This window comes from Barbus barbus (assembly GCF_936440315.1).
Source record: "Barbus barbus genome assembly, chromosome: 3".
In the NCBI taxonomy this organism is placed as follows: domain Eukaryota; kingdom Metazoa; phylum Chordata; class Actinopteri; order Cypriniformes; family Cyprinidae; genus Barbus; species Barbus barbus.
In genome coordinates, this window is record NC_136731.1 from 24,214,952 (window position 1) to 24,490,912 (window position 275,961).

The window sequence follows — 275,961 nt, forward strand, 5'->3', positions numbered from 1 at the left end:
AGCCTCGGATGAGATGTTGAACTATTTTTCTTGGCTCTTTCATCTGTTTGCTTTTGCTCGACTTGTCTGACTGACCCGTTTGAATAACTGAAATATACATAACAGTAATTTTAGTGTAAATACACAGTGTTCGTGAGGATCCCAAAACACATTTCAGTAGTCAGTGTTTATGACCTAATCCTCATTAACATTTGATATTTAATCCTAAAGAAAAAACACAGTATAATTTGAACAAATATGTTCAATATTCAGTCATTTTCTTTGTTAAACATCCAGTGTGATTAGCTGGTTTAAATCACAGAAGTCTGAAGCTCTCATTAATTCATGATGCATTTATATTGTGCTTTTTTTAATGTACAGACTACATTCATAATACATATACTAGGGTTGGGAAAAAAATCGAAAAAACTTCAAATACAATTCAATAACAAATGTCATATTATATATATTAATATTTAAATATATTAATTACAGTAATAACCAACCAGCGAAAATGTATTGATCACTCAAATAGCAACACATGTTGTATATTGCTTCACTGACATTATTTATGGTGTGAATCTGACAGTAGTAAATGAAGGTAAAAGAATTACCTTAAATGAAAGCCAAAAAACAAACAAGAAAAAACTTAATCTGCTGCCCTGTTGATTACTACAGACTAGCATCTTCCAGACTGGACTGTTTACAGTTACACAGAAGTCTATGGGGAATAATATTATACTGGGCTAAACATAAATGACTGTTTCTAAAGTACAGCCACAAGACTTTAACATCCTGACAGGTGTGATAGCATCAGTTATTAACCTTGTCTGGACAATCTCTCATCTCCTTTCATAGCTTGGAAAAGATGGACATGCAATACAAGCACATTTTACTGAAGAAAAATCCATCCAAAGTTTGCCTAGACTTTAATTGTTGAATTGCAACCATTTTCCTAGTTTTAACAGTATTGCCACTTCTGTGGTAATATACATTAAGCCTGAAATGAAGTTGATACCTTATATTAAATCCAGATCATTCCTTTCAATGTGAAGAAATGGATGGATACACAACTTTTCAAAAGTTTGAGGTCAGCAAAAAAATAAAAAATAAATAAATCAGCAAGGATGCATTAAATAGATCAAAAAAGACAGAAAATAATACATTCATGTGTTACAAAAGGTTTCTATTTCTTAAGCAACAAATCAGCATATTACTATGATTTCTGAAGGATCATGTGACACTGAAGACTGGAGTAATGATGCTGAAAATTCAGCTTTGACCACAGAAATAAATGACATTTTCCAATATATTCAACTAGAAAATGGGTAATTTAAATTGTAACAATATTTAACAATATTACTGTTTTTACTGTAGTTCTGATCCAATAAATGCAGCCTTGATGAGAATAACAGACTTCTTTCAAAAATCTTACCAACACCAAACTTCTGAAGAGTAAAAACATGCTAGAAAGTGCCATGAGCTCCTGGATGAAGTCCAACAAGACCTCAGGATAAATGAACTTCCAAGTAATGTCCAGAAAATACTCCTCCACTGTGATGGATGAATAAAGAAATAATTGACATTTCAATGTACAAAAAGATGAAGTTTTATTGTGGGTCTGGGTCATAATTACAGTGGATGGGTGTGAGGATGGAGCTCATGTCTGCTGCTGCTGGTCGGATGTTTTGGTTTGGTGCTGCTGTTCAATGGAGAGTTCTTCATCCAGACGCTCTTTAGCCCGTACCACCTATACAAGAGTCCATGACAAACACACCTATTATTATTATTTGATCTAAAGATATGGGCTCAGTGCGTGTGACCCTGAACCAAGAGTTTCAACCATTCTGAATGATTGTCTCATTGCTTACCTTAGACTGAAGATAGAATGAACCGCCAACAGCTTTGTCATTGACTTTAAATAAATGCTCATAATTCTGAGGAGAAAATAAAAACACAAAATGAAAACACATTTTGTTAGAGGGTGAATAGTGCAGTAATGATGCCAATTAGGCCCTATATTACAGACTTTCACCTTCTGGATCTCCTCTGGTGTTAATGTGGAGATGTTCAGTATCTGTTGGGCTTCTTGTAAAGTCATTCCTGTGAAACTAGACGCAGCTGCAGACTGTCTGCCCGCTTGCCCCCGAGCCTCAGCAGCTGCCTGACTGGCTGCATTCACATCCACACAACATACTTCAGTCATATTTCACATATAGAGTACTCCTCATATTGGAGATCATTACAAATTTCCACAGTGGCGGACAATAAAGTTTAAACTAACTAACTTAACATCAGTCATAGGAAGACATTATTAAGACACTGCAATGCTGTCATATTTTCCTAAGACTCCTTAAATAAGAAAAAAATAGAAGAATAACTATAAGTACGTTGTAATATTTGGTTGTTATTTTAAGGAGATGTTAAATAAGAATAAATAAATACACATATAAATGTGTTTATTTAATGTATTCATCAAGCAGATATTAACAACAAGAACAAATTGTGGGAAATTGATGAATAATAAATGTTAATACTAATAATATGCTATTAATTATTAATAAATGAACATAATATAGCATTTCTTTGAATTGACCTGCAAATTCTTGACGTAACGCTCTTGCAAAAGCTCGTCCGACCACCTGAGCCCCCATCACAATGATCTGAGCCAGATACTTGGCCTATGTGAACACAGAAACACAAGAAATATACAAAGTAGAACATAAAACATTAAGAAAGTGGCACACAAATACATGTGAGAGGATACAAAGCTTGTAAGGAAGGCAAAGACTCATTTTAGACTGACCCAGAATAAAACGTTTGAATACAAAAGTTTCACGATAAATAATGTGTCATTATGAGTGAAATAAATGAAATATTAAATAATAAATACAAATATTTCAGCTAGCATATCTAATTCACAGCTTCACAAATACACAGCCTCTTTAAATAATCTTCACATCACTTCTGCGGTCATAAAGATTCATTAATCGTTCATACAAACATTTTCCGTTCATAATGTAATGTGACATTACTCCCAGTAACTTATGAAAATGAAATGCAAGGTCGTTGCATAAGATCCTCTGATATGGAATGATCCATTATTAGCATTTCTAGAGATGGAATACAGAGCTACCGACATAGAATCATACAGTGATTATGATCTATAAGTAAATATATGAACATACCATACTGATCTGCTGTGATAATGTTAAACAGCTCAGTTTCGGGTAAATGTTTTCACGTGTAACTCCATCAAGGTTGATGAAACCGGCGAAAAAACGAGACGGACACACACACACACACACACACACACACACACACACACACACACACACTGACACCTGCTGGCTGGAGGACATTCACGATCTGCTCAGACATTATTGAGTTAATGGAGGCGCACGGCAGGACAGTAAGAAAATATAGCCATTATTAATTTCAATAAAATGTATGGTCTGTATATACATGCTTTAAAAAAACTCGTTTTAGTTAAACGAGTTAATTTTAGGTTTAGTTATTTTTATAGTTCATTGTAGCCTATTGTAACTCCCTACATTTTATTTCTTCTTATTGTGCTTGTAAATGTAGTAGTTAGTAGTAGTAGTAGGAGGAGGAGTAGTAATAATAATAATAATAATAACGTAATGGAATATATTTAAAATCACCAGATGGGAAACTTGTCTATAACCAGTTCTTGAATAAAATATACATATATAGAGAGAAATACTACTAATAATAATATTATATTGTGAATATATAATTGTATTATTAATAATACATTAAATACTACTACTAATAATAATAAATAAATGCATATTTACTGTTACCAGATAATAATTTTGTCTATAACTAAGATATATAAACAATATAGAAAAAACAACTATGATAATATCAATCAACTGTATTAACAATACATTATATAATATTATATAACGTATATTGTATTATTAATGTGTGTGTGTGTATGTATATATATATATATATATATATATATATGTGCATTGATGTATGGTTTGTTAGGATAGGACAATATTTGGCCGAGATACAATTATTTGAAAATATGTAATCTGAGGGTGCAAAAAAATCTATATACTGAGAAAATCGCCTTTAAAGCTGGCCAAATGATGTTCTTAGCAATGCATATTACTAACCAAAAATGAAGTTTTGATATATTTACAGTAGGAAATTTACAAATGATCTCCATGGACCATGATCTTTACTTAATGTCCTAATGATTTTTTGCATAAAAGAAAAATCTATAATTTTGACAATGTATTTTTGGCTATTGCTACAAATATACTCCAGCGACTTGAGACTGGTTTTGTGGTCCAGGGTCTCTTTCTCTCTCTCTCTCTCTCTCTCTCTCACACACACACATATATTTACATAATTATATCGTTAATAATACATTGCATAATAATAATGGCAATAACACAATTGCAACAATTACAATATGATTGTGATGATCATCAATAAATACACCACTGAATTCCATATTTCTTAGCTCTCAAGGTTTTATTTTTAGGCAACATTCCCACAAGACTGATTCCATTCAAAAGAGGAGTGAAAAACATTATTGCCTATAAAGTATTAAAATGCACGTGATTACAAGTGCTATGAAAATGCATCCCAAAAACTTTAGATTGGTAACAAAATGAGCTCACATTTAAAAAACACTTAGCAGATCATTACCATGTCTATTAACATCTACCATTCATGTGTGATTACATGATCACATGTCAAGCACAGGACATCACACGGTACAAGTGCCATAACATGCACAATTCCTTACATGGCATTTGTAAACATGTTCTGTTAAAAAACAAAATTAGTTGTATTGCCTTGTGATAGACCTGATTATTGGAGAAAATACCTTGTGAAGTAGATTTGTGTTAATACTGTTGATGAGGTTGAGCAGAAGGAAATATACAGAAAGGAGTATTTTCCAGTTTAAAAAGGAGTGTTTTCAACAGTCTCCAGATCATTAATTTAGAGGTACGCAGACATTTTTGTTCAAGACTTATTAAAGTATAACTAACGCTGCTAAGAACCTAAAGGAGGTGACATTTAATCCAACAAATTACCACAATATCAATGTAAAATGTATATTTAACCATTTCAGTAGTCAAATGATTGTTTGTATTAAATGCACTTTTCACCAATGAAAATATCTAGAGAGGTTTTGCGTTACAGATTGAGGAAGGCATGTGCTATCATGCAGTCATTATACAGTCAATTAAAGCAGTACAAAGCTGATGCCCATCATTAAAACTGTCATTGTAAATGTGCGCCATGCATCTGAGATGAATGTCTGAGCTATGCATAGGAATATGTTAATCTGTGAAGAATCATTTTAACCGCTAAAAGCAGATATTAATACTCCAGTTAAACCAATGCATATAGATGACGGGTGGATTATCTAGAAGACGGATGGAGGAGTGTGTGAGAGTGAATCAGCAGGTTTATGGAGCTGAAGCCGATGGGATGAGGAGCGTTTCGGAGGTTCAGTGGTACGTTGGCACCCTAGAATGGCAAGATTCAAATAGAGCAGGCACGTCCCATGTCTGCTGCTGGCACCCTGACTGGACCGCGAGGCAAGGCTTGAGTGTTAGTCATCCTGAAACACACACAGACAGGATTTAGATGGTTTACAGTGTGTCATGAGTCATCTGGTGTGTGTATGTTTGTTGGGTCAGTTCTTTACTCACCCACTCGTCTTCATCCACCCCCTCATATGACTCCTGTGGCAGAGGGTCTTCCCTGTTTCCCAGCTTCGCCACCATGGCACTGAGCAACTGCAAGAAACACACATACACACAAACAAATGAGACAGATAGATAGAAAGAATGAAGGAACAACAGATGGACAGCTAGATAGAACACACAGATAGAATGAATAAGCAAACAACAGAGAGAGACAGAACAAATAAACGACAGACTGATAGAATGAATGAACAAACAACAGATGGAACGAACAGGCAAAATGATAGAATTAGAGACATAGATAGAACAAGCATACAAATAGACAGAATGATCAAACGACAAACAGATAGAACAAACAAAAAGACAGAGACAGACACACAGACAGAACAAACAAATTATGACAGATAGAATGAAAAAATGACAGACAGAACAAACAAATCGACAGACGGTGAGAGACAGAGACAGACAGAACAAACAAACAATAGACAGACAAAAAAATGACAGACAGACAGACAGATAAAAAAATGATAGACAGAACAAATGATGGACAGGCAGAATGAACGAACAAACGATAGACAGACAGAACAAACAAACAAATGATTGAAAGACAGACAGTACAAACAAATGTCAGACAGACAAAATGAACGAATAACCAAACAACAGACAGACAGAACAAACAAACAATCGACACAGAGAGAGAGAGAGACACATAGAACTAATGATGGACAGACAGAACAAACGAACAAATGATAGAATGACAGACAGAACAAATGCCAGACAGACAGAATAAATTAACAAACAAATGATAGACAGAGAGACAGACAGAATGAACAAACAAAGGATAGACATTTTTCTGGATAAAACAAACAAATGTCAGACAGACAGAATGAACGAACAAACAAACGATAGACAGAGAGAGACAGACAGACAGACAGAACAAACAAACGATAGACACAAATAGAATGAATGAACAAATGATAGACAGACGACAAACAAACAAATGATAGAAAGACAGACAGAATAAACAAACGTCAGACAGAATGAATGAACGAACAAACAATAGACAGAGACAGACAGGACAAGCAAACAACAGATATATAGAATGAATGAACAAACAAACGATAGACAGAACAAACAAACGATAGGCAGAGACAGACAGAATGACCGAACATATGATACACAGACAGACATAACAAACAAACAAATGCTAGAAAGACAGACAACAAACAAACATCAGACAGAATGAACAAATGATCAATAGACACATACACAGACAGACAGAACAAACAAACTACAGATAGAATGAAAGAACAAACAAACAATAGACAGATAGAACAAACAAACGATAGATAGAGACAGACACACAGACAGAATAAACAAACGACAGCTATATAGAATGAATGAATGAATGAATGAACAAACAAATGATAGACAGACAGAGATACCTCCTCTTTCTTCTGTTCATCAGTTTTTTCCTCCAGATAGACGGAGGAGGGCAGGTACTTCCTAACAGGAGCCTCTTTTGGTGCTTCACTCACTGAAAAAAAAAAACTGATCATAAGGAAGGGTATTGTAACACTGCATGCATAGAGCAGATTTTTGGACAGGTATTCTTTGAGTTGTGTTTGGGGATGTTGAGCAGTACCGGGCGTCATGTCTTTGGGCCGCAGGCTGATTTTGTGGTGCTGTCCGTTGGATCCAGAGAGCCAGGCAGCAGCGGTCAGAGATGCTTTCCACCACACTGCAGTCTCTGGGAAAACATCATCCTGGAAAAACTCTTTCTGTGGAGTGAAGACAGATTCAAATGTTTACATTTGTTCATTCAGCATGAGAAACAAACACTGTAATATGAAGCTGAAAAGGTACTCAAAAATGATCAAGCTAAAGGTATCCAGAAACATAGACACAATGTAATTTAAAAATAGCCTATAATAAAATTAATAATAATTAAATTAAAATTAAAAATAATTATTTTTCAGTTTCTGGTATGAGGGTCACTCTTACTTTGACACGAGGCACTCTGAAGGCCACGGGTTCAATGGTGGTTTTGCCAAGTCGGATGGCTCGAGCCACTTCCACATCACGCACATCACATTCAGCCTTCGGCAGGAAACACAACCCCTGTGAGGACACGGTAAGACATTAGTTAAACAGTTTGCTTTCTGTATCATCAATAACATCACAACAGCACCAACAATAATACCTTGTGTGGTTCAGAGGAATGAAAACTACTACATTCCATGAAGTACGGCGCTTCAGGCACGATCTCATATATATAAACACGTGTGTCACCCTGAAAGACCAAAGGACAAATAAACACACTGCTGCATGAATCTGTTTTTTTTACTATAAACCAATGGCCAATTTTAATGCTCAGCAAAGACACACACTCATGCACCTTGCCAGTGAGGATGAGGACGCTGGTGTCGAGATCGTAGAATGGGATAAGGGTCGAGGGAGACACATCAGCGGGCGCTGAAGCCACAGACCCGGATGCCAAGGACTCGGCGGAGAAAAGGTACAGCTGCCTTTCACTGCGGCTGTAAAGGAAATAAGCCATTAAAACTCTTTTAGCGCCAGAGCGGCACTGCTAGTAACAACACTATGATCATTTTGGCTAAATTTGTGGTATATTGTACCTGTCGAATCCTGAAACCAGCAGGTACTTGCCATCACAGACCCACACTACACGGGCTCCTCTCTGGCCCTCAGGTCCTGGGCCCTCCTGCATAGATAAAGATGGTAAAACTTTGTCAAAAAGATACCATTTATTTTGCTTTCAAAGTTTAATAATATTAATCTGATGCTGAACTAACCTGGATGGGCAAGGTGGACTTGCGTGGGTCGTACAGTCGCACTTTTCCGTCCTTACACACAGTGGCCAGCAGTTTACCGTCTGGACTCCAAGCCATGCCAAATATCTAAGAGAGAACATAGTAAGCTGCCCAGTGTTAATTTTGGCAGGCATTTTTGATTTAGTCTTAGTCTTTATCTTGAGACGAAAATGCTTAATAGTCTTAGTCACATTTGAGTCATTTGAGTCTTTCATAGTTTTAGTCTAGTTTTAGTCGACGAAAAGTCATTGCATTTTTGTCAACTTTTAGTCATTACTTTTAGTCAAACTGCAGTTACCAACATTTATTTTGGTAGCTATTTTATATGTAGCATTCAAACAAAAACAGTCATCAATTCTTCTCTCTTTAGACCAAATCAATTAAGCTTAGTTATGAGAAATTTGAATCAAGGATTGAATTTGGAAAAACTGCTATTTTTCAGATACAGTAGGTTTACTTAACAAGTATACATTTATTTAACATCTTTTGTTGGTTAACATTTATGACAGATAATTAGGAATGCTGTCCATTTAAGACGGAAGATATGTATGTAATAGCCTACTGACATACATTCAGTTTTCACTCACCTGTTTAAGCTCACTTAAACCATAACGGACTGTATTTCCGTGAGATACTCTACATGAGAGACATTTGGACTGCTGTGTGTGTATTTGAGCACTGAGAACTGATCGCGCGCTGTAGGAGAACTGAAGAAGTGGAGCGCGCGCGAGAGAGAGCACTTCTATCAGCGCGTTTCCCCCTAACGCACCTTCACTGACTTTAAGTTAATCGACAATGAATTGTGACTCCCGGGAAAAATGGGACGTCTGGTCACCCACTCCCTAACCCTTCGGGTGCTGAGGCCATTGTTTCAGATCGCTAGTTCGCGTTTTGGTAGCCTATCCGTCCACTGCGGCTGCCATGCAAACGCCCCTTATCCAATGACAGAGACGCACATTTTGAAAGACAAGGCAGTTAATTTAGCCTATAGGATGTATTTTGAATGTCCGGTAGTCCTCAAATAACATTTTAGTCCCGTCTCGTCTTGTTAATGAAGACGCGCATAAATTTCGTCATAGTTTTTATCATCAGATATTAGTTTTAGCTCGTCAACGTCTCGTCTTAGTCACAGAAAAAAGGTTAGTTGACGAATATTTTTCGTCGTCGTCAACGAAATTAACACTGAAGCTGCCTTGATGTCTACAAAATTGACTAGACAAGACAGACAGACAGACAGACAGACAGACAGACGATAGATAGATAGACAATAGGTTGATAAGACAGACAGACAGACAGACAGACAGACAGACAGACAGATAGATAGATAGATAGATAGATAGATAGATAGATAGATAGATAGATAAGAGAGACAGACAGACAGACAGACGATAGATAGATAGATAGATAGATAGATAGATAGATAGATAGATAGATAGATAGATAGATAGATAGAGAGATAGACGATAGATAGATAAGACAGACAGACAGATAGATAGATATATAGATAGATAGACAGACAGACAGACAGACAGATGAAAGGTAGACAGATAGATAGATATATAGATAGACAGACAGACAGACAGACAAACAGATGATAGACAGACAGACAAACAGACCTGGTCCTGATGTCCGCTGAGTCGTTTGACTTCCTCTCCCATCTCCAGGTTCCACAGTCTCACTGTGAGGTCGTAGGAGGAGGACGCCAGCAGGCCGGATGCGTGGGGGTGGAACTTGATGGAATAAATCTTCTCCGTGTGTCCTGTCATTCGTCAAGGTGTGTGTCAATCAAACACTACAGAATTACTACTTCTACAGGTCAGAGGTCACATGTGCCAGTTTCTTACCACGCAGAATGCACTCTGGCTCAGTCAGGGTTTCGGTCAGACCTTCTTTGGGAATCTGCCACACGCGGATCTTAGCATCATCACCGGCTTTGAGACAAACACATCAGAGAGCAGCGCTGACATTCAGATTTCAGTGCTCAGACAGCAGGTATTTAGGTTTCTTTTCAAGAGCCGGCTAAAGATACAACTGTTCTTAAAACACTTCATTTGCTACAAACTACTGTACATTTTCTTTAGATTTTGAGGAGAACTATGACTTGGATGTGTTCCTAAGATTTAAACTCATGGATCCCCGATTGAAAATCATGGAGGTACATGTAGATGAATAGCCAGTGCTGGGTAAATTACAAGCAAATTGTATTTCGTTACTGATTCCAAATTACATTGTGGGAAGTCGTGGCCTAATGGTTAGAGAGTCGGACTCGTAATCGAAAGGTTGCGGGTTCGAGTCTCGGGCCGGCAGGAATTGTAGGTGGGGGGAGTGAATGTCCAGCGCTCTCTCCACCCTCAATACCACGACTGAGGTGCCCTTGAGCAAGGCACCGAACCCCCAACTGCTCCCCGGGCGCCGCAGCATAAATGGCTGCCCACTGCTCCGGGTGTGTGTTCACGGTGTGTGTGTGTGTGTGCGCATTTGTTCACTACTCACTGCTGTGTGTGTAGTTCACTTGGATGGGTTAAACGCAGAGCACCAATTTCGAGTATGGGTCACCATACTTGACAATACGTCACGACTTTACTTTACTTTTTTACTTTACATGATAAAAAATGTAGGCAGTAACGTAATCCATTACATTACTCATTTTAGGTAATTTAATCAGACTACTTTTAGATTACTTTTGACTTTACACATTTATCACATTGATTAAACAGGATAATCTTGTACCATACTGATATAAAAAATACAAAGAGAAAGAAAATAGATTCCATTCGTTTTGATTAACAAAATATTAAATTAAAGCATTAAATATTATATTACGTCAAGCTTTCCCAAACTGGGGTTTAATGAAAAAGAAAAATTAGGGAGAACCAATAAATTATAAATAATTTATTGCTATTGTGTGAATAATATCTAATCATGTAATCAATAAAAAAGTAACTGTAGTCTGATATTGATGTTGATAGTGAATTTTTGGAATCTGATTAATCCAGATTACATGATATAACCAGGCACTGTGAATAGCTGGTGCTATATAGCATTACGGCTGTAACTCTGTATTGACCAATCAGAATCCAGAATCAGAGCAATCACTTTTATATAGTCATTTAAAATGGCCAATGAAAACTCACCCACAACCAGCTTGTGTGTATCAAAGGGGTCCCAGCAGAAGTCGGCCACATTGACGGAGTTCTGGATGGTGGGCAAGGCGGTGTCCGGCAGTTTTCCAGGCTGGGACAGCTGTAGAAACAGACAGACAGGGCAGTTAGATACTGTAAATTAATCAAAGATTTAGAAGAAAAGAGAAGTGAATGCAGTAACACACCTCAAATACAGCGATCTGCCCTCCGGCGATGGCGAGAGGCACTGCCACGCGCTGGCCGTTGGCACAGAAGCCGTCACACTCTCCTGGTGTGGTCAGATGAAGGCCACGCAGGTTGGTGATGTGAGTGTCCCGGTGCAAAATGGCCCCCTGGATGTGACGAAACTTGGAGCTTGGGCCTGAGAATAATAGAAAGCCGTTCATTACAAGATCTGGGCGATTTACACAGCCAAAAACATTCTTTCTTGATATGGTTCAGGTTTTTGATGATATTTGGCATCAGTTTGGGGGCAATAAGATTTTGTTTTTTTGAAAGAAATTAATACTTGTATATTTAGCAAAGATGCATTAAATTGATAAACATTTACTGAAATTGCTGTTTTTTTATACTTTGTTTCCATCAGATGAATCCTGAACAAAAATGTATCACAGAAATATGAAGCAGCATAACTTTTTTCAATATTGATAATAATCAGAGATGTTCTTGAGCAGCAAATCAGCGTATTAGAATGATTTATGAAGGATCAAATTACAAAAACATTAAATAACCCCCTCAACTAGTAGTGTATATAAATAGTTATGTATTTGCTCTGAAATGTATTTTTCAGTTCAATGAACCATAATTATAATGTAGACAGTCATTGGTGACAATATTACAAATGTTTAAAACAAGTATAATAAAATAAAAATCTATTATTAAGTGATGAAGAATACAGTTTTTCATTAAATTAACAAAGGAAAAAAATTCATATTTAATAATTTCAATAACATAGGAGTGCATCATGCTATCAAAATATTATTCATTTTAATAAAAAAAACACATATATATATATATATATATATATATATATATATATATATATACTTTTTTTTTTTTTCACTTAATTAAATGTAAATGCATATAAAGTCAGTGTGAGTGACCGAGCATGCTGTGGATGGCCCGGGAGCTCTGACTGGGGCTAGGGCTCGGCAGGAAGCCGGACGACAGGCCGCTGGTGGAGGACGGGGAGCGGGACGGGGCGGCACTGCTGCTGGGGGTGCTGAGGGGACTGCTGGAGGTCGAGGCCTCCTGAGAAAAACACAGAAAGACACTGTAAGACCATAATTTCTGTAAAGTAAACTTTTCTCCTCGTGTTTCTCCCACAGACCTCTTTGCTCTTGCCACGGGGAAGATCCTTTGGTTTTGTCTCCTGAGCTGATGGAGCAGCCGGTTTTGGCCTCTTGCTCGGGTGAAGACTGACTCGCTCCACCTGTAAAAGTTCAAGTGTTACGGAGTTAAGCCTATTTAAAAAAGTTAATATAGCTTGACTATAGTTTCCCTGTTTTCCTCATACTTTAGTTTTCAGTAAGAAATCCTTTGCTATCCACTGAATTCCCCATGACTAAGAAAGAAGTGGTCAGTACCTGTTTGTTCTCTCCTTTCCACCAGTCCTCTGCCGTCATGGCCGGAGTTTGACCCACAGTGTCCGGATACAAGTCCGCATGGAAGTCCTGTCCTGCCTGATACACACAAAACACACAACAGCTGAAACATCCAACATGCTCAGACTGGATGATTTTGGACAAAAAAAGAAAGAAAAACTATTTTACCTACTCATTCAGTATGACTACATAATAATAATAATAATATTTTTGTAATTGTAAATAATTTTGAAAAGTGACTGAACAAAATGAAAAACAAGTTTTTAATAATAATAATAATAATAATATGATTAGTAGTTTTGTGTTATTAGTATATAAATTATTAAATTAAACAGTTCAACAAGGATATATATTACTACTGTAATAATACTATTGTAGTCAAAATAAAAAAGTATAAAATAATAATAATAATATTAATAATAGTCATTATATTATAATTTCATTTTATTACTATTTAAATTCTAAAAATTAAACAAATTAATGAAGAAATTATTACTATTGCAAAATACTACTGTACTGTAAAATAAAATGTTTTAAAATAATATTGTTTTAATAAAACAAAATTATATAATTTTTTATAGTTATATCAACTTCTTGTATTATTATTATTAATGACAATAATGTGTTTTTGTTTTATTTTATTACTATTTAAATGTTAAAGATTAAGCAAATTAATAAACAAATATATTTATATTGCATTAATGCTACTGTACTAAAAAATAAAAACAAGTATTGAATATTTTGTATTTTTATTTTACAGAACAATAGTAAAATTAAAATAGCAATTTTTCAATTCAATTTGCTTTCAAACATTTAACCATAAAATAGCCGAAAACCACTCTGAGACTTTACAGAATCTGTTTTGTTGATATTTGTATAAATGATTCTCATTACAAATACAATTCATGTACGTCATACAGGTCGGAAAATAAGGAAATCAAATCCCTGTTACATGTTATCAGCTTATCAATAGGAGATTTTACATTTACAGTCAGTTTAGCAGACCTGGATACACGTGTTCATTCTCACCTTGCGAGGCACCTGGTAGCTGATGGGCACTATGAAGTTATCAGTGAGCTGCATCAGATGCAAAACCTCACAGCAGCTGACGTCCAGAGCGAGCTTCGGCACCAGAGCCACGCCACGAGTCGACACGTCCGTCAAACAGTGACTCACTGACAACGACAGAGAGAGATCAGCTTCATGAAACATGAAAAAGAGCAAGAGCATCAAGAAAAAGAGTCCGTGCTACCTTGAGACAGGAAGGGCTCATTGCTGTTCACCTCGAAACAGTCGATCACACTCTCACCCTGAGAAAACAGGGTTAGTAATAGTATTCATATTGAAGAGAAAGAATTCCAGTCATTAAAAATGATCTTAAAATATGTTAATAAATGGTCACATACATTTCCGGACACAATAAGTAGTCCAGAGTCTGGATCAAACAGAGGAATCAGAGTCCTGCGGATAAAAACAGACAGAGAAACGCAAATAATGATTAGGCTGCTGATGTTGTAGGACTCATATTTCTCACAAAGCAAACATTTTGTTTAACTTTTATTATACACTCCTGTTTTTTAAGAAATTAATACTTTTATTCAGCAAGGATGCATTAAATTGATTAAAAGAAAACAAACATTTAAAATGTTTCTAAATTTCTATTTCAAATAAATGCTGTTTTTTTAGCATCCTATTCATTAAAGATCAATAGAGAGTGAGAAAAAAACATTTCTACAAAAGTATATGCAGCACAACTGTTTTCAACACTGATAATAATAATAATAATAATATTTTTTCTTAAGCAGCAAATCATCAAATCAGAATGATTTCTGAAGGATCATGTGACACTGAAGACTGGAGTAATGATGCAGAAAATTCAGCTTTGCCATTATAATAAAAATTACATTTTAAAATATATTCACATAGAAAATAGATATATTAAAGTGTAATAATATTTAACAATATTACTGTTTTTGCTGTATTTTTTAATCAAATAAATGCAGACTTCGTGAGCATAAAAGCCATTAACAAAAATTAAACCCAAAATATTTGAACAATATTGTCAATATAGGAACTGCAGACATATTAGTTGCCAATAAATATATAATTTTTAAAGTGTTATATGAAGTGTCTTGCCATTTCAAACACTCAACATGGCAGCCACCATGAGAGGGCGACACACTCCATAATATAACTGCTTTTTCTAGACCACTGATTTGAATTTTCATCCCATGTTTTCATTTTTAAACATTTACTATTTCTTTAGATAAAAAAGAGACAACGTTCTATTTTAAAAAAAAAATACATGTCTAATTGCTAAGGTGTTCTGGTTAGTTTCTGGTTTGTTTTTAGTGTTGCTATTCTTTTGCAGAGCTCTTGCGATGTGGTTGTTGACTGTTCAATTAGCAAATTAACATCTTGCTTAAACAAGACATCATTTGAGGAATAATGTCTGCAGCACATTATTATGCACCAAATTTAATATGCTATGCACTAATAAACACAGGCTGAATTCGCCCAGATCAAGCGGATTCAAGAAGACAATGAAGTCAATGTGAGGAAAAAGTAAGTAGATCCAACAGGTCTGGAGTTTAAAGTGTGTGTGTATGAACTGTATGTTTGCAGTGGGAAAACAATCATTTGCGTCCTTTCTCCACTAGGTGGCAGACAAAGCAGCGAAATGAGCTCACTTCAACACCGAACCCACATCAGCTCTACAACAAAATATTGCATTGATCAGACACAAAACATTTGAAAACTTCACTTCGGGGTCATTTAAATCTGTCTGTTTGACCCCGGACTGGAATCTGGTACTCTTTCACACATACAAAGCCACATTGATACATCCGCTGTCTGAAGCCTGAGGCTCGAGCGGGGGTCACCGATGGGCGCCGCAGGGCCCGGGGTCACGGCACGAACACGGGCATCTATTTCGAGTCACATACTGCTGGCAGCGGGGTGTGTTTCAGCTTCACTTGAAGAAACCAGATCAAACCTTTTACCCACATCAATCAGCTCAGACACAAACCACAGAATACTACAGAAGCCGGCCCCGATCTCTTGAAGGAGTGTTTTGCCAAAATTCTCTTATGCAACTTTTAATGTTTTATTCTGTCATCATTTAGGCTACCCTCATGTTGCATGGTTTTTATTCAGATTTTTTAAAACATTTCTAAGCTGCTCATTTCCATATGTGAATACATAAGCACCAAAATAGTTTTATATTATAATTATTATAATATTGATATTAGTATATTATAATATTGATATTAGTTAATATATTAATAATATTAATATATATATATATTATTTATACATGTATTATTTCTATTTATTCAATACAATAAACTTTTTTAAAATAATTTAAATAATTATATATACAAATAATTTCATTGAATATCTTAATTATTATTAAAGAATTACACTATTTAATTAAAAAGAAAATTAAGAAACAGACTTTGTTCAAAACAGAAAAATAGCATGATTTCTGAAGGATTATTATACTGAAAATTATTTTTTTAAAAATATATAAAATACTCCACAAGTATAAATGTATATCAATCTTTCTGAATAAAACTTTGACATAAAAAAAAAAAACCCTGAATCTGTCCTGAATGACTGATCAGCCAATGAAAAACAAATGAAAACCTGACATTTATGCAATAATGACTGACATTTTGGTCTGTTCCTCACACAAAGCTATGGCTTAAGACTTGATATATACCTCACAAATCATACAGACAACTTTTATGATGCTTTTGTCCATATTTTAGCAGTTTGGCAGCCCTAGCGCCCTGTATGAAAGCGCTCATAATCTTTATAAGCCATGTGATAGACTTTTAATTTTGAACTGACCTTTTACGAAGAAGGTCACTAAATACTACACAAACTTTACAAGCCACCATGACTGTGACCTTCAGCGCAATCCAGGTATACTAAACCTTCAGCAAACACGCAGGATGAGAAAACACCTACAGGACTTCAAGACCATTATTCCTCATGTTCACTAATGAACTACTAATTTCTCATCTCTCCCACACATTGTCAAGCAGAAGTGAGCTAGCGGTGAAGATTTCGACATGTCGGGCCACGCTCATCTCTATCAGCTGAATGGCAGGCTTGGATCCAAGCCCTGCAGTGGATCAGCAGGCTTTGCCTCCTGGGCCTCTCCTGGCTGCAGTGATTGGTGGGGCGGCCTTTGGCGGTTGACTTCACCCCTCCCCCATCTTCGCCCCGGGCCTCTGAAGTCGGTAAGGGGTTGCCACACTTGTTAGTGCAACTTTGCGCTCCCATGTCGAAGTTTCTCTGCAGGTAATACACAAACAGCTCCTGCGTTCCCACACCGTCCTCTCTCACAATGCACCACCACACATTAGCACACTTCAACAACATCCCTCGCTGTTTTCAACTACTCTGAATCTGCAGACTTCTGATACAAAGACCCGGAAAGAAAAGAAAAACACATATCTCTCAATGGTTTTGCAACAGCCCGTAAAGACAGCAAATGGAGACTTCTCAGATTTAGCTCCTCAAACAAAGAAAAATCTCAAAACAACTGTCTTGGCAAATCTGCAAAAAACTTGGAGAGCTCAAATATTTCAAATACTCAAAAATAATAAGCCTGAATAGAGAGCAAATGAAGAAGTCAGGGATTTCAGTATGAACTCAAGCTCCTCATCAAATTAATCATTTCTTAGTTGTTTCTCCTAGATTAAACAGAGCAAATGGAGAACTTTCTTGTTCTCAGATGCTTCTTCTGCAAATAAAACTCCAGCAGTTTCAGAATAGATCTCAAAGTGATTTGTCAAGATAAAAGTCGGAGATTTCAATATAAACTCAAACATTTCTCATCAAATTCTTAAATCTTCTTTAATTTCTCAACTGTTTCTCATAGACAGCAATATATCAAATAGAGATCAGAGTTTTCTGCTTTCGAAGTCTACAAACAAAAGTCAGACATCTCAGTATGAACTCACATTTCTCATCACAATCTTAAGACTTCCTTAATTTCCTTAGTTTTTTTCTAGACTGCTATAGAGCAAACAGATGTTTCTTGCTTTCAAAGTCTACAGAGGTTCAGAAAACATCTCAACAACCAACTCTCAAACTGTTTTGCTAAGAAAAGATTTCAAAAACTAAAGATTTCAGATTGAAACAATTCATCAAATGGATTATATTTCTCAGTTATTAAGATTAAACTGGGAACTTTGAAAGTCTCCTTGTTCTTAGATGTTTCTTCTGCAAGTACGACTCCAATAAAGTTTTAGAAAACATCTCAAACTGTGCTCAGATTTGCCAAAATTCCAACATTTTCAACCAAAAATCAGAGATCTCAATTATGAACTCAAATATTTCTCAACTTAAATGTTCTTTAATTCCTTCATTTGTTCATTTGATCCATTGCTGTTAGCCCTTGAGCAAGGCACCGAACCCCCATAAATGGCTGCCCACTGCTCCGGGTGTGTGTTCACGGTGTGTGTCTGCACTTTGGATGGTTAAATGCAGATCACGAATTCCAAGTATGGGTTACCATACTTGGCCGTAAAAAAAATAAAAATAAAATTTTTTAAGGGCAGTCGTGGCCTAATGGCCTAATGGATAGAGAGTTGGAATTGTAACCAGAGGTCGTGGGTTCGAGTCTCAGGTCTGGCAGGGATTGTAGGTAACTTCATGGACTACACATTCGCACTTAAGTTTCAAGCTCCCCTTCTACCCCCACTCGTACCATCGCTGTTCAAGCTCTCAATGGCCAAACCCTTCCTACCATTTCGTTCACCACTGGACCCGTCACACTCATTGTATCTGGCAACCACACTGAAACCATCTCCTTCTACATTCTGGACTCCCCCCTCGCACCCATTGTTTTAGGTCACCCTTGGCTCACCGAACACAATCCCAAGATTGACTGGCAGCAGAAATCCGTATCGGAGTGGAGCAGTAAATGTTATGAGTCCTGTCTTGTGTCTGCTTGTCCGTCTGTTTCTGTTTCTACGTTTCAGGAGGAGGCAGTGGATTGGTCAAACGTGCCCACGGAGTATCACGACCTGAAGGAGGTGTTCAGTAAGTCTCGTGCTTCTCTCCCTCTGCATCGTCCCTATAACTGTGCCATAGAATTACTGCCAGGTACGTCTCCGCCTAAGGGCAAGTTATATTCACTTTCTGTTCCAGAGAGAGAGGCTATGGAGAAATATATTTCTGATTCTCTAGCAGTGGGGTTCATCCGTCCCTCCTCTTCTCCAGCGGTTCTTTTTTGTGGGGAAGAAGGACGGATCCCTGCGACCTTGTATTGACTACCGGAGGCTGAACAACATCACGGTAAAGAATCCTTTGCCGCTGATGTCCTCAGCCTTCGAGAGGTTGCAGGGAGCGTCAATCTTCACTAAACTTGACTTACGTAACGCTTATCATTTGGTCCGCATTAGGAGGGGGGATGAATGGAAGACTGCCTTTAACACCCCCAGGGGGCACTTTGAATACTTGGTCATGCCCTTCGGTCTGTCCAACTCCCCGGCAGTCTTCCAGGCACTCATCAACGACGTGCTGCGAGATATCAATTCCTACATTTCACTGCTGGTTATACTCTGTATAATTGTGTATGTGACAAATAAAACTCTTGAATCTTGAATATGTTTACCTGGATGACATATTGATTTTTTCTTCTTCTCTCCAGGAGCACGTGCAGCACGTTCGATGAGTGCTTCAGAGGCTGTTAGAGAATGGGCTTTTTGTCAAGGCGGAGAAATGCGCTTTTCACGTACAGTCTGTTCCTTTCTTAGGGTACATTGTGTCGTCTGAGGGAGTGCGTATGGATCCTGAGAAGGTTAAGGCTGGGGTGGATTGGCCAAGTCCAGATTCCCGTAAGGCCCTACAGAGGTTTCTGGGGTTCGCCAATTTCTACCGGCGGTTCATTCGCAATTTCAGCCAACTAGCCTCGCCTCTGACCGCCTTGACCCCCCCCAGAACCACGTTCAGGTGGTCTAGCGCAGCTGAGGCTGCGTTTGCCAAACTGAAAGGCCGCTTCGTTTCAGCCCCCATCTTAGTTACCCCTGATCCATCACGTCAGTTCGTGGTGGAGGTTGATGCGTCAGAGGTGGAGATAGGTGCAGTGCTATCCCAGCGTTCTCCTGCAGACGACAGGATGCATCCGTGCGCGTTTTTATCTCACCGTTTGTCCCCTGCCGAAAGTAATTATGACATTGGTAACCGAGAGTTGTTGGCAGTCAAGTTAGCATTGGAGGAATGGCGTCACTGGTTAGAAGGGTCGGGGGTACCTTTTATCGTGCGGACCGATCATAAGAATTTGGAATACATTAGAACTGCTAAAAGATTGAACTCCAGGCAGGCTCGGTGGCTCACTCCAGTCATCAGAGCGCCAGCTGATCTCATTCCCCGCACCAGCTGCTGCCAATCTACTCGCCTATAAAATCTCACCGCACTCTCCTCTCCTTGTCAGATCGTTGATTGATGTCCTCCGTGTTGTTCATCGTGTGCCGTCTGCTACAGTGTTCCTGGTCCTCGTCTGTCTGGAGTCTTCGTGGTTTTCGTCTCGTCTGGATGTTCACCTGCACTGGATTCACCATCACCACTTGTCACCAGCACGCTGTCCATCTAGTCCCTGCGTCACCAGCCCACCCGAGAGACTTTGTTACAGTGTTGTCTTCGGACCCAATAAACAAGATTACTTACTTGCATCTTTGCTTCCACCTTGTGATTCATGACAGGGAGTGAATAACCAGAACTCTCTCCACCCTCAATACCACGATTGAGGTGAGACCCTTGAGCAAGCCACCGAACCCCCAACTGCTCCCTGGGCGCCGCAGCATTGGCTGCCCACTGCTCCGGGTGTGTGTTCACTACTGTGTGTACACTTGGATGGGTTAAATGCAGAGTACAAATTCCGAGTATGGGTCACCATACGTGGCCACACACCACTTCCCTTTCCCTTTCTAATGAACAGGTTTGACTACTTTAGTAATTTCCATGAGTACAATGTTTAATGTTTAAGCATATAATGGTATTCTAGGGAATTGTGTGCTTCTAATATTTATAGCAACAGTTTGGACAGAACCCTTTTCTATTCTAACATGACAGTGTCTCTGTGTATAAGTCACGGTTCAAAAAGACATGATTGATTGAGTCAGTGTGGAAGAACTTGACTGGTCTGCAGAAAGCCATGTCCTGATCCCAGCTGAACTCCTCTGATGTGACTTTAAATGCAGACCTTGAGCCAAAAACTCATCACCAAACACCAATGACTTGTACATAAGGGTAATGTCATTTTAGACACGTCCAAAACTGTTTCAACAGAGATGGAAATACAATTTTTAAATACATGAACTATGTTTTCATCTTTGTTGCCACAGTTTTGGAAGTGCCTTTTTCTGTTCTAAAGAAGGGGGTGTCACAATACATTCGCCCATATAGTGTATGTACAAGTCATTGGTGTTTGGTGAGCCAAAAAAGGAGCCTCTGAGCAACTGTACTGTCCTGTGGGAGGAATAACTGCATACATAAAGGCAGATATGCCTCACGTCACTGCTTTACTCAAGTGCAACTAAACCCACGCAGAACAGATTTTCCCACACCAGTGAACCCCTGCGGACGCCGAGTGTGTGTTTGGAGCTCCAGACAGTAGTCCGGTCATGAATGAATGCTAAAACACTCCGGGATGTCCTTCTTGAGTGGCTAAAGCTGTAAGCACTCACACACAACGACACACACGTGTGCCGCTGCACTGAGGGCCGGCACACATGACAAAGCCTCTAATCCAGATGTAAGCTGACTTTGGACACAGAAAACAAGGCACACACACACACAGAGAGAGAGAGAGAGAGAGAGAGAGAGAGAGAGAGAGAGAGAGAGAGAGAGGGAGAGAGAGAGAAACACAGGCTTTGGGCTGTTTTAAATGGAAAACTACCTACGCACAGAAGAATGTCTGTAAACCCTTAATATTCTGTTTTACTTTATTCTATAGTCATATTCAATACTTTATATTCAGTTGTGATTATATTTACAGTATAGCACAGCCTCTTATAGTAAGTATATATATTGTATACTGTTTAATATTTTGCTGGATGACACATTGTGAAATATAGTGAAGTTTCAAATTAAACATGCAGCATAGTGAAGCTATTTGACAATTATTATTTTTTTTACATTTAAATAATTTAAATAATATTTTTTTAATAATAATAATAATAATATTCTTTATTTAAATAGTAGTTAATTTTTTTCTTTTTAATTTTAACAATAATGATTAATTACTTTATTATTATGATATAATAATAATAATAATCATAATAATCATAACAACACTACTACTAATAAAATATAGTTATTATACTGCAAAATAATTAATTATAATAATATATAATAATATAATTTAACTTTTGTATGTTCAGTGAAGTAATCTGTCAAGAAGGAGATCAAAATCAGAGCTGATATTACGGTTCATTCACCGTTACTGGAACTGAAACTGGAAGTTGAAAACACAGCATTATGCACCTATGTACCTGGAAAGTGTGTGCACTGCAAACTCTGTGTACTGCTCTCTTATGCAAATGTCATAGGTCATCTAGGTATTTTTTCAATGCATACAGAAAATTTGCATACTGCCCACCACAAACCACAGAAACTGTTCAAGTAGCGTGCCAGCACAGCCCTTTAGCGTCAGAGGGTGAAATTTGTTTTGCTCTTCACAGCGCAGCAATCCTATTAGAAAGGTACGAGGAATTTGGCAGGAACATCCCAGCAGTGGCCTCAGGAGCGTCATAACTGTCAGTAAACTCCAATTCAGCCATGATAAAACCTGCAGGTGTGTTCAAGATTCGCAGATAAAGCTACGTTATTACTCTCATTATGATGATTGAGGCTGGAATTATATGATTACGCTACAGGCCCTGAGGTCTGAACACAGCAGCCGTGTGTTTGTGTGGATCTGCAGGTGGAATAGAGAGATTGACAGACAGCTGTGTGGCACAGGAGTGTGGGAGGGGTTTCAATCTGTGATGAAGTGCAGTGGGTGTGGCCAAACATTATTACCTTTTTACCTCGACCTTTAGAGAATTTTTAAATGTTCCGAAGTAAAATAATTTCAGTCATTTCCAGTGTGATGAAGCATAATGTAATTTTTAAACTGAAGTCATAATTAATAATTAACTATTAATTAATTTAATAATACTAAATATTATCTGTATTGTTAATAATATTAATAATAAAAATTATTATTATTATTTCATCATTATTATGAATTCTTTAGCAATTCATTATAATTTAAATGATTAAATTAAAAAATAATTATTATCAAAACAAAAACTACTTCACTATGTTGTATGTTTAATATGTTGTTGGTTTGTGGCATCCAGTTGGCAAAATAATTTTAAAAAGAAAAATAATAATATAATAATAATATAATAAATCAAGTAACATTTAAATAAAGAACATTATTATTATTAATAATTTTGTAATTATTATTAATTTTTATTGTTATTAATAATAATAGTAATTAATTTAATAATATTTGCTGTTAGCGTTAATTATAATAATAATAATAATTCTATCATGACATGATGCATTAAATTGTTCAGAAGTGACTGTAAAGACATTGATAATGTTACAAAAAGTTTATATTTCAAATAAATGTTGTTCATTTGAACTTTCTATTCAGCAAAGAATCACGAAAAAATTATTAAGCAGCTTTAATGATTTTAAAAAATGGGTTAGGGTTAGGGCAGAGTATAATTATCTATATCTTTACTGATTTAATCAGACAGTAAAAAGTTGCCATTTTTACACTAAATTGGACTACTATGCAACAACCTTTTGATAACAACTCACTGAATTACATGTATACAGAAATACATCATGTGACAGCTACAGTTTGAAACATTTGTTGTTGCAAAAAGTGTACATTTAATCTACTATTTAAAAATAGAGTAGGCAATATACAGTGCATACTGTACAATAAGTAGTATGCTAGTGTTTCATTCCCCACACAGCCGAAAAACCTTAAAGTGGTGTAGTATTCACGACTAAGCACAGTAATAGAGAAAGTTTACCAAATAAGTCAGGCTTATTTCAGTTAGACTGACTTATTGTCAGTTGATTTGGTTCAAAATAAGTCAGACTAACTGAAATAAGCCTGGCTTATTTGGTAAACTTGTTTTATGAAACAGGGCCCAGATCTCAGCCTGTCCCATCTCTCTCTCTCACACACTCACACACACACCTTTGTAATTCAACCAACACAATAATACAGATGACAATACACGAAGAACACACAAGTTGCACATCTTTCTTCTGAAATCACATGTTATAAAATAAAAAGTTGTAAATTCTGATTGGATGAGCCATACTTAAAGTCACAAACATCACATTGATTTAATTCTACATTAAGTGTCAACGTTGCTCGTGAGTCGTCAATAACATACATTTACGCTATGAAAAAGCTCTTCACTACCATCATTCACTGTATTTTGCAGTAAATTATTTGCTGTAACACTTTATTGTACGATTTAAGAGTTGGGCCTCAGGGCCTGTTTACATGTGTGTGTGTCTGGGAAGGACGTGGGCTGCTGAGTGCAGCGTGTAACACTTGTTGAACCGCATCAGTCACTATCTGCAGTAAATCCCCATGATCATCTATGTGAGAGAACATGACAACTTCCTCTTCCAGGAGCAGTCCATTTGTAGCCTGAGACCTGGATTACTTTATGGACTCCTGTAACGTGACATATTTGCATGAGAAACAGAATATTCAGCAGGAAATGTAGGGCGGAATTTAAATTTCATCCACTGGGACAGGTGAGGGTCAATCAGAAACAAACAGGCTCCTTGAACACGTGAGTCTCTCACACACAGCATTAGTCCTGCCAAACAGGTGTGTGTGGGATAACCATGACAAGACACCTGGAAACAAGTCCAGATCTGATTAGAGGAGACTGAGAACAAACAGCCCACCTGCAGCCTGGGACACCCGTCCAAACCAGACCAAAAACACAGAACCATTGCAAGAGCGTTTCATTCTCTGGGTTATCCTAAAAATATCTAAGTATCACTGCCTAAAATAACCAAAACATTGATCTGAAGAACCTGACATGAAATATCAAAAACTATTTTAATCTCCATAAAGCAATATAACAATTAAAAAATCTGACGCAATCAAAATTGCTCTTAAAATAATAAAAAAGGTAAATAACAAATTACTAAATTTGTCCCTTTTATCCTTTAAAACTCATCTTTGATCATCAAGAAGACATATTTAAACTTTTTTTCCAGTGAAAATCATTTCTTCATGCATTTAAATTTGAATGGACTTTTTTTTTTAAGTTAATCTAAAAGGTCTTTTACTGCTAAAAAAAAAAAAGAACCAATCAGGCGACAGAAAGCATGTAGTTGATTGTGTAGGACAGGTTATTCAGCAAAGTTAATGTATTGTATCAAATATGATAAAGAAGTATCTTATGCTCAACAAGGCTCTATTTATTTGATCAAAAATACAGTAAAAACAGCAATATTGTAAATTATTACAATTTAAAGTAACTGTTTTCTTTTTGAATGTTTTATTTTTTTGCATCATTACTGTGACATGATCCTTCAGAAGTCCTAATAATATGCTGATTTGATGCTTATTATTATTATCAATGCTGAAACCAGTTGTGCTGCTTCATGTTTTTGTGGAAAAATTTATATATTTGTTCAGCATTTTTCGATAATGCCTATTTCACACGGCACAATTTTTCAAAGTCATCGGTTCACCGTTGTTTCCACACTGCACGACTCTCTGGGGTAGCATTCAGTTGCTGCCGTGTTCACGTTGCACGATGGATCGGTGACAGGAGGTTACAAACTGCATGACTTTACAATAGGAAGAATTGCAAACTACGTTTCAGATAACTCCTCCCCAAATTTCCTGCTGCCATGTATCTTGCTCTCTCATTGGCTGTAGGTCTTTGGTGATGTATGTTTCAGTCAGAACTCATTTCACACAGCAATTATCTTTGATAATTTACACTTCATGATTGTCACTCGCGTGAACGTGTACCGATTTGCCTCTGATTTCGGGCATTTGTCAGGGCATGAAAATCAGGGCTAAAATCGTGCAGTGTGAACTCGGCATAAGTTCAAAAGAACAGCATTGATTTAAAATAGAAATCTTTGTAACATCTTTGAAACGTCTTTACTGACCCAAGTTTTTAAAAGGTTGCGTAAATCTTTTTTTTTTTCAAAGAACAATTTAACTAAAAAAGCTGTCCATATGACATCATATGGAACTTTAAACGTTCTTCTATGACATCATATGGAACTTTAAAAGTTCCCTTATTTTAAAGTGAAACAGAACCATTTGTAGGTAATTTATAAAAAAGAAGCCTTTCCTGTGCATATGCATGCATAACTCATTCATCTTTTCAGCACACGTTCATGTACATCCAAGTTAAGAGAGCGATTAGCAGAGTATCAGTTTTCCAGTGTGTCATCATGATAAGCAGACATATGCCAACCAGCTCCTCGACACACTCAGAAACTCTGCTTGCCGGGCTGTTCAGTAGTGCTGCTAATCCTCAGATATCTACAGCCGCTCCGATCCGGTAGGTACTTCATTTAAAAGAGCTTAGAGAGGCAGCGAGGCGGCGGGAGGGAAGAATGCGGACAGCTGCAGCGGCGTCAGATGAGGTGAGGAGCGCAGCCACTGATCTCCACTCGTACCGACCCAACATACGCACGGGCCTCACTTTTTAATTACACACCGACAAATAACAAAGAAATGATGAACAGACGTCTCAGCCTTCATGTTCACAATGCATCCTTATGCTTTACATGAATCTCAAAGAATTCATGTAATAAAGACCCAGAACAACAATAAAATTCACAAAAACAAAACAGGCCTTATTGGTCTGACACAATTAAATCCATTTCAGCTTTCAGCGCGACCGCATCAGAAAACAAAAATCTGTTTCAAATAATGTTGACAGCAAAATTAAATACCAAACCCTTATTTACACAAGAGGACAAAAACCCTAAAAAGGAAATCAAACTCGGCCAGTCTGAATGTCCCTCATGTTACACAACAGCTCTGGAAGTTTATCTGGAACAAATGCAAAATCAAACTATCATTTCATTCAACCATAAAACTCCAAATAGCGACTTTTTCTAAATGGATAGTTTTGGTCCAACAATATTGACCCTAACCTTGTCCATTTTGCTTTTGATTCTGTCACGTTCATAATTTCTGTGCAGTTCATATTAATATATTGATTTTTACTTTGGTACAATAAGCAGTACCATGTTGAAATACAATACAAAATATGATTTCTGAAGCAAAACCAGTGGCGAACCTCTGCAAGAAATGTCGTAAACATCAGCTTACGTGTCCCAGACTGTCCCATAAACTAATGGAGCATGACATACCTCATAAACACATGCTGATGGAGTACAAACCGTCTGGATACAGACTCAAACTGAGTGCCTCCTTAGTAAAATGGCTAATCCATTCAAATATCATGATGCTTGATACCAATTTAAAGTGTAAAGTGTAATATAAAGTGTAACAGTCACCCACTTTGGAAATGTTGGTTTTGGAAACAATTTTCGCATACGATTTAAAAAAAAAAAAAAAAAAGAGTGGGAAGTCGTGGCCTAATGGTTAGAGAGTCGCACTCGTAATCCAAAGGTTGCGGGTTCGAGTCTCGGGCCGGCAGGGATTGTAGGTGGGGGGAGTGAATGTACAGCACTCTCTCCACCCTCAATACCACGACTGAGGTGCCCTTGAGCAAGGCACCGAACCCCCAACTGCTCCCCGGGTGTGTGTTCACTGTTGTGTGTGTTCACTGCTGTGTGTGTGCACGTTGGATGGGTTAAATGCAGAGCACGAATTCCGAGTATGGGTCACCATACTTGGCAGTATGTCACTTCACTTTAATGAGGAAAATTACTACAATCCCATGAAGCATTGCAAATGACAATCTAATTAATTAACAAACTAATTTGTGATTTAAAGATATTGATTACACACACACACACACACACATAAATGTGTCTAAATACAAATTCATACAATATTCATCTAAATACAAATATTTAACAGTTCCAAAGAGTTTCTTTTGTTCCATTTTGTTTGATGTGATTCTCTGTTTGGTGGAGATTTCTCTAAAATCACAGATAATGTAGTTTTTCACCATGCTGCTTTTAAACATGATTATTTTTTAATTTTTTTTAAAGTTGAAGTAATGTATACTGATGGCTTCAACAAAAGCATATATGTGACCCTGGACCACAAAACCAGTCATAAGGGTCAATTTTTAGAAATTATGTATACTGATGTATAAATCTCAATAAATAAGCTTTGCATTGATGTATGGTTTGTTAGGATCGGGCAATATTTGGTCGAGATACAACTTTTTGAAATCTGGAATCTGAGGGTGCAAAAATCTAAATATTGAGAAAATCACCTTTAAAGATGTCCAAATGAAGTTCTTAGCAATGCATATTACTATATTACTACATATTACTATATATTTACGGTAGGAAATTTACAAAATATCTTCATGGAACATGATCTTTACTTAATGTCCTAATGATTTTTGGCATAAAAGAAAAATCTATAATTTTGACCCATACAGTGTATTTTTGGCTATTGTTACAAATACACCCCAGCGACTTAAGACTGGTTTTGTGGTCCAGGGTCACATATCACCGATTAACTGCCTTGCAGCTCATAGAAGGTGTGTCGTTAAAGGTTTATAAGTTATTTTTCAAAATAAATGCATTTTTTACTTCCATAACCCAACTATCGCGCTCTACTAAAGGAACAAAAATGTCATTTTAATCATACTTATTCCTTTATATAATTACAACATTTAAATATTAATACAAAATTAGAATAATTAAATATTATAGAAATAATATAATACACACACACATACATATATAGATATTTATTTTTATTTTTTTTCTATTGAAAAAATTTATGTTTACTATTGAAATGTTGTTGTATGTATGCATTTATCAATTTTATTTATTTTCTGTATTTTCTTAAATGGGTGTGTATTAGTGATGCGCGGGTCGTCTCGTAACCCGCGGGTCGGGTTGGGGCGGGTAAAGAAATTGTCACTTTATTTGCGGGCGGGTTGGGGCGGGTCATTAAAAAAAAAATCCATGTATGTTGCGTGCAATTCCCTATAGCCTATATTAAATATTTGGGAATATCTATTTTCATGTTTTATTAAGTTCTTTGATAAGGTTACGTCACGTGACAAGTCACGAAAGCGCCAAGCAGCTACCGCTGCCAGTCACAACAAAAACAAAGAAATAAAAGTGAATATGGAAGACGAGGTGCGGGAGAAATTGTATCCCAGCCACAAGCGCATCAAGCGAGCGCACATTCAGCTCTGCTGACCGGGTGCTGGAGTCCAGGCGAAATAGATTAAACCCCGGTACAGTGGATGCCATTCTTTTTTTGCACAGCGAACGTAAAAACGCTAAATGAACATTTCCGTGTGATAAATGAAAAAAAAAAAAATGTCAGTGGTTATTTAGCGTAGGCTGTAAACTGTAGGCCTGCCCTATACAAATCTAAAATAAAAAATTGTTTAGCCTAGATTACAAACGCTGCTTTGTAAATGTTTAAAATGTGTATCATTATCTTGTTATTAATATGACCTGATTTATCGTTCATATTCATAATCATATGTTGTTGCCAGTTTACAGGGCGATGTTTCCAAGCACTTTCAGGCTGAAATAAAGGCTGTTTTCATTTGAATTACAGTGCCTAGTATGTCTATTTAATGGTCGCAGGTGCTGGGCGGGGCGGGTTGTAAAAATATATACAGTGGTGCGGGGCGGGCTGGGGCGGGCCAAATAATTTCATAAAAGCGGGACCCGCGGGTTGGAAAAATACACGACCCGCGCATCACTAGTGTGTATAGAGTATTTACAGAGTGTTAACTTTTAGTTTGAGCTACTTTCTCTTATTTGTAAGTCGCTTTGGATAAAAGTGTCTGCTAAATGACTAAAAGTAAAAGTAAAGTAATATTAAAGAAGAAAAATATTTCAAATATTTTAAAAAAATTAAATCAAATTAAAATGCCACGTAGCCTTCAATTATTTAAATTAAGTGTACTTAACTTTAGGACTTCAAACTTCATGTCTTATTTCTTTTTATAAAGAATTGATAAAAATCTGAAATGTAAAAAAAAAAAAGATTAAATTAACATTTTATTTAAAATGGCATGTAGACATTTTTTTAAATAAACAACTTTAGGTCTTCAAACTTGTCTTTTTATGATTGTTATGTCTTTTTTTAATGAATTAATAACAGTATGAAAAATAAATCATAAAATAAATGACCAAAAATTATTTATATATTAAAACAAATAATGTAAATAATGGGGTGAATGGTCTGTTATGGCTGTGTTTGCCTGTGTGTGTGGTATCATTCAGAGTTTAAGGCCTGATCCCAGAAAGTCCCGGGAACGAGCAGCTAAGCGTTAAAACTCCAGACGACGATCGACTTCAAGGGGCAGCAGGATATAAGCGTTAAACTACCTGTCAGCGGAGCTTGAGAACTAGACGAGTGAGTTAGAAGAGACCCGAGGACAAGAACCAGGGATGGATGAAGTAGACGTGAGGTCACGACCAGAACGACCCCCGATGCTGAGGGTCACAGGAAGAGATCCATCTACTCGCTGTGAACTTGTTAGTCACGCATACATCACCATAAAACACACTCGCATAAACAGAAAAGCCTATTTCTGAGATGCTTAAACACATCTTAATACAGTTTGTTGCATTATTTCAGCTTTGATGCGACATGCTAAAAGTGCTCAGGTCTGGTTAAAACCAGTCGGGCTTCGATTACAGATGGCTGACCGCAACGTCATAAATCTTCCCTCCAAAGCAGGCCTGAAAATCACGGCGATGAAGGAGTAACAAGCGAAGGGAATCTTTTCCACGAGATCCGTCCTGTAAATAACTTAATTGCAGTCAAGCGTTTGAACCAACACTTAAGTGACATCACTATTTTGTGCGCCGTTTCGGGAACCTCGACTGACGCTAAACGCATTTCTCGCCAACAGGACCGAACCCAAACTCATCTCAGTGTGAAATTAAAAGAGACTAACGTATAAGTAAGGGCCACCGGTTAAGTCTGCAAATACCGGAGAGTGGCGCTTCTCCAGAAAGACAAGCTTAGAAAGGAAAACAGCATGGCTCAGCTGTGCCAAGAACATCATAAACTCATACTGTTACAAGCCCAGGAAGAGGGTGAATTAGGGGACACGTCATCAGTGAGTACACCAGCGCTGAACCGTGGGCTTTGTTTTGGCACAATGACACTCAGCGCGTAATGGAGAAAGTCTGCAAGTAAGCAGTCATTGAGCTTTATAGAAAATGTCTTCAAAATGAAATCAAAATTGGCCCTACTTAATGTCTTTTAGCCGATTTTGTGCATGATTAACCAGCGAATGTTATTCTAAAGAGAAACAATGTCAAAAATTTAAAAAAAAAGGAAAAAAGACTGAAGACAACTTGCAATGTTCCTCAAATGACTATTCTTGCACTATCCAATCATTTCCCAGTGGATAAAAGAAAGTCCCTGACTACATGGGCTGCAAAATGGGTTGCAAATGATATTCTATGTTGACTTTAAGGCCTTTTAATCGAGACTGAATATTTGCCATGAACATGATGATTAAATAAATCAGTTTTTATGGAAAGTAGGTCTCAGGGGTAATTTAGTATTATTAATAGACTATTTTAGAATTTATTAATATTTTGAATTAGCTTTTAATTTTATATTTTGTTTTTATTTTATTTTAAAATAATTTTATTTCATAAAAAAATATTATAAATTTTATTTAAACAAATATTATTATATATTTCTTATATTTTCATTTTAAATAATTTTAAATAATATTTCTGCTTTAATTTCAATTCAGTTTTAGTCATTTTAGCACTTCAACCTGTTTTATTTCAGTTAGTTGCCAAAAAACATTTCTAATATTTAATAGTTCTTTTTAAGATTAATTTTTCATCTTATATTTATTATTTTTATGTTATTTCAGCTTTATTTCAATTAATAAAAAGCAATATTTCTAATATTATTTTAAGTTTTTCTACCCCCCCAAATCTTATATTTATATTTATCATTTTAATTTTGTTTGAGCTACAGTGTTAGTTAAAAAAGAACAACTCGGTGTGTTGACCATTTATCTATATGTGACCCTGGACCACAAAACCAGTCTTAAGTGTTGATTTTTGAGATTTATAAATGTATAAATTAATAAATAAGCTTTCCATTGATGTATGGTTTGTTAGGATCAGACAATATTTGGCTGAGATACAACTATTTGAAAATCTGGAATCTGAGGGTGCAAAAAAATCTAAATACTGAGAAAATCCCCTTTAAAGTTGTCCAAATGAAGTTCTTAGCAATGCATATTACTAATCAAAACTTAAGTTTTAATATATTTACAGTAAGAAATTTACAAAATATCCTCATGGAACATAATCTTTACTTAATATCCTAATGATTTTTGGCATAAAAGAAAAATTGATCATTTTGACCCATACAGTGTATTTTTGGCTATTGCTACAAATATACCCCAGCGACTTAAGACTGGTTTTGTACTCCAGGGTCACATATTTGGTGAAAAATTTAAATTGTGTCAGATTTGTTAGGATTTAAAGCACTGGTCAAGGCTCATTTTGACTGTTAAAGTAAATAGGTTAATGAAAGTCAACATGAAACAGCATTCCCATCCGATTTTACTTCTGTAATGTGACATTTCTGTTTGAAATGGTAAAAGGAGAAAAACAGGACTCGAGTAGATGATGAAAAGTTACACACCAGAATAAAATCAGGTGGTTGAGGAAAGTTGCGTCAGAGGTGAAGAAAGTTGTTATATTTTGATGAAAGATTACAAAGATTTTCCTGGAATGACCAGCACTGATAAATCATATACAATAAAACCAGAAACATGTAACAATAAAGTAAAAAAAGTTCAATATTAACCTCTTAAACACCAGATCTAATCCTAAAAGAAACAGAGATGGATAAAGAGACATAAACAGATGCGAGGTGCGGGTTCATCATCTGACACTACAAATGTTTTAGGACTGATACAATCTCCTGCTCTGTTTGATTACTATCTTCTGTTCTGAGAAACGCTTAGTGTGACTGGACGTCACAGCTTCTTCATCTTATTTTAAATCATTCCAGTGGCAAAGTTTCTTCTCCATATCTGCATGTGTTTGTCCCTGCTCTCCGAGGGTCGTGTGCTGATATCTCCCGCTCTCTCTCTGTGTGGGATCAGGAAACACATCGCATGGACACATTCCTGAGACATGCAGAACACACACATGCTGCAAGCACACAACAGTCATGTCTGTGCATGTCCGGATACTCTTACATATCGCACTCAGGTTTACATTTACCACTCTAACATGCCAAAATAACTCAATGGAAATGCATTGGTAGATGTCATATTTGATTTCACTGGAGTAACAACAAAGCGGTCATACAGTCTTAAGGTTTGGTCTTTATTCCAGTTTGTTCCCTGGAAAGTTTTTGGAAAAGTCCATGTTTTGTCTGCAGAAAACCAAAGTACACAACAGTAAAACCTACACGGCAGACTGTGTGTGTATTTCTTTCATTTGCGACAAATTAAATATGACATCTACTTAGCTGAGGTTCATTGTGTATATATCACTAACATAAACAGGCACGCTAAAGTAGTACTGCGGTAAATCGCTCTTTAAAGGCTTAAATGAGCAAAAACAGGCTAGTAAGTACGTAAATTAAACGCAAACAAAGAACTGGTATACTAAAACACCAGATACAAATGAGTAAAACATGTCAAATAGCCAAATATTAAGGTCAGATATAGTGCAGATACAGTTATATTGTGAGTTAAGATGGTGTTACACAGGTGATAATGGACAAGAAGAAAGGTTAGTGAGGTTTTTTTGTGCTTAAATTAACGTTAAAAGACATTCCTTGCTGTAATAGACATTTCTCGTTATTCTAAAGCAAATTAAAATACTATCAAATTTACAGTTTTTGGAGTATAAAAGAACAATCATTTGCACGGGGCGGTACCTTTTCATTTCTGAGATTGAATTAAATGTGCAATTCTGAAAGACTGAAATAGTATTTTCTTGTAAAACGTTTTTTCAGTGCATATAATAAGCTGCGGTGTATAGCGTGCGCATCTATCTCTGTTAGAGACAGGTCAGTGTTGCAAATTGTGCCCTTTCCCATCTACCCTTCCCTTCCCCTAAAAACAGCAAACCGTAAATCAGCTGCTCACCTACACAGTGAGACAAACCAACCAAACAATATAATCCTGACAACTGGTTCTACAGACGCCTGCAGATCATCACACGCGTGTGTTTGTGTGTCCAGCAATACAACACCAGGATACAGACAGAGTGTACTTGGAAAGATTCTGCAACGTTAAAGCTATTACAATAACTAATCATGATTAATCTTGTGTATACATTTGTGTAGGGGTCAAATTAATACTTTTATTCAGCAAGGACGCATTAAATGATCACTTTCTATTCATTAAAAAGAAATCCTTAAAATGTATAAGTTTCCTCAAAAATATGGAGCAGTACAACTATTTTCAACTTCGATAATAATAATAAATGTTTCTTAAGCAGCAAATCATCATATCAGAATGATTTTTGAAGGATCATGTGACACTGAAGACTGGAGTAATGATGCTGGAAATCCAGCTTTACATCACAGAAATAAATTCTATTTTAATATATATTCAAATAGAAAACAGTCTTTTTAAATTGTAAAATTATTTCACAATTTTGCTGTTTTTACTGTATTTTTGATCGAATAATAGCAGCCTTGATGAACAGTAAACAGTACTGAACAGCACTAAAATAATAAAAGCCACACATAAAAAATATATATTTTTTAGGCTATTTTTCTCAACTCTAGTTATGTGTTTGCATGTACTGTATGGTCTGTTTTGGTGGGCTGGTCCAGCTCATATTTCAAAGAGCAGTCTGTCTGTACCTTGCACAAATTACTCCAGTCAGACATCAGATAACACTGGAACTGATAAAATCATATCTCAGATACTAAATCAATAAGTGTGAACACAGACAGTCATCTGCTCCAGTTATGATGAGTGATGATGATGATTTCCCTGCAAACACATGCTGGGGACAAAGACACTCAAGAAACTGTTCAATACAGATTCAGCTTCAGATTGACAAAAATCTTAAATTAAGATATTTCTTAAGATAAATGATAAGAACTTTGTTCCAAAGTGCAAGTTTTGAAAAGTTCTCAATGATTTTCTTACGAACATCTATTAATAGTTTTTTTTTCTTAAGAAGGAAATCAAAGGATTTGGTGTTATCTGATTACATGGCAGTTCTTGCCAAAGAGTCGCAAATCAGCTCAATCAAAAACACCTCAAAGGCAGTTCTTGAAAAATTTTATTCCTAAGAATATTTTATGAATTCGGCCTCCGTAGAGCAACTGTATAGCAATGTGTTAATTCAATGAACACCTTAGTTAACCTCAGTCACCGAAGTACAATAAGTACAATTTACTAGACTCTAATGAAACCCACATACACACAAAACAAGCACTGCTATACACAAACACTATAGTGGTCACAAATGACAGATTCAGCAATTTGTTGCAGCATGTGCGCATTTCTGATTGTTGTTCATCAGCATCATTTGTTTGTTTTCTGGGTCTCTCTTGTATTCACGTTTGACGGGCATGGCTGGCATTATAAAATCACTGGCAACAGCGCTGGAAATAAACAAAATACAGCTTGAGCAAATAAAATAAACAGAGTTTCTGCATTAACCACTGTGTCTTTGTTTTCTGAGTGGCTGCTATCGGTGTTTATCAGTTTCTCTTCCTCTTCATCTGTCTCTATCTGCTGTGCAGTATCTCTGTGTGTGTGTTTTTGGAAGAGTGCATGATAGGTCACCATGTGTGCAGCTTGTGTTTGTGTGTGTTTAAGCAGACCGGATTAGTCACCTGAGCACGGCGCACTAACTTGTCAAGTGTTTATCAAACCTGGATGCACACGCAAAGACATCGGGCCGCACATAGCGATCATTGCTGAGACCATACCTCAAACAAACCACAAACATCAGGCTGCTCATTCCACACAACACTGAGAGAAGCAGCACACCAGAAACACTGGTGTGCTGACTACATAGACTGAATTTTAAGGGACAGATTTACTAAACAGGGCAAATTAGTGTTAGAGCGCAATTCCATTAGTGCTGTCAAACAATTAATCGCGATTAATCACATTCAAAATAAAAGTTTTTGTTTACGTAATATGTATGTGTACTGTGTATATTTATTATGTATATAATAAATACAAACACATTCAGTATATATTTTGAAAATATTTACATGTATTTACATGTTTATATTTATATTCAGATCATTTATATTTTATATAAATATATTTAATATATAAACAACATTTTTCTTAAATATTTACATGCATGTATGTGTATTTATATATACATAATAAATATACACAGTACACACATATATTATGTAAACAAAAACTTTTTATTTTGGATTTAATTAATCGCGATTAATCGTTTGACAGCACTAATATTATATTTATACAATTCAAATTATATATAAATACATTTAATAACATAACATTTTTCTTAAATACATACTGTATGTGTGTGTATTTATATATACATAATAAATATACACAGTATACATGATATGTGACAAAAACTTTCATTTTGGATGCGATTAATCGTGATTAATCGTTTGACAGCACTAAAAAGAGAGGGGAAAATTCTGTGTGTGATTTACTGTCAAGATGCACATTAAAGAAAACAGATGCAGCCAGATCATTTCCATAATGACCAGCACAATCTACCAAGAGCAGCGCAAATTACCGCTTTGTTTAAGACATGCTTTTTTTGGGGCATTAAATAATGCCGCGAATACCAGTAAATTGACGAGCGCAAATCTTAGTAAATCGCGTTGGGTGATTCCATAAATTTGTATATCGATAGGGAAACACTTACAAATGCATATTCAATAAGGTAAGTCGCAAAAATAACTGTGTCCATGCCTTATCAGTGCTAATTTCCCACTGTGTGTCTTTACTAAATCCTGACAGTAGTTTTTTACGCCAAATGAGGGTTTGCACTGCTGCAAGCTGATAGTAAATCTGGCCCTAAATCATCCAAAACGAAATTCGAATCCCATGTTCAGAATGACACTGAATTTTGTTGCTGGTGGGCATCAAGTGGTGTTTTTTTTTATTTTAAAAACCTATATGGCCTAATGTGATTAGTGTGCTGTAACTGTCCATCGATTGTGAGAGTCTGATCACAAATGGAATGTGTTGAAAGTAAAAATAAGTTCAGCTGCTAAAATTATCTATGAATACAATGAGCGATTATTAGCGTATGAATCGAGCTCTGTCACAGTTCATTTATCATGTGTTATTGTTGCATGTGCATTTCTTAATGTATCTGATAAATCATCCTTAAACTTGGCAGATGAGTTAAGTCCAGTATAAATACTGAGTATTTTTAACAAGATTTTTTAAATGCTTTTGAAAGAAGTCTCTTCTGCTCAGCAAGGCTGCATTTATTTGATGTACTGTAAAATACAGCAAAAACAGTAATATTGTGAAATATATTTTACATTTTAAATAGCTGTTTTCTATGTGGATATATGTTCAAATTTATTTCTGTGATGTGCAGCTGAATTTCCAGCATCATTACTCCAGTCTTCAGTATCGCAGGATCCTTCAGAAATCATTCTAATACGCTGATTTGCTCAAGAAACGTTTAAATGGTCGTGGTGCTTGAAACCGTGATATATTTTTTCCCAGATTAATAGATGAATAGGAAGCATTTATTTGAAATAGAAATCTTTTGTAACAATAAAAATGTCTTTAAAATTTTGTTTTAATTAAAATTAATCAAATTAAAAAAATCTTGTTTGTGTAAAGTAAAAATACTTATGTCTATTTGTAGAGTATTATATCAGAGCACTATATTGTTAGTTTAGAAACATACTCTATTAATGTGAAACTCTGCTGAAATCAAATGAGTCACGATTTCTGTGTGCATCATGTCATTTGAGTTCCTGGGGGCCACATAAAAGAGATGCTCAATGGCTATATGTTCCAGTCAACATGTGCAGTGACTGAGTGTTGAGAACCACTGAAATGAAGGAAAAAGCTGAGATTCCCAGCCTCTCCCATGGGAACAGACCACTCCTCTCTCTCTCTCTCTCTCCCTCTCTCTCTGGCAACATGACATAATTCTTCTGACTGTCATCACAGTGTTTCCCACCCAAATTCTCTCCTGTTCCTTCACATTAGTCCTATCCACATGGATAAAGGGCTCTCTCTCTGTCAGGCTAATTCATCCTATCAGCTATAAATCTCACCAAACTCATCAAGAACATGACGGCTCATACTTCACTCCAGAAAAAGATCAAATATATTTTTCAGAAAGCCTATTTTTAGGAACATTTTTGCATTGTGAGCTTCATAAAATTAAAACAATTAATTATAACATTTGATAGATATGTAAAATGAACGAATGAATGAGGATTTTCTTTTTTAAAAGGAACATTCAAAGATAAAATATTTTTTGTAAAAAGCTTATTTTTATACTAAAATTTTTACATTGTTAGATTATTTTCATGATAATTAAGTGCATTTTTCCACCCAAAATTATATTTTACATATTTATTTAAATTATAAAATACATTTTAAGTACAGTTTTAAGGATCCGTCATTGCATGCTTAAATCATAAAGAAATAGATCAACTACATTTTCTGGAAAGCATATTTTTAGAAACAATTTTGCAATTTAAGTTTATAAAGCAAGCAATAAGTAAAGGTAGAATGTGCAATTAAAGTATGTAAAGCAAATAAACTGACAATTAATTAAACATTTACTTAACATTAAACATTTAATTAAAACATTTGTTTAGTAAATAAACAAACAAACAAACCTACAAGCAAGCAAGTAAAAGTAAAATGCGCAAATACTCTAATAAAAAAAAAAAAGTAAAATTTCACATTTGCATATCTGAGGAATATATAAACAGGAAAATATCTTTTGCAGAAAGCATTTTTTTTATGATTATTTTCATATTGTGACATTATTTTCATGATCAAGTACAGTTTTCTCCCAATTTTCAATATTGCATTGCAAAAGATATATTATTTAAATAATAAAATACATTTAAGTACAATTTTAAGCGTATATAATATTTGATGTACAGAATTTATGCACATTTTAATCCAAATAAACAATGCCAAGACAGGAGAATGAGATTTGTTTTTGTTGTTGTTGTTGTTTTTACATTAGGATAATGTGAATTTGAGGAGGAAATTGTCATGCAATAAAATCTTAAATGCTCTAAAATATTTAAAATTTTCTTTATTCATTTCAAGTAATTTTGATTTTGATTTGGGGATGAAATACAACCATTTTTTTCATGAGATTCTCTTACTTACAAGCATTAACCCAAGTCTTTAAAAGGACTGTGGGAACCGAGTAGGTGACATCTCATGATATCTGACACATCCCAGGCCAAAAGCATGGTGTTGACTCAGTGGGCTTTGCTTACGGGGTCAGGGTCTATCAGCAGGAGCGTCTGCCTCTGTTTAAACCACTTCTTCTTTAACCAACAGCACTTTCCTCAAGCTCTCTATCTCTGTCTGAGCTCTTTATTTCACATTTATCAATGAATATGCCATAGAAAGAAACGCCAACAATTGAGCGTGTCATTATATGAGCAGAGGGACCAGGTGGAAACGTCATTATAGGAGTCAGTTCTATAAATACTGATGTACTGTCGTCACATGAGCGGGTGAAAGACAGGAGTTTGGAATCTGGACATGAACACCTGGTTTTTACAGTACGCCACTGTGGGCCAACCACACTTGGCGCTATAAAGTCGAGTCAGCCTATGGCCATAAAAACCAAATTAATTTCTGTCGCTCATGCTAATGGCCATCTCTGAAAACACTAAATATGTTTCAGCACTTCCAAACTTCTCCTCTGTGTGTTTCAAAGCCTCAAACTGACTCTGAAGAACCAGGGGAGCAGAGACCAAAGCAAAAATAATCCGGAAACACTGAATAAACTAATACGTTAATGGGAACTTTGCTAAGATTCAGTTAGTAAGTATGCAAAGCAAGTAAGTACAGCAAATAAGAGTAATTTAAGTAAGAATGTGAGTAAAGCAAGAAGAAATAATAGGGAAAAATGGAAATATAAAGCAAGTAAACAAGGAAAAGTATGTAAGTTAAAGTGCAATTAAAGTATACAAAGCTACTAAATTTAGACAAAGCAAATAAGATATACAAGACAATTTAATTTAATTTATATTAATTAATTCATTGTTAGAAATGTAAAATAAATAAACAAACAAATGTGGAATTTAAAGCTGGAAAAGAAAAGAAAAGAGTAGAAAAGAAAGAAATACACTGGTATTTTATTTTTGTGCTGGTTTTTTTCTTTATTTTTTGTGCTTTTCATCTTTTTATGAACATTCTTTAAATAAATAAATGCATTTTACAAAGGGAAAATTAAAAAGGAAGAAAAAATGATCTAATGGTATATGTTTTTGCATGTGCAAATACTGTTTGCTTGTTTTATTTTTGCACTGTGTTTATTTTAATATTTTTATTAAACAAACAAACAATTAAATAAAGTTAAAAAGGAAAATTAAAATAATAAAAGAAAAGAAAAGAAAAGAATAAAAAATTAATTTTACAAAGTGAAAATTAAAAAGAGGAAAAAAAATGATCTTATGGTATGTTTAGCATATGAAAATATTTGTTTGATTGTTTGTTTTATTTTTTGATAGTTTTTATTTTTATACTTTTTATAAAATAAATCAATTAATTAATGGACTTTAAAAAAGAACAATTAAAATAAGAAAATCAAAAGTGAAAAGAAAAGAAAAGAGGAAATATACAGTAAAAGACTAATTGCATACTGTTTAATTTGTATTTTAGTATGAAAATTCTTTGGAAAAATGTTTAATATGGCGAAAAATATTTGTCATGCTAAAAAACTGAAACTGAGAGAAGTGGAAATGCAGAGAATGATGTGTAGGACTAAAGCACTGGTGCAGGAGGAAGAAACCTCAAATGTTTATTTTAGTGATAAGTAATGACAGACGAGTGTTTGGATGAGAATGTGGAAACACACAAACACACACACACTTGCATACTGAGCTGATAAACACATGAAGTGTTCCTCTGTCCCGCTGACACCTGTCACATACTGAGTCCTTCAGTACCATCAACAACCTGTCTATACAGTCTAAACTTCCCCTGATCTTACGAGATTTACTGCACCTAAAACTCAAACCGGTGAGCGCCGAGAGCTTTCATCTGAGCGCTCGAGACGTAAACACACCTTAAACAGGATGAAGGATCCATCGTCAGTGACAACAGATGGATATGTTCCACTTAATGCACAGTATAAACTGCATACTGCATACTACTATCAAAAAATAGCATGCAACATTTCAAAAACCAGTTGTATATGTTTAATTCAAACAGTCAAAGAAATACCGTGCACACTATACTTTGAACTAGTATGGGTAGTATGGTATTACGCTATTCTAAACAGCCAGAGAGAGATGCTCTGTTCTTCTGATAATCTGCAAGAGGAGGATTTATTTAGTGTGAACACACACAGTTTAGCCCGGCATCATCAAACACGCATGAAATCGTTTATCTGTTCCTGCCATTCAATGTAATGTGTTTCAGATGTGCTGTCTGCATGTGCGCTTCATATACTGTAAATACATATCACAGAAAGGATATATAGGGCTGGATGACATACTTCTGGGAAGCCGACATGCTCAAACTTGGTTAAATAGCATTTTATTATTTCATCATTATGCATCCAACTTTTATGTTCAAATGAATGAGAACATTTGCAGTTTTAAAAACTACATGGATCTAGACAGGTCTCATCACTGTAATGCAGGTCTCAAAAGAGTTACTGCTACTATTGTAATCCCGTTTGCATGCACACAGCAGCTGATGGTTTATAGCTCAGTTACTGGACCATCAAGAGCTGCGAGGGAAGATTTCAGCATGAGAATCACGTCTTGAGAGCAGCTTTCTGTGGTTTTGGGTTCATAACACATGACCTAAGATGCACTGACTGTAATGGAGACTGCAGAACTTCAACAAGATCATTTAAATCCATTCACAAGTCACAAAGAGATATTTGTTGATTCCATTACAGTTTTTCTCAGTTGCTTTGGTGCATTTCTCAGAACAGAAATGACATTTTCAAAACTACTTGTTCAACCTCCACATCATCTAGTCACTTGTGCACATCATAAAAGCAGTTTCTCATTCTTTTGAACAAGTTGCGATTGCTTTGGTACATTCATGCAACTGACTATGTACATTTGTCTGCCGTTTCCAACATTATAATTTACTATTGTCATGTTGCTCAAAATGTATTATATAGTACTCTGTGCTATAGTCTCACCCCTCAAAACATCTAGTCATTAGTTCATCGTATAAGTCATTAAATGCAAAATGGTTGATCTAGTTGTCAGAAACTGTCAAGCATATTTTCTACACATCTCTATGAGACTTTTTGCAAATTTGCCATGAATTGTGCAAGTGAATCTCACTAATGAAGAGAATATAGATCAACCAATTCTCTGAAATAGCTCAAAGGTGCATTTCATGACCCTTCAATTGGAAAGCATATATAGACAGAGGACAACACAAAAGTTACAAATACTGACGATGGATGAACATCCAGAAAACAATCAGGGACAACAGCCGAGAGGAAGAAGAGGAGTAAGGATGCATGGAAGTGTACAGAGGCAAAACAGAGGAAGAGGATGAAGAGGCCAAGGACAGAGGTGCATATCAGATGAAATAATGTTGTCAATCATGGCCTTACAATGGCTGAAGGGTGCAGCTAAAAATTGGAGATTGACCATATCCTCAATAATTCAAACATTTTGAAACAGTGCAGTAATCTGTAAATTTGTACTTTTGAAAGTTACTGTAATATGGCATACATAAGAAGTGCAGCCTTCTGCATTTCAGTACAGTAACTGTCATCCAAACTGTAGCCATAGTTTACGTCAAGTAATACTAACATAGTGCATGCACTGTTGCACTTCAAACTACTTTACATGTAATACATTCGTACAAAAATAAATGTACTATATAAATACAAATGTTCATATACTTTTTTTCTATGTACTATTGACTCTTCTCAACAAATATCAGATTTTTTTTATAAAACCTTAATTTCCATGGTTGACTGTCATGGTGAAAAAAACAACTAAACATTTTGACCAGTGTGGCTCACATGATGGCAAAAATACTTTATATTTTGGTGGCCTTGGCCAAATTACTGACACGAAAACTAGGTTTTGAAGCATGACTGAAATGTTTTGGGCGAGTAACTACATTTTGCAGACATGCAATAAAGTTCTGAAGTTCCAGCAAACAGTTGTGACATTTGCACTCACAGTTTCGAAAAATGTGCCAAAGCAATTGAGAAAAACTGTAAGAGCCTGAAACTACTGAACTAGATAGAACGATAGAATGACAGACAGACAGACAGACAGACAGACAGACAGACAGACAGACAGACAGACAGACAGACAGACAGATAGATAGATAGATAGATAGATAGATAGATAGATAGATAGATAGATAGATAGATAGATAGATAGATAGATAGATAGATAGCACAAATATCGTGTGTCTGCGCATGAATAATATGTAGAAGCCTACATTTCGAAAGCTTTAAAATAATGTGGTATATTTTTAACACACTAAACACTACAGTGATGTAAATGAAGGGTATGCAAAAAGCACAAATGTCAGCGCGTGTCTGCGCATACCGGTCAGGCGAGTTGAGATGCAAAAAAAGAAAAAGAAAAAAAAAAAACACCAGGAGCACGTCCATAAGCGTCGCCTAGTTTAACGCGCTCGCGCGCTCCAGCCGCTCCTCCCAGAGTGAAGTTAAAGCGCGAGGCGAGCGCAGCGTTCCGGAGTCTCTCCGCGGACACTCAGACTGAACTTTACAAAGGGACTCTCTATCAAAACCACTGCATATCAACTCCACTCGAGCACACATGAGACATAGCCTATTTCATATCGTTCGGAAAGAAACGCGAATTGTTGGATAAATCAACCCAGGACTGACGGAACGCGCTCGGTGCGTTTACCTCCAATGCACCGCTGATGCGCTTGAGCTGGTGAGTGAAACTCAGAGTTTAAAGAGTGAAAAAACACTTGTGTTGCGTTAACACATTTGGATGTTGATTTTACAGTGTTAGTGTGAAGATTCCTACATTACCGATCTCAAATTCATGTGTAGACGAACTTACACGTGTATTACAGCTCGTGTTTACATTACGCATGTATTCATTTAGCAGGCAAATGAACAATAGCCCTATTGCTTTTTATTCACAAGAAATGATCTCTAAGAGTTATCTTAGATGCGCTGCAATAAAGTTTCAAAGCTAGACTGAAGCTTTAATCGTCCGTTCACGGTTTTACAAACACTGCATTGGTTCAGAGCGTTTCAAAAGGTTTGATGCTGGTGCGCTTGAGTGTACAGTGTGCATGATTGTGCATATATAACCTAATGTTGTGCATATTACCAGCATTGTAGACAAGCATAAGAACAACTATTCAGCAAAAGTCTGTATTTAAACGCTTTAAAATAGAGTTCTTAAGTTGCTATATGGAGACTAAAAACAAGTTCTTAATGCTTCACTGAAGGTTCTACAGGTCAGTACTTTGGGTTCTGTGTTCCTTAAGGCACCAAATCATAGACGGTATTCTAAAGAACTAAAGAAAAGTTCTTTGTAGAACCTAAAACAGTTCTTCTATGGAATCAGGCTGCAAAACCCGGTTTAGTTCAAATTAGAACCTTTATTTTTATTTTAATGCCTTTTATACACATACACGCACTCTTAAATGCTATATAATCATTGTGGAATAAATGAAAAGCTCTGAACGACCAATGCAAACGCCGCTGACTTCAAGTGTTTGACCGCAGCAGGACAAAAGCATTGAGTCTGGACTGCGCCGGCTTCTATTTCTCTCAGAGAAAGGATATTTTGGTGCCGTTCGCTTTTATTTTAGGCGCTGGTTCTACATCAAACTCTGGCAGTCGAAAAGTTCAGCAGACAAATGCCCACAAACAGGTTTATTTTGGTCCGCTCAACAAGAGTTCAAAGGTAGTGCTTCGGCTCAAACACATATCTGTTTAGTCACACGGGCATAAAGGAGATTAATTGTTATTATTTCTGGTTTTACCGGCTTTATTTCATGCTTCTAATTCTTACTCAGTTGCGTGTCAGTGATTAGTCCAAGAGAGAGAGGAAGCCATCAACTATTTTGTCTGGGTCATAAAACTGTCATATAATAAATTATGTAATGTAAAATTAATATAATCCAGAACTGAGGGCAGAAGCAAAGACAAATGCTCTTCTAAGAGCAGCTCAATACATTTATAGGTTATAAATAAATCTTACATTTACATTAATTCAGATGTTAAAGAAGTTTCTTTGGCAAAAATCTCTTCAAAAATCGACTTTTAAACACTTTTTCAGACTAAAAAGTGACCAAACGTGACAAACACATGTCTGTTAGTATTCTGTATATTTATCTCTGCTGGTGTAATTTCAGATTTCAGCGCTAGTTTATGATAGCAAGCTGATATGGAAAGCAGGCGCCTCGTGAGCGGTGTCATTCAAACATGTGATAATCATCTTTGCGTGGCTCGAAACAGGCACAGAACGCTGTTTAGTGTTTGATTGCAATTAATTAAGATCAACGGAAAGCCCGACACTATACTCAGAAGCAATAAAATCCTTCCAAAACACAACTGAAAGCCCCATTCAATGCTTTTTTGTCACAGAGAAGCGTTTGTTTGAGCACTAGGCTGGACTTTGAACTTTGCTTTACTTTCCTTGCACAAAATGAGAAGTTTTGTTTTGATTGCATCCTCTTTCCTAGCTGAAGGCTTTACAGATAATACATAAAATATCTTAATGCATATGTGAAACAGTGTAAACTAATACAAATCAGACTCTGTGGATGGAGACCAGAGTAGGCTACCTTCTTGTGTGCGTGCAGTTCAGGGTTTCATACTTTCTAGTGGCTTCCTAAATTCCTTGGCACTTGCAAATGTCAAAGAGAGAAGGCCAGAAGAGAGGAGATTGTGTAGACATTGAGAAGACAAAGCGGAAGGTGAGAGGATATGAGAAAGGATGAAACTAGATGGAAAAGCAAATATTCCTCTCTGTGAGACTTTATTAAAGGAACAGTTCACCAAAATTGAAAATTAGCTGAAAATGTACTCACCCTCAGGCCATCCAAGATGTTTTTTTTTTCTTCAACAGAACAGATTTGGAGAAATGTAGCAGTACATCACTTGCTCACCAATGGATCCTCTGCAGTGAATGGGTGCCGTTAGAATGAGAGTCCAAACTGCTGATAAAAACAGTTTGCTTCTTACAAACACGCAGCTTTTAACTTTACAAGACATTAATTGATAAACTGGAGTCATTCGGATTACTGTGTTTAGACTCTCATTCTGACGGCACCCATTCACTGCAGAGGATCCATTGATGAGCAAGTGATGCAATGCTACATTTCTATAAATCTGATGAAGAAACAAACTCATCTACATCTTGGATGGTTTGAGGTTGACTAAATTTTCAGCAAAATTAAATTTTTGGATGAACTATTCATTTAAGGAGCTGTGAGCAGGGTGGGCGCATGACTAAAACTTTTGACTGTAAATTAACTTTACAAGATCATTTTTCCAACATATGGCATCATGCAAATAAATGTGGTACGCTTGAGGCGATTATTTTGTCAAAATGAAAATTGTGTCATCGCTTACATAAACAACGACTACAAAACCCACAAAACTTGTTGTAAATAAGTCTTTAACCTTAAACTAACCTTACATGAAGCAATAATGTAAAACAATAAGCTCCTGTTTTGGTATCATCTGATACGACACTAGAATGTGCGTCTGACAGCAGACGAGGCTGCGTATGTGGCAAATCAAGCTCCTCGTGCCAGCTTTCCTCGCAGTGTCAAAATAACATCCCTATGGTATTTCCCTACCGTTCTGTCCAAACATCATCACTCACAGCTCAGAAAAAAACCACAGGCTTTTTGTGCTAAACACACACACACACGACTCTGCCAAGGCAAACACACACATCTAAAAGCTATCTTGAAGACCACCTCCTTGTGTCTGTGCTGCAGTATTTCTTAATCGTGTCATGAATGCAGGACATAATACTTCTGTCCGTCTCTCCTTGTAAGGCTCCTCATAGTCACAATTACTGTAGCGTTCATTGCCAAGTACTAAATGTCTGTATGTAACTCGTCCCAAAAAGTTTGTGGTACTGACATGAATAATTTCTCATCATACAGCTGGATAAGGAGAAGTGTGCTGCTTACTTAGAAATCAGGTTTATTAAATCCATATCTATAAGGATATCAAAATATAATAGAAACTAACAAGCTAGACTTAGACAAAATACTTGAAATATGACACCGTTTCATATCCATAAATATTCTAAAATACAAGATTCTAAAAGATACTTCATATAAAAATTCTAATATAAAGGATTCTAAGGTTCTAAATGATTAATGAAAACATGTAAAATCTACAATAAACTATTCTAAGACTATAAGATTCTAAGATTAAGATTTTAAATTAAAAGATTCTATAATCAAATTTTAAATATTTAAAAAAGTTCTATATTAAAAGTTTCAAAATGAAAATATTCTAAACTATTCTCCAGTAAAAGATAGTAAAATAAAAGAATAAACCCATTAAATGACAAGGCTTTATCAGTAAGGCTGGAATGGCACTGGGCAAAATCTGAAGGGTGTTTCAATGCTCTTGTTGCCACATGATCGGATTTGTGGCGTCTTGCTGATTTCGGTTCCCTTTTACACCAATTATCAGGCTGTTCTCTGCTGGCCCATCCATCACAATGCTGAATTAAGAGGTTAAAAGTCAGGCAGGAGGTGAAGGCAGGGGAGGGGTTGAAGGGCCATAAAGAGGATGGAGAGACGGGGTTATTCAAACAGCGGGCGACTCAACAGAGTCGACAGGGCAGAAAAAGCAACACTTGTGAAAGAATGCAAAGGGAAAGCAGCATAAGGCCAAACCTCATCTCTAATTGTATGCATGCAACATGGCATGTCTGATAGGAGCTTTTAAACAGGAGCTTTCAGGATCTTCCAGGTGGCTTTAGCGCTCTTAAATCAATCCTCAGGCTTCAAAGAACCGCAGAGCAGTACTGACCAAGCAGCCCGACTCACCCGTCACCGCTGCCAAACCAAACCCAAGAAGACCTTGATGGATGAAGCCAAATGATGCGTTCTGAAGAGCCACATCAAACCTCGCTATAAGTACACACATATGCGAAGGTTTCAGGCTTCTCAGCTGCAGCTCAAACCCCCCAAAACTCAAAAACACCAGCATTCGTTAAACGCGGATATGGCAAAAATCTGAAAAATGCCGGTTTGTCCACCAAACTATTTCCCTCTGAAAGCTCAGGGTGGGGGGAAACACATCCGTGCGAGCCGCCGCAAATTGATGCATTTTCACCAGGCAGTAAAAAAAGAAAATTACTTTAATCTAAGGCTGTAATTACCTCCTGACTGAACTGTAATTAGGAAATGAGCCTTGAACCGAAGACGCAGAGCAGCAGCTCCAGCGACCTCGGCCCTGAACTCTACACCAGGTCAAAGACGCTATTAATGTCTAATGTGAATTCAAACAAAGCACCCGATGAAGATTAACTTCTTTGACTTCACCCAAAAACCAATAAGTGCAAAATAAGTGTTAGTTTAAGATGCTCGGGCCGTGTGCTGCAGAAGATGTGTGTGGGTCGCTCTTTGTTTGAGCCTGAGGGTCAGTGGCCGGAGTTGAGTCGTGCAATGTGTCGATGGACTGTGTGTTCGCGCAAACACACATCCAGCTAGTTTATCAAGCTAGTCCACCTACAGCACATGTGGATCTGCGTGTGTTTGCAAAACCTAGTTTGCATTAGGAGCACTGAAGGAGCATTATTCATGCTATACCATAAAAATAACAAAAAGTCTATTGTGTGGCTACAGTACTAGCAATAATGTAGCATTGTATTAGCATTTTTTTCTGTACCATGCTAAGATATGTAGGGATATGAATATGGCAGTTATTCAAAGTATAATGCCAGAAATTGTAATTAGTCATATGCATAGTTTTTTTTTTCAGTTTATCATTTTATTTAAATAATTGTGTGTATACATATACATATATATATATATATATATATATATATATATATATATACATACACATACATACGTACATACACACATATATATATATATATATATATATATATATATATATATATATATATATACATACACATACATATACATACATATATATACAAGACTACGGAGGGTAGTCCAGACTGCTGAGCGAATCATTGGTACAACCCTTCCCACTCTCCAAGAACTGTACTTATCCAGAGTGAGCAAAAGGGCAAGCAAAATCACTCTGGACCCCTCACATCCAGCACACAACCTCTTTGAACTGTTACCGTCTGGCCAACGCTACAGAGCTCTGAGCACCAGAACGATCAGACACAGAAACAGTTTCTTCCCTCAGTCAATACATCTCATGAACACTCAATAAATAAACGTGGAACACACAACTAATTCATTATCCATTCACCACACTCACTCGCCTATAATATATATATATTTTTTTGCTGCTTTGTACATTGGTTATTGGCGATTTTGTTTTATTACCTGTGTCCTGTCCTGTTACTGTCTTTCTGTTGCACTGTGGAGCTTCTGTCACTACAACAAATTCCTTGTATGTGTAAACATACTTGGCCAATAAAGCTCATTCTGATTCTGATATACATATATACATATATATATATATATATATATATATATATATATATATATATGACAATTTAAATTATTTAAATAAATTCAAAATATTAAACAAATTAAACATTAGATGTTAGATATTTACAAGTAATTTTATCTAAATAATTACAAATTACTTATCTATCATCTCTCTATCTATCTATCTATAGCTAGTGATTTTAGACACAATTAAATTACATAATTACATTAGATGTTAGATTATATTTACATGCAATTTTATCTAAATTATTTATATTATCTATATATATTTATCTCTCTATAGCTAGTGATTTTTAGACACAAATTACATAATTGAAAAACTTTGTATGTTATGCATTATATTACATGATATGTCGTTCACACAGTTTGAAATATTTCAATAAATAGATCATATTAAATAAATGACATTTTATATTATTATATTACCATGTAAATCAATCCATCCATATATATATGTATGTATGTATGTATGTGTGTGTGTGTATATATATATATATATATATATATATATATATATATATATATATATATATATATATAAAATTTATGAATTATATTTACTATGAATTATATTATATTATTTTATATTATATTTAATGTTAATTTATTTAAATAGTTTCAGTGCATTTTTGCCATATGTAAGACTACAGAGATATAGATTTAAATAATTTGGTCTTAATATGATTTCATGAAAAATGAGTTTTGAGATCTCTGACTTCTGTCTGCAGACTCCAGGATCTTGGCAAATCTGAGTGCAATTTGAGTTGAAATTGTTGAGATCTTGTCTCAAACTCACACAATGTGAGGTTCTTTACCTCAGGAGAAATGTCTGAGGAGCAGGAGACATAAATACTGTGGAGGTCTCTATTTACTCTCATTGCTGTCTGGGAGAAAAACAAAACTGAGATATTAAACAGACTCCAACAGGATTAGCATCTGTAAACACAAGTTAGCAAGGTTAAGTTGTTTACATCTGCAATTTCTCCATCTTGTCAGCAAATCACTACAGAACCGTCCAAAACTGAAAACTACTGATTCGCAGTACAAACTGGTGCGAGTCTCTGACAGATACAGCTAATCATATAGTGAGAAACATAATGCAGCAGCAGCATATGACCTACTTAAAGCGATGAAGAGCGAGTGTGCCTGACGCGTGGAGTGTATTTTGGTGTCGAGTCAGACACACTTTGTGCAAATATCCAGTTTCAGGTGTTGCAGAAGTGCAAAGGCACGTCAACCACTCCTATTTAGTGCTCAGGCACTGAATCACCCTGACACGCGTTACTAAGAAAACGTATTTGTGCATTAATAATAGTCAAATGACAATCCTCCTTAAAATTCCAGAGTGAATCACTGCTCTTAAATAGCCTCTGTTGAGCCGTAACATTCATTCGTAATCATTAATTCATAAGACTTCAGACACACATTTCATAATCATGTGTTTCAAAAGTCATAAAACGGTGTTAAACTATAAAAAAATAAAGGCAGAGAGTGATTTTAAAAATACCGTGGTAATACCATGTTACAGTGATGAAAATTATATATATATATATATATATATATATATATATATATATATATCATACTACTGATTGATAACCATATGGTAATTATGGTTGAATCTCAGTTTTAAAAATTAAGGCATATTTCAGCCCAAAATTCAAAGAATGAATTTTTACATTATTTTACATTATTTCTATGACAATTCAGCATCTTTTTCCATTTCAACAAAGCATATTATCATTATACATGAATTCTTTACAATTATCATATGTAATTGTTTATATCACAGTAGCCAGAATTTATTTTCCTTTTTATTTTGGGATGAAATATGACCCAAGCTTGTTTTGTGAGGTTCATTCTTTCATGCTGTTCCAAGTTACTTCAAAGAATACCATGTAAGTGTAGTGATTACTCAGAAGCTGATAACTCTTCTCTAATTGACATGTAGAGAGAAAAGGAGTGATTCTCTGATTTTCTGTGTTATCTGATCAAACCGTATTCAAAATACACAAACAACCTGTTGAGCGCCGCAGCTTTCCTCAGGGCTCATCATGTGTGACTCTCTGACAGTCTTTTCAACACATCTTTGATGACCAGGCTGTGTGATTATTTCGCTTGCATACTTCACAAACGAATCAGATGTAAATATCTTCATGATAAGGAATTTATCATGGGCCTCACCGATGAAAGTAAATTTATAAATTTCCCCAACCTTTCAAACATCAAACAACTTTAGGTGTCATATTTCCAAAAGATGCAGGTCAGATGAAGTCCTCTACTATAGTAAAGGGAGAATAATAATACTTGGGGGTTTTTATGAGGAAATTACTACTTTTATTCATAAAGAATGCATTAAAAAACAGCTTATTAATAATAATAATAAATGTTTCTTGAGCAGCAAATAAGCATATTAAAATGATCTCTGAAGGATCATGTGACACTGAAGACTGGAGTAATGACGATGAAAATTCAGCTTTACATCACAGAAATAAATGACATCACAACGTATATTCAAATAGAAAATAGGTATTTTAAAATTGCAATAATGGTTAGCAATATCACTATTTTTTGATCCAAAAATATACAGCCTTGGCAAGCATTAGAGACTTCTTTAAAAACCTTCTTTTACATAAAACTAGGTGAGAATGATTCATAAAATAGTAATATTTTTAAATAATATTTTACATTTATGACTGGATGTCTTTGTTAGATTTAGCTCACTTCTAGGGACAGTTCTGTAACCAAATTCAAGTTAAGCGAATGCAAACATGCAGAATAACAATATAAGGCGCTGAACATGAAGAGCTGACAGAAACAACAAGAATACACATTCTTTAACTCGGCTGTATCGATACTGCAGGAGAGAGACTGCGAGTGAAGCTGTCAGCCTGCATTCCTGCACTGTGTGTGTGTGTGTGTGTGTGTGTGTGTGTGTGTGTGTGTGTGTGTGTGTGTGTGTGTGTGTAAGATAAACATGCCGGACAGCCTGCAATGCTTCACTCGACTGCATTCAACACCTCTAGAATCTGCACTAAAGACCACTCGCTTTTGTTCCATTGCAAATACAACACTGATGTTGCCATTACCAGCAGAATGCTACAGTTTAGTACCTGCCCTTTATTACCTAAAATATCCAAATCACATTTAAATTCATGCATTTAACAGATGCTTTCATCCAGAACAAAAGCAAATCTGTGCTTTTGGCACCAGTTCTGGGTAAAGTTATTTTTAAAAGCAATGCATTACAATATTGCGTTACTCCATAACTAAAGTAACGAAATGTGTTACTTAGTTACACTTTGTGGAATGTAATGCACTACATTACTTTTGCATCACTTTTTGTCACCTGGGCTGGGCTTGCTTATTTGTTTTTTAATAGCAGAAAAACTCAGAAGTTACTAGTTACTTGAAAAAGTAATCCGATAAAAAATAATAATTAACTCATTTCAGTTAATTATTCAAAAAAGTAATACAAAACTCATTTCTACACCATTTTATTCCAATGCAACTAAATTGGACTTTTTCATCTGCTTTATTGTACACAAGACAAAAAAAGTATGTCTGATCATCTAGAAAAGTAAAACCCTTCATGTCCATAGCATGCAGTAAAACATTAACATTTAAAGAAATAGATCACCCCAAAAAATTCTGTCATCATTTACTTACCCTCATGTTTCCCAAACCTTGTATTACTTACTTTTGCTGAACACAAAAGAAGATATTTTGAAGAATGTGGATAACCGAACAGTTGTTGGTCCCCATTGACTTTTTATTTTTTATTACTTATTGTTCATAGTTCGGACAAAAATACAGTTTAATCAATGGGGACCATTAATTGTTCAGTTACCATTCTTCAAAAAATATCTTCTTTTGTGTTCAGCAGAAGAAAAAACTCATGAGGGTGAGTAAACAATGTCTGAATTTAAATTCTTGGCCAAACCATCCATTTAAGGTTAGGGGTCTGTTTAAATCTAGTAATAATGATGCAAACGGAGCTAACAAAGCGAGGGAGGTGGTCATCTATCTGCGGGACACAAACGTGCAGACAGGCGAGTGCATGCGCCCACCCTCTTCTCCCCCATAAAGACACTTCCTGAAGCATTCCAGCCCTGACCTACAGTTGAATAAACAGCTGCGTGACACTTACTGAACCTTTGGCCTTCTCCTACTCTTACAGCGCCTGCAGAGAGAGAAGGACACCACCAGAGAGGAGAGACAAGACAGCATCCCATCACACACCCAGGTGAGTCTGACATCTACCGGTCTTGAGTGCAGATGACACGTTTTGGATACAAACTAAGGAGCTAGAATCGAGGAGATGCATAAATGATCTGGCGCTGCAGCTTCCAAAACCACACATTTGGCTTGAGCGAAAAACCACAAAACATCCCGTCTCAATAAAACCCCCTCTAAAATCAGATTGAGAGCTTATTGAAAAGTCGTCTAGTAAGTAAATGTGTGTTTGTGTGTGTAAGCTACACAAGTGTGAGGTAAACGTTTGAACCCGCGACACTCAGCTTCGGTTCCAACTCTAATCGAACACACCTGAGCCAGCCAACCAGGGTCTTTGGGTTCAGTGGAAAAATACAGCACGCTCGCTCTCAATTTGCATACTTATGCTAGGTGCTAAAAGTGCATACTCTGCTGGTTATGAAAATACAAATATTTGAGCATGTAATAACCCAGCTAACAGAAATATGTTCCAAAAATGTTTTGCTAAAGTTCCCATTAAGTTATTAAAATGTTATGTCTGACATCCAGTTTATTTTAAATGTTTTAAAGACATTTTTTTTTCTTAGTTATGCAAAAATTAAAGAAAACTTTAAGGGAACGCTCCATTTTATCTTGCAAACATTATGGTCACTTTTGAAACAAGCAGTTAGTAACATTTAAAAACTTTAGGCAACCAATCTAAACGTTTTTTTTTAATGTAAATGCATAAACGTTTTGTGCTAATGTTTTGAGAATGTTATTAAAGACACGATTAAAGAACATTTAATGAACGTTCTATTAACGTTACTAGAAAAAATGTTTGTTCATAACGTTGAGAGAACCATTTAGTTATGAAAACATTATTTCTGAATGTTCTCTGCATGTTTAAAACATCCAGTTAACATTTTCTTTTGGTTACGATCCTCCCCATACCTGCGTAGGGCCCAATCAAGATGATTTCAGTTTAGTTTTTGAATTTGGCCAGCAGTTATGAAAACATTAATGATCATTTATTTTAATGGGGTGCGGTGTCACCCTCTCTACGTAAAAATCAGTCAAATCATGTCTCTTGCTCGAGATTCAAAGCCGAGTTGAAACCGTACCAAGTTGAACCCCCCCCCAAGAAACAGACTCAAAAATTATAGTGCTTAAACCATGACCATGGGTTCAATTCACTTCAAATGAAATCAGTCTAGACTTCCAGAAACAAGACTGACTAGTGACATCTGGAGCACTGAAAGGCCCAGTGTGGACTGGAGCTGTTAATAGAAAGAGCTGGCTATAATTGCCCCTCTCTGCCTCCAGCTGTGGTTGTGTTTGTATAAAGGCGAGTGAGTGTCTAGTCAAGCATATAAGCGAGTGCAGAAGAGGCGTTTCACAGCCTGGTCAAGCATGTAGCAGCAGTCAAGCCCTGAGCCCATTTAGATGATGGGGGTTCCTGTATTGAACTGCCTGAGGTGGGACAAGGGCTTATAAAACAACTAACTCCCCTCACCCTGTCACGGCTTGTCCCAACAGCCCAGGGGTCCCTCACTACTGTATGTCCTCCATTCCCTCTTGACCTGGACACAAGTCAGGACTCAACAATCAGTTTTGCATCATATATCATTCATTTGTAGACAATATATATATATATACATATACACACACAGTGCCCTCCAAAAGTATTGGAACAGTAAAGACAAAATTGCTCTGTTGGCTGTGGAGTCAAGATATTTACAAATATGATTAAAAGATGAATATGAGACAAAACTACAGAATGTCACATTTTATTATTGGGTGATTTAACACATAGATGTTTTACCAGCTAAGAAGTTCAGCACTTTTAGAGTTTCTTCCCTCTATCTGATGTGAGCATAAGTATTGGGACAGTTGCCTCACGGGTCTTTCTAAGTGATCAGCTGTGTCCTGTTACATTAATTCTTCAGATATTAAAAGCAGGGAATGTGTCGTATCAGTTATATCCATTACTTCTGTATTCTGAATCTTGCATTTGATGATGACACACACAAACCAGGATGAAGAAGAGGGAGCTGACTTTGAGAGAAAAGAAAGCAATTTGGATGCTAAAAGAAAAGAGAAAGTCAATTAGAGCTCTAGCAAAAACAAAGGGCATGGAGAAATCAGGAGTCTGGAAACCACCAGCAACCAACAACTACCTGATCAGCTGAGAAAACAACAGTAGTTGATGACAGACAAATCATAAAAGCTGTGAAAATGAACCCTAAAAGACGTGTCTGTAAAATCACCAACAACTTCCAGAAAGCTGGGGTGATGCTCTGACAATCGACTGTCCTCAGGAGACTTTGACACAGAATTACAGATGCTACACAGCCAGATGCAAACCTCTGACCAGCACCAAAAATAGAAAGGCAAGATTAGAGTTAGTAAAAAAGCACAAAGGTGAGCCAGAAGAGTTTTGGAACTGTGTTTATGGACCGATGAGACAAAGATGAACCTTTATCTAAGTGATGGGAAAGCAAAAATGTGGAGAAAAAAAGGGAACTGCAAATGATCCCAAGCATACAGCCTCATCTGTAAAGCATGGTGGAGGTGGTGTCATGGCATGGGCATGCATGGCTGTCTCTGGAACAGGCCCTCTCAACTTTACTGAAAAAACTGCAAAACTATACAAAATGTCTTCAAGCAGTGAGGATGATTTTGTTGTCCTCTCTCTTTTTAAAAAAAGAAAAAGAAAAAGGAAATATTGGGTCCATCCAATCCTTAGATTGCGCAGAGAGGAAGGAGAGTTCCACCTCCTTATCAAAGAGTAGCGGGATTATCCCGAGAGATTCAAAGTTTATTTCAGGATGTCAGTGCCTCAGTTTGATACTTTGCTAGCGATACTAGCCAACAGAGCAATTTTGTCTTTACTGTTTCAATACTTATGGAGGGCACTGTATATATTTTGTCTTTACTGTTCCAATACTAAAATTAAAATAACTATATTGTTGAGTCCTGCAAGAGACATCGCAGAAAGAAAGAGAGGGACAAGGCAATTATGTGTTGTGAGGTTCATGTACAAACACTAAAATATTCCTCTAACTAAAGGAATTTTGTCTTAAGTGGTCTGAAATTCTTCCCTTTCTGGAAGAAGCATCTGTGTCAACAGGACATCTTTGGTTTAGCATAAAAGCTGAAGGGGCGTTACTCGATACTCGGGCACATAGTGACATCCTGCTCGTATTTGTTTTACACTAAGCCTGCGAGTGTTCTGCTACATATCCAGTTCCCCTGTGTACGCACCGCTGTGTGTTCGTGTTTGGATAAGTTACTTGAGCCACACTAAAAGTTTGTCTCGATGCATTACCGCCGTTTGCGGAAGAGTACAGCGAAGGTGTTGAATTAGACCAGACTTACGGCACAATGAAGATTGACCTAACCTAAAAACACACAACGGAGCCGTGCACGTGAACACACACCCTGCATATACACTCCGATGTTTACACTGTCACAGACCAGCCACAGTGACGTGTGACGGATACATGAACCTCTACACGCTGAAGCAGAGCCAGAGGCCGCTTTTGTGTGTGTGTGTGCGCTGATGGATGAAGGGGCTTGTGGGATTGCTCAAATTGAATGTTTAAAGCAGAGTAGAATGTTTATGGAGCACTTGGTTAGTGTGTCTGAGGATATTATCCCTTTGCACCTTTATGCTTTACAGCACACTGCAAAAATAAAAAATACAAAAATCATACTCATATTTACAGAAAAACAAGCCAAATACTAAACATTCTTAAATCATTCACTTGAGATTTTACATACAAATTAAATGATGAAATTGCATAAGATATAAAGTTGTCTGAAAAAATAAAAAACTGAATTCAGTGACTTTCTATAAGGTATTAAAATAAAAAAATAAAAAATAAATTATTTTGAAAATGAAATTATATATACATCATTCAAATGTATATTAATAAACATTTAAATATTTTAAAATTTTTCTTAAATATTTTTCATATTAAAAAATTTATAAATATTTTATTTATAAAGAGGAAAACATATATATATATACACACACACATTTATTTTAAATATATGATATATTATTATTATATAATTTTAAAATTCAAGTAAAAAATTGATCTAAAAATGATATATTTAGTATATTTATACATGAATAGATTAAACCACAAATTCTGAGTCATTTTCATTACTGTAACATGAAAAAGGTGATTAATATATATTATTTACATTATTTATACAAAATTATAGTTGTTGTACTCTCTTTAACAAATTAAAAAATGAATTTAAAAAAGTCACTGCAAACGAGATAAAACAATAACATATCTGCCAATGCTGTAAGAAAAATAAACTAAGTTCTGACAGCCATTTCTGTTGTTCTGTGAGTGCTCTTTAGGATACTGGAGTACTATTAAGTGTTACAGGTTGCAACATGTTGATAGTCCTGATGTTCTCGCATGGATTGTAACCACAGTCCATAGCTGGTGGCGCATCTGTCATCTGTCTCTGCTGTCTGTGGGGTCTTGCATCAAACAATGCCATCTATTGTAACCTTTGAGGCAACAGACGGATCCGCATGGCATGTTTATCTTTTCCTCAAGTATAAGACGTTCATGTGTGTGTGTGTGTGTGTGAGTTCTGGAAAACGGCCCCAGGACAACCAGACTTGAAAAATCACCAACGGAAAAGCACGTTATCGGTGGGCAAACATCACAGTCAGCTGGAATGAGGAAAAACGCAGCCTTATCGATGCTGTCAGCAGTAACACATAAAGACATTCCTAGACAATTACATGCCGTGATGAGCTCCTGGCTTTCAACAGACCAGTCAGCGCTCGTGTGCTGTTGCCAACGTGCTTCTGATGACAATCTGGAGAATGACAAGTCTTGAGTGTGGTCTTCATACAGCGTTGCCAGGTTTTCACAACAAACCCACCCAACTGGAACTCAAAAGTAGCCCAAAACTAGTCCAATCGTGTTTTGGTGGGGGTCCTCCGGTAAAAATTGTGTTCTAAGTGGTAAAATACACTTTTTTGGTGGGATTTCCCTGGTAAAATTCAAATTCCAGGGGATAAATATCACGTTATTGGGGTCTCTTAAACTCGAAGACTTGGCAACACTGTTTTCATATCTGAGATCGGTGACATTTATAAAATAGACACCAAGTAAATTTCTCCTTAAAGTGACTTTGTAGATCTCATGAAGACCTAGTGCAGATCAAATTTAAAAAAATTAATTTAATTTATATTTTTAGAAACTGTGTATAATATCATATTATTTTATATAACATAATATAAGTGCATATAAAAAAAAATTCTAAGAGAATGTTATGTTAATATATAATACATTTAAATTATGGAATTAAAATGCTTTTTTTTTAAGTATATTGTACTATAAGTCTACTGTTAGGAAATTCTATACATTGTGGCCTTAGTTTCAAGACATTTAAGCTCATTTAACCCCTGTTACACAAAATACTTTCATTTTCATTTGTGCAACATGAAAAGGGTTATTCATATATAACATTTAAATTATTTATACATCATGGTAGCATTTGTTGTCTTAAAAATGAATTTAAAAAATAATAAAAAAATAATTAAATAAAATATAAAATATAAAAAAATTATAAAATATAATAATAATAATTTAAATAAAAATGAAACAATGTAAATCGCAATAATGAGAATCCTTATTAAAACAATGAAAAATGCGCTTAACTGACCTGAGATAATATCACAGTGCAAATAAAATTGTAAGGCTTCTAGAAGATCAAATGATCTTTATGCAAAATATAATTTCTTAATTTTTGCCTTTTGATTTTGTGGCAAAATTTCTTGACAGGGGATTGTATTACCATTCACGGCACGCACAAAAGACCATGCGAAGAGACCCAAAAGACATTAAATGTAGCGTAGCTGTCACATGTAGTCACCTGTATGTGCAACTAGCAGATAACGCAGATGGTGGGCTAATGATCGTCTAAAAGAGGAGCTCTCAGAGTGACAAGAGATTCAGAAGCCCGTGTACCTTCAAATTCCACACATTCGTACCTGCTGCACCAACAATAAGCATCTTTGCATGTGCAAACAGGCACGCATAACTAAGAATGCTGAGTGTTCACCTGTTGGTGACTTTTTACGATGTCCGTCACAAGCGACGTTACGGACGAAGAGGTGAAGGTTCTGTTTGATATGTGTGTTTGCAACCCACAGAAGCTGCAAGTACATGTGCCGCAATTTGCTTAGTCAATCGCAATCAGAAAACACTTGATAAATAGGAAGCGCGTGCAATGGCTTGTTTGAATGACAGAACAGGTAGAGTCACTTCAAACGAATGTTTGGAGTTGCGAGGATGTCACAGAGGAATTTAACACACAGTGGATTATATAAATTCATCCTGTGTTAACTTTCTAGTTGGCCGTTGTCTCTCTGTATTAAAGCCATCACAGCTGTGGACGTTAGAGAGAACAGTGTCTCTACTTCCTCTTTGGTCCAGCAGGGACCACAAACCCGGTGCCGGCCTCACACACATTAACACTTCAGACCTCATGACTGCACCGCCTTCCTGACACTTAAAGGGACAGTTCAGTGTTTTTTCATCATTTACTCACACTCGTGTCGTTTCATATGTTGTGTGACTTTCTTTCTTAAGTGGAACAAAAAAGAAGATTTTGAAAAATGTCTTGGACCCTAAATATCTTTTAAATCATGCAGGCTTGGGAAGGACATGAGAAGAAATAACATCAAAATGTTTATTTTTGGCATTCAAATAATTCAAGATGGCATTTTATAAATATAACTACCAGTGGGCTAAGAAAAACAAACTTGTTTTCACTTAATCTGCTCAGTTTTGTTGCTTCATTAACGCTCGCGTCGCCTTATTTTCAAGACTGCCTCTCGGTCATATCGGCGCTTCAAAAAGCTGTCAGTCCTTTAAGAAATAAAAATAACATTACTGGCAAACTTTGCTAGCTCACTATATGCACTTCAAAGGCAGCCACAGATCAGCAGTGTTCTTGTGTAACCTGAGCAAACCTGAACAGTCCTGTGTTTACATTTCATTGAGTGACATGTGACCTTTGCAGACCTGAGGAATAAACCTGAACCCCACTCAAATGATCTCCAATCTGATTGCAGACCATGCAAGTTATTTAGTTAATGAGATTAGTGGCAGTGTAGATACTCCAAAATGGATTTGAACAATCTACATCACGAATAATACCTAGAATGCTGACTTGTGGGTCTCATAACTATAGAGAAATCATTTTAACCACAAAAGAAAAAAATGTTGGTAAATCATAATTATGACATAATTAAAAAATTATGATATACTAATTCATAAATATGCAATAAAATGATGAGACACTCATAATTTTGACTTTTTGTCATTATTTAGACTCATAATCATGAATTTTATCTCATAACTAAATTTGTAATTTAGACTATCTCAATTTTAACTCGTATATCTTGATCTCATAACTGTCATTTGTCGATGTAGACTTTTAAACTCACAATTATGATTCTATTATCTTAATGTCAATGTTGATATATCTTAATTTGAAGTTTTTATCTCATAATTGAGTTTGCCGTAATTTAAATTTATAATTAGCCTATGCCTTTTTCTTTCATAATTAATTTTTATCTCATTGAGTTTGTTGTAATTTAAACTTTCTCTCATAATTATGACTTTAGCTCATCATTTCAATTTGTCATAATTTTGACTTATCTCATAACTGAATTTGTCCATTTCAAAATCTCAATTTCAACCTTTTGTCATAATAATGACTTTTCCCATTTTTGACTTGTCATATTTTTATGACTTTTTAATCTCAAAATTGAGATTGCCAAATGTTAGACTTTTTGTCTCAGTTTCAACTGTCATTATAATTATGACCTTTTATCTCAATCTCATTTTTTACCATAGTAATGACTTCTCATTTTTTTTTTTTTTTTTACTTTTTATGCCATAATTATGTCTTTCTATTCCATAGTTCGGATTTACCAAAGCATGACTTTTTTTGAGGGGGCAGAAATTATACATTCTTCGATACATTCCATACACAGCAGATTCTTAGAGAGCTAATCTTACTGAAGAATCTCTGTGAAATGTAGGTGCGCTGACAGGAGAGCTTTAAGATCATTGATCAATCAGTGCTGATGGGGGACATCAGGGCCAGGCATGCATCAAGACCTACACAAACATGAAATAACAACTGTGCGTGCATGCTAGAAGCCTGACATCTGGCCTCAGCGGCAGACGCAATGCTAATTCCTCAGAGAGAACGCTTGTAAATCCATTTCCTTTTGGATTGCTCACTCCAAAGTGTATGGCAGACATCTGCAGTCTGTCCATCCCTTCCCTTCCGGCCGCCCACACGACTGGTCAGAGGAGAAGCACGTATCGCTCCGGCTGCAGTCTGGCACGAGCCGGGTCGTCTGCGCAGGCACACGTCTGGAGCGTTGGGTTTCAGCGCAATCCCCGAGGGCAGCAACAGGCTCAAAGCACCTGCCCGTGCTCGGGATCGTACCTGCAGCGAAACATCTCTCTGATGTTGGAGGCATCGCCAACAAAAGGGCCTGATGAGATCCAGCTGCAGCCAAAACACAGGGTCCCGGCATGCCTTCTGCAGCCTGCAGACAAGCAGCTAATTGAACGGCGAACACTGTCGACTCTTTGTTTCGTAAATGAGTGTGTCAGGCTGAGGTTGTGGGCAAAGATGGTTATCTGCACCACCATGAAAGATCTGGGGGATCGTTTTCAATGCACTCACTATGACTGAAGCTGATCTAACCGTTAAGGGCTTATGCAACAAATCCAAACTCTTAAGAAAATGTAGAATGAATCCTTTGTTTTGTCTAATGGTCCCTGTCCAGGTAATTATAGTTAGATTGGATTTAAGAGGAATAGTTTACTCAAACAAATGTATTTATTCAATTTAAGAATATATCATTTTAAAGATTTAAAAATATTTTATTTAAAATTATATTTACTAGTTATTATTTGAATATGTGTGACTACACAATTTTAATAAATGTAAATTAAATGTTGCACAAAAATATAATTGCATATTTATTAAAATGTCAATTTGGCTTATATGTCACTAAATATAATTGTAATAAATGACAGTTACATTCATTTAAATATATTTATTAAACATCAATATTTAATTTTGTAACATTTAAAATGATTTAATATTATATTTATTAGATCATTATATGAACGTGACTAAATATTTTATTTTATTATAGTCAATAAAAATGTAAATGTGCTTATTATAGAGGAATATATAATTTAAAATATTTAAAATTCTATTAATTATTAGCTCTTACTCTATTTAAATATGTGACCAAATATAATTTTAATAAATTAAATCTATATTTATAATGTAATAATATACTTATTAAATGTATCAATTTGGTAAAATTGTAATTATTGAATAGCCTATTATATTTATTATTAGATCATTCTGTCTTTTAATGAATATGATTAAATAAAATGTTAGTAAATTAAAACCATTTAAACTATTGATTTAAAATGTATATTTTTTTATGTAAGTATATTTACATTTATCAATTAAAAATACTATATTTATTATTAGACCTTACTGTATTTGAATATATGTGATTTTGAATCACATAAGGACTTTGTTCTGTCACACCAAGAGTGACTATATTATTTTAAGTCTTCTAAGGCCATATCATAAAATGTATGCAGCGAATGAGTCATATGAACTAGTTTTATGATCATTGTATAATTGTCAGGGTACGGGAAATGGTAAACGCTTAAGAAAACATCTCTTTCCACAGAAGAAAGTCAGTCATGTGTGTTTGGAGCAACATGAATGACGGATTTAAATTTTTAGGTGAACTACTCCTTTAACTCTCATCACAATTCAGAAAAAGAGCAGTGTTTTATTCAGACAGGACCATCTTTTATGTTTCCCGCAGACAGTAATGGCAGTGACACGCTCTTATCCAGGTCACGGCTGTAAATCCTGAACCAAAGGAAGGCATTCTTCAACTAATGATAGCCATGGTTCACAAAAACATTGACAAGAGAGCTGTAGGGCGCAGGCGTTTGTATGGACATCTCTTCTGGTGAAAACAAAACCATCCTAGTCATCATCATTCAGCGTAGTGCTCAGCGATACCTTCAGCTTTGATGTGTGCTGTTTTGTTGTGGTCGCCTGAATATATCAGAGTGAGTGTTTAGCCCAGTGAACTTGAACTGAAGCCTTCTTTATCCTATTCAAAACACAATACTCTCTACTCGACTGAATTACTACACACTCCACAACAATGGGAAAAACACACAATATCAGGTTTGGCAGGTATAGTCACATTACATAACACTGAAACGCTTCCTGTAAATAGTAGCTATTAAAGTGGCATGTGCAAACTGACATGTTTCTTTATGAAGATGATCATTTCCCTCCTGCTGCCGTGAATCAGTGTTTTATGGCTGCATGCTGTCAGGTTGAGGGATGTAGTGGTGCATTGTGGGTAACGGGGTCCAGCTGTGGACAGGTGTGTCTTTGTTTCCTCTTACAGAGACAGGGATGTGGGCGTTTAGAATTAAAGAATCAACCCTCAAGTATGTTACTCTAGCAAGAGCTCAGTGGCTGTAATCTATAAAAAATCTTTACAGTAGCTGATGTGCTATTGTGAAACAAAATGACATGAGATGTTGTAAGAGACCAAAATATATGTAACAAATAAATTTAGCCTCAGTCGATATCGTTTTTTTAAATTACACACATAGTTTAATATAAATTGTGTAATTACATCTAATTTTTTCATTGTCATTAACTTTTTGCAGTTAATAAGAATTTAATATTTTATAGAATATTTAAAACACATGAAAACAACGCATTTAAATCATAAGCAACTCACAGACACATAAAAAATATAAAATGTATAAAAATGATACAATTTCTAATATATACACATATAAAATGTAATTATAAAATATATATATATAATCTGTTTTAACAATTAAAATTAAATTAATTTCAATATCAGTTTATTAAAACTTTTATTTTACAATATAAAATATATATTATTAATAACTACAAAAAGTTACTGATGAACTACATTTTGTTCCCTACAGCCAATATTTACTCCTACTGTAGTTTTTGCCAAGCGAGAGAGAGCATGAAATGCAAGACTTTTCCTTTCCCGCCAACTTTTCTTTTTTTTTTTTCTGGTTAAAGCCTTGAGCAATAACGTCCTTATCACCAGCTTTTCTCAACACATTTTCAATGGCAAATACATTACTTTGAATGAAAGAGGCCTGTTCAAGGATATGCAAAGCAAAGGGGGGATATGCCAAAGAAATATGCTTCGTAATGGGAAAATGCCTCACTGCAGACCATTTGCATATGCAGACCAGTTTTTGTTTTACTATTTTAGATCAAATAAATTCAGCCTTGGTGAGCAGAAGAGACTTCTTTAAAAACTATTTAAAAAGCTGAAATTATTCCAAACCATCTGATCTTCTCAAAAAGAGATCCTCTCAAATTCACATCCTAAAAAATGTTTAAACAAATAGTAAGTGGGCAGGAAGAAGATATAAAGCCAAAGCGTGATCTAGAGCAGATAGTTGGCTGTAATGTCCGTCTCCAGCACAGAGGCACTTGACTTAAAGCCACACAGCAGGAGAGTCACTCAGAGCCGTTTTCTCATCGGCTGCTTGATAAGACGCAGCCGCTGGAGTAACTGTGTGCAGGATGGGGCTTTATCAGAGATCAGACTCAATTCCCACTGCATGTGCCTGCCGGCTGACTAGATCACTTCTTCTGATGCTTTGGATCAGTGCGCACTAGGATAAACATCAGCAACAGCTTTATCTTCATACCTGGCCTGCGTCGAGCCTCATCTTTCCACAGATGCTTCCCTTCAGAGCCACTGCTGCTTCACAAGTTAAACTATCCTTTAAAAAAAATTTACATTTACATTTATTCATTTAGCTGACGCTTTTATCCAAAGCGACTTACAATTGCTATATATGTCAGAGGTCGCACGCCTCTGGAGCAACTAGGGGTTAAGTGTCTTGCTCAGGGACACATTGGTGTCTCACAGTGGATTCGAACCCGGGACTCTCACACCAAAGGCATGTGTCTTATCCACTGCGCCATCACCACCAAAAAATAGTTAAAAGTCAAACTAAATATTACTAGGATTGAGTATCAGCAACTACACTGAACAAATCGCAATTCATCATGATAGCAACTGATCTTTCTACCAAGCTCTACAAGGTTGTTCATTATCCTGGTTCACCTATAGCAGACCCAGCAGGTCTCTCGTCACATGTCAGATGATGCAGTGAAACACTACGCTTCATTCTGAAGGCTTTGTGCTCTAGAGAAAGCCTCTTTCATCCCTTAGTCCCTGTTTTTCTTTCTTGTATCTTGTATCGACTTTCCCTTCATGTTTGGAAACACCACCCTGCATGTTCAGCTGCCTTATCTGTGTGTCTTCCCCTGGTTTACGCCTTATTTTCATCACTTACACACCCAGCCTTTCATCTTTTAGTAGTGGCTCAGTCATCTTCTTCAGTGGCAGTATCTTAGTTTGGATTCTTAACATTATCTTGGTTCTTTAAAACTTGACATAACACTTAAATAAATATTTTTTTTAAATATAAAATGTTTTCAAATACAAAAACAACAGTAATTGTAAATAATATTTTTCATTAGAAAAATAAAATATAAATAATAGTATAATAATAATACATTGTATTAGATTATAATAAATATTACAATAAAAATAGTATTATTAAAATAAAATACAAAATTGTAAAATAATATCAATTAATCATATAATAATATTAGATAATATCATAGTAATTATATAACATATAATATTAATTAAATATAATTAATATAATTATATAATATTAATTATATTAGAATAAATAATATTATAATAAAATAAAATAACATGCAAATAATAATATTTTAAAATAATATCAATTATAATAATTTAAATAATTAATTTTATAATACTACTACTACTAATTATTATTATTATGCAATTTTTATATAAATTATATTAGAATAAATCATATTAGAATAATTATAATAATATTATTATAATAAGAATAAAATAAAATATTATTATTAATAGTAATAATAATAATAATAATAATATCAATAACATTTTTAAAAAATTACAATTTACATATATTATAAACCCTAAAAATGAGCAATACTTCTCAAATGAGAAAAACTTCTAAAAACATTTCTGCTTTCTTCAATTATTTGGTCTCCTCTGATATCGCACAAATTCAATTGAGGACATTCCCACGGTACTCTGAGAGCCAAACACCATGGGACCTCTGACCCCCTCATGATTAACTGCCCATAAAGCACTGCGCTCCACCTGTTATCGGGTTATCTGGAAGGTCTGCGTGTTTTTTTCCCATCACTGCCTTCAGCAAAACAACTAATCAGCTCTCACGGACTGTGAAGAGCCATGCATCGCTGAATGGGTGAAACGGTGCATGTGTTACTCTTTCACTCACCCCCTGTTGTAAGATCTTGTCGATTCCAGCAAGATAGATCACAGCTAAAGATTATTGCTACAACAACAGGTATATGGGGAAAGGGAAGTGGTGTGTGGCCAAGTATGGTGACCCATACTCGGAATTTGTGCTCTGCATTTAACCCATCCAAGTGTACACACAGTAGTGAACATACACCCGGAGCAGTGGGCAGCCAATGTTGCGGCGCCCGGGGAGCAGCTGGGGGTTCGGTGCCTTGCTCAAAGGTCTCACCTCAGTCGTGGTATTGAGGGTGGAGAGAGTGTTGGTTATTCACTCCCCCACCTACAATCCCTGCCGGACCTGAGACTCGAACCCATGACTTTCAGGTTACAAGTCCAACTCTCTATCCATTAGGCCATGCTTGCCTCAAATGGTGCCAAAACACGCCAGAGAATCAATATCAGTGAACGTACATAACAAAACACCATCTTTCTGCCCTTCTGAACCTTATGTGATCTTCCTTCCAAGTACTGACATTTCAGACACATTTTTTCGCTTTTGTGCCGAGAAAAAGTTTCATTAAACAGGAAAAAAGGCAGACAGACCAAAGCAGCGCACACGTAATAAGCCGAGGATTAGTTTCAGAAAAGTATGCGTGTGCTTGGCTGCGGGCCTGAGCTTTTTTTCCTGCTTTATTTGCACTGAGCATCAACTAAAGCCAGTGTCAAAAGACAGATGCTTGCAACACAGCCAGCAAGGCAATGGGACGCAGCAGCAGGAATGTCTAAACCTGCTCCAATGCTTTTTAGACAGAGAGGGGAAAAAAAGACAAAAGACAAGCAAATCATTTCTCTCTCAGGATGACTGTCCCTGGCTGAATTTAAGAAACCATGGGCTGCTGACGGAGGTGATGTAAGGATTACAGTTTCCTCAACACATACAAACTGGTATCGTGAAGTTTGGGGAAGTGAGTCATGTTGTCTTGTGTTTGTATCACAGTTAAAACAAAGAAAATGTACAAAAAGATATATAGTACCATAGTATCACTGTAAAATGTTATTATTGAGATACTATTATAGAGTTTATAATTTTTTTTATAATTTTTTTTCAGTTTGAGCAATTGTGTTGTGTGTTTTTGGTCTTTTATTAGTGCTTTTGTTTGTTTGTTTGTTTTATAATATGTCCATATATTTCTTTTTTTTAATATATATATTTTTTATTTTAGTTTAATTTTAAGTTTGTTATTTTTTGTACTTTTTTTATGGTTTTAATTGACTATGGTTTAGTTTGTTATAATGACCCTGAAACTATTTAAAACCACTTAAAAATTAATATTTGTTTATTTAAATATTAGGAACTAAAGGTGAAATAATGTAATATTATAAAAATATTAAAAACTATTAAAAATGTCAAAAGCATATAAAATTACTAAAACTTTAAATTAAAATGAAAACTAAAAATAAAAGCTAATTCAAAATTAAAATTCATTAATAAATGCTATAATAGTATCTGAATCATATTAAAATAACACAACAAATGGTCACTGTCATTCACGTCACATCTAAGAGCCCATTCTCATTAAAAATGGATGATTTCCGGTCACTGTCTGCACAAATGCACCTTAAAATATAATTAAAAAAATTATCCACATAATATTAAAAAGATCTTTAGAAACTTGCACTGACCTCACAAGAAGACTAGCAAATTTTGTCAGCCAACACAGAATAAAATACACCTAAGAAAGCTAACTTGATTCTGAGATATTTCCTATTGTAAATAACTGCAGAACAACACAGGGATCAGCAGCAGGGCAACGAGAGTGATGCTTCGATAATGCACCTAATGATCCTACTATCTCTCTGTACTATTCAATAAAACCGAGTGAGGGAATTTCACCTCAGCATGAACTTTTAATATAAATCCCCCCACACTGTCCCGTAGAGAAAAAGAAGGAAAATCGTGAGGAGAACGAAACGTCTCCACCCCCTCATTTCAAGGCTAGATAGGGCAGTGACTGATCTCTCAGCAGATGATAAACCGTTTCCCCCGCTCACTTCAGTCTCCCGGTTTCATAGCTCTTTATCTGTCTTGTTCCCTAACTCTCACTTTCCTCCCTAAAGGTGTCTGAGCTCATCTGATGAGCTCTGTGTCTGGTGTTCAAGGTCAAACCTTTGCAAAATTTGAGACACACTTGACTGTTACTGGTGCACACCAGTGCATCTCTAGGTCTTAATATGAAACTGATGAATATGAAATGACTGAATGTTTGTAGAAAGACACAAAGTGTACAAATCACTCCCAAAAAGCCTCTCTAAGGCCACAATGTGCAACAATGATTCAGTATGTGTGCTGAAAACAAAGATAGAACTAAATGTCCAGCAAACAGCTGTAATTAGAGATGCACTAATTCAAATATTATTCAATTTTGTTTAAAATAAATTAAACATTAAACACTAAGAACTACAATCAATTATAGCGTTGGGTCCGAGAAAATGTCAGTTCATTCACAATTGCAGTTCAAGTCCAAGTCCCGAGTTAAAGTAACCCAACTTGAATCAATTGTTTTAAATGTTATTTTAAGCATCATAATGCATCAAATAGCATTATTAAATTCTAAAATGCTATTTTTTGATAAAGAAAAATAAAGTCAACATCACCTTTAAGTCCAGTATGAGGCTCCAGCAGGGTCGTACGTCACTACCACCACCTATTGTTTGAGTAAAAGACCTGGCCTTTGATTACCCTTTGAAAGCACTTGGTCTAAAGCAAGCCTTTAACTTGGCCACATAAAAAGGCTGACCTCATAAGACTCAGAAGAGCATAGAAACAAACACTATGGCATGTACTGCAGTATGCTTTGAATTTGCTAAGAGGAAGTTAGAAACAAAATAGTAACTTTACCAACTGTTGACAATTTACTTTAAAGGTTTGATTGTTGATTCATGTCATTTCTAAAGTCAAAGTTCAAGACAGGTGTGTTAAAATGTTTCAAAGTAAAAAAATGCAATGTGAAGTTAATCGTGCAAATGTTTACTTTGTTTTCTTGTTGCATTGTAGGCTTGAACAGGTGAATGTAGGCAGCGACATGAAGCTCTGCCTCCCTCTACTGCTGCCCCTCCTCTTCTATCAACACTTGTGGTCTCCGGCACTGGCCAACTCCTGTCCAAAGGACTGTACCTGCCAAGTCCAAGACTCCATATTCTGCTTTAGCCGCAAAGACACTAAAATGCCCAGCGAAGTACCCACAGCTACAAAGAATCTCTATGTGTTCAAAAACGGCATTGAGTCCCTTTCCCAAGAGGACTTTCTTGAGTTGGAAAACCTAGAGATGCTGGATCTAAGCCAGAACCAGCTGACCAAACTGCCAGATCGTGTGTTTGAACCCCTGTCCTCTCTCCACAACCTGGACCTGTCAGCAAACCAGATCGTCCACATATCCAAGGACAGCTTTGCTGGACTGGAGCATCTGGAGAGGTTATATCTCTACAGCAACCTCATAGAGAGCATCCATCCTGCTGCTTTTGATGGCCTACAGCAGCTGCTGGAGCTCAAGCTGCAAGGTAACAAACTGACAATAATGCCTGCTCTGAAAATGCCCCATCTGCTTCTGCTAGACTTACGGTTCAACAGCGTCCCATCGCCAGTGCCAAATGACCTCCAGGCACCCAAGTTGGAGTCACTGAAACTGGGTGGGCTGGGGCTTAGCAGTCTGAACGAGGAGCTCTTGGGAAGCTTCAAGAACCTCCATGAGCTCGACATCTCCAACAACCAGTTAACAACTTTTCCAGGGGTACTGCGGGAGGCAAGGGGCTTGGTTTCTCTAAGTTTAGCTGGGAATCCCATGGGACTTGTGAAATGGGAGGACTTTGAGAAACTCTCAGAGCTTCAGGAGCTGGATATCAGCAATCTAAGCTTGCAAGGGTTGCCGGAGACCTTAACCCAGCTCTTTCCTCATTTACAAAGGCTGACCGTTGCAGAAAACCCTTTCAACTGCCTTTGCAATCTGGCTTGGTTTCCTAGTTGGCTGCGAATCAAGCAAATTCAGTTGGGCAGGACAGAAGAGACACGCTGCCACTTTCCTCCTTTCAATTCTGGTAAGGTGCTGGAGAGGCTATCGCACCGAGAATTCGGTTGTCCGATTACCACAACTGTTACGACTCGGACAGTAAAGACCACTGCATTACCTCCTGCCTTGGTCACCAATTTACCAAGTACCACTCATGCAGTCCTCCCTGCCAAACCTAGTGATAACCCCTCTACGGAAACCGGCAATGACCCTCCACCTCCTACCCCAAGTTCTACTATCGACCCTGACCTAAGATCAACCTTTTGCCCGCCCAATATCTGCCTAAATGGAGGAACATGCTGGCTGGGCAACAAAGGGCGTTTAGAGTGCATTTGTCTACCAGGAACATCGGGGAGATACTGTGAAAAAGAGGAAGACCCACTACCCCATGAGGACCATACAGAGGACCCTACTGTACCAGAACCTGAAATAACAGCAACATTGGTAACTAGCTCCTCCATACTCTTAGACCTTCACAGCTACATCGATATGCGCCCCAACATCCGTGGCGTAAAGTTAACTTACAAGAACCTTTCTGGTCTGGATAAACGTGCCAAGCACCTCAACATTCCACCCAGTTACCCAGAATACAGAATCCGTGGACTTCAGCCAAACTCTACATATTCTGTATGTGCCAGTCTGCTGGGTGAACCTGGGGATGTGGACAGAGTATGCATAGAAACCCAGACAATCAGTCAGCAGCCAACTCCCACTGGAGCACGACTGGAGGACCCTAAGCTCACTACAATGCTCATCCCTGCAGTCGCCATCCTCCTCCTGCTAGTCCTAGTAGCTGTGGCTGTTGGGGTAGCTTGCTACATGCACAAAAAGAAATCAAAGGGACACCCGGACTTAGAATGTGATCCGTCACAGCTGGAGCTGGAGCTGGAGGGTCTGGAAAATGGGGAGCTACCCCAAAAGCAAGAGATTTTCTCCTGTCCATCAACAACACAGAACAGTGGCTTGGACTACGAGGTGCCCCTCATGCAGGATCACTGTACTGCGAAAAACAACAAGAACAGTTTGAAACCCTCATATTTCTGATAATTGCAAAAGGTTTGTGACTTACTTACATGTTAAAGCATGAACAATACACCCTTACAACGTGCCACCATGGACAATGAGATCAGCCACCAGGTTCTTTGTAAAGAGACAGTGGTATTTAGGTGATTCCTGGTGCAATCCTGTAAGGACATTTCTGTCAAAATGACATCTTCCTAAGTGCCTTTTATCATCTGAAAGACTTTACATGGCAAACTTTCAACCAAAGATTTTGGTGCATTTTAAAATGGCTGCCAATTGTACAAAGGACATATGGCTGACTGAAAAGATGTAGATGAAATTTTGATGTGTAGCACCTGTGTGCAACTCTTAGAAGTTGCACTAACTGTGAACCGTAAGCCCTACATTTGAGTGGGTAATTGACGATTATGGATTTAGTTACGAGGCTGACTCTTATGATGCTTTGTCTAACTGATATGCATTGTTTCTTTGTTTTATATTTGTACCCTTTTTGTAAATGTTTTTGTACAAATATGTGACTGTTCCCAGGCGGCTGCTCTTCCCCCATATCTTGTGCCTTATAAAGCAGACAAAACACCAGGTTAAAAACTTTGGAGATTAAAATTTACTTGTACCACCAAGTGAATCAAAAGCTTTAGTTTGGAAGTGTCAGACAGTCTAAGCAGTTGAAAGTCTATCCAGACTTGAAACTAAATCCCTCCTCTATGTTGTAGCCCCTATCCCCCTTTGACCTCAGAAAAAGAGATTAAACTAAGGTCGAACAGGAAGATGGCTGATTCAAAAGCAGATTAATATACATTATGCTCTATTATAAACACAAATTAGGCTCGAAATATCTAATTGAAAGCTACAAACTGGTGGGATATTTTAAATTATTTATTAATGTACCGAAGAAGGGGTTGTTTCATAGACCAATCTGCAAAATTAGATTTTGCAATATTTATATTATTTGGCAGATATTTCCAGTCACTTCCAGTCAATACCATTTTACCTTTAGACAGGTTTACATGTTAAAAAACACTAAAGCATATGTTTGAATAGCTTTTAATATCAGCAGTCTACCATATTTAAACCAGTGTAAAAACACGCACTCCAACTCCCAACTATCCAGAATTTACCATTCACGTGCAAGATATAATAAAAGAGCATTAATCAACATAAAAACAATGCAGGCAATCATTGATGAATCTTTAAGTTTACCAAAAACTGCCAAACTCAGAAGAGACAGTGGGAAGCTGTGCTGATTTACCTCTGTGAGGAAATGTTACTATTTTAGCACTTGTTCTACAACCTGTCAAATGGTGTTTAAAAAAAAAAAAAAAAAAAAAGTAAAACAGAAATTGTTTTAGTACATCTGAAACCTTCTGCTTAAAAGGAGGAGGATTTGCAATTAAAAATATTGTTGTTGTTGTAATATCCAAATTGGAAAAAAAATAAAAACATCTCAGCAGCATGAAGTATTGAAAAGATTTGTGAATATTTTTGATAAGCTCTGCCTCTAATTTTCCCTGTTTAGTTTGGGAAGCTCTTTTTTATACTTTTTTGTCTATTTGGAGATGTGTGTATATGTATGATATGTATTTTCAAAAAGCTGCAAAGAAAATAAAAATACAAATAAATTAAACTACAGTTTCATATTCTGTTTCTCGCTCAAGCTAGCTGTTCTGATTAACAGCAGAGTCAATTAGATTCACTGACGTTTTATGCATTTAATGTGTTTTTGGCAATACGATTTAATAAACGGAAAAACATTTTTGTTTTTTTTCTCTCCAGAGGAGTTTGCATGCAGAAAGAGAGCACTAGCATCCTCAACACCATCTGCAAGCGCAAGCAAACTTTTATGAGGAATTTTAGAGTTTGAGTGCCAGGGAAAGGTAATAGATTTTCCCTTTATGGAGAAAGCTTGAGGTAAACAGGAATTTTTATTAAAAACAAACAATTGCCAAATCCAATAGGTGCCATTTGGCCTCCATTTACGTCACTGGACTGAAGTTAATGAGAATTGTTTGTTAATACGCAAATCCTTAGACTGATCACCCATCTGTTTTAATTACATTTGGAGAGATTTGCAACAAACGCTCACACCACAACCAAAGTCTGCTTATCTGCAAGCATCCAGCTGCAATCTGTTGTATATTAAACACGTTTAACAACACAAACACATAAAACAGCCCACCGCTGTCCAGCACTAATAGCATTTCCATTTGTAATGAGCGCAATCATGTCATCTTACACAGCAAGAGAACAACAGCCAAGGCATCAGATGGAGGCAAATTTGGCCAGAAAGCGTACAAGCGCACGTCAGTCACGGGAGAAACAGGCATGTGTGTGTGTGAGCCTGCTTTCCAGCTTTTCAATAAAAGGCCTCCTTTATTCTGTGATTTTAAGAGAGCTGGTCCTCTGGCCGTGCTCCAAAGCCAGACTCAAACTGAGCGGCTCAAAGGGCATATTGTAGACACCCGAACTGGCTTTTTCAAATTATCTTCCAAAAATTCCACAGAAAATTACTGCTGAGTAAATATTGTTCTGCTCGTATTTTTTTTTGTTTTTTTTTAAGCCAAGCTGCAGAGGTTTCGTTTCCAAACTCAGTTCAGAGTGATGACGCCAGGCCTTAACACAGGGTCGTGTGTATTATGAAAAGAGCCCCACCTCCCCTCACATTTTTGTCCTTGTTTATGCCTCATTCTTGCCATAGATGCTTTACTGTTACAGCAAACCTACAGGTACAAACATGAGCATGAACCTCAGTCAGGTAGATAGCATATTTCATGATAAAGAGGCTGTGAGGGATAGATTTATAGTCTAGGGATGCAGTTATATTGAAATTCTGGCCGTATATGAGCAATAAGCCCAAAATGATTTTTGTCCAGTAACCACAAAAATACTGTATATATTACTTTGGAGAAAATCAAAAAAGCAGTAAAAACTAAAATGAAAAGATTGTATGCCACCTTAAGAATGCAGACATGAAATTATAATGTGCATTAGGACAGATAATAATTTGCTTTAAAAAAGAGTCAAACTGAATTATGAAAAATAAGTCTAGTAAAGGAAAGATCTAACCTGCTAACCCTCTAACCGTTTTGGGATGCTACAGTAAATTGTAAAATTGGCAGGAAAAATTAAATATTTGAATAAATGAAAAAACAGATAACAATAAAACCAATTTAATTGCAATATATTGTGCACACTTAGTGCATCAATAACTGGCACCAGGGAGTGGTATATACAATATATTGCCAAAAGTATTGGGTCACCCCCTTCTAATGAACATGTTTGACATTTGGGTACAAATCTTAATGTCTAAGCATATAATGGTATTCTAGGGAATTGTGTGCTTCTAATATTTATATCAACAGTTTGGACAGAACCCTTTTCTATTCTAACATGACAGTGCCTCTGTGTATAAGTCACGGTTCAAAAAGACATGATTGATTGAGTCAGTGTGGAAGAACTTGACTGGTCTGCAGAAAGCCATGTCCTAATCCCAGCTGAACTCCTCTGGTGTGACTTTAAATGCAGACCTTGAGCCAAAAACTCATCACCAAGCACCAATGACTAGAAAGGGACATGGCTTTCTGCAGACCAGTCAAGTTCTTCCACACTGACTCAATCAATCATGTCTTTTTGAACCGTGACTTATACACAGAGGCACTGTCATGTTAGAATAGAAAAGGGTTCTGTCCAAACTGTTGATATAAATATTAGAAGCACACAATTCGCTAGAATACCATTATATGCTTAAACATTAAGATTTATACTCATAGAAATTACTAAAGTAGTCAAACATGTTCATTAGAAGGGGGTGACCCAATACTTTTGGCAATATAGTGTATATATATGTGTGTGTGTGTGTGTGTGTGTTACCATTTTGAATTTTGCAATATACTGTATTTTTTTAAATGAGAAATATTAGACAAAAAAATATTTTATTTAATTTTTTATTTTAGCTTTACTTTTAATAATTTTTGTACTTCAAATTCAACTTATTTTATTTCAGTTATTGCCATTAGCTTTTTTTGTAGTAGTATTATTATTATTATTAATATGCAATATTTCTATTTAGCTTTTTATTTCAGCTTTTTTATTTTTGGTTCTTCAAATTTAACTTATTTTCAGTTATTGCCACTGGTTTTAGTTTTTGGTAATATTTATATTTAGCTTTATTTTATTTAATCTTTAGTTGTATTATTTCAGTACTTCAAATTAAACATTATATTTCAGTTATTGATATTAGCTTTATTGTCATTTATTTATTTGCAATATTTCTATTTAGCTTTAGCTTTAGTTTTATTAATATCAGTTCTTAATATTAAAAATTTTATTTGTTATTACCATTAGTTTTAGATGTTTTTGCAATATTTCTATTTAGCTTTATTTTTATTTCAGTTTTAGTTGTATTAATTTTAGTACTTTAAATTAAGCTTTATTTTTCAGTTAGTTGCCAGTGCAGTTTGTTTTTAAGTTTTTTTTCTAATATTTACATTTTAATTTAGCTTTTCGATATGAAGTAAAGAAAAATTAATCTCATTACTAAACAAAAATAAGCAAAGTTAATCAAAGGCTGAAAAAATATATTCATACTAAAACATACATGCAACTATGTGAACGCAAACTGTACTAACTGAAAACTGTTCAAACCAGCTTCATAAATACGGAATCAAGCTTTATGCAGAGTACCAAGTAGTTTAATGCAAAATAGCTCAAGCTTTATAAGAATATATCTTGTTTTAATGACTATATGTACTAGCTTGAGAGTATTTCTGCATAAAAAAGAAGAAAAAAAAACACCTATACAACACAGTCACTGCTAACAGGCTTGGAGTTTGGCCTCAAAGAAAGGGAAAGCATCAATCTATCACTACCTATTCTGTCCTTTGTGATCTGAGGCTGTTGTTTGAGGTGTGTGATACAGTAGCAGGAAAATAGACCATCAACATCCCATGACTCACGGTTACGCTGGAGGAAAGTCTGCCTTTGCTCTTATCAGATTTCCTGCCGCAAAACCACACAGACCAGTTCATCAGCAGTTCAAGCTATTCTGAAGATATCAAAATAGAGACTTCTCTCAAATAAAGACATTTTCCCCCATACGTATATACACCCTGCATAGACTCTGAAAGGCGCTTGAGTTGTACAGATTGTCCTCTCGCAGGGTTTGAGGCCCCGGGGCCACGGACCACAGGAATGCTGACGCTAGCATCGCAGATAGAGAAGATGGGGACTGGGAAGACTGGAATGATGAAGAAAAATAGAGAAAATTAAAGAATAATGACAGAAGAATGCAGTGAACACTGAGTTCCACATGAGGCCTGTGGATATTATGAACCGCAAATGTGAAAGAAGGAGGGGGATTTTACTGAACAATGGAGAGGAATAAAGGCATGAGAGGAAAACAAGCTGGGATACTAATGCTCAAACCTCAGAGGTGCTGGATCCTGGAGATGCTTCTGGAGGGACGTCCACTTTTAGCACACAAAGGTTTCCAGCCTCTGAATTAACAACAATTTTACAAACGTGCTCCAATCATTTTAGTGTTTGAGTGCTGGCCAATCATTTTATGGATCAAATAGAGAAATCATTGACCTGTTATACCTGGTATTAACATCCATCTCATCGTGTCTAGATATGTTGATGTCTATTACTCCAAAACCGTTCCATTCATAAAAGTCTTTATGAACAGGCTTTCCAAAAACTTCCAGATCAGTTTTCCTCTAAAGCCATTTTTTTTATTCAGTGCTTTATGGTTTTATTATTCTATTTTAATTTATTTAATTCTCTGACATTTTGTCCATTTCCTTAAAAGAGAGAACAATCAACTGGTAAAGCTTTTCAATAAAGTAAAAATTAGTTAGTTAATGTATTAGGTATCATGAGCTAACAATGAACACTACTTTTACAGCATTTAATAATATTGGTTATTGTTAATTTCTTAATATACTATTACATTAAAAACATTTTTGTATAAATTATAAGCAGCTGTATTATTATGAACAATTAAATGGTTAATTATTCACTTAATGTGTCATTATTAATAATAAAGAAAATTAATGTTAATAGATATGAATAGACAAATGTGAATTAACTTTAATACATACATTTTATATTAATTAATAATATTACTATTATTAGTTAAATTATATCAGTGTAAATATTTATTAAATATATAAATGTTTAAGTAATAAACTAGCTAAATAAATAAACAAATAAATGTACACTTATTGTAATCTTGATCTTAATCTTGATCAATAAATACTGTAAAAATAGTTGGTCATTATTAGAGATACTAGCAATTGCGAAATTATGCACAGGCAATATGAAAAATAAAGATAAGGATGTGACAACAGAGAGCAGAGTTGAAACATTTATGATTTCATGTTTTGCTTGTATATAGAGTTGTCACTGTAATACTTATGAGTTCCAACACATCACACTTCCACTGATTAACTTTCATAACTGTCTTGATAACTTTGGGCATGTCAAATCTTTGAAGTGTCTCCAGTCAGCGCGGAATTGTGACGAATGTCGATCTAGAGTGATGTAAAAGTCGCATGAAATCCAACATGTCTGTTCACGCTGCGGTCGCATTGCAAAACAACTGTTATCAGATTTAGTACCACATATGGAAGTGGCACAAATTGGAAATTGCAAAGATCAGATTCCATGTGGTTTGTGCTGTTCAAACTGTCATGACAAAAACAGATCTGAGTCACATGTGAGCAAAACAATCGGATTTGCCTGCAGTGTGAACGTAACCTGAATCACCTGAAACCGGATCACTTGAATTTGGATCACCTGAAACCGGATCACCTAAAGCTGGATCACCTAAATTCGGATTACCTGAAACCGGATCACCTGAATTCGGATTACCTGAAACCGGATCACCTGAATTCGGATTACCTGAAACCGGATCACCTGAATTCGGATTACCTGAAACCGGATCACCTGAATTCGGATTACCTGAAACCGGATGACCTGAATTTGGATTACCTCAAACCGGATCACCTGAATTCGGATCACTGCTTTTCGTTATCAGACATTCGTTCTCAATTTGGTTGCGTGTTTGGCCCAAAACGGAGAGCCTGCGGATGCACCGTCAGCCAGCAGAAGTGACCTAGAATAAAGACAGGCAGTGAAATACAAGAGCTGAATTTTTCACACATCTGCATCGACATTATCTCACAGCTTCTCAGAGGTTTCGACGCAAATCAGCGCCAGGCGAGATGAAGCAAGTGTGAGCTAACGAAGTTGAACTGAAAACAAATGACACAAGCATATTAGTCAATGTTTAGAACGTCTTGCAACCTAATGACCTGGACCTACATCAACAGAGCCGACCGTGCCAAGAGCTGATTCACACGCCACACTCACAGACGTCTTCTGGCCTGCTTTGGTTTTGGGTGAGGAATGTGGTCTTGGCAGACCAGAAGTTTAAACCACACTCTTGTAGTCTAATCTAGTCCAGTTAAATAATAAAACTATTATTATTATTATTATTTCAATTCATTATATTTATATATTAATCAAATAAAAAAAATACACGCAATTAAAAATAAATATATAAATAGTAAATATAAATTTTAATTGATACAATAACAAGAACCTAGATCAGATTATTGTTTAAATGCATTACATTTCTTTATTTATTAAATATATCAATAAATGTAATTGTTATAAAATAATTATATAAATAGTAAATATAAACAAAAAGAATTGATAAATTAACATTAACCTAGATCAGTAAATCTCAAACAGGCACACTCCAAACTCCACTATGGCCAAGACCAAAGAGCTGTCGAAGGACACCAGAAACAAAATTGTAGACCTGCACCAGGCTGGGAAGACTGAATCTGCAATAGGCAAGCAGCTTGGTGTGAAGAAATCAACTGTGGGAGCAATTATTAGAAAATGGAAGACATACAAGACCACTGATAATCTCCCTCGATCTGGGGCTCCACGCAAGATCTCACCCCGTGGGGTCAAAATGATCACAAGAACGGTGAGCAAAAATCCCAGAACCACACGGGGGGACCTAGTGAATGACCTGCAGAGAGCTGGGACCAAAGTAACAAAGGCTACCATCAGTAACACACTACGCCGCCAGGGACTCAAATCCTGCAGTGCCAGACGTGTCCCCCTGCTTAAGCCAGTACATGTCCGGACCCGTCTGAAGTTTGCTAGAGAGCATTAGGATGATCCAGAAGAGGACTGGGAGAATGTCATATGGTCAGATGAAACCAAAATAAACTTTTTGGTAAAAACTCAACTCGTCGTGTTTGGAGGAGAAAGAATGCTGAGTTGCATCCAAAGAACACCATACCTACTGTGAAGCATGGGGGTGGAAACATCATGCTTTGGGGCTGTTTTTCTGCAAAGGGACCAGGACGACTGATCCGTGTAAAGGAAAGAATGAATGGGGCCATGTATCGTGAGATTTTGAGTGAAAACCTCCTTCCATCAGCAAGGGCATTGAAGATGAAACATGGCTGGTTCTTTCAGCATGACAATGATCCCAAACACACCGCCCGGGCAACGAAGGAGTGGCTTCGTAAGAAGCATTTCAAGGTCCTGGAGTGGCCTAGCCAGTCTCCAGATCTCAACCCCATAGAAAATCTTTGGAGCGAGTTGAAAGTCCGTGTTGCCCAGCGACAGCCCCAAAACATCACTGCTCTAGAGGAGATCTGCATGGAGGAATGGGCCAAAATACCAGCAACAGTGTGTGAAAACCTTGTGAAGACTTACAGAAAACGTTTGACCTCTGTCATTGCCAACAAAGGGTATATAACAAAGTATTGAGATGAACTTTTGTTGTTGATCAAATACTTATTTTCCACCATAACTTGCAAATAAATTATTTAAAAAGACAATGTGATTTCCTGGATTATTTTCCCCCATTCTGTCTCTCATAGTTGAAGTGTACCTATGATGAAAATTACAGGCATCTTTTTAAGTGGGAGAACTTGCACAATTGGTGGCTGACTAAATACTTTTTTGACCAACTGTATATATAAATGTTATTAAATTAATATTTTGTTTAATATAATATATACATTATTTATTGTAACCATTTAATTTTAACATTATTTAAATTAATTGAATGGGTATACTTATCAAATACATAAAGGAATGTAAATGTTAAGTGATACATTAATATTACCCTAGATCAATGAACATTGTTGTCACTGATACAGCATTAACTAATGCTAACAAATTTTAACTTATAGCACAGTATTCCCATTAAATCTAAAAAAATAATATTGCAGTACTTATTGCAAATAAAGTTTATTTCTTTGTCATTTATTTGTTTTAAATCAACTGTTACACGAACAGACGGTTCATTTCTGTTGTACAATGTGTTCTTATGCATTTTTTGCATGGCTAGTTCATTACCAAATGCCAGCTTCAGCCAGTTCTAGTCTCATAGTGAAAAATTAATAGACAAAGAAACGCTGTGAAGGGCAAGAGGATGTGAACGCAACGCTGCTGCCTACCTTGAATTACAACAAGAAGCCAGAGGACACGCATTTTTGCACTGCGGGTGACTTGAGGAACACACACACACACACAGAGTGTGGAAGTGCAAACACAGGCCTCATAAAGCAGTGCAGCTAGAGGGGCTCAGAGCGTGACAGTAGGAACACGGCCCAAAAACACAGCCTGCAGTCATCGCTTTGCTCATGAAATAACAATATCTTGAGTGTGTGTGTGTGTGTGTGTGTGTGTGTGTAGTCGTACTTCACTGTCCCTTGCAGACAAAGCCTGAGCGGGATTCAGAAGCAGCTGTGTCGGACCACACAGACACTAGTTTGACAGCAACACAAACACATCTTTGGTCACCTTCGCCCAAGACTGGACTCACCCAGGGAATTACAATGGGTCTGTTCTTCGTGTTCCTACTGCCTTGACCAAAAGGGCTCTTTTCTTGTGTGTCAAAACTGAAAATACAAAACCATCTAGGAAGTTTGTGAAATCAGGGTTGAGAACTGAGAACCAGGTTTTATTCAAAACCAGTCCAATTCTTATAAACAATACTAGAACCAGAACCAAACACAAAAAGATGTGTAGTGTGTAGTGTAGTCAACCAAGTAGTAAAGTAGATTCAGAAGTGAATGAGTCTTATGAACTGGTTCATTTTATTGAATCAAAAACATACTGTACAGTGCAAATTTAATTCCTGAACAAATTATTATTATGAGCTGATTCTTTTAAGTGCATCAATGCAGCACAAACAGTGTAGTCTGATTCCCAAACTAATGAGTCTAATCATACTTTTTAGGGAATCAAAAACCTACACCTCATTCAGAGCAGACTGACTCTAGAACAAATGACTCTTATGATCTGGTTCTTTTCAATTATTCAAAAACTATAGCACAACCTGTGTAGTTCAATTCCCGGAAGAATGATTCTTATGAACTGGTTTTTTAATGAGTCAAAACATAATGTATAGTCTGACTCTCAAACAAATGTCTCTTATGAACTTGTTCTTTTTCAGTGAAACAAAAACATGCAGAATAAACAGTGCAGACCAATTCCCAGACAAATGACGGAATTCCTTATGAAGGAATGAATGAATGAATGATGCTTATATATAGTTCTTTATTGTGCATTGCTGTACACCCAAAGCTCTTTACAATCATGTGGGGGGGGGGGGGGGGTCTCTCCTCAAACCAACATTCATTTTTAATGAATCAAACAGTATAGTTAAATTGCTAAACAACTCTTATGAGCTGATTCTTTTTAAAGAATCATAAACATGGTGCGTAGCCTGACTTTCAAACAAATGACACTTATAAGCATTTCTTTTTGAGACTAAAGTCTCAAAACAAGAGAGATATTCTTTTTAAAAGTTAAGACTCAACCACGCCCTCCTAAAACAGCTCATTCAGACACGTGTACGTCACGGTGTGGAAAGATTTGCATAACACCGCTCAAATGCAAAGAAAGGGGGCGTGATTTTTATTCTCGCTGTAGTATTGTTGCTGCAGTCGGCGCCATGTCGAACAAAAAGTTTGCCTTCATTGTGAAAGCAAAACTAATTTGTTTGGGCTTCCAAAAGAGGACACAACTAGAAATCAGTGGTTCACTTGTATTTACAACACTGTTCCAGATCAGTTCAACCCAAACATTAGAGTGTGTGCAGCGCATTTTATGGAGGACTATTTCCTGAACCTGGGAGTAGCCTGCCAGCTGTGCTCAATGGTTGTTTCTATAAAGTGGGGCAATTCCAACTTTGCAAGGACAGTCTGGCGCTTCTGACTCACAGCATGTAAATACGTTTTCTTATTTAAAGAATTAATGTTTGTTTGTTTTTTTACCTTAAATTCAAATTCAAATTCAAATTCAATAAACCACATAAGCACATTGCATTACACCAAATGCACAAAATAATGTTCTTTTTAGCAACGTCATATGACCCCTTTAAACCAGTGTAGTTACTCACTGGCTGTGCATATGACAGAGTCCAGAGTCTTGTCAGTAGGATTTTATTAAAACATTTGGTAAAACAAATGCATCTAATATATGGCCAAGGCCAATTTATTGGATTTAAATTTATGCCTGAAAAAAGTAGTCACTAAAAAGTCCTAGAGTGTGTTTTGATGCACTAAACAGAACCTGTTCAAAGGAATCACTTATTAAAGTTTCAAACTTCACTGGTCACTCTGTATATTTCTGATTCACTAAAAAGAACCAGTTCATAAGAGTCATTTGTTCAGGAGTCAGACAACAGTATCGCCCATATTTCTTCTGAAGCACACAATTCTGCATAATAGTTAAAAGGATCTTCTAAGATTTGCTCATTTCGAGCGAAATTAAGTTTAACACATGCTTGGGTGGGCCGTAACATCAAATCTAATTAAATCCCAAACTCAACAAACGCACAGTCCTCCCACGCTGCACTGCTCATAAAGAGTGTCTTATATACGTGAGCCAGGAGGAGATGTGACCTCTGACCGACGTGACCTCGGTGAGCGCCTCAACAAACAGACACTAACATGCAGTCACAGAGCAGGTAGTTATTCAGAGACGCATGAGCTGGACTTTAATTGCAGGAAGAGTCTGGACATTGACATGCTGTCCGAGTCTGATTCACACTGAGAGCCTGAATGGCAGCTCAGGAAGCACATAAGCTTTATGAGATATTGTCAGGGCAATTACGAAGCAGTTTAAACCAGCAGAACCATCAAACACAAGTACAAGAATGACACTGATGGGGAAAAGGAGGAGAAAGACGAAAACAAACGCTAAAAACTAGGCAAAAATTCAGTTAAAGTGCACTCAAAATGGACGTTTTACTCATCCTCGTGTCATTCCAAACCCATAATGTTGATATTTTTTCCATGAAGCACAAAAGGAATAATCTTTACAAAGCTCATTTCCACATGATGATATATTTAACGTTTTCTGAGGTCATACGATAGCTTTGTGTGAGGAGCAGAAGAATTGTCTGTGCTTAAATCTCATTCTCCATCAGCAAATCTGAACCGACACGCCGTGTTTGTTTACAGCACATGAGAAAACCAATGCAGTTTTGGCATCAATTGCCTCAAAACCGGCAATTTTTTTAACTTGTACAGTACACAATTGTGAATGAGCTGTGACAGTTTAGGAAGACTGTCAGTGTATAAATATAGTGAGTCAACTTATGTTTTAGTTTCCTCACGCAAAGCTATCATGTGACTTCTGACTCTGCTGTAGCACATGAGTCATATGGACTACTTATATGATGCTTTTTAAAGTGCTTGATAGCTACAGTCACTGTTGCATGAAGTGGAAAATAATAATTTGTTCCCTTTCGAGGGAACTTCGAACTGCGTCCTCTAGGGGTCGCAATGGGGAACGCCTCGGCGTGACCGGTGTCTTGAAGCATATATCTAATCACGACAATAACATTGGCCGGTGACAGCCTATGACGTTACTACTTGCGCGGCCACAGTATAAAGGGGCGCCAGGAAAATACGTCATTCTCTTCTTCGTCTTCACTGACCGTTTGTTTGTTAGCAGAAGCTAAGCACGACTAGGAGTGCATGTTCTCTCGCACGGAGGTTTTGTTCTGATACCCGCAGTTTCACACGGCTTGCGGGTTGTGTGTGTGTGTGTGCTGAAGAGCAAGTGTGTTCAGCTCTCGAGGGAGTTGAATTCGCTCGTGTGCTCATCGTGATGCATTCGCGGGACTACTGAGAAAAAGGGAAGATGAGTGCTTCACTTTTTACCCAAATTGTAATACCCGTGTCTGCATGAGTGTGTTCGCCTCTCGCTGGAATAGCGACGCATTTGCGGCGGCGGCTCCGTTCTCGCTTGATTCGGAGGTAATCTAGTGCGTGGGCGGAGCATGTTCAGCTCCCGTGGGAACTGAATACATGCTGCGCGTTGCGAGTGCAGTGAGAATTATCTGCCCATTGCCCGCGATTCGCGGTTCATGGGCAAAACAGGGAAAGGACCTGACGGGAAATCTTCCCTATCAGTAATTTCCCTATCAGTAAGGAATTATGATGTGGGTATCTGTCTGCAGTTATTGGACAGATGATTTATAACATGTTCTAGCCACATTATACTGCACCCCGGGAGCCCTCTCGATCCTGTGGATATTTTCTCACCTGTCAGTACTAGATCCAGCCTGGATGATGGCCTACATCTTCGGCCTCATGCTTGCTGGATCATGCAGCCAAGTCGCTAGGCTTCTGCGGGAGCCTCCTTGGCCTTCAGGTCCCAGTATAACGCTGCAACCCAGGACTTGCGTGTCCTCCATTCAGGCTGAGCCTTTTTCAGAGATTATTGCTAGACCCTGAGCTCCTGCCTGGGTGTTTGCTTCAAGAAGCTGCCCCAGCCAAGATGCGCTACTCGTATCGAGAGGCTTCCTGAGTTTTGGTCTATGCTCTCTATCAAGATGGAGAGCGTAGGACTACATTCACCTACTAACAGATGACAGTCTCCCTTTGGGTGCTGCTGGACTGTCCTTTTATTCTGGCACTGCCTTCTGGTCGAGCTAGAGTGTGCTCCCCTCATTGCGAGAGCTAGCTATGCACCTCCTGTTCCCAGTTTGTGTCGTAAGGACCCGAGGGCTGAGAGCGCTGCTCTGAACATGGCAGTGCTCCTAAACCTCACTGCGGGAGGTTCTTTATGAGCTCTGAGGCAGTGACACCAGGAAGTTGGTCGCTTGCTGCCTCCCTGTTGAGTTACCCTGTTGGTCAGGCCTGGCAATGCTCTCCTCACCTAGAGGTTACTTTTGAGCTTGCCACTCCCGGTCGAGGGTCTGAGGACTCCTCTCACTGGGTCCTGTTCCCCCTGGAGCACCGTTGAGCAGCAACGTCAGGTTGTTAGGCTCCTCTCTGCCTCCCTGTTGCTGTCCTTGTTGGTTGAGATCAGCAGTGCTCCCCTCACCCTAGAGGGTCACCTATGAGCACGCCGCTCCCAGAACCGAGCGTCTGAGTCCCTCTCCTATTTTGAGAGTTAGGCCTCCGCTCTCTAGAGCTCCGGTTAGCAGTCATGCCAGGTTGTTGGGCCACCTTCTGCCTCCCTGGTAGGCTGTTTTTTGGTCGAGCTAACATTGCTCCCCTCACTATAGAGGGTCACCTATGAGCATGCCGCTCCCTCTTGAGCGTCTGAGTTCCCTCTCATTCTGAGAGTTAGGTTCTCCGCTCCCCGGAGCTCTGTGACTCACTGTTGGTCGAGCTAGCAGTTCTTCCCTCACTATAGAGGGTCACCTATGAGCATGCCGCTCCCTCCTGAGCATCTGAGTTCCCTCTCATTCTGAGAGTTAGGTTCTCCGCTCCCCGGAGCTCTGTGATTCAGCGGCCTCAGGTTGTTAGGCATCTCTATGCCTCCCTGTTAGGTCGCTCTGCTTGTTGGTCGAGCTAGCATTGCTCCCCTCGCTATAGAGGGTCACCTATGAGCATGCTGCTCCCTCCCGAGCCCTCCTTGTTGGTCGAGCTGGCATTGCTCCCCTCAACTTAGAGGGTCACCTATGAGCATGCCGCTCCCTTCTGAGCGTCTGAGTTCCCTCTCATGCTGAGAGTTAAGTTCTCCGCTCTCCAGAGCTCTGCCTTGGTAGATCTAGCATTGCTCCCCTCACTATAGAGGGTCACCTATGAGCATGCTGCACCCTCCAGAGCATTTGAAAAGACGGTGTTTACAAATCCATGTTATGGTAAGTGCGCACGCTAGTCTCTGTGCACTTTCTGAAAGCCACGTTGTGGTAAGATCGCACACTAAGTGTTTTGCGGTCTTTCTAAAATCCTGTACGGTATGGGTTACGCGCTGCGGCTTCGTACCCATTCTTTGAGTAGCTCAGGCCTTTGGCCGAAAGGGATAATATCATTGACAGCCGTCGTACCGTCCCAGGGGCAACTCCCTTAGCCGGGTAGAGTTGGTACTTAGTGCTTGGCTTGCACTCCACTCAGCATGGTGGCGTGGGTATTCCATTCCCCATAGTGACCCCTAGAGGACGCAGTTCGAAGTTACCTCGAAAGGGAACGTCTCAGGTTACGTATGTAACCATGGTTCCCTGAGAGTAGGGAACGAGACACTGCGTCCTCTAGGTACAGTGCCATGCTTCGGACACAAGCTTCAGACGAAGAAGTGAATGACATATTTTCCTGGCGCCGATTTATACTGTGGCCGTGCAGGTAGTAACGTCATAGGCTGTCGCCGGCCAATGTTATTTTCGTGATTAGATATATGCTTCAAGACACCGGTCACGCCAAGGCGTTCCCCATAGCGACCCCTAGAGGATCCAGTGTCTTGTTCCCTACTCTCAGGGAAGCATGGTTACATACGTAACCTGAGACGTTTCTTTAAAATGTCTTTTGTGTTAAATGGAAAAACAAACAGCTTTAGAATGAAATGAGGGCAACAAAATAATGACAAAATTCATACTTTATTTACTGTATAAAGATTATACATTTTGGTCACCAAATAATAATAATAATAATATTTTTTTGAATAATTTTTGTATAATATTTTATATAGTTACTTTATACTTAAATAATAACATATTCATTACATGTGTGTAATATATATGTGTGTTATATATGTGTGTATATAACACACCAATCAACAAACAATATTGTTCCAAACAATATCATTATTATCTTTCAAATTGTAATAAATAGACTAATAAAACAAAATGGTATAAATAAAATGTGCAGCACATGCAAAGAATGCAATGACTGTGGCAACTTTAGCATTTGAAAGGATGCTATGGCAAAGTTATCGCTTTCCTTATTCAAGCTAATTTTCTTTTTTAATGAATATATGATTGACCTCAAGAACGAAAGCTATATCATACACTTGGAAAATTATGAGCTATTTCACCTGCTTATCGACACTAGGGATGTGACAATACACTTCAGCTCATGAGATGAGACTAAATACAGATACTTGGTTCACTAGAACAAGACAATATTTTCAATGACAAAATATTTATTTTAATCACAAAAAGTAAAACAATGCAGTTATATTTTGAAATGCTTTATCTAATCTAGGCCCGTAACTAAAAATTATTTTGGAAATAAAGCAAAAAAAATAAGAGAAAAACAATCTGCAATAAGTTAAAATCCATTCATATTCAAGATACAATCTATGAAAACAAATCTTGATATCTAATGCACTGTTGCTTCTCCAGCAAATGTATCTTGTCTAATTAAAACTCTAAAACTCATTTCTGCAGTGCGTCCTTGCATCCAGCACACACTGAGCAGTCCTCTCTCGAACATCTCCATCTCTAAACACGGCAAAACAGCCAAAAACCACTTTCCTAGCGTTAAGAGGGTTTTTGTTCACGAATTCAAGGCCGTGCGCTCCACCAGCCCACAGCACGGCCTGGCTCATGAGTGTGTGGTTCAGAGCGTCTGCTCTCTCTGTAATAAACCCGCCAAACGCAGCGCTGCGCTACACAAATACCAGCGTCCACTCGCAGCCTGATGCCGATTCACTCCCCAGTGGAAAATGCAGATCAGCCCTAATGCCCGTCGTCTCATGGGCTCACGGACGCTAGACCACAACAGCTTCTAAATCCATCTCCTGAGAGAGAGAGGAGGGCTGGGGAAACTCTGCTCCTCGCCACAGCATTTTTACCTCTGAAGAGATGTAATTTAAAATGAACCGCAGAAAGGTCAACACTGGAGCGGCCGCTGCCAGCTCCTGCAGCCAGCTTTTTTCATTTCCCGTCCTCGCTCGCATGGATAGGTGTCTATTTATTTGGGGCCGTTTCCAGAAAGGTGGTTTGTGAAGTACGGTTTGAGATACGTGTCGTGTTGATGCGTGAGAGCTGTTTCTCTGCCGCTTTAAAAAGAAGGCTTTCTTTTTTAGGCTCTTGTCTTTTCCATCGCGCTCAAATCGAGGGATGGTTTTGCTCCGGTGGGCTTCAGGACGCTGTGGTTTCACTGCCTGCTCGCACACAAGAAGAGCGTTATGTACGGGGGAAAAGTCCCCGAAGAAGACCAACATTCACAAACGAGGTAAAGGAGCATCAGAGCGAAATAGACGCCGATGAGCGCCAATCTCAGCATATCGCTGCTGCTGGAAGACAAAGAATATTAGACAGATCAACATGTCAAAAAAAAACCCTTTGGTTTCTCAGAGAGTACAACCAGACAAATGAATCGTCCCTAACAAAAACGTACTGAAACTAAAATAAGACCTAACATTACTGAAGCAAACTGAAACGTGTACAGTACATTGGAATGACATTTAATAACAAATATCTATTTTTAATTTAATTTATATGTAATGAACAATTATAATAAAATAATACATAAATAAAATAAAATAAAATTATATATAAACGGACACAAATTAAACATGAAAATGGCGCTAGATAGAAATATCACTAAACTGTCAAAATAAAACTAACTAACCAACCAACCTATAACAAAACTGGTTTGAAGAATAAATTCAAAGACAGCAAAGATACATGAGATGTTCTGAGAGACCCAAAGCATGACTGAAACCCGTTGAACAGGAATGAGGAGAAAGCTCAGACATAATGTGCACTTGCGGGATGAAGGACTTTGAACAAAACACAACAGAATCCAGTACAACACAAAAGCGGTTTGTTGATTTCTGGAGGTCCTGAAGACAGATGTGAATTAAAGCTACTGTCTTTATCTAAGCGTGTGTAAAGAGATCATGCGTGACGCAGGCGCACACAACACTAGTGAAGTGTGATAGACACACACTAAGACGTCAAACACTCTCCAAACCCCATGCAGTCAGTCATCTTCCTCACCTAGTGACGGGGAACACTCACACCAGCAAAACTGAAAGAGTGTGATAGAGTTACTGACCACCACCAATGCTAGTATTTATAGTCCAACATTATTACTTTTTCTTTTTTCTGCAGAACACACAAGAACATATTTTGAAGAACACTGGTGTCCAAACAACACTGGAGCTCACTGATTTCTGTTGTTTGAAAAAAAACAACAACAACAACAACACCAAAAAAGAAACTGTTCCATAGAAAGAAAGAATGTAACACAGGTTGTGGAGTGACGTTAAATTGAAAATTTAATTAAATAATTTTAACACAATTTTTAAATAAATAATTTCATTAATTATTTAAAAAAAAGAGAATTTACAACTTTGCTTGAACAATCCCTTTAAGTACCAATCATCTCTGACTCTGAGAAAACACAATAAATGTAATAAAAATATATATAAAAAAGTTAAAATTGTTCATTAAAATCATTGTTTTTAAGATAATTTTTGTTGCTTATTTTTTATATATTTATGGTAAATAAGACCAAATTCTTTTTTTTTAAAAGGGAAATTTTTTTCAGTATTCTGATGATTCTTTTTCTGATCCTCTTTAAAGGTGCTGTATGTAAGTTTTTGACTCTACTAAAGCATAAAAATACCATAATATGTTTGCAGATATTTAAGAAACATGCTAAGTTAACATACTTGTTTATCAGAAAAACAATGCTACAGTCAGTTATTCTCCTTTGAAAATGGGCGTTCCGGGCCAGAATGTCAGTCTCTGTTTTGGTTTGTGAAACCCGCTCACTGCCAGTTTACCCAATGGTATTTCGGCACGCCGGGTTGCCAGTTGGCGGAAAAACACAACATGTTTCATGTCATTCATCGTCATGTGCTCTCGTTCCTGTTGGTGTCATTAATCTGGCAACCTGTGTCAAGTGTGTCTGAGGGGGAGGGGCCGGGTGAAAAAAGCCCTCTCCAATATTTTGAATTTGGACTGGAATACCTAGTTCAACAGCTAGGTTTCAATCCTACATACAGCACCTTTAAGAATAATTGTAATAATTCGTTAAAATATCTAAAAATCATTAAACAGTATGAATTAACAACATTAAGACTTGTTTTCATACAGACTCTATCTTGATTAAAAGTTTTTTACTGCAATAGCACTCTTTTCATTGTTTTTACCTAATTGAAATCTAAAAATTAAAAAAAGCAGAGTTGCCTCTGTAAATTTATCTTGTTTTAAGTTTTTATATACATATTTTACTGAAAACAAAATACTGAAGAATACAAATTTCTGTCATGTAGATGGCGCAGGCCAGTAGATTCTAACTCAATCATATGATTATTCGCATGGCACAGCTGATTGGTTCTTTTTGTATCAGCAGCCAATGAGCTCGCTGCTCAACATTCAAATATGCTTGCTGTAGTAGTTGCAGCACACTTCAGAAACCCTCCACCTTCCCCAGCTCCACCTGTATAGATTTGCTACCGGGTAATTTCATATATATTATATTTGCAGCAGCAGAAGTTCTTACATGCTCAACGCAGCATGTTGTGTACTTGCAGCAGTGTAGCAGATCTACCATATTAATAACATAACATTAATGTACATTACCATGCTAAACTCTGTTGTCATGACAGAAATATAATTTGTGCAGTGTTCTGATGCACTCAAAAAAATGAAACCTTGACTTTAATTAATTTTTTCTTGTCAACAGGTTCCACAAAATATAATTATGAAAGTTGAAAACAAATATTTCAAGGTTATCTAACTTAATGGGGTTGTTTTAGGGAGAAATAATATTTTTGACTCAAGCCAACTATTATCATTAATTTTTGCTCAACAAGAGACATTTGAGTTGAACTAACTAAAGTCAGTTATGTTATATGGACTAACCAAATTTGTTTAGAATTCGCATATTACATATTTGTTTATTCAAAGTAAACTAATGATTTTACAACAAAACATTAAATTCAAGCTTAATTAATCAAAATAAAACGCTTTCGCTAACTTTAATTTTTACTAGTTAGGTTGAATTAACTCTAGTTTGTCAACAGGTTCCACACAAAATACTTCAGTAAACTCAACTCAACATTTATTAGTTCCTTTATTCACAACACAAGAGTTTATCAACAACACAACTGTTTATCAATTCTGTTTTACAAAAGAGAGAGAAAAAAAAAAAAGTTAAACATACCCATGAGTGGCAGCATTTAAAGTTGGTTATCTTTACCTTTAAAAAACAAAAAAAACAACAACTCTGGACACGCTTTACATGCATGTCACCCAGGACAGTGGTGTGTCACACAAAAAAATAGAAAAAAAAGGTATGTAAACTTTCAAGTGTTTTTCAATTAAATGGTTTCAAGTGCAAAGCAGGCCTTCATGTTAAACGCCACACGTTTGTTTACTCATACAGTTTGTTTTTAAGCATCTGTACCTTGGTTGAGAGTCTGGTAGCATCCAGCTGGGGGAAGATTTTCTGAAGCACCTCAAAGAACGTTTTCAGTTCCTGAGGATAACTGAGGTTCAATGCATATATGACACCCATTAAGAGTGCACACGCAGAAGCGATGTCTCCCAAGTCGTGAAGCACTTCAACACCCTCAATCACTATTCCAACATCAACTGGAGTGGTGGTGGCATCACCTCCCTCAGCATTAATGCTGTAGATGCCAAAGACAACTTGTTCAAGGTCCCTCTGGGCAGCACAGCCATCTGAATCCTTTCCACACATAAAAATGGACAACAATGAAATCACCAGTCAATTACATAATTCCAAAGAGCTCATTGCATTGCAGTTTTCTCCATAAATGTTTTAAAATAGTGCTTGATTACTAACTTTTGGTCCAAACTGATTCCTCACAATTTGTACACTCACTGGCCACTTAAGTACACCTGTATGATCTGATGCCATCTAATATAGCAGCGCTGCCGTAAATTCTACTTTTATAAGATTATAATTTTTCAATTTTTAGATTAAATTATCAGAAACATGATTTTGGTCTAGACCAAAATTGCCATTCCTACAAGTCATATCCCACAATGTTAAATGGATATTGTGATATTCTTAAAAGCCCTATACCGTTACTGCTGCAGTAATTGTTAGTATTACCTACCAGATAGTCTTTGAAGAGACTGGTCGGATCTTCATTCAGATAGATACAAAGTCCACCCGTCTTCTTCAGCACTCTGATGAGCTGATCAGCGTGGTGGTCAAGTTGTGCAAAAAACGTTGTGACGAGGGGAACAGTGGTAATCCTCAGAAATTCTGCTTCCACCTTTAAATAATGTCCACAAACAACCTGTTATTGATGTATACTAAAATTTTAGTAAAAACACCATATATTACTGTATTCTATAATTCTTTCATACTGTCATTTGAATATTTAAGCACACACACCACCCGAAAAAACAAACAAAACAAAAAAGTGATTTCAGTTAAAAGAAGCTTGACTTGCAAAAAATAAATACATTTTAGAGGAGTTTTACAAATAGAAAACCATATGACTTAAAATAATTTAAAACATTTATATAATCTGTTAAACTGAAATTATCAATTGCTACTGATAATTAAAAGTAAACGGGATGCAAACAGAAACAAGCTACTCAGAACTAACTAATTAAATGGTCACGCAAGAAACAGTATTTACATTAGTAGATGTTGCAGATCTTACCTATTGTGAGTACCTTGGCAGGAACAGAAAACACCTTTTATTGATGACCTGAAAAATTGCAAAGGATAAAAACAAATAAAATGATTAGATAAAGATTGTGAAATTTAATCTGAAAAACTACAAGCCAACAAAAATAATCACACTTTGTAATTTTTATTGAAAGTATCACAACAAATTGGAAAAACAAAAGTTTCAAACCAAGTATTAACCAATGTTAATTTTAACAGCAGATTTTAGTTTAGTCGGATGGACACCTAGTGGTTGAACTTAGTATTGCTGTTTCAATGGACAATGACTGTAGCATTGTTTTTCAAATCAACAAGTATGTTAACTTAGTACGTTTCTTAAATACATCTGCAAACATATTGTATTTTTATGCTTTAGTAGAATCAAAAACTTACAACAACTTAAACGGTACAGCCAGAAAAATGCAAGGGAAAGTTACACACTTCAGGTATACATTTGGACGACATTGTGTAATTCTGTTTATTAAACGTGTAGATTAATTTACAAAACATTACATATAGCATTATAAATGTTGCGTTCAGGCGTTCATTATATAAAAAATAAACATACTAGTAACATTTATAACTTTTAAAATGGCGTGAACACGGGGCAGTTTTTCCGTGAGCGGGAATGGAAAACCCGAAGTGGATCCCAAGCGGAGTGATTACCAAAACCCTTAGAGTAGAGACGAACGTGCTTTCAATCCACTCCAGGCTTTGATCACATCCCCCTCAGCAGGCTGAATACACCGCGGCTTTTCAAATTAAAATCAAGACATTACACTATTTTAGAAATGTAATCCTATTTACAACCTTAAAATTATGAAAAGTGAATATAAGACATTAAGGACAGACAGGAACCCTGCAACTGACGGTCATAGACTCGCTCCAGTTAACGTAAATCCATCGTAGCGACGGAGAACTTTAATCAATGAACTCTCTCTTATTACGTTTTCTTTTCGCCCAAATAATGTAAATATGCAGCGGACCAACCTGCGCCACGTGGCTAAGCTAGCATGCTAACTTCAGCATGTCTAAGACGCTAGAACTCTCTAAAACTAAAGCAGGCCAAAAATAAAGAACGTATCTCTTATTACAAATAAAAAATGATCGATACTGGTGGAAAAACAAATATCCTCCTACCTTTATCAGTCGTTGGAAAGGTAAGACGTCCCTCTGTCAAAACCAATGGAAGAAAATCTTTGCAGGGGGTCACGCAGGTGTGCAGATTCAAATACACGTTAGTCTGACGCGTCTTGCTCTTCTTCTTCTTTGGGGTTTCATGGCAGTTAGCGTCGCACTATACTGCCACCCTCTGGGTGTAAGAATTTTTTACTTAACATAAATGGTTTGTGTTTAGACAACGCGTTAGGATTTTGTACAGTTAAGTTGAGACATAATTACGTGGACCTTAATAGAAAAAAACATTTCAAGTCAACAAAGACAATTATTATAAGTAAACTGAATATACAAATATTATGTAAAGTGCACAACCTTCCTTGTTCATTTTTTTGAGTGTGTCTTAAGTACTGATCATCTATAAAATGAGTCTGGATGTCATAATAAAGAGCTGATTCAGATTCAAAGTCTTAATCAACGCTGCCTACAGTCTGAGTGAAATAAAAATGACTGCAAAGACAAAAATCACTTGGCAGCATGACTTCGGGTGATAAAACAGGAGTGAAAACTATAATCATACAGGAATGTGGATGTGACACTGTGATTTGTGTTAGTCTGTGAGTGGTATATTGCATGTACGTATATATTCCCATACATCTGTTTTATAGCACCTACTTTATAAGCCAGCTTGATGAAAACTGGCTCTCAGCGTTATCAACACATGCCTACTCTAATCTGAACCAACTACATAAAACCACGTCAAAACTTCAGTCAGAATGCACAACACATTAAACAGGTCCACATATTACAATAAAATAATGCTTAAACTTCACATTGAAGCCCTAAAATACATTTCAAGCACAACGAACAAAACACAGAGAGGAAAACTCATCATGAATGACCGCTGCTGTTCTTTCAAAAGCCTCTCCACCTTTTCTTTTCATTCTCCTTCTCTCAGCATGAGGAAATTCTTTCATTTCCCACCCACGTCCCACTTGGATGATGTTGGGAATCTCATTAAAGTCCTAATTTCTTCCGCTCGCCCTCCTTGCAAGCAGGTGAATGACTTATGCTGTCATAATATCTTGAGGACCTGACAGACGAAGACGAGTCCACCCGTCTACACCGACCCACAATCAGCCAAGGAAAACTTCTGCACATTTCTGATCTAATGACTGGTGAAAACGGAGCATGATGGGCAGGTGTGTCCACAAACGCTTGGGCTAAACGGCCATCAGATCGCTAGAGTAACTGAGCGGCTGTTCAACTGACACTAATGCGTTTCTGTTATTCTACGGACAAATAAATGGCATCAGATCACAGCTTCGCACGCTTTACCTTCCTGTCAGGAGCTAAATGCAACATGTTTGCTAATAACACAAACGCTGACATGCTGGTAACAGTCCTGGACACATGAATCTGAAAGACTTGCGTCAGTCGCTGCGGCTCCAGAACAGGCAGCTGTGTGTGATTGTGTTTGACGTTACAGAGACCAATAACAGATGAAAATTAAAAGGTAGCCGGACAATTTTATGGCATTAGTTTTGGCCATTTGCTAGAGAGAAAATGTAGATCATTACTTCCAGAACAGTGGTTTTCGACCAAAAAATGGGTCGCCGGTCTGTTCTGACTTATACGTTAGAATAAATCAATGCTAAATGCAAATAATACAATGCTATTAACCATATAATAATGCATAGTTATAGACAGCTAAATAAATAGGCTTATAAGTTTAAAAAGATGCTGAATAATCTTTTGTTGTTGACATACAATGAAATTACATTTTTAAAAAAAGTGACCCTGGACCACAAAACCAGTATTAAGTGTCAACTTTTAGAAATTGAGATTTATACATCATCTGAAAGCTGAATTGATGTACGCTTTCCATTGATGTATGGTTTGTTAGGATAGGACAATATTTGGCAGAGATACAACTATTTGAAAATCTGGAATCTGAGGGTGCAAAAAAATCTCAATATTGAGAAAATCGCCTTTAAAGCTGGCCAAATGATGTTCTTAGCAATGCATATTACTAATCAAAAATTACGTTTTGATATATTTATGGTAAGAAATTTACAAAATATCTTCATGGAACATGATCTCTACTTAATATCCTAATGATTTTTGGCATAAAATAAAAATGGATAATTTTGACCCATACAATATATTTTTGGCTATTGCTACAAATATACCCCAGCGACTTAAGACTGGTTTTGTGGTCCAGGGTCACAAATAGTGTTTGTATCATCAAAAATCATGAACAAAACTAAGGTAAAATAAAATAAAAGGTAAACCACTTTAAAATCAGAGCAGTGAGGGCTAACATGATTTGTGTCAACAAAAAAAGAAACGAGAGTATGAAACTCTAAAAATCTTATTTTTCATTTAATCATAATAATTCACTATTTTATATATATATATATATATATATATATATCTTTTTAGGTATTATTTTGTAATATTCTTTTCAGATAATAATTTTTAAATATATTTTTGTTTACTTTCACATTTCTTTGAGCTCTTGAATAGTTTGAAATGCCATGTTACATTAAAATCATTTCAACTGATTTAATACTTGCTTCAATGTAGCATTTTTCCATATTGCAAACTTTCCAAACTTGATTAACTTAACTTTAGGCCTATATTAATGGGAGCCAGTGTGTGTGTTTGGCCTATTAAAGTGGCAGCAGTGTTGGCAGCAGTTATTGGCCAGTGTAGTGCAGGCAGTGCAGGAAAGCATGCACTAATGTGAAACACACTCTCGCTCTGTGTCCGTGTACGGAGGACGGCCGCTCAACACACAGCTCCAATCCATTTACAACCAACACACAGACACTTTGGAAAAAGACATACAAAGAAAGAGAGGGATATATAGGGCAAAGTGAGAGGAAAGAGAAATACTGGCTCTCCTATAGCTCAATATATACAGAGCACTTATATACAGAACAAAACCACAATAGATGATAGATCACAAAAAATCATAGATATTTCCATGTTTTTTTATATTTTGATTATATTCTATATTTTGATTTTGTTAAATAAAATTATATATATAAAACAATATAGATATTATATTATATATATATATAATTTTAATTTTTCAGTTTACAAAATTATCCCATAAACGTTTCTATGGTTTTGAAAATAATAATTAAATATTAAATATCTAAAAATTAAAAACTTCAGGTATTTCATGGTACTTTATATATATAATCAACTATATTACACAGTACAGTAAATGGATGAATTGGATCATGAGCAGATGTATTCAACACATGGCCATTAACGGCTGTATATAGTGCAGCAGGGAGATGCTCTTACACTTTTACACTGCCAGACTATGCAACATGCGACTACAAACAAGAGAGCCAATTTTATAACCAACCCGTTTAACAGACAGCCAAAACACTAACAAAACAATACAAAATAATTCCCCGTACCAAACAAAACCAGCGGCAGGACCATTTAAAACGCCACATAAGAATAACAGCAGCCCAGCAGATGGAAGAAGAACAAAATTCCTAATTAAAACCATATTTGTGGAGGGAAAAAAGGTGGAAAAGGGAGCATTTTTCTTCTTTTACTTTATTATTCTTTTTCGACGGTTCAAAAAGGGACTTATTCCACAGACACTTTGAAAATACCTGTGGGACGGATACAAAGACGCAGGGGATTTATGGGGGATTTCAACCGCCAGCTGTCAAATATTTCCACATCCATCTTTCCGAGAGCTCTTTATTAGTGTTCGGCATGCGCCGTTTAATTGGAATCCCATTGCGTTTGAGTTGGAGGTCACCAGGTAAAAAGCGCAGACGTGGGGGAAAAGCGGCGGGTTTTTGACAGCTTACACAAGCTCTGGAGAAAAGATTGAGCTGACCGTATTTGGCGGCCCATTTTTACCTCGTCAAAACGTCTTCCCATCACCCTCCATTGCTCCCAAACTCTTTATTTCTCCAAACTAAAGCCCCCGAAATGACTAACAGCTTCCATTGACCTCAAAACTAGGCTGTTTCACCTCAACACCTGGATTCTGAATCCTGACGTGACCTTCGCGTCTAGATCGGAGCGCAACCGCAGCTCTGGATCCATCCATACAAAGTAGCTCAAAAGAAAAGGAACTGACAGCAGAAAAGAGCGCCGAGGGAGGAAAATGAAACTACTGTACGGTCGACCCAACACACGCCAAACGTAAACACAGCGTTCCCCCTTTTTCTGCTGTGCTGGTACAGCTGCCGGTAACCCAGGCCTGCCGGCTTCATCTGGGTTTGATTTGAGAAGAGGGGAGAAGGAGGGGGCCTTTATTAGCCAGGCTCCTCAATCCGGCTGATTAAAGCCAGTTTGGATGGATTACAGCAGATGCCTGAGCGTGCCGTGGCCGGAGTAGGAGCAGAATGAATAGGCAAGTCAAATAAACCAACCCCATCCAAACCCCTGAGACCCTGATAAACACAAAAGACCTGTGGAGATCCAGGACTTGATGATTTTGTTAGCTGACAACAGCTACAACACGTCCTCAGAGGAGAAAAAGCTACAGGCTTTCAGTCCTCTACACTCTTACAAATAATGGGGGATCTCACTGGGATGCGTTTTAGTTCCCCAAATGTTTTTTTTCCTTAGTGTGAAGAACATTCTAAAGAACCTTTTTCCACTATAAAGAATATTTTGTGAAATAGAAAGATTCCATGGATGTTCATGTGGGTTTTTCACATGAGGCCGTAGAAGAACCATTTTTGGTTCCCCAAAGACCCTTTCAGTGAACAGTTATTAAAAGAACCTTTTTTTTCTTAGAATAAAGAACATTTGAACAATCTAAAGAAATTTCTCCACTTTAAATAATCTTTTGTGGAATGGAAAGTTTCCATGAATGTAAAAGATTCTTCATGGAATCATTGATGCCAATAAAGAACCTTCATTTTCCAGACTGTAGACTGTGTTAAATCAGAGCACGGCGAGAAACACTTAAACATCTCCAGTGCTTCACAGTTGGACACAGATTCATGCGATTGCATGATAGCAGTACACATGGATGCATATATTTGTGGATATTTGCAACAACTGTGGACAATTAGCAAGCGAAACTCAAGCCTCCAGCAGAGTTTACGGTTTTTGAGCTACATCCGTAACAGACAGACCTCCATTCCCCACAGCAAGACCAACTATAAAGAAAAAAACAGTCACTAAACCCCATATCCATGATCAACTGCCTGTGATTGTCCACCTGAGTTTGTGTTCTGGAGGAAGTGAGTCTCCAGAGAGCCTGACTGGTATCGTGAACTACACTGCCCATGTTTACTCAAAAAGCTGGTTGCAATTGAGTGAAATTGTAAAGTTTGCTGATTGCAACCAGGCCAGAAGGTCCAATTAAGTCATTATAATTATGTTTATGAGGTGGGGGTGTGGACTGTTATACTCCATACCAATTAAAACACCCATCCATTTACCCACAACAAGTCCAACTTCAGCCCAACATATGGAATATGCAGACTGCAATGCATTCATTACAGAAAAAAATAAAAATACTGTATCAGGGTAAAGTCACTATATAAAAAAGGGGGTGGGGGGAAGTGTGTGCGTGTGTATGTAAGAAATGAGCAGCACTTGATAGATAAAATAATACAATTATATACAAATTATAATTATTAGAAATGTCTATTAGTAATTATTGAATATAAATATTAAATAAAAATATTGCTAATTTTTATAATTAATTATTAAATATAAAAATGTAAAACAGTTACAATAAAAAATACAAATATGGAAATTATACAAAAAACTAATTATAAAATAAAATTAAATAAAATATAACCAAGTAAAATAAATATAAATTATAGAAATTTCTATAATTAATTATAGAAATATACAAATATACAGTTAATGAAAAAAATTATTTTGATAAAGAAATAATAAAATAATATTAAAATATAATAAAAGTATGTAAAATAAAAGCTATGGGACCCCTTTAATACACACACGCACACACAGACACAGACACACACACACACACACACACATATATATATACATGCAAGTGAGTGGTGTGAAAAAGTTTTGGCTCCCTTCCTGATTTTTTTTTTTTTGCATGTTTGTCACACTTTAATGTTTCAGATCATCAAACAAATTTAAATTTAAAAGTAAACACAACATGCAGTTTTTGAATGAAGTTTTTTATTACGAAGGGAAAACAAAATCCAAACCCACATGGCCCTGTGTGAAAAAGTACTTGCCCCCAAAACCTAATAACTGGTTGGACCACCCTTAGCAGCAACAACTGCAATCAAGCGTTTGCGATAACTTGCAATGAGTCTGTTACAGCGCTGTGGAGGAATTTTAGCCCATTCATCTTGGCAGAATTGTTGTAATTCAGCCACATTGGAGGGTGTTTGAGCATGAACCCTTTTTAAGGTCATGCCACAGCATCTCAATAGGATTCAGGTCAGGACTTTGACTAGGCCACTCCAAAGTCTTCATTTTGTTTTTCTTCAGCCATTCAGAGGTGGATTTGCTGGTGTGGTTTGGATCATTGTCCTGCTGCAGAACCCAAGTTCGCTTCAGCTTGAGGTCACGAACAGATGGCCGGACATTGTTCCTCAGGATTTTTTGGTAGACAGCTGAATTCATGGTTCCATTTATCACAAGTCTTCCAGGTCCTGAAGCAGCAAAACAGCCCCAGACCATCACACTACCACCACCATATTTTACTGTTGGTATGATGTTCTTTTTCTGAAATGCTGTGTTACTTTTACGCCAGATGTAACGGGACACACACCTTCCAAAAAGTTCAACTTTTGTCTCGTCAGTCCACAGAGTATTTTCCCAAAAGTCTTGGGGATCATCAAGATGTTTTCTGGCAAAACTGAGACAAGCCTTCATGTTCTTTTTGCTCAGCAGCGGTTTTCATCTGGGACCTCTGCCATGCAGGCCATTTTTGCCCAGTCTCTTTCTTATGGTGGAGTCATGAACACTGACCTTAACTGAGGCAAGTGAGGCCTGCAGTTCTTTAGATGTTGTTGTGGGGTCTTGGATGAGTTGTCGCTGCGCTCTTGGGGTAATTTTGGTCGGCCGGCCACTCCTGGGAAGGTTCACCACTGTTCCATGTTTTCGCCATTTGTGGATAATGGCTCTCACTGCGGTTCGCTTGAGTCCCAAAGCTTTTGAAATGGCTTTATAACCTTTTCCAGACTGATAGATCTCAATTACTTTCTTTCTCATTTGTTCCTGAATTTCTTTGGATCTCAACATGATGTGTAGCTTTTAAGGATCTTTTGGTCTACTTCACTTTGTCAGGCAGGTCCTATTTAAGTGATTTCCTGATTGCGAACAGGTGTGGCAGTAATCAGGCCTGGGTGTGGCTAGAGGAACTGAACTCAGGTGTGATAAACCACAGTTATGTTTCAATGTGGGGGGGGGGGGGGGGGGGTTGTGGGCAAACACTTTTTTCACACAGGGCCATGTGGGTTTGGATTTTGTTTTCCCTTCATAAAAAAACCCTTCATTTAAAAACTGCATGTTGTGTTATCTTTGATTAATATTTAAATTTGTTTGATGATCTGAAACATTAAAGTGTGACAAACATGCAATAAAATAAAAAATCAGGAAGGGGGCCAACACTTTTTCACACCACTGTATGTGTGTGTGTGTGTGTGTATATATATAACCATGACACCTTGTCCAAAGATGATTGTATTATTATTTTATTTTTATTTTTTTTTGTTATTTAAAAAAAAATAGAAAAGCTACCTTTTTAGTCTCATATTTTTCAGTCCAGGACTTAATATGACTATTTATGCAAACACCAATTTATCCAGAGCTATTGCAGAACTACAAACACGCATAATCAGCCTTCTTTCCATCCATTTCTGACAAACGCAATGAAAGATCAGTCGCACCACAATGTTTGGCTGCAAAGTAAAATCACAACACAAAACAGGCAAGAACCATAAAATCAAAACAAAGCAAAAAAAGGGGTAATTCCTCTTCAGGAGCCACAGGAGGGCAGTTACTTGTGGCTATTTTCATTTATAAACACAAAGAGATTCAAGCAGCATGATCTTGCCTCAACCGACTCAATGTTTACAGCACATTATTGCTAAAATCCACATCCAATTGCTTTATCAACAAGTGAGCAAACAAGACTGTTAAAGCCAGTACATGGATCATCAGTTCAGTTAAAGTCCAGAGACTTTAAAGGAGGTTTCCTGCAGTCTGAATAAAGCACAAGAGCAGCGTAATCATGTCTCAGAGGTAATGCGGTGATTATCTAGCTGGTATTTCTGTGGTAATGCAGTGAGACATCAGTTTGCGTCGCAGCCAGTGCCAAACACTTAGATTAGGATCTAGCAGTATCTCTCCTGGCTCGTTACGATATACATTTTTAGATAGCGGACAACAGCTGACCTCCTGTTTTTTGCTAGCTAGGGGAAGTGGTGATTGCATTTCCCCCCAATTTACTTCTTGATTCCAGTTTGTCCTGAACCGCGACCAGTCGCGCAATTAAGGGCAGAGAAACTCGGCTCTGGAGAATAAAACTTGGGAAATAAAGAGTAATAGAGTTGATGGAGGATCGGCTTTCACTCCATCTGCTCTGATATGAGCATATTATGAAACAGCAGGCAAGTTTTAAGAGGAACACAGCGCCAAGATCTGACGTACAGCTGAAGAGGACTAGATTGAGGAAAATGCAACAGGGAAAGACTTTGGACAGGTGAAAATATAGCCCTCGCTCACATTTGCTTGCCTCGTGCATCAGATTTCAAAGACAACTGACCCTCCACTATAATTGGAGTCAATTCATCGGAGCAGAAGCGCATGAAAAGTGTCTCTGAAATAGCCATACACAGTATGCACATCAAAAAGTCAGGAGACATGAGGATTATGCCAAACCTCACTCTACAAAATGGGCCAAGAAATTAAACAAAGCCATTTCAGGGAGGCTGAAACTACTTTGTAACTTTAGCCTGACAAGCCGTCAAGCTGCCATTTGAATGTGTAATTACAGTAGCAACACTTCAAGCTACACATAAAACAATATAAAAGAAATTGCTTCAAGAAAGCTACCTGCAAAGCTACAGTACTGTTCAAAGTTTTAGGCACTTGAGTAAAAATTCTGAGGATGCTGTCAAAATTAATGTCATTAATAAATTTTCTTTATCAATTAAATTCTATTAACTAAATTAAATCAACATTTGGTGTGAGCATCTTTTGCGTTTAAGCAGTTTTTGTCCTAGGTGCACTTCGAGCATACAGTTTTTCAGGGAGCTTTGCAGGTAGGTTTCTTGAAGCATTTTGGAGACGTTGTTTTTTTTTTGTTCTTCTGGATTTAGTCTGTCTCAGTTTGTTCTGTTTCCATTCCAGATAGACTGGATGATTATCAGATCGGATCTCTGTGTGGAGCAAAAAAATCTCACTGGATTATTACCATTAATGAAAAAATCAATGTTTGGAAATATAAACTGATATTTCCTACTGACACACTACAGCAAAAGATAGAAATAACTGACTTAAACCCCTTTTTTAGCTGGTATTGTAATAACACTAGTGTTCTAATAATTTTGGCAACCACTGTATTTTGCTGAAAAAAAAGATGATTTAAAATGTCAAGGACGACTGTACTCTAACTGTATATGCATGACCCATCCGAGTGAACTGATTCACTAAAAATAATCCGTCTTTCTAATGCTAGTTACATTTTTCAGCTTATTTGGAAACAAAACAATGTGACAAAACCATAACACAAGAATCAGAATGACAACCCACTGGATAGACTGATGCAATACAAAAATCACACAAGTTTTAAGCTTTCAGCTTCACTGGCACCATTTTGAAGGAAAAATAGTCACTAGAAGCTTTATTTTTAGGAGTGAACTGAAGCGTTAACTGCTGTCTATGCTGGTGTTGACATAAGGGAAATGGAAGAATGCTGGACAGCTTGACACCAGATGATCTGTCTCTGCTCTGTCAACCAGTAACACAACAATGGCAAATACTTAATCCCCCCTCCAACCAGTCAAGAGAAGATTCGCAGATGGGCGGCAGCTCAATTGTCTCAGATCTTTCAGTCGAAGCAGCCGAATAAATTCACAATCTGGTTTTTGAAACAATCTCCAAAAATGGAGCATCAAACATAAAAATAATAATTCTTAGTGGCATCGATGGTTCCATGAAGAACCTTTAACATCCAATGAACCTTTCCATTGTTTAAAAGGTTCTTTATAGTGGGAAAAAATGATTATTTTAAGAACTTTTAATTGAAAGGTTCAATGGGGAACCAAAAATGGTTATTCTATGGCATCACTGCAAAAACAAAAACTTTTGGAACATTTATTTTCAAGGTTGTGGAATCTTTCCATTCCACAAAATGTTCTTTAAAATTCTTTTAATGTTCTTGATACTAAGAAAAAATTATTAATTTAAGAATAATTACTAATAACCATTTTTGGTTCCCCAATGAGCCTTTCAATGAAAAGTTCTTAAAAGGGCATCACTGCAAAAACAAAAACTTTTGGAAGCTTTATGTTTAAGATTTTGGAATCTTTCCATTCCACAAAAGGTGCTTTAAAATTCTTTAGATGTTATTCATACTAAGAAAAATGGTTCTTAAGAACTGATCAATACAAGGTCCTTTTCTGGGAAGAATGGTTCTTCTATGGCATTGCTGCAACCCCCCCTATATTTTTAGAGTGTAGTATAAGCAGTTTCTTTATGAGAGGGATTTTGTCTCCACACAGAGGGTCTGTTATCCGCCTGACCAGAGGAAACAGGCCAGACCCAGAGAGCTGGGTGTTTAAAACCTAAAACTGTGTAAAACTCACACAAAGCATTATTCTTAGAGAATCACTTCTGTGTGTTCCTGTTGGAAAATCCCCTCTCGGCTCGCCCCATACACACCTCTATGGCTAAGCGGTGCGCCAGACCGCTGTCCAGAGGTGCTGCTACAATGCTGCCACACCAGAGCCGTGTGAACAGTGTGTTTCACTGGGCCACCGCTGCAGGGTTTCTACTGTAAACACGGCTGCAGGAGCGCCGAGGCACATGGGATCCCTCACACGAGCCCTGCCCGCCTGAATCTCCGCCATCACAATCACAAGTGTACAGCCACACTTCACAAATAAACTCCAGAACGCGGAAGCTGGAGAAAGACTTCTGCTTCCTCAAGAGCTCATACACAACCAGCTCCATCAATGACCACATTCACATGCACAAGCGTATTCCTGAATCAGTAGTAAATTGTTTTTTTGTGTGTTTTTGAAAGAAGTCTCTTATCCTCATCAAGGATGCATTTATTTGATTAAAAACATAGTAAAAACTGTAAAAATGCAACATACTTTTTCAATTTAAAATAACCATGTTCTATGTGAATATATTTTAAAAAGTCATTTATTTTTGTGGTGCAAAGCTGAATTTTCAGCATCATTACTCTAGTCTTCAGTGTCACACGATCCTTCAGAAATCAGTCTAATATGTGATTTGCTTCTCAAGAAACATTTCTGATAATTATCAATGTTGAAAACAGGTGTGCTTGTACATATGTTTGTTTAAACTATGAAATATATATATTCTTTCAGGGTACTTTGATAAATATAAAGTTCAAAAGAGCATTTATTTAAAGTTAAAATATTGTGTAACCCTATGAATGTCTTTACGATTACGATCACTTTTATCATCGATTAATAAAAGTATTGAATTCTTTAAAAAAAAAAAAAAATACACATATATACACTGACTCCAAACTAAATATTAAAAGAAATGACCATTAGTCAATATGCATACAGGAGTAAGCATCACGAAATGGCATGCATTTTTTCCATTTCTTGCACATGCTGTTTTAAAGATTAATGCATTGATTAAGTTACTAACAACCCAAAATGTTTTTTTCAGAATAAAGTATTAATGAACTATATGCATGTAAACATGGTCATTGATGCTCTCAAAGACAAGCCTTCTGTTCTGTCCAGCACACACATTCACACACCTGCAGACTGCAAAACTTTTGCCTTCACAAACCACAGAAAATCCATCAAATCCTGTCACATCTAAAGGGCATGAATCGGTTTGCTGTGTTTGACTTACGCATTGGAGGTGGCCAAAGACAGCGAGCTAAGAGATGAGCTCAACTTCCTGCTGTCCCAGAGTCTCACTTCCTGCTGCCTCATCTGCAAACACAGACCAATTATAAATTAGTGAATTATTACATTTACATCAAACATAATCATGTTTTTTTTCTTCCTTTAACTGTATGTATAGGCATGTAGAAAACTTCAGAATTACCTGGTTAAAGCCAGTAGTGAGAAAGTTGTCATCTTTGACCCAAAGGATGCGTGAGTCTCTATTACCCTGATGACCCTGGACACACTGTGGAGACACAGAGACATTTTTTTATTTAAAAAATGAAAATGCTTTTAAGCTACTTTCTTATATAGAGATAGAACAGAGAGATGTATAGAGATGAATGGCTTGTGTTGAAAGCAGATGTCTGACAGCAGTCCGTATTGAACCCTGATGACTGAACGATTGACATCTAAAAATACCTCCTCTTCCTGTCCTTTAAAGTTGACTGTGTGTGATAGCGGGTAGATCAGGGCCTGTCTGTGATGTGAATGACAGACGACTAAATCACTCTGACATCATAACGACGCTTCTGAAACAATGCTACCATAATCACTAACATCAAAACAACACAGTTCAGATGCTGGGAAAAGATGTCTGTCTGTCTGAGATTTCTAAAGGCACCACTTTGACATTCACTCTGAAAGGTCAAAGGTCAAACTTTGTCAGTCTAGATGGTGGATTGAGACATTCATATGCTGTAAAAATCATTTACGTGTTTATCCAACTCAAAAGTGCAAGCTAGAAATTTTAAATAAATGAGTGCTGTCAAACGATTAATCACATCCAAAATAAAAGTTTTTGTTTACATTGTATATGCATGTGTGCTGTGTATATTTATTATGTACTGTATATATATATAAATACACACATACAGTATATATTTAGAACATATTTATGTTTATATATGCATATTCTTTTATATTATATAGAATACATATACATAAACATAATTTTTTTCTTAAATATATACATGTTTGTGTTTGCATTTATATATACATAATAAATGTACACAGTGTACACATATATTATGTAAACAAAAACTTTTATTGTAGATGCGATTCATCGCTTGACAGCACTAAAATACATAAATAAGCAAGCAAAAAATTCAGGAAAATAATTCTAAAATAAAAAAAGAGTTCAAAATGCATCTAAATAAATAGACTTAATATAAATACTTTGTCTGGGTGTTTTGCTACATTTAACATATTTAAAAAAAGTGTTTTTTGTCTTTATAGCGTCTCTTTACAGCAGACTACAGTAATGTTTTCATGCAAACGACCCACGTCAAGACTGCATATCTGTGAACTTATGGAAGAACAACACTGCACAAATGGCAAGGTTTCATTAAGTGTCAACTGAACGCTGGGAAATAACTGTATCCCAAAGAACATAAATGTTTACCAGGATCAAATATAGAAAATAAGAACAGAGGACAAAGAGACACAAAAAACACATTCATTTGCCATTGTGCTGCTCGTTCAGATGTTTGACCGTTATCTGGTGATTCATCATCTCAGACATCGCCACAGTCAGTCAGTGTTTTGTACAGGTGTGTGTTGAGATGTCTGTGTGGAATATGATCAGAGACACTTAGAGTAGGACGATCCGCACCAACAGAACAGAGAAAAACAGGAATTCCTAACAAACAGCACTGACAGAGACAGTTTACACACTCAAAGAGACATAAACACACACAACCACAACTACAACAGACCGCGAGAGAGATCTGACACAAGTAACACAAAGTGGAAGAAAGCTTGAAAGAAAACAAAAAGAGATTGATAGAGCGTGTGAAAGAATGTTCTGAAATCTAAGATTTAAAAAAAAAAAAAATTTTAAAGACCATTCGAAATCTTTATTCTGAAAAATCTTTATTGTCAATGATTGTTCCATGACATCCATGGAGCTTTTCAAAAGCACAAAAGGTCCTTTACACAAAAGGTTCTTTGGATTATTAAAATGTTCTTCAGACCAAGAAAAAAAAAGGAGAAACCCAAAATGATTCTTCAATGGCATGACTACAAAAAAAAACCTTTGAAACTTTTTTTTTTTTTTTTTATTGTTGTTGTTAAAAATAAAGGAAGAGTTCATGGGGATCTTAACTTGTATTAATCAATTTAACATCTATTTCCAGATTTATCACTGCCCTACACTGGATTTTTCCTCAATGAAACATCTTCAAACACACTGCAGCACAGAAAAACAGCCTGATAAAATCAGACATGGCCACTGACTGAGGTCTCTGAAAGCAATACACTGTTTTTGAAGCTGGAGTATTGATTGAACAGGCTGAAGAGTGACAGAAGAGGAAGGAGGTGTCAGTGCCGGGTTAGTGTGAGTTTGGGTGTGGATGTGAACATCTGAGTTTGGATGTGAGCGCTTACTGATTTCATCCGAATGGAATCTTATCTCCACTCTCATTAGTTCAGGAGGAGTCAAACCACACATATTCACATGAATAAGAATCATTTCCTGTAGCTTTAGTCACCCTGACCTGAAATCATCAAATCTGACTTGGACAAGAAACTCAGTTATGTTATACTTTAAAAGACAAGATCCATCTGTCTGCTTGGCCCAACCCCACATCTGATTGCTCCTATACTCCTAAAAATTAAGGTTCTTTATTGGCATTGATGGTTCCAGACGAACCTTTAACATCCATGGAGCATATCAAATGCACAAAAGGTTCTTTAAAGTAGAAAACGTTGTTTGGATTTTAAAAATGTTCTTCACTAAGAAAAAAAAGGTTCTTTTAAGAACTGTTCACTGAATGGTTCTTTGAGGAACCAAAAATGCATTGCATTGCTACAAAAAAAAAAAAACCAACAAAAAAAAATTAAATAAAACACAGAAGGGAATTATTGCAGAAGCTGGTTTATGAAATTCAGTGTAATATATTAAATTATAATATTAGAAAATTATAATAAATTATTAATTATTAGGGGTGTAAAAAATACACTCATAACACGATTTGGTTTGACATTTGATTCTCTCATGATACTTACAACAAAAACAAAACAGTTAAAATAGTAAAGTTAAAATTTTTGTATATTATTATTTTTTTATTATTATTTTGGGTTGTTAGTAAAGCTGAAGTTTTTTTTATGTTCTTGTATTTAATGGTTTTAATTTAATTTATAATGTATTAATATATATATATATATATATATATATATATATATATAATATTGAGATATTATTATTACAGTTATTTTTAAAGAATAATCTGAATCAGTTTTTATTTTCATATCGTCTTTTTGTTATCAAATTTCATCAACTTTTTTTTTTATTAATAAATTGTGATTTCATACATTAACTTCAGCAAATTAGGCTAAAATGATTCTCTGCCCTAGATTAGTTTTCAGACAGACTCAGGTTTGTTCCTCGAGCACCTGACTTCACAAAACAAGCACTCACGCCAACCAAACAACCAAAGCGCTGACGTCAAAGAGGCAAGAGCTCTGGTGTGAAACGCCCTGAATCTCTGGTCCTCATGGATGCGGTCTAGAGTTCACAGGCATCTATCAGCAGCACACACGCCCAGCACATAAAACCACTCTCAATATATGTTCCTCAGGGGGGACGTAGCTTTCGGGCCATATTGTGCTCCATCGGACGTCATCTGGAAGGTATGGAGGTCTTTGGTTCACATCCTGTAAGAAATATGGTTGCTGGATGAGGACCAAACATCTTCAGTCTCAGGGTCGAGGATGTGCAAGGAGATAATCACAAAACATTTGAAGCTTGATACATAAGATGCACTTTGTGCATTGTTTAACTGACTTGTAAGCTGTGAAAATTAGGTATGCACCAGTTTTCTGCAAATACTGTATAAGTTGGATATTGGATTGGACAAATGGCCAATAACTTTTAAATATGGTAATAATACGTTAATACCAATAAGCTATCTGATATTAAAGTGTACTTACTAAATGTTATTATTTTGTGCACAATTAATTGTGTAAAAAACTAAAAATAAAACACTAAAATAAAAACCTTTTAAACTCGACAAGTGAATTTAGGCATCATGATATGAAATATATACAGTGTGAAAAATGTATATGCATCAATATATTACACACACATATATACATATATATATATATACACATATATATATATATATATATATATATATATATATATATATATATATATATATATATATATATATATATACACACACATATATACATATATATATATATATATATATATATATATATATATATATATACCCCTTAAATTTTTCACTCTTTGTTATATTGCAGCCATTTGCTAAAATCATTTAAGTTCATTTTTTTTCCACAGAATTGTTGACATTTTTGGAGATTTATTAAAAAAGAAAAACTGAAATATCACATGGTCCTAAGTATTCAGACCCTTTGCTCAGTATTTAGTAGAAGCACCCTTTTGATCTAATACAGCCATGAGTCTTTTTGAGAAAGATGCAACAAGTTTTTCACACCTGGATTTGGGGATCCTCTGCCACTCCTCCTTGCAGATCCTCTCCAGTTCTGTCAGGTTGGATGGTAAACGTTGGTGGACAGCCATTTTTAGGTCTCTCCAGAGATGCTCAATCGGGTTTAAGTCAGGGCTCTGGCTGGGCCATTCAAGAACAGTCACGGAGTTGTTGTGAAGCCACTCCTTCGTTATTTTAGCTGTGTGCTTAGGGTCATTGTCTTGTTGGAAGGTAAACCTTCGGCCCAGTCTGAGGTCCTGAGCACTCTGGAGAAGGTTTTCGTCCAGGATATCCCTGTACTTGGCCGCATTCATCTGTCCTTCGATTGAAACCAGTCGTCCTGTCCCTGCAGCTGAAAAACACCCCCACAGCATGATGCTGCCACCACCATGCTTCACTGTTGGGACTGTATTGGACAGGTGATGAGCAGTGCCTGGTTTTCTCCACACATACCGCTTAGAATTAAGGCCAAAAAGTTCTATCTTGGTCTCATCAGACCAGAGAATCTTATTTCCTCACCATCTTGTGGTCCTTCAGGTGTTTTTTTGTGTCTTGCACTGAGGAGAGGCTTCCGTCGGGCCACTCTGCCATAAAGCCCCGACTGGTGGAGGGCTGCAGTGATGGTTGACTTTCTACAACTTTCTCCCATCTCCCGACTGCATCTCTGGAGGTCAGCCACAGTGATCTTTGGGTTCTTCTTTACCTCTCTCACCACGGCTCTTCTCCCCCGATAGCTCAGTTTGGCCGGACGGCCAGCTCTAAGAAGGGTTCTGGTCATCCCAAACGTCATCCATTTAAGGATTATGGAGGCCACTGTGCTCTTAGGAACTAGTATTTTAAATTTGCGATTAATCGTGATTAATCACAGTCCAGGACTGTGATTAACGCGATTAATTTTTTTAATCAATTGACAGCACTAATATATATATATATATATATATATATATATATATATATATATATATATATATATATATATATATATATATATATATATATATATATATATATATGTGTGTGTGTATATATATATATATATATATATATATATATATATATGTGTGTATATATATATATATATATATATATATATATATATATATATATATGTGTGTATATATATATATATATATATATATATATATATATATATATATGTGTGTATATATATATATATATATATATATATATATATATATATACATATACACACACATATACATATTTATTTATTTAGTCATTTAGCAGACGCTTTTATCCAAAGCGACTTACAAATGAGGACATAAGAAGCAATCAAAACCAACAGAAGAGCAACAACGTGCAAGTGCTATTACATGTCTCAGTTAGCCTAACGCAGTACAGATAAATATTATTATTATTATTTTTTTTTTTTTTTTAATAAAAAGACATAGATAAAATAAAATTAGAATAGAGAGTGCTAGAGTTAGAGGGTCAAGTAAAGATGGAACAGATGAGTTTTTAGCCGTTTCTTGAAGATGGGTAAGGATTCGGCTACTCGGATTGAATTGGGCAGGTCATTCCACCAGATGGGAACAGTTAATGAAAAAGTCCGCGAAAGTGTTTTTGTGTGTCTTTGGGATGGTACAATAATGCGTCGTTCACTTGAAGAACGCAAGCTTCTAGAGGGCATATAAGTCTGAATGAATGAATTTAGGTAAAGGGGTGCAGAGCCAGTGGTGGTTCTGTAGGCAAACATTAATGCCTTGAATTTAATGCGAGCAGCTATTGGTAGCCAGCGCAAATTGATGAACAGAGCCGTGACGTGCGTTCTTTTCGGCTCATTAAAGATTAATCTTGCAGCGGCATTTTGGATTAATTGTAGAGGTTTAATAGATTTGGCTGGAAGACCTGCCAAGAGAGCATTGCAATAGTCAAGTCTGGACAGAACAAGAGCCTGAACAAGGAGTTGTGTTGCATGTTCCGAGAGAAACAGCCTAATCTTCTTAATATTGTATAATGCAAATCTGCAGGACCGGGCAGTTTTAGAAATGTGGTCTGAGAAATTCAGCTTATCATCAAATCACAACTCCAAGGTTTCTGGCTGTTTTTGAAGGAGTTATGGTAGATGAGCCTAACTGGAAGCTGAGATTGTGATGAAGCGATGGGTTAGCTGAAACTACAAGAAGTTCTGTCTTAGGTAGGTTGAGTTGAAGGTGATGGTCCATCATCCAGCAAGAAATGTCTGTTAGACACGCTGAGATGCGAGCAGCTATCGTCGGATCATCAGGATGGAATGAGAGATAGAGTTGAGTGTCATCAGCATAGCAGTGATATGAAAAGCCATGTTTCTGAATGACAGAACCATGTAGACAGAAAAGAGAATTGGTCCAAGAACTGAGCCCTGAGGCACCCCAGTAGCTAGATGTTGTGACTTGGATACCTCACCTCTCCAAGATACTTTGAAGGACCCATCAGAGAGGTAAGACTCAAACCACTGGAGTGCGGTTCCTGAGATCCCCTTTCTCAATAGTGTTGACAAGAGGATCTGATGGTTGACCGCATCAAAAGCAGCAGACAGATCCAGCAAGAAGAGTTCATTTGGGAAAACAGACAAATTCGTGTTTTTTCATTATGCATTCCAATTAATCTCAATCAAACTGCAGTTGGGTTATTTTGATTAGGTTAAAAAACAACAAAAAAAATAGCTAACTAACAATAAAACACAAAAACAACATAAAAAAACATGATTTTTGAAAATTAAAAAATGCAAATAATATATATATATATAAAGAAAGAACGAATTTAGACACTAATTGAATTTTTTTTTTAAATGTCTGCTATTTTCCATTTAGAATTTTTTAGGTAGAACTATAAAACCAGTGTACCCCTGTTGAGAATAAGAGTCTAAACCCCAAAGAGCGACAAATCACAGTTAGAAGAAATTGAGAAGGAACAAGAGATTGCACTCAACCATTTTTATTCACGGTTTGAAATGCAGAATGACACACCTGCACAAAAACTGCCCACACCTCCCAACAACCGGGCGCTCTGTCTGTCTCCAGCCGACGTAAGGAAGACCCTATCTAGGATTAACCCACGCAAGATTGCGAGTCCTGACAACATACCAGTGGCGGCTGCTGGTCTTTCAAAGAGGGCAAGCTCATTTTCAGCCTACATCATACAAATTGTCCATTTATTTATGCGTAAATTCTGCCCTACATTCCTTTTCATGAAAACGCTCTGTGACGCTGTCGTACCAACTAGGCGTCTTTTCCAGTGACTTGACCAGTGTCCTCTCAATGGCCAGCAGAGCTAGGCTGCTTAAACGGTCTTGGCCCATTGTGTTACGGGTGTAGGACTTGAGCCGCTTTAAAAAGGAGAAGCTCCTTTTTACACCTGCAGATGTAGCTCCAATTGTTGCCACTAATGACAACAGTTTGTAAAGAACACTGTCCAGCTCCATGTCTTTAACCCCCTGGGGTCTGAGGGTGTTTTGGGGGCCTGGAGATTTTTTGACATGCCCTGACATTTGTGCTGTTTTCAGTTGCTTATAAATATATAAATGGCTAAAGTCTAATAACACTGTAAACAGCACAAACTGGGCAACAATAATATGTTAGCAGCATTTATGTACTTGATTTTGTTTTCGAGAAAGCAACGTTTATGTGTGTTTAGTGAAAAACTAAATTTTCTTAAAGTCACTAAAATATGGCCATAAAACACATACAGAACATTTGTTCACAAGACTTCTGAGAACTGGATCTTGTAGCCTAGCATTTTTGCTTCAAAATACGTGAAAATCATCTTGTTTATTTGCTCACAGAAAACAATATATTGATTTAAATTTCCTAAGACACTTTTTGAGTAAAAAGGGTCTATGCGAGAAGGCGTCAACCTTCACATTCACACCTGAGAAGACAGGCCTGCACAATGAGCTTCATAATGAGCCATTTAGTCAAGTATGTGACTGAGAGGAAGAGTTACAAGAAAGAATATGAGGACAAAATAATATATATATTTTTTTTGTAGTTTATTAAGAATATATTTAGCTATCACACAAAATAACTTGAGATTCACTTGTGAGTGCAGTTAAACATTTTATTAGGAACAATCAAAACTGTCTTTCAAAGCTGACTTTTTAGCATCATTACTCCAGTCACATGATGCTTCAGAAATCATTCTATTCTGATTTGCTGCTAAAAAAATATTATTATTCTTATTATTATTGTTGTTGAAAAGAGCTAAGAAGATTTTTTTTTTTTAATGAATAGAAAGTCCAGAAGAACAGCATCAAAACTCGTGGAGTATTTTAGTTAGTTTCGTGTCAAAGAAAAAACGACACAGCCCGCACCGGTGGGTTAAGGAACACCAAGTAATCACACAGCTTTCTCCTGTTATGATGAAAACTGGCAATTTCGCCAAGCAAATACCAAGAAATAGGTTGCAGCAGTTTGTCTTTCGACTACACTTGCAAAAATCTGCTATGGGACTGAGCTCGAATAGCTTCAATGACTTCATATAGGACAAAATCGCTGTCAATCAAAAGGAGATGCAGTCTTTCGACAGACCCTCCAATCATCACGCAGAAGCCCAGAGTCCACCCCCGCCCACTGCTCCATTCACCCCCAGAGACGCTAAGCGTCCGGAGGCGGGACATAATCGCAGCATTTATCCAATGACCGTCTAGTTTTGAAGCACTGAAAAAAACTGTTCAAAGCAGCCCCATTGAAGTCAATGGACGCTGGGTTTCAACAGGGAAATACACTGATGCTACGGGAATATATGAGAAGGAAATCAAGTCACCTGCTATATGTAGCTGATTCTGAACGAACTCGTCTCTGAGATGAACGTGTTCTAACGCATTTTTAATCAATAAAATGTTAACACAATAGTATATATTTGACCATGAATTTTTTGACATTATAGGGGAAGCCGAGCTTCCCTTGCAGTCTTAAAAAAAATCCCCACTGCAACATACCTAGCCGTGTTCTGACAGACTGTGCTGCACAGCTGACAGATGTGCTTACAGATATCTTCAACACCTCGCTGAGCCAGGCAGTCATCCCCACATGTCTCAAATCCACAACAATCATACCGGTACCAAAGAAATCACCTGTGTCCTGTCTGCCGTGCTTTGAGAGGTTAGTCATGCACAACATCAAAACCAGCCTCCCCAACACACTCGACCCGCTCCAGTTTGCATACCGTCCAAACCGCTCTACGGACGATGCAATTTCCTCCACCCTCCACCTGGCTCTTACCCACCTAGAAAATAAAGACTCCTATGTTGAATTTGAATGTTGAACGCTGTTCATTGACGTCAGCTCGACATTCAACACAATAATCCCACAACAGCTCATAAATAAACTAAACCTGCTGGGCCTTTGTAATTGGATCCTGGACTTTCTAACCGGAAGACCTCAGTAAGTCCGTGTCGGCCACAACACCTCGAGCACTACCACACTGAGAACAGGTGCCCCACAAGGCTGTGTGCTCAGCCCGCTGCTCTTCACATTGCTGACCCACGACTGCACTGCCAAGTTCAGCTCCAACCACATCATCAAGTTTGCTGATGACACAACAGTGGTAGGTCTCATCAGCAACAACGATGAAACGCACTACAGAGAGGAGGTGGCACAGCTGGCTGAATGGTGTGGCACCAACAATCTGTCCCTCAATGTGGGGAAGACAAAGGAGGTTGTGATGGACTTCAGGACAAACCCCGTTGACCACCCCCCACTGACCATCGACAGCTCGACTGAGGAGAGAGTCAGCAGCACTAAATTCCTGGGGGTACACATCACAGAGGATCTCACCTGGACCACCAACACCATGTCACTCTCCAAAAAGGCACAACAGCGCCTACACTTTCTCCGCTGGCTGAAAAGAGCAAGTCTCCCTCCACCCATCCTCACCACATTCTACAGAGGCACCATTGAGAGTGTGCTGACCAGCTGCATCATGTCTGGTACGGGAACTGCAGTGCTGCTGACCGCAAGACCCTCCAGCGGACAGTGAACACAGCTGCAAAGATCATCGGTGCCCCTCTCCCCTCCATCCTGGACATTTTCCTTACACGATGCTCCAGCAAAACCAACAGCATCGTGAAGGACTCCACCCATCCCTCCCACAGTCTCTTCCAGCTCCTACCATCAGGAAGACGGTACCGGAGCATCAGAGCCCGCTCCGCCAGACTGCTCAACAGCTTTTTCCCCCAGGCTGTGAGAGCCCTGAACTCAAATCACCCCACCCCCTCTGAAACCCCATGCAAACCCCTACCTCCTGAAACATGGACCACCCCCCACCCTAAACCTTACCACACCAAAGAAAAAACTGTATGGAACTTTTTTTGTGCAATTCGAAGTGTGCTACACACAGGTGAGTGGGCCTGTACAAACCACCTGTAGTAACACACTCTCCTCTTTGTGCACTAGACACTTTACACACACTGCTGCGTGTACACAATCCCACAAAAGACTCAGCAATATATGTGTTTACATGCTCGTGCACTACAAATCATCCTGCACTGTTCCCCAACCAGCTGCTTGACTCAAAATATCTCTCTTTGCGCATGTACAGTATTTATGTGAAGCATTCGTAAAGTTTGTATTTTTTATCTTTTTTTTTGTTGTTTGTATAGGGTAAATATTTATGTGAAGCATTCATATAGTTTGTATTTTTTATCTTTAATTTTTTTTTTTTTTTATAGGGTAAATATTTATATATAGTATAATTATAGGTAAAATATGTCAGTAGGTTAGCTGTGTATAGGTTTATAGTGTTTTTATTTACTTCTTTGTTGTATGTCTGTATTTATGTAGCACCGTGGTCCTGCGAGGCACGACATTTCGTTCCACTGTATGTCCCCACATGTAGCAGAATTACAATAAAGTTCAACTTGAACTTGACCTTGAGATGAAGACAGCAGACGTGGCAGGAGCCCCTGGTCTGTCATTTGAGTGTGTTGTCTGCAGATCGATGGCTGAGAACACGCACATTCATCAGTCTGTGTGAACTCTCAACCTCTCCTTCTCTCCTCTCCCCATCCCTTCCCTTCCCTTTTGTCCTTTTCGTCCTCCCTCTGTGAACCGCTTTGGCCAGGCCTCCAAACGACCTGCAAAAATGTGTTCGCAACGCTTTGAAAAAACACTGGCAGGACTCGTCCTGAGAGAGACTGCTGGCACTGAGTCTGACTGCAGCGTTCAGGAAAAGATGAAACTTAGGACTGGAGATTGACCTGACTCACGCTTCACATCCATCACCGTCCTGCCAAACCAAACCACACGGTACAAATGAACCCGTGATTAGAAATGAAAACACACAGAGGTGACCGATAACAGCGGATGATTAAGTTTCCGTTATCAATAATGTTGTTCAAACAGTCCGACAAACTTTTTTGTGACTATAACAGCAAGTTTGATCATTTCTGATCACGAGTCTAACAATATGCATTCATCTTATATCGCAACACTGTGGAATTCTTGATTCTGACTGGCTGACAGGCACTCCAATAATAAATTAATAATAAAATTAAAATCAATCATTTTAAAAGCTGCAAGTGAATATAGATATTTAAATATTTTATTTATTTTTTACAGTATATTTACACTGTATATTGTGCATGCACTTCAGTGTTATTTTTAGTATTACAAATTTTTTGTTTTTACATTATTTGAAATCTATATTTTGGATATTTGTGTGTGTGTGTGTGTGTGTGTGTGTGTGTGTGTGTGTGTGTGTGTATATATATATATATACACACACACACACACACACAGTGCCCTCCATAAGTATTGGAACAGTAAAGACAAAATTGCTCTGTTGGCTGTGGAGTCAAGACATTTGCAAATATGATTAAAAGTTGAATATGAGACAAAACTACAGAATGTCACATTTTATTATTAGCCGTTTCAACACATACATGTTTTACCAAATAAAAAGAACAGCACTTTTAGAGTTCATCTCATTGATGTGAGCATAAGTATTGGGACAGTTGAACATAAGGCAGATATAACAAGATTAAAAGCTATTATTTAGTTGAAGATCCCTTGCGCACAATCACAGCAGTGAGTCTGTGACCCATAGACATCACCAGACTCTTGGTCTTATCCTTTGAAATACTTTTCAAAGCCTTTAATGCAACCAATACCAATTGTTGCTTGTTTTGGGGAGTTTCTGCCTTTACTCTCCTCTTCAGCTGGTGAAATTCATGTTCAGTTCCTTGGCTGAACTGGCAGGGTGTTTGGGGTCATTGTCCTGATGCAATATGAAGCACTTCCCAATGAATCTGGTGGCATTTTCTTGAATATTGGTAGACAAGATGGTTTTGTACCCTTCCACATTCATTCTGCTACTGTCATCATACATTAAGTCATCAGTAAAGTTGAGAGGGCCTGTTCCAGAGACAGCCATGCATGCCCGTGCCATGACACCACCTCCACCATGCTTTACAGATGAGGCTGTATGCTTGGGATCATTTGCAGTTCCCTTTTTTTCTCTCCACATTATTGCTTTCCCAACACTTAGATAAAGGTTCATCTTTGTCTCATCGGTCCATAAACACAGTTCCAAAACTCTTCTGGCTCACCTTTGTGCTTTTTTGCAAACTCTAATCTTGCCTTTCTATTTTTGGTGCTGGTCAGAGGTTTGCATCTTGCTGTGTAGCATCTGTAATTCTGTGTCAAAGTCACCTGAGGACAGTAGATTGTCAGAGCATCACCCCAGCTTTCTGGAAGTTGTTGGTGATTTTACAGACACGTCTTTTAGGGTTCATTTTCACAGCTTTTATGATTTGTCTGTCATCAACTACTGTTGTTTTCTCAGCTGATCAGGTAGTTGTTGGTTGCTGGTGGTTTCCAAACTCCTGATTTCTCCATGCCCTTTGTTTTTGCTAGAGCTCTAATTGACTTTCTCTTTTCTTTTAGCATCCAAATTGCTTTCTTTTCTCTCAAAGTCTGCTCCCTCGTCTTCATCCTGGTTTGTGTGTGTCATCATCGAATGCAAGATTCAGAATACAGAAGTAATGGATATAACTGATACGACACATTCCCTGCTTTTAATATCTGAAGAATTAATGCAACAGGACACAGCTGATCACTTAGAAAGGCCTGTGAGGCAACTGTCCCAATACTTATGCTCATATCAGATAGAGGGAAGAAACTCTAAAAGTGTTGAACTTCTTAGCTGGTAAAACATCTATGTGTTGAATCACCCAATAATAAAACGTGACATTCTGTAGTTTTGTCTCATATTCATCTTTTAATCATATTTGTAAATATCTTGACTCCACAGCAAACAGAGCAATTTTGTCTTTACTGTTCCAATACTTTTGGAGGGCACATATATATATAAGTACTTTAAAGTATTCAAAATACAGTCTATGAAAACAAGTCTTAATATCTTATGCAGTGTTGCTTCTCAAGTTGCTTCTTGTTTTCATTTATCAAGTAATTTTTTTTTTTTGTGTATTAATGCCAGCTTAGGTTGCTTTAAAGGAACACTCCACTTTTTTTGGAAATAGGCTCATTTTCCAACTGCCCAAGAGATAAACAGTTGAGTTTTACCGTTTTTGAATCCATTCAGCCGATCTCCGGGTCTGGCGGTAGCACTTTTAGCTTAGCATAGCATAGATCATTAAATCTGATTAGACCATTAGCATCTCGCTCAAAAATGACAAAAGAGTTTCGCAGTGATATTACGCAGCGCCTGAAAGTAGTCTCCAGCTAGGTAACTAGTTATGATATAGCCAGGGACTGCTTTCAGGCGCTGTGTAATATCACTGCGCTTGCTGCACCCATGGTACGGCAGCAAAGTTCCTTGATTATTACGCCGGAATGAGAGTATAGTTCCTAGACTATCAGCCTAGAAAATCGCAACTTTTCATTTTCCGTCGGTCTTAGTGCACAATGTAACTACAGTAGAGTCAAGTTTTAAATAGGAAAATTATCAAAACTCTTTAGTCGTTTTTGATGACCCAATGCTAATGGTCTAATCTGATTCAATGATCTATGCTAAGCTAAGCTAAAAGAGGAACCGCTAGACCCGGAGATCGGCTGAATGGATTCTCTCTAGGGGAGTTGTAAAATGAGCCTATTTCCAAAAAAAGTGGAGTGTTCCTTTAAAGTACTGCCTTACCATTATGCATTCATACTTGGAGAAAAAAAAACTGAAAAATATCTTTGTTACCACATGCATGTCTGTTCATCTTGTGGGATAAAGTGAATAATTGATGTCAGCCTGTTTTGTTTTTTTGTATTACACAGCGGCACATGAAGTTGACGTCACAGTCTTATCCTGAGTACTTCACTGTAAGATGCATAAGAATGTAGCTGCTAAGAATATAAGCATAAATACACCCATAAGATGTTTAGCAGATGAAGACTTTGGAGGATGATGTCATGGCGAGTGCTTCTGCAGCTGTACTCAGGAAGAGAAAGAGTCATTTATCATCCAGTTTGGTTTTATGCACCAAATAAACAGTGGTTGATGTGAAGGGTGTGAGGCCTGTGCCCTATGACACCTCAGCTGGAGACATCTGGACCTCAAGAGTGTGTGTGTGCGTGTGCGCATGTGGCTCCTTCACATGTGCTTTACAGACATGCCGTCAATAACGTCACAGGAATCAATCAATCATGATACTGTATCCGCAGTAACTCATCCTAAGACGTTCAGTCATATTTCTGTTCAAGTTCAGGAGTTCTTACCAAAGAGACTTGCAAGATGTGCACATATCAGCCTTTACATGCACATCACCTCATATTAGTCAAAGCTCACTGAAAAGTACACTAAAAAGTGAAACAAGAACACACAGCAGCCCTTCTGAAACCTAAATCTAGCAAAGGCCACAAGGCTGGCAGTTCATTTCAAGCGTGTCATTTGGGATTGAGCCGTTGTGTTAGTAGTAATTTTCAAAGTGAATAAGTAAACTAGTATAAAAAGTATGCTTATCAATATAGTATAAAAAAGTATACATATGAAATACTACAAAATACTACAAAAATGGTAAACTCCACTGGGGTGATCAATACTCTAAGATCCTAGAACAACAAATTAACAAATTTGACCAATTAAGTTATTGAAACTAAAAGTGGTGAGACCACTTTTAAAAACATAAAAAAACAACTTAATTACAAAGTTTTTACTGGTGATGTACATGCAAGTAGGAGTGTGCGATATTGACAAATAATAAATAATAAATAAATATAGCTTTTTATGTCGATAATACATTATTCTGCTGAGTGTATTTTTGTGCTGTCACGAGTAAATAAATACAACACTAAAACTGCAAGTAGGTGGCAGTAAGCCCCTGTCTTAATGGGTGATTCATTGAATCGTTCATTCAAACGATTAAATAATTTAGAAACAATTCAATGATTCATTAACTGAAAAGATGAATTCAAAACGAGATTCATTTATGAACGAAACACCGCAGTGTTGCTCTGACATGCACAAATAATCTTCTCCAGCTTTGTTTAGAACTATTTTCGTTGGTGAAAAAACCGTTTAAAGGCCGTTCCACACTGAGCGCGATGCAAAAAAGCGAGGCGAATCGGTGCTTTCACACCGAGCGCGAAACGATTGTTCACCTTCTGCTAATTCACGCCTGCACGCTAGGTGGCGCCAAGCAACAATGCATTATTCCTCAGATATGTATCTCGTATATTGATTTAACATCATCATAATCATCCTCTATTGTTGTAAAAAAATACCATGAGCTGCATACAAAACACATACAGAAAATATATCATCATAATCATATGTCTATTTGTTTTAATATTTCATGTGTAGAAACATGTTTCACTCGTTTTTTTTATACAGAAGATCTAGAGCAGTGATCTCAAATTCAATTCCTGGAGGGCCACAGCTCTGCAGAGTTTAGCTCCAACCAGCTCCAAATCACACCTGCTCAGAAGTTTCTAGTAAACCTGAAGAGCTTGATTATCTGGATCAGGTGTGTTTAATTAGGGTTGGAGCTAAACTGTGCAGAGCTGTGGCCCTCCAGGAATTGAGTTTGAGACCACTGATCTAGAGAGTAAACGTGCTCTGACTCAAAACACTCCTTTTGGCCATTTGTGCAACAGCAGCTGCTCCGGGCACGTGATGTAATGCTCAAATCTTATTGGACGGCCCGTGTTTTTGCGTTGCGAAACTGAAAAGATTCGTCAGACTGGTTCGAAAAAAAAACATTTGCATTTTCGGTACGCAAATGTTCGCGGCCTATGTGGAAGTATCCGTAGGAATCTGTTGTTTTATTCCAGCGCGTCATTGCATCCCGAAATTCGTTTTGCTTTTTCGCGCTCAGTGTGGAAAGGCCTTAAAGGTGCTGTATGTAGGATTGACACCTAGCAGTTGAACTAGGTATTGCAGTCCAAATTCCAAATATTGGAGACATTTTTTTTCACCTGTCCCCTCCTCCTCAGACTTGAAGTACGTGCAGGTTGCCAGTTTAACGACACCAACAGAAACGAGCGCACATGACAATGAATGAAATCATATACGCTGTGTTTTCCGCCAACTGGCAACCCGGGATGCCGAAATACAATTGGGTAACTGGCAGTGAGCGGGTTTCACAAACCATATCAAACACAGACATTCCGGGCCGGAATGCACATTTTCAAAGGAGAATAACTGACTGTAGCATTGTTTTTCTGATAAACAAGTATGTTAACTTAGCATCTTTCTTAAATATCTGCAAACATATTATGGTATTTTTATGCTTTAGTAGAGTCAAAATCCTACATACAGCACCTTTAAAATGTGACTCACTCAATTTTAACTTCGTTTGTTAGACAGTTTTATCAAATAAATCACATTAGCAATCGCGCTCACATACGCGCTGATATTTGAGAAAACGACACTCTTGCTTGTGTGATATTACTTACTATATAATATAAATAATTTTTTTTTTTTGCTTTCATAAGTTGAATTACAGATGCATTTTAACTGCATTCCAATAGGCTTCATCACACGGTGAATGCTTTTGGACTTGACATACTTGATAATATCAGCTTGCACATCGTTAAAACAACAATTACAATATTATCGCAGACAATAGCCTAAATATCGCATATCCCATCGCAAGACTAGAGAACAGCTGACCGAGGTGCTGCCAAGATGCCCGATGTGTCTTCAGCTCACTACTCAATTACAAACTACTCTGACATGTCCAATGAGTTCCTGAGAATCATCTTCAATAACGTGTCCCTTCAGAAACACACACGTGAGTGCCGTGTTTTCTTTAGCCGAGGAACAAAGCGCAGCATTCAGAATTCAGCTCACGCTAAACGAGCCGAGATCAAATAAAATCCACGCAGAAACCCTTCAGAGAGCATTTGAGAAAACACACAGGAGAATCCGAGATGATAAAAATAACAGCGAAAAACACCTGAACTCCTGAGAAAGTCAAAGCTCAAAGTCAGCTCCTGGCCGAGTGGGGATTTATGTAGAGCTGCGCTCACAACCAAAACAACCTGAAGACCCGCTTAAGGGCTTTTTTTTGCGTGGCGAGGTTAAACAGACGGAGAACGCAGCTGTGTCACTGACAGAGAATGTCGATCCACCCAGCGAGAGGACTATCAGGTGTCCTCCAGCACATGTGGGAGCAATTTCAACTTCTCTCCTTCTCCCGCACTTCATACGCTTGTGGCAGAGAGATCAGTGAGCAGCAGGCCTCAGAAATTTTGTGCGACTTCATATTTTCCCCTCTGTGTAACCATCTAGCTCCTTTCATTGCTTTTTCAGTCGTGTATCACATCGGTCGTTGATGCTGCTGCTGCTTCTGCTGAACTCCGTCGAAGTGATTCAGCATGAGGTTTCCAAATAACTCCTTTCTGCTGGTCTGCTTAAGAAAAATGCTGCTAAATGCCAGCATAATTGGGTTGTTTGACATGTAACAGTAGTACAGCTATTTCTGCTGCTAAATAGCCCGTGTTTTTGAACCCTTAAGTCAACATGAAAACAAAACCGACCTTATTGACTATCTTTATACATGTTTCTGGTCTTATTGCGATTTATCAGTGCATGTTATTGATAAGAAAATACTTTTTTATTAATCCCTTACTGAAATGTAATGTCTTACTGATCACAACCCAGTTTATCCATTTCTGACGTGACAAAGCAGGATATTGACTGTTCTGTTCTTCACATACTAAAAAAAATAAAAAATAAAAAAATAAATAAATGATAAAAAAAATATAAAAAATGACTAAATATTTTATACTGAAATATAGAGTCTGTAATTAATTAATTTATTTTTTGGGGGGGTCAGCAAGGATGAATTGGTCAGAAGTGATATAAACAATGTTGCAATAGATTTCTATTTACTATAAATGCTGTTCTTTTGAACTTTTCATTACTGAAAAAAAGTCCACAAAAATATGAAGCAGCACAACTGGTTTTTTTTTTTGTTTTTGTTTTTTATTCAACATTGATAAACATAAAAAAAATGTTTCTTGAGCTCCAATCAGCATATTAAAATAGTTTGTGAAGGATCATCATGTGACACTAAACACTTAAGTAATGAGGCTTAAAAAATTTATTTTGTATCAAGGGAATAAATTGCATCTTAAAATATATTAAAATAGAAAACAGTTTTTAAATTATAATAATATTATTTGACAATATTTCTGTTTTTACTGTTTTTTGTTTTGTTTGTTTGTTTGTTTTTGGATGAAATAAATGCAGCTTTGGTGAGCAAAAAAGACTTCAAAAACAAAAACTAAAATAAAATAAAAAAACTTTGGAAACTTACTTGAGCAGAACATTTGTTTTCAGAGGTTGTATAACTAACAAAATAAACGAGTTTATGAGATTTAACTTGTTTTATGTATAAAGAGTTCAAGGTCGTAAGACAGATATCTTGTTTTATGGATGTTTTGACATTTTGGAAAATGACAAAAACATGAATCAATAGCTCATTAAAAAGCCATGTTTAGCAGTACACTGCTTTATACGACTTGCAAAACAGCAGACAAGTGTTGTTTTTGTATGTTTTGGAGCTTGATGGCATCCATCCTCATTCACTTTTATTGCATGAACATTTTGCCAAATGTCTCCTCTTGCGTTCCCCAGAAAATGTGATTATTGTTGGGACTGTAACATGAGCTTGTGCTTTGACAGGGTTAATTAGCAGAGCGGGATTTATTCACCTGATCCACGTCCTGATTAAAGAGACTCTGTTTCCTGTACCGGAGTGATTTGGACGGCGTGTCTGGTGTACGTCACTCGCGCTGCATCTGGGACTGTCCTTCCCTTTCAACCTGCGCCTTATTTCGCTGTAACCATCGGCCTTCTAATCAGATGTCCTTGATGTTTTCTTCAGCGTTTGCTGTTTAATTAGGATAAAGCTGCTCTCAAGCTCTATTTGCAGTAATGGCAACCCCTTCCCTCTGTAAATGTTCAGTTGGCGTAACACGGACGGAATGAACAAAACCGAATTCGAGGGGAATGGACAAAATGCAAACCATCCATTTAATTCCCCCATTTCCTGTACAGTCTACTGCTACTTTGCCTGATGATTAAAACCATCTTCCTGCTGTCCGCTGCTATTTTTCCCCAACCAAAACTACATTGTCAAGAAAGATGACACGGATGGAAAATTCAGAAAGTCTTTCCAGGAGCATCAGAAACTACAGCAAACAGCTGTCAAAGCATCTACTTGTTGTAGGCCTCTATACTGTATATGGTGGGTCGTGCCAACACGTGATTTTGGCTCAAGGCGTGCGTTTGTGTGCTTGGGACACATACATACACTCACGCAAATGCAGCAAGGTCAGGATCTGAGCTGATCATGCTTTGTACTGTATCAGAGATGGCTTTCTCTGAGATCGAGCGCCTGTGGCAGAAATTCTTGACCTATTTGTTTAGTAAGCACGCAAAACACGCTCCCTTCTGAATACAGAGAACAATTATAAATATTAAAATAAATATTAATATAACAAATAATGACATTATTTAGTTACTTGTTTGTTTTTAAATATTTTATAATGTAATAATATTATTACATAATATTTAATATTTAAATAAATAAATATTAATTTATATTAAATTTAGAACAAGAACTAAAAAAAACTTCTGAATACAGACAAAAAATAAATATAGCATGAATATTAAATCATTTAATAGCACTAAATAAATAAATGTTTATTTGTTAATATTTAATTTAAATGCAATTAGTGAATGACATTTAATTTCATATAACCGTTTTTGAAGGTCTCGTTGTATTTAACTAAGAGCAAATTGCATGACAGTAGCTGAACTAATTTTTATACTATGTATCATTTTTCAAGAAGAAGCATGATGAATGCATTTTTAGTCATAAAGTATTTTGCACACAGCTTTACAGCCAAGTGAGCCGAGAAAAATTTAAAATAAATAAAAATCAATAGGCCTAATGAGCTGGTGAATCATTTTCAGACCAAGTGAATCAACTCACTTAGTCACAGCCAACACTATGTTCAGCTGATTTCAGGTTAGAAAATGATTCACCAATTCTGCAAAGACACTTTTATGAGAATAAATAGACAACATGCCTTTCAAGTGCAATGTCCTCACTGGTGTACAACAAACAACAGTAGAGCAAGACTAAAACAACTCATGAACAAATGACTCATTTAATGAATGAGTTATCAGTGTGAATCTTTATCTTTTACTTATAGCAGTATATAGCATTGATACATTCTCCATAGTACTTAAGGAATATAACATGATTTCATTTAATGACTCTTTATGATTCTCACGAGGAAAGAAGGACTGACACTGATTATAATATAAATAAACCTAGAATTAGGACCGAAAGAATAAACATACAGTACGAGAGATGGAAAATAAAGAAGGGACAGCGGTAAACAGAAACCCAAAAGGAAAGACTTTGGGATAACCATCATCCCAGAGAGATCAACGGAGAGGCCATGGATGCCAAACCTACTACAGTTAGACAGATGGAGCGGCCAAACGAGTCCATTTAAACACTAAATTGGATCTCCTGGAGATGAAGATGCACATTATGAAAATACATTATTTTGTTGATTTACGTCGGCTAGGAAAATGAATACTGCAGAAATCAGCAACTCATATTTTCATATAGTCCAGATGTGCATGTATCACTAGCATATATTTTCATAAACCGCACCAGCCAGGAATATTTCAGTGGAGTAACAAATGCGATGGATAAATGCACTTGCCATCAACTTAACTGTCATGAAAGCTCATTTAAGATATGCTTCAACAGTTCGTGAAATGAACATCAGCGCATTTGTTCACATTCATATAAATGGACAGCTGTTTTATATATTCAAATTAATAAACAAATAAATAAAGTTTCCCACCCTGCTGCTCTTGGATGACTGAATTTCCCATGAGTTTGCATTTTGATTATTGGGGTTTCTTCAACTACAGGCACTTTTATGATGTTTATTATAAACAACAGATTGTTAAATAAAGGTCATATTAAAACGGTTTTGGAAGCTTTCTACCATGCCTTCATCATTTATTTTTGCTACTTTTCAAATGCCTTTTATGTTTAGGTTTTATTTATCCATGTCCCAGACTTCAATGTTAAAATATTAAATTCATAAAACAATGGCATTTTCAAAACCATGACCTAAACTAAGAGGGAAAACAAACATAAAGCTATTCAAAATTATTTATATGAATAATTTTGATCAAAATAAAGATTTTCCAAAGTTACTGCACATTTACAGAGGGAACAACAGTAGAAAACTTGAGATGAAATGTGAAAGTGAAGCAATACATTGATTACTAACTTAAGAAATTAGCCTTGGCAAGACAAATAAACGTATCATTTTATATATATAAAAAAGTAAGATTTTAATTTCATTCATCATCATGTGAGAGAAATGGGGGGGGGGGGTTTATAAAACATGGTCAAATAAAAAATTACAAAAAAAAACTTAAAAGGTGGTGCAAAACAATTTGACTCAGAAATTGCCAGTAAATTTTATAATTACAAACAGATGACAAGTAACTATGGAAGCCTGTTTCCACTATTAAATAAAAAAGGTAATTGCAAAAAGTCGCAACTGCGTGTTATAAAGTCCGAAATGCAAGAAACTTGAAACTGCAAGAAAAAAAGCCAGAATTGCAAGTAAAAAAAGTCTTACAATTTTCGCAGTTTATATTTTGCAATTTTGACTATTTCTCGCAATTGCAAGTTTATATCCCACAATTCTGACTTTACTCGCAAATGCAAGTTTGTCAGGCAATTGTAGAAATAGTAAACATTTGTAAAAGTACTCCAATCTCTGAACGTCCTCATTATCAAAACAGTCCACAGCTGAAGAAACAGTCCAGAAATAAATACCAGCCACCTCTATAACATTGCTGATCTTAGTTGGAAACAACTAATAATTGTTGAGATGTAATGGCTCTTCACAGAAGCACAGACACACCTACAGCAGGAGCAGCTTTTGGACTATTTTGAAAAGGCATCTTATGTGGATTAAAGGTCTGCGCTCTTTGACTGACACAGGGCTCAATTTCTAAACTCTGCTCTTCCTTTGAGATTGATCGGCGTATAACCGCTCACCACACAGACGTCACTGCCTGCTGTCGGAAAGAAAGACAAATATTGGCATCGGGCTCAAACTGCCAGATGGAAAAATCAAAAACAAGGGGAAAACCGATCAAATGAGCGCTTTAGAAAAGACAGAAGAGGAAGAATATAAGGAAACGGAAAAAGTTTGACTATGAGGTGCAGACAGAGAGTGATGGGAATCAAATCAGTAACAGAACCAGAAAGAGGCTTAACCAGAGCTGTGATTTACACATTTATTTTCCAGAACTACTGATCTACCTACCCACCTACCTATCTACCAACCAACTGTACTGACTTACCTATCTACTGTCAATCTGTCTACCCATCAACCTATATATCCATTTTTACATCTCCCAACCTATCCCTCTATCCATCAAACTATCGACATACCTACCAAACTACTTATCTACCAATCGCTGTATATATCTACCTATCTATCATCCAGCTACCAACTATATATCTTCCTACCAACTGACGTAGCCATACATCTAACCACCTACAGTATCTACCTATCCAACTACCTACCTACCCATATATCTATCTACACCGCATGCAGAATTATTAAGCAAGTTGATATTCTGGTCATTTTTTTTTTCCAAGAACATTTTACTAATTTCAAACCACATCAATCTTAATAAGTACTAATGATTTTGTATGTAATCATTTAAAAGTGATATATAATTGTCCATGAAGGCTGGAAGTCAAAAACTCCTTATATTCAGGTGTGCAGAATTATTGTGGAGGTTTTCTTTTACAGATAAAATGAGCCAAAAAAGAGATTGAACTCAAAGTTAAAAATGACTAAATGCCCATGAGAAGAATGCAATACTAATGCAATAATAGAATTTGCTAAGTTAAGGCATGAACTTGACCATTTATCATCTGTCTCTCCATCCATTCATCCATCTATCTACCCATCAACCCATCTATCAAATCAAATCAAAGTTTATTTATAGAGCAATTTTTTAAAACATTTGTTAACCAAAGTTCTGTACAAGCAATTTCAATCAATCAAAACAAAACAATTTTACACATAACAAAAGTAACAGACATTAACACTGACCAGATACATAAAACAGCTTTCATTCTGAGTTAAATGCCAGAGTATAAAAATAAGTTTTAAGACTGGATTTAAAAAAAACAAGTGTTTGGGCCTGCGTAACATATAGAGGCAGGTTAATCCAAAGTTTTGGGGTTGCAACAGCAAAAGCCCGGTCACCCTTGCTTTTTAGCCTTGTTCGAGGGACAACCAAGAGTAAACGGTCAGCAGACCTAAGTGCTCTCGCTGGATCATGTGGCTGTATTGAATTGGAAACGTAACTTGGTGCCAATCCCTTTAATGACTAAAACTAAAACAAACCAATTCTAAAACGAACAGGAAGCCAATGAAGAAATTCCAATATGGGTGCAATTTGTTTGCGCCTGTTAACAGATGAGCAGCAGCATTTTGTACCATCTGTAAACGTCTGAGGGAGGCATTATTGATACCTACATACAAGCCATAACAAAAGTCAAGACGGGTCAAGATAAAAGCATGTATGACCCTTTAAAAATCATTAAAAGACAAAAAAGACTTGACTTTGGATAATTGCCTCAACTGGAAAAAAACTATGGTTTAATTACTGAATTAATTTATCCAATTATATCCAATATCCACTATCCATTATAACATCCAGGTTTTTAACATTTGGCTTTACATATGGTTTTATATCACTCAAATCTAAATCCGGGGGTTTTATATCACTCAAATCATAAATATTCAGTTTTTTCTTCATTGAACTTTAAAAAATTTGAGGCCATCCAGGCTCTAACCTCCTCAAGACAGTCCAACAATGGTGCTACAGAGTTTACATAATGTCGTTTCAAAGGGAGATAGAGTTGTATATCATCTGCACAGCAATGAAAAGAGATGCCGTATTTCCTAAAAATGGACCTAACGGAAGTAGATATAATGTAAATAAAATAGGTCTAAGAATGGAACCCTGAGGGACACCACACGAGAAAGATGCAGAAGATGACACAAAATCCCCAAGGCGGACTGAAAAACCTCTTTCAGACAAATAAGATCTAAACCACTCCAACGCATTTCCCCTAACTCCAACACAATGCTCCAACTGAGAAATCAGGATGTTATGGTCTACGGTGTCAAATGCAGCTGTAAGATCCAGGAGCATGAGGACAGTCAGTCAGTCAGAGGCTAACAGGTCATTAAAAACTTTCAACAGGGCAAACGGCCTGTGCTATGGAGTGATTTAAAGCCAGAATGAAAGACTTCCTGCAAACCATGTTGACTTGAAAATGATTGCAATTGTATAAAAACAACCTTCTCTAATATTTTAGAAAGGAACAGAAGTTTTGAGATAGGCCTAAAATGATCAAGAATTGAGGAATCCAAATTTGACGTCTTAATCAATGGTTCCACTATTTACAGGAGGTACAACTCCTGAGGCAAGTCTACAATTTATGATTTCCAGAATTTTAGGTCCAAGGGTTTCAAAAACATTATCTACTCATTAACCTATCCATTCATCCATCCATCCACTCATCTACCAATCAACCTATATATCTAACCTTCAACCCATCCATCAATCTACACATCTATTGACTTGTCAACCCATATATCTATCTACCTAAATATCTACTTAGCCATCTATTACTAATCAAACCATATACCTACCCATAAACACATTTATATATCTATCAGCCTATTTATGCATCTATCTTCATACCTACTCCATCTATCGGTCAAGGGGTCAGACGTGAGATCAGCAGGCAGAAGGTTTGCTGTCTAACTAGCTCCATGTCTCCTGCGAGGGAGGCTAAAAATACAGAGAGAAAGACTGAGGTTGAACAGACATTCACTCTCTGAGATGCTTTCTCACCGGTGTTGACTTACAGCGCCTGGCACTCGATGTCCAAACAACTCCTGTGGCCTCGCTCACTTGCTGAAAACCTCTATACCTTATCATCCAGCAGCAAGGCCCACAACCAATACAGTTACATATAATGTAAACACATGTCCGATGAGCATAATCACAGAACCTATACTGTCAGCTTCTTTTACTGTAAATGACCTATAAAGTGGAAGATACAGATTAGCATTCATGAAACTTCTCTGATAACCAACACCGGTGGGAAAGTCGTACTCTGTTAGCAGCACAGACATATGCCGTTCACACGTAGGCTGACGCAGCGTTTTCAGAAATAGTCCATCACAGGTTGTGTGCTAAGATAACACACAAACACACACACAGCTAACACGTCACAAGTGCTATCCTTAAACAGAACAAGTAACCTGAGGATTTCAGCATCAACCTTTTAAAGGTAGTCCTGGTTTTATTTAAAAGCCGTGTTTCCGGAACAAGCATCGAATCACGATGGACGGACGAGCACTTTGCCAAGAGGAGGTCAGGGTGTCCGAGGCAGCGAGGCCTGACACAAAAGGAGGGGGAAAGTAACTCAATCCATGTCCTGTGATTGCTGGGGAAAACGTCACGGTGCAAAAAGCATTAGCGATCGCCAAGTCGTTGAAAGTCATATCGAGTCATGAAAAACCACCATCGGCTGCAGCATTAATTTTAATTGAGGCCACATTGCTCAACGGCATCTGTTAAGGCAATATAAAAGGCTAAAAACAGTTTTAAAAAGGGAAAATAAAAACACAACTTTCTCATATAACTCTTAAGCAGCTGCTCGGGGGGGGGGGGGGGGGGGGGGGGGTAAAACTAACAAAACAAGCTGATAACTAGTCTGGATTTAAACAACACATCGCATACCGATAATCATGAAGAGCCAAGAACAATTTTCCCAAATCAGGACAGGTTGCAGAAACAGCAGATCACAGCACAGAAGATTTGGGGAATTCCTCATTTAAACTAATTCAAACAAGAGACTGACTGTCAACTTCAAAGTATAACTTCTATATATATTGTTTGTCATTTGAATTGAAAAATTAAAAAAATTAATCAATTGAAATTTTTGGCAAATCTTACTTTTTAAAACTTTAAAAGAAAAAAATTACAAATAGAAGAAAATTATTAAACAGACAAAATTATAATCTATCCTTCAAAACAAACACACAAACAAAGCTAGCTTGACAGGAAAGCTTCCCTAACTGAAGAATCATCCATTAGTGATCTTTGTCCTGAGCTGTTAAACTTAAGGCTTTAATTGTGTGAAACCAAATGGATCAGTGTAAAATGAAACGGCACAGAAGTGGAAGAAAAGTCTCGTTATATTGCCACAACACTAATTGTCCTAAATCGCTCTGAGGAAGTGTTTGCCAGACTGCGGTCGACCTCAGGACAGGGGACGGCAGATTGGCCACATGTGGAGAGAGAACCTGGTACTACCAGCCGTCTCAGACGGGACGCAGGGGCCCAGAGGGAACAGACAGGGGACACTTCAGATTACACAAACCTCATCCACATAACAACACAATAACAGTGCAGGATTTATGTAGTGAAGATGGAATTTATCAAAATCTTCTGAGGTTTTTAGTCTTAAATCCTCTTTTTAAAAACATATTCAGACTCCTTGAAATGGACCAAAAAACTGTAACAAATCTCTCTTTTGGAAATAAAATATTAAACTATTGGGGGAAAAAAAGTTTAATATATTGTTTTATACTTTACATATGGTAAATGCATATATTGTTAAATATAAGTATAATTTAAACATCAAATTAATCATAAAATTAATATTCAATTAATGTCCTAAAATCCAAAGACTGTATAATAATTTAATATTAATAATTATGTAAATATTGTCATCAATATCAACACCAACAATTACATTAAACATAAATATTAAAGAACAATTATAATATAAATTATTAAATAAATATAAATTCATATTAAATTCATATTCTAAAACCCAAACAAAATTGTGTTAGCATTAATATAAATATCAACACCAATATCAATAACATTATCTATAAATGAATATCAATTAATAAATTAATATAATCAATGAAATATAAAATAATCAAAAATAAATTAATATTATATTAATATTTTTAAATCCAAACATTAATTTTAATATTTGTACTGCAGAATTCTAATTTAAGGTTAATACTGGTGATATAAATATTAATAGTAATTTCATTCTTAATATTAAAGTTTACTAATAAGCATTTAATATTTTAACAATTAAGTTTAAAATATAAAAAGTCAACATTAAACTGTAAATACAAGAAATATTAAAATAACATTATTTATTAATATTAAAGGTTATTAATAAACGTTTAATATTTGAAAAGTTTAAATAGTGCACAGTAACACCAAGAATATGTTTTGAACAAGGTTAGTGTTTATTTCATGTTAACTCTAACGACTACACGTGATCCAAACTGTGAAATGCGAAGAGAAAAGCATGCTCATCCATTAATCTGATCTCGCACACTTCGTAAATGAAATGGATGGACAGCAGAAATCTGGAGATATAATTAAAGGGAATCCGGCCTGAGCAGCATTTACAGATCGCAGCAGCAGCGAGCCGTCAGCACAGCTGAAGAGTTCTGCCTTCAAATACACGCAATAAAGCAAAAGCCCCAGCATAAGTAATTACCATGAATGTGTCCGGGGGAAATAGTAAGGATTCGCCATCTCCTCATTAGACGCGCCTTTAGAGAAAAGTGAATCCGGATAACGATTGTATTAAATAGTTTCTGTTTTCGTTTTTATTTATTTCGTTAAGTAGCAATTTAAAGCTTTCTTTAGATATATTTATCATGTCTGTGAGGCATGCATTTCGTTTCATTTTTGTGAAGCGCTCCTGTTCAAGATAAAAGGACGTTTTGTTGATATTGTGAGTGCACACAAATAAAAGTAGACCCTTTACAGTTCAGAATGATGTATTACTCTTACCTTTATGAGCAAAAATTATGGCGTAAGTTGTTTCCATTGAAAAAAAATTGCAATTGATTGAGCTGGTGCCTCCATGTCCTGCGCTTTAGCTTCCACTCTCCGCACAAACTACTGATGCAGCGCACATTTATCTAGGTTTAAAGTTTAAACATTGTTATATGCTTCAACTGTTTCAGTATATCTATATATTTTATTTTAGGCAAGTCGTGATGATTACTTTAAGAAAGAAAAAACTTATTTAATGAACAAAAAATGCTCCAAACGTTTTTTTTCTAAATGATCTTAATAAAAAGCCAGAACGAAATATAAACACTTTGCCATTAGGGCAGAGCTCTAGTACACTTTGTCTTTTTAGAATGTTAAGTTCTACTTCTGTAGATATTTTGGTGAAAGTAACTCAAAAGTAATACAGGAGTCATGTAACGCATTACAATTCTGAGACAGTAATATTGTAAGGTAAGGAATTACTTTTAAATAACAGTAACAAGTAATCTGTAATGTATTACAGTTTGGAAGTAACTTGCACAAAACTGTCTTTAAGTCACGTATTTTCAAATACATTATTAAAAAAATGCATTGACATTTGTCAGCCTCGAGAAAAATGAAAAACAAAAGTGCATGCTCAACAAAAATAAAGTCCTCATACCAAGGTTGTGAGGTGAAAAAGACAAGACGATGGCCGAAGAGTTTCAAAACGAAATGTAAAGGCGCCTGTTTTAAAATTATTTTTGGATTTTGAAAAGCCTGTTGACCTGCCATTTATCTAAGGTGATATTGGAAGGTCTATTTATTTATTTATTTATTAAACATTCGTTTCTCATTTAGCCTATTTGGTTCCACAGTATTTGCTGATTTTTATTTTATTTAAACTGTGATATTTTTCCCATTATTTTATATCAAGGTGTATGCAGTCCGTGCCTCAAAACTTTCCATCTCACTAATAAACGTTTTACGTTTTATAATTATTTGTTCCTCAGTCTTTACTGATTTTCAGTTTTGTATAGACCTACAATGCATATTTAAAATTTGTAAGTTATCTGTTATTTTATATTAGGCATATAGCATGGTGTATTTTTATTCGTTTTGTTAATAAATGTTAGCTATATGTTCTATGTTGTATTTTGTTGTTGCTTGAATTGAATTCAAGCAATTGATGCCGAATTGCCGTTAATTTAAAAGTTAAAATAAAATATGCACGGTGCCCCCCCCACCCCCCCACCCCCCCCCCCACCCCCCACACCGAGGTGATACCGGTAAGGTGTTGACACACGTCGATTAACCAATGGGAAAATTTCCTCACTGTCACAACCCTACTTGATGCCTTTTTTCCTCCTTTCGGAATCCTTGCTGAACATGCGTTGGAAATAGCAATGGCATTGTCCTCCTCTGCCACCGAGAAAAACTTCCAGACCGGCGAAGACATGTTCACAAATGATGACGTAATGAGCACAACACATGCTGAGAGTCACTGCAGTTTAAAGCTGATTATATAGTTATAAGTCTGAATATATAGAAGTAAGTCTAAACATATGGTTGTAATTCTGAATATATAAATGTAAATTGTGAATATATAGATTTAGGCCTTTCAAGCACCTCACATTGGACAGGCAGTGTGCCATTCACAGAGAGAAGCTGCTCAGTGCTCTGAATGGCCTTTGATGCATCAGAGCAAGTGTCACAGATGTAGTAGCCCAGTCGCACACCCAGAAGTAAACTGGAGTTATTGATTGTTTCAATAGTATGCACAACAGCTTCCAGAGTCCTTACAAGCGACATGAGATTTAATCTACAAAGAAATTAGGGAAATCTTGATTAGAAATGAAAACAATAGTATATTCATTTAAAACAGTTCCAATACAAGGCATTTTTCAAAACAAGTAACTTATTTACTATTGTTCCAGTTTTGTTGTGTATATAGCTATTTTGACTTTTTATTTTGTATTTGCTGTGCGACTTACTCGCTCCCCTGCAGTCTGGCCACCGCTTCACACTCCTGCTCAACAGCAGAGCACAGATGCCCCAGCCAGCGCATTATTAGCTGAAGTTCAGCAGTTCTGTGGTGCGTCAGGTGACCAGCGCATCCAAATGAGCTCCGATGGGCTTGAATTTCATCTGCAGATGGCCTTGCCACCGCCAACGGAAAATCTGTCAAATCTGTCATGCTCATAAAGCATCTGAGACACAAAGTCCTGCTGAAACCTCAGCATCAGCCGTAATCAGTGTGAGCAGCCTGTGAAAATAAGTCACACAAATAAACCACTGAGGAAAAGACTCGTTAGCGCTACAGAGATCGAGCAGAACCTCCCTCTCCCTCTTCATGATGGATACGGCCGTCAACGGCTTTCCCGCTCGCTCTCTAGGTTACTCTGCTAATGAGTCACAGAAGAGGGACGTACGCAAGTCACAAAATCTCTCAAATACAGCGGTATTTTACTGCCAAATGTTGAGAGTACATCTGTTTGCATACTCAAAATCTCAACTCTGTCAAATGGGAAAGTTCTTCTGTCAAAGGCCACTGAGATCAGGAGATGAAAGGCTTGGGAAGAGCTGGAGTTCAGGGTGTCATCTTCAGGCCCCAGTGGATGATTGAGAGTCCTCGGCACATGCGGCGTGGCGTGGGATGAGGAAGATTCCCTCCCAGAGCTCCACCGCACAGCATCCATCTTGGCTCCAGGTGTTGGACACGTGTGCGCTGGGATAATTAGCTAGATGAGGAAAGTCTCTGGGCAACGGCTCTGCTAATGAGGCCTCGGCACTGAAAAACACGTCGCTGCCAGCTGGCCCAAAAACACACAACTTACAGACTTCACAGAGCCTCTTCATTAGCACCACCAAAGCAAAGCTCTCCAGACTCCTTCAGCCGCTTCAATCCCGTACAGAACCTCTAGATTTTTAAAGAATTTTCTCTATTGATTTTGGCAGGAAAATCTGTGGAACTCGGCGGAATGGATCGGAATGTTGAGACTTGAATTCAAATTTAAATAAATCAAACAGATATATGAAGTGGATGTGCATAATTCTGTAAATGATGGGCGTGAATGCAGATACTGCCATATGCTTGTTTATACAGTAGCTAGCAATTTTACATGTTCTCAACATGTTCTCAGCAAAAAAAGAGAAAATGCACTAAAACTAGTAACCACAAAACATTAAAGAGAAACATACAGAGCCAAACGAGTCTATGAACTTCAAACTACACAATATACATAATTCAGTACTTCTATGTTCAGAATTGCTTTGATGTACAAGTAAATTAACGTACAAATTAAATTTGTACAGTGCCTTCTTTTTTTTTTTAATTACATTATGAATAATATATGTGAAACTTCAGTAAATATAACATTAAATATTTTAGATAATATTTTAAATGAAATAAATGTAAAATATTTTTCTTTATTATTCAGACTTCTATTTTAATATAGTATATATTACAAAATGTATGATTTATTTTGAAAAAGAACTATCATAGAAAGATATATCATGTATACCATGTATATCGTCTACATAATGTATGCTTTTTCATTTATTCAGAATTCAATTTTATTATATAAAATATAAAAAGTATATGTATTTATGAAATAATAAATATTTTATAAATATTACAAACTGTATAAATGATTTTTAAATCATCTATATCATAGATGGTATATTATGCATACCATGTAAATCACTGTGTATAGTATAATAGTATTTACATATATAATTATATAAAAGTTATAATATAACATTTTAAAATATTAAAATTTAGTTTTTAAAATGTAGTTTTAATACATTATGCATATAACAGTTTATATGAATTCTGTTTTTCTTTGTAATAAATACATTAGATGTTATTATATGTAATATGGTTATTACCCTGGTAGCCCTTCGGGCAGGTACTCTTCAGATTTTGGTAGCCCGAAAATAATTTAACTAGCCCAAATAAAATAAAGAATCAAAAACATTTTCAATACACAAATATCAACGAATATCAAGGAAAGAGTTTTATTTTACTATTTACAAGGTATCTGCAGAATTCTTAAAAATCTATTTAAGGCAATTTGAAAAATTATTTCTTATACCATTTAACGTATTTAAAAACCTTAAAAACTCTTCAATTTAGCTGTATCAAATTAAAGGACACGTGGGAGCAATGGTCCCTCTAATTTTTTTGGGACACTGAAGACTGGAGTAATGATGCTGAAAATTCAGCTTTGATCACAGGAATAAATGCTATTTTAAAGTATAGGTATTAAAATAGGAAACCAATATTAGAAATTGCAATAATATTTCACTATATCACTGTTTTTTCTGTATTTTTGAAATGAATACAGCCTTGATGAGCAAGAGACTCAAAGTCAAAAACCTGATAAATAACTGATCTTGTTTTTGAGTCTATAATATAGGCCTAACATATATTATCAAAACAAACTATTTAAACTGATAGAATAGAATAGAAACTGAAGCAAAACTTAAGCTGAGATCTGTAAGTTAAATATAAAAAAACGTGAACATGAATTCTTCTATAGCTGTCTAAACATCATTATGAAGTACAGTTTGTACAATACTCTTGTGTGTGACTGAACATGTTTCAGAGTTTTGTTACCGTTCTTTGCCCATCCTCCGTTATTTCCAGCACTTAATCAAGCCACTCTTCTTTAATACATGAGGACGTTTTATTTCACGTCATTGCGTTTGCGTTGTCTCTCGTGTTGAGCGCACTGCAACCATTGAAGTATTCAGTTTCTACAGCGACTCATTTGGTGCATATCGTTCTCTTTCTATGAAACCTGTAAACCGCATTCACCGGCTCTAACTCTGTCGTGACATCAGCTCTATAGCGGTTTGCCCAAGCATTGCTATTCTTTCCCTTTTACTGGCGGCATTCAATCAAATGGCTTCCCAACTAATTTTTGTGTGCGCAAGGCACATTATTTCTTCTGCGCGGCCGCGGTGGAAAAAGAGCGCGGTCGCTTAGAGGGAACACTGCGTGGGAGCCCTGTATTTAAGGTAGCCCGTCGGGCACGGCAGTGATACATTGTGGTAGCCCGACTGGAAAACACAATAGCTCCGGGACGTCGGGCTAGCGATTTTGCGAGCCCTGTATATATATATATATATATATAAATAAATATATAAACATCATATGTATCTAAAATGTAAAAGGAAATACTATATAATGGTATAAAGTAAATAAATAAATCTATCTAAATACCTATCTATACAATCTGCTGGCTTACCAACCTTAAAAAAAAACAAAAAAACACTTCTTGCATTGGTGTCCAAAATTACACAAGAAAGATCTCAGATATGAAGGATCACAATGTGTTACAGAAAATAACTGCCGGAAATCATTAGACGAATGAGAAGCATGTGTGCCATATTGGCGGTCACACTAACACAGCAAACACAGTGGACTGAGAGAGCCCAAAGCACAGCACACGACCGCAGAATACAGCTCAGCCGTGAGCAGATGAAGATCAGCAGGCAGGTGACGCTGAAGACCTGCTCGTGTTTCTGAATTCACACGAGCCAGAGGAGCCGTTTCAAACAGACCTGATGGGAAAAACATCACGCTGATCCAGAATCAATATTTACATGCTTGTGCGTTACTACGGCTGAGGCGGTCAGTGGTTAGAAAGTCCTGGTAAAACAATTATCCGCTTATCACATATTTGCCTGGCAGTCGAGTATGAGGAGTTTATGAAAACTGCCTGCTTCATCTGCAAGAACAATGACAGATGTTAAAGGAACACTCCACTTTTTTTGGAAATAGGTTCATTTTACACCTGCTCTAGAGTTAAACAGTTGAGTTTTACCGTTTTTGAATCCATTCAGCCGATCTCCGGGTCTGGCGGTAGCACTTTTAGCTTAGCTTAGCATAGATCATTGAATCTGATTAGACCATTAGCATCAAAAATGACCAAAGAGTTTTGATAATTTTCCTATTTAAAGCTTGATTCTTCTGTAGTTACATTGTGCACTAAGACCAACGGAAAATGAAAAGTTGCAATTTTCTAGGCCGATATGCCTAGGAACTATACTCTCATTCCGATATCAATACTCTCAATGATATTACGCAGCGCCTGAAAGTAGTCCCTAGCTAGGTAACTAGTTATGATATAGCCAGGGACTACTTTCAGGCGCTGCATCACTGTGATAATGGGCCTATGGTTGATTCTTTTGTCACAGGATCAATATACATATACATAACTCTATATGGATACTGGAAAGTTAGTGAGTGAGTTGAGTGAAAATATAATTAATAAAAAATAAAACTAAATAAACTAAATAAGTATAAATAACAAAAAAAAGTAAAAATAAATTAATAAAAAATGCATAATTATATAAATAAACAAATAATTAAAAGTAAATAATTATAAACAAAAAGTAAAAATAAATTAAATGAAAAAGTGAAAAATCGTCAATTAAAAACATAAGTAAAAGTGATTAAATGTAAACAAAAAAGTATATCTAAATCCATAATTAAATAAAAAGTATAAATAAATACATAATAAATATGTAAACAACAACTATATTTTCCTTATGTTTATATTTTTAAATAAATAAGAAATAAACAGTTAAAGAATACAAAATAAATTAATACATACAAATGTATAAATTAATTAAAATCAATGAATGAATAAATATACAAATTAATTAATTAAAAATAGGTTAACATATATATAAAATAAGTAATTAAATAAGTGAAATTATTGAATACATAAAAATAGATTAATAAACAAAAATAAGAAAAATACATTTAAAAATTAATAATTAAAAGTGAGTGAAAATAAAATTCAAAGGAAAAATAATTAAAACTAACTACAGGTGCTGGTCATAAAATTAGAATATCATGAAAAAGTTGATTTATTTCAGTAATACCATTTAAAAAGTGAAACTTGTATATTAGATTCATTCATTACACAGACTGATATATTTCAAATGTTTATTTCCTTTAATTTTGATGATTATAACTGACAACTAATGAAAGTCCCAAATTCAGTATCTCAGAAAATTAGAATATTGTGAAAATGTTCAATATTGAAGACACCTGGTGCCACACTCTAATCAGCTAATTAACTCAAAACACCTGCAAAAGCCTTTAAATGGTCTCTCAGGCTACGTCCACACGAAGACGGATTTCTCCGTATCCGATCTTTTTTTTGCCTCAAATTCCGTAAACACGGAGTCGTCTCAGGAAATATCTGCGTCCACACGGAATCACTGAAAACGACTGAAAACGATGTAGTACACATGCCAGACCAATATGTGGCGCTGTAATTCTGCCACAGAGATACACAAAAAAACAGAGAAGAAGACTTGGACCATGTGCGTAAACCTTGCGCGCTGAATATAAACTAACACACAAAGCAGAAGATTTTGCTTTAATAAAACTAATGAGCTCAGTAGGTTCTGCAGCACGAACACATGCACATAGTCTGACATTGTTGTTGTTGTTGTCACTGTTATGTGACGTAGCGGTGTCTGATTAGGGGCGAGACGTGGGCTGATGACGTCATCGTTTCAGAAAATATACAGATCCGCCGTCCACACGAAAACATGAAACCGGCGTTTTCAAATTTATCCACCCTGGGACCCAGTTTCAAAAATGATCGGTTTCACTCTTCAAAAACGCCGGTTTCGTGTGGACGAAACGCCTATACGGTAAAAAATGTATGCGTATACAGAGAAACGCGTCTTCGTGTGGACGGGGCCTCAGTCTAGTTCTGTAGGCTACACAATCATGGGGAAGACTGCTGACTTGACAGTTGTCCAAAAGACGACCATTGACACCTTGCACAAGGAGAGCAAGACACAAAAGGTCATTGCTAAAGAGGCTGGCTGTTCACAGAGCTCTGTGTCCAAGCACATTAATAGAGAGGTGAAGGGAAGGATAAGATGTGGTAGAAAAAAAGTGTACAAGCAATAGGGATAACCGCACCCTGGAGAGGATTGTGAAACAAAATCCATTCAAAAATGTGGGGGAGATTCACAAAGAGTGGACTGCAGCTGGAGTCAGTGCTTCAAGAACCACCACGCACAGATGTATGCAAGACATGGGTTTCAGCTGTCGCATTCCTTGTGTCAAGCCACTCTTGAACGAGACAGCGTCAGAAGCATCTTGCCTGGGCTAAAGACAAAAAGGACTGGACTGCTGCTGAGTGGTCCAAAGTTATGTTCTTTGATGAAAGTAAATTTTGCATTTCCTTTGGAAATCAAGGTCCCAGAGTCTGGAGGAAGAGAGGAGAGGCACATAATCCACGTTGCTTGAGGTCCAGTGTAAAGTTTCCACAGTCATTGATGGTTTGGGGTGCCATGTCATCTGCTGGTGTTGGTCCATTGTGTTTTCTGAGGTCCAAGGTCAACGCAGCCGCCTACCAGGAAGTTTTAGAGCACTTCATGCTTCCTGCTGCTGACCAACTTTATGGAGATGCAAATTTCATTTTCCAACAGGACTTGGCACCTGCACACACTGCCAAAGCTACCAGTACCTGGTTTAAGGACCATGGTATCCCTGTTCTTGATTGGCCAGCAAACTCGCCTGACCTTAACCCCATAGAAAACCTATGGGGTATTGTGAAGAGGAAGATGCAATACGCCAGACCCAACAATTCAGAAGAGCTGAAGGCCACTATCAGAGCAACATGGGCTCTCATAACACCTGAGCAGTGCCACAGACTGATCGACTCCATGCCACGCCGCATTGCTGCAGTAATCCAGGCCAAAGGAGCCCCAACTAAATATTGAGTGCTGTACATGCTCATACTTTTCATGTTCATACTTTTCAGTTGGCCAACATTTCTAAAAATCATTTTTTTTGCATTGGTCTTAATTGATATTATAATTATCTGAGATACTGAATTTGGGACTTTCATTAGTTGTCAGTTATAATCATCAAAATTAAAGGAAATAAACATTTGAAATATATCAGTCTGTGTGTAATGAATGAATCTAATATACAAGTTTCACTTTTTGAATGGTATTACTGAAATAAATCAACTTTTTCATGATATTCTAATTTTATGACCAGCACCTGTATATATAAACAGAAAATAAGTATAAATGGACAAAAGCAAAACAAAAAAATAATAAATATAGCTGCAAGCAGCAATTACCGGGGTTCAAGCACTTTAAGGCCTTTAAGGTGATATGCTTTTAGGGTCTTGGCCAACCTGGATGTATGGCTGACAGCAAAACACATCCAAAATGGAGAATAGGCTCACAGACACCACACACACACACACACACACACACACACACAGTGAAATTAAATGATTAAACTAGTATATTAATACTCAATAAGCATGCTTACACACACACACAGGCACACACATACACAGACATACAGTACATGCTCACATCAAAATCTAATGTTTGTGTGAATATATGGGCTTTTTTTTTTTAGAAATTCGAGGCCATTTACGATAGAAATCTTGTGTTTTTGAAACCTTTTTAACTGTTATAGTGCCACCTATGGTCCGATCTCCATGAAAATCTGCATGCTTCTTAAGAGTCATCTGTCATGTTTTTTTACCAAGTTTTGCAAAGTTTTGAGTTTCTGTTTAGGTTTTATAGGCTTTTGGGTATATGCACCCACGCCCCTTTTATAAAAAATTTTTTTATCATTTTTTATCTGGAGAGTCCAGAGAATATTACTGCAGTGGTTTGACCGAGATTGAGCAAAAAAACCTAGGATTAGTTCGAAAAAGTATGTGTTTAACATATTTGTGAATAGATAATGAACGATTTGATTAACAGCAATGGTTCTTGAGGCAAAGTTGTTCATGAGGAGATTTATCAAATGATACGCATATTGTGTGGATGCGTGAAAAATCGTGCAATATACAATTGTTTATGCACTTGAAAAACGCAATTTCGCCCCCCCAGAGGCCAATTTCTTTCAAAATTCTTACAGACCTTTAGGGCCATGAGTCAAATGTGCCCATTGAGTTTCGTTCCTTGTCAAATATGTGCTTAAAATTCTTTGGCTTTGGCCATGATTTCTGAGAAACGCAAATGTCCTCATAGACACTTGTGCCACTTCAGACAAAGACACTGCATACCAATTTTCAAGTCGATCGGACAAATGGTTGCGAATTTATAGTTGTTTTTATGCTTTTTTCTATCTTATAGCGCCACCTATAGCAGAGCTGCGCATTTTTCATTTTTTTTTTTTATTTGACCAAAGATTGAGCTCATACACAAGTTTGGTGAAGAGATCTCATTCCATTCAAGATTTAAAGCTACAATTAGCTATTGGCTAACGTTAGCATAGAAGGTTTTTGAGTACTGTTTCGCGTGAAAATCAAAATTTTTACTTTTTTTGTAATTATTGATATTCCCTCTCCAGAGAATATTTCTGCACTGGTTTGTTTCCGATCGGGCGAAAAACCTAGAACTAGTTCTCAAAAGTAGGTTCATACTTTCGATCACTGTAGCGCCCCCATCAGGCCGATTGGGGCGAGCCTCGGTCACATTGTAGGCGGTGTGAGTACTACCATCCCTCCAAGTTTCAAGTCTCTGGTCTGCACAATCAGTTTTACATGGAAATCGCTCACCCGTTACCATTCTACGCACCTGAACCCCTAAAAATAAATATGTAAAACAAATATATTTTACTAAGAACCAATTTTATGTTATTTTTAAATAAATAAATATGTAAAGAATACAGAACAAATGAATACATAAATGTATAAATAAATAATACAACTAGGTAAATAAATATAAACAAAATAAGTAATTAAAAGTATAAGTAAATGTGTAAAAAAAAAAGAGTAAAAAAGTATAAATACATGCATAAAAAGTAAAATTAATTAATTAATTAATTAAATAAAAAAATAATAATATTATAAATATATATTTTTTCTGTTTTCCTCCCCTCATGTCCTGCCTTCTTAAAGTGAACATCACTCTGAAGTGTTTACAGTAACAGATTATTATAGCATGTTATTATAGCAAAAACTGTCCTTAAAGTGAAACAAATAATCCTGGATTGGGTAAATGGGATATATTTTAATAGCTGATAAACCATTGCCAGCAAACATCCCCTTCCACATAAATCAACGTCACATTTTTGCACAATGCTGTCAAATTTTCCTGGAGCAAAACAATAAATGTTGCATATAATATTTACAAATGTTGATACTATAGAACGTAATGTTTGCATTACACGTCCACTAACAGTAAACACTTTTTTTTCTGCTCGAGCTGTGAGCGTTTCACATTTTTTTCATTTCAAACTTCGACAAAGACGTTTAGAAGCCAGAAATTCTGGAACTATTGCTCGGCCAAGACTGCCTTAAGATCCAGCTGCTCACTTCAACAGCTACTCATCATTTTAAATCAGAAAAGATGCAGGACTTCAAGAACCACGCTAACCTTAAAATTTGACCGCATGATTATGTTTCAGCATCGTAGTAAAGTTTACAAAAATACAAATACAGAGTGCATCTTGCATTAAAGTAATCTAAAATGTACTGATATTTTCATAGATCTTCTGCTCTGCAAGCCTGCATTTATTTGATCAAAAATAAAGTAAAAATTGTGAAATAGTTTTACAATTTCAAATCACCATTTTCTGTTCGAGTGTGTATAAAAATGTAATTTATTTCTGTGATGTTAAGCTGAATTTTCAGCACCGTTACTTCAGTCTTCAGTGTCACGTGATCCTTCAGAAATCATAGTTATATGATGATTTGCTTAGAAATAAATTAAATTTTAAAATATATTCAAATAGAAAACAGTTCTTTTAAATTGTAACGTTTTTTACAATTTGACTAATTTTACTGTATATTTGATTATATAAATGCAGCCAGACTTCTTTCAGAAACAATAAAAAGATTTCATCTTTATATATATTAATAACGCTCAATATTAAATATGGAAATAAACCCATAGCAAACACTCCATGGCACACCACAAGTCTGCTTTGTCTTTAATCACAAAATGCAGTCGTCCAACATCTTCTCTTGAGACGCTCATATCAAAGGTCCCACTGGGACGGTTTCAAATTATAAGAATTAGCATGTTAAACAGGATGAAAGTACTTTCCGATATACTTTATCTGGATTTAATGGCGTTTCTCCTATTATCTGCTGTGAATTATGGACTTCTTCCATTGTCCTGAAGCGTACACTGCTTGTTTTCGGTGTATTCTGGTGTAAGTGTAACCCGCGGGACTAATATATACCCAGCGTACTCATTCCTTCTTCTGTGAAGCGTCTGTGTGCGTCTCCCACAAACCCCTGCAGTCGCTCAGTCTGCGTTTTTTGCCCTCTCCATTCCAAAGCCTCTCTGATTTCACAAAAAGCAGCAGAAGCCGAAATCGAGAAATCTGGCCCCCGCGTCCAGAAAATATTCCCTTTCCTGTTTCCTCTCGCTGCCAGGGACCGCACTGCACCAGCGAGGCCTGAAACTATGAGGAGTATTTTCAGCTCTGTAATTTGAAACACACACACACAGAGACACATCCATCAAGAAAACACGCGTCTACTAAAGACCTGCGCGACACCATGAGTTTCCTAATGAATGCAAACTGCAAAAGACCCGCAGAACGGGACAACAAAGCATGCTGGGAATGAAACTCCATCAAACCCAGTGACCCTTCAGAGGTTATGAATTATGCTCCAGATTCAGTAATGCACTTACAAACAATAATGCACTTACAAAGGAAGACAAGCGGCCAGGGTTTAAAAACAGAAACGTGAGGCTTGTATTTCTGTTAAAGCGCTTACATGACTCATTCAGTAAACCACTTTATTATTCAAGCTGTGAAGTGTCTAAATCGCTCTTTTAGCGGTGGGACTGATTAGATGGATGAACTACTGACATAATTGCAGAAATGGTGAAAACAGAAGCTGTACGGATAGTTTTGTCAAGTCCCTTGCTGGAATCCTTGAGGGAAAATTATCAGGTTATTAGTTTACAGAGTCATGAAGTTAAAAATTCTATGGAACTTTGCTGTTATGGCTATAAGTGCAATATAGAGCATAATTTTACCCACTCTATGTGCATAACTGTCATTTTAGATATATTCAATAAAACGAATAATAAAATAATGTTTACTTATTTACTATCTAAAAATGAATAAATAATTATGATTTTCACTTGAATAATAGTTTAAATTAAAAACACAAAATAAAAAAATTATTAATTAAAAAGTAAATGCATATTGTGACTTATTTGACAAATGTATTAATGGATAAATAAATAACGGCTACTTATTATCATGAAATATTTAATTTAATTACATCTTGCATAAATCGAAAATAAAATACATTCAAATTAAAATTAATTAAAATTAATACAATTAAACTGATTTTGAAATATCATGCTATATTGTGGTCTCTGACAAATATATGAATAAAATAAAAAATTAATCAAATGTTTATTTATACTTAAATTACATCTAAAATAAATATATAAAAACTTTCAATTAAAATTAGAATTAAATAAAATTATATGAATAAAATTAAACATTGTGATTTTGATATATTGTGCTATATTGTAATATTTGACAAATATATTAATAAAATAAATAAAACTAAAATGTTTATTTATGATTAAATTACATCTAAAATAAAAAATATTAAAATTAAATTAAATTAAACATTGTGATGTAGAGCAATTGTGCTATATTCTGATAATAATTTGACAAATATATTAAAATTAATAAATAAATATATTAGAATTAATAAATACAAATCATAATAAAATATGAATAAATGTCTACTTATGAATATTTAAATAAAGTAAATACAATGAAATAAATATGTAAATACTTATGATTTCACCTTTATTAATAGTTTAATATAAAATATAAATACATTAAAAAAAAAATTACATAAACTGTAATATTAACTTGACAATTTCTTTCAAATGAATATTTTGAAAAAATGAATATATATAAAATAAAATAAAATACAGGCATTATTTAAACAAACAAACAAACAATAAATAAATATTTTGAAAACATAGGGGCCTATTATAAAGAATAATATCAATATTATTTTCTCAAGAAATAATGTCAGATATGCTTCTGACATAGTTTGTATCTTGTTTATTATACCTTGTATTAAATCTAAAACATAAACATAACTAAAAATGGATAGTTGCATCTCACGGGGATGAGGAGGTTAGGGATGCATCAAACCACAAACCAGAGTCTAAAAACAAAAACTAGTCTGAGCTTGGAATGGTTTGATGCAAGTGAGGCCCCTAAATAAGCATTTATCATCTAAAAATCAAGACGCAGCAGGAAATCTCAAAGCGAGCGGCCCTGGAAACCACAGTCGCTCGTGCCAGCCACCTAAATACAGCCGTGTGCTCGAGCGTGCGCAAGCGATAATTACAGATCGCACTCATGCCATCCAAAAGCACAAATTACACAGTTTCCTAAATACCACGTACAATTAGCCTCTATTTTTACCCCACCTTTCTAAATCAGACGATCTGTCGAAGAACAGCGGTCACTCAATAAACGGACGGTTTTCATCACCCAGCGCATGAAAGCATTGTTTGACGGGCTCTGCGATGACAAACGGCTGCATTGGGCTTGAGCTGGAGTCTATAAACAACACGGCAGCAATCAGATGCATCTCTGTTGACATTGTGGCCGTGCATCTTCGCTGTGGAGCTGTCGGGAGTCTGTGCCAGTAAAAGAGTGTGGCTGTGGCGTTTCACAGTTTTGTGAGTAAACAGAGGCCTGTCAGGCTATGCGTTTTGTTAGGGTTGGCCTGTGACGGCTCATTAAAGGCGCTGGAGTGAATGTAATGCTAATGGGGGCGGTGGAGCACACGCCGCTCTTGCGGTGTCAGCTGGATGTGGTATGAAAATCAGGAATCAGATTCGGAGGCTAGAGGGGTCGAGACAGAGAGATGCTAAGCCAGTCTTCTCATGTATTTGCAAAGTTTCAGATCCCTGAGGTTTATTTTTATCTTATTCAGAATCCATCACTCTCAGGAAAAAGAAAAAAAAAAAGAAAAAAGTTCAAAATCTATCATTAGCAGTACCCTTCAAACAGGTAGGCCTACCATTTAGGTACTAATATGTACCTTTAAGGTACTTAGATGCACCTTATTAGGTAAATAAAGATGCACAAAGACGTACCTTTTGAAAAGGTACCACTATAGTTGTACCTTTTTTCTGAGTGCAGAGGAAAACTAACAAAAAAAATATAAAAGACAAGTATTTTGTCTTTTTTACAAGATAAATTCGCTTGCAAAACAAAACTGCAAAAAAAGTACCTGAAATTTACTTTTTCTTTTTTACTTTTTTCCTCCATTTTTGCAAATTTTCCAAGTAAAATTCACTTAAAATTATTAGAATAAGTACATATACTTTTCTGGTTTAAGAACAAGCAGCTAAAATAGTTTGTTGTTATTTTTTGAGTGTAGGGCATTAGAACTTGTTTTAAAAGATGTTGAATTAACTTTATTTTACTGCTTTTAATTCATTTATTTTCTCTTACCCCTTTAGAGAATATCTTTATTTTGTTTTAATCATATATCTAACTAAATGTTGTGAGGTTTATGCTTGAAACAAGACAGTTTTTTTCGAAAATTAAAGACAGATCCTGAAAGGGGAAAATGAAAATTCTTAAAAACAATATCTTTAAAAACAAAAAACTAATAAAATAAATAAGAAATAATAAAATAATTTTTGCTTGATTAATTATTTGAAAGAAAGAAAGAAAGAAAGAAAGAAAGAAAGAAAGAAAGAAAGAAAGAAAGAAAGAAAGAAAGAAAGAAAGAAAGAATGAACAGGGAATTAAAGGAAAAAAGGAAAATTCTGTCATCATTGTATGCAGTATCTTAAAAATAAATTTTCTTCATGAAAATGTAAAAACAAAAGGATAAAAATAAAATAAATGGTGATTTTTACTTGATTATTTTAAATGAATGAACAAATTGTGTTTTAAAATTATTTGAAAAATGTTTGAATTATTTACAAAGTATAAATGCATGTAGTGATCAAGCAATCAAAACACATTTAAAGTTATTAAAAAATGCATAAAGTAGGTTGGATTTCCAACAGTGCATCTAAAGTCATCGACACATGCCTACAACATGTCTAAAAGTACAAAGTCTTGCAACTTCTGCTTACAAGCAATCATTTGAAATCAACATAGCTGCATTGTCTTTAATGCATCCTAACCTTTTGGGAAAGTCCACAAACAAGACATCCAGGCTCGACTACCATTAAAATGTCTCAACACAAATCATACACACTACGTTCATCCAAACCAACTGAGCTTGAGATCAATGACATGAGAAGACAACAGGCATAGAGGAAACACTCTGAACAGGACAAGCATCAGAAACTCAAATCTGACAACACACCTGAGAAAAGCCCGACAGTAAAGACTGGGAAACACGCCAGATCCAGACGTATCAGAGCTGCCGCTGTTTGCTCAGAGAGCAGCGTGGGTAATATCTAATCCAGCATGAGCACAAACACACACTGTGGGAATGTTTGGTCTGATCTGACCCCAACTTCCTCGTCCCTGCTGAAATGGCTGGGATTGATGGGCTCTCAAACAGAAGCTTGACAAGTTTCGACAGTCAAAAATCACAGTCACGTTCACCCGGGCATCGTACTGTATTGTTTCCCCAGTGTTCAGCGGTTCCCATCGGCTCATGAGAAACAACAGAGTGAATTAATTAATCAATCAATCAATCAGAATGAGCTGCTGAAGCAACAGCCTGATCTGATTGGCTAAAGATAGAATATGAAACCCGAGGGGTGAATCGAGTGTCACATATGGAGTTACAGTGTTCGAACGTGTTTGTTTGTTTTAATAAATTAATACTTTTATTCAACAAGGATGCATTCAATTTATCAAAAATGACAGTAAAGACATTTATAATGTTACAAGAGATTTCTATATCAAATCAGTGCTGTGCTTTCTGTTAATCAAATCTTGAACAAAGATGTATAACGGTTTGCACAAAAAATATGAAGCAGCACAATTGTTTTCAACATTGATAATAATAAATGTTTCTTGAGCAGCAAATCAGCATATTAGAATGATTTCTGAAGGATCATGTGACACTGAAGAAAATTCCCAGCAATTGCTTTGCATCACAGCAATAATTTAGTTTAAAATATATCCACATAGAAAACAGATATTTTACATTGTAATAATATTTCACAATATTACTGTTTTTACTGTATTTTTGATCAAATAAATGCAGCCTTTGTGAGCAGAAGAGACTTCTTTCAAAAACATTTTTAAAAAATCGTACCAACACCAAACTTGTGAAAGGTGCTGTACACTTATTCACATTCTCCTCAAGTCAATATTTATATATTTTTTTCCTAGTTATGCTCAGCTCTGAATATAATAATATAAAGTAACAACCACTAGAAACCACTTATTGTAAGTGCCATTTCAAAAAAATTCTTTTTAAAAATCCAGCACATCAAGAACAACAGAAAAAGTTGAAAAATTCATGGAAATTCACCGGTCAAAATGTTTGGGAACTTTTTTCAGCTCTCCACAAAGTGGTGGAAAACTTGATTTAAACAAAGACAAAAGTAACTTTTGATGTAAAACATTTTCATGCAACTATAGCAAAAAAGTAAACTAAGCTAAATGAAACGCAGTAGTTAGAAACAAAATGATATACAAAAATAAATAGCCATCAGACACGGTCATCAGGATCCCTAACCAGTGTGTTTGTGCTGATGTTTCACCTGTAAACAGCAGTAGAGCAGATAATATGGAAATAAAAACAATAATCATCTTGTCTCTGAGTGTTAGAGCAGAAGCAGGTGAGAGTTTAACAGAAGATGTCTGAACGTTACCTGAACCGCTGACGGCTGGGCCCGAGGGTCGAAGAGACGCAGCTTCTTGTCCTGAGGAAACAAAGCAGAACAATATTATAATAGCATGAGAAATAGAGGCACAAAGAAATACTTTTTTATTATTAATAATACAGTTAAGCCAACATTAGAGAGGAATAATGGGGGGGGGGGGGGGTCTAAAAAGTTTTTAAATATTTGTTTATATTTTTCTAATATTTGCCTATTAAAGAAAAAAACTTGTTTCTTCTATTATTAAAAATATTATAGATATCATAGAATAATTTATTTCCCACCATTAAACTAAATTATAGCATGGTTATGTATTTAAAAATATATATATCTACTATATGTTGCATTAAACTGGTCCAAAATCTTTAATATAACACTTTAATGATTTCAAAGAACCAAATAAAGGATTTCAAGAGAGAAAAAAAAGGTATTGACTTCCTTCCTGTCACATGAGGCTGTCAACTTCCTACCCCTACTTCGGGGAAACATGGCGAAGGCAAACCCTCCCAAAGAAAGATCATTTTCATGGTACTAATAAACATTTTTTGTTGACATATACATATCTACATAATCATGAAGGTCTCTAGAATCATCCAAACAAAACAAATCTTACAAGAAATCTATAGTTTTTTGTATACTTCGTTTTTTGTATAGTCAAACGTCCAAGCAGTAACTATAGTTGCCGGTGGGCAAATTACTTGTAAGTACATATAACATAGATCATGGGGAAATGGGGTATACTGTTGCTAGCATCATGTTACTCGTGTTACCTTCTTGTTAAAAACATGTTAGCATCATGCTAACTTCATGCTAACAACATGTTAACCATGTTAGCATGTCGTTAGCATCATGCTTATCACATTAACAGCTTGTTTAGAACATGTTAACATCACGCTAGCAACGTGCTAATCATGCTAATCTTGTTTTAACAATTTACTTGTGTTAACATGTTGCTAGCATAATGCTAACACAATTAGTTTTACAACGCCCCCATGGGTGGGGTAAAATGACGAATTTTTTAAATGACAAAATTTCAACTATAGTTGCCACACATTCAAATACAATTTTCAAGAAAAAAAAAACCTGGGGAAAATAAATGCAGAACATGTTCACATAAGACACTTTTAGCACGACTATATGCATTAAACCATTCAGAAAAATCTGGGCACAAATGGGTTAAAATTGCTTAATTTCTTTTGTATTTGAGTCCATCAACTCCAGATTAAAAGATATAAATATATAACAATACTATAAACACAAGACACCCGTAAAGGTAAATAAATAACATTTACTAATAATAGTGTTGTCAAACGATTAATTGCAATTAATCGCAATTTACATAATAAATGTGTGTATACTGTGTATATGTATTATGTATATATAACTACACACACATACAGTATATATTTTGAAATTTTTCCATGTATATATTTATATTCATATAATTGATATTCTATATAAATATTTTAAATGTATAAACTTAACATATTTTTCTTAAATATATACAGTGCTGCTTGAAAGTTTGTGAAACCTTCAGAATTTTCTATATTTCTGCATAAATATGACCCAAAACATCATCAGATTTTCACACAAGTCCTGAAAGTAGACAAAGAGAACCTGATCAAACAAATGAGACAAAAATATTTGCTCATTTATTTATTCAGAAAATGATCCAATATTGCATATCTGTGAGTGGCAAAAGTATGTGAATCTCTTGGATTAGCAGTTAATTTAAAGATGACAGAGTTCATCTGTGCAGAGGTGTTTCCAGCTGTTCTCCAAAAAGAAATTTGCTTCCTAAAGATCATGTGGACAAGCCAGAGTTTAAAGGATGTATGAAACCAAAATAGAACTTATTGGTTTAAATGAGAAGCTATTATGTTCGGAGAAAAGAACACACTGCATTCCAGCTTAAGATTCTTATCCCATCTGTGAAACATGGTGGTGGTAGTATCATGGCTTGGGCCTGTTTTCTGCATCTTGGCCAGGACAGCCTGCCATCATTGATGGAACAATGAATTCTGAATTATACCAGCAAATTCTAAAGGAAAACACGTTAACGTGTTAAACTGTTTAAGTACAGAGTCTCAAGAGAACGTGGGTCATGCAGCAAGACAACAACCCCAAGCACACAAGTCCTTCTACCAAAGAATGGTTAAAGAAGAACAAAGTTAATGTTTTGGAATGACTGAGTCAAAGTCCAGACCTTGATCCAATTAAAATGTTGTGGAAGGACCTAAGCAAGCAGTTCATAGGAGGAAACCCACCAACATCACAGAGTTTAAGTGGTTCTGCACTAAGGAATGGGCTAAAACTCCTACATGTTATTGTGCAGGACTGATCAGCATTTATAAGAAACTTTACCTTCAGTTATTGCAGCAAAAGGGGGTCACACCAGATACTGAAAGCAAAGATTCATATACTTTTGCAACACACAAATATGTAACACTGGATCATATTCTCAATAAATAAATGACAAAGAAAATATTTTCTCCCTTTTTGATTGGGTTCTCTTTGTCTACTTTCAGGACTTGAATATGAAAATCTGATAATGTTTTGGCTCATATTTATGCAGAAATATAGAAAATTCTAAAGGGTTCACAAACTTTCAAGCAGCACTGTACATGCATGTGTGTGTATTTATACATACACATAATAAATATACACAGTACACACACATTATGTAAAAAAAAAAAACGTATTTTGGATGTGATTGTTTGAAAGCATTAATTAATAATAATTAAATAATATAAGGCTGCACTGAGGAATGTTATTTCAAAAAGTCAGTTTTCTAAGTTAAAAAATGTATTAACATTTTCAAAATATTAGAATATTTAAAATTATTTGTAATTTTAAAGTAATCAGTAATCAGGCCTGGGTGTGGCTAGAGAAACTGAACTCAGGTGTGATAAACCACAGTTATGTTTTAACATGTTTTGATGATCTGAAATATTAAAGTGTGACAAACATGCAAAAAATATACACACACACACACACACATACACATACGCATGATATATATATATATATATATGTTAGGAAAAAAAATAATTATACTTGTATAATTTCCTAACAGTAAACTGAATTATATCATGCATCTATATTTACAAACAAGACTGCCCTCTAACATCAACACTATGGCACATTTTCCCACACTCGTGATACTGTTGCATCAAATCTTATAATAACCCTTTTTTAATTACTGTAATGTGACTCTGTAAGCATTTGTTTCAGTGCGCTGACTAAGTCTACTGTGCCTGGATTATTATGATACGGTAGAAATGGCTTCATGTGGTATTTGTTACGAGTCTGTCAACAGAATTGGCAGCGTAAATCCTGCTGCAGACTGAACTCACTGTCAAAATCAGGTCAGTCAATCAGTGACCATCAGACAACCCCATCACTCTCAAACACAGCCAATCAGGACGGAGAGCGCGATCAGCACGAGGAAACGAGCGCTAATGGGAACAGGCTGTGACACAACAGATGCGTAATGAAGAGCAGAGACTGACACGTTCTCTCCAGAGTCCTCACACACCGCATCAATAAAGATAAGAGCCAGAATATACACAGACAATGAGTTAAATACTCCATTTCTAACCAGGATTAACAATTATTGTGAATATTTTTAGTATGTTGGTGGCACACTTTTCTTTTAACACAATAAGTGTATTTTTTAGCTTAGAATGCTTTTAAATGCCTCCTTCATAGGCAGCTCACTCGTGTGGTTTCAGTGCTGAGACAGACATTGGGAATAATGCATTTTACCCATAAGACATTGTCAGTAACCACTAGCAGCTCTTCTCCAGACACAAGTCCTCCAAACCAAGACAACAGCGTAAACACAAACAGCAGCCGCTGGGCTCACACACAGTTTCACTGCGACTCGCAGCTGAACAGCAGCAAATAAAAAAGCACAAGCAGCACCAATGACGGATAGGTTTTCAAACACTGCTGTACTCTTCTTCTGATCTTAGTCAAAGTCAATGGTCATTATTTCACATCTCTTAGCTTTTTCTGACCTCTGTTATAACTGGCTAAGATCTTATTTTTACTTTGCATGTGAAATGAGTAATAATGGATTTTAGAGTTGTATAAAGTGAAAACTAACATTATTTGGAACAGGATACTACCATACTACATTACTACACTACACATGCTAAACTACTTGACTTATTATTATTGATACTGATAAAATATTAAATATAGCTTTTATTATTTGGTTTAAAGTAGAATAAATGTTTAGATCATTTTTGTAATAATAATAATTTATTATTATTAAAAAGTAATGTAAAAACAAAACATTGTTGATAAAATTATTATTATTATTATTATTATATTGTCTTGGTTCAAAGTAAAGAAACCAAGTTTGGTAGTTTTGTAAATAATAATAATAAACAAAATAAACAAAAATCAATGATTATGATTATTATAATTGTTAAAATAATAATATTTTTTTATTATTATTAATACTGCTACTACTACTACTAATAATAATAATAATAATAAACGTATTATTATCATTAATTATCATTAATCATAAATTAATAAATTATTATTTGTAATATTATTATTACTGTAAACTAACACTCTTAATTTGACACTCATGAGTCGATCAGATGACCAAAAGTTGATGTTTAACCACAAAATGCATTTAAAACCTTGTTTACATCATTAAACATGGTAGAATTGAGGTTGTATGATCGGTGCGATAGTATTTGAAATGTGTCACTGCATGATGCACCCCATCCACATGCTATTTCAAAAATATATAGATATATATGACTGTGTATTGAGTGTGCACTACACAGTATATAGTCAGCTACTGTCCCATTCTGAACACAGTCTACATAGTGCCCTTCATCAAACCCTTATTCTGAAACCAGCAGGGAATAGCAGCTTCCCTCACTTTGAGTCTGTTATTGAAATGATCTGTCATGTCATGCACTGTGCAGTTATGCTGTTTATAGGTTGACACAACTCAGCCCACCCACAACGCCCTGTAGCCCCGAGAGAGAGGGGTCAGATTCACCCCTGAGCACTCAGAGCAGACTGCACTGATCCCAGAGCAGCGGCCGAGATCACAGTCAGTGTGAACACACAGCAGAGTCTGTGTGGCTTTAAACAGAGAGGAGGCTTTCATTACACGTCTGACCCCTGACGCCCATCAGAGATCCAACTCAATTAAACACACACACTCAATCTGTGTGTGTGTGTGTGCGTGCGCGCATGGAGGCAACAGCTGTTTAATCAGTGTGTTTCGTTTCAGCTCACATTAATTTAAATGAGCTTCACTCCTGCTCAAATAAACTTCCCACAATCCTCTTTGCTGCTAACAAACTGTGAACGGCAGCCCTTGTTGCTACAGTACTCAAAAAACTTCAAAAATTTTATGATTTAGTAAGATAATATCCCAGCAGTCTTTAAATGTTAGAAACTTCACTAAAACCGTTCATTAAAAACGGGCATTTTCTTCTTACACGTCCGGTCATGAGGTCTTATATTCGTTAGGGTTTTAGGGTGGAATACACTCCATTTACAGTCTGTTTCCATCTAAATATAAATAAAAATCTAAAATAGAAAAATATAAAGTACTGAATAGTATATATGGGTCAAAGACAACTTTGAGTCCTATTTTGGCATCCGCATCAAAATAAAATAGCCAAAGTGATCTTACATGTAAAAAAAAAACTTAAGAAATTCAAGTCAAGTGTCTGTTTTGATGTTTTAAAATAAAGACTTATGAAAAACATTAATACAAAAAAATATATATAAATATAAAATTATAATTATTCAATTAATTAATATACAAATATTTTTAAATATACAAGTTATATATTTGAACAGACTTATATAAAAATATATTAAAATTAAAAATGTATTTTTTTAAATACATCACTTAAAATTACTTCAATTAATATACATATGTTTAAAATATATGAATGTGTTACTAAATGTTATCAAATTAATATAAAAATATATAATATTTGAAATAATAATAATAATAATATTAAAATGATTAAAAAAAAAATATATATATATACATTTTCCTCAAACTAATCCTAAAATTCTTCATCAGTTACATTTTTTTTTTTTACTTCAGTTAACTTTTTTCTTCTCCAGCTTGTTAATACTTAGAAGTTTATTCATAAATTAACTTTATATATTAGCAATAGTAATAATGATGCTTAGCTTAGCAAACGCCATTGACTGTTTTAAACGTGGGGATCTAGTGAAAGTGTCTACTAGTTGAAAAGAAAATAAACAGAGAAAAATTAGCAAAAATAAAAAAAAGCTTAAAAATAAGTTATACTACAGTATGTACATTCAAAAACACACAAAAGCACAATCAGTCCCATATCCGCAGTCACAAGCCCATAAATCAACACCTGCTTTAATGCTTTGATCGTGTTTTAATCATAACCGTCCACCGAGTAGCTGTGGATGAAAGCGTCTGCGTTCATGTGGCGAGTGTTGTGTTGTTGTAAAATATGCACGTCCATGCCTCAAACGAGGCCTGTCACGAGCCGCACTCTCCACTCCTCTTCTCCTGCTCACCTAATGGGGGAAAACAGCTGCAATTGAACACACATGTTGGTGGCGCTGCTGGTTTGCTTTAATAAGGTGGATCTGGGGAGATTGAAAGGTCTATTCACTTAAATTACAGCTCGACTCGACTGAGGCCACAACCTCTGAGCTCAGTCTGTGATCCAGTTTCATATTTCCCACTTTGCCCTGTTTTTGTTTTTCTCTCTTGATATTTTAGGATGAATTCTGGTCTACTATTGCACTGTCCTTATTAATCCTTACGGAAATAAATAAATAAATAAATAAATCTTAATATAAATTTTTTTTAAAATACATTAAAAATCATTTTAAACTTTAATATAAAATAAATATAAAAAATTAAAATACATAAATTTAATAAATTAACATTCAAATATTTTAATTGAAACAAATATACGCTTAAAATATTTTAATAAATTAAAATAAATATTAAATATATAATAAGTATAAATCATTTAAAATTCATAAATATATATATAAAAATAAATTAAATATATAAATCAATTAAAAAATAAATTAATACAACATTATTCAATACATAATTCCAAATTAAAATGTAATAAATCAATATAAAATATTTAAGTTTACAATAATAAGTTTACAATATTTAATCAATTATTATAAAATACAAATGCAAAAAGTTATTTAATAAAATAATGTATACATTTTAAAAATATATACATTTAAATAAAAACAACATAGAATCTTTTAAAACATCTAAATATACAGTGGTGTGAAAAAGTGTTGTCCCCCTTCCGGATTTTTATTTTTTTTTTGCATGTTTGTCACACTTTAATGTTTCAGATCAAACTAATTTAAATATTAATCAAAAATAACACAAGTAAACACAACATGCAGTTTTTAAATCCAAACCCACATGGCCCTGTGTGCCCGTTACATCTGGCATAAAAGTAACACAGCATTTCAGAAAAAGAACATCATACCAACAGTAAAATATGGTGGTGGTAGTGTGATGGTCTGGGGCTGTTTTGCTGCTTCAGGACCTGGAAGACTTGCTGTGATAAATGGAACCATGAATTCAGCTGTCTACCAAAAAATCCTGAGGAACAATGTCCGGCCATCTGTTTGTGACCTCAAGCTGAAGCGAACTTGGGTTCTGCAGCAGGACAATGATCCAAACCACACCAGCAAATCCACCTCTGAATGGCTGAAGAAAAACAAAATGAAGACTTTGGAGTGGCCTAGTCAAAGTCCTAACCTGAATCCTATTGAGATGCTGTGGCATGACCTTAAAAAGGGTTCATGCTCAAACACCCTCCAATGTGGCTGAATTACAACAATTCTGCCAAGATGAGTGGGCCAAAATTCCTCCACAGCGCTGTAACAGACTCATTGCAAGTTATCGCAAACGCTTGATTGCAGTTGTTGCTGCTAAGGGTGGTCCAACCAGTTATTAGGTTTAGGGGGCAAGCCCTTTTTCACACAGGGCCATGTGGGTTTGGATTTTGTTTTCCCTTCATAATAAAAAACTTCATTCAAAAACTGCATGTTGTGTTTACTTTTAAATTTTATTCGATGATCTGAAACATTAAAAACAAAAATTTTTTTGTGACAAACATACAAAAAAAATTAAAAATCAGGAAGGGGGCCAACACTTTTTCACACCACTGTATATATATAATATGTATATAAATGTCCAGTATTTTGCACAATATAAATGATACGTGTTAATACAGGAATGACTACCCTAGAAGCAGGGGGAGAGAGAGAGAGGAAAAAAAAATACAATTCAACAAAGCATTCAGTGCAAACTCAAACGGCCTCATTTTTCCTCATAAACTAATCCTAAGATCCGTCATGCAGCCATAAACTCCAGCATCCTTTGGCTCTACACCTCTGAGAGCATTAAACAGGCTGATGGAAAAGCTCTCCAGCTCTGTTATTATTTCTTTATGGATCGCTCCCCATTTCCTCCATCGCGGCAGCTGAGAGTAACTCTATGTACCCGGGTCAGACTCTGTGTTTTAGGGTGCTAAATCAACCGCTCCAGGCATCTAGCGCTGGGTCAAACGCTCCTCTCTCTGCAATACTTCAAATGCAACAAAGTCTAGCTGTAGATGCCGCCTAAATCAGGTGTGCTTTCAGCTCTCAGCAAACATGGTACATGACATTATGAAATTTGCTTTTCAAATTACTAAAACCTGGGTTGTTTTGGGGTTTCAAACTGTGAATGTGGTCTCAAGACTCATACATACATAAATAAATAAATAAATAAAGAATGAATAAAAAATAGGTATAAATAAAAAAGAAACAATTATACATGAATAATAAAAAAGAACAAACATTTTTTTAAATACATAAAATAAATAGAATAAACAGAAAAATAAATAAAAATTACTATAAATAAATAATAAATAAAGTCATTAAACTTTATTTTATTAAGTGTCCATTTGAATTAGATTTGTAAATTAATTAGTCATTACAAAGTTTTCTCCATCATTTAAATGAAGCTCTAGCTACCAGACTGTGTGTTTTTCATATTAGGTAGATGCGGCGATTATGTTGTATAAATAACCGTAATAATGTAAAATGAGATTTATTATTCTCAAAAGTTATACGTTAACTTTGGCAGTCTTAATTTATCTTAATATCAATCAATCAACTGATCTTTTAAAAAATATTTTGGAGCAATTTGACACATTTGACGAGTATATATATATATATATATATATATATATATATATATATATATATATATATATATATATATATTAAGTTAAAATAATTTAATACATTTCTATACAAATATTAAAAATGTATTAAATTATTTATATTGCAATTTATAATATTTTTTAACTATTGTATATTATTTATTAAAGTATGTTTAACTTTATAAATATGTAAATATAAGTTAAAATAACTTAAATTAATATAATACATTAATATAAAAATCTTAATTATTTTTTATTTATATTATACATTTTAAAATATTTATATTAATTTATTATACTTTTTATAAGATGACTGCAGTATCAATATTTAAGTGGAAAATAATTTCCATCACCAAACTGAGTCCAGTATGTTTCCCTCCAGTTGATTTAACAAAGCTCTTTCCATAAACTCAATCAAAACACTGCTCCTGCCAAACAAACCTTTGTGTCCAAATATAGCAACTCTTCTGCCATGCGGTTTAACCTTTCAGATGAGTCACAGACGTGTGTCATACTGACACGTTTGGCTACAGCAAGAGTTTGTCCTACATAATGAAATAACAGCTGATGTGCAATTAACATTAAGCATAGACTGAAGGGTAGATTTTCAGGGGCCAGATGCAATCAACTTCCTCAGATTAGATGTAATGACATCCTGTCAGACTGATGAAGGACGCTCTGCAGAGTTTCACCCTGTGGACGTCCATAATGTGTGTTTCTATAATAAAACCAATCAGCATAATGATCCACATAATGGGAAAAACACACGCTCTGGCGACATCTACTGGTGAGAATGTGCTGCTGTCTGAGGAAAACAACAGCTCTGTGCGCACTACCATCAAATCAGTTAAAGTATATTGCAATCTGGGTTTGTGTTGTATGCAAATGCACTATTAAAAAAATGCAACTGAATCAGTGTTGTTACTGTTAACTAAACTAAAACTGATAAAATGTTCTCATTTAGTAAAAAAGCTATAAAAAAAAGCTATTTTTTTAAAGAAAAAAAAAAAACACCAAAAAAAGTACAAATGTTAACTGCAAAACTAGCTGCATAAATAAATAAATAAACAAATAAATAAATTACCACAATGACTAAAAATTAAATTAAAACCTAACTAGAAATATTACAAATATTACAAAAAAAGCACATAATTACTAAAACTTCCCAACTAAAATTAAAATAAACTGAATAAATAAATAAATACATGTTAATTTAAAATATCAATAAACACCAATGATAGTGTACAAATAATGACCAAAATGACTAAAAGATTGTAAAAAAAATAATTGAAAAAAAGTCATTCAAAATATTCATGTAAACTATAAGAGTGTCTCAATGTCACTAAAATAATACTATAATAATAAATTATTTCTATTCTAAATATTCACAACATTGTAAAATAGGCCACTTTTGACATCAGAAACGTCTCCCTTTATAAGTGAATAAGCTTACTTACACAGGTATTTTGCAACTACACACAATTACAGCTGCATTTTATTTTTTTTAATACTGCATTTAGCACTGATTTTTCCTGCTGTCTACGAGCCTTCAGAACAGACCCATTTTTAAAACAGTAACTAGAAGAGCCGGTGCTGTAGAGAGCTGTTACCTTGCAGGATGAAGCCAGCAGAGATCCGTCTTCCTTCCAGGCCAAACCCTGCAGCTGATCCTCATGCTGCTCCAGTACTGAACACACACACACATCCAGAAGATCAACATTTAATGCAAGTTCACAAACTCTCAGACATGATATCAGGGAGGACACACATGGAAAAGCATGAGAGTGCTGGGAATCTGAGCACAACACATGCGTATGTACGTCAGGAGAGTCTGCTGGTGCAAACCAATGCACTGGGAAAAGCTGCTGTGACCAAACACATCTCAGAGAGCTGCTGAGGAGAAACTAAGCATTTAAAAAAATCTGAAAATTACATTAGAAATCTCGCCTTGGCAACTAACTGAATCACTAAAATCACTGAATTAAAACTGAAATGAAAGCAAAAACTGAATAGAAAGAAATATATATTTTTTTAAAAAGCACGTAAAATTACTAAAACTAAAATAAAAAAGAAAACTGAAAATATAAAAAGAGCCAAATCAATTGCCAATGCAGTTATGTAATATATAAATAATAAATAATATAAAATAAAAAAATAATATATGAATATAAAACTAATAATAAATATCAAAAGAATGAATCACAATAAAAACTTTATAAAATAATAAATACATTTCTCAAATTAAAAATAAACGAATAAAAAAATACAAATAAAAAACATTTTAATTAATTAACTGATTGATTGATTGATTGATTAGTAGTATGCAAATAATACTAAAATAACACTGGTAGTTTATTGGTTTTATTTATTCTATTTAATTCGTCTGTTTTACCAAAACTATAAGAAAATTAGAGAAATAAATTATATGGTTATTGTAGTTAATTACATTTTCAAAAAATATTTATACACACACACAATGTAATGTAACATTTCTCCTGTTCTCAGAGATCCAGTTATGTGGCGCTGGATTGGTTTTGTTTGAGGTGACTGGTGTACAATGACAGACAGAGTGAGTGAGCCACGGCTAGCAGGGACTCAAGCGCATGAGTGCAGATGGAGGCAGACAGTGATGTGAGATGAGAGATTGAGCAGGCCAGCAGCCATCATGGGGCCCCGGGACCGCATGGCCCAAAGCTCTAAGGGGCTCCTGAGCTCAAACATTTACCTCAGCCGCTCCACGCCAGACCCCAGAGGACCGTAACAAACACAGCCCTGGAAACCACCAGAGGCTCGCAGATCAAACCAAACAGTGAAAAACACAGAGACAAAACAAACAAAACACACACAGCAGAGACAAAAATGCTGCAGACAAAACCCTCATGAACTGCCTTATTCAGACGCCAATTACAACTCATCGATTCAGACGACGAGACCATTTCAGCATTAAACCTGCCTGGATTCTTCTTGAGAGTTCTAATCAACGAAATATTCATTAATAGTCAAAAAATATGTGTATATTCAAACTGATTTGTAGTCTTTGTAAATCTGCTTGGATGTGAACAACACAATCTTGTTGCCTGCTAAAAAACAACAGTAAGTAATTTGGTTCATATTTGTGTGGAGAAAAAAACACTTTATAGAGAGAGAGACAGAGAGAGAGAGAGAGAACTAAAGAAATAAAATTAAAGAAATTTGAAAAGTTAAATAAATAAAGATGAATAAGTACTTTTTAAAATACAATAAAACAAAACAATAAAACTAACAAACACTTGACAGTTAACTCATGAAAAACAATTAGCGTCTGAATAGGGCTTAAGTGAACACTTAAAGTAAAGTAATTAAAGACGAGATTGTATCTGATAGTGATGGCTGTAGGTATGATGCAGAAGGTGTGTGTTTACCTGTCAGAGCGGCGTCCCGTGAGACGTCCCACACCTGGACGCCCCTCGCAGACGCCACAGCGAGCAGCCCTGAGGCCGCAGGGTGGAAGAGGACGATCTCCAGACGGCCGTCTGCGGCGCTCAGAGTCACCTCCGCATTACTGGGCTGCTCCTGATCCGGATCACACACGCGCCACAGCTTCACCTGAACCAACACAGAGATACGTGACCAAACACTGCACTGGGCCAGATCCTAAATAAATCCACTACATCTTTTAATCCATTAAATCATTGGTATACCCCTAAACACAACATGACATCAAAATACACCCCATTAACAGTTTAAAAAAATGTCCCTGGTCTAATGGTGCTCAAGTCATCAATGTGTACTAATTAAAATAATAATAATAATAATAATAATAATAATAATTTATACTTTTTTATTTTAATAAAATTCTGACGCATTCAAAGCCATGCTAAAATAATATTATATATGTATAAAATAATAATATTACAGCCTACTTTTTAAGATCCAATTAAAATAAATAAAATCAAGTCGCACCTATATTTGATTTGATTTCACAATATTGTTTCATTCAGAAATGCATTACAAAAACTGAAGTATGAATAAATAAATAAATAAATGTAACATTTCATTCAGAAATACATCCCATTACAAAAACTGAAGAATAAATAAATATTTTACGTATTGTTTAATTCAGAAATACATCCCATTGCAAAAACGAACATTTTAATAGGTTAAGTAAAAGAAAGAAAGAAAGAAAGAAAGAAAGAAAGAAAGAAAGAAAGAAAGAAAGAAAGAAAGAAAGAAAGAAAGAAAACAAAAAGAAAAAGAAAAAGGAAAAGAAAAGAAAAGAAAAAAAAAGAAAAGAAAAGAAAATGTATTAGTAATGGGATATATTAGATCTTAAAGAAGTAAAAGAGGTTTTTTCCAGTCATTTGAATGGATTTTCTGCCGTCAGAAGTGGCTGATACCAATAATATAGCAGTTCAACTGGAGTAACAATACATTTTAGCATGGTATTTTGGCAGAAAGCGTGGTTACCCTGGGAAACATCCCAAACTGAGCGGCTCTCACTGTGTGAGCGGACTGCTAAAGCCAAACTCAGAGTGAGACAAACGCTGGACCAGATGTCAGGTGGAGGCCAGATGTGCTGGAATATGATTTGTCAGAACGGTCTGCCTCTTCATTCTGCTGAGCTTTCAAACCCTGACCAGAGTGACCTCCTCAACCTCTGCACAGCCTGATACAGCTGCTAAAAACACTATTTATAGAACCAAACCTAAGCGTGACTGTGTGTGTGTGTGTGTGTTTGCTGTTTTGTTGTCAAGCTGAACAGACAAAACAGCTGAAGATATCAGCAGATGTCAATAATAAACACATTGCACATTCTTAAGGAATGAATTCTTAAGGTAGAAAAAACTATTTGAAGCTAAAAAGCCCTAAAAATCAAACTAAACCTGTGAATCTGTACATACAATTACGGATGAGGGTTAAGTGTGTCAGATCTCATCCCTAAACAAGGTCGTTCATCTTCCATGTGACTCAGACAGTCTCCTTCCTGTTGAAGCGGTCAGGTTTTGCTCAGAATAAGCGATCACTGGTTAATGGTGACTCACCGTCTCATCAGCCGAGCAGGTCGCCAGCAGATAGTCGTCAAACGGCGAGAAGTCCATGTCGGTCACGAGGTCTGGGATGGGAAGAGAAAGAGAATTAGGACAAACTCACATGGGTTGCAAGCATTTGGGTTTATTTTTAGTGAAATGTGAGTCCGTGACATTGGCCTGACGCAGCAGGACACTGCTTTTATTTGCTCAAAATAGTTTTTTTGCTCATTTTTGCTCCAAATGAAGTTGAATGAGCCAAGTGTGTTAGTTAGACCTGTAATTGTTAATATCTCACCAGCATGGCATGAAATCTGGGTCACGGTCCACTTCCCGTCAGATGCGGCATTCACAGAAGACAGACCGACCATCCCACCTCCTCCAGAGACACAACAGACACAGTTACAAACACAAAACAAACTGCTTCTCGTGGTGTTTAATCTGACGTGTGAATGCTGTCAGAGGAGCTCAGATGTTCATACCAGCCTGATCTGTGTTGAAGGCCACGAGGCTGCAGCTGGACTTGATGTGGTTGCCCTGAGAAGAGAAGGAACCTCCTCGCACGTTTGCAATCCAGCCCTGCGCAGAAACACAGGAGTATGGGTAAATCAGTGGGATCTTAAAATGAAGACAAATCTTTGCAGGAAAACATGAACATGATCAGAAATATTCAACATGTCTTCATTACAGCACAGACAAATCTACATGTCTGTCATCTCTAAACATCTCACTTGAGTCACTAAATAAAAAAAACAGAAAATCATTTTAAAGTAAAAACTTGCTAAAAATTTAAATCATAAAAAGGACATAAAAATACATTTAAAATGAAAACAATTATTTTAAAATAAACTTACTAACATTTCAATTAAAATGTTAAAATAAAACCTACTAAAAATAACAATTATAATGTAAACCTAAAATAAGTAACTTTAAAACAATAATGAAAATATAACAAATAAAATAAAAAGCATAATGTAATTTAAATACATTTTACAATAAAAACTTACTAAAAATCAAAAATATAGAATTAAAATGAGTAATTGTTTAAAATTAAAATAACTAAAATATAACCCTAGTATTAAAGCATAAATTAAAAAGAAAGTAAATAATTTTAACTAATTCTTTGCTAACAAAAGAACAACATTGTTATTGTTAACTAAAACTATTAAAAACTGTTAACAGAGACAAAACTACTTTAATATAAATATATATATAGGATTAGGTTATATCTATCGATCGATCGATAGATCGATAGAATATAAACTATACAAAAAAACACTGAAACACACCAAAAGTCTTGAGACATTGACAAAAGATGGCACTGATTACAACTGAATCAAACCAGCTGATGCCCCTCGACTCATCTGACTCATCACAAACAGGAAAGAGGAAACGGATAGAAATGCAGCACTTCCTTTCGCCAACAGTGCAACACATACTTGAGTAAATGCAGAAGAGCAGCTGAACGGTTTCAAATCCTTCCAGAATGTCAACAAGAAACAACACGCAGAGAATGGGCGTGTTTGAGCAACCGCTGTAGAAAAACCATCACAATCTACAGAATCTGGACCAGAGAAAAGACAGTCTGTGAGAAAACATGCACTCAGGCGTCCAAGACAAACGCCTGCTCTGGTTTGAGTTCTTCAGCTAGTGCTGTATTACAGAGAATCACACTCACTCCTACACCAGAGGCGATGAGCCAGAGCATTACGAGACGAGATACAAATAAAAGATGAAAATAAGGCCTCTGGCTTCTTAAACAACACAGAGAATATGCATTTGAAACCTTAAACCTGAAATCCAGCCCCAAACCATCCAAAACCAGTTGTAACAAAGCACACGGACCAAACAGTTTTCACCTGTCGAATGACAAAACGGCAAAAAAATTTTTTTTTGGAATATTGGAATTTGTCTTTCAGATGAGACGTTAAACCAAGGTCCTGACTCTCTGTCATTAAAAATCCCATGGCACTTCTCGTAAAGAGTAGGGGTGTAACCCCGGTGTCCTGGCCAAATTCCCTCCACTGGCCCTTATCAATCATGGCCTCCTAACAATCCCCATCCACTTGATTGGCTCTATCACTCTCTCCTCTCCACCTGTAGCTGGTGTGTGGTGAGCACACTGGCGCCGTTGTGCTGTGGCTGCCATCGCATCATCCAAGTGGATGCTGCACACTGGTGGTGGTAGAGGAGAGACCCCCACATGATTGTAAAGCGCTTTGGGTGTATGGCAATACACAATAAAAGCGCTATATAAATGCATCATTCATTCATTCATTAAATTAAGGTTTTTTTTTTATTATAATTTTATTTTTATTTATGATTTTGTAAGAAGTCTCTTCTGTTCACCAAGGCTGCATTTATTTGATCAAAATTACAGTAAAAACAACTCTCTCTCATGATCAATTCGTATGCAATTCGTACGATTTTGTACGATTTGTCTAAACCCCACGGGTAGGTTTAGGGACAGGGTTAGGTGTAGGTCATTCGTACAAATTCTTACGAATTGTGCAACTTGTAAAATACGTACGATTTGGCAAAAATCGGATGAATTTGTACGATTGAAGTCGTACGAATTCATGCGAATTAGCCACCTCATAAAACATGTACGAATTGCTGTGAGATCGGACTAATAAAAACAGTAATATTGTGAAACATTATTACAATTTCAACTATTTTCTGTTTGAATGCATGTTAAAATGTAGTTTATTCCTATGATCAAAGCTGAATTTGAATTTACTCCAGTCTTCAGTGTCACATGATCCTTCGGAAATCACGCTAATATGATGATTTATTGCTCAAGAAACATTTCTTCTTATTATTATTATTATTTTTTTATGTTGAAAACAGTTGTGCTGCCTATAATTTTTGTGGAAACTACTGAAATATATCTATCTTTCAGGTTTGTTTGATGAACAAATTTCAAAGAACAGCATTTATTTGAAACCGAAATCTATTTTTTCAATATTATAAATGTCTTTACTGTCCCTTTTGATCAATTTTGATCAATAATCCTTGCTGAATGAAAATATAATATGTTGGCAAAAAACACTCTCCATCCTGCCCTAATCTCACATTACGTTTACCATCGGTCAGTGTTTTGCATCCAGACACTCGGCTACACTTCTGCACCACAAACTGACATTTAATGCCGCTGGATTTGTACTCTGGAAATTCGCCTGTCAATCTTTAACAGTGTGTCATGTGACTTACACAGTGTGTTTCTTCAAGACAGAATGAAGACATCCTGTACAGGTGAAGACCAATGACAACAACGAAATAATATACTGTACGCTATATTCATGCTCAGTGAGATCCAAATCCACCAAACACTGTAACATCAATCCAACATTCAGTCTTAAAGGGACAGTTCACCCAGAAATCAAAATCCTGAGTTTCTTTCATCTGCTAAACACAAAAAAAGATATTTTGAAGAATGTAGGTAAGCAAACAGTTGACGGCACCCATTGACTTCTATAGTGTGGAAAAAATACTATGGAAGTCAATGGCTACAGTCAACGGTTTGCTCATCTACATTCTTCAAAATGTCTTCTTTTGTGTTTAGCAGAAGAAACAAGTGGATGGTGAGCAAATGATGACATTTTTCATTTTTGGGAGAACTATCTCTTTAAGGACAATGCATTTCTCATAAGAGATAATCAGTTTAGACACTCTGTACCGAGTTGCCACTTCTTGGGTCATAAAGCAAAACCTGATGACAATCTCAGTGTTTCATGACTGATAAATATATAATAAATCACCTATATCAAAAAAAAAAAAAAAAAAAGACATTTGGTCTATATCTATATGGTCTATATGCATTGACACACTTCTACATGTGCTTCAGTAGGTTGCACACAAACACATGTGATCATATAAAGCTCGGACATGCAAAGCATTCACTGTGAACCTAAGGCTGTTATTTAACAACACCACACATAACGACAAGAAACAAGATCTGAGCCTGTTTGTCCCTGTAAAAAAACAGAATCACTGCAGAGCACTCCATCTGATTTGAATATGAAAAGTTGTAGTTATATCACCCAAAAACTATGCAGTCAGGTGAAAAAGTGCCAAGACAACAAATCAATGTGCAGAAGGGCTCCCAACTAAATTGTTCAATCAATTAATAATTATATAAACCAAAAGTCAAATGTTCTGATTTACTGTCAAACAATTCAAACAATAAATAAACAAATTAATCATTAAAATACACCAATTTGTCTTGGAATGTTGCATTATTGTAAACAATAAATATGAATTATTGCTAAATATTTGACATTTATACTAAAAATTACAAGTTATCTCAAGATAAAGGTGGATTTTTTTACAGTGTTGTTAATTTTACAGTGTTGACCTTTGTGATATTTTATTAATAAAAGAGGCAAAAATTACAATTTATTATGCAAAGAAAATTATTAAAATGCAGAGATTTTTTTAAAAAAATGTGTGTTAATATTTTAATGTGTACTTCATTTTATAATTTCAATTATTAATAAAATAAATTAAAATATTTAACTTTTGGTTTAACTAATTATTAACTGATTTAATTATTTCATATTGAAGTCTTTGGTCCTTGGTTATCGCAGTGAAGCTGGTCACCAAATTACATTCACAACGTTTAACGTCTTTTTTAGCATTTCTCCCACATTTTCCTAACGACCTGTTTGTCATGTGAATTTATTCTATGCATTTATGCCGTTTTGTTTACCTTCTTCCAATCAAATACGTAAAATACGGAGCAGATCAGAGCGAAACCATATCAAGTTCAAACAATCCCAATGCAACTATACTGAATGCATCCTCATAACATATTCAGCACGAATGACAGCATGATCCTCACTCATATCACACACATTCATATGCATCTAATATCTCGTGATCGTGCATATCAAAGTGCATGAACCTTCACATATGTTTAGTTGAGGATGGAGGAAGTTGGAGCGGATCAGTGCATCTGCAGCACTCCTTCAGCTCGGAGCCCAAAACACCAGACACTCAATCGCATCGCACGCGTTCCCGCGCCGCGCAGAACTCTACTCACATCTTTCTTGGGGATTTTGGGAGTGGTGTTCTTATATTTGGACGTCTTGAAGCGATTCATGCTGAGCTGCTGGCCGCGCGTTTGAACCTTCCGGGTGTCTCGGTGTTGTGATGATGATCGCGACGCGGGCGTTTGAATGAGTGCGTTTCTTGTGACGCACAGCGCAGATCTACAAACCATCGACTCTCTCTGCAGGCGCTGCAGCAAATCAATATACATCAAGATATATTACAGGCTTGCACTACCACTATATAAAGAAGAAATTAAATTGGCAGTATTTTTTACCCTGTATTTTTTACCCTGTTTACACTGAAATACTATTTTTTTTTTAAAATATGAATAGTAGTAACAGTTTTTATAGTGACTGTGTTTTTTTTGGTCTAAATAAATGTTCTCTAGATTTTTTCATTTTAACAGAAATCAAACATATAGTTTTTTATTATATTTTCTTTATTTTATTTCTTTTTCTAATTTTGATTCATTTTTATTTCATTAAACTAAAAGTGAAATGTAGATTAAATAAAATAAGTTTATTTTTATGTTTATTTTATTTCAGTTAAAATGTATTTATTTCAAGTAAAAAATAAATATATAATATTTATTAGTTAATTTCTATTTTCATCTATTTTCTGGAATTTCATTATTATTATTTCAGTTAAGACAATCACCCTTCTTGTTGGAGAAAAAAAAGGTCTAAAAATGGTAGTCATAATGTGTGACAATATCAGTGCATTTAAAAAAAACTGTGCCGCACATAGACATAATAAATAGCATATATAAATGAGGAGTCTATGTATTTATGTCTATGTGTGGCACAGTTATTTTTTATTTATTTTTTGTGAAATTTTTATGTAATTTATTTATATTATTCAGTTAATTTCCTGTTTATTTTTCTTTTCATTAAATAGTCAAACTGAAGGTTATTATAATCTTGAATTACGATCATCTTGAATTGTATAACGCATTTTAATTATATCGGCTTTGCATCGTATATGGTATTTCACTGTATTGTGTTTAATGCTGAAATAAATTCCTCAACTTCATCTTCACGAGCCCGTCCACTCTACTTCAGCTCACACGCGTTCATTAGGATAGGACTGGCTAAACTAACCAAGAATCTCACTCTTAACAGTAGTGCGCATGTGTCTGCCGCTCGCGCATGCGCAGTCGCTCTCGTGTCGGTGAGTGGCGAAGATGGCGTGCTCCGCGGCTCGCTGCTCAGCGCGCTGGATCACGGCGGCGGTGTCCTCCGGCCACAGACGGGCCTGCTCTCCTCTCCTGTCCAGCGTGGATGGAGCGCACAGGAGTCTCTCGACGCTGTCGGGCCGCCGGGTGTGGACGCGGCGCGGCGGAGGAGCCGGGACTGTGGTGACATTGAGAGGCATGACAGGTGAGAGAGGCCTGATCATCAAACCACACTCTCTCAAATACACACACACACACACACACACACACACAGCTAACTCTGAGTTCAACTTCATATGACATATATGCTTCATATGACAGAGGACATGATGATGAAGATATTAAACGCTCACTGGTAACGTTAGGTCAGAAAGCAAACACAAACAGTTACTGCATTCAGCTCTAAATCAACACCTGCACACGTGATCACTTTGATCAAGAGCAGCCTAATCAATAGAGTGTGGATCTGAGGAGAAATCTCCCAGTTTCCAGAAACTTCTCTGACCTTGTTGCAGTTTAGTAAGTTAAGTAAATGGAGGACAAGCTAAAATTACATTTTCAAATTTATGTAAGTTACCAAAAATGTTTTGCTAATATTTTCCCTTATATATACACGGTATGTTTTATTTTTATTATTTATATTATAATGTTATGTATTGTATATTAATTTAAAATAAAGTTTATTAAATATAATTATGATGATAATAATATTAGTTATTTAATTACTTAAATACGGATTTTATAATGAATTAATACTTTAATAATATTAGCACGACAACAATAATAATAGTAATTTATTCCTTTAAAAATAATCCACATATATATGTAATTAATAAATTGATTAATTAAAATTGGGGCTGACTTCAAGTTATATTTTTCTAAAATCATATTCTTAGCTGCACTTTTACTGGCTTTACATTGAATATTGTATTTCACTATTTATTGGCTTGTGTTTAATGTGGGGAAACACTACTAAATGCTTCAGTGAGCAGTGTATCAGTTTTATAAGGGTTTTTGAAGGGTTCTTCTGTGGTATTTGTTATAAAACTTAATTTTACTGTGTTAAAACTATAGTGAGTATGCTGTTCATAATTGTAATGATAGTATTGTGTGTGTCAGCGGTGAGCCCTTCTTCTCATGTCATCTGTAAGATGTCGTTCCACACCAGCTCTCCTGCTAGAAAACAGGATTTCTACCAGATCCTAGGAGTTCCACGCACAGCCACGCAGAAGGAGATTAAGAAAGCTTATTACCAGGTAATACTAGACACCTGACTACTATGCGTTTGTCGTCTTATTGTGAATAGAGACCGGGGCTAGTTGTCACAAAAATGTTGTATTTTAGTAACTATGATTTGAGTCAGAAGTATAATTACACAAATGCTAGCGGTGATGCATGTTTTATACATATAAATTATTTACATTTTCTGTTGGCTATAACAGTCGTTTCATATTTTGTTTTGTTAGGTTTGCAAAGCAAATGAAGGACAAACTAAATGTCGTCATAAATTTATGTATGTTTTTCAGCTCAGAAAAATCCCAAATTGTTTTGCAAAAATAGGTTCCCCTAAGTGTTTGCTGTTTGTTTTATAATATAGATTAATAATAATATATTGTATAAAAGTACATTAATATATAACATGAATACTGTTGTATTAATATATAATATACTATGCTCATATCATTTATATATTTGAATTATATTTATTAGTACTAAATCTATTTGTAGTAATAATTTTTTTTTTTAGTATTATACTTTTAAAAATGTTTTCTGTGTTTGCTGGTATTCTAAATATAAATATATAAATTTTGGCCTTTTTTTTTTTTTACAGCATTCAAACTAAAGCTTCACATAATAAACAGCAGATTTCTAGTGTTGGATGAATTTTCCACATTTAGATGAAATGTTCACTGGAGTAAAAAGTGTGACGTCTAATTTTTGGCATTTGACAGTTTGTGTTTCTGTTTTCCCTCATTCAGATGGCAAAGAAGTATCATCCCGACACTAACAAAGATGACCCTCAAGCGAAGGAGAAGTTTGCACAGCTAGCTGAGGCCTATGAGGTTTGAAGCGTTTGCTCTGTGAAAGCTTGTTCAGGCATCGGTGTGGAATAATGAGTGACTGAATGTTTTGTCCTCAGGTGCTCAGTGACGAGGGGAAGAGGAAACAGTATGATACGTACGGCTCTGCCGGATTTGATGCGGGTCAGGCCGGCGCGGGACATCAGCAGTACTGGAGCAGAGGGAGCAGTATCAATCCCGAGGAGCTTTTCCGCAAGATCTTTGGCGAGTTTTCTGGTGCTCGAGGCTTTGGGGATTTCAACGCCATCTTCGATCAGCCACAAGAGGTCAGATGTGGTCTCCTCTGGAGATACCCAGGGGATTCTGATTGAATTGTGAAAGCAAGCAGTCAGATTGGAGCATGCTGTTGATATTTTTGTGTTCAGTATACACTGGACAATAAGGGCTCTATGAAATCAGTTTTATGTAACCCCAAATTCCATTTTATTTTTTCCCAAATTCAGTTTGTTTCCCACTCCAATTTCGTTTAATTATTCTCCCAATTTTGCTTAAATTTTTCCCAGTTTTTTTAATAAAAAAGTGTTTTATATTTTATCTTATTTTTTTAATATATATATATATGTATGTATATGTATATATATATATATATATATATATATATATATATATATTAGGGCCGGGACTTTAACGCGTTAATTTAGATTAATTAATTACACAAAAATAACGCGTTAAATTTTTTTAACGCATTTTAATCGCACTTATTTTTGCACCGCGGAACGTTTCTCACTGGATGAGTTTCGGCGGACCGATTATACTGGAGCACCAACTAGCGTTCTGGTGGAGACCGGTCTTGCCAAGCTTCCTTGGAAGAACGAACTCGGAAGGACGCGAGAACACAGAACGCACACTTATGAGAACTGAGATGTACTGCATTCCTGCTTAACTGACCGCATAGTCTCAGCATAAGAAACGGCCAATGAACAATAAATATTACAAAATGTCATAACTTATTAAAACATTTTATACTATTATAGATATTACTTTCATATAATTGTATTGTTTTATTTTACAGCGTTATATGTTTTACTGTTAAGATTCATTTTAATATGCCAATAAAAATGCAGACTTTCTCCGGGTCTTATAACTTTATTAAAATTAACCAAAACAAAACGATAAATGTTTACTTTCAACTTGAAGAGCCGTATTTGTGAGAGCGACTTTAAAGCTTACAGGCTTCCGTACACCGGCCACCCACAGCGTTTTCTGGCATTTCTAACGGCTCGATTCTCTCAAGTCTGCACTCGATGCATCCTCAGTTTCAAGAACATATCCGGCAACTGAACTTCGACGGTTAATGATGACGTAGAACGAGAACACAAGGACGCAAGATCGCTGAAGAACACATCATATTTAATTATTGATGTTAATGATGTACAATGTATATAACTTAGTTGTGTCTGCCTTGTATCTGAAATTGTGATTTTTTTTTTTTCTGTCTTAAGTTTGTTCAGTTAAAGCCTATTTTGCTTGTACATTTTTTGATTTTCATAATAAATAAAAATAAAAATAAAAAAAATCGCTGAAGAACACATATTGAGAAACAGCCAAAAACAAACCACAGTGAACATGGACAAAGAAGCTGATGAGACCGCTTTGGTTGGCCCTGTGGGTGGGAAATTTTAAAAATCCATATAAAAAAACTTACTTCTCACTGTTCTCAGGTCAAATATTTATATGCGATTAAAATGCGATTAATTTCGATTAATTAATTTCCAAGCCTCTAATTAATTAGATTAATTTTTTTAATCGAGTCCCGGCCCTAATATATATATATATATTATTCCCCCCAAAATTATATATATATATATATATATATATATATATATATAAATATATATATATATATATATGTGTATATGTGTATATGTGTATATATACCCCCCCCCCCCCCCAATTAATTTTCGGGATTCCATTTTAATGGTTTAATTAAATTTTAGTCATTAAAGATGTCTAATTGCATTCAGAAAACTTCAAAAATTAATCAATCCTTTTAAAATAATGTTAAATTAAAATATAACCATTAATTTACGATAAAACATTGCGATATTTATTTAATTTATTTTTGGAGGTGTCAAATAAAGTTCTACACATTGGAACTTTACTGTATAAATTAAAACTTGGATGTTAAAATCTATTAATGTTTCATAAAATAATAATAATTTCCACACAGGAGAGACTTGGTGTTGCTTCCAAACAAAAGGAAATATATCAGTATCGGCCAAAATGAGTTGGAAAATATCGGGATATCGGCAAAATCCTATTGTAGCACCTTATAATAATTCCTAGTTAACTGGACTTTTATTTTTGCTGATTGTCATGAAAACCATTGAATTTCTGTGTTTGACATGCTAGTATGATTTATTCAACTGCAGTGGTGAAATGCTCTTTAAAACTGTCCCGAGACACGCAGAACATGAACATATTTTAATAGTAGTCTTTTAATTTTTAATTAATTTATATATTATCTATTCAAGAATTTAATAATTACTGATGCTCTTTCATGGTTTTGAGTGTGATTTATTCTGTAGGCTTGCTTCATTTATTTCAAAATGCGTCAAATTCCATGACATTCTGCGCTATACAGTAAATTCCATTTTTATACCTGGGTTCCGCAGTTCTGTCTGCATTTCCAGCATCATTGAAATCATAGAGCCCTAGACGCTCAGTAAACCCCCTGTTCTGTTTGCTAACAGTATGTGATGGAGCTCACGTTCGCTCAGGCTGCCAAAGGAGTGAATAAGGAGATGACGGTCCACATTGAGGACATGTGTCAGCGCTGCGGCGGCAGAGGCCATGAGCCCGGATCCAAAATCCAGCACTGCGACAGCTGCAACGGGACGGGCATGGTAAGTGACGCCCTCGAGCACACCAGCTCATTTAGATGTGTCTGATGATTCGGCATCTGTGGTTCGTCCCTGCAGGAGACGGTGAACACGGGGCCCTTCGTGATGCGCTCCACCTGCCGGCGCTGTGGTGGGAGGGGCTCGGTCATCACCTCACCCTGTACGGGATGCCGGGGGACGGGACAGACCAAACAGAGGAGGACCATCACGGTGCCTGTTCCTGCCGGTGAGTTAGGTGCTTCTCTTCAGTGAAGAGACATTGAGTTCAGGGAATGGATTCAGTTTTGAGGGTTTGTTTACTGTGATGTTCAGGAATTGAGGATGGACAGACGGTCCGAATGCCTGTGGGGAAGAAAGAGATCTTCATTACATTCAGAGTGAGTACATCACCACTGTTTTCAGGTTTCAGAAGCATGCGTTGTAGAGATTACATTTAAGTCAACCAGTCAGAATGAATAATGGTATATATAAGAGTGCATATAGGTACAGTCGATATCATGTCTATGTACCCATCTAAAATGATCTGCTGTGTGCCCTTGGCAGAGCTTTCTGTCCCTATATAAGGACTATTGGTACTTAATTAGTCTCTCAGTCTGAAGACTGATGTCTCTTTGTAGTGAATGGACTGGATTATGCAGGAACGTTGTGATCATGTATAACCCCGATCACATCATCTGTGCTGTTTGTTTGCTTGTATATTTGACACTCATTGTCTGTGTTGATGCTCTCAGGTCCAGAAGAGTCCGATCTTCAGGAGAGATGGTGCTGACATTCACTCTGATGTCATGATCTCTGTGGCTCAGGCCATACTGGGCGGCACGGTCAGAGCACAAGGACTCTACGAGACTGTCAATCTTTCGGTGGGACATTTAAAATGACCATATTGTAAAATTAAAGAAGCAGTTCACCTAAAATGAATTTATGAAAATGTACTCACCCTCAGCTCATTCAAGATGTAGATGAGTTTGTTTCTTCATTGGAACAGATTCAGAGAAATTTAGCATTTCATCAGTTGTTCAAAAATAGATCCTCTGCAGTGAATGGGTGCCGTCAGAATGAGAGTCCAACAAGCTGATACAAACTGTTGCTTCTGGACAAAATGAGTCCTCTATTCAAAATATTGCTTTCTTCAGTGAAAAAGTCATCTTGTCTGAATCAGGAGAGAAATACACACAGATCGAGCACCATTTACAAGTGTAAACAGTCCAAACCAGTTAAATATGTTGGTGGATTTTGATATGAGAGTACAGCAATGGATGTACTTTTTCACTGACTGGAAGAAACGTTATTATGGATTATAGACTCAAATTTTGGCCAAAGCAATGGTTTAAAGTTCAAACGTCTCGATGGATTTATTTCTTATAAGCACGCAATTTTTGCTTCTCAAGACAATAACTGATGGACTGGACTGGTGTGGATTATTGTGATGGTTTTATCAGCTGTTTGAACTAGGCACCGATTCACTACAGAGGATCCATTGCTGAGCAAGTGATAAAATGCTAAATTTTTCCAAATCTGTCAAACGTAAAATCAAACTCCCCTACATCTTTGATGGCCTGAGAGTGAGTACATATTTAGCAAATTTTCATTTGAGTGATCTACTTAATCTACAATTTTAGATATTCTTCTGCATATAAAAACAATTATTCACTCAGTGAATGTTTTTGTAGATCCCATCTGGGATCCAGGCCGACCAGAGGATCCGGCTCTCTGGTAAAGGTATTCCACGGGTCAGTGGCTACGGGTATGGTGACCACTATGTCCACGTCAAGATCAAAATCCCAAAGTAAGTTTATACACATGACATAAGTGTTTCCCATACATTGATTTAGGCTATTTGTGGCAGCCCGCCACTATATCAAATCTGACTGTCACAAATAGATTTTCCAAAAGGCTTTGACTTTGTTGAATAATCATGAGCACTGCACATTTCAAAATCAAAACCCGGTGCAGGTGTTTTTATATCACTGTATTTCTGAAGGAAACCGACTGTCTTCAGAAAATTTTGGATGTCATTTTCATTTCATCTCGCATGTAATCTCTGATAAAGCAGTGTTTGTGAGCTGCTTTGTGTACAGCGTTACCGGGGAAACCTATTTCTCTCACTCTAAAGCCTCATTCAGACTGTCAGCCCAAATCCAATTTGTGTGCAAATCCGATCATATTTTAAATAGTCTGAAAGGCAACGAACTACATGAAATCCGATTTGTGCAAATCCATTTCAAGCTACATTTGTATGTGGTTTAGAATCCTATTCAAATCGCATTTCTGGAAATCTGACCGGTCAGATCGGATTTAGTGTAGTTTTTTTCACGCCCTCATGCCACGTAAAACGTAAACACGTCAAACCTTTTTGCAGAAAACATGCTGAACATCTTTGCAGAAACAAGCTTGTGTCGTTGCGAAGTGCAAGTCAAGCGGGAAAAAACAATATACTGCTATGCGTACCTCTTTGTGTTTTGAAAGTAGCGGAGACAAAAGAAAAAAAGACGGCAGCACAGAATAAAGCCGCGCATTCAAGCTTCCTGTATTTCCGCCGCTGCCTCACAAGAAAGACAACATCTGTATTGCAAACTGTATTGCTGTTACTGTTGTTTTTAGCGTAGGCATAACAACAGAACGGCATTACCATAGAAACCAATGCACAAAATTCAGTAAAAACGAAAGAGCGTTTATGGACGCACAAATCGGATTTGAAAAGTTGCAATATGCTGTGTGGACAGCCAGTTATTCAAATCAGATTCCATCCGGATATGCACAAAATTGGATTTGGGCTGACAGTCTGAACGAGGTTTATGCGCCTCCTGCTGGCAGAGAAGGAATTTGCATATATAAGCCACCACAAATAGAGTGCAAGTCTGTGGGAAACACTGCATAAGGACTTGTTTTGCTGCTGTTTAAGGTTAAACTGATCCATCCGTATGTCTTTTATCCAGGATGTTGACAGACCGGCAGCGAGCCCTCTTGATGAGTTACGCAGAGGACGAAACTGATGTGGAGGGAACCGTCAATGGAGTGACCAGCACCACCACAGGTACAGGCATCAGTAAATTAGTCACATCTGGAATCTGAGGCGCTAATGTTACAACAGTACCTGTCTATGTCCAGGAGGAGGCAGTAATCAGACCGGCACAGGGCACAAACAGAAAGACCAAGGCTTTTTCTCCAAATTAAAGACAATGTTTAGCTCCTCCTGACAGCCACAAACCAGGTAGGTAGGATGATTTGTTTTAAGATATAACTCCCTTTTTAATGATTGTAAGGATTGGGAAAACCTGAATAAAGCGCTATTTTCGAGCGTCAGTATCTGGTTTGTGGCTGTTTGTGAATTCAGTGCCTCCAAAAAAGTATTGACACTTACAAATGTATGAATACATTTTTAGATATTAAAATTAACAATAAGTAGATGAATGGTATATAGTCAGCTCTGCATTTAATGTAAAATTAGAGGTTAATATACAGTATGTGTGTATTGAGAGTATTTATTATGAATATATAAACACACATGCATTTATGTATTTAAGAAAAATATAAATAATATATATTTATATATTATAGAAATTATATGAATATAAATATATACATGTAAATATTTTCTAAATATATACTGTGTGTGTGTACATTTATATATACACATATTATGTAAACAAAAACTTTTATTTTGGATGCTATTAATCACAATTAATTTTGACAGCACTAATATATATATATATATATATATATATAGAGAGAGAGAGAGAGAGAGAGTTAAAAAAATTAAATACAGTAAGAATATAAAAAATCGAAATTAAAGTAAATATTAGATTCATTAAATTAAAACAAATCATGTATAAGCAAATAAGTAAATACAAATATATGCTAAATGACTAAATAAACAAATATATTAAAATAAATGAGTAAATAAATACAGTACTATAAAAAGTAATGTCAAATATTAATATAAACTAAATATTTTTACATTTAAGTTTTCATAGTGTAAATTGGGTAAAATAAACATCTTTTAAATATCAGGATTGGGATCTCTTGCTCTCAGATGAGCATCTGTGGCATTTAAAAGACTGTAAAACCCTATTGAATCTCAGATTCATTCTTGTATTTGTTTTTTTTACAGGTAAAAGATCCACTGGAAATTGAGACTTTAGTGGAGATTCAGATTCACAGTGATCCTGAAGGACATACGAGAGAAGAAAGCGAGTCTTCTGCTGTGGACACACGCAGCGTTGAGTTCATCTTGAACGCTCCTCAGAAACGACAAATGAGGAAGATATGTGGATGCATTATTGACTTCTAAGAGAAGATCCCTCCAGATCCCAGAGGAATATGATCTACACACATTTACCCGTCTTACCTGAAACATTGTGATATCAGCCTTGGCACCAACGTGAACCATAGATCTTGTCTTTGGTCTGTAATTTTACATTAAGGATTTACATAGTCAGGTCTCAGGTCTTTCATTTTCTGATGTTTTGAAGCGATTCACAAACGGATTGGAAATCTTTACTTCAGTAACAATATCATTTCAGAATAATGAAGTCCAATGTTCAGGATCTTTGTTTGTGCTGACACCTCACTGAACGTCTGAAATGACTGTAAATGACTTTGTTGTTGAATATATGGTGTGTGTGTGTGTGTGTGTGTGTGTGTATTTTAAACCTCTGGTGCATTATTCACAGAAAATAAACTGTTAAATGGTAAATGTTGCTAGTACTTCACTGAAAAAAAAATTAAAATAAAATTTTACACTTAAGATTTACCAAATAACAGGTTTAAAACTACTAACCATAATCTTTCTAAATCGCTTTTTCCTTCTGTTATGTTTGCTATAGAAGAAAATTGTCAATATTTATAGTAGGACAGTTACAGTAATAGCAAGTTTAGCTATAACTGCATCCTGAATCATTAGAAGTGGACATTTGCTGGTTTGTAGGCTATATAATTTCTGTGATACACTCATTTGCCATAGAAAATCATTTAAACATCCTTCAGTTTGTAAGAAAAAACACAAAAAATCGTGTTTATACTAACACACCTATGGAAGCTAATGTGACAGGACTCTGAACTGCATATAAACATTAAATATATTAAAGTAAACCCAAAAGCCTTAAAATTGTGCATTTAATATGAGACTAGTTCGATAAAGTCACTTACTAATCTTTTTTGTCCAAAGCTGTAATTCCTTTCATGACCACTAGTGTATGTAAAGTCGCTAAAACCGTTTACTTGAAAAGCGCGTGGTTGCCATGGAAGCAAGGAGAGCTTAAAGGTCTTTGCACACGGAGTCCAACATTCTTGTCCGAAATGTTCGCACGTTAAAAAAAAATTAAAATAAATTGTCAATCACACTTACACACTGCCTCCGAAACTTTCGTCCATCATAAAAAAAAAAAAATAAATAAAAAATCGATTTTCTTTACACTTCCATAACAAGCATTTTGATATGAAAGGATGACAAATATGAAGGAAAAAAACGAAAGAACACATGAATATTTTCGACTCAGTGTGCAAAGACCTTAACTCTATTATTCTTTTAAAAAACATGATTAAGAAATTATAAACTAACGTTGTAATTGAATTTTCGGTAACACTTTATTTTAAGGTGTCCATAATACACATTACCAAAGTCTCTCTAAGACTTTAAGGGTATTCTGTAGTCTTTGTTATTACCTAGTTGTACTTAGTAGTAGCCATTGTACTGAACATGTAAGTAAGCTGTGGAACAGCAAGTACAGTAGTTACAGTTTGTAATTATGTAATAGGCAGCTACTGTTACACTGGGGGAAGTCGTGGCCTAATGGTTAGACAGTCGGACTCATAATCCAAAGGTTCCACGACTGAGGTGCCCTTGAGCAACCCCCAACTGCTCCCCGGGCACCGCAGCATAAATGGCTGCCCACTGCTCCGGGTGTGTGTTCACTGCTGTGTGTGTGCACTTTGGATGGGTTAAATGCAGAGCACAAATTCCGAGTATGGGTCACCGTACTTGGCCACATGTCACGTCACTTTCACTTTTTTCACTTTCACATATGTTACAGACCGAGGTACAGACACAGCTACTTATGTAACCAAAAGATTGGGACATATGCGTGTTGCAGACTTTATACAATGTAATTATAAATGCAAGTACACAGACATAAGCTACTTAAAATAAAGTGTATCAAGATTGTACTTAAGCGTATTTCATGTGTATCTATACAGTACACCTTATCCAGCTGCACCTCAGTTTGATTTAACCCACCAGTACACAGCTTTAATACATGTAATACCTTTCTAATTACATTACAATTACAGAGTATTACACAGGCATAAGCTACTTAAAATAAAGTGTATCAAGATGTACTTAAGTGTACTAGTAGCTGTGTAACAGACTCGGCCTGTTACATATGTGTAACAGTAGCTGCCTATTACATCTACATAATTACAATCTGTAATTACAGGCTGTTACATAACTTAGTTACATGGTAAGTGCATTTTGTTTCATGCAAGTACAACGGCTATTACTAAGTACTTAATTACTAATTATGACACCTTAAAATAAAGTGTTACGGAATTTTAAACTATTTAAAGTGTAAGCTACTTAAATTGATTAAAATAAAACATGAACAAACAGTGAATGCAGCACAGTTGTGAATTTATTACTTATTACAGACTTATTACAGTGAACACAGAGCTGGAGGGGAAAAATAACATGTATCTGAGAAAAGGATTTAATAAAAAATAAATAAAAAAACTCCCCCAAAAAACCTCTTCTAAACCTTAAAATTAATATAACACTAAGGATTAAATAAAAATAAAAAAAATGTCTAAAACACTGTACTTTATATCAACACCATTCCACTCAATGTGCTTTATAAAAACTAAAAGCTGTCAGTAACACAAAATGTTCATAAAATCCAAACACAACCAATTATGCTAATTCTTACATACAGCGGGTCTATTTTATGATATTATTAGTAAAGTAACAATTCCTTTGGTTCTAAATGTCCAAGTCCTGCTCAAAGCCATTCATGTTCGGTCCCTCAGGATTTGCTATTACATGTAACACTCTTCAGGAACAGTATTCATCAGTATAATCATGTGATTGTGTTAGTTCTTATATAAAATCATACAGTATATGCCTTTCTGAGAAAAATACCATTAGTTAAACGCATGCCTCAGTAAATGAGGACGGATACACAAACCCCCACAATCCTTTTCAAATGCATCATGTCACAGTGTCTTCGTGAACATTGCACATGTTAGTGTGTTAATACGTAACGTTAAAGGGAACAAAAACCGTTAATGTCTTTTCATGAAATTACTGCATCCATACATGTTATTATTGTTATCGCTAAGTCAGATGAATGAATCACCTAAAGAAAAAAATAGATAAATTCTAGCTTGTACAAATACAGTATACTAATTCAGCATTGTTTCCTTGTTTTAATTGCTTTCAAATAACCAAATAATATGGGCTTATTGGTTATATATGCCCTCTACTAGATACCATTGGCCATTTAAAAAATAATTTATGGTCAACCACTAATGAAAAATACAGAAACTTGTTTCCGCTCCTGAATAAAAAAAAAAAAGAAACACGTAACTGCAAACTTTAATCTCAGAATTCTGACTTTTTTCTGGCAAATCTTTTCATTTTATTATTTTAGAATTGCGTGATAGAAATCACAATTGCAACAACTACTTTTTTCTCAGAATTGTGGGATATAAATGCGCAAAAAAAAGTTATGTCATGCAACATGTTTATAACCCACAATTCTGAGAAATTAAGTTGCAATTGCGAGATATAAACTCAATGTTGCGAAAGAAAAAAAAAAAAAAAAAAAAGTAAAAAAGTAAAATCGTGAGAAAAAAAAACTCATAATTTTGAGTTTATTTCCTACAATTCTGGCCTTATAACTTGCAATTGCGACTTTATTTTTTATTTAAATGGCAGAAACGAGCTTCTAAAGGAAACAGTTCATCTTGGCTCAGATATTTGTTATCAGTTAATCTAAAATCCAGAAATCTTGTGCTTTAACCGTCTGTGTAGAATAACCCTTAATGCAGAGTCTATAACACAGGGCTGTCCAAACTCGGTCCTGGAGGGCCGGTGTCCTGCAGAGTTTAGCTCCAACTTGCCTCAACACACCTGCATGGAAGTTTCTAGAATGCCTAGTAAGAGCTTGATTAGCTGCTTCAGGTGTGTTTAATTAGGGTTGGAGCTAAACTCTGCAGGACCAAGTCTGGACAGCCCTGCTGTAACATATCATGTGTGATGAGACAAAAATGCCTTTAATGTGCAATTCTTTCATCTTTTACATTCTAACCTCTTCTAAAAGGCTTTTCTTCATGAACCAGTTATTTCTTGACGCAGCGTCTCGGTAGTCTGGCCTGCAGAAGTACTGCTTTTCTGTGTAAATGCTGTATGTATGCATAGCATATCTCATTTGAAAGCATGCTTGACAAACGTGCCAATGGAATCATGTACTTTTCTGTATAAACATACTCTGATCATGTACTAGTGCACAAATGTTTTCAATGTGCCTTGTTCTGTTGTACATGCACATTTGTCATACTTTTGCGATATCATACCTTAAGGAGGTGGAGTTTCCTTAACGTGAGAAACTAACTGACTGTTGAAGTCATCAATTTTCACTAATACCCACTATAGCGCCCCTTATGGTGATGAATGAGAATGCAACAATTACTAAGACGTATGAAATCAAGCTTGCGTAGCCAGAAGCGTTTGCATTCACGTACTTGCGTAGAGTATGTTTCGGCCCATAAGTTGATTTGATACTGCGATAAAACTATAAAAATACTTTCTGAATATTTCTGCAGCCTTAAAGGAGTTCACCTAAAATAAAAATTTACTCACCCTCAGGCCATCCAATATGTAGATGAATTTGTTTCTTCATCAGAACAGATTTGGAGAAATGTAGCATTTTATCACTTGCTCCTCAATGGATCCTCTGCAGTGAATGGGTGCCGTCAGAATGAGAGTCCAAACAGCTGATAAAAACATCACAATAATCCACAAGTAATCCACACCACTCCAGCCCATCAGTTAACACCTTGTGAAGTGAAAAGCTTTTTATTTTTATTTTTATCAGCTGTTTGGACTCTCATTCTGACGGCACCCATTCACTGCAGAGGATCCATTGCTGAGCAAGTGATGAAATGCTAAATTCCTCCGAATCTGTTCCCATGAATAAACAAACAAACTCTTGGATGGCCTGAGGATGAGGACATTTTCAGCAAAGTTTCATTTTTAGGTGATCTGTTCCTTTAATTTCATCAACACTGACAGATGCAATAGTAACACCTGCCACAGTAAAACTCTACATATAAACTATGCTATCCTGTGTTTAAACGGTCTATGTTCATACATTAAGAATAAGTCACATTTACCCAAGAACGGGGGGAGCAAATGGGATGCACTAAGAGGGAAATGCGTTGGAATGCCTCACAACTTTAAAGCAGAGCAAACCATTTGTTCTCATCTATTATCTGCTCCTCTCATTGGATCACAGCAGCTCACATGAGGTACCAAGCAGCCAATCCGGCTAGTGCAGCAATCCAGGCAGCCAATATGACTTGACCGGAGGGATTTTTAAGCATGGTCATGGCCATCTGATAGATGTAAGACGATCCGTCGCTGGCAGCTGAAACAGAAAATATTAAATTTATATATAAAGAGTTTCATTTCTTAGGTTAATATACGGTTTCTTAAGCAGGTTCACAAGGGAATTGTAGGGGGTTCGTGAATTGATGAAAAAAAAAACTTAATGAATTTGAAAGTAAAATTTAAATAGATAAATAGGGCTGCAGAGTTATTCAAAATAAAAGGGTAACATTGCTTTAAGTTGCAATTACAAAATCAAAGGCTACAATTTAAATAAGTACATAATAAATATTTAAGTACATCGTTACTTTCCACCAAAATAAAAGCCTAAAATGACTATGATTATCAAATATGTTTGTTTTTTTGCATTACAATTGTAATTTACAAAAGGTAATACACTTCTGTCTTAATTATATAATTAATTTAATTTAAACTTTTTTTTTTTCAAAACAGTTTGTTTTTTTGTTTTTTTTAAATCATGTTTTTTATTATGTTATCATGTTTTTCTTGTGTTAGTTAGCTGGGGTCTTTTTTAGTTATTTTTTAACCTAGTCAAAATAACCCACCTGCAGTTTGATTGAGATTAAAGGTGCAATAGGTGATTGTCTTCAGAAACATTTTTTGTAATTCTCGTTGAAAGTCTCTTCACATCCTGATAGCAATCATTAAGTTAAGTGGTCTAAATGTATTTATATATTCAGTGGAAGGTGTAGGACCCAGAAATGTTCGTCCAATCAAAACGTTCGGTCCGAGCGTTTTAATTGGCTTTCCTACCTGCCTGTCAAAGTATGTATATGCATACCTCTGCACACCCTGTTCGTGCAGACACGATACGTCATTAGCACGTTCACGTACGCTGTGCAGACAGAGCGAGAATGAAGTTGTAGTTTATTTCACTTCGGAACATTTGTTCACGGATTTGCGTTGCGCAGCGTCTGCACACTCAGACGAAACTTACTAGAGATGTGTGACATAATATACCCTCTGTAAATAAATACAATTTAAATTCACGTCTCGCACACTTTAATCCCCTTTGTATGGAACATATACACTCGCGTTGAACTGGAATCAAGCCGGGATATCTGGTGATGTCCACTTTGCAGGGCACTTATGACTTACGGTCGAACAGAACAACCATCGGACGTGATAAGATATACATATGAAATGTGCAGAGCGGGGAGGGCGCGAGGACTGTAATTGGAAACCGGTGATGTAGCCTATTGTAGTAATTTAATGTTGTCTCTGGTATTCTGCTCTTTGAGTGTATGTGCGTTCAGGGGGCGTGTCTTTGGACGGCAATTGCAGGGAGGGTGGGATTTCTATGAATTAATTATAATTAATTAAAAACAGTTTTTTATTTTAAACTTGTCAATAAAAATGTAAAAATATGAAAAATACATAAAAAAATACAATAAATAAAAAATAATAAAATTAAACAAGAAATAATTTAATATATTTATATGTCTATTTAATTTCAAAATTGATGGATTTCTAAATTAATAAACTAAATCACATATTCCTTCACTTTTTAAGTGGCACTCCTAGACCTCTATAGGAAAAATAAATAAATAAATAAAGACTGACAAAAAAAGTTTGTGAATCCTTGATTTAAGGTGTAATGGTATGGACTAAACAATCTGGTCATGTTTACCCAATTTGGCCGCATAATACGGACACTGGCTGATGTCTCCTTGCATCTCGCCATGAGCAGGAGCATCATCCAAAACATCGTCCTGAAGTGTTTTTCCAACCTCCTCTAGTTCTCCAAAAATCTGCAGGCAACACAAAAGGACATTTACAGTAACAGATGACAAGAAACAATGAGCGAGCATTGAGGAAATGACAAGCATTTAATGAAAAGCTCGTAGTCATGAGTGCGGCATTACACAAACACATTCAATTACATCTCACTGCAAACAACCAAACACTTTTTTAAAGGATGCTGGCAAAATGCGAGATACTGTTTTGACCCAGTTTTGTCCATTTAATTTCAGCGCTCATCTGTAATCTGCTGTGAGGACAAAGCCTCCATCTGCTGACAGATGAAACTCCAGCCACACAGATCAGAGAGACTCTCCTCTTTAATTACACGCTCACTAGAGACAGAAGTGATGCTAACACAGTGACAGCGGGCTCAGCCGAACCGATCAGTCTAATAGAGAGACTCTAGGTAATGACAGAGAGAGTGATTACGAATGCTTTCATTCATTCAGTGTTAGTGGAAAACCTCAGAGTAAATGCCGATATAATGATCTGAGTCACAAGCAGCAGACCTTGAATCAATCATCATCATCCTTTAAAGCAGTCTTACCAAGAAGAATCTAATTTTACCTTATTATTTAACAAAAGTTCAACTTTTAGAATGTATCCAATGACAAATGTATCATTTCAAATTGAAAAATGTAAAACTAAAAATAAAATAAAAAACATCATTAAATCAATAACTTTTCATTTTCAAACAAAAATAAATAAATTGCTATTTTAAAACAGACATATAAATTACCAATACACTGTAAACGTTTGAAGAAAAATTGTTTCCAGCAGTGTTCACCTCCATGTTGAACTGGAAGGCCAGGACAGCTTCCTCCACGATCTTCTGCTTGGTGTGCGAGTCCAGCTCCAGCTCGTTCATCCGGCTGCGGTAGAGCTGCTTGAAGGCCTTGGCGCTGTGGATGCCATCGAACTGGTAGAAGTTCAGGCCTTCTCCTGTGGGCGGCAGCTTCATAGCGCGCTGGGCCACCTTCCTCAGCACCTGGCCGCCCGAGAGGTCTCCCATGTAGCGGGTGTAAGCGTGAGCCACCAGAAGCGCGGGCTGGTCCCGACCAATCTGCTGGATGCGTTCCACGTAGCGCCGAGTGGCAGGAGAGAGGCTGATCTGGTCCTGCCAGTCCTCGCCATAGAAGTACTGCAGATCCCGAGCCAGAGCGTCCCGTCGGTGCAGCTCATGAGGGAAGTAGAGCGCTGCCAAATCAGGATGCTCCTTGTTTCTCTCCATCTCTTCTTCCATAGCTGAGTATGTGTAGTATAAAGCCACGTGACCGAGCTGACGACGCAAACACAGGAAAAGATATCACAATCAAGACAAACTAAACCGATTTCTTTGTTTTAGTTTAGTTGAAATAAAGTAAAAGAAATATTTGATGAAAGAAAGAAAAATTGATGAAAGAAATGTTGCCTTGGCAAATAACCCAAATAAAAAAAATGAAAGAAAATTCAAAGCTGAATATAAATATTTAAAACAAAACAAATAATAATAATAAAATGACAAAAACACATATTACTTAACCTTTAACTAAATTTAAAAATATAAACTATAAAATAATAAAGCAGCTCATTTTTAAAATTATAAATATTATAATAATAGTATTTAAATAATAGTAAAATATGTGAAACGTTAAGTATCATTGATATACTATTATCTTTTTAAATAATGTTATTGATAATATTATTACAATTGGTTTCATTGTAATTTAAGATTTATATTGGAAAATTAAAAAATTTTACATTTAAAAAAAAAAAAGGGTTTTGTTTCAGTTGTAATTATTTTAGTACTTCAAATTAAAAAAGAGAAATTATGTCTTGCCAACTAGATGAAAAAAAAATAAATAAAAAAATAAAAAAAGTTAAAATTAAAATACTTTTAAAATATTTTTAATTATTATTGTATTACAACCCAAATTCCAGAAATGTTGGGACGCTTTTTAAATTTGAATAAAATAGATAGACCAATAGAAGACCTAAAATAGAAGACCACGAGCATCCAACAAAGGTCTTCGGCCTTGTCCCTTACGCGCAGAGATTTCTCCAGTTTCTCTGAATCTTTTGATGATGTTATGCACTGTAGATGATGAGATTTGCAAAATCCTTTGCAATTTGATGTTGAGGAACATTGTTTTTAAAGTATTCCACAACCTTTTTACGTACTCTTTCACAGATTGGAGAGCCTCTGCCCAGCTTTACTTCTGAGAGACTGTGGCCGTTTCTCAATACCAAGTTCGCAGAGTCTGGACTTCCGTCCTTTCGAGTTTGGACTTGCCAAGTTCGACTCAGAAGAACGAACTCTCGAGGACGGGAGGACGAACTGAATTCTGGGTTATGGCCCGTATCAAGTCCGCACAAGTCACCTCTCGATGCATCCTCGGTAAAAGGGGCAGATCAAGAACACATCCGGGGATTTGAACTGGACTTGGCTAGATGTGAACTTTGAATTGGAACAGTACTTGGGCAGCGACTGATGACGTTTCACAAGTCCACAAGAACACAAGTACAGACAAGTACGCATATTGAGAAACGGCCTCTGCCTCTCTAAAACACCCCTTTTATAGCTAATCATGTTACAAACCTGATGTCAATTAACTTAATTAGTTGCTCGATATTCTCCCAGCTGAATCTTTTCAAAATTTCTTCCTTTTCAGCCTTTGTTGCCCCTGTGCCAACTTTTTTAAACCTGTAGCAGACATCAAATTTGAAATGAGCTCATTTAGTGGATGAAAGTGTCAAATTTCTACGTTTAAACATTTATGTTATCTATATTCTATTCTGAATAAAATATTGGCTCATGTGATTTGAAAGGCTTTTAGTTTTCATTTTATTCAAATTTAAAAACGTCCCAACATTTCCGGAATTCGGGTTGTATTTCAGTTCACATTTATTTTATTTCAGGTAACAAAAATATTTAATTTTATTGTTTTTATTTTAGTTTTAGTTAACAATAATAACCCTGGGTATATGGACGCTAACTAGTCCAAGTCTATTATTATAAGTATAAAAGAGTTTTTCCCAAGTTTATTGTCTGCCAGACAAAAAACATGCATCAAAAGTAATACATGCCAAAGTTTAATATGATAAAATAATAAATCAGATCCCAGCACATTTTTGCCACTAAATGTCCTGTTTTAATCAGAAACATGGCACATTATGAAAGTGAAATGTGTTGTGAATGGCATTTCTAAATGGTCTTTAAAATCCATATACCTTAAAAAGCTCTTTGCGGATGCGTCCCCTAAGGAAGTCTTTGACAAACTCTGTGTTTTCGGCCTTCTCGTGAACTTCTTTGGTTCCTGCCGCCAACATCTCTGAGAGATCTGTAGGCCTGTAGGGATCAGATGACATTCAGGGTTCGGTAATGAAACAAAAACTGTTACTTTAGTTTTATTTATATACTGTTATAGTATTTATTAGTATTTTGAATTAGCTTTTTTACATTTGGTTTTTATTTTAGTAATTTGTAATTGTTTTATTTTTTTTATTAGTTTCTTTTAATATTTATATTTTCCTTAAAAATTTTTTCCAGTTTGTATTTAAGTGTTCCAGTTAACGTTTTCATTTTATTTATTTATTTATTTATTTTTTACAGTTTTAGTCACCAATAACATTCCTGCACCGAGCACAATTCAAGCATGTTCTCAGAGGAAGCACTCTTCAGTGTGTGGTATACCTGAGGACGGTGACACCTCCCTCCTGACACACGACTCCTCCTCCATTAGCTGTGCTCTTCCCGTCAGCAGCATCTTCTGTTGTCATAGCACTCATTCCAGCGTCTTGTGTGGATCTGGCCTCTGACTGCTCAAACACATTCACAACGTCACGCCAGACGCTTTCCTGTTACACACAGATCATCTTCCTGTTTCTGATCACCTGTTTCACCACAATCTATGGCTGCATCCGAAAACCTAGGCAGCTGACTTGCTGCTCTATCCGACAATTACTTCGCCGGCGTTTGCGCACAAAGGCACCTCATGAAACTGATTTCGGACAGGTTTCTGAGGCAGCGTAACGGTTTAATAATCTACAACAAAATAGAAAGAGTTCTGGTGATAACTAAACTAATATTTAATTACTGTAATACTGATTTCTCGCTAGAAATAACATCAAAAGTGCAAACAGTTCTATCCATCTATATCTATCTATCTGAAATATCTATCTCTCTCTTTCTGTCTCCATCTATCATTCTATCTATTCTGTGTTAATAACTAAAACAGTTAAAAATTATTTCAGTAAATTAAGTTGAAAATAGAAATATTTGTAAAAAGTTAAGAAAAAATTAAATTGTTAGCTTGGCAAATAACTGAAGTTTAGGTAGAAATACTAAAATTATTTAAAACATAAATAAAATATTTAAAAAATGTATGTTACCTCCTGAGCTTGAACAATCAGGGACTGTAACTGCTACAGATGATTGTTAGAGATGAGAGTTCCTGAGGACACACACACACACACACACACACAGTCAGAGTGAGCATCCTCTGTTCAACAGCACACACACACACACACACACAGTCAGAGTGAGCATCCTCTGTTCAACAGCACACACACACACACACACACACACACACTGAGGCTGTTCAACAGCGTTTGTTTGCAGGGAAAATGAAAACACAGATGTGTGCAATCCCAACAATAGAGCAGTCATGAGCGTTCTGGTGTTTGCCAGAGAAAATGCCACCTAACCTCACAGTCCTGTGATCAGCATTCATTTCAAATGCACAAGCAGCTTCAAATGGATCAAAATAATCAGCTGTCATTATACAAATGAACTAGTGCTGACCATAGACATCAGTGTAACCAGTGTTAGGGAAAGTTACTTTTAAAAGTAATGCATTACAATATTGCGTTACTCCCTAAAAAAGTAACTAATTACGTTACTTAGCTACTTTTTATGGAAAGTAATGTGTTAAGTTACTTTTGCGTTACTTTTTAAATATGAGCAGGGCTTGATTGTTTTTAATACAAGAAGTTCTAATTATAGCAAATGTAAAAGCCCTTTCACACCAAAAAGTGTCATGAATAAACCTCAGGCTGAAGGAAAAGTAAATTCTCGTCTGTAAAGTAGAGCGCAGGAGAAGAAGGTTCAACACTCTTCAGCAAAAAAAACAATGAAGCACAATTGTTAGCTTATCTAAAGTCATTTTTGCTTATTAGTATGGTTGAACTGGATCTTCAAAGGTCAGCAGCAAAGACATTGGTTAATAAAATGGGATTAGATACATTTGTGTTTAACATTTAATTATTGCAGGTTTGCGTCATATTCTGAGTTTGAATTTCACTCTTTTAATTCATTTTGATGAAAACTAAATCTGTTTTTTGCGAGTGGGATGAATTAATGCACATTCACATTTAGTCTAGGACTACAGTAACCGCATGTTCACACAGCGCGCTGTCAGTCAATAAATGGGAAAAAAGTAAGTGGCGTTTTGAAAAAGTAACTAAGATATTTTCTTGTAAATAAAAAAGTAATGCGTTACTTTACTCGTTACTTGAAAAAAGTAATAATATTACGTAACTCGCGTTACTTGTAATGCGTTACCCCCAACACTGAGTGTAACACACTAGCCCTCATATACATGGGTATCAATGACGTCACCTTTTTGTTGTGGCCGCCATCTTTAGGACCGTAGTTATATATGTTGTATTACATGTATAGCATAAGAATGCGCCCTCATTTGCATACTAGGGAAATGAAACCAGTACTTACGATCCAGCTCCTCGGGGAATCCTGCGTTAGATCAGATTATAATGATAATACTGATTGGTCCGATCAGGCTGTAGGAATGATAACAGACTGGTAACTGATTATAGAAATGATCGTTAGTCGGATTCTCGTTGCTTTTGTCTGCGGAGATCAGGCTCTTCGTTATGAACTCAAAGCAGGAAGCTGCCGGATGAAACCACGTGTCTGTCAGAGCTAATTCTTAAAGGCGCAGGGACCATTCAATTCAAGATCAGCTTTCTTGGCACAATGGGTCGTCACTTCGGAGATCTGGTCAAGATAAGGCATGTGATCAGTAAACACCTACAGTATTTCTGCCTTTGACCAGAGGGCTTTCCTAAACTACTTTTCTAAGGGAATAACAAACGTTTGGAGACGATTCAAAAAACACCAAGGTTGCACCACTCATGGTTCTTATGTGCCTGACCCACACACGAACAGACCAAAAGAAAGACCCCTGTGTCCTTCTGTAACTTCTTGTTTCTGTTCAATACAAGAAAACATTTATGTGAAAAATGGATTTCTGACTTGTTGCCAATTAATCACTTTGATTCAGTATAGTTGTTTAATAAAGTACCTTAATATGATGCATCACTCAGATTTATCTTCTCATTTGTTGTGTTCTTCATATATATTTGAAATACTGGTGTCTTCTGGCAAGTTTTTGTTTTGCTCCTACTGGATAACATGGTACATGTGATGTGAAGGCAAGTTGTATTGTGTTGTATAGAGATTTGTTTTTGTTTTGGAAAACTGTTGCGGTTTTATACATGATAATAAAATTTAGATGAACACTACTATGAGCAAGTCTGCTGTAAAGATTTCTCATGTTTAATGAATTTCATTCAAATATTTGGAGTGGTCAAAAAACAAACAAACAAAAAACTGTTTAATGAATGGAAGGCAGTTTCCACCAAGGAATAAAAATGGTAATCGTGACTTTATGTCATAATTCTAACTTTTTATTCTCTAAATTCAAAATTGATATCTCTTTTTCAGGCTTTTTTTTCATAACTGCTAGAAATTAACTCGTTATTCTGAGAAGAAAAGTACAAATTGTGAGATAAAAAGTATATATATATATATATATATATATATATATATATATATATATATATACACGGTGCCCTCCAAAAGTATTGGAAAAGTAAAGACAAAATTGCTCTGTTGGCTGTGGAGTCAAGATATTTACAAATATGATTAAAAGATGAATATGAGACAAAACTACAGAATGTCAAATTTTATTATTGGGTGATTTAACACATAGATGTTTTACCAGCTAAGAAGTTCAGCACTTTTAGAGTTTTTTCCCTCTATCTGATGTGAGCATAAGTATTGGGACAGTTGCCTCACAGGTCTTTCTAAATGATCAGCTGTGTCCTGTTGCATTAATTCTTCAGATATTAAAAGCAGGGAATGTGTCGTATCAGTTATATCCATTACTTCTGTATTCTGAATCTTGCATTCGATGATGACACACACAAACCAGGATGAAGATGAGGGAGCTGACTTTGAGAGAAAAGCAAGCAATTTGGATGCTAAAAGAAAAGAGGAAGTCAGCTAGAGCTCTAGCAAAAACAAAGGGCATGGAGAAATCAGGAGTCTGGAAACCACCAGCAACCAACAACCAACAACGACCTGATCAGCTGAGAAAACAACAGTAGTTGATGACAGACAAATCATAAAAGCTGTGAAAATGAACCCTAAAAGACGTGTCTGTAAAATCACCAACAACTTCCAGAAAGCTGGGGTGATGCTCTGACAATCTACTGTCCTCAGGAGACTTTGACACAGAATTACAGATGCTACACAGCAAGATGCAAACCTCTGACCAGCAGCAAAAATAGAAAGGCAAGATTAGAGTTAGTAAAAAAGCACAAAGGTGAGCCAGAACAGTTTTGGAACTGTGTTTATGGACCGATGAGACAAAGATGAACCTTTATCTAAGTGATGGGAAAGCAAAAATGTGGAGAAAAAAAGGGAACTGCAAATGATCCCAAGCATACAGCCTCATCTGTAAAGCATGGTGGAGGTGGTGTCATGGCATGGGCATGCATGGCTGTCTCTGGAACAGGCCATCTCAACTTTACTGATGACTTAATGTATGATGACAGTAGCAGAATGAATGTGGAAGGGTACAAAACCATCTTGTCTACCAATATTCAAGAAAATGCCACCAGATTAATTGGGAAGTGCTTCATATTGCATCAGGACAATGACCCAAAACACCCTGCCAGTTCAGTCAAGGAATTTATAAGGGCAAAGAAATGGAAAGTCTTAGATTGCCCAAGTCAATCTCCAGATTTAAATCTGATTGAACATGAATTTCACCAGCTGAAGAGGAAAGTACAGGCAGAAACTCCCCAAAACAAACTACAATTGGAATTGGCTTCATTAAAGGCTGGGAAAAGTATTTCAAAGGATGAGACCAAGAGTCTGGTGATGTCTATGGGTCACAGACTCACTGCTGTGATTGTGCGCAAGGGATCTTCAACTAAATAATAGCTTTTAATCTTTTATATCTGCCTTATGTTCAACTGTCCCAATACTTATGCTCACATCAATGAGTGGGATGAACTCTAAAAGTGCTGTTCTTTTTATTTGGTAAAACATGTATGTGTTGAAACGGCTAATAATAAAATGTGACATTCTGTAGTTTTGTCTCATATTCATCTTTTAATCATATTTGCAAATGTCTTGACTCCACAGCCAACAGAGCAATTTTGTCTTTACTGTTCCAATACTTATGGAGGGCACTACATGTGTATATATATATATATATATATATATATATTTTTTTTTTTTTTTAGTAGTAGTATTATGGTGCAGGAAAAAACACACAATTGTGATATGTAGTCACAGTTACCATTATTTATTTGTTTGTTTGTTGGAAACCAGGGTTTCACCTGCTTTTTAAAAACAAACATTGCAACAATAAACTTTATGTGTTTAATCTATCAAGTTATGTTCATTTATTATCTCTCAAAATAAATAGTTGCTCCAATTTTTTACTTTTTGTTTTGTGTAACATTTCTTTACTTTTGGCATAAATAAATCTATGCAGAAATAAATCTGGATGGAATCTCATCAGTGGAAGATAAAGTGTGCACTGCAAAATTACTGCACAGATTAACACATTTAGTAGCTCCTTTGAGTATTCACAGTGTATATAGAACAATTTCATGGAAAGGTAGAATTCTGAACATATCTATATACATTTCTCAATCTTTCAGTTTATCATTTTCATATAATTTTTATAACCTAATGTAAAAAGGCTCAATAATTAGCGGTAAAAGCGATAACTATATTAGCATCCACCCTAACAGGCGCAGTACTTTTTAGCATCACCAATATATTATTCATATTTTTGTAAATATTTTTACTGAGCCTTTATTTTTCCTGTTTTCACATTAATTTTATGTAAAGTTTTAGTCATTTTTGTTTTTATCCCTGAACAGACTATCAGATAGATTCTGATTGGCTGTCAGTGTTTTTATTGTTTATTAGTTGGAAATAACTGATCTGAAAATGATTTCAATTTTGTACATCATAGTTGTGGTGTGGACTTCCCTATTCTCACAGAGTTAAAACGATTATTAAAACTGTATAGTTTTAATAACATTAATACTGTATATTGTATATTTATTGTTATCATTATCATCCTTTGTGTGAACCTTAAATATGAAGACATTTTCACCAAGGCCAAAACAAACAAAAAAAGACTATAGCTGATTATGGTTAAAATTACATTTTATTATCCTTTACACCTTTTTTATCAAGAGGATTAAACAATGAACCTTTTTATAGTTGAAAATGACATTTGTGTGGATAAGACAGATCAGAAGGAAGGGTTTCCAAACCCAACACGTGACTGCAGCTCGTGAATCTCCTCTAGAAGTGACTCCTCTTGTAATTTCATCTGTAAAACGAAAAAATTAAATTAGACACCACAGACTTCTCAAACACATTGATATTAAACAGTACAAACCTTTATGGCATATTTATATGACTGCTCTGCCTCTAGTTTTCTGCCAGTCTGAAAGGACAAAGCAACTAAAGTCAAAACTACAGTCAAAATAATGCTTCTGTTGAAATGCGTGAAAGAATGCGTGTAACCGAACAGTTTCGTTTCCCATTGACTTCCATAGTATATTTTGTCCATAATATGGAAGTCAATGGGATCTGAAAACATTTGGTTACCAACATTCTTCAAAATATCTTCTTTTGTGTTCCACAGAAGAAAGAAACTCATACAAGCTTAGAATGATATTGAGGGAGAGTAAATGATGGCAGAATTTTTTATTTTTGTGTGGAGAAGTGTAAAGTGCAAAGTGAGGGAATGAATGAAAGAAAGCTGTCCGTATGCATTTGTCAGTCACTTACCTGTAAACAGACTAGCGACAGGTAACCCCACACCTCTGGATTCCTGTTATGCAGCGCATTGGCTTCAGTCAGCGCTTCTTCAGTCTCAGTCAGCTCCTCCAGCTGATCAACAGCACATTTAAATTCATATAACAACAACAAGCCAAATCAATTAACCCTAAAGCCTACTGTCATGTTAAAATGAATCAAATATGATCATCAGGCTTTTTAGAAATGTTTATTTGGTCATCTGTCAATCATCCTTGTATTATTGCCTTAAATGCTTCAAAACTACAGAGCTTTGATCATAAAACTAAGCATTTGAATATAATCTTACTAAGACATTACATAACTGATATTCATATGAATTTGATGTATTTTTTTCTTTGAAATGACATGCATCTTCACAATAAGAGCAGGAATATGTAACTAGGGTCAACTTTGACTTTTGACTCTCCTTCTATTGTGGCTCCAGCAAAGCTCTTCTGCTTACGCTGACAAGCTACAAGCCAGAGATGTCCAGCTTTTCTAAATGCATTATGGGTTTGTACTTACTCTATAGCAGGCGATTCCCAGTCTGAGCCAAGTCAGACAGGACGGCGAGCGTTTGCAGGCACGCAGGAATACAGGTTTGGCTTTTTCATACTACAGAGGGAATGAAGCACACATGAAAATTGTTATGTGAAAACTACAAATACTCAAAAGCAGTTGATCTGAACTCACTTCTCCTTTCTGCAGATAGATGGAGCCCAAGCGAAGGTAGATGGAGTGTGTGTCTGAGGCGTCCAGCACAGAATCCAGCGTCCGTTCATAGCAGCTCTGAGCCTGAGCGTAATCGCCCTTTTCGTAATGCAAGTGACCCCACAGGGCCCATATGTCTGGATTCTGTGAGAATCAAATCGCAGGCGAACGTAATGAATTTGAAGTGCGTCTCAACTGAAATCTGTAGAAAGGAAATGGAAAGATGCAGACCTGGAAGTTGTCGGTCAGCGCCTCCTTCAGGCTGGCCTCAGCGCTGTCATGTTCTCCTCTCAGCAGGTGTAGTTTGGCAAGAGCGAGATGATACGAGCTGATGGTGCCTCTGTCTGGAGACAGCAGTTCTAGAGCCAGAGCACGCTGGGCCATCTGAGGACACAAACACAATCCAGCATTTACTACACCTTTAGCTGCAAAAGCTCTTTTGATATATCAAAGAGTTTGGTATGCTATGTAGAAAAACTTCTGAAGTCTACTCTGAATGAACGGCAAAAAATGGATAATTCAGATATGAAGTAACAGCCACATTCTGCAACTTGATCCTGAATTACACAAGTAAACAGAGGTTAAACAATCATAACCTACAGAATATGTGACCCTGGACCACAAAACCAGTCATAAGGGTCCATTTTTTGAAATTGAGATTTATACATCATTTATGCATACATCATAAATAAGATTTCCATTAATGTATGGTTTGTTAGGATAGGACCATATTTGCCCGAGATACAACTATTTGAAAATCTGCAATCTGAGGGTGCAAAAAAATCTCAATATTGAGAAAATCGCCTTTAAAGTTGTCCAAATGAAGTTCTTAGCAATGCATATTACTAATCAAAAATTAAGTTTTGATATATTTACGGTAGAAAATGTACTAAATATCTTCATGGAACATGATCTTTACTTAATATCCTAATGATTTTTGGCATAAAAGAAAAGGTTTTTGACCCATACAGTGTATTGTAGGCTATTGCTACAAATATAGGCTATCTGTGCTACTTATGACTGGTTTTGTGCTCCAGGGTCACATATATGAATGTAGAATATATACAAGTTTGGGGTTGGAAAGTTGTTTTATTAAGAAATGAATACATTTATTCAGCAAGGATGCATTAAATTGATTAAAAGTGAAAGCAAAGGCATTTATAGTGTAATAAAAGATTTCTGTTTTAAATAAATGCTGTTTTTTTGTACTTTTTATCCATCAAAAAAACCTGAAAAAGTCAGTTTCTGCAAAAATATGAAGCACCACAACTGTTTTCAACTTTGATGATAATAAATGTTTCTTGAGCAGCAAATCAGCATATTAGCATGATCATGTGACACTGAAGACTGGAGTAATGAAGTTGGAAATTTAGCTTTCCCATCACATAAATAAATTACATTTTCAAATATATTCAAATAGAAAACTGTTGTTTTAAGTAGAAATAATATTTCACAATATTACTGATTTTAGTGTATGTTTGGTCAAATTAATACAGCCTTGATAAGACTTATTTCAGAAACATTAAAAGTCTTTTCGGACACTAAACTTTTGAATGGTAGTGTAAGTCATTTATATAAAGAAGTCTTAAAGGAACAAATCTATTGTCGTGACCTGTAATGCATAGTTCTGCAGGAGAAACCACACTGTCTCCATGTAGATAGTGGTTTGGATGCTGGTTGGGGGAATTTGTTGTTGTGCTTCCTGTTTGCTCTCCTGGCTGTTCTGTGGCCGGTCTTCTTCATGTATAGCTTTGTCTTCATCTGTATAGCCACCTTTAAGTGAAAGTGAAAGTGAAAGTGAAGTGACATACGGCCAAGTATGGTGACCCATACTCGGAATTCGTGCTCTGCATTTAACCCATCTCACATCAATGAGTCTGCATTTAACCCATCTCTGCCTTGCTTAAGGGCACCTCAGTCGTGGTATTGAGGGTGGAGAGAGCGCTGTACATTCACTCCCCCCACCTACAATCCCTGCCAGCCCAAGACTCGAACCCGCAATCTTTGGATTACGAGTCCGACTCTCTAACCATTAGGCCAACAAATGATCCCAGATTAGCTATAAATGAAATGCTTTTGTCACAGAGCAGATGGACATGAGGTGGTCACCTGTCTCCTCTGTGTTTCCAGCTGGAGTCTCACTGCTTTCATCTTTCTGGTCCTTCTTCTGACCAGACTGAGTTTCTGAGGTTATTTCTGGTCTAGATGCTGATTCATTCTGCAGGACTGCATTAAGCTGCTTATTGGCTTCCCGAAAAGCCATTTCTGCCTCTATGAACTTCTCCTGAGTCTGGCAGAATATACCTGAGGGCAATTTGATAAAAAAAAAAAAAAGTTTAAAATATTTTGCAAACTGACATTATATCCTGTTGCAGTCAGAGTAAAATAAACTTAAACGAATGAATATAGTATGGAGTAAAAATGAAGAAAAACACTACTGTTTTAAAAATTTGGGGTAAGATGCATTTGAAAGAAGTCTTTTCTGATTTTGAAAGAATTCTCTTCTGCATTTATTTGACCAAAAATACTGTAAAAGCTCAAGAAACATTTCTGATAATTATCTGCTCCACAATTTTTGTAGAAACCTTTTTTCCAGTTTTTTTTTTTGATGAATAGAAAGTCCAAAAGAACAGCATTTATTTAAAATAGAAATCTTTTGCAACATTGTAAATGTCTTTCATTTTTGATCAATTTATTGAATCCTTGACAAATAAAAGTATTAATTTCTTTTAAATAGATCTTACTAACCCCAAATTTTTATGTACTGTATAATCTATTCTCACCAAACAAAGCCCAGGCAACCACATTGTTGGGCTCCACACAAGTCGCCCTTTCAAAGAAGGTCTCGGCTTCCTCATAGCATCCGTTCATCTCTGATAGCACGCCGCACATGAGCAAACTGCACCGAACACAACAGAAGAATGAGTCAAAGCACACGTTTTAGAAATCTAGTCTGAGTCATTTGTGTCTACTGACCTCGGTATGTGTGTTTGCTCGATGGATAAGGCCTGTTGAAAGCACTCCTCTGCTTTCAGGTGGTCAGCGGTCAGCATGTGAAACGCCCCATAATCACACCAGTGGGACGGCTCGCTGCGCTCTCGAATCAAACACTACAGAGAGAGACGTGACTCACATCCAATGATACTGGCATGTCACAAATGATGAGTTTGAAATACCACTGTATTTTTTTCACAAAATACAGTGCATTCATGCTTGAAATGGTCGTGATTGCAATTTACATTACATTAACATCCAAGGATTTTAGAGGGGTTTTTGTACTTCTCATTATGGTTATCATTCTCATTACTGTAACACTGTGTTTGCTTTTTTAAATCAGCATAAATTAAAGACAGTACAGCAAATAATACCATTATGCATACATAATACTTAATTTAGTTAATAAATAAGTGGCTTTAGATAAAAGTGTCTTCTAAATAAATGTAAATGTAAATAGTTATTGTAAAGGGGTCATCGGATGCAAAATTCACTTTACAAGTAGTTTGAGCATAAATGTGTGTTGGAAGTGTGTGTACACATCCATCCTATAATGATAAAAATCCACCTAGTGGTTTGTTTAAAATCCCCTTTCTCAAATCTGGCTGTTCTGAGCTTCCTGTCAGAATGACATAGTTCTGCACAGGCCCCTCCCACAATAGTTGATTGACACTAGCGTTTTACCTTAGACCCGCCCTGAGTGAGCTGGCATCAGTCCGCTATTGTGTCCACTCCAGTGCAGGGGAAGACAAGAATGTCTCCGATTAATGATTGAGGTGTTTTGTTGCTGGATTTAATAATGAATATAGCAGTCGTCATTAACTCCTGACATCTGAGCTGCTGAAAACGCAGAGGATTAACGTTACTTTCGCTTTGAAGTGAATGCGCCGATCCCCGATCTGCCTAAATGCGTCTATGTTCGCGCGAATCATTCATGATCCAGCTTCATCTACAGAAGAAGTGAGTATAAGGGTTTTTATGAATCTTTGCAAATCGCCTTTCCTAATAATGTGCTAATTAGCCAGTTTCACAGCTGAAGTTTACAGTACTGCTCGTCACCCCACGGAAGAGCGGGGCGGGGTCAGCAGAGTTCATTAGCATTTAAAGAGACATGGAATAAAAACAGCTCGCTGAAAACGGAGTTGATTTTGACAGGGTAAAAAAGATGTTTGTTTACACTTTTATTGAGAAATTTTAACCAAAGTATGTTATAGACTTTTCATTAAGACCCTGAAGAATAATATCAACTTGTGGAAAATGGGCATCCGATGACCCCTTTAAATAATATATCAGTATTTTTCATATTACAATAATGAGAGTGGGGTGCTTAATTGTCATAGAATAATGTCACTATGCCAACATTTAATGTTGCTAAAATAGCTTTTATATTTCAGCATTAATGTCATATTTTATTGCTTTCTTCTCATTTGTGGGTGAAATATGACCCAGACATGTTGTTTAATGGTTTATAAACAATTATGTAGTTTACAATGCACCCTAAACACTGTAAAACGCAAACAGCATTTAGATTTGCAATGCTTTCATCCATAAATGCTTGCAATGCCCATTTGATCTTTTGAAAAATGTATGAGTTTTACTATTATGAGTGCATTATTATCACCACCCCAGTTCTCATTAATTCATCCAGGGGTTTTGTTTTGAGTGTTTTTGAGTGCATTATAGAAAATAATGCCATAATGTGCAGTATACACTATATCTTACTTTATTTACTTGATACGTTATTTTTATTAAATAATATTTAATACTCAGTGTGAAACATAATGTACTTTACACTTTATTATAAACTACTGTGAAAAGCATGCTGTGTACATTATTAGGACGTTAGAGAGGGAATCTAGTATGTTAAAGCAGAAGAGCTATATTGCTTCACCTCCTGGTAGTACTGTGCTGCCAGCTGGTAGTCCGTGTTGAGTTCGGCCTCTCTGGCAAAGTGTTTGAGTTGAGCACAGCTCAGCGCAGGCTCCTGATGAGCATCCTGAGAGTCCACTGACAGAGTCTGAATCAGTGCATGAAAAACACAGAATGATAATACAGACACTAATAAAGCACCAGGGCTTAATAATAAAGGTTAAAGGTTTGTTCAGATCAATAAGCCTCAGTTTGAGTAAGAGAAATGCTTCCCCTAATGAATAACAGAAATACATTTTTTGAGTCATCACCTTATTGAGAGCAGCATGCATCTCATCCACCAGGAACACATATAACTGACTCAGGAACGCTTGCAGCTGTTCAGGGTCTGAGAAAGCCTCTGTCCTCAACATCTTCTCTCTTACGATCCGCACCACAGAGTACTGCCACATACAACATCAGGAGCTCATTTACATATGCTCTGATAAACAACAGTATGAATCAGAACAAAGTTTGTTACATATAGAAGTTCAAAACAGTCAGTGTTGTTATTGACAATTTAAACCAAAAGTATTAAAACTATTTTTGTTAATAGACAAAGCTGAATAAAATGAAATATTGATCTTCACACTTTAAACTCTTTGGCCTGGTTTCACAAATGGGGCTTAGTTTAAACCAGGACTAGGCCTTAGTTAAATTAAGATATTTAAGCAACTTTTACAAAAATACCTTAGAAGAAAACATTAAGTTGTGCATCTTGAGAACAATGACACTGACATATTTTAAATTATGTCAGAGCAAGATATTTTCATTCGAGGCAGCTCAAGCATGAATTTTAGTCTAGAACTAGCTTAAGCCTTGTCTGTGAAACCAGGGGTATATCTGAAAAATCAGCTTTTACATTACAAAGGTTGTCTATATGTAGAAGCAGCACATGTTGAAGCAAAACAGTGTTAAATGAAACAAAGCTGATTTAAAATAAAATATAAATATTAGAAAAAGTAATTAAAAAACAATACAATTAAAAAAATTAAATTAAAATTGGAAATGTTTCCTTGGCAGCAAACTGGAATTAAACAAAATTTCAGATGAAGTGCTAAAATTACTAACATTAAAACAAAATAAAAACTGAAAAATACCTAATAAAAATCACATAATCACATAATAAAATGACATAAAATTAAGGAAAACTAAAATCATAGAAATAAAAGCTAATTCAACATATTAATAAATTCCCTAATAGTATAGAAATAATACTAAAATAACACTGAAAACAGCCTGCTTTATTCTAAAGGTCAGAGAGAGGGTGGAAAAGGAATTATGAACCATTCATTTATAACTGTTTTGTTGCAAGTAACCTTGAGTGAACTGGCAAATGTACTTCAAAAACACATTTAACCTGACTGAAATTTACCTTCATCTGTTCCTTGAAGGCAAAGTATTTCCCAGAGTAGTTGAGCTCCCCAAGCAGCTGGTTTTTACGCTGTTCCTGCAGGACTGGGTCCAGAGGTTTCCCACCCGGCAGAAACGCTGCCCCGAACAGCTGCTGGTACTGATCCAACACCTGAGCGGCCACACTCGCTATCTGAGACTGGTATTCCTGTACTGCCTGATAATAACAAGCGCATTTATTATTAGTCATAATTTTATTAGATTCATATTATTCTTATTAATAATATGACCGAGGCATTTCATAGTTCGTTCCAGCCATTCTGTTTTGCTATGATAGTGTAAACTGTAATAGACAAAAGATTTCCCACAGATTTTACTGTGAGAAGAAAATAAATGACAGAAGTGGTGAGAAAAAAAAACAAATGTTGTTTTTACTCTTTCTGCTCCTACTGGCCGTCGAGGCAGTGGAGGTCTGGGAGGAACCAGCTCCATCACCCTGTATGAGACAGAATCAATTCATATGAAGCAGGCGATCTGAGGACAACACAATGCTTTGAATTTGAATGAAACTCTTTCCTATCACCGTTTGGCCAGCTCCTCCGGCGGTCTCTTTGGAGCCAGTGGCTTTTCCACAGCAATTTCAATAATAATGTACGATCTTGAATCGGCGTACATCTGAGATGATAAGAAAAGTTTAGGGAAAAAAGGTGAAAATCATACCTCACCAAGAGTGTTTTCATATTTCACTGCTTCAATTTAATATGTGATTGACAGATAAACTGACCTGTCCCTCCGTGTTCACCTGAGGCTCCAGTCCAGACATGCTGTCAGTCTGAGCACATTTTCCCTGGGAATCCAGCTGTAGAAAGACAACATCAGTTAGCCTTTCCTGTAGATTCTTATATACTTATTTGAAATGCTTTGTGTGTATTGAAAATAAAGCTTTGATCGCAGAAATTAATTACATTTTAAAACAAATATAAAAAAAGTTATTTTATAGTTACAGTATTTTTTGTATTTTTGATTAAATAAAAGACTTAAAAACATAAAAAATGTCACATAAAAAAACATTAAAAAAAACCTAATCCAAAAATTCTGAGATTTATTTTCTATCTCAATTGTTCCGTCTAGACAGCAGTTAGAACGCATAGAGTCTAATTAGAGTAAATAGACATTATAAAAAATATATATATTTTTTTAATTTCAGTGTTTCAAACAGCGCTCAGTTTTGCCAAGATGAGTCAGAGATCTCAATACAAACTTTTTCATCAAAGTCTCTCGAGATCAAATAATCTATGTTAATTTTATAACTCTACACTCATACCGGTGTCTGACTTGTTTCTCCACTGACATGGCTGATTTAACTGAAACACATCTGAGAGTCTCTTCTGGGACTATGATAGTGTTTATGTGTGTGTTTATGTGTGTTGACTGAGCGGCTGTTATTTGTCTTGCGGGCAGCTGCGGCGTCAGTTGGTGCAGCGGCTGTGTGTTCCTCGCCTCTCTCCGTCTGCTGTGGAGCCACGGGGCGTCAGAGAGGGGCAGATGACTAAAGGAGATGATTCACCCAGCAATCTGCTGCTATTACAGCTAATTAGTGTGGGAAGCGTCTCTCAGTCACAGATCCGGATTTAATTAGGGGGGATATCGAAAATGAGCCCCATTGCAGCACAGAAAGGGGAAGAGATGGCATCTGCTCCAATTGATCTTAACCCATGAACTCTATCAGGTCTCATTTGAGTAAAAACGTATGCTTTGTGTGCATACATGTAGATATTGGTATTAAAAAAACACTGTGTTATTTACTAAAATAACACTGGTTCACAGTACGTATCATCTCCAAATACATATTAACACTGAAGAAAAACTAATTAGGATATTAATAATAATAATAATTTTCTGTACCTTTTTGGAAACATCGTTGTTTCCTCTTTGGTTCTCCATGGTTCTACTCTGAAAAGCCTTTAAGGAGTTGACGGAGGAATTGGCTCGATTTCGGCCCAGTGCTCCCGGTGTTCTGCTACACTCCTTCAAAACACTGTAGGTCCTCTGAGTCTGGAACAGCACAGAAGATAAGATTCACTGTCAAACCATCAGTCTTAAGATAGTATGTATGTTTTTGTTACTGTATCACTGAGTGAACCATTTAAAAATATTGATCATCAAAGTACTATTATTTTTTATGGTGTAAAGCTAGTCAAGTCACATTTGCAGTGTTTATATACACAATATTGATTGTTTCAAAGCAGCTTCACATTAATAAACAAGAAAATCACAGTGTTACTAAGGTAAAATCAATTATGACAAGAAATGACATTACAGTTGTAAAGCAGCTCTACAGAAGTTAATAGTGTCATTATCCAGCTCAGTTTAGTTCGAATCTTGTTTTCATCCAATAGTGTCAGTGCAGCTAAATCGATAATGTTACTGAATATTAATTGTCTTTTAAACCACAACTGAGCAAGACAGAGGCAACATTGGCAAGAAGCCAAATTTAAAATGAATTTAATGCAACTCTCCCAGACTTAAAATGACACTGGAGACATTAGCTTCATCACAGCAAAAATCTTATTTTACAGTACAAATATCTAAAAATTATTACATCAAGATACATTTACTTGAGATGTTGAGAAATAAAATTACTTAGCATATTATGTATCCTTCTTTTAAAAATGTAAGCGTTTAAAGTTATTTTTAAAGTTAAATTAAATTAAAGTTATTTTTCTTACCCCGCGGGCAGATCATTTTCTTGCACAAAGTTAATTTTCATTTTTTAAAACTAGACTTAATATCTTGAGTCATTTTATATAATAAAATAATTTTTTGCATTGATCTGAAAGTGTCACAGTTTAATTGAGTGGTGTCAGACCGTTCTCTCAGATCTCTGATCTTGATTTGAAGCATGAATCATTTTATGCGGTTGTGACTCATATTCTCTCACTTTATTCAGCAGATCAGACTCATAAAACGGGTAGATTCTGTACATCCCGTGTATACGCCGCACTCCAGGGTACAACAACGGCACCAGATCCATGTAAACCACTCCGTGGAATGAGATCTGTACCTCATCCTCCCCCTACAACACACAAAAGCAATATTTGTGGTTTATCAATAGACAAGCACAATAATGGAATCTAAATTAATTGCCGTCTGTTTTGGGTTTTGAGTGCCGTCTTATCAGAATAGTTCACCCAAAAATTAACATTTGCTGAGAATTTACTCACTCTCAGGCCATTCAAGCTGATTTGGAGAAATTTACCATTACATCACTTGCTCATCACTAACATCATAGTTAACAATTACTTGTTTACATAGGATATGTATATATATATATATATATATATATATGTATGTATGTATGTATGTATTTTATATTACTTAGGCACTTATAAGATATAGTTTGACAGAATGTTATAATTCAACATGCCATGGGAATATCAATATATTGATATTGTTTATGTCTTACTCCTTAACAGTTCATCAGGCTCTTAATGATTTAATCTATGCCATCTTTTGGAATATCTGAAGGCCATGTTATAAAACGCATATAAGCTTAAAACAACCCAATCACTTATCATTAAAAGCAAGGGAGAAAAGATGAGTTTTTAACAGACATTTAAATTCAGACAATATAGAAGCAGTTCTGATAGATAAAGGCAGCGTGTTCCATTATTTGGGACCAGCCACAGAGAATGCTCTATCTCCCCTACATTTTAGTCTTGTTCTGGGAACCCACAACATAGTCTGAGATCTCAGTGATCTGACAGGACTGTGGACAGTAAGCAACTCTGAAAGATGCAAGACAATTTACAGCCTTGTAACACAAAAAGCGAAATTTTAAACTCAATACGGTACTGCAGCGGTAACCGGTGCAGCGAGCGTAAAATAGGTGTAATATGTTCCAAACAGGTAGCTGCATTTTGAACCAACTGAAGTTGATGTATAGATGAGACTGGCAAGCCATGGAAAAAATCTATTCCCTTAACAGATTATCTAATATAAATTCTACAAGAAGTTAGGCTAAATTTTACACAATAAATAAATTCTAGTAAAGGTGGTCATGAGTAGTTTAAAAAGATTTTAATATATGTGCTGGTTCAAGACGGTTTTCTCCTCTTTTCATCAGTCTTTTTAGCATATTTGTATACTTTTTTAGATACAGTTCGACTTTCTCCATAGCATTTTAAAGTGGCTGTTTCTCTAAATAATTCAAGTAGATTGCAATAGTCTTGGCACTGGCTCCTTCTCACCACCCATGTTTGTAGTTTTTAAACACTTTTTATGCATGTTTGTAGTTCTAATCGAATCCTCACCCACCGCGCAATGTGTTGTGGGCAATATTAAACATTAGAGTGTGCATCGATCTGCACTTCGAATTTTAATCTCAAGTAGTAGACCATCCGGGAATCTTTGGCATACTCTTTTCAGCATACTATGATTTGGGACATACTAATTCTGTTTTCTAATACTATTTAGGACGGATAGTATGCGTATTGGGACGCAGCGACAGTTTTTACTTCACAAGATGTTAACTGATGGACTGGAGTGGTGTGGATTATTTGTGGATTATTGTGATGTTTTTATCAGCTGTTTGGACTCTCGTTCTGACGGCACCCATTCACTGCAGAGGATCCATTGCTAAGCAAGTGATGAAATGCTAAATTTCTCCAAATGTGTTCTGAGGAAGGAACAAACTCATTTACATCTTGGATGAGCTGAAGATGAGGGTACATTTTCAGCAAATTTTCATTTTTGGGGAACTATCCCTTATACGTTAAAGTCCAGGATACTTCTCACCTGTCTTGTCTTCCCACCTTTGGTTGGTGCCGTCTGTATGGCTTTCATGATCTCAACGGGCCACAATCTACATTCTGCAATCCTGCGGGAAAGACTGAGAAAAATAGGAAGCCGTGATTGGAGTACATGAATTTCAGGACACAGGAGTGAGTGCATTGATTAAAAGTGTTGTTTGCTCACCAGGCCACACCTCCTGCATCAATAAAGCAACGACGTGCCGTATCCCAGCTCACTCTTTTCTGGTTACACTCACCATCTGCTCTGAAATCCTTGTCCTATAACACACAAACAGATCAATGTGGTGACATATTCCTTCCACATCCATCATTGAAGTGTCCATTAATGGTCACTTAAGTCACCTCTATGTCGGTAAGGTCTCCGTGATCCGTGTCTGTGGGTTCTGCATCAATGTAAAGGCCCTGAATGACCTCGGCCCCTGGTGCGAGAAGAGATCCCAAGGGCCATTTTTTGGGTCTTGGCACTGGCTCCTTCTCACCACCAATTTTTAAGACGCCATTGGAGAATAACAAGACTTGCTCTTTCTGTAAAACAATGAATAGACAATGCAAGACTTTTTATTTTTAGGCAAATTATTATTTTAGACATAAAAATATTTTGCATATATCTAAACAAATGTTATTAGACCAACAAACTTTACGCTTTCAATTTTTTGGCACTTGCTATATGAACAACTTAAGCAATGTATTAACTGAAAAAAAATATGAATAGAATTTTAATTATTTTTAGTGCTGTCAAACGATTAATCGCGATTAATCGCATCCAAAATAAAAGTTTTTATTTACATAATATATATGTGTGTACTGTGTATATTTATTATGCATATATAAACACGCACATATATAGTAGATATTTTGAAAATATCTACATGTATTTACATGTATATTTTTATATTCATGTAACTTATATTATATATTTAATATATAAACGTAACATATTTTTCTTGAATATATACATGCATGGGTGTGTATTTATATATACATAATAAATATACACAATACACACACATATATTATGTAAACAAAAACTTTATTTTGGATGCGATTAATCGCGATTAATCGTATGACAGCACTAATTATTTTATAAACAATTTATTTATATGACAAGAATAAATGGTTTATAATTTACAGGTATATTGAAGAATATTGTCTAGTATCATGAAATCCCCTAAAAATACAAAACAGTCAAGAATAAATCTAATTGAAACACAATCGGTCAACAGTTTGGAGTCATTTAGATTTTTTTAATGTTTTTGAAAAAAAAAAAAATCTCACCAAGGATGCATTTATTTGATCAAAAATACAATAAAAACAAACACTTGTCTCTTACCGTGGCTGAGACAGGCATCTGCAGGGCAGCTACATAGTGGGATGGAGGTGTGGATGCAGGATTCCAGACGTCGGGAACAGAATACGCCGTCTCCACAGTGACCATCAGTACATTAGAGTCAGAGCGCTGGGCATCAGAGAGCAACGGCTCGGGAACATTCACCGTCACATCGAGTGTGGACTGTGTATAGAAATACATACAAAATATGTAACGTTACCTTATATCAAAACATACAGTAGTTATGTAGTGGTGTAAAAATGTGGTTAATGAACATTCTCTTTACTTTTACACCATCCTCATGTAGAGCAACGTCTGCTGGTGATCCGGGCACAGCGTGAAGAAGTACAGTGGATGAGAAGCTACACTGACCTAGAATAAATATATCACCGATATTAAACATCACGAATATGAGAATCCATAAAAAGTGCCTTAAAATGTGTAAAGTTTGAATCAAATGAGTAAAATGAAATAGTTTAACCTCGCAGCAGTGGCAGTAGATCCACGACAGCTTGTCCTAGTACAGTGGTTTTCTCCTCTTTTTGTTTTTTCTCTTTTGGTAAGATCTCAAACACCGTTACTGAGAATAACACATTTCTGTTTACATTTAACCATGAACAATTTAACATTTCAAATCAAGTCAACTATACTGTATGTATATATGGATGGATGGATAGATGGAATATTTATCATTTAATTTGTAGCTAAATTTACACTGCACAAAATGTTTTCTTATTTTTGTAATTTGGATATATTTTCCATTACAAATATCTAAAATATCTTCTTGCTTAAGAAGCAAAATGACTTTTAAGAAATCTCTTAATAAGTCTTAAAAATTGTCTGAAAATATATCAAAAGTGAGTTTACTGTATGTTTTAAACAACAAAAAAAAACCTTACTTCATTTTGAAACGAGAAGTCTTTTGCCCCTCAAGTAAATATTTGTACCAGAAAACGAGACAAAAATACTCACATATAACAGGTGTATGTGCCACATCATCCAGTGTATGTGCTACGTCTGAGCACTCAAAACTACAGGTGAAGTTGTAAACCACATCTTTGTCCACAGGAACCTCCAGTTTTTGTGAGTCTCCCAGCACACATCCATTAAACTCCACCCGAACAAAACTGAGACACGAATCAGTCCTACTGCCCCTCTGAAATAATCACAAATGAGGGTAAAAATGTACTTATAATACCAAAACACACAACAGCAAAGATTGTATTATAGTACTAGCGTGAAAATGCCACACTAACATCATAACAATAAAATAATATTCACATTCAGACAGTGCAAGAGGCTTTTAGAATCTCTCTGTTGTTTTGTATATTTATACATTTACTTTTTCAAGTCTGTGGTGGCAAATGCCAAGGTTGTTTTTTATTATTATTAGTAGTGATGCTCCGATCAGCATTTTTGGGGCCGATCACCGATTACCGATCACCAAAATCATGATCTGCCGATTGCCGATCACTGCCGATCACAGAATGGCAGGGGAATGGGAATCTTTTATCAGTAGAAATATGCTAGAGTCAATCTTAAAGAGCCAAAATCTTAAAGAACCACCAATATTTATTTGATTGTAGTTAGAAAACAAGATAACATAAGGCTACTGTATGCCATCTTTTCCAAATAAGGCAGATTAACATTTTTCAAAACAAAGACATTTTTCAAAACATTGCGTGGATTTTCTCTTTTTGGATCCCCCATGACTGAAACATGCCGCTAAATGCGTTCACCAAAGCCTCCGCAGAATGTGACCCCGTGAAATCCTGACAGTGTAGCACAATGTTGTGTCTTTTGAAGTTTGAGTCAATAAAGTGCGCTGTTAAGCTTAGCAGGGACATTGGACAGGCGTCTGCACTCCATATATCGCTTGTGAAGCTAATATGTACGCTATCATTCAGAAGCTTGTCAATGTGTGTGTGCACAGATTTGTACAACGCGGGGAGACACACATCAGTTAGATATTTCCTGCCTGGGGGGTCGTATCGTGGATCAAGGCATGTTAGCAAGCGACGGAACCCTTTATCCTCCACAACGGATAGAGGTTGTTCGTCGAGGCAAATGAATTCCATGATTCTGGACGTGATGTCTTTCCATCTCTTACTATACCGGCTGTATGGTTCACGTCTTTTAAAGGCATCACTCACAGTCGGCTGATTGAGGGATGGGGATGTTTGCGTCGGCTGGTTTAGTCTCTCATACTCTGCATATTCAGCTGTTGTATGGCGTGTTCGAAGATGCCTAATCATGTTGGTTGTATTAAAATGCCGTTTATGTATTCCACCTCGAGGGATTTCAGCACGACATGTATTGCATATGGCTAATTTTATGTCTTTGTCTGACACTTTGAAAAACCTCCAGACGGGAGAAGGAGAAGTCATTTTGCTGCTGTCTGGCCAGCTCTGCTCTGCTGTTGTGTTCCCGCGCGCCACATGCAGAAAAGTTGCGCAAGTTATTTACGTCACGTGATCGGCTTTTTTGATCGGCGTTTTTGGGGGTTGCCGATTAAGCTATTTTTAACCAATATCGACCGATCATGATCGGCGGCCGATCAATCGGAGCATCACTAATTATTAGATTAGATTTTATTAATATTACCACAATTTTATTGCAGCAACAGTTGTAGTTGAGACCGGGGCAAGTTGTCACACTGTTCACTTCAATGAATATTTCTCATGGTAGGGTTATTAAGCATTAGGGTTGGTAAGCTATTCATAATTTTTCTCTACCTCATATTGCTGCTATTATATACCCTGTACAACTTTTTTGCACATTATTTTGCACATTCCTCTTAGTACTATTTAAGTCAACAACATACTGACCTGCACATTTATATTTATATTTTTTATCTTATCTTTTTATTTTATTCTTTTATTTTATTTTATTTTTTTCTACTTTTCTTCTCTTAATATTTGTATACTTTATAATTGCATTGTCCTTGGAGCGGACCTGACCTACATTTCACTGCTGGTTATACTCTGTATAATTGTGTATGTGACAAATAAAACTCTTGAATCTTGAATTATTGAAAGTCAGATTCTTCTCAAATTCAAGAAGACAATTTTTAACTTAGTGTTTTATTGCAACTCGACATCCTCGTGTGACAACTAGCCCCGGTTAAGCTTGCCATTATTCGATACTTATTTCATTTAAATGATTGATTGTAACATTTATAATGATTTTAGTGACTTCTTACCAAATGATTTCCCGACAGAACACTGATCTGCACCGGCACAGCTCTCCCAAACTCTCTGTGACTCTCCATGTTGAAAAACTAAAGGACTCCTCAACTCGATACTAAACAACTGTTGCTCAGCTCTCGCTTGTTTCCATAGAAACGACGCGCCGCGTCAATCTCGCGATATGTAAAAAAAGTAAAGTAAAGTCGTGACGTATTGTCAAGTATGGTGACCCATACTCGAAATTGGTGCTCTGCGTTTAACCCATCCAAGTGCACACACACAGTAGTGAACAAATGCACACACACACACACACCGTGAACACACACCCGGAGCAGTGGGCAGCCATGCTGCAGCGCCCGGGGAGCAGTTGGGGGTTCGGTGCCTTGCTCAAGGGCACCTCAGTCGTGGTATTGAGGGTGGAGAGAGCGCTGGACATTCCCTCCCCCCACCTACAATCCCTGCCGGCCGGGGGCTCGAACTCGCAACCTTTCGATTACAAGTCCGACTCTCTAACCATTAGGCCACGACTTCCCCCCATATGTGAGTTGGCGTCGTGAGAAGTCGAGCTGTGAACAACAAGGAGCGCACGGAAGTTTGATGCTAATTTTTCCGTTTGTCAGACTTTATTTTGACAGTCTGAGTTACACACGATTCATTTAAATCCCACAACGAGCTGGAGGTACATAAAGGATGGATAAAGGAAAGCGAAAGCTGTGTTTTTAGACGCTAACGTGCGCTTCCTGGCGGGTAACTGGAATCACTCCATGATACGAGTCTTGAATCTTCATAAATATAATGTTATACTGTCTGAATGTAACGTTAGACTTACTGTACTTTAGTGGATTTCTAACTGAACTTTGTGTCATTTGTGCTTCAAAACCATCTTCATGTACACTACCATTCAAAAGTTTGAGATCAGTAAGATTTGTAATGCGTTTTAACGAAGTTTATTGCTCATTAAAGGCTGTATTTATTTGGTTAAAAATACAGGGAAAAACCCTGTAATTTTGTAAAATATTATTGCAATTTAAATGAACAGTTTCTATTTTAATATACTTTCAAATAAAATGTATTCCTGTGAAGCAAAGCTGAATTTTCAGCATCATTTCTCCAGTATGATCCTTTAGAAATCATTCTAAAGTGATGCTTCATTTTTAATTTTTTGGAACCTGTGATACTTTCTTCAGGATTCTTTTATGAATATATAAATTAAAAAGAACAGCATTTATTCAAAATGGATATCTTGTGTTACAGTATACACTACTATTCAAAAGTTTGGGGTCAGTACATTTAATTTTTTAAAGAAATTAATACTTTTATTCAGCAAGGATGTGTTAAATGGATAAAAAATTATAGTAAAGACTTATATTGTTAGAAAAAGATTTCTATTTTAGATAAATGCTGTTCTTTTTAACTTTGTATTCATCAAAGAATCCTAAAAAAGTATCACAGGTTGCAAAAACAATATTAAACAGCACAACAGTTTCAACATTGATAATAAATCAGCATACATAATTTCTGAAGGATCATGTGAGACTGAAGACTGGAGTAATGATGCTGAAAATTCAGCTTTGCATCACAGGAATAAATAATATTTTAAAGTATATTAAAACAGAAAACTAATATTAGAAATTGTAATAATATTTCACAATATTACTGTTTTTTCTGTATTTTTGATCAAATAAATACAGCCTTGATCAGCAGAAGAGACTTCATAAAAAATCTTACGGATCCCAAATTTTTGAATGGCAGTGTATGTGACTGTTTAAATAAATTACAATAAAAGTTAAAAGGTGATTAATATGGTAAAAAAAAAGATATAGGATCTATAAGTCCAAACATTCATAAACATGTTTACCTAAAATCTTGTTTATTGTGTATTTTTCCCAGATATTGAGCATGTCTCTTCTTCATGCTGTCGATGAAGCTGTCAAGATGTGCAAAGCTGAAGAATCAAGACTCACTGAAAACATCCGTCAGTGCAAGGAGATTTTACGCTCAATGTGCGGTAATCTAAATAGTTATCTTGTTGTTATAAGTTTCTTGTGTTGTAAAAAGTTCAAGTTTATTTAGAAAAGCTTAATTTATGCCGTATTTTTGCAGGAGAACTCGTGTGACAGAAACCAGTGAGCTGGAAACTGCAGCAGCCATCGGTGCTAAAGATGGTTAGAGGAAAATCATTTATCTATTTAAATTTATTTGTCATATCATCCCACATCATAAATTACACAATCGATCTTTGTTTCTGCCTTCTAAAGCAGATATTCTGCCTGAAGAAAAACAAGAAATTGAATTGTTGGAGCAGGTTTTAAAAAAAGCACTAAAAATCCGCAGCACATCTGAGGCTCATAAAGAACTTCACCCTGACAGTAAACACCCTAATGAGAGAAAAAATAAAGCACTCATTAATTATACTGTTAAAGAGGAAGATAAAAAAAAGCTGGCGAAATCTGTCCCTCTCTCTGAGACGTACAAAAAACCCATTCATCACAGACGGGCCGGAGGGAATGTGACCCATGGGGCCCCCTGGACACGGCCGGTTCTGGTCCGGAAGGGACCAAGTGCTCATCCGGTGGTCAATGGAAGGCCGTCGGTCCAAAAGAGTGCTTCAGCGAAGATCTCTTCCACACGATCCCTGCACAAGATGTGTGTCAAAGCCACAAACGCTGAAGAGTCATCTGAAGATAATTCCCCATCAGTCTCCTGCCAAGAAGTGTCAGCATCTGGTAAAGATGGGAAAGTCACAACAGGAAGTGTGCAGTCTAATGAACAATGGTATGTATATGATCAGATAGTCATCTTTGTTGTGTGCAAACATGAAATTGTTCTTTAATCAAATGCATACACTCTATTTTCAAAAGATATTAATGCGTTTATTCTGCAAGAATTCATTAAATTGATCAAAAGTGACAGTTGTTATAGAAGATTGATATAAATAAATGTTGTTTAGAACTTTCTATTCATCATAGATTCCAAAAAAATGTCAAGCAGAACAACTGTTTTCAACATTGAAAATAATTAATGTTTCTTAAGCAGTTATTCTTCATATTAAACTGATTTCTGAAGGATCATGTGACTCTGAAGACTGGAGTAATGATGCTGAAAATTCAGCTTTACATCACAGGAATAAATTACATTTTTACATTTAATTAAATAGAGAGGTTGTTTTAAATTGCAATAAAATTTAAAAATATTACTGTTTTTACAAAATATTTGATCAAATAAAATACATTTAAAAAAAATGTACCATTCACAAATTTTTGTATGGTATATGTGTTGTATAAATATTAAATATTTTCAAATGTAGCTTTTATGGCTTTTCTTTGTTGTTGTTGTAGGATACCATCTCCTTTGTTACCAGCTTGGCGAGCACAGAGAACAAAACAGAAGCGGTCAGTCTGAAATTGTCTTTAAAAATTAAAGGAATATTGTGGATTCACATATAGCTGAGCACTTTCAGTAGCATTTGAGGCATAACATTATTTAGTAAATAATTCATCATTTAAAATCATGTCACAGTAAAGCACTTACAATGGATTTAAATGAAACAATTCAAACCTTAAAATACTGTTTTGAAATGAAAGTCACAGGACATATGTTTAGCATGAAACTAGTGTAATAAAAATTGCTCACCTGGTCTGTGAAACATCAGTTTTAGTCTTGTTATCAAGATGTAAAGCAGGTAAATCATCTTTTTTTTCCACAAAATACACACAAGTAGTATTTTTAAACTGAGAAAAATCTAAACATAAAATGATGCGAGTGACTTATAAGTAGAGGTTTCACTGCCTAGAAGAGTAGTTATAGTGCCAGGTTTGTAAGGAAGACTTCAAGTAAGTGCTTCATGTAAATACCTTGCTCCATTGACTTCAGTTGTACCTTCATTACCATGATTTTCACTTTAAACAGATGTTGATAGAGCTTTACTTGCATTAAACACAAAATATTTCTTATATAAATATATGTAGAACAATGAATTACACTTATTGTTGTGAGAAAAAAAAGCATTTTATTTCAGATTGTGGAAGAAAGTGTTAACCCAGCAATCAAAGCCAGTACCAGAGAGAACCAAATTCACAGAGAGACTACGAGACACTGTATCCTTTTCAGATCAATCCTGTTGCGTTTGATCAGTATCACCTCAGACATAATCAGTGTATCCGTGCAATCATCATTACTCCTGTTGTTGTGGACCCTCAGGCCATCCAAGATGATGAGTAGATGAGTTTGTTTCTTCATCAGATCAGATTTGGAAAAATGTAGCATTTTATCACTCTCTCACCAACGGATGCTCTGCAGTGAATGGGTGCCGTCAGAATGAGAGCCCAAACAGCCGATAAAATCATCACAATGCACAATAATCCAGTAATCCACACAATTCCAGTCCAACAGTTTGTTTTTTGAAGTGAAAAAAAAAAGGTGTTTGTAAGAAACAAATCCTTTCAAAAATGCAGCTTTTCACGTCACAAGACATTAACTGATGGGCTGGAGTGGTGTGGGTTATTTGTGGATTATTGTGATGTTTTTATCAGCTGTTTGGACTCTCATTCTGACGGCACCCATTCACTGCAGAGCATCCGTTGGTGAGCAAGTGATGTAATGCTACATTTCTCCAAATCTGTTCTGATGAAGAAGCAAACTCATCTACATCTTAGCTTGAAAGTGAGTAAATTTTCCATTTCTGGGTGGACTGTTCCTTTAAAGGTGCTGTGTGTAGGATTGAACTAGGTATTACAGTCCAAATTCAAAATGTTGGAGAGGGTTTTTTTCACCCGCCCCGTCCTCCTCAGACTTGACACACACACAGGTTGCCATATTAAGCACACCAACAGGAACGAGCGCACATAAGGATGAATGAAATGAAATGCGCCGTGTTTTCCACCATCTGGCAACCTGGGTGCTGAAATACCATTGGGTAAACTGGCAGTGAGCGGGTTTCACAAACCGAAACAGAGACCGACATTCTGGCACGGAACGCCCATTTTCAAAGGAGAATAACTGACTGTAGCATTGTTTTTCTGATAAACAAGTATGTTAACTTGGCATGTTTCTTAAATATCTGCAAACATATTATGGTATTTGTATGCTTTAGTAGAGTCAAAAACTTACATACAGCACCTTTAAACATGACATCTGACTAAAATCTTGTAGTATTTTGTTGTTGTATGTTCCTAAGCTGCTGTTGAATCAGTTCCCATCTGAATTGCCTTCTGTATGTCCTGCTGATATCACAACAGAGCTGGACGTGCTTACACAGCGCTGTCTTGACCTGATGCACTGCTTCAACGCAGAGCTACAGGCCCAGAAGGACTCAACTTCAGGTACCTGCTCCTGGGGTAGAAAGATGGAGGGCTGCAGGAAGACAGAAGTGTGTGGGTGGAAGTAGGGGGCTGAGAAATGAGCTGGATAGCCCTGTCATCTAGCCATTATTCTTCTGAGTCACAGGACGTTTCTGTTTGTGTGTCTGTGTGTGTGTGTGTGTGTGTGTGTGTGTGTGTGTGTGTGTGTGTGTGTGTGTGTGTGTTACAGGGACCTTGCATGAGAGAGAATATGAGTCCTTGCAGATGCTTGAGGGTTTGGAGAGGATGACGACAGAGCTTATTGCGTGTGCTGATCATCGGAAGAAAGGTACTTCAGAATCTCCAGCTGCACAATTAATTTGACGTCATTTTCATGCCAGGGTTCCTTGCTTGTGATGCTATTCATTTGTTACTCACTTGCTTAATGAATATTGCAAATTTACAAAACGATTAAAACCGTTTCAGTGTGCAGGTCAAGAAAAAAAGCAGTGTGTTAAAGAGTTAGTAAACACACATTGACCTTTTGTAACAACATGCCTCAGTTGCAGATTATGTAACAGCTATATTTACATGTGAAACAATTATAAAGCACAAAAAAAATTTAATATTACGTAATGTTAAACTTTTTTTTTTTTACCAGCAGAAACTGCAATTAATACATTTTAATTTATAGAATGTAATTTTGTGTATTATTATTATTTTTGATAAATATAATGTTTATATAATTATAATATTAATAAAAAATTAAGACGTTAATATTAAATCGTAATTTAATTATATTTTATTTTTTATTTTAATATTATTATTATTATTAAATAAATTATTTTATTTAACGCATGTATCAGCTTGTCCCAACCTGACATTTATGAAAATTTCTTTTGTCACAATTAAACCTTTCAGTTCAAATCTGCCTTTATTATGTAGTGGATTCTTTTCTGAGTATGTTGGTGTGGTTTCATTGGTTTAACTTGTTAAACAACAAAAAGGCAGATATTACGCCACCAACAGATAATTGTAATTGTAATACCGGGGCTAGGGTTCTTTAAGAACACCAACATACAAAACCATTTTTTGTGACAACTAGCCCCGGTCTAGTTTATTCTGAATGTTCAGAATCAGAATCAGAAAGAGCTTTATTGCCAAGTGTGTTTGCACACACAAGGAATTTGTCTTGGTGTTATGAGCTTCCAGTACAGAAAGTACAAACATAGTGCAGACAACATATAATTAAGGTGATAAAGAACACTAATGAAGAGAATATACAATAATTAAGAATAACAATAGTAATAAAAATAAAAATATACAGAAAAGAGACATGACCATAGACAGAACTGTGAATGTGCATGTGTCCTATGTACAGATGAAGGTTTGATGAGTTATTTACAGATGTACAGTACCGGGGTGTGTTATGTGTTGTTAAGGTGGGATACGGCCTGGGGGAAAAAACTGTTGTTGTGTCTGGCTGTTCTGGTGCTCAGTGATCTGTAGCGCCGGCCAGAGGGCAACAGTACAAAGAGAGAGTGAGCTGGGTGTGAGGGGTTCAGAGTGACTTTCTTAGCCCTTTTCCTCACTCTGGAGGTGTAAAGTTCTTGGAGGCTGGGCAGAGGGGCACCGATAATCCTCTCAGCAGTTCTAACTGTCCGTTGTAGTCTTCTGATGTCTGTTTTGGTAGCTGAACCAAACCAAACAGTTATAGAAGAACATAGGACAGACTCGATGATTGCAGAGTAGAACTGTTTCAGCAGCTCCTGAGGCAGGTTGAACTTCCTTAGCTGGCGGAGGAAATACAGCCTCTGCTGGGCCTGAGTCAATGTGATTGTCCCACTTCAGGTCCTGGGAGATGGTGGTGCCCAGGAATCTGAATGACTCTACTGAAGTCACAGTGCTGTTCATGATGGTGAGTGGGGGGAGAGCAGGGGGGTTTCTCCTGAAGTCCACTATCATCTCCACAGTTTTGAGCGTGTTCAGCTCCAGGTTGTTAAGACTGCACCAGACAGCCAGCTGCTCAACTTCCTGTCTGTAAGCAGACTCGTCACCGCCCTTGATGAGGCCTATGACTGTAGTGTCGTCCGCAAACTTCAGGAGCTTGACAGAGGGGTCCTTTGATGTGCAGTCATTCGTGTAGAGGGAGAAGAGCAGTGGGGAGAGAACGCAACCCTGAGGGGCGCCAGTGCTGATGGTGAGAGTCCTGGATGTGAGTTTGCCCAGCCTCACTAGCTGCTGCCTGTCTGTCAGGAAGCTGGTGATCCACTGACAGATGGAGGAGGGCACAGAGAGCTGTCTCAGTTTGTCTGAGAGAAGGTCAGGTATGATGGTATTGAAGGCCGAGCTGAAGTCCACAAATAAGATCCTTGCATAATTCCCAGGTTTGTCGAGGTGTTGCAGGATGTAATGCAGTCCCATATTGACAGCGTCATCCACAGACCTGTTTGCTCTATAGGCAAACTGAAGAGGATCCAGCAAGGGTCTAGTGATGTCCTTCAGGTAGGCCAGGACCAGTCTCTCAAGTGACTTCATGACCACAGACGTATTTGTATGGTATTTGTAGTGATCACAAGCTTAGTGTATATTCTGAGTTCAGTCTACTGCAATAAAACACATCACACCCTTCATCTTCAGGCTATTTGGGTCTAATGTGGTGTCAGTAGCCTGTAATCTGTTCACTCTCCATTAAACACGGCCAGTTGTGTCTGCTCTGTGCCCAGTATCACAAATTCATTCCCGATTTCTACAAGTGGACACACCGCCCATTTGTCCAAGTAGACAAAATTCCCATCCCTTTCTCAATGATGTTAACGGTTATATTTTTTCTAATTTATTTTGAAGTGTTTCCTTAGGATTTAACGGTTAAAATCTCAAAGCTTCTCACATGGTTCTTCATTTTGATACTTCATCCTCCACAAACCCAAAGACATTCCCCGACCCGGAGGGATCAATATACGAGAGTTCCCATGTTCATGCTTCTTGGGAAAGCAATTAATGTACTTTAGATGCTTGCTAATTTTCCATGTTATGCCTTATTCTTGGCATTTGGTATTATTAAGTATTATTAAGAAGATTATTTATAAATGTGTTCTATATTCTATAGTGCTGTCAAACGATTAATCGCGATTAATAGCATTCAAAATAAAAGTTTTTGTTTACATAATATAAATATATACATGTAAATATTTTCAAAATATATACTGTGTGTGTATTTCTATATACATAATAAATATAAACAGTACACACACACACATATGTTACGTAAAAACATTTATTTTGCGAGTAATCGTTTGATACACTAATATTCTAATATATTAAAATCTTATTACAGATTTTGCAGTTTAGTTGTGAATTTGCTCCACTGTGCGTTTCATACAACTTGATCCGGATCATACGGGGGGATAAACTGGATGTAGTTCTAATGCAAATCTTTCCTGCGTTTCTCAGACTGGGAGAGGTGGGATATGAGGAAATCTGGAGCTTTGTGTCCCGTCCGGAGGAGAGGTGAATGGGGTGACCTGGCCCATTCCTGCCTGCCGCCCATCCTGTCATACAGCAGTGAGATTGAACTGAGAGAGCTGGAAAGCCAAAGGCTCAGAGTAGAACAACTTCAGCAGGCCGTTCGTCTTCAGCAGGTTTAATATACTTTGTCTTTCTTTCTTATATTCAGGAAGTAGCTTTTTCTTCTTGTTTTATATTCATCAGCTTCTGTTTTAAACCCTAGTGAGCTGTCTAGCTAGACAGCAGTCATAAAATTATTCTGCTGTAAGATACCTTATTTTGGATGGAATTTAAAGGAGACATATTATGCCTCTTTTAATATTTTGTAATATAAGTCTCTGGTGTCCCCAGAATGTGTCTGTGAAGTTTCAACTCAAAATACCCCACAGATCATTTATTATATCATTTTGAAAATGCCTATTTTGAGTGAAAGCAGAAACGCTCTGATTTTTGTGCCCGTTTCTTTAAATCCAAATGAGTTGCTGCTCCCCGTTTATCATGTTTATCGCACTGAAATCATGAGTTTTAAACCATATTAGTTTAAACTTCTGATATACGGTTTCCTGAGTGCACACATCCGAAGCACATGGACAGAAAGCTGCTGTCACAGCATGTAAGTAAACTTAGTTCACATTCGCACACAAGTTTACGTTAAAAACGAGACGGGGGTAGCTGCAGCCTGGAGCAATGGGCGTGCTGAAATGAGGCGTTCCGAAAGGTGAATCAGTACAACAAAATCTACCCCTAACCCTACCCCCACACCCTGACAGACAGCTTTGTCGACCAATCATTAAGACCTTTCTCCACGCCCCTACCTTTTGGCACGCCCTAACCTTTCACCACGCCCATTGCTCAAACCTGCAGTTATCCCTACTTGTTAAAAACACACACGAGTTACAAAAACAGTCAGTTACTGTATGTCTGTGAAGGTAAACAGCTGGGAAATAAATTGCATGATTATTTTAGATCTGAGTGGCAGCAACATACAGTACATAAATAACATACAGTACAGTAAATAAATCAACAAATCCACTGCTCTGTCTCTGAGGCTGGGACTAAATAGTGTTCTGTGCTCAGAAACAGTTAGCATGTTTTGCTCAAACTATCACCATGGCATTAGAACTGCTACACCATTGTCGCTTGTGAAATCAAAATGACGGCGCAGCGGGTGGAAACTTACAGATTAAGGGGCAGTAATATTATAATGAGATCCCTTTGCCACGTCACCAAGGGAGCGAAATCAGACGCGCTCGTTTTTTTTCAGACACTTGCATAAAAAGGCTTACTAAAACGAAGTTACTGGATTAATCTCTTTCACATTTCCCTGGTTGGTAGATGCACTGGGGACCTGATTATTCAATAACAAAAATGGTTAGAATTAAAGTTGTGATGAAAAATAAATTGTAGGGCTACAAAACTGTTAAGCGCATTTAATGGCATTCGAAATAAGATTGTTTACAAACTATATGTGTGTGTACTCTGTATGTATATCTAAATACACACACATATATGTATATATATATATTTTTAAATATTAGTATGTAAATATATTTATGAACTGCCTTAATTCTACGTGGCATTGATTCAACAAGGTGCTGAAAGCATTCTTTAGAAATGTTGGCCCATATTGATAGGATAGCATCTTGCAGTTGATGGAGATTTGTGGGATGCACATCCAGGGCACGAAGCTCCCGTTCCACCACATCCCAAAGATGCTCTATTGGGTTGAGATCTGGTGACTGTGGGGGCCATTTTAGTACAGTGAACTCATTGTCATGTTCAAGAAACCAATTTGAAATGATTCGAGCTTTGTGACATGGTGCATTATCCTGCTGGAAGTAGCCATCAGAGGATGGGTACATGGTGGTCATAAAGGGATGGACATGGTCAGAAACAATGCTCAGGTAGGCCGTGGCATTTAAACGATGCCCAATTGGCACTAAGGGGCCTAAAGTGTGCCAAGAAAACTTCCCCCACACCATTACACCACTACCACCAGCCTACACAGTGGTAACAAGGCATGATGGATCCATGTTCTCATTCTGTTTACCCCAAATTCTGACTCTACCATCTGAATGTCTCAACAGAAATCTAGACTCATCAGACCAGGCAACATTTTTCCAGTCTTCAACCGTCCAATTTTGGTGAGCTCGTGCAAATTGTAGCCTCTTTTTCCTATTTGTAGTGGAGATGAGTGGTACCCGGTGGGGTCTTCTGCTGTTGTAGCCCATTCGCCTCAAGGTTGTGCGTGTTGTGGCTTCACAAATGCTTTGCTGCATACCTCGGTTGTAACGAGTGGTTATTTCAGTCAAAGTTGCTCTTCTATCAGCTTGAATCAGTCGGCCCATTCTCCTCTGACCTCTAGCATCAACAAGGCATTTTCGCCCACAGGACTGCCGCATACTGGATGTTTTTCCCTTTTCACACCATTCTTTGTAAACCCTAGAAATGGTTGTGCGTGAAAATCCCAGTAACTGAGCAGATTGTGAAATACTCAGAGCGGCCCGTCTGGCACCAACAACCATGCCACGCTCAAAATTGCTTAAATCACCTTTCTTTCCCATTCTGACATTCAGTTTGGAGTTCAGGAGATTGTCTTGACCAGGACCACACCCCTAAATGCATTGAAGCAACTGCCATGTGATTGGTTGATTAGATAATTGCATTAATGAGAAATTGAACAGGTGTTCCTAATAATCCTTTAGGTGAGTGTATATATACAGTACACACACATACAGTATGTAAACAGACTTTTATTTCGAATGTGATTAATCATTTTGCAGCCCTTATAAATAGCGATAAATTCATTTCTGTTGTTATAGTTTTAGCAATTTAAGCAGTTTTTTCAACATTGATGATAAAATAAAGTTTCTTGAGCAGCAAATCAGCATAACAGAATGATTTCTGAAGGATCATGTGACTATTTTTTTTGCTTCAGTTTTAGTTTTAATAGTTTTAGTGCATCACGTTTTTTATGTTTTTAAATTAAATTAAAATGACAAATGTTAACTAAGCTACTTGTTGAAATAAAATAAATTGTTTTGTTATGTTTTACTTTATTTCAGTCCATGTTTATTTTATTTCATGGAATTGTTTAGGGTTCCAGTTTCATTCTTAGTTTAATAACCTTGTGGCATACACTGTATGCTATCGAGGTATACAGCAGAGCAGTAATCAAATGTTGCCATGTTTTCTGTTTTTAGGCGATGTCTGATAGCCTTGCGTCTTACTGGAGCTCTGGTCCCAGATCCGCTGGACCCAGTGCCGTGCTTCTGCGTGGCTTGTACTCGTTGCTGGCGGAGGGAGGAGTTCAGTTCCCATCTCTGGTTTTGGATTCTGAGTCAGACTGAGCAAAAACAAGACAGTATTTCAGGGTTAGTGAACTGAATTCCCTGAAGAACAGCAGACACAAAGCCGTTCTCCAGAACGTAAGCGTGTTCGGCATGTGCGTTTGGCTCGGATGTTTAACAATCGGTCACGTGACTAGAGAGTGCAGCTGCTGCTAAGAAACTCAAATAAAGCTTCCAGCTGACGTCTCTCGTGGTCCGTGAGTCAGTATTTCATTTCGTGTCATGCTCCTCCATCCCGCTTATATTTTTTGGCTCTCTGATGAGTTCTTCCTGTTTGAATTCATTACTCAATGCGCCAAACCACTGGCATCTTTTGAATGTGAGTAGCATGTCCTACTGAAGCCTGTGGTGTGGTGTTTTTGCCAGCAGAGGGTGATGTGTTCTTAATGCTGTCCTGACTGTCTTCCAGAGCCGCTATTGACAGCATGTGTGGCATGACGTCTGTTAGGACAGAAAGTCATTTAGACTCATACCACAGGTTATGAAAACAAACAAAAGTTGTGTTTACGCCAATGCAAATCTGTATTATGAACTTCTAAACACTCTGGAGCCACGTCGTACGTATAAAAATGTGTGTTATTCGAGCTAAGTGTCTAAATCATGCTTTTAGGGGTGAATCTAGAGTTGTAGGTGTTACTGACGCAGTTCCTGTGTTTGGATTTGCATCTATAAAAACAGTCTAGTCTGGTAACCTTGTACACTCTACAAGATTTGGAGGCCAAAACTCAATGTTTTATGTAGATTGTTGCAATGAAAATTTTCTGCTGGTTCAAGTACAGACTTTAGTCAGCATAGCGGCATGTTTCATTTTTGACAGGCATGTAAATGAGGGATAGAAGTACAATGTGTTCAGTGGACGGTACTGTTGTTTAACAACATAACGATTGTTCAGTTGATGAAATGTCTTTTTTGTCTAAAAAACACTAGACAAAAATTTAAAGTTTTGAAAGTTGTGGGTTGTGAATATTACATGAAGACTGTAAGTCTATCCCACACAGACTCATTTTCATCCGCTTGGCATCTAACCTGGCTAAGATCTGCATTAAAAGACATTCATTGGATATAATTTAATCAAGCCAACTGAACATTTTAAATGCAGAAAGTCAACATGAACATTTGGAGTTTTGGCCTCCAAAGTCTTTTATGGTGTACATATGGCATAATGTGAAAGTTGTAAAGTCACATGGTCAGGAGAGGAATTTAAAAACTGCATGTAACTTTGCACAGATATTAGTATTTTTCAGTAAGGTTAGTATGTTTTGTTGAATATTTCTGAACCTGTGTATATTTTAATGTTTCTCAGTGCCTTGACTTGCCCAATTCGCTTAAATCTTGCAATTCTTTCTCTCTATTCTGAGTTTATATCTCAGAATTCAGATTTTTTTTTCCCCTCAAAAATGCAAGAGATAAATGCAGAACTGTGCAATACTGAGAGAAAAAAGTCACAATTGTGAGATAAACAGTTGAAGTTACCTTTTTTAATTTTTTTATTTTTATTCTGTGGCAGAAAACAAATAATTGCGAGATGGAAACTCTGAATTGCGAAGGAAAAAGGTCTGAATCTGCGGCATGACATCTGTTAGGAAAGTCCCTTAGTTTATAAAAACAAACAACAGTTGTGTTTACACCAATGAAGTTACATATAATGAACATCTAAACACTCTGGAGCCACATTGTAAATACAAAAATGTGTGTTGTTTGAGCTAAAAAAAGAATTGTGAAATATGAACTCAGAATTGAGAGTTTTTTTTTTTTTTTTTTTTTTTTTTTTTTGTCCTCAAGCAATTATCAATGTTTTGGAAGACTAAAAGATTTAATAATGAAATTGAATCACTTATAGTGCTTTCCATCCAAATCCATTTCACCTGACTTTAAGAGTTGCTTCACTGTACTTTTTTCCCCCAGGTAGGAAATTCAAAAGTTCTGAGTTGGATGTAACAATCAAATCTGATCTTTTGCACTGCCTGAACAGGAATGAAACTGCATCTGTTGCCTCTGATATCTGGTGTGTCTGCATCAGTTGCCATAGTGACTATGAGAGTAGCTGTCATTGTGGAAAGACAAATTTTGCTCTTGATCGCGCCCATCATGACATCTCGCAGTGGTGCTGTTATATGATGTGACTGAAATAGTTTCTTCATTTAGAACATAATCAATCCTATTACTGCTCCTTGAGTATAATGTTAGAAAGTCAAACAACAAGAAAAACTACTTGAAATCTGATCTGACCAATCAGACTGAAACATGTATCTAAAAATCTGTTTAAATGTGATCTTTCATTTTATTTTATTTTAGTATCATTTCTTAGAATCATATTAAATATTTATTTTATTTTACTATTTTTAATTTTAGTATTGTTTCAAAGATTGCATGTTTATATTTTATATTTTAATACTGTTTGTAAAAATCATATTCCATGTTTATTTTACTTTGAGATTTGAGACAACAACCTACTTTTTCAAACTCCACCTGGACCATGTGTCCAGTTTTTACCAAATTTATTATGATTTGTTTGATAACTCAAGCCATCTTCGTATAACTCAAAATCAGCATAAAATGTAATGCAGTCCAATTAATTATGGATTTCCACATTCATAGAATTTGTTTTATTATTATTTATTTCCTCCAGTTGTAATTTCATGAAAAGTCGTGGAATTTTTTTTAAAATAGAGAAGTCATGGAAATTTATGCGGTAAATATAAATTGTTCTAGTTAAGGTTGGCTCCAAAATGGCTTGAAACTCAAACTAAAATTGTTTTACATATAAATGTATGTAAATAATTATGTAAAAAATCATGAACATTCATTAAGTCTAAAAACGTGGGAAGCCTAAGTTTAGGACTGATTTCATTTCAAACTGATGTTATATACCAACCAATAGTTTTTAAGATTACAGATGCAGTCAGATACAGCAAAACAGCTGCTTTTCTAGACAAAGTGAGTATGGTAACTAAAATTAGGCAAAAAAAAAGCCAAATGCTCTCTAAAACTTGTGATGAGAGCATGAATATAAAAGTTTGAAATTATGTCAGACGAGCTGCATTAGTCACAGTGAGTATTACTTTTCCACCTGATATGTTGACTATGTAAAATGCCATTGGTTTGTGTGGATGGGATGGTTGGTAGTTCATCTGACTGTTCAAACCTCTGAGTCACCACTAGCGGAAAACAAAGGAGGTACTTCTCATTGATTTCATCTCTCTTTTAGAGTCTCACGTGGTTTTCACACAGGCCGAGGAGCACAAAGCTGTCATGGCCACCACTGCCAACTTGCCAAGACCGATCGATAGATCATTGGAAAGGCAAATTGATGAGCGGACAGTCGTTTTGTGAGCAACCCACCATATGTAGCACTCCGGGATTGATCGCCTGCAGTGAAGTATGCATACTCGGGGATGTTCATGTATGTTCTAAACCTAGAGTGCTAAAAATGTTTATTTATGTCAGATTCAAGCAGAGCGTGTGAAAACGAGCGATGGAGAGGCTCCACGGGGCCAGTATGGGGACGGTAGCCCACAGACAGGAGGCACGAGCTGTTCCAGACTGGGAGACAGGTGGCGCTGGGTTCACACAGCGGGCCGTAAGTGGGTGTCCTCCTCCAGCCCCCACCCACTCCACGCTGATGTCACTGACTCACCCGGGAACACGTTCAACGGACTGATGCTCCCATCATGGGAAAAAGTAAAAAACAACAGATGAGTGCATTGGGCGTCTGTCTGAGCAAGTTCAACCAGGACACGTTCACTTCGATCCGAAACCTAGTGCGCTCCCTCCATAGGTAGCATTTTAAGATGTCGTCTTAGCTGTGCGTGTATCCCAGAATACACTGCGATGAACTCTAACATTTAGGTTCTTTATTTTAAATTGCACTTCTGCGCATGTCTCAAATTAAAGACAATATGAATGGTTGACAAAAGTGAGTCAAATGTTGAAAAGTTTTAATTATTATTGTTAGAAATAAATAAATATATATATATATATATATATATATATATATATATATATATATATATATATATATATATATATATATATATATATATATAATTTTTTTTTTTTTTTTGGAAATGGAACACTTAATTTGACTCTTTGGGAGTTTGATTGACAGGCGATCTGACCAATCATAAAGCCGAATCCGCCATTTTGTCTGATAAACAGATCAAACAGGAGAGTAGATTAACTTCAGTGGACTTAAACTTGAAAAATTGTTTGTATTGATGTCTTTCAGTTGAAATAAAATACCATCTGATGTTCATTCATGTTTATTTCATGCTTTAATTATGAAAAGACGATCGGTTCACATGTTGCTTGAACTGAAACAATACAGCGATCTGTCACGACACATTTACAGAGACTAAACGGTATTTATTGTTTGAATTTCTTAAAAAATGACAACATTTGAAAGCTGAGACTTTATTTCATACCAGACGTAACCTGCTCTGTCTTGTCTGTCAGCACCGCGATGTAGTTTTTACTTCGTGAGAACATGAGGGGCGAATTCCAAATGGGAGTGATCATCCCTATGCCCTACTCCCTTCGAAGGGTAGAGCCCTTGAAGTGTGTTCTTTGAAGGGTGTAGGGCATTACTGTCTCGTATAAGCGTTTGAAACTCCCTTGGTGAAGGAAATGGCGGACCAAATGTTACTACCGCGCAGCATTCGGCAATTTCAACAGTTGTTGCAAATATTTCTTATTATTATTTTATTCAAGTATTATCTTATTGTGTCTTATTACTATTACACTTTTTCAAGCTAAACTTGCTTTCACTACCATTTTAAATCATATTTCTATCATTGACGAAAAATATTTTGAATTACATTAAAATAAAGGCAAATTTAATTAGCCAATTCTACTTCGTTTGTATGTGAAGTTGAAATCAACCCCAAAATGTATCGCACAATCTCCTAACCGAAGATCACATGATCACAAACGGTATTCACTTTCGTGAAGTGACCATCGGTTGTTCCATTCGCTAACGGACTTCTGGAAGGGCCCTTCGTGAAGGGGTTCAGTTGTTTACTTTCATTTGGAACGTCCCTACTAATGGCGTCCCCTTCCCGAAGTACCCTTCAAGGGCGCAAAAAAGCCGTTTGGAATTCGCCCTACGTGTAGTGTGAGAGCGGCATGACTGGTCGGATATAGCAACAGTAACTAAGGGGGGCGGGTCTTTGCAGTCAATTTGAAACAGAAATATATTTACAGGAAGTTTGCATGTGTTTTTGAGTATCATATTTGATGCATTTGGCTTTTATGGTAGTATAGTATGATATAGTGAGAATACCTAACTAGTCTATGAACTAATTGCTATTTGAATGTAAGAAACAACATTCAACATTTACAAGACAGTTTACATAGTGTTGATATGAAACCAAAACAGCCTGGAGTTGATGTTGATATAGCCACAAAGTGAACTGACTTCTCTTAAAAAGAACTGTGGTTGATTATCTCATGCTCAGTGATATTTTTTGAGCCGCTGCCGGTGTATTGCATTCCAAATAAGTTATTTGTGAGGTTACATATCATTTGGGATGCTGCCTGTGTAGACTCTCAGGGGTTTGGATTTGGAACAAAGCCATTGTGGTTTAAGTTCACTCAGACTGTCATTATCTCCGCACCATCTTTCATTCTTCCACAGAACACAAAAGGAAATGTGAGGCAGAACCTTCTGCTCGTTTTACATTTTACACATAATGAAAGTAAACGAGGCCTAGTTTGACGTCACTGATTGATGTGACAAGCTGGTTTCCAAAACAATAATAGTCTAATAGTGTAAGACACAACCTCCAGGAAAAACGTCAAATAAATGAACAGAAATTATTAAAAAACAAAGAACACAAGGAGCAATAATTGAGACAAACAGCAGATAAAGTCATTTTTTATATATATGTTTTATATATTTAGGTTTTATTCCATACAATTGAAGTGATAGTGCTTTTTTTGCATCGTTATTTCATGGACAAAAGCTCAGACATTCACCATGACCGCTTTTGTGTTCCACAGGAAAAAGAAAGTCATACGGATATGAAATGTTATAATGGTGAGTAATTGATGACAGAATTTTCATTTTTCTTTGCTATTTAACAGAATGACTGCACTCTGTGCAGAATATTATTTTGCAGCATATGAGCCAAGTATTACAAATGCATGACTTTCAGCTTTTGAACCCATATTGCAGAGTGAAGGGCTTATCAGCTCTTGACTTTAAAGCATTTCCGTGCATCACATTTGCCTTTCCAACAGCCTTAAAGCAACATTCTGTTGTTTTTTCCTCAAACCGTGCTCTCTCATTCACACAGGTCTTCATTCAGCGGAGCCCCAGGGGTCTTCCTCGTCATACAATGCTTTGAGAAAGGAAGGAATAATAATGAACAGAACAGAATAAGTAGTGCTGTCAAAAAAGGAAAAGGTTGTGCGTGAGCTGTTTGGGATCATTGAAATGTCAGAGCATGAATTCCCAAGGTTTACAGAGTCTTTAAGTCCAGTTATAACATTCATCCCAAGCTTCCCAGGAATACCATTGACCTTTCCTGGGAAAAACAGTGCTAATGTTCAGGAAAAGGAACAGTGAAGTCACATAGTAATCCTTAAATAAGCTCAACAACTCAACCACCCTGAGTACCCTTGCAACCACATAGCAACACCTTACCAACCAACCCAGGTACCTCAGAAACTGCATAGCAACACCCCAGCAACCCCCCCCCCCCCCCCCCCCCCGGTACCTTAGCAACCGCATAACAACAACCTAGCAAAACCTGGTACTAATTCTTCACAATATAAGTTTCTTAATTAAACTGGAAAGTGTGTAAAATTGTACTTTTAGGTGGAGGAACTGCACAAGTAGGCCTTAATATTTGACTGAAAGTCTTCAATTACAGTCCCAGACGCAACACTATCAACTCTCCTGAGCTGTGACGAAAGAGACAGTGAGTATATTAAATGGGTTTCCCATTCTTTTAAACAGCTTATTTTATTGTCTGCTACACAATTACAGTTATTTATTCAGCAGATGACTTCATCTTATGGCATAAACCAACAGTACTAGCAGAGTAGTAAATGAACAGCTCAGGAGAAAAACATTACTGAATGCAGTCCTTCAGTGGTCACACTTTCTGTCTGCTTGTCTCACTTGTTCGCCACCCCCTCTCTTTATTAACCATCTTTCCCACCCAGTCTCTCTCTTTCTCTCCTACGTCTTGATTTCTCCCTACAGTATGTCCGTGCTGGCATGGGGCTACTTCAGCGATTGTGTTGAGTCGCCAGACATCAGTTAACCCTGTGTTTACGCTCCTCAATTGATTTCACCTCACTCATTTGGCCAGTGGGATAAATCGAGCAGGGACCACTTATTATGAATTTCAGAGTCTTATTAGACATAATACTTGGCTGTGTATGGAGGACAGGCTTGGATCCATCGCTTATTCCTTGAACTAATTTTGAGTGTATTTGATGATGGCTTTCATAAACCGTCGTTACGGTCTTTTGAGGCTTTGTGGTCTTTCATTGGCATGAGCAGAATGGATGGGGTTTTCTACAGCAGACGGCATCAGTAGGTATGTCTGACTAATAAAGACAAGTGATCAATGATTGATCCTTTAAGCCTTATTTAATCAATAAAGTGAAAGACTGCTAAATTGCGAATGGATGATGGTGCACAGCTGTAATACACACAATATATGCCTTGCGTGCTACTGCTCATTTCTGTCAAGGTTGTGTGTTCTGTGCATTCTAAATTCCAAATAAACTCCTGCATTTGATTTGAAGGAAGCAAACAGGATGCAAAACTCCAAGTAAGATTTGAATGCAAGGAAGTAGAATTAAAATTAATTGAAATTATTTAACTGTAATTTATATAGATACAAGGGCGTAGTTTTGGTTTGAACATTGGGGGGGTTGAAGTGGACCCCGGGTCATGCTCCCTCTTAAGGTTTATTTATTTGTTGGTTTGCTTAAATGTTTATTTTTGTAAAATGGTCTTTTGTACAGTGGCCGAGAGAGTTAAACGCGCTGCAACTTCAGAAAACATACAAATAGAAAAAGCACCAGCAAATCAAGAAAACATCTTCATCAGTTTAACAGCGGGCAATGCAAATGCTCACAACACAAACAAATAAAGAAACACATGGCAAATGCTCACAATACAACCAAATAAATTTTATTTGCAGTGCATTTCTTTGTTTGGTTGTGTTGTGAGCATTTGCATCGCCCGCTGTTAAACTGATGAAGATGTATTCCTAATTTGCAGGTGTTTTTTCTATTTGCAGCGCGTTGAGCTCTCTCGGCCACCGTACTTTTGTGCCATCCACTGCACATGCAAATTTGGTTGATTGCGTAACTGCAATAAAGTAAAAGGCTAGTTAACAATTACTTGTTTACATAGGATATAATGCATTTTATATTATTTAGACACTTAGGCTATAGGTTGACAGAATGTTCTAATTCAATACGGGACTTCAATATGGGAAGTCAATTTAACATTTTCTTATATTGATTTTATTTCTTACTACTTAACAGTTCATCGGGCTGTTAATGATTTAATCTGTGCATCATTGGAATATCTGAAGGTTTCTCCATCACTCATCATTAGAACCCATTGGCTCTCGATTCTGACTTGTACTTGCTCTTATGAAAAAGCACCATAGTTCTTAACTGTAGCATTTGTTATAATAAGGCTAGCCTATTAATCATTACCAGGCCAATAATGACTTTTTTTTTTATCTATATTGCATTTGTTATGAGAAACAACAGACTTTAGAAACAATAGCTACAACATGCCACAGTTGTAATAGAAATCTATAGGGAAAAATCTATTCGCTTAACAGATTATCTATTATAAATTCTACAAGTTAAGCCTACAGTAAAACGTGATAAATTATAGTAAAGGTGGTCGGCTAGTTTTAAAATATTTTAATATTATGTTAGTGCTGGTGCAAGATTGTTTTCTCCTCTTTTCATCAATCTTTTTAGTTTGTGCCTTTTTTTTTAGATAATGTTCAACTTTCTCCATAGCATTTTAAAGTGGCAGTTTCTCAATAGAATTAATAGAATAAAGATCGCATATTTTACCATCAGCTTAGGAATGGCTCGCGCAAATCTTCTCACACTTCTCGAGCGCGCTGGTGAACGCGCACAGAGTATAGGGTGATTCGCGCGCTGCTCGAGCACAATTAACAGAACTGCTTCAGTCATGTTGTGCTGATAAGCGCTCCGTTCGGTTCCTATGTGAGGTTAGCGCTTGTAAAAGCGCCGAAGGCGCGATTCAAACAATTAATAAATAGCCTGATTCTAGGTTTCCATTATCCATTGGTATAAATATTGGGGGGGTTGAACTTGCTAGTTTTGGTTATTGGGGGGGTTACCTCCCCCCATCCCCGCCACAAACTACACCCCTGTATAGATAGATAATTTCATTTCAGATTTCACAATCTCAAAATGTGTTGTATCTAATTCACTTAAAATTCCAACTCATGAGCTGAAAGGGAGCCAGTTTTGGAATTTGGTCAAGTTTGGAATTTTGCGCAACCTCAGTTCCTGTCCAAACCCTTGACCATGTTTTTTGAACACTGTGCTCTTCAATTTGAATTACAGGAACACTAACCAGGCACGGTGAGATAAAGTGAAACATGATGCATTTCCATGTTAATCCGAGTTTCTGTCCAAACCCGAAAATTTCCAGTCACCTGGTTTTGATTTCTGCAGAGTCATGCAGGGTTTGCACCCACAGCGAATCCTAAATCCTGCTTAAGTACATTGTGATTGGCTGATTTTATCATGTTGTGCTTAATTTTTACTCTTAGTGTGGACGGATTCATTAGTTCCCCTTGAAAGCCTTCTGTTAGGACATGGTATTAGGGCCATTTACAATGCAAATTGATTTTTTTTTTTTTAAACCAATTCAAAATTACCTGAGGAGGAGTGTGTGACTTGTGTGGTTCACCCTTTGTTGTCATCACCTATTGAAAGAATCACAAATCCTCACACCTCATTTTTTATCAATACTGCCTCACTGTAAATGGAGAAATGATTTCACGTGCTAGACGAGACCGAGTGATAAATTACATCGGCATTGCCGTGAGTGTGTAGGATCTCTCTCTCTCTCTCTCTCTTGCTCGCTCTCATTCAAATTGATATTTCCTCCAGTGCACAATTCGTGACTGGGAAAGGACTCGATAGGATTAAAAATGGACATCCGCTCAGAACCCGCTTATCAAGCGTTTGGCAGTGTTTTGTGTTAGTGCGACGTGGGAGGCCAAAAGTGCGTGGGTGTGCAGCAGGCACATGCGCGAGTGGAGTCTCTGGATTCATCAGTTATCTGCTAGCATGCATTTTACCATGCTGTCAGGTTGAATGAATAAATGCTGCACCACATGCTCCTGTGGCTAAAATAGTCCAGTTCCCATCCCGGCATCCCCTCTATAGGATGCATGCACTCATTCTCTTACAAGAAGGAGAACAGAGAAGAAGTGTGTGGATTTTAGTGAACAGTGCTTGAATGGTTAACTCCACCCCTCCTCCCCCACCTCCTTCCTGTTTGCGCTCCACTGCCCAGTCTCATACTATGGCATTTTACGTCAGAGTGCAGCTGCAGCCAATCAGGAGCTCTGAGCTGCCCCCTCTGCAGCTCGACTCCACCCCTCCTTCTGGCCACATATATAGCAGTGCTCATTCTGTCTGCTCAAGTGTTCAACGTGCTGCTGTGGGCTGGAGAGACAGAGAGCCGTGGCACTAACAAACCCACAGACATTGTGAGTGGATCTCCACGTTTCCTTCCCTAAATTGCCTTTCCTCCCAGAGCGTCTCGCTCATACTGAGCGCATCTTTGTTGTGTTCCCAGCATCCAGTCGCAAGATGGGATGCACCACAGGGCACTTCACTTGCCAACCGCAGACAACGGCGGCCCAAACCCTGGAAGGCCAGCTGCAAGAAGGAGCACCCAAAGTCCCAGAGGTGCTGTCGTCCCTAGAGAGGCTCTCGCAAGCCACGGGAGGGATGGAGAAGTCTTGGTACCGCTGCATCTTTCCATTTGGGATCATCTCGTTGGTGATCGGAGTGGCTGGAACCGGGGTGACGTACACGTACAACGATCTCCCACAGACAAAGGTGGTTTCTGTGATCCTTTTGATTGTGGGGCTGGTCCTGGTACTGATGGCGACCACTTGCTGGACGGTCCATAAGAAGAAGCGCAGGAAAAAGAAGGAAGGAGGTTCCTTCAGCTCCGAACAGTGTCCCTTGTGAGAGCACCCAAAAATAAAAAGGTGGCAGATAATAGACCAAGATCTCTGTCTACTCAGGTATCCGTGCTGGACAAGTCGTGAAGGACAGGTCCTCTCTGAGAATCCCATGGAAAATACGGTGCAAGGCTGGCATGAGGGTTGACCGGAGTCACGCATGCAGTTTACCGTTGCTCAGCAAGTGTCTGGTATCAAAACAAGCCTGGAGAGGGACACACACTCCCGCACACACACACAGGACACTTAACACTAGCTGTGAGCCTCTCGCGGAGCCTCTGCTGCCGTCAACGCCGCTGTCAGTCTCCTGCATTCCTGTGACTCCCAAGAAGTGGGCCAGCAGCGGCAACTGGACACCACAACGAAAGAGGAGTTCACCTCCGTCACCGTCGCACGTCATTCGCCTGTCTGGTGACACCGTAGCAATGCGTGAGCTTTTTTACGGAGTGGAACTTGAACCTGCGTCTGCTAGCTAGAACCGGCAGCTGCGGATCAGGATAGGAAGAAAGCACAGGCTGGAGAGGTCGAGAACGTGTCCGTCTGCATGTGTGTGTGTGCGTAATATGTATGCTGGATGGACTAGAGAGACAAGACACCTGCTCTGCCTCTTTCGCTGTCAGCCCTCCGTCAATTGTAGCCGCTAATGATTTAGGACAGGGGTGCAGCACTTGATATGAAGGACGCTAACAAAGGGTACACTAGAAGTCAAAAGTGCCAGTAAAGTTTTGTTCTTGTTTCAATGCCTTGAGCAAGCGATAGGACTTAGCATGGTACAGTAGCTATGTTTTATCCCTCCATCTCTCTTTTCCTCTTCCAGTGCCAGCTTTAAAACTCAAACTCAGCTATTTTTGCACGGTCTCCTCGCCCCCAAAAACAACACACATGAATACGTCGTCACTTTGACCTGGTCAAAGCCCACAAAGGCTGGAGCTTACATCCGTTTTCACAATGGGAATACTGCTTATTTACACTGCCTTGATCTGGGAAGCATTTGGCATGTTTTGTTATGGATACAGTGGGTGGGTAACAGATAATGAATTAAAGGGACAGGTCAGCTAAAAATGAAACTTTTGTCATCCTTGTGTCGCTCCAAATCTGTATGACTTACTTTCTTCTGAGGAAGACAAAATTATGTATTTTGAGACTCGGTGGGGTTCAAAACAACTTTTTTGATGTTCTGTGCATGAACGGAAAAAAAAATATTTTTTTTTTTCCAAAAAACATTTTTTAATGTTCCACAGCAAAAAAAGGAAGTCGTACCAATTTGAGGGTGAGGAAATGATGACAAAATTTTTGGGAAAGTTTAACCTTCAAATGTCACATAAATCCTGTTAACACTCAGAAAACTAAAATTCGGAGACGGACAAAAATCCATACCAATTCAGAGGTTAATACCCTTTTCCTTTTGCTAAAAGCTTATCGATTGAGATGTTTCCACCATGTTGAGGAGTGGATTTGAGAATCCTTGTGCATGAGAGAAAGAAAAGAGACAGGATTAACAACCTTGAGTACTTGAAAAGGGCTGTTCTTGACGCATTTAGCTGTTAGCAAATGTGCTATGCTCGCCTTACTGGACTTGTTTGAGGCCTGAGGAAGATTTTATTTCTCTTTCATAGCTCAGGAGATTTCATTCTCAGTTGTGTCTCAGATGATTCTCCTAAAATTACTTTAATTATAGAAATAATAATGGACACAAATACAGACAACCGTTAAAATACAACTACCGTATAGAGCTATAAAACTAATCTGGACATCTGAAATCATTTGCTCTCACAAGAAAACATTTGTGTTCTTTTTGCACATTGTGTTCTTTTGGTTGTACATTTTGACAAAACGTGTGAAATTACTTGCTCTCTTCATTTTACCTTCATTTAATCTCATTGCTGTCTGGGAGAAACATTTTACGATATTAACGTGATCTCATTTGTGATTAAATAGCTGTAAGTTTGAGATTATGGTTTTTGTAACTAAAAACATGTTTCTGGAGTGAACGTGGGCATATGGAATGCTACACACATGGCTATGGATAAACAGTGCCTTTTTGTCGACTGATGTACATGCTGTAAAGCTGCCTGTGCCTCCTTTAGCATTTTTAATTGCTTCACGCCAGAATGTGGTATTTGTCCCTGTACAGAAACAGATTGCCGCCTTGTGTTTTTCCACATTGTGCTATGAAAAGCAGCGAAGGGAGGGCATCTAGAGTTTCAGACTGCTTTTTAAACACCGTTCACAATGCTCTTAACAAACAACGCAGATTAGAGTCAGGGATGAAGTTGACGTTTAACTGGGGAAAGGGACTAGATGAGTTCAGTTGGGATATCAGTAACCGACCCTAATGGAGCATCTGATTGTATCATGGAAAGCCAGAAATCCAAGATAGCTGTTTATATGAGCAAATCAAGATCAGACATTCAGATCTGAGTCATCAGGAAAACATGCCGCTGCTCCCCCCAAAACAAGAAATGATTTTTTGCCTCATTTTTTTCAGGAAAAATACCTAATCATCCTTGTAAAGTAAAATTGTGTGAGATTTAAAGATGTCTTTGCAAAGAATGTATCTTGAAATAAGTTTATTCTATATTTCTTATATGTATATCTTGTTATAAAATACATCTTTAAACCTTGCCGTTTCTGCACGCACACAGATCTTTATCATTGAAAGTAAAGGATTTTTAGATATTTTTGCAAAAATACTTAAAGAAGTGCAGTGCAGTTTGTTTTGATATCCGAAAAAGATAATCAAGGGTAAATAAACACACAAACATGTAGTGTTTCTTTTTTATTACTTTATAATCCAGTTTTTGGCCTTCCACACATATTGTTTCCATGCATTTCTGGAAGCAGTTGTTCGCTTGATTTCCTCCAGATTTCAGATTTTCTTCAGCCCTTTTTACGAGAGCTGGAAGGAGGGAGATTTATAGATGGTGTACGCATTTACACAGTTGTGCAATTTCATTGAAAATACGTGAGTGGAATATCACAGCTGCACAATCGCAGACATACTGCACTCATATATGTGCTTGGCTTCATTTATCACCTCACAGTCTTCTGCTGTACATAAATCCACATCTGAACCCCCAATGTACTGAACGGTCCATGCGGTTTTGTTCTTGTTTAATGTCAAATGTGGCAAAGGTGTTATGACTGAGCGAGTCTTGAATGAATCACTGTTCTGCTGTTTCAGCTCAAGGAATGAGAGAGCAAATCTACCTCTCTAGTTCTGAGAGCGTGTTTTTGTCGTCCTTACATTCTCCAGAATGCTTTTTCTCTTTAAGCTGGAGGCAACAAATGCCGAAATCTGAATTCTGTGTCAAACTGTGTGATGTAAATAGTAGTTATTTATATTTTTACATTTATATTCATAAAAATACTTTTGAAAAGTTATATTAAAGAACTGTTATGTGAAATAGTTTATCACTGTGTCATTTTACTTTGTGGTAACCTATGTTGTGAAGAAAGTAACAGTAGCTTTTAGGAAAAGTAAGTAGCAGACGCTACTAACTCACTCTAACTAAATTTCTGAGTAACGAGAAAGTTGAGCAAGATTTTAATGTATCTCTTGTATGTAGTGTTAGGAAGTCCGAATCTTTTAAGTGAATAAGTTTGTTTCAATTCTTCAAACGGTTCATTGGTTTACTGATATAACCATCTCAGTTATGCAATATTAGTTTTGTTTAGTGTAAATTGATCAGTTTAGGGTAATCATACACAAATTGAATTTTACACTTATGTATCCATTGTTTTTGTATCAGGTGTAAAAATATTCAAATTCAAGTCAAGTTTAATTGTATAGTGCTTTTCACGATACAAATCATTGCAAAGCAGCTTTACAGAAGATATTAAGTTTTTACATTATATTTAGGAGTACGCTGTAAAAAAAAATCTGTCAAATTCACGGTAAAATACTGGCAGCTGTGGTTGCCAGAATTCTACCGTATAAAATACAGTAGCAACGTTTTAGGTTTTACGGTTTTAACTTAAATTTACAGTTAAATACCGTAATTTCTTTAACTGATATAATCTTAATATACCAACCTATTAAAGTACTGAAATCTGTTTAGTTCTTTTGAAATACACTGATAACCACCAAATGCAGGTGATGATGAGAAAGTCACATGATGAGCCAAAGCCCATCACAAGCAACTTTTAAACAATAGCATTTACAGAAGGTGCAGATGCAGTGTCATTCATACAAGCACTAAACACCATCATGGTGAGACTCCTTAAAATGAAATATGCTATAAACATTAATTTAACAACATTAGATGTAACATACAACCCTAATAAACATAAATGATAAGAAAAAACTAAGAAGAAACATAGTTATTTCAAAGAAAAAACGTCAAATTCAAACAGAATTTGAAATGGAACGCAGGGAATTCTGGGAACATCAGTTTACGGTTTTTCCCTGTAAATTTTACAGGAAGTTTCCGTTAACCATGTAACAGGTTTTTACCGTAGCATTTTCACAGTTTTTTACCGTTAAATCACGATCATTTTTTACAGTGTAGGTTAATAGTGGTGACTGTCAGAAATGTACAGTAAGAATCATGCAGTTAGTTACAAATTACACGTAATCAAACAGACTGTGAACACTATTAACTGCAATGATTATATGTTGCGATTAAACGTTGCGATTTAAGCAAAATTTGGTAGTTTTATATGTTGTTCCAGGGTTGCTATCATCTCTTCTCAGGTATACTGTATATAAAACATTTGAAATATAAGAACATAGTATGGGAAAAATATTCAGTCAATGGTCACCGTCAAATGTTGGTTACCAAAATTCTTTAAAATACCTTCTTTTTTTTTTGCAATCGACAGAAGAATGAAAATCATACATGGCATATGTAACATGGTACAATGGCACATGGTAATGTACCATTTTACCATGTTACATGGTAACATTAATAGAATCTGGTTTTTAATAATGTTCTCAATGTTAGCACAAAAACATTAATACATCATTCATTGAACAGTTTTTTCTGAAATCGTTTAGTGTGACGTGCATCTAACTTTTTAAACATACATTATATTCTGTGATATTAAGGGTTAGCTCAAAGCTGCTGGTCTTTAATAATGTTCTCAAAGCGTTATCCCAAAAACATTTATGGAACTGTTTTTCTGAAACGTTTTAGTTGGACATTAATGGGTTTTTTTTTTTAATTGTTGCTTGTTTCAGAACATTCAGAAGTAACATTCCCATTATGTTAGGAACAAAATTCTAAAATGGATTGTTCCCTTAACATTCGTATAACCACGAAAGAAACATTTTTAAAACATTTTGAAAGATTGGATGTTTTGAACATTCAAAGAACATTCAGAAATAACGATTTCATAACTTAATGGATACATCAGCAAAACATTCCTAGAAATATTGTTAACTGGATAGCCAGTTTTAAAGTAGACACTAGTTTAAAAACAACAATTACGTTCTGAGAAATATGGAAGCAATATGCCTATAGCCTATATGTTCAGATCAGGGGGGTTTGTGTGGAAAATTGTTATAGCTTCACCCTCCAGCTTTTGATTCTCGTAGTTAAGGAACTCTGGCCCCTGCGGGCAGATCTATAAATATCTTCAGAGAGAGAGACACAGATAGAAAGTGAGTGAGTCACAGGGCTTTTCTCTTTAAAGGCTGGCTTTCTCTGTATGTGTGCTCATGAACGGGAGGTGTTTTGAAAAACGCTTCACCGCAAGGAAATAATACCGATGCTTTTACAAGTTTCAATTACAGAAGCTGACTTCTTTTTTTTTTTTTTTTTCGCAGATGAAGATGTTTTACCAAACTCATCAAGCAGCTGTGGAGTTTAACACTAATCAATAGCCAGAAATTCCTGGGTTACTGCAGGCATCTCAGACAAGACGTGTTAATCTGAGATAACTGATTTGGACGTCACAGCTAGGGCCAATGGAAAAACAATCTCAATATGTAAATCCAAAAGCATGTACTGATTAATCCCTCCAGTCAGCTGATGCGCTCCAGTCAGACACACCATCTACTAGGATAAACATTACACTTAAAATGTTTCGTAAAAATCTCTTTTTGCTCTCTCATTTGGTGTGTGTGTGTGTGTATACAGTAGTCAACATTTGAAGTGGATCAAAAAAGTTCACCAAAGTAGTCCTAAAACAAGAAAGCTTTTAGGTTTTAGGACCACTTTGATGAAAGGTTTTGATCCACATCAAATGTTGACTACTATATATACACCAAATAATTTTTTGCGTTTTATACCAAGGCTGCATTTATTTGATCAAAAATAGTTATATTGTGAAATATTAGTCAAATTTCAAATAACTTTTGTTTTCTATGTGAATATATTTTAAAATGTAATTTATTCCTGTGACGTAAAGCTGAATTTTCAGCATCATTACTCCAGTCTTCAGAGTCACATGATCCTTCAGAAATCATTCTAATATGATGATTTGATTTTTTTAATGGAAACTGTGATACATATTTTCAAAATAATATTACAAAACAATATTATTTATAAATTAGTTAAATATATATTTAATATTAAATTGAATATTGATAAAAATTACATTAAATACATTTATATATAATGTTGCATATACACATGTTTTAATAAATTCTTTTTCTATAAATGTTTAAATATGACCAATTAATAACTTTTCTGACCAATTGCATCTTAATTGAAATTTAATGCAACTTTATTTGTGCTGTGTGTGTGTGTATGGAAATAAAATATAGTAGATAAATAATATATTTATATAAATTATATATAAATGTTTCCACCTTTCTTACAGTAAAAATAGGCTATCATACTAATCATTATCATATAGCCTAATACTTATTGGTTGATTCATTTGTTTCAACTAATGAAATTGGTAGTTATGCTTAATTTGCTGATCTTTGCTCTGGCTTCTCCAATCTCAGCCTTGTTTTTTTTTTTTTTAGGGGTGTGGATTGTGCGATATATCTACTCTTTGATCGCACAAACATCTTTTCCTCAGGATGGAGAGTGCTGTTCTTATTCTTCACCACTTCGCTGTAATAAATCAAATTAGGACCTCGAACTCTTTCTATCCACCTCCTCTCTCGCTTTCCAATTCCCGAATGGGCCGGAGCACTTACCAAACCGCGGGTAATTGCTCACAAACCGAGCGTGTCGTGTGAAACAGCCCTTAACCTTGTTTAGCGTGTGAATGTTTGAGCAGGAAACAGGCTGATTTAGGGAAAGGGGGGAAGGTCACAGGAGGCGACTCTGGGCGTGTGATGGTCAGGCTAGATTACAGGAATCCTGGCAGTGAAGCTTTTCCTCCCCGCTCCACCCAGTCTTGAGTTTAGAGGCGGCCGGCGCTGACCTGTCCCGCTCCCGCTGAACTCTCCCTTTCCTGCCTGCTCACAGGCGCGCGGATGGATTCAGCGCCGCTTCCTCTCCCAGCGCGGAGGAACAAAATAGGTCACGCTTCGGTGAACTCGAAGTTGTTAATTGAGTAGTGATAAAAGGCAAAGTTTTTTGCTTTCCGTTCCTTTTTCTAAAAAAGAAAAAAGTTTTTAGAGTATTCCCTCAAGATGCTTGATTTTTTTGCTCAGAGTGGCAGTAAAATATATAAGGAAGCCCATTTCGGCCAAAAAGGTAACTTAATTGCGTCTTTTTTTTCCTCGCAATTCTTGCATTTTTCTTGCATTTGCGAGTTTATATCGCACAGTTGACTAACTCGCAATTCTGACTTTTCTTCTCAGAATTGTGAGATAAACCCAAAATTCAGTTTTTTCTCTCTCTTGTGCGAATTTATATCTCTCAATTCTGACTTTTTTCCTCAGATTTACAAGATATGAAATCTCAATCTGACTTTTTTTCTTGCATTTGCGAGTTTATATATCACAATATTGACATAAAAATGCAGTTGCAAGTTGTCAGGTCAGAATTATGAGATATAATAATAATAAAAAATGCAATCTCACAATTTTGACTGTTTTTCTTGCAATTCTGACTTTTTTCTAGCAGTTGCGCGTTTATCTCACAATATTGACATTGTAACAAACAATTGTGAGTTATCAGGTCAGAATTATGGGATATAAACAATTTGCGACTTCATATCTCACAGTTCTGATTTTTTTTTTCTCACAATTCTCGTGAGTTATTCAGAATTGAGATATAAACTCTCAATTCTGAGAAAAAAAGAATTGATTAAAAAAAGCCAGCTTATTATTATAGTAATAAGCCCCTATTTCTAGGGCCAGTATGCAGTATTTAGGGTGTTGCTATGTGGCTGTTTTGTTTGGTTACCAGGGCATTGGTATGCAGTTGTTAGGGTAGTTCTATCCTGTTTGTATATACTGTGTGGTTGCTAGGGCATCACTAGTGTCTGGTTGTTTTCCAGGGCATTAAGATGTTCTATGTAGGGGGTTTGGAGGAGGATTGTTTTGGGGTAGTTACTGGTTGCTTACTGGCCTTCTACACTTGTTTAAGGTACATACTATGCATTTAATTTATATACATATTCTATTAGTGTCACCTTTATTATTTTTATTTTTCCTAGTCCTTATACGCATCATAATAATCTGTTAATTACTCAGTAATAATAATAAAAATACATTAAATATATACATTATATTATTTGCTATTTTATTTGTATTTTTAATTTTTATTTAATATTATTTCATTAAAAAAAATCCTATCCCTTATATGTATCAAAAATCTGTGAATAAACTAATAATAATAATAAAATTACATTATAGTCTGTTATTTTGTCCTTTATGTATTTTATATTTATTTTTTTATTTTTATATTTATTTTGTGTTTTATTTTTCCCAGCTCTTATATGCATCATAAATGTGTGTAAATAAATTAAAAATAATATTTAAAAAATATATACATTACATATTGTTTTATGGTGCTAAATTTCCTACACCTTCTATCTTATTTTATTTATTCTCAGGTTAGGCAAAGTAAGTCAAATCTGTCCTATTTCATAAGCGTCTAATTTCATATACTTACAAAAGACTTCTCCGTGGTCTGTTCTGGCTTACCTATAAATCAATGCCAGGGGAGGCAGACTTGTGTTTTATAAATATGAGTCAGTTTATTATTACAATTAGTAAGACTATGCAGTAAAATAAAAGGCTTCACATTCTCCCATTTTTCTTCTTTGGGATTTCTCTGCTCTGCTGTCTTACGCTTCATCTGAAACACACCAGCTGAGGTAATGCCCAGCTTCTTTTTCTTTAAAGTTCATCTCTAACTATGCTCTTGCTAACACGTTATGAACATTTTCTCAATAAATGCTTAAAACAATAAAATGTGTGGTGTTTTTACTTAATAAACCACTTTCTAAATAAAACAAATGCAATATCATGTATGGTGTATTTCTTAATAAACCACTTTCTTAATAAAACAACACCAATAACAGCTGCATTTCTTCACAATATAAAGGTATTACATAAAAAGTAAAGGCATACTTGCAAAAGGACAGTTGCTTAATTTCCTCTACAACATGCAGCAGTTACATATTTGCCTACATAAGGCCTTCCGAGGAAATAAAATAATACACCTTTATATTAACTAAATACATAAAACAATGAGGCAGGGTAATTGTATTCTTATTACACAACAACATAGTTTGTTCCCTACTTCAGCATTAGTCTGAGAATTGTTTAACCACAAGCTTCACTAAAAATAATTCATATCCTGTTTAATATAAAAAAAAAAAAAAGTGACCGCTAAGGGAGGCAAACTGCATTTTGATATAATCTTTCTCAGCAAATGAAATTACAGTGTCTTAGAAATCCCTGCATAGCTTTTAGATGTCCCATTTTGTTCCATCAAACAACCTTTTTCTGGGGGGAGAAAGGGGTGAATTATCCCTGTGAGGAGAACTTGAGCAGGGTAAATGGAGGCGCTAAATTGACCGTAGCATCAGATGGCAGGGAGAACTCTACCAGATGTTCCCCAGCATTTATCCACCAATTAAGCAGCAAGAGTTTCCTGGAAAACCGCCTGCTTGGGGTTCTTCAATTATCCTCAGATTCAACTCACACAGCGGGAATGTCAAAACAAATAAGGATGATCCGTTTCCTGTTTCAACAAGGCAAATATTTGGACTAATATGGGTCAGTGCGCCTGAAATAACCAGCTGGATCAATGCATGATTGCTAAAACCTGTGCTCTGATTATTGCATTACAAATAAGCATCAAATCTTTCATAAACATGCAGGAAATGCATGAACGTGCTTATTGATGGAAAGATGTCACAAGGTTTTCCGGCTTTAACAGGTGATAACATTTATATTTTATTAAAAAGGATAGCTCAGAAACATAGGCAGGTACAGATCGATCAGTGCATTGAAAATGATTGCAAGCATATTCTCAACATTATTACAAGAGGCGCTGTAGCTTGAATGAATCTAAATTCTTCTTCTACAGTTTCTGAGCAGCTTTTTATTACATCACGTTTCTACAATGTAAAAATGATTTTTCAAAGTTACAAATACAATTCAAATCATATTAGATTAGATTTTTTACAATATTTGTAAGTAATAATAAGTAATAGTTATAAATATAGAATTATTATTTTAGAACAAGGGAGAGTTTTAAATAATTTCAGTATTTTTTATTGTTTTGGTTGCCATTTTAAAACATGTTTTTTAGGGGAATATTGTTTTAAATTCTTCTCAGAATATATTATTATTCTCCTGTGTCCTCAATGTCCATCCTAGGTCTTTTGCAAAAGCCAGTTGTTCGATTACATCGTCGTCCAGGAACTGAAATCATTTATTTTGGAGCAAAACCCAACAGCACAGTAAGTATTAGCAGTGGAGATGATGCATTTTGTAATGTTTAGTTGGTTTGTGTATCATTCAGTTGATATAAGTCTTATATCTGATTATCAAAAAGTGTCTGCAAGGCTGTTTAACTACTTAAATTACAACACAAGGATATTTATTTTTCTATAGATTACAGAGTTCAATAGTCTCGTTTGAATGATCCATATGAAGAATTTTAAGTGTGCTGCTTTATTATTTCATGTTTAGTTTACTTTCTCTCCACTGAATTCACACAAGCGATCAACTGGAACCAGCCACAATCCGCTACAGTTCAATTTCCAACCATATCATAGTTTCAGGTTGCCATGGAAACTCACACCTCATTTGGACCCTTTCATTCTTCATCAGGCGCGTATACACTCCCGTTTAATGCTGGTCACTTGGTAGGCATATTTCTGTTCCTGTAAATGACAAGCATTTTTCTCAATTATCTTGCTGCTTTGTGTAAGCCGTCAGCTGAGGCTGTTAACTCTGCACCGGTTCAAAAACATTCAAACATTCGTTCAGGCTTAAGTGAAGTCAAACACTGAAGTGTACAAAAAAACAATGAACAGATAAATATATTGTATCTCCTAAAGGTCCTCACTACTATCTAAGCAAGCTTTCTCTGCACCTGTAACTCAGTTAAATGCAGTTGTTTAGTGTTGCACATTCATTTACCAGTAATCTAATTCTCGATGGCCATCTAAAGCATCTCACCATATCAGATTACATGAGCAGATTACAGGGACAAATGCGTCCAAGTAGCTGGAAAGCGTTTTATATGACTTGAATTTAATGAATTCAATTCAAACAGTTTTGCATGCACTTCATTCAACCTTTGAGATATTAGTGTTAGAGTTTTTTTTAAAAGTCAGCCCATCCAAGATGAGTTTGTTTCTTCAGCAGAACAGATTTGGAGAAATATAGCATTACATTATTTGCTCACCAATGGATCCTCTGCAGTGAATGGGTGCCGTCAGAATGAGAGACATTTTCTTTCATATACCTACATTTCACTGCTGGTTATACCCTGTATAATTGTGTATGTGACAAATAAAAATCTTGAATCTTGAATCATATTGCTTTAGTTATAAAATCGCCTCAACCGAATCAGAATTATTTGGTGGATTACTTATGGATTATTGTGATGTTTTTATCAGTTGTTTGGACTCTCATTCTGACGGCACCCATTCACTGCAGTGGATGCATTGGTGAACAAGTGATGTAATGCTGAATTTCTTCAAATCAATCTCAAGCTCATACATCTTGTAGGATGAGAATATTTTCAGGAAATTAGAATTTTTGGGTGAACTATTCTTTTAATATTGAGAAACTCATCATATATAACCAAACAAAACTGGCATGAATTATGACTCAATTTAATAATTTGTGGCCTAATGGTTAGAGAATTGGACTCGTAATCGAAAGGTTGCGGGTTCGAGTCCCCGGCCGGCAGGGATTGTAGGTGGGGGGAGTGAATGTCCAGCGCTCTCTCCACCCTCAATACCACGACTGAGGTGCCCTTGAGCAAGGCACCGAACCCCCAACTGCTCCCCGGGCGCCGCAGCATAAATGGCTGCCCACTGCTCCGGGTGTGTGTTCACGGTGTGTGTTTGTGTGTGTGTGTGTGTGTGAATTTGTTCACTACTCACTGCTGTGTGTGTGCACTTGGATGGGTTAAACGCAGAGCACCAATTTCGAGTATGGGTCACCATACTTGACAATACGTCACGACTTTAATCGTTCCATTATATGTGTGACGTTTTTTCCTCTTCTCTTTGTCTGTGGTGAAAGGCTTTAATAACCACTCTGTCAGATGTGACAGGCTTGATGAAAGCGAATCGTCAGCACTTTGTGATGGTTACCATGAATACAAAACCCCCATTTATGAGAAAGTCTCATTATGACCTTACATGTGTCCTGTGTTCAAAGCAGATAACAGGCTGAGTAGAAGTCTGACATTTAGGGACACAGTGCCGCCCAAACACTGGACATATGATAAACAGAGAAAAACATTGCCTTTATGAAATGAAAAAAGCTGCATCAAAGGTCTTGTTTGTGACATCTTCAACCTTCAAGAGGTGTAAAAAGACTTAAGAAATATTACACTCCTTCTTCACTGCAATATGTGATTATGATTATTCATTGCAGCATTTCACTTTCAATATTTGTGTAAAATGATTGTTGAACTGCATCAAACGTTGACCTAAGCAATCAATTTCCCACATAGCTGCGTTAGTTTTAAGTTTTTGTATTACTCTGCACTCTCTTTCTTCTCACATATATTCTCTAAATAATTTAAACTAGGATCATCTCTATTTATTCATCTATTTGGTTTGTTTGGTTTTTACAAAAAAGACAGCAACCAAATTAATTAAAAGCTATATATTATTTGTCTTTCGATGGTGATAAACGTTTGTCATCAGTAAATATGAAACCGTTTGTTACAAATAAATTCTTTCTCATTTAAATTATTTTAAAAAATGTAACAAGAAATGAGGAAAGTAATAAACACTTTTTAAAAAGTAAAAATATATACTTAATTTATTTTGGCTAAAAAAGTGTGTCATTTTATGTATTTTACATATATACAATGTACTATATATATATATGTATATACACACACATACACACATATTTAGCAGATGCTTTTATCCAAAGCGACTTACAAATGAGGACAATAAAAGCAATCAAAAACCATCAAAAGAGCAACAACATGCAAGTGCTATGACAAGTCTCGGTTAGCCTACACGTAGCAAGTTTTTTTTTTTTTTTTTTAAGAAAACAAGTAGATAGAATAGAAAAAAAGAAAGCTAGTGTTCTAATTTTTTTAGATGTACCTGTATATATATATATATATATATATATATATATATATATATATATATATACATGCATACACACATATATTATTGTATGTATACACATATTTAGTATGCTTTCTTAATTTACTGTTTAATCATTTAGCATGTTCCGTTTAGTGTTGCATTACAGGCTTGTTTGGAAGATTGTTGCATTGTGCATAAGTATTAACCAAATTCTTTGATTAACAATTAATGTAATTTAATATAAAATTATACTGATTTAGTTCAGACGATTTAGTTCGACCCCTCGACCAGTCCTGTCCCACAGCGCTGCAAGCGCGTAATTCGAAATAGCATCTTTCCAGCCAATACATCGACGCCTTTTATCCGCTCAGAAAAACAGACCAATGGAGCGTCGAGCTTCGCACAACGGCCAATCAGAACGCAGCAGCGGCCGCGGTGGGCGTATCTGTTTTCTGGCCAGTGAGCGCTCAGAGTTGATGTTTAAACTGTCCGCGCAGGCGTGGCTACGCGCTCGGGGGGAGGGGTTTAGTGGAAGTTGCATGGTCGAGTCAGAGGAAAGTTGTGTTTTAAACTGTACAACACTATTAGTTAACAGTAATATAGTAGGTTAATCAGTAAAACTGATTCTATTCATTTAGGTGCAAGTATTCAAGAGTTTAAACATTAATTCCAGTTCACTGTGAAGCTTTATTGCTGTAAGCTAACTTCTCAGATCCCTCCTTGAAATGAAAGCGGGCGGTAAGTAACTAAGTTACTTTAATCTCTCTAAGTGATTGATTTTCAGTTATTTAACTCTAATAAGTGTATAATTACATATTTCGTCGACAGTTATACACATTCCAGTTTCTATTTCATCATAATCAGGGCTGAAGTTTATTAAATAGCTACAAAAATGTAGACTTAACGTTAGATCTATTACTAACAACTTTATTTACCGAAATATAAATATTATATTAATCATAACAATGTTGTTTTAGTAAATATTAATATAATATCTCCTAAATTGAGGTCAGTTATCCTCTGTCCCACGACTGGTTTATCAATAAGGAGGGAAAACTGGCTAACTTTAGCGAGCATGTCAAAAAAGCAACACAACTAATCGTTATTATATAAAATGCGTGTTTTCTAGTAATATTAATAAGCATTTTCAACAATTTAGACTCAAAAACGATGTAAATAATCTCTCTTGGTGACCTTTATTTCGCAGTGTTACTGGTCTTGTACCATGGTAATACCATGGTATTCTTTGAAGTACATTGGTATAACATAAATATCATTGCTTCTGATTATAGTGATATATTGGCACCATAGTGTGTATCCAAGTACAATGGTATAGTGACACTATATGGTAGTGTCTTCTTTAGGCCTATACCATAGTACCACTAAAGTACTTTTTGCATTGCTCAACCAATTAACTTTTGTGTTTATTTCTATTTAATGGCAAATTTCAATATCTAGTGGGCAGAGTGACCAATATATAGAAGACATGCCATATAAAATGCAGTTTAATGCTGATGAATATGAATAATTCTGTTGATGAGACACAGTTATTGATATCGATTATCTCAAAATGGCCAGTTAATCGGCTAGGCCAATAAAACAACGATGAAAGAAACATTTGCAAAATTGCTGTTCGTGAAGATCTTTGGCCACAAGCTGATTTGTGATTGCATTTTCAGTTTCTTTATTGCATTTTGGATGCAATGTGCTTGTGTTAATTGTGAATTTCTTCTTCCCCGTCTCCAGTGCTCCACTGTCGATGTGCCAAATGTTTCTCTCTGCCTGTCCGGAAATGGGTGCGAAAGCGTGTGTCTGCCGTCACGCTGCTGTCTCTTCCTGAAGAGCTGCTCCTGTGTGTCCTCCAATGCCTCTCTGCTGAGGATCTCCTCGCCGTCAGAGCTGTTAGTCCAGCCGGATGCAAGCGTCTAACCTTATAAAGCCACCTTACCAAAAAGTGCTTTTCTAATGGTGAATGTCATTTGATCCCACAGGTTCATTCTCATCTTCGAGACATTATTGATAGTAACTCAAGCGTCTGGGCACGAGTGAGTTTCAAAGACCGTTGGCCGGCGCCTGATACCGTTTGGTTGTTTGAGAGGTATGATATATACCAACATTTTCACCAGTTTCCACCCTGTTTTCAGTTGTTTGTGCCTATAGATGAGGACCTTAAAACTAATTCGCTACTGATTCATATTAATTTGTGGACCAGTTTGTGAAATTTATTCAAAACAAGTGCATCAAAAGGACCTCGTGTAGATAGATTCACTGTAGAAATCGTTTGATTTAAATCATTTTCAGGCATGGAAAACACTTTTATTTCAAATTAAGTAATATTTCCAGATTTTCAGTTACTGTAGAAACTAGGGCTGCATGATTAATCAAAATCAAACCGAAATCACGTTATAGCCTAGAGTGATTGAATCACAAAGACTGTGATTTAATTCAATAAATGTGCTGTGTTTCAAAAATGAGTTTATTTATCTCAAAATAAAAGTTTATTTTTTTTAAATGAATAATTACGACACATTAGTGCTGTCAAATGATTATTATGTAATTTGTTTACATAATATATGTATGTGTGCTGTGTATATTTATATATGTGTGTATATATATATATATATATATATATATATTATATATATAAATTCAAACACATGCATGTATATATTTCCAAAAAATAGGTTGTTTACATATTAAATATATTTATTTATAATATAAATTACATGAACAATTATAGACATGTAAATATATGTCAGTATTTTCAAAATATATACTGTATGTGTGTGTATTTATGTATACATAATAAATATACACAGAACACGCAAATATTATGCAAACAAAAACTTTTATTTTGTATTAAAAATAAAAGTTTATTTGTATTAAAATAAAATAAAATTTAGTTTGTATTTTGTTAATCGCGATTAATTGTTTGACAGCACTAATATATAAAAATAATATATTTAATATGTGATTTTGTTTATAATGATAGTATTTCTTATTTTAATATTGTTATTTGATATTGAAATTTTTTTTTATTATAATTTCCTTAGTTTTGCCTAAATTGTGCTTACTAGTGCCTGTTCGATATCCATATTTGAAAACTTCTCACTTTCAAGGCAGATTAGTAAAAAAATTTTTGTTGTTGTTGACTTTATTTTTAATGTCATTTTTAAACATTTTTCTCATTAATTGTCCTCTACAATATCTAGAGCTGCGGAGAAAGGGAACTTCGAAGCTGCTGTGAAACTAGGGATTGCATATTTGTACAATGAAGGACGTAAGTTTCTGCTCTCATTCCCAGTGTTCCTGTGTCTTGATTGATTGAAGGATTTGATTTAATTGTCTGACTGGCTGATCAAAGCTGTAATGACGTATGAATGTTCTGCAGCTTCGCTCAGTGAGGAGGGACGTGCTGATCTGTGCGGCCACATGGCGTCGCGGTTCTTCAGTCTGGCCGAGAGCCTCAGGTCCCCGCTCTCCGACCCGTTCATCTGGCTCTTCATCCGGCCGCCGTGGTCCATGTCTGGCGGCTGCTGTAAGGCTGTGGTGTACGACCGACTCGAAGCTGAGTGCGAGACCAACCTGGTGAGCCATGCCTGAATATCCCAGCATTCATAGCCACTACACCTCCTCCGGGACCAATGTTTCTGTTTTCTTTTATTAAGATATTAATGTAAGCCTTAAACTTACTTGAATTCAATATGAAATGGCTATTCACATTTTAAAAGAGATATATAATTAATTTTATGAGCTGATTCTTTTAAACCTTCTGAAAGAATGATTATTTTTGCATATAATGTGTTTATTAATTGACTTCCCATTTTAAATGAGAATTGCATTTTATATGCACATTTCTAATGTTACAAAACTTTTCTATTTACAATAAATGCTGTATTAAAAAAATCATGGCTTTAAGCAGCAAAAACAGTTTTCAGCATTGATAATAAGAACGGTTATTAATAAACGGCACCAATAATAAAAATGCCAAAAATTCAGCTTTGCATCACAGGAATAAATTACATTTAAAAATATATTCAAATATCAGTTATTTCAAATTGTAATATTTCACAATATTACTGATTTTACTGTGTTTTTTGATTAAATAAAATTACATCCTTGGTGAACATTACAGAAAAAAAAAAATTCAGTAATAAAAAAAAAAAAAAATATATATATACATATATATATATATATATATATATATATATATATATATATATATATATATATATATATATATATATATATATATATATATATATATATATATATATATATTAGTCAATGTTGGGTAATTTTCTTTCTACAAAATTAAAAGAAAATGTGTTATTATATTTGCAAGATTTGTTACCATCTCATTCTAAATATTCTAATTTCTCTTTCTGCTTGTTTTCCAGGCCCGGAGAGGGACGTTACTGTATTGTCTGGCTAGAGTCCTTCAGCTGTTTGACGTGAGTGTCGATTTAAAACTTGATTTTAAAATGCAATTCTGTTAAGAGAATGATTGTGTAAAAAGTTTCTAATAGATTTCAAAGATGGAATCTCAATTGTAGCATCACTGAACTGCTTGTTCTCAAAGTCGAGGTCCACGAGATGCTTATAGACACCTGGTCATGTTGGGTTGGGGTTAATCATTTTATGTCTTCTGTGAAAGGGTTTTATCATTTGTACTTCTCATAGTCAGAAGGTCCTAAACTTCTCTCATCAAAACCCCTCAGACTCAATCCATATCAAATGAGCAGCAGTTGTTAAACATGGTTCGTGACTCTGTGTTTATCAGGATGAGGAGAAGCGTGACGAGGCTACGGCGATGCTGAAGGAGTCGGCGTGTTGCGGGAGTGTGCAGAGCTCATATCTGTTGTGGGAAATGAACCGCGGGTCGTCGGTAAGAGTTTCCACAGGACTCGTTGATCATTGTTAGTCCTGTTTCTCTGCTATTGATGCTGATGGATGGTTTGATAATCTGTCTGCAGACGGCTGACCCCGGCAGGTTTCTGCAGTGTATGCGCACGCTCAGGGACTACGCTGCCAAAGGATGCTGGGAAGCTCAGGTGTGCATGGAAAATTGCATTCAAAATTTACCTCATTTGGTTTTTGATTCATATTTTTAATCATAATGTGCGTGATAAAGTTATTTTTTGCAGAAAAATGTATTTTAAATATATGTTTACATATAATAATGTATATAATATTAATGTAATTCTAGTCTCCAAAAGAGAAAATAATATTCATGAGCCTAGCTTCTGATTGGCCTGTTGTTTTCTGAGTGATGCACCGCTAGGCCAACCACTGGTAACTAGGGTCATGTAGGACCGACGTCACAATTACGTCACCGCGCTAAGCTGTAAGCAAAACAAAGGGAAAATTGCCCTGGAGGTGGCCCATTCAAACCAAAGCAGATTTGGCTACATAAGGAGCTAATATCATCTTGTTGTGATGTTGGATGCCAGAATCGATGTAATACAGCCTCAAATTAGAAATTTGATCGCATACCTGCTGCCACAGCCAGACAAAAACCGGCGACAGCTGTGGTTAAACGCAATAAAACGAGCGGACTGGACAGAAACGATCGTCATAAATGCTCACGTTTGCAGCACACGCTTCTTATCAGAAAAGGTTCAATAGTATTGCCTTTTGTTGTTATGGGTGCGTCTGAAGATTTCTTGCATCTCACTATGTCGTGTATGAAATAATATCTGTGTGCATGTGTGTAAAACAACAAACTGACGATTTATATATAATCATTTGTAATTGTATACATTGTTGTGATTAATTGTGGCTGTAATAATATTGTATCAGTAAAAATAGTTGCCTGCTGAAATTGAAATGTATTTACATCTTCATCATGACTAGATAGACACAGTGAGTTTGTCTTTACTATACATGTTAGACGTGATCCACCTCATAGTAACAATCCTGTCAGATCGTCCATCCTTTGAGTGAGAGTGTAATGTTACAGGTCAGCTGATCTGGTTTCGTCCGTTAAAGTGAACCTTTTCGACATGTTTCCATGTTGTTGTTGCTCATGGACGCGATGCTGTCTGGGGGATTGGAAAAAGGGCGGAAAGTGGTGCTGGGGATGGTGACGGAAGGCGGTGACTTGTTGTTGTTCGGAAGTCACATTTTTACAGAAGTCACAGCGGCTCATGAAAAAACACAGCAACTTTATGCAGGCTGTGTGAACTTCACGGTGGACTGACTGTTTTGAAACGTATATGGTAGTTACATAGCCCCTAGATCTCTGTTATAATGAAAAAGGCTAGGAAATTTCAGTTTGGACAGTATGGGACCTTTAAGTCAATACCAATCATCCGTCTCCATTATACCTCCATTCTCACGATGCCCGTGCTCTGAGCACGCTCGTAATGGAAGTGCACAGCCTGGGAAAGCCACGTCATAATTCCTGTCATCTCATCTGGAGCTTTTCTCTTCCATTGTTGACAGTTATTTATAATAATCAGCAGCTGTGCCAGATTGAATGCCATTCTGACGTGTGTAAATAAGCTTGTATGGGGGCTTCAAATGAAGAGTGATCTTTGTAATGCCATAGTCTGTACATTTGTGACGCCATATTGAACACACACACACACACATTCTGGTTTCATGTTTGTCTAACTTGTCTATTCTGGTCTCCCAGCTGGCATTTGCAAAGTCTTGTGGCACCGCAAACCCTCTGGGTCTGGAGCCGCGGGCCTGCGCCGAACTCGTGGCCCAGTTCTTCCACTCTGGACCGTCACCCCTGATATACCCACAAAACCTGCAGGGACAGGACATCACCACTAAGAGGTACAACATCAACACTTCAGATGATCTCCTGATTCAAAATAATCCTGCAGTTAATAGACATGGAAAACCTGGAACTGTAAGAGCAGTTTATGATTTCTAAGATTGAAAAGTTACAGTCACAGATTTTTATAAATTGTTTTGGTTTTTCCCAAATTTAAAAGATTTAAAAATGTGTATTATTATTATTATTATTATTAGTGTTGTTGTTATTATTATTATTATTATTATTATAAGTAATATTTGGAAGTTAAATTAAAATAAAATGTATAAAAATAAAGATTAAATAGAAAGATTAGAAATGTTGCTCTCGCAACTTACCAAAATAAGTTGCTAACTTACTATAGAATATAGAAATATTCAAAAAAGAAAACTAATAAAAATGAACATTTCTAAACAAAATTAATAAAACATGAAGGTATTTAGAAATATTTTATAAAGACAATAAAAATTACAAAAGTGCATAACAAAATGGCTAAAACTTAAAGCTACAGAAATATTTAAATATAAACGACCAAGACAAATAACAGAATTAAACTATATATAGAAATGTAAAACATAAAATGAAGTTTATAATAAAATTATTAAAACTTAGTGCTATAGAAATATTTTAAAAACTAATACAATAACAAAAGCATTTAACAGTTAATACAACTTAAAGCAATGTAGAAATGTTACTAAATGTATATAAAAAATAAAAACACAATAAAAATGACAAGCGCACAAAATTACTAAAACGTAAAGCTGTAGAAATTTAACTAAAAATAAGACAGGACAAAAGCACGTTCAATTATTATAGAAATATTGAAATACTATTAAAAATGCTAAAAGCTATATAGAAATATAAAAAAACCTAATAAAAATTAAAACTACTAAACAACAAATTTACAAAAACAAAGCTATATAGAAATATTTTATAAAGCATTTAACAAATTGACTAAAACCGAAAGCTAAATAAAAATATAAAAAAGTAATGAAAATTTCTAAAACTTACAACAAAATTACTAAAAAAAGGTAAAAAGATAATTCAAATTATTAATAAATATTAGAGATGGTGTATATAAATAATATCGAAATAACATTTATCGAGTGTTGCATGATTTTTATTTATTTATTGAATTTTTTTGTATTACCAGCAAACCCTTGTAAATATATTGTGAGTATTCCACACATATTTCTGAGATCTAGTGATGGCAAAACAAATTTCCAGTCTGGCCCATGAATGTCAGTACTTCAAGCACTATTTGGCATTTTTGTTGATAAACTGATGGTCAGATTAGCCATAGTGGATTTAATTCTATAAATTTATTCATGAAATCAGATTTATTGAACAAATCCTTGCATTTTGTGGATCCATGTTTCCCCCTCATCACTCTTGTATTTTGGCAGGTATATTCTGGTGGACTGGCTGGTGGAGGTGACCACCATGAAGTACTTCTCCAGTCAGGTGCTGCACGTGACCATTGGCTGTGTGGACCGCTATCTGAGCCTGCGCTCGGTGCCCAAGGCCCAGTTGCAGCTGCTGGGCATCGCCTGCATGGTGATCAGCACACGGTGAGCCGCCACACACCACACAGACGCCCTGTGAACGCTGTTTCTGTGCTCAGCTGAACTCTCTCTGACTCGTCTGACCCCTCAGATACATCAGCAAAGAGATCCTGACCATTCGCGAGGCCGTGTGGCTCACAGACAACACCTATCAGTACGAGGACCTGGTGCGCATGATGGGGGAGGTCATCTCTGTGCTGGATGGGAAGATACGGGTCAGTTAACATAACCTTGAGTCTGAAGTTCAGAGTCATGTGCCAGAACTGAGAGAGCTGCGTACTTAAGAGGCATTTTAAGAGCACTTTGCCCAATGCAATGGTTATTCCTGAAGGCATTGCGATGCATTTAAGAAAAAAAGGAGAGAAGAGGGATGTCGAAAATATGCATTTCATGCAATACTGACAAGCAGTCTATTTGAAAATAGCTAGTTTTACGTAGTAATTATTTTTTGTCTATTTATATTTGTTTTGCCTAGTTCTAAAATATAAGTACATAATATTGTTTAGGAATTTCTATAGTAAATTGTGTGTATTTCTAGAAAATATTTTCAAATGTTTTACAGGAATATACAAATATTATAGGAATTTTATTATAGGTATTATATAATATAGATATTATGTATATTTTTTGCTATAACTAAAATATTATTTAAAACTTTTTAATTTATATAGTTATATACTTTATTATATATAATTATAAATGGATTATTTTACTCCATTTTTAGTATTTTATACTAAAATATATAGTTTATTTTATAAATCTTAGATAAATATAAATATATAGCGAAGTATTTAATATAATATATATAATTTTTAATTATTTCATTTGTCAATATACCTCCTCTATTATAAAATTATTTTACTCTATTACTCTATTAGAGTATTATATACTAAAACATTTTATAAATACGTGACCCTGGACCACAAAACCAGTCATAAGGTTCAAATTTTTTGAAATTGAGATCTATAAGCTTAAGGTTTATCATAGGACAATATTTGGTTGAGATACAACTGTTTGAAAATCTGGAATCTTGAGGGTGCTAATAAATCAAAATACTGAGAAAATCGCCTTTAAAGGTGTCCAAATGAAATTGTTAGCAATGCATATTAATAATGAAAAATGAAGTTTTGATATATTTACAGTAGATGTACAAAATATCTTCATGACACATGATCTTTACTTAATAATCCAATTTTTGGCATAAAAGAAAAATCAATAATGTTGACCCATACAATATATTGTTGGCTATTGCTACAAATTAAAATGTCTAATTAAAAACAGATTATTTTACTCTATTTTTAGACTTTTATTTAGAGTGCTAAGCTGCATTCTAACAAAACAAAAAGAACTTCGAAACACTTGTCAATTAAGATTTATTTTCTTTACTTATATTTACGTTTCCAATAACTGATATGCAGAGCCAATGTTTTAAGAATAATTTAGCATTTAATAATAAAAAAATCTGAATGAAAGCACAGAAAGTACCAAATGGTGCCATTTTATCTGTAAAACAGATATTTAAGAACTAATTACATGGAAGACAGATTATCAGTCTGTCTCTAATAAAAGATTATCTCACAGATGCTCAAAGCCAGTCTTTTCATTTATATGACCTATTTATTGGTGCTTTTGTACTGACTACCAAATGAACATGTTAATGTTGTGTTTCAGACCCCCACAGTGCTGGATTATGGGGAGGTGCTGCAGTCTCTGCTGCCCGTGGAGCGGCGCAGCTCTCACCTCTTCAGCTACATCTGTGAACTCTCTCTGCTCTGCTCGCCCCTCACCGTCCCGGGACCGGCCCGACTCGCCAGCGCCATCCTGCTGCTCACCCGAGCGTTGCACAACTACGGTACTGCCGCCATCACACCGAACACATGATTAGGGATGTAATGATTCACTCAACTGACGAATCGATTCACGATTTTGATTTCACGATTTTTTTCAACAACATGAGATTGAAGACAAATTATACAGTAAATGAGAAGGTGTCTTTTTACTAGGCTATTGCTGCACGTTTCTTTGTGAAACTGAAATATAACAAAACTAAATAGAAATTTTAAAGTGCCCCATTATGGATTTTTGAAAATGACCTTTCATGCAGTGTGTAACAGCTTTATGTGAATGAAAACATCCTGCAAAATTTGAAATCGGAAAAATGTCTCAAAAGAAAGAGTCGACTCTGAATCATTGAAACGAGTCGTCTTTAAAACGAATCCCAAACCATTTCATGTAGATGTCAACATGAAACATTAGCATATTGCCCGCCCACTCGTTGGTCTTTTTGCTTGGTCTGAATGAAAATGTAGATTCATTTTTTGCCACTAGGTGCTGCTTTTGGAGCAGTAAAAATTTGAATGCATCATCCAACCAGAGCTCCTGGACTAAATAGTTGTAAGCACCATACTGTTATATGGTGGCTTAGCTGTTATAAATTCACCATAAACCACGGCTTCACAGGGCTTATTGCTTTATTTTATTTTTATACGGGAAAGAAACAGTATGGTGCTTACAACAATTTAGTCCAGGAGCTCTGGTTGGATGATGCATGGTCTGCTTCATATTTTAGACTAGATAGTTCTGTGCTCATATCATATAACTCCTTGTGCTCCAAAACTAGTACGACCGGCTACCTGCTATTTTCTCTTTTTCTTGTTGTTTGTGTTATGGAAATGACTCGCTACTTGCTTGTCATTGGTCAGCTGTCAAAAAGGTGCTTGACATAGGTGTTTTTTTTTTTTCCAAAAAGTTGAAATTTTTCAACTTGAAAAGACGCTCCGAGGTGCAGAAAAAGACGTCGGCGGTGGCATTTTAAAAAGCGCTCAGGACTTTTTTGAAAACGGTTAATCTTTACATCCCTATGAATCATTCCACGAGCCTTATCGGAGGTTTTCTAACGTGTGTTTCTCAACAGTTCCCGTGTGGCCCGTCCAGCTGGAGGAAAACACCGGCTTCTCCAAGCACGACCTGGTCTCCTGCGCTTTACTGCTCTATGTCAAGTGGTGAGTGTCCATGTCAATCGTTATCCGTCTAATTAATTCATACAGAGGACATTTATCGTTATCCTGTGCCTGAGAGAAGCAGCACTTTCACAGCTTGGGTCTGTTGTCTGGTCTGTTTCCTCCTCAGTGTTTCCATGGAGGCAGTGATGTGCAGTCAGGCAGTCGTTATGTTAACGAGGTGTTAATGAGTTACCTGTGCTTGTCACTTCTGTCCTTTGAGGCGTGCAATCAGCGGCTGCTTTAGCGCTCCTCTGGGTTTGAGAAGTCATGCTCTTGTTGCTCATTGTTATGTTTGCTATTGTCATTATTTTTAGTTATTTATTTTACATTATTAGTTATAATATTTGCTGTAAAACTAAACCTAAAACCATCAAAAAATTGCTACTTGGGAATAAATGCTAACTAAAATAAAATCTATAAGTCAATTTATCTCATTTGTTTAGGTTAAGTTGAAATACTAATAAAAAATAGAAACTAATACTAATAAATACTATATAAACACATTTTTAAAAAGCTGACAAGCATTTAACTAAAATTAAAGTGAAAACAGAAATATTATGAAAATGAAAATGTATTAATATATGAAATTTCAGACCTAAATTAATAATACAACTGATACAACAACATGATAAATTATAACTAATAACACATTTAAAACAATTATAAACAAATAATAATTACAAGCAATCTAATATAAACAAATATTTGTTGTTATTATTATATTTGTAATCATAATTTGTGTATTGTTTTTGTATCAATTATTAGTTATAATATTTAGCGTTATTTTTTATTTCTAATAAGTATTAACAATATTAACAGAAAATATCATTCAAAATATTAAACTAATATAAATTATTTAATAACACTGATTGTAATTTATAAATTATTGTTTTATATCAGTATATCGAAAAGTAAAATCATTAAATATAAATCGATTTTTAAATAATTTTAAAAAGAATCGAGATCATAGGTGAATCTTTTTTTTTTTTTCACCCCTATTTGTTAGCATTATTGCTAAGATAAAAATGTTATTCTGTAATCAGCAAAAAAAAAACGCTGTACACAAATACTGGCTGCAAAACGCTGTTTTCTCTCAGTACTTTTCAGTTCCTAATGAAATACATTTCTTGTGACCTTCCTGTCATCTTCAATCAGTGTTTTCATTGAGCTTGCAGTGCATGCTGGGATTGTTTTCTACACTAAGCGTACATTCAAGGACAATGGGTTTTGCCAAAACAAGGCATAATTTTCCTGCCTACAGGTTGGTTTAGACCTTGATGCCTTAAAGAAATTGTAGCGGCGCCGTTGTCTTTTCTTGTGGGTCTGTAGCATTTTCTTGTACATTACGTTTCCGGCGCTGACTTTTTTTATGTAGCTCTGCTGTTGTCTTCAGATCTCAAAGGTTGAGACGAGTTACAGCGGTTTCTCTCTGAGTGACTTTGAGCGGGATAATGAGCCGATGTCACACTGATATTGAGCTCCTGATATTGGGATCCTGAATCGTGACTGAATCACTTTGTTGAGGGAGCTGGTGATATTGAGCTGTCTGCTCTCTCAGTGGAGATGAATGCTGAGCAGTCGAGCGAGTTTTGATCTGCTCTCTACAGTCTAGAAACACTTCTGTTTCAGGTTCAGTTGTGACTCACCTCCTGACCCTAAACTTTTACTTTTCTGTTTTATAAAACTAAATGCTTCCAAGTTACATGAAATGCTTGAAATCTGCATAATTTGACATTTTATGAAATGTGAAAGTAATTTTTTTTAAATAATAGTAATAATAATATGATTTGATTTGTTTTTTATGATTTATATATGACCTTTTAAGATGTAAATTAATTACAAAGATATCTAGACTAATATAACATTAATATTAATAAACATTATATGATAATTATTATAAATTATTCAATAAATGATTACAAATATTCTAATATTTACTAATTGTTTTGTATTTACATTTTTGTGATCAGTATAATTCATTTAATGTGTCTGTTTTTGTATCAATTAGTTATATTAGTTATAATATTTATTATTATTTAGTTTACATATTAGTTTAAAATATTTTATACATGCATGCGTGACTCTTTCTCTCCACTCACAGTTTCGGTCAGGATGTGCCCAAAGACTACAGACACGTGTCTCTGACTGGAGTCAAGCAGAGGTTTGAGGACGACGCGTATCATCAGATTAGCAGAGACGCGGTGAGTGTGCTCGACTCCTCTCAGAGTCCGCTGTAGTTCATTCGGTGAAGTGTGTGTGACGTGAAGTGTGTTTCTGTGTCAGGTGATGGGCTTTAAGGAGCTCTGTCAGGTGCTGGAGGTCCCAGAGGTGGAGCCGCAGGTGGAGGCGCCCAGCGCTAGCAGTCAGCTAACAGACATGCACACCTTCCTGTCCTCTCCCACCAGCAACAGCAAGAGGTGTGAACTAACATATGCCTAAATCCCGTCTAGAGATGCAGGATAATGATAGTGTTTGAACCCTGATTTTTCATGTGTAGCCTATAGTGAGTAACGGTCTTCATCTTTTGAGCACTATCTTGGAGTCACAATATTACTACATGAACACCAAGACAGTTTGAGGAAACGTCAAATATCATTCATTTCAGATTGTAGGGGGTGCTGTAATTTAAGAAAATCCTTTAAATTCTTTAACTCTAATGGTTGAAATTTGCCACAATTTATTCTTCTATGTTTTGCAAATAAGTTTTCTATCCTTTTTTTTGTGTGTGTGCTAGGACCCTGAACAATATTAGGGAAAATATTGTATGTCATATATAAACAGACAAATCCTAATAATTTAAAAATAATTGTTAGTTAATTGGTTATCGTTATTAGTTAAATTTTTTCTAACACGTTTTATATTAGGTTTATATAATAGAATCCTTATTCTTAGTTAAATTTATTTGTTTTTGTATTAATTATTAGTTATATTATTTGTTATCAGTGCTTTATCATTTTTTATTATTAAATAATAGTAGCATTAATTGTAAAACATTTAAAATAATTTTAGTTTATTTATTTAAAGTAAATTATCAAGGCTGTGTAATTAATTAGTAATAATATTTTACAATATTACTTTTTTATATATATATATATATATATATATATATAATAGAGCAAATGCAACCTTGGTGAGCATAATTTAGTTTTTTTGTTTTTAAAAACCATCTCACTGACCCAAACTTTTGACACTTTTTTTATCTATTTGTCTGCATTAATGCTTAAAACATATTTTTAAAGTATTAAAAGATTGGGTTAAAGTATCTGCTTAGTTCTAAAAGTAATAATCATTATTTTTTTCTATAAGTGTTTTCTGTGCCAGGTTTATGAATTGATTAAACTGCATCAATATTTTTTAAGTTAAAGGATTAGTTCACTTTTAAAAAAACTTTTGCTGATAATTTACTCACCCCCATGTCATCCAAGATGTCCATGTCTTTCTTTCTTCAGTCGAAAAGAAATTAAGGTTTTTGATGAAAACATTTCTCCATAAAATGGACTTCATTGGGACCCAAACGGTTCAAGGTCCAAATGACAGTTTCAGTGCAGCTTCAAAGGACTTTAAACGATACCAGACGATGAATAAGGGTCTTATCTAGCGAAACGATCGGTCATTTCAAAAATAAATAAAAAAGTTTAAGTTTTATAAGCACAAATGCTCGCCTTGCTCTGTTCTGTGATGCGCGTTCGTGACGTCACGTAATACGCAATGACGTGGAAAAGGTCACGGTTGACTTAGGCGGAAGTACCGAGTCAGTAGGCTTTTTAATATTAAAACACCTAGGATACGCACACGAAATGGGCATTTTAAACCATAAACTGACACAAAGACATTTGAATATGTGTATATGGTCCTCCTTCCGCACATTTGTAAACACTGACTCTGTACTTCCGCCTAAGTCAACCGTGACCTTTTCCACGTAATTGCGTATTACGTGACGTCATGAACGCGCATCACAGAACAGAGCAAGGCGAGCATTTGTGCTTATAAAACTTAAACTTTTTTATTTATTTTTGAAATGACCGATCGTTTCGCTAGATAAGACCCTTATTCATCGTCTGGTATCGTTTAAAGTCCTTTGAAGCTGCACTGAAACTGTCATTTGGACCTTGAACCGTTTGGGTCCCAATGAAGTCCATTATATGGAGAAATGTTTTCATCAAAAACCTTAATTTCTTTTAGACTGAAGAAAAAAAGACATGGACATCTTGGATGACATGGGGGTGAGTAAATTATCAGCAAAAGTTTTTTTAAAAGTGAACTAATCCTTTAATGTTCAACTTGTTTGTTTTAAAATGTTCTTATGGCTGATGTTTTAGTGTGAATGCTGTTAAAAATTAAACGATAAATTTAGAAGATTAGCCATCATACATATTACTATTCATTAAAAAAAAAAAAAAATTCTTCCAGATTTCTGTCTGCCAAAATATTTATATCAGTGCATTACTAATACTGATGTTTTTTTCTGCATCCTTAAGATGATGTTTTGTAAAATGTGGGTGGAGGTAAGATGATTTGAATGCATTGTGTTTTTTTTTTTCATTTTTAAAAAAAATTTTTTGTTGATCAGGAGGCGTGAGGACAGCATGCAGGAGCACCGGGGCAGCTTCCTGGCCACGCCCACAGCCGAGCTGTCCACTCAGGAGGAGATGCTGCTGGGAGACATCCTGGACTGGAGCCTGGACACTTCCTGCTCTGGCTACGAGGGCGACCGGGAGAGCGAGGGCGAGAAGGACGGAGAAAGTGAGTGGGGGGAAATGGCTCATATGTCATCTGCATCATATTCTGAATCATCTTACACAAAAACAATAAGACAAAGCCAATTTTTATTGATGCATGAGTCACATTAGTGTCTTGAGTTCATCAACTTGAGATTCATTTTGCATGGATTATGAGCAGCTACTTCAGTTTTAGTTCTATTTTTATGGAATATATTTAAAAATATAAATATACATTATATAATTTTGAAGGCAAGGCAAGTTTATTTATATAGCACATTTTATACACAATGGTAATTCAAAGTGCTTTACATAAAAGGAATTAAAATAGTCAAAAAATAATCACAACAAAAAAAGGAATTAATTTTTAAATGATTTAGAAATAGAAAATGATGATACATAAAATACAGTGCAGTCGGACGTAGTCTCAGCCTCAGACATCACGCATTCGGACCGTTGGCTAAACGTCTTGATGCATATGGTACTCTTATTTGGAAACACTACATAAGTTTCGAAGTCATCATTGGATTGGTTGAATTATACAGGATTTCAGGGAGACGTGTGTGTCGTTCTTTAACATTCCACCATCCATCCATCCATCCAAAACAAAAATGGCGTGGTGCCAAACCCCCTCACGAAAGAAGAAAGCCGTCGTATTTACAACTGTGACGACGAGCGCTTGTCAGGATCAACTAAACACTGGATTTTCAAAAGTATGTGAAAATTGTAAAGTTTGCACCATAGAATCTTTAAAATATGTCCAAGAGTTTTTTTTTTTACTCATCGCCTTGCATTTCCACGCCCCGAAACATGACACGGAACGAAACGTGATTGGTTGCTTTAACTGTCAGTCATATGGTGTCTGGGGCGGGCCTTGGCCATTCAAAGCAGCCAAAGTTCCCAGACCTTTAGCCGTCAGCCCTGAAGGTCTGGCTATGCGAGACTAGTTCGGACGTAGCACAGTGCTCATTCAGTAAATAAGGCTAGTACACCTAGAAACTACCCTCATGTCATATTTCCTTTACTCTGTGAAACATGTTTTTTTTTTCCCCACTAAAAATTGTGCAACAATCTTTATTAATTTAAAAATTATTTATTTAAAAAAAAAAATTATTAAATTAATTTTAATTCATTAAATAATTTCTTAAAATAATGTATGTATTAGAAATATTAAAAAAGTTTTAATTATTAAAATTCTTAAATAGTTTGTTGTTAGCTTAATACTTTTTATTAAAACAGTTGTATTCATTGGAAAAAACGTTAATAATTGTTTCATTCATTGTTAAATTAACTGCAAAACAAATTAATTTTCATTATTTAATTAATTTAATAATAACATTGTTAATATTTAATTCATTAATTTATTTTTACAAATGATTAAAATTGATTATTTCCCAATTAAATTAACATGAATTAAAATCAAAATAATTAATGTTATTATTTTATTTGTTACATTGTTTACACAATGTATTACAAATTAATATTATCATTTAATTTGTTATATTTTAAAAAATGTAAATAATTTTAATTAAATTATTAAAACTCTCACCTTCAAGAAAGTGTTTCAAAATGTGATCGTTATAATCAAATGACAGTTAAATCTGTGTCTGTTCCTCGCACAAAGCTTAGCTTCAGAAGATTTGAAATAAAGCACACAGCTCGTATGGGTGACTTATGCTGTTTTGTAAAATATTACATTCTTGTTGAAGCTCAGGTTTTTTTTTTATTATATTATATTATTTATATTTTTGTGCTTTATTTTGTGCATTATGTGCGAAAAGAAAATACTACAATGTGAGCAAAAAAAGCTCTTTTAAGCTTCATGACATTTGAATAGTCCAAGCACCTCTTCTGTCCCACTCATTAAAGTCTGAAAAGCCAGTTTGATGAGTAACCGAATTTCTTTCTGCCACAGTATATGCTATGGAGGTGCTGATGGAGCCGGCGGTCGAGTGCGCTGACAGAAAGATGCATTGTTGCGCGATCTCCAGCGATGACGACAGCCTTTGTGAAGAGCCCACCGAGGAGGCGGCAACAAGCGGGAGCGGCAGACCCTGGACACGCCACTTATCCTCCTCTTCCTCTTCCTCTTCCTCGAGCACCTTTTGCACAGACAGCCGCAGCTCGGGCTACTCGTCCATTCAAAGCGTTCCCAGTCCATCCGTCTCTTCCTCTCTGGTCTCTCCCCAAAATCCCGCCGGTTTCTGTCTCCTGCTGCCGCCCGTGCAAAGGACTCGCCGACAGGTGAAGAGGAAAAACACGGCGGCGCACAGCGGAGGAGAGGCAGAGCGGGACGAGGACGCAGCCAACGTGGGCTTTCTTAGCCTCTGATTGATTGACAGGAAGCTGTCATCCCTTAACACATCACTTCCTGGTCACCCGCCAGGAGCACTTTGGTTCACGGGTGCTGATGGTCTTTATCTCAGAGCAGCGAGAGTGAGATAAAGCAGCTGAAATGTTCGTATCTGAGCTTTAAATACGATTATTAGAAAAAGGTCATGTTGTTTCCTTCCCATAATGCATTTCACTTCAGCTCCCGATGGCGGGAGCGCCTTTGCCTGACTGTTGCTGTTGACAAGCAACGGGATTAATGCCTCAAGTGTGTTAAAATCACTGGAACTGTCGCTGTTTTTGAAGTCTTGTGTACGATATTACGTCTTCGTATTTAAAAAGCGGACTGTTTACATAAAAGGACTTAAAGTTTATCAAATATGTTTTTTTACAAAGTTACATGCAGCTATGGAGAAAACCCACTCAGTCCATGAAGTTTCATGCTAACAAATGTGCTGTCGGAACAAAACTGGTTCGTTTACGTGGATGTTTCTCGTCGCGTATTTTGATTATTTATCTGGAACTGGACTGAACGACTCCAGTGTTTTTATATTTGTGCATAGCTTTGCGTTCGCCACAAATCTTCTGCCAAAGTTCTCACATTAACGACTTTCATACTGTTTTTCTGCTTGATACCACTGATGTTTTGACCTGTGAAACCTATGGAAGCTTGTTTCCGACAGTAAAAAAATGCAACTTTATTTCTCACAATTTAGCCTTTTTTTTGTCACATTTGTGAGTTAACATCTCGCAGTTCTGACTTTTTCTCAGCATTGAATGATTTTAACATTATGAGATGTAAACTCGCAATTTTAAGAAAATCCGATTTTAGCTAAATTGTTTTCCTCAGAATTGTGCTTTATAACTCACAATTGTGAGTTTGTATTAAGAACAATTGTAAGTTTTCTAATCTAAATCAGAGCTACACGGTGTAAACTCGCAATTGTAAGAAAAAGGCCAAATTGTGAGATAAATTTGCAATTGCAAGGGGAAAAAAATTTCAGTTGAGAGTTTATATCTTGCAATTCTGAGAAAAAAAGCTAGAATAGCGCAATGTAATCTCTCAACTGCAGCGAACAAAAAATTCAGAATTGCGAGATATAAACTCGCAATTGTAATAAAATCTGAATTGTGAAATATAAATTTGCAATTGTGAGGGGAAAAAAACTCAGGATTTCGGACTTTTCCCCCCTTACAATTATGAAATTATATCTCACAATTCTGACTTTTTTTCCCAAGAAAACAAGTAGGAATAGCATGATGTAACCTCTCAATTGTGTGGGAAAAAAAGTCCAAATTGCCGTAAACTTGCAATTCTACGAAAAAACAGTCCAAATTTTGAGATACAAATTCGCAATTATGAGGAAAAAAAGTCAGAATTCCGAGTTTATATCTCACAGCTCTGACTTTATAAGTCGCAACTGCGTACTTATATCTCACAATTCTGAGAAAAAAAAGAATAGTCAGAATAGCGGGGAAAAAAGTTGCAATTGCCTGTTTTTTTTATCCTGTGGTGGAAATGAGCTTCCATAGAAACCTGTAAACGTACAGTAAATCTGTATGAATTTTTCACACACTTTTACGACAGATCCAATGCAACAGCCGATGAATGCGATCGTTTGACATGCTTTTTCGTAATGACCTCGAGAGATTCCGAGCACTTTTTATGACCCAATGCTGAAAAGTGAAATGATGCTTCGTAACGAGTCTCGATGTTTTATCTTTATATATGCTTGAACAATCAACTGTACGTATATATACGTATATATATATATATATATATATATATATATATATATATATATATATTGTGAGTGTTTGACCGTGTTCATCTGTTTGAGGTTATGACACTAAAAGCATTAAGTTATTATTTTTGTGCAGGTCTTGTTGGTACTGTATGTTGAACAGCACTAAGGATTGCAACTGTAAATAATTAGTTCTTGTGTATAAGTGTAAATATATAAATGTATGAAGCTGTGAAAGGCCATGTGAACTTGAAAACAGACGCGTTTGTTAAATTCTGAAAACCACAATAAAACAATACAGTAGTTACATTTGCATGCCCGCAGTGTTTCTCTTGCATACTTGGGGGAACTTGGGGTTTGCAACCATTTCATGTCTTTCACTGCATATTAAACCATTTTGATTTAGTATCGCTAAAGATCACACTTTAACAGTGGTTTGGTGACCTCATGAACACATTGCTGGTCAAACAGTTAAACTGTGGTTTTGTTAAAAGATTAATAATGTTAGTCAACAATTACTGAGTTGTGGGTCACAATAAACAAACAAAAAAAGGTATTTTTTGTGTCTGTTGCACCTGAATACTTGCATAAATAATGTGATACAACATTTGCATGGTTAAAAAATGTGAAATAGTAAAGACACTATATATATATATATATATATATATATATATATATATATAAAACTTGATTATGTTTTTAGTTTTGAAAGTAAAAAAGTAATATAATATTGGAACATGCATATGTGCTATTCAAATCCTTACTGATAAAATGGGTATATTTTTTGCATGATTTTAAAAATCCAGCAGGTAATGGCACAATGCGAATACATAAACAAATGCATATTGTATTCGTTTTGTATTAGTGTGATGATAAGATACATGGTTTGCATATATATATATATATATGGTTATTTTATGCATTCTATTATATATTTTTTATT

General features: G+C 36.2%; 9 protein-coding genes across 14 annotated transcripts; 5 read left to right on the forward strand and 4 right to left on the reverse strand.

Moving 5' to 3' along the window:
• Positions 1-526: 526 nt before the first annotated feature.
• On the reverse strand, positions 527-3,293 carry LOC306849225 (mitochondrial import inner membrane translocase subunit tim16). The gene is made up of 6 exons (XM_079384111.1): positions 3,168-3,293; positions 2,576-2,660; positions 2,015-2,151; positions 1,851-1,916; positions 1,616-1,729; positions 527-1,533 (listed from the first exon to the last, which is right to left on the reverse strand). The coding sequence occupies exons 1-5, from the start codon at positions 3,168-3,170 to the stop codon at positions 1,640-1,642; spliced, it is 381 nt and encodes a 126-aa protein (XP_079240237.1). The 5' UTR covers positions 3,171-3,293; the 3' UTR covers positions 527-1,533; positions 1,616-1,639.
• Positions 3,294-4,470: 1,177 nt separating this feature from the next.
• On the reverse strand, positions 4,471-174,221 carry LOC306849211 (coronin-7-like). The gene is made up of 28 exons (XM_079384088.1): positions 174,040-174,221; positions 169,478-169,574; positions 169,294-169,374; positions 169,011-169,081; positions 167,391-167,574; positions 165,600-165,676; positions 154,742-154,792; positions 108,268-108,351; positions 108,070-108,152; positions 14,669-14,723; positions 14,515-14,572; positions 14,292-14,437; positions 13,245-13,340; positions 12,989-13,090; positions 12,762-12,909; positions 11,844-12,019; positions 11,650-11,758; positions 10,360-10,446; positions 10,132-10,274; positions 8,498-8,602; positions 8,321-8,406; positions 8,080-8,221; positions 7,885-7,974; positions 7,686-7,802; positions 7,327-7,462; positions 7,127-7,218; positions 5,688-5,774; positions 4,471-5,596 (listed from the first exon to the last, which is right to left on the reverse strand). Exons 1-28 carry the CDS (start codon positions 174,217-174,219, stop codon positions 5,588-5,590), a joined length of 2,892 nt encoding a protein of 963 aa, XP_079240214.1. The 5' UTR covers positions 174,220-174,221; the 3' UTR covers positions 4,471-5,587.
• Positions 44,279-74,592, forward strand: LOC306849218 (vasorin-like). Its single transcript, XM_079384101.1, has 3 exons — positions 44,279-44,523; positions 54,426-54,491; positions 70,966-74,592. The coding sequence occupies exons 1-3, from the start codon at positions 44,510-44,512 to the stop codon at positions 73,016-73,018; spliced, it is 2,133 nt and encodes a 710-aa protein (XP_079240227.1). The 5' UTR covers positions 44,279-44,509; the 3' UTR covers positions 73,019-74,592.
• A 977-nt stretch (positions 174,222-175,198) lies between the features above and the next one.
• Positions 175,199-185,251, forward strand: LOC306850664 (dnaJ homolog subfamily A member 3, mitochondrial-like). 4 transcript variants are annotated; one of them, XM_079386435.1, is made up of 12 exons: positions 175,203-175,429; positions 176,344-176,480; positions 177,204-177,287; positions 177,365-177,571; positions 179,999-180,151; positions 180,227-180,374; positions 180,461-180,525; positions 180,880-181,008; positions 181,819-181,934; positions 183,085-183,182; positions 183,257-183,359; positions 184,260-184,841. In XM_079386435.1, the coding sequence occupies exons 1-11, from the start codon at positions 175,234-175,236 to the stop codon at positions 183,343-183,345; spliced, it is 1,422 nt and encodes a 473-aa protein (XP_079242561.1). In that variant the 5' UTR covers positions 175,203-175,233; the 3' UTR covers positions 183,346-183,359; positions 184,260-184,841. The 4 variants fall into 4 exon arrangements, with proteins under 4 accessions (XP_079242562.1, XP_079242561.1, XP_079242563.1 ...); XM_079386437.1 differs by having other exon boundaries at positions 175,206-175,429; positions 176,376-176,480; XM_079386436.1 differs by lacking the exon at positions 183,257-183,359 and having other exon boundaries at positions 175,199-175,429; positions 184,260-185,251.
• A 1,509-nt stretch (positions 185,252-186,760) lies between these two features.
• LOC306844917 (heme oxygenase 2-like) lies at positions 186,761-197,386 on the reverse strand. 2 transcript variants are annotated; one of them, XM_079377359.1, is made up of 7 exons: positions 197,224-197,386; positions 195,885-195,946; positions 195,187-195,311; positions 194,724-194,841; positions 192,301-192,792; positions 191,401-191,521; positions 186,761-189,789 (listed from the first exon to the last, which is right to left on the reverse strand). In XM_079377359.1, the coding sequence occupies exons 3-7, from the start codon at positions 195,279-195,281 to the stop codon at positions 189,662-189,664; spliced, it is 954 nt and encodes a 317-aa protein (XP_079233485.1). In that variant the 5' UTR covers positions 195,282-195,311; positions 195,885-195,946; positions 197,224-197,386; the 3' UTR covers positions 186,761-189,661. The 2 variants fall into 2 exon arrangements, with proteins under 2 accessions (XP_079233485.1, XP_079233484.1); XM_079377358.1 differs by having other exon boundaries at positions 195,187-195,350; positions 197,224-197,354.
• A 3,586-nt stretch (positions 197,387-200,972) lies between these two features.
• On the reverse strand, positions 200,973-218,081 carry cfap70 (cilia and flagella associated protein 70). 2 transcript variants are annotated; one of them, XM_079380695.1, is made up of 26 exons: positions 217,940-218,081; positions 215,710-215,893; positions 215,219-215,317; positions 215,024-215,109; positions 214,741-214,920; positions 213,753-213,935; positions 213,574-213,668; positions 213,394-213,487; positions 211,538-211,672; positions 210,502-210,651; positions 209,381-209,455; positions 209,180-209,271; positions 209,032-209,092; positions 208,619-208,813; positions 207,516-207,647; positions 207,227-207,352; positions 205,318-205,451; positions 205,125-205,240; positions 204,451-204,645; positions 203,954-204,114; positions 202,573-202,725; positions 202,324-202,485; positions 202,156-202,245; positions 201,622-201,723; positions 201,227-201,274; positions 200,973-201,157 (listed from the first exon to the last, which is right to left on the reverse strand). In XM_079380695.1, exons 1-26 carry the CDS (start codon positions 218,006-218,008, stop codon positions 201,077-201,079), a joined length of 3,198 nt encoding a protein of 1,065 aa, XP_079236821.1. In that variant the 5' UTR covers positions 218,009-218,081; the 3' UTR covers positions 200,973-201,076. The 2 variants fall into 2 exon arrangements, with proteins under 2 accessions (XP_079236821.1, XP_079236820.1); XM_079380694.1 differs by lacking the exon at positions 217,940-218,081 and adding an exon at positions 216,891-217,154.
• Positions 218,082-218,463: 382 nt separating this feature from the next.
• Positions 218,464-231,781, forward strand: tedc2 (tubulin epsilon and delta complex 2). The gene is made up of 10 exons (XM_079380713.1): positions 218,464-218,672; positions 219,816-219,928; positions 220,029-220,090; positions 220,184-220,700; positions 221,264-221,317; positions 221,944-222,022; positions 223,117-223,246; positions 223,455-223,553; positions 226,658-226,845; positions 229,915-231,781. Exons 2-10 carry the CDS (start codon positions 219,825-219,827, stop codon positions 230,059-230,061), a joined length of 1,380 nt encoding a protein of 459 aa, XP_079236839.1. The 5' UTR covers positions 218,464-218,672; positions 219,816-219,824; the 3' UTR covers positions 230,062-231,781.
• Positions 231,782-240,742: 8,961 nt separating this feature from the next.
• Positions 240,743-244,692, forward strand: LOC306846990 (transmembrane protein 100-like). Its single transcript, XM_079380723.1, has one exon. It carries the CDS (start codon positions 240,907-240,909, stop codon positions 241,291-241,293), a length of 387 nt encoding a protein of 128 aa, XP_079236849.1. The 5' UTR covers positions 240,743-240,906; the 3' UTR covers positions 241,294-244,692.
• Positions 244,693-255,384: 10,692 nt separating this feature from the next.
• On the forward strand, positions 255,385-274,722 carry LOC306850754 (cyclin-F-like). Its single transcript, XM_079386599.1, has 17 exons — positions 255,385-255,626; positions 256,635-256,789; positions 256,880-256,986; positions 258,101-258,168; positions 258,280-258,476; positions 259,289-259,342; positions 259,672-259,776; positions 259,865-259,942; positions 261,529-261,677; positions 263,064-263,228; positions 263,314-263,437; positions 264,894-265,074; positions 266,137-266,224; positions 268,326-268,425; positions 268,508-268,641; positions 270,795-270,967; positions 272,858-274,722. Exons 1-17 carry the CDS (start codon positions 255,614-255,616, stop codon positions 273,271-273,273), a joined length of 2,307 nt encoding a protein of 768 aa, XP_079242725.1. The 5' UTR covers positions 255,385-255,613; the 3' UTR covers positions 273,274-274,722.
• Positions 274,723-275,961: the final 1,239 nt, after the last annotated feature.

Coding starts and splice junctions, on each gene's coding strand:
- LOC306849225 (XM_079384111.1), bottom strand. Junction 1,917..2,014: donor CACCAGAGGAGATCCAGAAG/GTGAAAGTCTGT, acceptor TTTTCTCCTCAG/AATTATGAGCATTTATTTAA. Junction 1,730..1,850: donor CATTCTATCTTCAGTCTAAG/GTAAGCAATGAG, acceptor ACTCTTGTATAG/GTGGTACGGGCTAAAGAGCG.
- LOC306849218 (XM_079384101.1), top strand. Junction 54,492..70,965: donor GCATCCCATCACACACCCAG/GTGAGTCTGACA, acceptor GTTGCATTGTAG/GCTTGAACAGGTGAATGTAG.
- LOC306849211 (XM_079384088.1), bottom strand. CDS start 174,219: ATGGTTTGTAGATCTGCGCTGTGCGTCACAAGAAACGCACTCATTCAA. Junction 169,375..169,477: donor CTTCAACACAGATCAGGCTG/GTATGAACATCT, acceptor GTGTCTCTGGAG/GAGGTGGGATGGTCGGTCTG. Junction 14,438..14,514: donor TGAGCCCTTCCTGTCTCAAG/GTAGCACGGACT, acceptor TGTCGTTGTCAG/TGAGTCACTGTTTGACGGAC.
- LOC306850664 (XM_079386435.1), top strand. CDS start 175,234: ATGGCGTGCTCCGCGGCTCGCTGCTCAGCGCGCTGGATCACGGCGGCG. Junction 177,572..179,998: donor TCTTCGATCAGCCACAAGAG/GTCAGATGTGGT, acceptor GTTTGCTAACAG/TATGTGATGGAGCTCACGTT. Junction 180,526..180,879: donor AGATCTTCATTACATTCAGA/GTGAGTACATCA, acceptor TGATGCTCTCAG/GTCCAGAAGAGTCCGATCTT.
- LOC306844917 (XM_079377359.1), bottom strand. CDS start 195,281: ATGAGTGCTATGACAACAGAAGATGCTGCTGACGGGAAGAGCACAGCT. Junction 191,522..192,300: donor CCTTCCAGTTCAACATGGAG/GTGAACACTGCT, acceptor TGTTGCCTGCAG/ATTTTTGGAGAACTAGAGGA. Junction 189,790..191,400: donor GTATTATGCGGCCAAATTGG/GTAAACATGACC, acceptor TTTCTGTTTCAG/CTGCCAGCGACGGATCGTCT.
- cfap70 (XM_079380694.1), bottom strand. CDS start 217,124: ATGACTTCTCCTTCTCCCGTCTGGAGGTTTTTCAAAGTGTCAGACAAA. Junction 214,921..215,023: donor TACATGAGGATGGTGTAAAA/GTAAAGAGAATG, acceptor TTCTATACACAG/TCCACACTCGATGTGACGGT. Junction 201,158..201,226: donor CATATAAATATGCCATAAAG/GTTTGTACTGTT, acceptor TTCGTTTTACAG/ATGAAATTACAAGAGGAGTC.
- tedc2 (XM_079380713.1), top strand. CDS start 219,825: ATGTCTCTTCTTCATGCTGTCGATGAAGCTGTCAAGATGTGCAAAGCT. Junction 223,554..226,657: donor TGCTGATCATCGGAAGAAAG/GTACTTCAGAAT, acceptor TGCGTTTCTCAG/ACTGGGAGAGGTGGGATATG. Junction 226,846..229,914: donor AGGCCGTTCGTCTTCAGCAG/GTTTAATATACT, acceptor TTCTGTTTTTAG/GCGATGTCTGATAGCCTTGC.
- LOC306846990 (XM_079380723.1), top strand. CDS start 240,907: ATGGGATGCACCACAGGGCACTTCACTTGCCAACCGCAGACAACGGCG.
- LOC306850754 (XM_079386599.1), top strand. Junction 268,426..268,507: donor ATCAGATTAGCAGAGACGCG/GTGAGTGTGCTC, acceptor TTTCTGTGTCAG/GTGATGGGCTTTAAGGAGCT. Junction 268,642..270,794: donor CCCACCAGCAACAGCAAGAG/GTGTGAACTAAC, acceptor TTTGTTGATCAG/GAGGCGTGAGGACAGCATGC.